This window comes from Tachypleus tridentatus, chromosome 12 (assembly GCF_004210375.1).
Source record: "Tachypleus tridentatus isolate NWPU-2018 chromosome 12, ASM421037v1, whole genome shotgun sequence".
Taxonomy (NCBI): Eukaryota; Metazoa; Arthropoda; class Merostomata; order Xiphosura; family Limulidae; genus Tachypleus; species Tachypleus tridentatus.
This window is the reverse complement of record NC_134836.1, coordinates 19,326,289-19,609,520: the sequence shown is the minus strand read 5'-3', so window position 1 is coordinate 19,609,520 and position 283,232 is coordinate 19,326,289. Positions and strand designations below refer to the sequence as shown.

Genomic DNA, 283,232 nt, shown 5'->3' with positions numbered 1-283,232 from the left:
GATAAAATGATAAAATTAAACCATCAGATAAAATAACCAGTATCAAACTAAAACACGTAACACAACTAAACGTACCCCGCTGGTACAGCGGTGTGTCTATACATTTACAACACTTAAATCAGAGGTTCGATTCCCCTCGGTGAAATCAACAGATCGCCCAATATGGCTTTGCTATAAGAAAACACTAAACACAAAATTAAAATAGAACAAACATTTTAACACAATAAATGAAATAAAAACTGAAAGACAAAAGATACAAAGACATATACAGAATATACACAGTACACCTATAGATTAAGAAGAAATGTTAAAATTATATACTTATTCGGCAGTAAACATGAGGCTTAATTCACTTTACTCACTACAACGTAGCTTTCTATAACAATTGAAGGTCAAAGCCTACGTCTATTCAACGACTATATATTTACAATGGTACTTGTAAATGGAATCTTCTCAAACATGGGATGGTTTTTGGTAAATTATTCTGTGGTTTGTTCAAAGTTCCTCTTACAGTTGCTTCTGAAGTTGTTTTTAGGGTCCTATGGTAATGGAGATTCGATCGTATAAAGGTAAAAGCTTCTCACCATGTTTTTTCGAGGTGGATGGTTTCAATCTGGTGTACTCCATTCGACATATCCTTGTTAATGGCAAATCCTGTTATTTGCAGTAGTGGAGAAACTCAACAATCTAGTTCATATGAATCACCTTGTTGGTGACACTGGGCCTGGCGGTTTTGACTACACAGACAGCATACGTCATCTAGGGACTCTTTTTCCCTGAATCCAAGATACAGAAAGGTTTACTTTGGCTACGATATGTAGTACACACAACCATAAAAAATACATCCTTACTAGCTGTGAATGAGGTCACACAGGCTTCACTGAATTTCTCCTTGAATAAAATCTATATTCATGCTGTCCTCTAATGCCACTGTCAGACAAGGAGAACACATCTCACCATTCAACACAATTGCATTTGCACTGCTACTGTTCGATTATCAGATGAGTAGAACCTGAATCTATTAGAAAATTAAATGGGTTAAGCCTGGAAAACTAGTTCCTACACATTTGAGTAGACTTTGATTAAATGACGCCACCCCTTGATTTTGACCATTAGTAATTACCATGGCTAACAATGTATCGCCTTAGAGGCTTTCTTCCAGTTACAGGTTTATTACCAACTTGGCATAATTTACAAAGTTTCGCTATGCATGTGTTAATTTTTATCTCCCGCAGTGCTCTCACATCTTAAATGTTCATGCTCTGTGACTGTACCTTGCACTGAAACATAGTTAAGAAAATATTCAGAAACATATGTGGTTATAAAATATTTTAATCTGCATGAGTAAAAAGATTCTATCACAGGCAAAAATAAAAAATAATGGGTACATGAAGGTTACGCTTGACTTTGTGTTTAAGATACCTTCTAGAAATTTCATTTAGTACTAATCATTTCACTTTCGTCCCCCACCCTCTCAGTGGCGTAGACGTATGTCTCTAGACTCAAACTGCTACCAACCAGGTTTCAATATCCGTGGCTGGAAGAAGACAGATAGTCCATGGTATAGCTTTATGTTTAATTCCAAACATACATACGTACATATCACGTGCTCGTAACTGTTTCAGTTTGATCCAATCTATATATCTTTTAATACTCTTACGGAAAATCATTAGGTAAAAATGTTTTATTACAGATGTAGTATCACTATTTTACACTATTATTACACTGTCAATGATAAACGCAACCATACTAGTGTTAATAATAATAAAACAACTGTACTGTATCTTTAAAAATACTTTCTACGTCTGTTGTCACACGTACCTTCATGTCACAAAGTCTTAACATCCAGCTCACACGCGTAATTAATCCATTCGTGTTACCTGACACTCATGAATGACTTAATGTCCACAATCACTCATGCAGTGCTGTACAAAAGTATTAGGATAAGATAATATTTCATCATTCTTTCCGTTTTACAGAATAATTATTTCAGGCCATTACAGAACGTAAATATCAAATCTATGGTAATGCTTCACTGAAATTGACAACTGAATGAGCCAGAATGAGAATACTTGTCATTTGTTAGAATTCCCATATACCTGTATCAAGATCATGTCGTAATGGTTGTGCTTGAATTAACATACTAATCAAATTTGGGGTCTGAAATAACTGTCATGGTACTCCATGCAGTATCTTAACTATTAGGTTGTCCAGAAACAATGTCGTTTTTGAACTGTTAAGTTTGGAAAAGTATAAACCAGTATTGTAAAACATGTTGTGATAAAAGTAACCACAAGTTGGTTTAACACACTTTTGCCAACGTGTAATAATGCTATTTATGCTCCTATTGTAGAATTCAGAGTTTCTATGGTTAATGAACTTCCTGAAAGCTTCTTCTGCAGCTGCCTGGTTTTGAAAGAGTTTATTGTTCAAAAAGTTGTCAAAGTGCTTGACAAAAATGAAAATCTGTATGGGAAAGGTCTGCAGAATAAGGTGGATAAGTTAGAACCTCGATTCCACGGCACAGCCCAAAAAGCGTAGAGAATTATTAATAGAGCTGAGAATTCACATAAAATCTTTAAGTGGTGAAAGCTGGACTCTCCAAAATACTGCTGTGGACTTGAAATGCTCCCCAACACTGTCAAATACCTTAGATCATAAAAGTGAGACAGGTAAACTTGAATATCGGAAAGGAAGAACAAGAACACGTTAACTCAATATCATTGAGTTATCGGAATAGAAAGAAGACTAACGACCATGTACCAAATGATGGAAAAATGTCCAATCTACAGTAACAAGGAGATTCAATGAGAATAGAATATTAAGTCGTGTAGCAGTTAAAAACCTTTACTTCGATTTCCAAGTATTTTCTAGAGCCTTAAATTTTCTAAACAGTACAATTGGTGATTGGAAAAGGGTGTTTTGGACGGATGAGTCCAAATTTGAAATATTTGGTTAAAATTTAGGTTGTACGTCCAGTGGAAGAATAGTGAAAAATTCATTGTGGGAGACAATGTGATAGTTTGTGGGTGTTTTAATTCTAAGCGGCAGGAAATATTTGCAAAATAGATGGAATAATGACCAGCACAAGTACCATCAGATACTGATTCATCATGGTATACCCATTGGTTTGCGTACTGTTAATAAATAATTCTACTACCAAGAAGATAATGATCCCAAACACTCTTTCAACCATGCAGAAATTACCTAGATAAGAAAGAAACTGCTGGAGTCATTTAAATGATACAGTGGCTCCCACAGCCATTCTCAATCGAATTAAGCAGATAGGGGACGTGATAGATCAAAACTTGAAAAATCAGAAGTTACTTCAAAGAAATTTTATTGAAGTGTATAAGAGACAATTAGAGCACAATCCCAAAGGACATTTTAATCAAATATTTTGCAACAATGCCTGAAAGATTGTTTGCAGTTATTAAAGCAAAAAAGAGACATATAAAATATTAACTGTTTGCTGAACTCAAGCACTTTTACTTAGTTTCTGATGTTCTAAATATGAAGATTAATAAAATTTTGATGCTTCACCAGTGATTTACCTTTCATTTGTCTTTGAAAGTAGATGAAATCTAATTTTTGATAGTGTTGTAACACCTTTACATGTTATTATATCACTTTTGTGATATGTGAGGGCGTTCTTAGCTATTGATATGCAAATCCATGCACACCAACTAATGCACATTTTAACCAGACACAAGTGTAATAAACAATGAAAATAATCTTTATTTCACACAACACAAATTAACAGTATTATATATTTAACGCCATGGATTATAGACAATCGTCTTTACTGTCTAAATCTTACATTACTTAGTTGAATTGGTAATGTCAGTGTACGACTGGCAATTCTTATTCAAACTTAGTGGAGGATTTAGAATATTGAATATGCTATTTTTCAGTTAAAATAGCATCAAACTTTAGTCCAAACAAATAAATATACATCATTTATCTTTGTTGCTTCAACACTTTTATAATAATGGACTAAAGTTGATATCGAAAGAAGTAAAATTAGTAAATTATTAAAGTTTGTGCATGACAATAAACTGTTTCGTATTTACTTCTTGATGACGAGATACATCTTTGGAATTTAGATACCTATTCAGGATGTTGAAGTGTTATTGAATGATGTGAATCAACTGTAACATGGGCAAATAGTTAGCAAATGTCCTTTACATAGTAAATGCTAGATACTCCTTCTTCCCTATTTTAATTTATTTATTTCATTGTTGCTGATAGTCTCACCTGCAGAGTTATTGAACAGACCACTGCCATCTGTTAATTGCTTTTGGAGGTTTCTACTTTTCTTGTTCTTCGGAGGTACTGATGGTAAGCTTCTTAAGCTTGTCAGTAGTATTTGTGTCCAGGCTGCAGCCCTAATCAAATATATTGTTTTTGGGTGCTGTTGTCCTTCTTAATGCGTGCAGTAGATATGGAGTAAATGTTGCATAAACACTTTCTGGATGTTCTTAAATTCTTCTCTATTAACACCATCCCGATTTGTATGTTGCTACACAGATGGAAGATTACAGAGAATATGTATATCCAATATGCTTCATCTATATGTTCACCTCAGCTTACTCACCTTGGATCGGGTTTCATAGCGAAACTTTTATAAAATTGTGTTAAATGAGTAGCGAGATGTTTAAATTGTTATATATAATAAAGATAAAGATTTGGTCACATTAATACTTTTGATTTTAAAAGTTTTTGTAAAATTCTTAGTTTGGTTACCTTTAAAGCATTGTTCGAGGTACTGGTGATGACTAACAACAATATGCTTTTGCTATATGTGAGACAAAGTATTTGTTCAAGGTATTGTTGATGACTAACAATAATATGTTTTTGTTATATGCAAGACAAAGCATTTGTTCAAGGTATTGTTGATGACTAACAATATGTTTTTGTTTTATGTAAGACAAAGCATTTGTTCAAGGCAAGTTACAAAAACACAGCTTATATAATGTCATGGTGGAGTGACACATGAAATACATTTTGACATTGATGTTTTGTACATTGTATGATGCCACTGAAAACTGTTTTTGGAAGGATATCAACAACTCTTTCTCATAAAAAAATATTTATACTCATAGATAAAGATGTGTTCAAGTGAGAGACTTAGAATGTTTAAGACAGAGGTTTCCTTGTAATTAATGGCATTAGAAAAAAGAATAAGGTTGACTTTGGGAACCCAAACCATACATAAAGAAACCCTGTAAGGAATTGTAACTCAGTCATATTACGTAATATGTGGCATCTTTATAACTTTTAAGAATCCTCGAATGTAGGAATCAACAACAAAATCCATCCATGTGTCCCAGGCAACAATGAAAAACAAACCCAAGAAGTATCTCTGCCTGGGAATCAGGCCAAATGGGTATGGACTCATTAACCAGGCTATCATTCATACCCTCATCACTACGTCAAGTAAATAGAGAATGAAATGGATATTAACACAAAGAAGACATACATGTCAGATTACCAGATACAGCACCTATAGAATTATGTGTGGTCAAATTAATGAAATTTCAGGCAGTAAACTATGATATCCTCTTACACTAGAGGAACTATGAAACATCAGGAAGGAGTGGTGTGCTTTGGATGTGAAAATCTTACAACAAAGCTTGTTGTAATGTGAATTACACTGCAGGATTCACAGATAACACAGATAAAATATTGTAATGTGGACTCTAATGACGTGATTGGATAAGGCTCCAAATCTTTATAACTATAAAATAATGAACATTCTCTAGCCTCAGCTGTATTTCTCTGTCTTCATCATAAAACCAATTAGCATTCAACTTTGTAATCTATCTTGAAACAGTTTTAATGTATCAGGAAGCTTTTATCCTGTTTTTTATGAGTTAACACTTTTCAGTTAAAGCAAGTGTCCTTTGTATTATTAAATAAAGAGTGTTTTCACTGTATGTACACTTGTATTTCTTTGAACATAGTTAATCAGAAATACTTTCTGGTCAAATATTTTTTTATACAGGGGATCAACCTCATTCTTAGGGGACTTAGTTTTACAGGGGAATATTACACTGTTATAGACTATGTTTTCTGATAATTAATACATTTTATAAAGTTTGTTAGTGGTACTTGTGGAATGATGCACAAAGAAATTTCCCAAGTTTCTAGAATGGATGTAATGTATAGAATATTCTAGCGACTTGTGAAAATATTGTAGCATATAAAATTAGTTAGTTAATCATTGATCTTTTTAGTTGATGCATCTATAACATTTTACAAATCTGTACTGAATTAGCAAGTGTGTTTTTGATCCAGTTTTGTATTAATGCTGGAGGTACAGGAGGAAAATTAATAAGTACATGGCTATTTACTTTTATTTGTGAGTTATGCCTATCTATTGGTTGTCTTTAGTTTGTGAAACTGTAGGTTATGAAACATTCAACTAAACAAATAAAATGTTTTCCATTTCATTTAGTAAACTGTACTTTGTACTAGTTTTATTGAATAATCACAAAGAACACATACAATGATACAAACCATTACAACAGAGGTGCCAGTAGAGCTGCTTTGGCTGAAATAAAATCTAAACTGAACTGTTTGATTTCACGATGGTAACATGTTTAAAGTGTGATTGAACAGTTGGAGGAAATAACGCAACAGTGGAAGTAATAAAACTCTGAAACAGAATATTATAAAAGATCTAAAAGAAGATGCAGAGTTATAAAAACAGACAGAGGATTCAAAGATCCCGATATAAAATTAAAGGAAAATTACAAATATTAAAGAAAGATCTTGAAAAAGTTGACGATGGTTAACAGAAGATCAAAATATTTGAAGAATTACAAGAACAAATTAATATTTAAATAAGAATTAAGGACAAAAAATTGTTTGAAAATAAGATAAAAAAGTTATAGGAGATGTACAGAGAAAGTATAATAAAAATGTAAAGTGTAAAACTTTTTTATGGAGTACAGAAAGATTTTGATAATAGACTTGAAGTAGTATGAAAGATATTTATGATGTACATATTATAACAGCAAAACCACTGGTGTCAAAAAGAATAAAGACAGGATAAAACATATGGAAAATAAAACTGTAAAGCAAAAGACAAAATTGTTCATACCTCTTTTGGTACGTTCTTGAGAATCTTAACCCCAAGCAACATCACCTATGAAATAAGAAATGGAAGAAACCATCTGGCCTACACCTGTCAATTCTACTGATATGTCATCTATGATTACACAACCTTCTTGGACTACAAGTTATATCATTATCCAACTCAGTTACAGAGATTAGCTGGTCAGTTCAACAACACTGCTCTGTTGAAAAACCAACAGCTTACAATAGAAAACATATCATAGGAGGTATATAATGCTATGTTTCAAATAATTTCTGAAGTGAATAGATGAAGTACCAAACATAAAGCCTTCCATTTTGTTGCCAAGCTCAACAAAATTAAGTAATATGTCAGCCAACAGCCAAATCAACTATTTGTGACTGTCTTGTCAAAAAGGTTTAGCATGACATACCTAAGGAAAGTTTCTAAAACAAAAGTTCACTAGCAGAATATGGAGCAAAGATTAGAACTTAACTAAACTTTCATTATATGTGTAAAGGTTTGTCTACGTTTCTTACCCACGATTCACTTGAAATGATGAAATAGTTGAAAAGTGGCACATTTATATGTGACATAGTAGACAAGGGTATGCAAAGTAGGTTTACATTTTTAAAGAAAGCTGTCTAGTTGGTAGTGAATATTGAATCAATTGAATTCACCATCTAGGAATCATAAATTTATGTGATCAAATAATATCGATACATCCAACTTCTCTCATGAAGTCTTTAGACGACTGTTAACTCAGGATGGAAAAGGGAAACCATGCGATAGTAGGTGTTTCAACTGCAACTTAAAAAAAAAAAAGAGTATATTATCAAGAACTATAGGTTTAGTTTGAATTTTGTTCAATGGTACATGAAGGGTATCTGCACCTGCCATCATTAATTTAGCAGTAACAAACTAGAGGGAAAGCAGCTACTCATCACCACTCAGTTATTTTCTTTACCAATAAACAGTAGAATATACCATCACAATATAATGTCCTGAAACCTAAAAGAGTGAGCATGTTTGCAGGAACTAAAGACCAGAAGGTGTTTCAGCTGTAATTTAAAATGACACATTAATGAAACTGTTTCTAAAGGATGAAAGAAAAATGAAAGGAAACTCCTCTGGAAAAGAAGGGAATTAAATCTGAGACTATGATGAATCTGTCATTAATAATGTATGAAGTAGATATTACCTTGAAGATCAGAAAACATAGAGCTTATTATAAAAAGATACCAGTATGGGAATCCTGCCTGAGCTACAGTTGTTTGATCCCACTTGGTTGGTTGATTTGGTGTTTTATGGCACAAAGCAGCTAGGCTATCTGCACCAAATATCAGGTAAAAAGTTAAAATTAAAGTAAATTTAGTAAAATGCATAAAAGGAAATTAAAGCAAAACAAAACAAAGTTTAAAAAAACATAACTAGCATAAAACCAATGTTTACATCTAGTCTACAACGTTAAGAGAAAAACTACAGTAACACAAGTTGAAAAGGACTTTTTATAGCATAATTGTAATTATCATAACTTGCCTGGAAGACTAACAGGTAAGTACAAAAACCACCGTCAGTCACCTGAAGTTGGTCTTTCCAGTCCTGATTCCAAGTTATTTGATGTTATGGCCATTTTCAAAAATAAAGTAATAAAAGTTTTAAAAGACTTGTAGCAAACTTTTAATAATAACTCGTCAGGATGACTAATGGGTAGTTCAAACAACACCTCTTTTTCTTCCAACCATTCAGGGCAAGAACGAAAGTAGGATGGGTGACAGCCATTGCAATTGATGCAATGAGGGTCTGTTTCACACTATTAGGCATCACGGTCCTTGATACAAGTACACGTCAAGGAACCACAACATGACGTCTTCTAGTGACCGAACCATTGACACTGGAAACATTGGAAAGAGTTTGGAATGTATGGCCATTTTCTGCAGTTAACATAGCCTGCCTTGATGGTCGCAGGCAGATGTGGTGACGTAAACGTGAGAATGAAAACATTTGTCGGCACCATAATTTCATCTTTGCAAGCAGATATACGCCTCACTGCAGAAACTCCTTGGATGGAGAAACCAGCGAGAATCTCTAACTCTGGGATGTTCTCCAAATCCCTCTCAACAATAACTCCTCATGATGAATTCAAAGTAGCATGAGGTGTAACCTCAATAGGTAAATCCCCAATTGCCTTTGAATGCAAGAAGACTACACTGTGTTGAAATGCAGATGTTTCCACCAATATGTCACCAGATCTTTACTGACTTTGGAGAGTCAGCAAGTCCCTCCAGTCCCTTCTGAATGAAAGAGAGAGACATTACCCTAAAGATTTGTCTGGAAATGAATGCAATATAAGAAAATTAGGTACAACAGGTGGTACAGATGGTGAGGATTGCTGCTCAGAATCTTCAAGATGTTGTTGTTTACCTATAGACTGTTTTTTCACTATTTTATTAAAATTTTTAATTGGAGTATCCATAATAAAGAAAGGGAAATCTCAGTGTCCACTGACCCCACCCACCACAGAGCCTTATGAAGGGATGCACCACAATGCCAAACAACGACACTGCAGGAATGCCAGGGTTTAGTGAGCACTGTACCCAAACACCAGCATCAGATATAATATCCACAACACCTGTGGAGAACATCCAACATTGGTACTTGGTTGACCCTAGCCCGAGTGGACCAGACGATTGACCCAAGGGGCCATCTCAAGGCCGCCCGTCTACAGGAATTCAAGGCCAAAGTGGTGTGTTTGGGTTGGACTCCTCAACCACCAGGATTCTTTCCTCCCCTTCACAGGTTGCCATGCACAGCAAACATGGGTGGATGTTTAGATCCCAGAGAAGATAAACTGAAAGAACAGAACCTTCCCTGGGAGGTCCCCTCACCATGTACAGGAATCCACACTGAGAGGGATTCCACTTGAAAGCAGCTTTCCTGCAATATTTTAAAGTTAGAATACGTTATCATTCCACACTTTCTGTAACATTAACATTTGAAATATTTACATGTGCTTGTATGGATATGGACCTATTGAAATTAATTCAAAAATTGGGTTAATTTTATGCAGGTTAAGTTAAAGTTGTTGGAAATAACCTAATTATCCAGTCTTTGCACTAACTTCACAATCTGTGCCTATAAGTATGTGAAGCTTAATTTGAAATTAGTTTACTAGTAATTCCCATTTAGAACAGCATAATTTTCTGTGACCTGTTTGGGTGTAAGAAAGATGATAAAACTAATATTTTTTTTTATTATTATTATTATACAAGTTTTTCCTTGGATAAGTAAAATTATCTGGTGGAACAAAAAATTTAATCAAAGACTGGTCTGACTTAAGAGTTTGTTCACCTGAACACCTTATATACACAAAGGGTAAAACGGACAGGTCAGAGGTCTCTAAGGCATAAATCTTCATTTTATGCTTCTGAGGACATGAAACCAGTCAGCAACATCTTCCATCTGACTTTTACTCCTATAATGCACCTACAACATAATACTGAAAAGAAAATTTCTGAAGCAGCACATTTCAAACCGAGATGCTGGAACCCTCAGTCTGATATGCTAACAAGTACATCATACACACACACACACACAAACACTTTGATAAAGTGAGTCGTTCTGGTTGCAAAAAGAACATTTGAGTCTTTTATTCTTCACTTTACAGTGATTAACTGAAATTAAAGTTTAAAATGCCTCTTATTAAATGCACAACAGTTACAGCATTCTTACATTAAGAGTACTGTTGAATAAGTAGTTTTTGAACCAAGTTCATTTCTAGAAAACATAGCCCACTACTCCAACACAAACTTCTGCAGTACCTATCACAGTTAAGTATGCCTTGTTGTAGTAGCACTTTAACTAATAACAATATATTTTTCATGCCAATTTCCAAATTGTTTTATGTGAACACAAAATGCCTCAAATAATTGTTTAGTTTGTTTTGAATTTCAAGCCAAACTACACGAGGGCTATCTGTGCTAGCCATCCCTAATTTAGCAGTGTAAAATAGAGGGAAGACAGCTAGTCATCACCAACCACCTCTCGGGCTACTTTTTCTCCAACGAATAGCTGAAATGGCAAGCATGTTTGGTGTGATGAGGATTTGAACCCACGACCCTCGGATTACATGTCAAGTGCATTTACCGCCTGGGCATGCTGGGCCACTCAAATAATTGTAAAAACCATTTGTTACTACATTTAGATGTATAATTATACAAGTATATTTAGAAATGTCTAAATTCAATCAGGATTAAAAACTAAAAATTTAGAAAATATATGATGTGCAATAAAATATATTGATATACAATTTTCATTATAAAATTGGTCTTTTGGTTGCTTTGATTTTAAATATTAACAAAACGTTTTTGTTGAAAAAACACTTTTATTTTACTTCACTTACTACAAAGACAAATACATGACATTTCTTTATAACCACTAGCTTTTACAATACTTTCTTTAGGAACCAATAAACATGTAGGTTTGTTAATTAACAGAAAACTATTTCAATCCTCAATGAGACTCACGCCATTTCATTTTAAAGATTATATTTAATCAATATACAGATTCTAATTGTTAAATTACTTTAATAATGTTTTTAATATCACAATTCTATGAAAATGTGTTTATATCATCATCAGTATTAAGTTTACTGTGAGCTTTCAACTGAAGATGAAAGAGTAATAGTCCTACAACAGTAATTTGTAATCATTGGTATTAGTTCAGGGAATGTTAAGAAACAAGTACACAAAATATATTGATTTTATGTTATTGAATACAATAAAGTTACTCACACATTTCCCATTTCAAAATTAACAAAGTATGGGAATACTGAAGAATACAATATCTATACTTTTAATCAAACTTGCATAATTTTAGTTAGATACAAAACACTGTTGCTGGAACACAAGCCCATGTTTACTATTAACAGGACTTACAATTACATGTGGTTTTTTTCTTGCTTTTACTGCATTTAACACCCAAAATATTTTACAATCAAAATCATTCTATTCTTATTGTCTGTGCAGAACAAGGAAACTCAAAATATAAAAGTATGGTTATGTATTTAAAGACGCATCATTTAATTTGCTAGTTTTAAATAATCATATATGAAAACAAAAATTCTTATTTACATAAATTTTGTAAACCATGTCCAAAAGAGTGTTGAATGGAAAATAATGTATGTGTCATATTCAAACACATGAACAGTTATTCCTAGTATTATTCTTAATAATATTGACAGTGCACTTCTATTTGACCTTCAGCTAAAAAATGAATTTTATTTTTACAAACCTACAGAGAAATAAAACACTAGTCTCAGATACTTGAACAATTTTCATTTTCATTAATTTCAAAATTAACATTGTATATTCTTTAAGTTCCACCTTTACACCAATAATGTTATTTTGTCATAAGTCATACAAAACAAACAAACAGTAAATGAAGTGTTTTGATTATCAAAATGTTCCAAGACTTCATAACACCAAATAATGATTTTCAAGTTTTGATCATGTAAAAAACACAAACTATATTGCAGTGTTGTACATAACATGTTTCAAAGAATTGTATATTTAATTCATTAACTGAGATCTAGATTTTGTCTAAAATTACAAATCATGCAGTTAAAATACTAATTTCATGGCTAGCTGTGTGTGTATAAACACACACATCTCTAATCAAGTACACTTTCTAAAAAACTGACATAAAATACACAAAAGCAAGTTTTTTTACTGTATGCTGAAAAAATAAACATAAAAAATCAATTTTTAGGAAATAAAAGCATTTTAAATTAAGATATGGAACTATGCTTACAAAATGATAAGTTGCATGTATATATGCAGTTATGTTTCTACAATATTTTTGGTTGAAAGAAGATTTTGCATCCCTTTATAATGATGGTTTTTTAGATACATAAAGAAGAGTTACTTTTTTTAGTGAATGACACTGACAAATTAAACTATATAATTGTAAAAAGACCTATTTATCAGAATTATTATCCTTATATTATAATACACACACACACACATACATAAAAACCTTATACTATGTACTTTCATTCCAGTCACAGATACTTTACAAACTAGAACTTTAAAACATATAATTGGCTTGATTATTTTGCATAACTATGAAATATTATCAAAATAGTTTTAAAAGGACTAAACATTGTTTGATATAAACTGAATTGTGATTACAGAACATTAGCTTTTTAACATTCCTTGAATACCAAGAATAATAATGCAACTATTCTTGTCTTCTGTCAAATATTAAGTTTTTAATTGTAGCTTATCACCAGTCAATGGATAAAGCTGTCAAAATTAAACAGAACCTTTTAGTTTCTTGAATGTACGTGTATACATGGGTGTATCGCACATATCAACCCATCAGAAATCTAAAAATAATTAGTATTTTTAAATCTATTAAAGGATCCTTTGTGTATATACATATACAAAGACAATAATACTAATATGCAAGTAAGCTGTCATCCATTAAAGCACAAGGCCAGCAACACACTTTTATTGTTTATGCATGATTTGAAAGTTATTTTATGTGAATTATCCTGATGAATGTCATAAACTTATAAATATAATCTTCCTATAACTTTTACATTTTTTTGAGATAATACAGCAAAGTATGATTATGCTTCAAATGTCTCTATCATGTTCCTATTTACCATATATATATATATACAGCAAAGAATATATCAGACAAGTATTGATACAATCTTTTAACCTATCATAACTTTTCTTTACTTCTTTTATTCATGAAATACGATACATAAGCTGAATATTTAAGATGGGCTATGATACATTTATCTCAACAACAACAACAAAAGAAAACCAAATGTGAGAAAAATAAAAATGAAATTATATACCAAACAAAACCAAACAACATTTCATAAATCAGATTAATTTTTTTTCCATAATTTATAACTTATAAAAGATTTTCTCCCATTTTCTTAATAGATGTTGATTGCTAGTGAAGATTTTATATTTTACATGTTTTCTTTTAATATGAAATAATACATTACAATTAACCTTTTCTGTTTTAGCTTATGCCTACAGAGTACTAATGGTGTGGTCATCTTTTTTATTTCAGAGCCACAACTTTTTTTAAAGATGGAAAATGTATATACACAATTTTCCAATATACATTACATCAGGGCCAAATGCAAGAAAGGGAAATTCATGTCTGGAATAATACAATACTTTTCATCACTTGCAACATCCACTGCTGGTTTGTTGTTGGTTTTCACTCAAATCCACCCCTCGTCTTCCATGCCCAGGTAAACCACTAGCCAACTGTTCATTTTTAGGTAACTTCTTAGCTGTATAAAATTTAAAAAGAGTACTGCTTAATCTTGGAAAAAAAAACAACTCCAAAAATGTATAAAAATTATTTCTAAATAATTTCTTTTCAGTTAAATGGTATTTTCAAACAAATCATCAAAAAACTCTGCGACAAAATACTTCATTCCATTGGAACATTAATGAACTCCCTCAGTGTTGTAAATGATAAACCATATTTTTATAGTTACTATTCAGGGGAGTCACAATTACTTAAATAGCCTGTTACAATTTGGTATGAGGCCCTAACTGGTTTAAAACTTCCCAAACTATTGCTAGAAGTTATTGTTCCTCATTTTTATTTATACCACTACACATGTTTAATTGCAGTCATAAAAATTTGCTTATTTGGCTAATACCACAAGCAGTGGACAGTTTAAAACTTAAGCAGCTTTATAGTGTACAAGAAAATTCATATATAAGAGTATACATACAAGGATTTACTTCCTACCAGTTATAAAAATGAGCTGAATTCTTATGAATGTTTTCATGTATTTTGTTCTGAAATAGAACCCAAGTTTGATGATCTGTTTGCCTTTTATTGCAAATAATCAAAACTTTACTTAATCCTTTGATCTGGGTCAACTCAGTAATGTGACATCAACAGCTTTCAACTTCCTACACTCCAAAGTAGGTTACAAAGCAGTTTAAAGCACAACACCCAATGATATTTTTAAAACTGTAATTACAGTTTTGAATCTGGTTACAGTATAGTTATGAACTAGATGTTTATATTTTTAAAAAATCTATATGCTCATAGCATACTACTATGATTTTATGATATACAACATAAATATGTGCTGTGTGGTATTAATTACAACAATAACAATTGTTTGATATTTAGTTTGTACTAAAGATATTAATTTTAACTGTTTGATAAAACTTGTTATAAAGTGCAACTAAATGAAAAGTGCAAAATTAGACATTATAAAATATAATGGAAATTTTGTAAGTATAGAACATCATCTTTCCACAAGCCAATAAATTTTAACCTTAGTGAATTTCATTTTTACCAAAAAATGCACAGCAGTTTTCCCTCTTAACTTCATTGCCCAAATTCAAAGAACATTAACAAAAGTAGAAATATTTTCAAAATAACAACTGCATAACTTAGAAAATTAAATAGTTCTATTTCATCTTACCTATAGCCAAAAATATATCATTTACATTCATAGCTGTCTTCGCAGAAGTCTCCATAAAAAAGGAGACCATTTTCTTCAGCATATGCTTGTGCTTCCTAGAAAATATATATCAACAAACACACATCAAGTAAACAATCATTTAAACAGTTAGTACTTATATCAAAAGGAATGACTGTGTTAAAAACACCACCATGAAACCTCTGATGAAAGAGAACATATTTATTAATGCTTGTTTTGAATTTTACACATATACACAAAGGCAGTTACTAGAACATTAAAACAAAACTTTTTTCAAAATACTTCACCACTAAAGAAAAATATTATCAAAGAATGTTTTAACAATACTGTTTTTAAGTAAGCAATTTAAATAGAATAAATTTTACCTAACTTTTAGGTACTTAATGGTTTGTACTTTAACACTTCTCTGCACAAAATTACCTGCATTATACAAGAATTGCACACTTTTATTTTCAAAAGTTATACTCAAGAAGTCAGATTTGTTATATTTAGAATCACATCCCTTGTTTTAAGGTTTCAGTCATTGTTTGTACTTATGTAGGTTTCTTACATATACATTTTTTTAAGGTAGTTATAAGGTTTTGTTTTACTTTTACCTTTATCATATGTACTTTGCGAAAACACAAAAGAAAATATGAAACCTTAGTTTGTTTACACAGTGAAATACTGTGATGAAAAGAAAACTTAGGGAATTTTAACTCAATAAAAGTTATAATTTTCCTACACTAAAAATATATTTCCAATTGATACCTCCCTCCTCACACAAGATTAGCTATTCTTGTTCAATGTTACCCTTTATTTGCAATCTTTTTTCTTTATGCATGATGCAAACCCTCTTCTCCTCCCTATTGGAATCAAGTGATTCCAGTGTCTCTCTCATGTAAATCATCATGTATCACCTTCTTAACCAATAGGAGCACAGTATACTAATATGATGAATGTGACTTCCTTCATACACTTCTTTCAAACTATCACTTCGAAGTTTGGCAGAATAATCTGGTGAGGAAGGGTGGGAAGTGTAAGAGAAGGGACATACCCTACTGGAAATACATTTTTAGCACAGGAAAATTATAACTTCCAGTATGGTTCTTCCCGTTTCTCACCTGATTAGCTAGAATTTATAACGAATATTAGTAGAGACCAGTGTGAGGGAATAACAGATGTACTTCCAAAATCATCCAAAAGATACTTTCATAGATGAGAGTCAGATCAGAAAATCAGAAGAGGGGAACCACACCATTTCTGACCAGGTATACTCATCATCCATGTGTGAAATGTGTAAGAAATGAGGGCAGAAACAGAAAGGAGCACATCCAAGTGGGGAAGAACATGGTAGAAAAGTGATCCTAATCAGAGAAAGATGTGGTAACTCAATCCCACAATGAGAAAAGTGAATAGATAAGGATGTACCTCAGAATGCAGAGTGGCTAGGACATTCTGGACCATACTCAGTGAGTCAACTACATCCAAAACCTCCTCATAAAGTACCAACATCTGCACAAGGGTAGGATGAAGACAGTACTGTCTTCACCTTAAACTCAAGAACCAAGGAATGGAGTACCACTCAAATTCCCAGGTATGACACAAAGATTATCTCTGAGTTATCAATCCATGAACTTGACATCTTATATCAAAAGGATGTCTACTGCATGCATTCAACTCCCCCAACTGTGGAACAGACCAGAACCCTTTAAATGGCAAGAATAACCCTGTACAAAGAGACAATGAGGGCTAGCCAAGAATAGAACTGGAACAATGACGTGCACCAAAACTATGACCCACAACAAAGGTGGAGAAAATCAAGGGAGGAAGATAGACAACCTGAAACCTGCACAATAACTTACATTGATTGGTTCACTCTAAATTCAAAACCAAGCCACAGAGTACTATCACCAAAGCAGTGGTAGGATGAGAATTCCCAATTGAAGAGGTGAACTGCAATTTGATGTCTCACTCCTCAATAACTGTATAATGCATGTTAGAGAACATCATATCATCTACACCTGCAGAACCCCACTGCCATACTCTGCACTGAATGGTCATTGCCATCTTTGTGTGGATCCCATTCAGGAGAGTGCTTGCAATGTCAACCACCTCATTGGCTTGGAACTGGTATGTGGTAAGAACACCTACACTCCATTAGAAGAAGAGAGAGGTGAAAATGCATTTAAGAGTCTAAAAGAATGTCATAGCCTGAGACAGCTTAATGGATGATCTTGAAAAACAATCCTCAGGGATGTGACATGCTATATCCATCACTGAACTGTGAAACTTACGTATCAAAACAAACCAGAATAACATGGGAAGGAGAAAAACCAAACATTTGGAAGGTAGTTCCTGCAATAAAGAGAAAAACAGCACAAACATGAGACAAAAAATTTGTTAAGACAAAATTAGATCCAGGAAACTCACACCAAGATAAGAATGAGAATGACTATCAAACCCTGAGGGCTAAAAAAGAAGATCAAAGTTCTTTGCTGGCTGACAAGGTGTAGGTTTTCTAATGATGGTCTTATGTACTTGTATACTTCAGGAGGTTGAATGCTACGCTGTTCAACTTTTATCTACAGGCTTCACCTGTGGCCCAGTAAAAACTCTAGTCAGTGGTGTAACCCTCAAAGTGGTAAGGTTAACTAAGGAAAGGTCTCACCAAACCCAAGTGTAGAAATAAAGCAACTTGAATTAACTGATAAATATGAATACAAAAATCTGTGTGAATAAATAAAATTGAAAAGTAACCACATGCAGCAATAAACATAAAGCACGTCCAAACACAAACTCTGCCAAGAAAGAAGTGATAGTTCAGTAGCAGTGCACAAAGGAGTCATATGTGATGTATGCTATGCTTCTACTGGTGGAGAGGCAACACATGACAAGTTGTGTGTAACACATGTTGCAATCACTCAATTCCAATAAGGGAGAAGCAGAAGGTTTGTGGCATGCATAATGAAGAAGTTTGCATATATAGGGAAGCACGGAACAAGAATACCTAATCTTATAAGAATGTTAATTTTTCTATAACATATTTTCTATTTGTTATCTCACATTATTATAAAATTAGAATGTTCAGTTACAAAAGTAGAAGCTACACAACTTGGCAACTCAAAATGCAAAGAGCTCATCAAAATTTTCTTTCATACAATTGCAAACAAACATCAAGTTGCATTAATTGCTTTAGTTGATATCCAATAATTATGTTTCACAGAAAGACAACTCAATATTTTTCACTGACATAAAAAAAATTAAGATCCTTCAGCTTGTTTGAAACTTAAAAAAAATCAAATCCATATCCTGGAGCTAAGCCTTTTAATTTTTTACCATTGCAAGCTTCAATTGATATAATTTTTATAATGATTAGCATACTTCATATTCCACAGCTCGTTTATTGGCCAAGTCTGCTTTATTCCCTGCTAATGCAATCACAATGTTTGGACTGGCTTGACGCTGTAATTCTTTAACCCATATTTTTGCTCGACTGAATGTATCCTGAAATTCAAATAGTTCTTCAATTAAGACAAACAGTAAATATCATATATTAAAATTAACTAAATACCTACTTCTAGCTATATTAACCAATATACTGGATTTACAACATTTTTGGTGATAATAGCACATATATTTTCTAGAAAAACAGTCTTTTATTCAACACTTCTTCATATTGGTTACTTAAAAAATCTGGTGGAGAATCTTTATTATAATTTTTAAATCAGCATAAGTTACTTTTTAAAGTTTAAAATTATAAATGCAAAAATCCCATTTTTCTTAAAGAAAAAACAAAATGACTGAACACTACTGTGTTATCTAAAAGAATGATATTTTGGTATGCATAAAGTGTACAGGGGAAGTACTGCACACTGAGAATGTACTGTCCTGCTACTGGTAGAGGGCTATAGTTTAATGCTGGTTGCAGCAGAGACTGGAACAGTACACAACATTACGTGTAGGGGTGTTTTATTTAAAGCATTGGTAAATTTTCAAAAACTTTTTGACAGAGGCATGAGGTATTAGCTATCTTTTCTGAGGAAAAGTGAGTGATGTTTCTGAATTACAGACATAAATTTTACCAGACTGTGCTTAGCTAACTGTGAAAAAAAAACCCACTAGAAATATCAGTAAAAGGGTATTTGTCATTGTATAAATACTTAAGTTTTATTCAAGTTGTATCTTTAGTCTTTGAACCTGACTAGCATTTAATACTCTACTGTATATTCAAAACTGTTTTTACAGAAACACTATCAGATGAAACTCACTAGTATGGGATATACAAAATAAAAAACTTAATCATATTATCTTAAGGGTCAAAGGAAACTCCTCTCTTCTAAAAATAAGATACACAACAACAATAAGATCACAGTGTTTTCTAACAACTGCTTGAAATACATTTTTTATATAATGGTCTACAGTTCTTATGTCTAGCTGCAATCTTCCTAGAACTGTTCACATAAAATATTTGTAGTTATTAATATTAACATGCAATCTGAGCAAACTATGTGCTTAAAACAAAACTAAACCCTAACCTGGCAACAGGAGTGAATAATATCCTCTCTTCACATTTCTATTCATAAATACTAAAATGCATTGTTTTATCAGTTGGGTATCCTCATTGTTAACAATATTTTTGCCCATATCAGTGATATTAATAATACCAATAAAGGCTTAATGATTCTTTGGTTACATGAGCTACACAAACTACCATTGATCAACAAATCCTAAAGTAAAATGCTGTAAAATTAGAGATGTGCACATTTTGACAGTTTCATTAAAGTTTCCATGTAATGCCCACATACAAATACTTTGGGATTGGGAGGGGGGCTGAAAATATAAGGTTGTGTAAATATATGGTAACGGTATGACCCAAATTTACCTTTTCCTCCATTCTCTTGAGTTAATATTTGTGTTTGCAAATTTAGTAACAAATATTTATTAACAATCCTTTTAACTTAGTGGTATTAATACAATATTGCTCAAGTCCCTCAGTTGTTTGTGTTAGAAGCATTTGATAATTTTCTTCTACACCAAAATTTCAATTTCCTCCTTTGGACATAAAAAAACAACACTGATTCTCACCTGATTTACAATATCATAAACCACAATTGCTGCTTGTGCCCCTCTGTAATACATAGGTGCTAAGCTGTGATACCGTTCTTGGCCAGCTGTATCCCAAATCTCAAATTTGACTGTTGTGTCATCAAGGCATACAGTTTGTGTCAAAAATGCAGCTGAAAGGAGAAGAAGCAAAACTATTCAGAATACAATAAAAACTTAGTTTCAAAAGAATATCAGTTACTGAACTGTTTCAAACAATGTTTTGGTGTTTTTATTATATAACAAGAGACCATTAGTCCACTAAAATAAATTAAAACTTTACAAATCTTCCTTTCTTCACAAAGGATTTTTGCTGTGTGTCGTACTCTATATTTCAAATAGAAGGTAGTAATAATAAACTTGAAGGTTAGTTAAAGGTAGGTCCAGTTCAATCTATACTTTGATCAATGTGTGTTACTGGGTTATACTAGCTTCAGAGAATTCCATTTGCTCATCAATAACCCAAAACATAAGTTAACCAGAGAGATAAAAAAGCTGGACCAATATCAAAGTGGAAAGTATCAAACATAGTGTTGAAGTGAACATACTTTGCAGTTGGTAGGTTAATTTAGTGTTTAATGGCACAAAGCAGCTAGGCTATCGGCACCAAATATCCGGTAAAAAGTTAAAAGTAAATTTAGTAAAATTCATAAAATGAAATTAAGGTAAATCAAAACAAAGTTTAAAAAAAAACAACACTTAAAGAGCATAAAACCATTGTTTACATCTAGTCTACAACGTTAAGAATAAAACAACAGCAACACAAGTTGTAAAGGACTTTCTGTAGCGTAACTCCAATTATCATAACTTGCCAGGAAGACTAACAGGTAAGTACAAAAACCATCGTCAGTCACCTGAAGTTGGCCTTTCCAGTCCTGGTTCCGAGTTATATGACGCGATGGTCAATTTAAAAAAAGGAAAGTAATGAAAAGGTTTTAAAAGATGCATAGCAAAATTATAAAAATAACTCACCAGGATGACTAACAGGTAGTTCAAACAGCAGCGTTAGTCACCTAAAGTTGGCCTTTCCAGTCCTGGTTTCGAGTAATTTAATGTTATGGCCAGTTTCTAATTTCAAATTGAACTAGATGAACTGTGATTTTTAAAAGGGAGCCACATTAAAAAGGTAAAATGTATAAATTAAAAAAGATTAATGACCTTTAAAAAGCTAAAAAACATTACCAAGGTGAACAGTGTCACCATCACCAATAACAATGTCTAACGTTATGGACAAACCTTGGGACAGAACATGTTTAAAATGTTGCCATTGTTGAGAGTCGTAACAATGACAAGAAAGTAAACTGTGGCTTATTGTGATTTGAGTGTTACACAAACTATACACTGGTGCATCAGTTCCAGATAAAAGAACACGAGTTAAAAAACTGTGACCAATGCATAGTCTAGTTAGAACAACTTCCTCTTTCCTATCCTTATGGAAACAAGACGGACAAAGTCCAATATAGGGTTTTATTTGGAAAAGCTTGTTTTTGTGTTGCTCACTCCAAGTCGACTACCAGCTGGCATGAAGCAAAGTCTTGAATATAGGACTATAGTTCATGTATGGGACAGGCACAGCAGCAACAGTGCCAGAGCAGATAGACTTAGCTGCAGTGTCAGTGAGCTCATTCCTGTGAATAACAATGTAGCCTGGTATCCAGAAAAACTGGATAAAAGTAGATTATAGAGAGAAATGGGCCAGTCAGTTTTGAATATTGGCAAGAACAGGGTGTGAACAAATGTGAAGCAATTCCACAGCTAGTAGAGAACTAAGCGAGTCAGTATAAATAGTGCAGTTTGAGTACTGCTTAGCTTCCATGTAATCCAGGGCAAGAGAAATGGCATACAGTTCAGCAGTGAACACAGAAGTTGTAGAGGGCATTCTGAGCACAACCACCAAACCACAACAAACCATGGTGGAGCCCATACAGTCACCTGATTTCGAACCATCTGTATAAATAGGAATGGAAAGATGGTTTGAAAGATGTTCAGCAAATAGCAGACAGTATTTCTAAAAAAACGTAGGAGTGTCTACTTTTCTCAGATGACTTACAGATAGGTCACTATTGGGGACTGCAAGAAGCCATGGTGGGATGGGCTGACCAGTGGATAGAGCAATGTTATCCAAAAAACAGACCCAATTCATCCAACTGCACCTGGATACAAGAGCCAAAAGGAGCAATGACAGACCATCTGTTCTGAAAAAGTATGGCCCAACAAGGAAGGAAAACACAACATCAGGTGGGATGCTATGGTAAGGAACGAAGTTTCAAAGCATATAGTAAAGACATTTGCAAACAGCAGATGTGCAAAGAAGGTTCATGAGACTCTATGTGTAAGCTCTGAATTGGGGACGTGCAGAAAGCCCCAGTGCAGAGCTGAAGTCCTTGATGATGAATATGGTCTAGCATCTTTAAGGCCAATAGTCGGAGTTCAGGATTAGGGTGAATACCCCATTGGTGTCAAACATGCATGCAAACAGTTTCAGAGAGAGAGAGAATTTAAAGCCGTTTGCTGTGGTCCACTTCAGTAAATGATTGAGGGCAGTCTGTAGCTGCCGCTCAATATACCTCATGTTTGACGAATGGCATAAGATGTGATAGTCGTCGACATAGAGCCCGTTTGAAACAGTGAGAGGGAGTTGTTCAGTGATGGCATTAATCTTTTTACTGAAAAGTGTGACACTCAGAACACAGCCCTGAGGTACGCAAAGTTCTTGTAGAAAAGAATGGGAAGTGTCGAACCCACACGAACTTGGAATCTCCATTGGTCCATTAAAAATTTTTTAATAAAAATGGGCAAATGGCCCCGTAACCCATACATATTGAGGTCTCGCAAATTGCCATACCTCCATGTTGTATCATGAGCCTTCTCGATGTCAAAGAATATTGACACAAGATGTTGTTGTTTGAGAAAGGCTTCTATGATTGACGTTTCATGTCGATTCAGATGGTCCATGGTGAAGCACTGTCATCGAAACCCACACTGGGTGGGCAAGAGGAAGTTGTTTGATTTGAGGAACCTAACAAGATGAGCATTAATCATCCTCTCTAAGGTCTTACAGAGACAACTCGTCAAAGCAATTGGACAGTAATTTGAAGGAATCTTGGGATCCTTCCCAAGATTAGAGAAAGATAGGACAATAGCCTGGTACCAGGCATCAGGAAATACATTCTCCTGCCAGATCCAGTTAAAAACAATCAGAAGAATAGCAAGAGAAGTAGGAGACAGATGGCACAGCATGTCATAGGGTATATTATCAGGGCCAACTGATGTACTGCCAGTTTGAGTTCTACCAGTGTAAAGGGATGATTATAGTCATAGAGACAATAAGCTCAATAGGAAAGTGGTAACTGCTCTGCCCGAGTCTTGATGGCTAAGAAGGTGAAAGAAGAAGCAGAAGTTCTAGATACCCTGCAAAAGCTTTCACCTAGAGTATTGGCGATGATCTGGGTATCAGCTACTTCCTGGCCACCAGAGAGCAAGATCAAAAGGGGAACAGAATTATATTGCCCACTGATCTTTCAAATCATGTCCCATATGACAGATATGCCAGTTATGAACTTAATCCAAGATTCTTTCTCGCTGTGACGTCTTACTCAACGAGCTGGTGCACAGGCTGCTGGAAAGCGATGTGGTTCGAGGGTGTGGGATATCTATGGAAAGTATCCCAGGCCCGTTTTTGAGCCTTCCATGTCACGTGATAGGCAGAAATCCACCATGGACAACCATACACTGGAAAATGTGTCGTTTTAGGAATGCATTGAGCAGCTGCTTGTATAATACAGTCAGTTACTGCTGCCACACAGTTGTCTACTGATGGCTGAGAGAGCAGTGAAAGAGAGCCAGTTTGCCTGATCCAGCTTCCACTGGGGCATGCGGGCCGGGTGGCATCGACTACTGCCAGTCTTTCTCAAGATTATAGGTAAATGATCACTGCCTCGTGGATTATTGTCAACCCTACATGAAAAATGGGAGAATAATGAAGGGGAGCAAATTGAGAAATCAGTAACAGTAAAGGACCAACTAGGTGCATGGAAATAAGTAGAAGAACCAGTATTGAAAAGAGAAAGATTGAGATAAGAGAGTATTCTACAGATTAACCTCTCCTATCAATATCAGCACTTCCCCAGAGGGGATGATGTCCATTAAAGTCCCACAGGATTAAATAGGGAGATGGCAACTGTTCAATAAAAGCATCAAGGTCTGATTGATCATATGTCTGTCCAGGCAACAGGTAGAGAGAACAAACAGTGATGGAATGACCCAAGGAAACACGGATGGCTATGACATCCAAGAGTGTGTCGAGTAGCAAAGACAGAGTGGGCACATGCTGATCAACCAACAGTGCCACCTCTTCATGCACTTGTCCATCACACAGCCTGTCATTTATGTACAAAGAAAACTGCCGAAAGGTGACTGTATCGGCAGGTTTCAAAAATGTTTCCTGTAAGGAAAGACATACAGGATGGTACAAAGCAGTCAGTGCTTTGATGTCATCCAGATTAGAACGTAAACCTCAATAGTTCCATTGTATCAATTTTTATTTATGAGCAGCTGAATTGGATGGAGCAAATCTGTTTATGACCATGAGTTTTTTCTTTATTGTCTTTATTTGAGGGAGGTCTGTTGACCTGGGTTGATTGAGCAGGTCTTTGCTGTTGAAAGTGGATTCCAGCAACTGAGAACGTGAACAAATGATCATTTTGCCTCTTGAGATGGGAGAAGAGAATGTACCTGAGGAAATGCAAGACCTGGAACCAAGTGGATCTTGGGGTTTGTTGAAATGTATGTAAGGGACAGAGATAAGTGTTGAAGTTGATTCATCAACTATTTTAACCATGGAGGTCAAAAGATTTTTCATTTGTTTGGAGAATGATTCTTTTGAAAGCACAGAGATCTATCTGCACTCCCACTGTAGTTGTGGAACAAAGTGCAGCAGCATATATCTGAGATGAGATGGTGGACAGCAATTTTCAAGCCTCAGGATAAGTGATGTAATGAATTGTTTTCAAATGCTGCACCTATTTTTCTTCCAACCATTTAGGGCAAGAACGAAAGTAGGAAGGGTGAGAGCCATTGCAATTGATGCAATAAGGGTCTGTTTCATACTGGTAGGCACCATGGTCCTTGCCACTACAATGAGAATATGTCAAGGAACCACAACATGATGTCTTTGAGTGACCAAACTACTCACACCGGAAACATCGGAGAGGGTTTGGAATGTATGATCATTTTCTGCAATTAACATAACCTATCTTGATGTTGGAAGGCAGAAGTGGTGACAAAAATGTGAGAATAAGGACATTGGTCGGCATCATAATTCCATCTTTGCAAGTGGATATACTCCTCACTGCAGAAACTCCTTGGGTGGAGAAACCAGCGAGAATCTCCAACTCTGAGATGTTTTTCAAATCCCTCTCAACAATAACTCCTCGTGATGAATTCAAAGTAGCATGAGGTGTAACCTCAATAGGTATATCCCCAATTGCCTTTGAATGCAAGAAGTCTACACTGTGTTGAAATGCGGATGTTTCCACCAATATGTCACCAGATCTTTACTGTCTTTGGAGAGCCAGCAAGTCAACAATAACTCCTCATAATGAATTCAAAGTATCATGAGGTGTAACCTCAATAGGTAAATCCCCAATTGCCTTTGAATGCAAGAAGACTACACTGTGTTGAAATGCAGATGTTTCCACCAATATGTCACCAGATCTTTACTGACTTTGGAGAGCCAGCAAGTCCCTCCAGTCCCTTCTGAATGAAAGAGAGAGACATTTACCCTAAAGATTTGTCTGGAAGTGAATGCAATATAAGAAAATTAGGTACAACAGGTGGTACAGATGGTGAGGATTGCTGCTCAGAATCTTCAAGATGTTGTTGTTTACCTATAGACTGTTTTTTCACTATTTTATTAAAATTTTTAATTGGAGTATCCATAATAAAGAAAGGGAAATCTCAGTGTCCACTTACCCCACCCACCACAGAGCCTTATGAAGGGATGCACAACAATGCCAAACAACGACACTGCAGGAATGCCAGGGTTTAGTGAGCACTATACCCAAACACCAGCATCAGATACAATGTCCACAACACCTGTTGAGGACATCCTACACTGGTACTTGGTTGACCCTAGCCTCAGTGGACAAGCCAAATGACCTAAGGTAGGCCACCCCAAGGCTGCCCATCTGTAGGATTAGGGTTGGACATCTCAACCACCAGGATCATAGCCTCTCTTCACGGGTTGCCACGCACGGCAAACACGTGAGTGGATGTTTAAATAGTAGAGGAGGTAAACTAAAAGAACAGAACCTTCCCTGGGAGGTCCCCTCACCATGTACAGTAATCCACACAGAAGGGTACTCTGCAGTTACTATGAGAAAAACATGTCTACTAAATAGGTGAAGTGAAGGAGAAGTGTTATTGGCCACTATTCACTTCATATTATACAGCCACACAACAGCATATATAATAATTAAACTTAGTATTCCAAAAACTGCTTAATTTCGAAGTTTAAATTCAAAGAAGATCCAGTTTAATTTACACTTTGATAAACATGTGTTATTGGGTTACACTGCTACTTTGCAGCTATTTCATGATTCGCTTCACTAATCAAGTGTAGAGGTTTCTCTTACTGCACCTACAAAGCAGATTCAGACAAACAATAGGTTGAGTAGAAGATAAAAGAAAAAAAAATAATACTCAGCCAAAAACAAATAAGCAAGGCATATATTTTGGGTAGTGAAACATGTTTTATTAGCACTTGTAACATTTTTATTCTTGGAATCAACAGACAGGAGTGTTAAGTTTTATTGTCATCCAGTTGACAAGTGTTTCATTTAGGCCTGGGAGTTGTTGCTAATGTCATCTTTAAGAACAACATATTAAGTAATCACAGAGAAAAAAATAATAATAAAAAAATGTAGGTAATGCACTTACACACACACACACACATTAGTAAATGTATAATTTTAACGTAATGTCGGTTACTTACAGTGAATAGGTTTTGTTTAGATTTCTTGATAAAATGTCCACATATCGAATACTAACCAAAAACACTACATGCATATCTACTAGCAAGATGTTTTTGTTTTAAGCTTTAGAAAAAAAATCCAATTCTTATTTTAAAAAAAGTCACATTTTTTGATAAAGAATACAATAAAATCCTTTACCTCCAATAGTACTTTCTTGATATTCATGAAACTGTCCTTTAACGAATCGAAGAACTAAACTGGATTTTCCAACAGCTGACTCCCCAAGTAAAACTAACTTGAACTGACAGATCTTACCCTGCGTTGCCCCATTTGGTCGTTGAGCTCCGCTTCGACCTGCCATTGGAAACTGTAACGATCCTATCTTATTAAAATTACTAATGTACAAAGGAATACAAAACTGTACAGCTGTTTCTACTTTTACTTAATGTATCAGGTTTCTAGCATGTTTGTGAAATCTTAAAACTATCATTTGTAGTTCCTTGGATCACACAGAAACTTTCCGTCACAAAAAACATTTATAATCAATACTACTCTATAAACATCTCTTTTCAATATGAAGAACAGACTTTTTCATTAAGTTATATTTGTACAAGAATATAAACACACAAATTAACATAATAAGAATTTTATGAAAATTGCAGTTTTTATATTTGAAACATTTCACAACTTTGTCATTAAATCTGTAATTTTAAATCTTTATACTGAACATATACATAACAGACATTACACAACAGATATTATGGAACTTACAATAAAAGAACAGGTGCTTCTAATTTTCACTAATCTGTTACTCCTGAAACTTTTGGTCAAAATTAATAACTCAACAAACCTACTTTAAAATGATAATTTCTATTGAAAATAAGGTATTACATTGTTACTAACACACTCAAGATACTCAAATTTGTAAAGTTTTCTTGAATTTGACAAATATCTGACCTCAAACTTAGGAGAAAAGTGATAACTCTTTATTGAACTATAAACGTATTTGTGTACCATACATAATGAACACTTCCTTGTAGAGAGACATATTAATTAGAAATTAGTATTAAAGAAAATAATTAAAATTATTATTATATTAGTTGTACATATTTTATACATATTCACTGAACTAAGGAACTGAATGGTGTACTTCAGTTTTTTTATCAAACAAGAAATAATTTTATAAACATTCTCACCATTTTATTTTATATAAATAAAAACTTTAAAAATTATTATTAATTTCTTAATTTTTCAAGACATGAAGAATATACTGTTATATTTTTTTCTTTTACAGCAGTGTTAATTTTTAAGAAATAAAAATATGATGAGAACAAAATAAATGACAGCAAGCTTGAAAGGCGTAACAAAATTCATTCATCATGAATAGTTTCTTCACAGTTATGTGAACCATCATTACTGCTAGTATTTTTTTAATATTACAGTTAGAAAAGCATAAAACACTTCCTAAAAAATTCTAACAGAAAACAATATTTGATATTTCAAATTGTGCACAACATTTCCTCTACGTCAGGTAAAATAAAATCCTAATATTACAGTATTTAATTTTTTTTCACTTTTAAATTAAATTTTACGATTCCCCTAATGTTCTTCTACCAATATAGTCAAGCACCAATCAAAATCATATCCATAAATTTTACACAATAAAAATTGGTAACTAATAAAAGTTATAATTGTCCTAAATGAAAATGTATTTCTGATAGGTACTTCCCTCTATTTGCAAATATTTTTTCGACCCATGTGACAAGCCTTTATCATCCCTCTGTTGGAATCCAGAGTTCCAATTCATTTCTCATTTAAATCAATGTCACCTTTCCACCAATAGGAGAGCACTATTATCGCATGATACACATCACTCTTTCTATGTGCAAATAACAAACCGTCACTTCAAAGTTTGGCAAAAGATGCAAGCACAATAATAAAGTGGGGAAGAAGGTGAGACAAGGGAAATACCTATCAAGCATATATTTTCATTCAGGAAAATTATAACTTCTGATATAGTACTCTCTCTCTCCTCATAAGATTAGTTTGAATCCCATATTGAAATGGCAGGACTGATGTGAGTCAATTCCCACTTGCTCCATTTGCACTATACAGCAACCAAAGAAGAAGTGCAAATAGAATGGGCTAACTGTGATGTCACACTGCAAGATAAACCAGAAAACCTGCAGAAGTTAGGCATGAAGACAAATGGTGCAGGATGGAATACCAGAGAATTACTGAGTAGTATGGATGAGAGAGAGACCAGCCAATGAAGTAAGCAGATAAGATGGAAATACAAAAGAAAAGACCAATCATCAACAGCCAAGGTTTGAGGATGGAAAACCATCAATCAAAATTGATGCAATTTGTGACTGGGGATGGAGGCAAAGGCACCAAGAAGAGGCATACCCAGATACAGTCAAGCTACCAAAAAAACAGCAGGATACACAGAGTGCTTTCAGTCTCTATTCTGATTGTCTTTCCCATCCAGACAATCAGAACAGAGACTGAAAGCACCTATGACATGACATCAAAGAAATTTTATAAGTATGTGCCCAATAAAGATTCATAGTGCAAAAATACAGGGATCTGGATCTGCACCCAGGGTCATTGATATAAACCATCACAGTAGACTTGTAAGAATGGATTATAACCTGCCAGTGCTGACAAGAGATTAAAAGAATTATCCCAAGTTCATTGAACAGCCAGGAGTTTGAGAGCACTGATGTGAATAGAAATCTCCTTTTCAGACCAAGGACCTAAAACCCCAAGGTGATCAACTCCTGCTCTGAAAGAAAGTATTTGAAAACAGATGAAACTAACTGTGGAGGGAAAATATAGGACTTCTGCCAATGTATGGTCCTTGTCCAACCACCAATGTAAATTGACAACTGAGGGGGAGGGAACATGAATAATCACACCTGTATGGCTTCAAGAGGGAGCTAATAAGTAGGACTAGCTGACTCCCAATTGGAATGGACAATATGAAGTCAGGTGTCCATGTATATATGAAAGTGCAGCCCCAGCATATGAATATCCAGAGCATAGACTTCCCACTAAAAATGCAGATAGGAAGAAAAAGTCAAAGATGGGAAACAGGGATGGGATGAACAGAAATTTTTGTTTGGAACCTATCTACCCAAATAGGTAAACTGAACCCACAACTGGTGTTCCAGAATTTAAGAACCCACCTGAAAAGTTATAAGATTGAATTGACCCAAAGCTCATAGGGGACAGGCATATCTATGCAATCTCCCAATGGGAGGAATGTTAAAAGCACATCGTAAACCCAAACAAAAGGGAACGTGGCTCAAATAAACAATAGCAAGAGATAAAACATCACATATCCAAGATATAATCTGAAATGCTTAAAAAGTACAAGAAGATGGGCATAAACAAGAGACAATGTGCATTTCATATAATACTCCACTTTTCTAAAAAACATCTTATGAATTGTCCACACCTGTGGTCAGAAGTATAGTAATAGGTGAGTAATATGGATCTGAAATGATAACAGCAACTTTGGAATTCATGATAGATACTAAACCACCAAATAATGCACAGCAAACACTGATAAAACTAATGCTCTCAAAGAGAAGTGAAATGGAAAAGCTGAACAAGTTAAATAAAGTTAAATCACTTCAAGGCTAATTAGCATTCAAAAGAAAAAAAAATATGTACTCAAGCACTGCCAAACAAAAAGTACTAGTTCAGTAGTGGCACGCAGTTACATCACATGATACTACTGCTCTTCCATTGGAGGAAATGTGACACATGATTTTCATGAGACATGTTGGAACTTTGGATTCCAACAGAGGTGGGATAAAGGCTTGTGGCATGCATTTGAAAAAAGTTTGCAAATAGAGAGCAGCCAAATATAGAAAAGCTAATCTTGTAAGCACCATATCAGAAGCTAGTTTACAACATGATTACTGTTAATATACAAATATAGATAAAAGAAATGCAGGATATAAAGCAATGCGAGATTGGATATTAAATCCAACACATCATTGTTTAAGCAGTTGGTTCAATAATATTCACTATGTTAATACTTTACTTCATACTATTAACTCGTTTCACAAATTTAATCACATTCAAAATGATTCACATTTTGTGAATATTGGTACACGTTAATAAATAAGTTTCAATAACTGGTGTAATATTCCAAATAAATTTATATATTATTCCTTTTGAACATCCATTAGAAAAATTAGTAAAATATTTAAGTTCCAGCATACAATTACTGGAGGAAAAAAGTCTCAAAGAAGTCTTAAATAATAATTAAGTTTAATTGTTAAATGAGGTATAAAAGAATTATTAAATTTTAATCATGTAAAATGTTAAAGTAGTTCAAAGCAGAGTTTATGCTTTTGCAGTTTTAATATGTTTCAGATAAATAAATATTTAAGTTGTAAATTCCATTATAACATCTTTAATTAAAGTTATTACGTGGCACTTTAATTATAATATCTTAGGAGTTCTAGTACACAGTTAAAAAAAGAATGAAGCTTCACTGCAGGTATGTGTACACTAGATTTAGAAGCAATTTAAAATCCACCAATTAAAAAAAAAAAAGAGCAGCACAAACTGTAATTACCCACTGGGAATGCAGAAATAATGTTGGTGAAAGTATATGACTGCACTATTAAAAACAATCCCATTAGTGAAAACAGCCCACACAACTTATTATATAATTAAAAAAGGATTATTTCATAAAGAAGAATACAGAGATTTTACACAGCATATTGAAACCTTTGACAAGAAGTAATTAAATGTAATATTACATGGTATATGAAAAAATAATATATATGTATAAAAAATAAATTATTAAATATTTGGTATTTAACTAAGCAAAGCATGAGTATTTTTACAGTATTCCTAATATTACAGAAACTAATTACAGTAGAATATCTTAACCCTTTTTCACCAAAGGATGTTTTTCTGAGCTTAAAAGAGACATGTTAGCTTAAGGAAATAACTGAGCAACTCAAAAAGCTCATTACCACTATTTTCTAGCACCTCATGCTAACCTGTTTAATGATCAGCCATAAAGCATGAGAGCATAAATCATTCTCCACCTCAATTTACCAATATATTTCTATATCTTTGTACAGATGCTTTAAGTGATATTCCCTATTATAGTGATTTGTTCACTCTTGTGAAACATGATGATACTTTGATTAAAAGTCAAATCACATAGCTGTTAAAATAACTAACTTTTAATGAAAATTTCACACCCATATTTAAACTATTAATTTTTTATTTTAATTCCATTTGTAAAATGTACATGTTGCAAGCTTCTAATCAATAATTTGTGTGGTTTCTTCAAAAGGATTACACAAAAGACTATGTAGTCTTTTCTTACAAGATTAACACACCACTGTCTCAAACCCAGTCATATATACATGTATATAGAGATACAAATCTAAAATAAATAATTTACATTTACACAAAACATTTTTTAAACTAATTACCGTCTTTGCATTCAAATGCAATAAGAGCTCAATATTACATGTAGTATCTGTAAGGAAGTAAATTTTCTTAAAAACTTAGTGTTTTCATTACGGTAATAGTATATTAAATATTTTTATTTTTAATTAGATAACTTATGATACAGCACGATGCTAAATATCAGAGTAAATTTCAAACCCAAAAATCTACATGTGCACTCCAGATCTGATTATTTCTAACTTGGGTTCATTCTCTTAAAAGAATATTCATAACAGCTATAAGCATAACTGAATTGTAGTTCTTATTGTGTTACATGATCATCTAGTATTAATACAAAACCTAACAAGGAACTATGAATTTGACTCATTATGTATCTGGTGTTCATCCTACTTCCCAACCAGAAAGATTAAACAGAACATTCTTTTTACAATTGGCTTTCAATATATATTATAACATTCAGTTATTAAATATTAAAACAATCTCAAGTCCATTATATTTAAACTAGAAACTTCTATAGTAACAAATTCTGACAAAAGGAATTTGTTACAAGTACTTCATATAATTAAAAATGGGATTAAAAATATATCACAAACAGCTACTAATTTTAATTCCTATTGGTACCTGATATAGCTTGAAAAAAAAAAGTGCATTCTTAAGAAAATTAGAAAGAATCAAATATTATTCATAATATGAATGTTCATTTTTCCTTATAATTTCTATAATCTTAGAAATAAGTATCTGACATAAAAAGCAAAGATGAGTGAAAGAAATGGTTTCCATCTTATCAGCAGTTTCACATTTATAATTCATCACATTTTAAAATGTTATTTTTCACTTATTCATAAGACTCCAGTTACAACTCTGATATAAATTAACGTCATAGATTGTAATATACAATAACAATACATCACCATAATAACAACACATATGATCAATGAAATCCATCTAGTTACAAGACTCAGTTTGTCACTAAAGCAATAAGTTTAGTCTGTTGAAACTAGTCAGTGTTTTATGTTTAGTTAGTTCTTTAATCACTTGTAGATTATTATGCTGACATAATTTTTTGTGAATTTGCACAATGTACATTTTTAAATATTACACTGTAATTCTCCATTTATCTTTCTGCTGATTATTCATTACTCCACAAAGTCCAACTAGAAGGAGGGTGAATAGGAGGAAAGTGAGTTCCTGAATGTCTTTGCAATAGCTTGATGCTATTTATCATTTACCAACTTGTATCCCTTTGAAAATAGGACACTTAGAGTAAAATAACATCTTAAATAAAACAGAAACTAAATAAAACTATCAAAATATAATATACATGGATCTTGTTATATTAAATATAAAGTATGATGAAATGATAAATATAAAAAAAAATCAATGAGATTTCCTTGCATCATTTGAAAACAAATTCATTCACAAGAAAACCAGTGGTTTAGATTTAAAGCAGTCAACCAGTATGATTATTTCTAAACAAATTCTATGACATTTTTAAACATATATATATGTTTGAGTGTATGTAACAATTGCTTATGTCCCTACTCTTAAATACCATGAAGCACATGCTGAAATACTTTTTCTAGCTACTCCATTTAATGCATTCCAATTTATCCATTAGGTCCAAAAGAGTGACAAATGAAGTATAAAATCTATGCTAACTTACCATATATTAAACCATTATAAGATATTGTTTCCAGTAAAAGACCCTATCCTTAAGATATTGAATGAGAATTGCCTACAATTATCAAGTAAATGTAGACAACTTATCATAAACAACCATCAACTAATTCCTGCACACATAGTACAGAGCTTAAACTCAACATCTTATGACACTAAGTCAAAAATCTACAAGTCCAATATAAAAAGTAACCTAATATTGCAACTATAATACTACACTTATTTTTATTTTTTAGTATTTTAATTTTTACACCAGAAAAACTAGTTTACTGAAACTTTCACAATCCAATCAGACTTCTCAAACCATTAACATTACTAGCTCAATGCTAAGTTTTCTAGTTTGGAGCTAATGGCCTACTATTAATTTTGAGTCTGTACTAGAGTAGCTTGTTACTAATAGTCCATCATTCATTGCATACCCAAAATAGACATAAATATGTGTGCAACAAAATCACTCTTGTAACATTTCTGGGAAAGTTTAAACAAAATACTGTTGAAAACATAAAAGGTGAAGAGTATGAAAAATGAGAAAAAAACAATTTGAAAAATCATAATACTTTTAAAATAATGATAACATTCCACAAACCAAATTAAAATATAATTAAGAGTAGAAACAGAAGCTCTGTTACACATTAACAAAATTATTTATTTAAAGTCAGAGGAAAACACAAACTCATATAGTTAGTATAAAGAGAATAATATAGACTTTTGCAAACTAGCACATACAAGTATTACTATGCATACATATATGTATGATAATATGATTGACTGTGGTGAAAAGAAAACAAGGTAAGTTTTATTCTAGAACAAAATTTGAGAATATGGACAACTAGTGAAAGTTAGTTCTACAGAAGATGGCTTTAACTAAAGGTCTTCAAAATATGTATATTAAACGTCTTTTTTCATTTCCGAAACAATTATATAGAAAAGGACAATTCTTCAAGACTGTCCCTCACATATATCCTTAGGAAGTAACTGTCAATTCTCCTCTTAAGCCCTTGAAATACACTGGTCTCTGCTAAGCTCAAGGTCAGTAGTTTCACGATGTAATGTCTAACATTTTGAACCAGAAATAATTTAAAACGTGGTTTTTTCTAAAATGCATTTAGGCTCTTCCCATTGCAGATATAAACCTGATCTTTTGTGCTACTAGTCCTCGCACTTTATTCCTGCAACACAGGGGAGCTAGAACACAATTTTATGTTCTTAAAAACTCATTTTTTATAACAATATTTTATTCAATAAATTGCACAAGTCAATTATTTAGAAATATAAAGTTTTCACAAATAGTTTATCTGTGACAATTATTAATATGAATTTTAAAAGTAATTAAAATAAATAGAAATTCAAAACTGAACTACAAATAAAAAATAAGAATTGTTAATAAAAACTATTTTTTTGTTTTTAATGAGATCCAAAATTTTTTGATTTGTTTGAGAAATGTATAACAACTGATGCTTGTGCTAAGTATTATTTTTAGCAATTTATCAGAAGGATATCTAATTATTGGCTTATAATACTGACTCATATAAGATTGAATCTGAACATAGAGGTTTTTCACTATTACAAAAATATTTTCAGCTGTACAGCTTTCGAGAAATGGTGGGTGTTTTACTGCAGTTCCTGAATATACACACTGTGAATGCAGTGTAATTAATATTAGTATTTTAGAATTTAGAGCTTTTTAAATTAGTTTTTTTTTCTCAAAGTAACATACAAGTAAGAGAATATATGGTGTCTATTTCACTTTCCTTACATGGCTTGTTTCATCCCAGTTTCCTTTCATAGGTTGTTCCAACCTAAATATATTTTTTATTCAAGAACACTCTTGTACATTATTTGTTATACATCAAACTTAAAACTTGTATTTCAGAAACAAAGCACAAACACAGTATGATTTACACCTTCTATGAATAACATTTAAGGAAACTAAAAAAGTCAATATGTCAATAATTTTTCAATATCAAACCTTTTGAAATGAAAATAATTTAAGAAATACTACTTACAAAACATGCATCTCTTACAACACTAGTCATGATACAGTACTTTTACATACATGTAGTAAAACTTGTTACATAATCAATAAAAGTGTCTCTAAGGAGAAAACTGCTGTTGTATCACTCACCTTTTATTGTTAGTTCTGGAAATGAACTAATGCACTTTACTCCACAGCACCCATTAATAATTAATTAGTCTAATACTCAAAACTGTGAAACAGAATACAACACAAATTAGGTGATGTCTCTAATACGTGTAACAACATCTTAAGCCTATTTGAAATCCTACAAGCATGATCCTAATGTTCACCTTAATTTGAAGAAACTTAGATGCAATAGGAGAGAAAATAAAAAGTAACCCTCAGGATGGCTGCAAATAAGTATTCATCAATGATATGCTGGGGCATACTGAAACGTCTTGTCCGTGGTTTATGACACAAACACCGAAAAATGCATTGTTTAGGGAACTGTTTTGTACTAACTCCTAAATATGTGCCTATTTTTATGGTGCCTTATTTTATTAATGAAAGTCAATTTTTTAAAAAAACCACAAAGATTATTAGGTTTCTTTGAATGCAGTGGCTATATACTCAGCAGCCAGGAATAATCTTTCAAATATTAAATGCCCAGAAGTTCAAAAACCTGAACACTGATAAGTTATAGCAACAACAATTATAACAGTAATACTAAATAACATGAACTGTAATATTGAAAGCTGATCAGTATTCATTATTATGAAATTATCTAATATTTTCAGAATCTTTCTCAGCAGCTTGTAACACACACTGATCCACACTAAAAAACAACAATGATTAATTTTTAATTTTCCAGTACAAAAGTTTTATTCAGATCATTTTAACGAGCTTGAAAACAAATCAGTTTTGTGACATACTATTACTCACTCTTATCACGTGAGAAGTGATAACAGCGACATTTAAATTTTTTTACTGCAAGGTATTCAGTCTTTGAAAAATCATTCCTAGCTATAGTGTACATAGTTTATCTTTGATGATATTATGAAAGAAGAGTAAATGACAATGGCTACTAAAATCTCGTACTGAAAATGTCGACTTTATAACGATTGTAAAAGATACAAACACTCTTCATGATTAGCTTCATTTAACCATTATGCATCACTTGTCTTACCATGAATGATTGTAACAGGAAATAAGTTTTTAAAAGAAAGTAGTAAAAGATGTATAAGCAAAATTAAAAGGTAACAGGCAGAATATCAGATATCTAGCTACAGTTCACTGATATTAAAATAATTATCTTTACACTAAACTACATTAGCAAAATCAAATTTTACCATTATTTCCAAGAAATAATGCTTATAAATTATGTAAAACTGGACCTTAAATATTCAGAGAAATGGCCTACGATGAAAAATCAAAAATGCTTCAGATGCTGCACTGGAACATATGCCATGAAGAAGTCATTTTAACAATTATGAGAAATACAATTTAAGATTGTTAAGGTTCAGGTGAAAAACTTTTAGTTTTGTTTGAATACATATAAAACTATAAAGGTACTTTTGTTTTTTCACTAGAATTATCAAGTTAAGGAAAAGCTTCCTCGCGCATGTGTGTTAACTAACTGAACCAAGTCATTTGGTACAATTTCAACACTCTTAATACAGCTAGAAATATCCAGGACTTTAACATCACTTGTAAACATTACTAATTTACTACTTGTGCAACCTATCAATGTTTTACTTTTCTTTCAGTTGTTACTAATCAAGATTCAAGTAATATTCTTCATCCTGAACAGTTGCTAGATAAATATATGATAAAAAAAGACAATTACATAAACTCTGAGCTTGTTGAGATATAATCCAGAAGTTTAAAGAATGGTAAATCTCCTAAAACACATAGCATATCCCCAAGTATTTTGAAGGAAATTAAAGAGTTATTATGTGAACCACTTACTAACATTTATTTGCAAGTCCTTGAATGGTGGAAGGGTAATAAAAAATTTGAAATTGATTAATCAAACTCTTTATTTTAAAATAGATAAAAAAATGTCCAAGTAACTGTCTTTTCACATACATTAAACAAAGTTACAAATTTTTAGATAGTCAACATGATTTAATTATGGTAAAATCTATATTTTGACATTCTTTTAATATGTTATTGTTCATGTAGATAGGAGTGACAGAGATAAAAAATAAAAAGACTGTCACAAACTTGTTTAAATTTGCAGATATTAAAGTCCTGAATGTTGCTTGCATCTTTACAGATGCTGCTACTGCTTTAGAAAGAGACTTACATTACTTGGTGGGTTAGGCAAATAAACAGTTGATCACTCTTAAATATGATTGCAGTTAATGCTTAAATAAAAATATAATTTTAATATGAATAACCTTAAAAATATTATGAAAGAAAAGAATCTCCACATTTTGGTTGATGTAACAGTGTGATATTGCTTGTACAAACTGTATTTTAGGTTGTATTTACAAAAATATTCAATACTGGCTAAGAAAAAAAAAGCTAATTTTATTGTACAAATCACTTGTTAGGCATCATTTGGGGTATTCCATTCAATTTTGAGCTCTTCATTTAATAAGGACAAGTGAATTGTTGGATAGGGTTTAAAGGTGAGCTATTAGTATTAGAATAATATATGGAACTGAAAAGTCTTCATCTAATGACAATTTAAGATTTTGGAATTGTTTCAATTTTAAATGTTAGAGGGTATGTGATTGACTTGTTCAACACTCAAAAGAAATGAGTGTTGATGCATCATATTTAACAGTATAAATGGTAAGGCAAGGAATACAAAAGTAACTACCTTTAACAGCATACGAGTCACATTTTGCAAAACAGCTTTTACTTTTCTAACAGAGTGATTGGTATTTAAAATGGGTTGCTTTCAAATGTGGTGGATGCAGCAAATTTAAGAAAGTTTAAAGCAAGACTTATATTTAAGTGATAATAGCTTCCTTTGAGTTTTTTAGTATACTTTAGTGGATTAGATAACCTCAATGAATAAAAGAGCTCCTTTTTCTTAAATATGTGGGTCACAATTATGTTTCAAAGCCAAATATCTCTCATGGGACATGAGTTTGAAACACTCTGACTATACCTTGGCACCTCCTGAATGTTTAATTATATTTAATTCATTATGAGGCAGCAAATGTGTTATGAAAAAGCACAGGCATTGGCCTCTGAGGTACTCTTCTAATAACAAGAGTCCAATTAATTAGTCTTTCTCCAACTGCTACTGATGTGATTTTTCTAACTGATTTTCTGTATTGCTGCTCATCAATCTTTTGGGTATTCTAGATGCAATGATACAGTACTACAGAATGAATTGATCAATTGGCTAGTTGAAACAATGTTTGTCAAATGGCCTTTAATTATAGCAAGTGCAAGGTAATGCATCCAAGATACTGTAATCTTGATCAAAAAGTTAATACAGAATGGAATAAACTCCATAGTGTGACTGAATAAAAGGATCTTGATTCAGTGTAGATTATTCACTAAAGACAGTACAATGTCATCAGTAGTAAAGCTAATATAATTCTAAGATGTATTTATAGGTACTCTAAATACAAGAAAAAAAAAATGTAATTATCTCATTATGCAAATCACTACTCAGGTTTCACTTTAAATAGTGTATGATGGTTTCTTTAGCTAATAAAGGATAATGACAGACTGCAGGGAGGGAGGAGAATCACAAAACGACTTCCAGGATGATTGTACAGGGTGGCCCGTAAGTCCCTACCCATCCATATGTTATTACGTTATATTCAATTAAGCATGTATTATAAAGTTGTTTCTTTTCTTTTCAGAGAAATATGGCTGATGTTGAGGAAAGTGTCTCACAGAACATGGCGTCGCATAATATTATGCAGTGAGAATGAGGAACAACACACAGATACACTGGACACATAAGATATGTGGATGGGTAGGGGCTTACAGGCCACCCTGTAGATATATAAGAATTATAGCTTAAATTATTTTCTCTTAAGAAAATATCAGTAACAGGTGATCGTACTGAGGCATACAAGATTATCCAGGTGATTGAAAGGATAGCAACCTTTTTTTTTTTTTTTAAGGCGAGTTCTGAAGAATGAAGACACTAAATCAATACTAGAAAAATACTGAATATGTTCCAGTTAATAGTCAACATCATTCTTCTACAGATGGCCTGTCTTATATAAGGTGTAATTTGCTATCACTGGTATTTGAGATAATCACTTTACTGTTTATAAGAGCTCAAAAGCAGAAGTGGTAACTTCCTGAAAAATAAAGGGCAAGTGTGATCTTTTACTTATTTTCAAGAGCGGGTGTGCAAAAACAGTTTTGATGGTACAAATGATCCATTGTTACCCACATTTTATAGTTTTTCATAATTTTTCCTACATACCTCAAAACCAAATAGGCATATGTTCCAATATACAACATTATAAATAAACTATCTTATTCTTTTAGTACAACCATCCCAAAACAAGCCATTTCCATGCACTTTTATTTAATTTTTCAGTTAGTACCTTTTCTACTTATACATCTAAGGATCCAGTGAGGTTCTGGGAATCTAACATTCGGTAGAAATTATCATCAAGTTACTCATTTCTAAGTTCGTGTGGTTAACCTGTGTTCGAACTTACCATAACTATAAGTGTCAAAGCTTTGTTAAAAATACTAAAAAAATAAATATATAAACTTTTATTACTTTTAACTTCTACAAGTTCTACAAAAATTTCTAAGTCGTCTGAATCATACTGATGATAGTGTAGTTTGCAGTGTAGGTATGAAACGCATGATATACCAACACAAAACACTCATTAAAGACTCACTGAATAAACATTAACAAGGACTACATTATTTATTAATAATACTGTTACCGCTACAAAATTACTAATATATTCGTCTGCGTGATCATACAATACGCAAGATGAGGATTTGGAAAACGAGTATTTCAATATCTAGTACCGCAAATTACATGCAAGTTAACAACAATCAACATTTCCGTTCCACTCTTTTAACGTCCTGTAAAAACACAATTTTTAAAGATGTTTTTTCTTAAATTAAGTCCAAAATTTATAAAAGCAAAACAACTTACACAATTAGCTTATTCGTTGATCAAACAATTTTAATGAAAAAATGAAACACACTGATGGCAAAATCAGTTTACTCTTATACGGAACTCAGCGTTACGTACACATAACCTCCCTTCACCACCCTCGAAGTAGAGCCGATTTACACATTTCTTGAAACACTAACATCCGCTTTCCAATTTTTATTTGCTATCCTTCAATTACTATTTTCTATAAAGATTGTACAAAAACTGCTTTACGACATTAAATCTTGGTTTATTTACATAATACTGATTTTACGTTCGTCAGAGAATATGAAACGTAATTTAAAACAGAACTACTTTATTACATTTGCGAAATCTACGAAGTATTATTTCTGCTTCGTTCCCCTACTTCCAACTCGAACGTCGGATTTCATGAACGAAACTTCACCATAATTACATCATAGACATATGACAATTAGCAGGAACATAGAAATATATTTTAACTTTTGACTACGAAAATTAGATTATACAATCGAGTTTAATCTTAAAATTATTATTATTCAACTATATAAAATATCCTTGCCACATATAAAAATAAATAAATAACACTAACATGCTGGTTGTTTTGTTAATTAATTATAACTTTTTTTTGTTGTTGTTGTTGACGGCCCGGCATGGCCAAGCGTGTTTAGGCGTGCGACTCGCAATCTGAGGGTCGCGGGTTCGCATCCCGGTCGCGCCAAACGTGCTCGCTCTTTCAGCCGTGGGGGCGATATAATGTGACGGTCAATCCCACTATTCGTTGGTAAAAGAGTAGCCCAAGAGTTGGCGGTGGGTGGTGATGGCTAGCTGCCTTCCCTCTAGTCTTACACTGCTAAATTAGGGACGGCTAGCACAGATAGCCCTCGAGTAGCTTTGTGCGAAATTCAAAAAACAACAATAACGTTTTTGTTGTTTATAAAAACGAAGAGATCACAAGCGAAATGGACTGCAAATATATAGAAATTAGAGCCTCAAAATAATCTTATCTTGGTTTGTTTTGAGTTACAGCCACTGATGCCGAGAAAAACAATAAAAATAAATTGAAAGGAAGCATATCGAGATTCTCCTCGTGATGCCTAAAATGAATGTTATGCTACATAGCTTTAGAAAAAGACAGAAAACATCTATCTAACAGGCGAAATCTTTCATTGGACATAACAATAAACTGGAAACGTTACACTGGCTGTATTTTATTTTCAAACGTGAATTTACTTCACGAACTTCAACTTAAGAAAAGAAAATTACTTTATTTTTATTTAATTTTTTACCAGCTCTTGCTGAACATGAATTGAATACACAGATTAAAATACTTAAAGATAGAGATTAAATGCATATATTTAGAGAAATGTTCAATTAAACATGAAACATGTATACTGATCCCTTATTTACTATATGCTAATAATCTTTTTGTGGTAATTCGTTAGATTTTTATCTATAATATGCTCACCTAATATGATCTAACTGTCATAGGTATAACCACGATTGAAATGTTGGGGTTTTGGAAACATGGATCTCCATGAAGTTCTGTGCGTTGAAAATATGTGGCCTGAAGGGCTACGAAACAAAAAACACAAAACAGAAATTACAGGTAAAAAATACTGTGTATGTTTTAAGTAGAAACAATAAACTAAAAAGATGTCGCGGTTTTAGTTTAAATTCTTGCCATTTATGTATCTTTTAATAAACAAAATAGCAACAGACGTACTTTCTTATAATAATAGCATTTATTTTTAACACCATTAAACACTTCAACTAAAATAAATGTTGAATTTTGGCACTGTCTAATGAAAATGCAACAATACTTACCATTTAATTCCTCTTTTATTACACTTCACGTAACAAGACTATGATCACATTGCAATATAAAATAAAAATAAAATGTTTATTTTTTATATCGTATTTAAATAATTTCTTTTGCGAATTGAGCCAGTTTTACAACATTAGTAAATACACAATAATTAAATATTTTCACAGTCTGAGACTGAGTTTTAAAATTATAAAAGCGCTTACACATTCGTTATACAACAATAAAAAACATAGCTTATAATAACAATCACTTAGATAGAGTGTGCACAACAAGTGAAAACACAAGTTGTATTTCTAAAAGGGGCTGGCATGGCCAAGCGTGTTAAGGCGTTCGACTCGTAATCCGAGGGATGCGGGTTCGAATCATGGCCGCACCAAAACATGCTCGCCCTTTCAGTCGTGGGGGCATTATAATGTGACGGTCAATCCCACTATTCGTTGGTAAAAGAATAGCTCGAGAGTTGGGGGCGGGTAGTGATGACTAGCTGCCTTCCCTCTAGTCTTACACTGCTAAATTAGGGACGGTTAGCGCAGATAGCCCTCGAGTAGCTTTGCGCGAAATTCAAAACAAAGTATTTCCAAAAGCTAACAAATCTTTACTTTTGCTACTCTACTGATGTAATAAGTTATGCTGTGTGTATGCCTGCATTATGTAAAGTGGAATACACACAAATTAAGGAAAAACAATAGCACGATAGCTAAACCATGCGACTTAAAAATAAAATAACGAACTTCGACCTGAGTACCTGAAAGTGGGATACAAAAAGGTACCTAACAAGGTGATGGGGCACTTCCCTTTCAGTTGTTGCGCCTATCCTGTCCACACACAGAGAAATAGCTACCTAAGTTTTAATGAATAATAAACACATCTCGATAAGAAGCGAGGGAGACTCATTGGATTTACTACTTAATTTATACCACTTCGATATGAAGTTTTATTGAGAATAATTCTCCAACTATATTTTATTTCACGGACTTGATAAAACTCAATTACACACACACACATACAAAAAAGAGAGAGAGGGAGGAAAGAAGTGTTTGTTCAATTTCGAGCAACACCTCTTTAGAGCTAGCTATCTGCGTAAGTCGTTTCTAATTATGAAATGATAGACTAGACTCACTAGAGCTAAAGCAGCTTGTCGATACCACCTACCGCCGACTCTTAGGCTGCTCATTACCGACAGATATTAGGATTGACCGCCACAACTCACAACTGGAAGGTTCAACTTACACAGAGATGGGTTTTGGATCCATGAATATACCCTAACCACCAGGCCACATCAAGTCCTAATTTTGTTAAAACATTCATAATGCATTGGATTAAACAAAGTTAGAGGTTATAATTTCGTTAGGCTACATTTGGAATATTGTGTTTACCGTTGGAATCCTTACCAGATAAAAGATTATTCAAATGAGACTTAGAATGGAGGGGTTGTCATACGAGTAGAGGCTGAAATCTCTCAAATTATTTTATTTTGAAAAAAAAAGAAAAAGAGGTGGGAGATGTTTCTAAGGTGTGTAAGATCGTAAAGATGATTGATAGCGTTGATGCATCATTTCTTTGCATATTTAACAGTGATAATAATAGGACTAAGAGACACAAATATAAATTTTGACATAGATGAAGGAATGTTCAATAAATTGTATAATCTGCTGATAATATTAAGGTTTTGTGTATTGCTGTTTTTTAAGAAATGCTGCTTTACAAAAGGATTTGGATTATTTTGGTGAACTAAGCGAATAAATGGCATTTGACTTTCAATCATTTTCAATGCCAAATATCATAATAGAATTATGAATATAATTTTTAAAAGTATTATGAAAGAAAATGATTTTGCTGCTCTATTTTTTCAGTCTCTTAAGATATTCAAACAGTGTGTTATCGCTAATAACAGAGCAAATAGTGTTTTAAGTTGTTTGTATATAAATATTCAATACAAGTTTAAAGAACAGGTTACTGGTTAAGCCAGATATGGGATGTTGTGTTCATTCTTTAGTGCCTGAACCTAGAAAGCAAAACCACATCGGGCTATCTGCTGAATTCACTAAGGGAAATCGAACCCTTGATTTTAGCGCTGTAAATCCGTAGACTTACCGCTGTAACAGCGGGGGACTGTTGTTCTATCGCTTCAAAATCAGGGATGGCTAAGGATAGCCATCTCGTAGGTTTATGTGAATATCTGAAACGAGCAAACTATGCCACAGAAAATGGATGTTTGGAGTGGTCAAGCTACAACAACGTAATACCTTAGACTAGATTTGTATGTATGAATTCGATCGAATTAAATATGTTCTACTTGGGTTTTAGATGGACGTAATACATCCATATTACAAAATTATGCAGACATCGAATCTTGGTAATCTAGTTCCAAACGTAAAAAAAACAAAACTGGCTCTTTCAATAGCTCGTTTGATGAACTATCTGACGGCGGGGCCGATCTGTTAGTTAGGGTTTCCAGTCTGTGAATATAAAAATTTGTGGTTCGAGCTCTTTTGAGTTCTAACTTCCGTCAAATCCCTCTGACATTAAGAGCAACTGTATGTTTTAAAGCGACCAATAAAAGTTATATTTCCCCGTTTCATAACTTTCATAGTCTCTATTAGTCCATGAGCCAGATCCCCGAAATTGAGATTTGACTACCAAACAAAGGGAGTAAAAGCCAATATGGTTTTTAGATAGCCCAGTTACTAGAGTGTGTGAAAAATGATTGACCTCTGGGATCCACGGCTCAATGATTTTTTGACGGCCATCTTTGTAAATGACCACTGTTTACTCAAATATAATAAAAGGTAGGTTATCACTTTCATTTTAGTTACATAGGTAAGTTCAACATCAACAAAACAAGTGCATAACGTAACATAACACAAAAGACAATATATTACTTGAGAATTTATTCTTTAGCATTCCAGATGTTTGAGAGGATTGATAATTATAATACAAAGTATTGTTTATTCTTAAATGACGATCCAAATGTACAGAAAAATCATTCTTCTTGTCCAGTCCTCATCACTTCTGAAGAATCCTATTCATCCTACTGTACTTCGTCATCATTCTTTACGTTGGCGCAGCTAACAAACTTGGAGTCTAATGTGCATTTGAGACCATTAATGATGCATGTGCAGTCAGTTCGCCGACTAGAACGCGAATGAGAACAGTAGTGACTAGAGGTCCTGTGATCCACGAGATAACTAATCACTCATCTTTACTTATTGCTCAACGATATCCTTCACTGGGATTAGAAATGTCTGAGGAATTAATGAAACTCTGTCGACAGATTGTAGCCTTCCAGTTTGCAGGACATGTATGTTGCACAAGGATATCCTCATAAGGCGAAAGTTGCTCAGACTCAATTTTCCCTTCTTTGCTACGAAACATTTGGTGCCTAAGCTCATTTGCTTCCTCCGCTTTGGTGTTACGGCAAAAAGCTGGCATGTAAATTCTTGGATGATGTCGAAAATCTCATCCAAAATTTCCCAGGTGAAGCCAAGTGACCTAATCACTTCTCTAAACTTCTGATCATCTGAGAGACATTTAAAGCTTGCTCAGTAAATGTGTTTAGCGTATCACATCCGATTCATGGTTCAAGTCCCAATAATTTTTCTCAGGGTAGCAGTTAGTTTGTAATGTCGAAAAGTCTGACGGATGACTTGGATCCACATCCTATAAAGATCTTGCTATTAATCTCTCAACTTAAATCTAGGCAGATGATGATAACATTTATGTCTTCAGTGACAAAAAGCAAAGCCAAATAATATTTCACAGCGTGTTTGGCAAGCACCAGAAGACGTATATCAGCCTTTTCTTGTATCAGCTTAAATATCTTAGTATTCTTGGCAACCACTCTTTGTAAGTTTGATTCAGATTTTATTACATGCAACAAACATGGTTTTATTTTCTAATTTTAATCTTCCTAGCTTTCTGCTTGACAAACTGTCAGTTTGCTCTTGCTTTCTGTGGATATCAACAGACATCCCCAGTTTTTTATTTTGTGGTCTGGAATGATCCTAGTGAAGCTAACCCTTGTTGATATATAAAGATGAAAAGAAGCACACATTTCAGTATTTTTATTTGACACATATAATTCATGAACCAGATAAGATTTGATATATATACCAATATTTGAAAATGTAGTAATAATCATCGTCACTTTGGCTGAACATTTTCCTAATAATTATTTTTGTCAATATCTATTTTTTCATGTTTGTTTCATAGATAAATGTGCTCCGTGAATCAAATTATAAACGTGTATCTTAATCTTTTGTGGTATTTAGCGAACTGGCAGCTATTTTCAAAGAGGTTGTCAAAAAAGCCACTAAGATGTGGACCCCGTCACAATTTTCCAGAAACTTTAGTCACTGAGCTAATTAAAAACCATAGTGGCTTTTAGTCCGTCTGTTTCGTAGTCAAATCTGGTTTGACTTATGTACTGTATGACAGACCTTTTTCTTCCACTAATCGATTTAGGAGTCTCTTTGAAGACATTTTGTTCTTCCACTGATTTCGTAATGGTTATTATGCCAAGGAGAAACGGAATTTAAGATTGTTTCAACAAAGACATCCATTAGTTCTACATTCAATGATTTTTTTTAGTTCGAACTTTAGTCTAAGCAGCTGCTTATATTTTTCTTTTGATAATGGTGGAATCTTTCTCAAAAGCCATAATAACTATAGTTTTTGTCACACGAATGAAGCAGATATTTTGTTTCCAATTTTCAAATATCCATCGAATATTGTAACTAAAATATTACGTTTTCTATAGTGCTACTTTATTCTTTGAAGATCTCGATTTTAGACCTTCAGTAATGGTTTATTTTGAATTTCGCTAAAGCTACTCGAGAGCTATTTGCGCTAGCCGTCCCTAATTTAGAAGTGTAAGACTACTATTTTACCAACGAATAGTATGATTAACCATCACTTTATAACGCCCCCACAGCTGGAAGGGCGAGCATGTTTGATGCGATGGGGATTCGAACCAACGACGCTCAAAGTACGAGTCGAGTGTCTTAACCCCCGGCCATGCTGGGCTGACCTTTAGTATCGGTCACTTGTGATATTTTACACTTATTCATTATTCTTAATGTAACATAAAACAGAACAATTAGGAAAGTTACAATATAAAGTATTCCCAAACAATTTTTGTTCCCAACAATTCAGCCATTTCTCAGACTCATATTTAATGAAGTGAAAAGTAGTATAAAGTCGTTAAATATTATAATAATTTTATTTATTTTGTTACTTATGGTCAATATTAATATACTTAATTTTTATTATAACGGTAGATTTTAATCAAAAGTCACGCAGTGGCACTGTGGTATGTCTGTAGACTCCCCTGATAAAAACCAGATTTCGATACCTGTAGTGGGCAGAACATAGATGGCCTATTGTACAGTTTAATTCCAATAAAACAGAATGATATTTTTTGTGTGTATCCATACTCTAATGTAGAATATCTTCTATACATTTTATTAAATATTAATGTATCTTCTCCAATAAATATAACACAACATAATGCTTAGAAACAACATCTCGGATGTCCCATTCTCTAAGTGAAACTAAAACTATCAAATAAACAAAATAATAAAGCCAGCTCTTGTCATCCATACATCATTCAATATTTTTTTTAACCTCACTCTAATTTACTGCCTCCATAACATCCGCAGACAACATATTCCCTAAGCCAACCACACTATATGAAAAATAAAATTTTCCTCTAGTTCTATAATTTTTGCTGTTAAGTACAAAAAATGTTGATGCATTAACATCGTCAATTCCTTTTACAATCTTAAACACTTCAATCAGATCCTCTCTAACTCTTCTTTTATCATGAGAAAACAATTTTAAGGATTTTCATCCCTTCTGATGACAACCCCTCCATCACAGATACCATTTTAGTAGCTCTCCTCTGAGCATTTTCCAACAATTCAATGTATTTCCTGAGATACAGAGACAAATACTGAACATAATACTCCAAATGTGGCTTAACCAGTGACCTATATAAAGAAATTATAACCCCTTTAGTCTTGTATTTAATATTTCTGTAGATTTAACTTAAAATCGTATTTAGCCTACCACTATCAAAGAAAAAAACACATACTAAAATTAAGGTTTGTTCGTTTGTTTGAAGTTAAGCACAAACCTACACAATAGGATATGGGTACTCTACTCATCGTGGGTATCGAAGTCCGGATCTTAGCGTTGTAAGTCTGCAAACATGATGTGATGTCACGAAGGGATGAAATTAAAATTAAATAAAGCAAGCCATTAAGATTTCAAACAAGTTGTTGTTATCCACGAATGTGCATGTTTACAATAACGAGTTCGAACAATGAATATAAACTAAATGTTCTTCCGCGAGTTTCCAGAGTAAATAAAAGCAACATTAGAGACAACAAATACTTTTATTTCTCACTTTTGAAATTCATATGTCATGCTGTGTAGTATCCTGCAGAGTTCATAATATTTCTTGTGTTTCATGGCATGCGCACGCTTTACTGACAACGTGGCAGTACAAATTGCAACGTTAAATGTCCATTATATGACGTAATTTTAATATCTACTGATTGATGTTATGTCTTTGGGTTCTCATAAAACACTTGTTATCGAGTAACAACAAAACTCAGACGTGCCGCAGCTTCCTGTACTTTATTTAGAATAGCCTCGCACATACAAAATACTAAGTGCTGATTGGCTATTAATGTCACATATATAACATCTCCCCCCTTTGTTTTTTTTTTTAACAATTAAGACAATTAACTATTGTTACATAAATTTGGATTTACATATCTTATAGTTATAACATCAAAAGACATAATAAACTATGTTGTTATTAATGTCTATTTTGGTAAGATGATAAATATATTTTTCTTTTAATATGATAAGTGTAAATACACAGAAAATTATTTTTTTTAACATTAAAAACTGGGCCTTTTTTTTACTAACTACATAACACATTATATCAATCAGATATAACAACATAATAATATATAAAATGAAGTAAAAAAATTCTACCAAATTACTACACAAATACAAGAGTATTTTAACTCTTACAAATACAAAAGTATTCTTTCTTTTACAACTCTTATTCTCAATCATTAAGTATTACATTTTTCTTGTAACATTCTTGCTCATTTTAACAATTCACATAACAAAATCTCTTAGTTTTGTAGGAGCTTTAGAAATTCTACCTGTTCTTGTTACAATTTCACTCTTTTGAGCAGGAGCAATATTTTGCATTTGATTTTTAGCATGTGTAATACTTTGTTTCAATTGTGGAGATTCACATATATGGCTAGCTCTGGGTGACCCTGATTGAGACATATTTTGTCTTGGGGGTGTTTTAGGGATATTTGGCACATTTTCTGGGACAGACTCTTCTGCAATCAAATCATCTTGTGATTTTCTTCTAAGATATCTCTGTCGAGCAATGTGATAGACATCATCTTCATTTGTTTGCAATAAATGTCTACGATTTCTACAAATCATCCTGCCTGCTGGTGTTTGTAATATGTAGCTTCGGGGTTTCTCAGCTTGCCCTAATAACTGAGCTGGCATCCACTTGTTTTCATGTCTGTATCTTACACATTTTTCAAGATCCAGTGGTGGCAGTGGTTTTGAATTCTGATCATATCTTGATTTACTTTTCTGTTTCTGAATGTCGATTTCTGACGTCACTTTATCACTGTTTATCACTTGTGGAATAAGCAACTTCTCATTTGTCGGTAACCTCGTTCTGGTTCTACGACTCATGCACCTTTGCACTGGTGATCCAATTTTTGCATCTTTTGGTGTATTTCGGTAGTCTAACAATACTAAATGCAGGTCTGATTTTTCTTTCAGAGATTTTATAACAAGTCTTTTCGCTGTCTGAACTGCGCGTTCCGCCAGTCCATTTGCTTTTGGATATCGGGCACTGAATGTTTGGTGTTTAAATCCCCAGATCTGACTGAAATCTTTAAACTCTTTAGCATCATACTGTGGACCATTGTCCGAATACACAATCTGAGGTATGCCATGCGTAGCGAAAAGTTTCTTCAACTTCTGAACTGTTTGTTCGTATGTGATCTCTTTTTCATATTCATTGATCTCCAAATATCCACTGTAATGATCAACTACTACTAGATAATGTGTTCCTTGGTTTTCAAATAAGTCTGTTGAAACATATTGCCATGGCAACGTTGGTGTAGGTGTGCTGATCATTGGTTCTTTTTGTTGTGCATTTCTCATTGTTTGACATGTGGTACATTTTGAGACAGTGTCTTCGATTTGTTTGTTCATTCCTTTCCAAAATAAAATGTCACGTGCAAGCTGCTTTGATCTCACAACTCCATGATGGCTTTGATGTACGAGTTTCAGTATGTTATGTCTCATTGACCTTGGTATCATAACTCTCTCTCCTTTGAATAATATACCATCATATACTGTCAGCTCTTCTCAGAAATCCCAATATGGCCTTGCTTCTGGTGGTACCTCGTCTCGATTTTCGGGCCATCCTTTCACAATCTGTTCTTTGAGAATTCGATATTCTGTATCATTTTCTGTCGCGATCTTTAGCTCTTGTTGCTTTTCTTCATTGAATGCAGACAAACTTGTGACTTCAGTTGCGAAAACTTGACAAACTCGCATATCATCTACCAGGCCAGGATATTCATCTTTCACTGAAAATCTGCTCAATGCATCTGCAATAGGTATGTCTTTACCTGGTTTTCCGACTAACCTGATGTTGTACGGCTGTAGTTTTAAAAGCATTTTCTGTAGTCGTAACGGAACTTGTCCCAATGGTTTGTCCTGAATACGGACCAATGGCAAATGATCTGTCTCCACTGTGATATCATTTCGCCCATATAACAAGTGATGAAATTTTCTGCAACCAAATACAACTGCTCATAGTTCTTTCTCTATTTGTGCATACGCTCTTTCTGTTTGTGTTAGTGTTTTAGATGCATAGACAACTGGTTGATTGTTTTGTAATATCACAACAACTAGTCCACCTTGTGATGCGTCACATGACAATGTCAACGGTTCATTAAGTGCATAATATCTCAGAACTGGAGCTTGGCTGAGAGCAGTCTTGAGCTTTGAAAACGCCTCCTGCTGTGGTACATCAAAATAGAATCCATGCGTTTCTTCTGTCTTCTTCTTGACTACTTCTCGTAGAGGTTCAGTTAAATCAGAATAATTAGGTATGTATTTGGACAGGTACGTAGCCATTCCGAGCAGTGTTCTTACTTCGTCGCGATTGGTTGGAGTATGCATTTCATGTATTGCACGCACTTTTTCATCAGAAACTTTGATGCCATTGCCTGTGATCACATGACCTGTGTAGTCTACCTCTGGCTGGCCAAACAAACATTTTGATAGTCGAAATGTCACATCATTTTGTCTAGCGGTTTCCAACGTGTTGCGTAGCACTTTACAATGTTCAGGTAGTGTAACAGTATCGAGTAGCATGTCGTCAAAAGTGTTATTCACATGATCATGCTCCTGAAATATTTCTTCCATCGCTCTTTGGTACAATTCAGGACTCGACTTAATTCCCATCGGCAAACGTAAGTACATATAACGACCCCACGGAGTGTTAAAAGCGGTGAGTAACTGACCATTCTCATCGAGCTGTAGCTGATAGTATCCCATGTTCGCATCTAGGACAGTAAAATACTTGCTTCCATTAATACGGGTAAGTACATCCTCTAGTGTATTGATAGGGTGGTATTCTCTCAGTAGTGCTTTATTAAGAAACTTAGGATCAATACAAATTCTCACTGAGTTTCCGTCTTTCTTGTGTACAACATGTAGTTGACTACACCACGGTGTCGGTATACCAACTGGTACTTTCGAAATGATCTCTTGTGACTCTAAAAAAGTCTAACTGTACTTTGGTTCTGTCTCTCATCGCTACAGGAATCTGCCTAGCAGCCTGTGACACAGAGCCATCTTTGTAATCTGGGTCAATAGACAACGTACATTTTCCCGGTATTTTGCCTACTCTGTCTGTCTGAAATCTGTCTTTATACTGAAGCAAAATTTCACGAATACTCTGTGGCACTTTGTTTATATTAGGAACCCGGGCTAGGAACTCGGAGTCTGACTGAGTCTGGGTTTTAGTACACTTATTTGATTTATCAATCGAAGGGGGGCGTACTTGTGTTGATTCATGAGGGGGGCTTTGAACAGTGGGAATCTCGGGACCTGGAGGTAGCCTATGTTGTGAACTCCGATCATGCGAGTATTTACCTTGTACATAAGTACTAATTGCATTTACTTTTTTGTATTAACCCCAACTTAGTACTAGATTCACCTCCAAGAAGATTAGTTACATCACCATCAACAACTTCACAATCAATATCATACATTTTGCTTTTGTGAATAACAGTAAATGTAGTTTTTCCAACAGGTGTGATCTTATGATTACCAAATGCTTTTATGGTTACCTGTGACTTAGACAAAGATAATGAACCATGAGGTGCCATGCGATCAAATGACTGTTTACTCAATATATTACACTCTGCCTGTGTGTCTATTTTCATACGCACTGCACCTTTACCCTGTTCATATGGGGTACTTAATATGACAGACCAATACTCAGTAGGTTTGTTTACACCAATTGAGTAAATATTCAAAGAATTCATACTTTCCTCTACATTACACATTTCATAACAATCATCATAATCATTGACATCTTGAAAATAATCATCACATGTGTTTACAAAATGTACATTTCTATTCTTATTTCTACGCATGACAGCAAAGTGACCTCTTAATTTACAATAATTACAAGTTTTCTCTAATGCTGGGCATCTTTGTTGACTGTGATGTGGTAGTTTTCCACACCGAGTACAGTTCCTCTGTGGCGGTCTCCGTGTCGTGGCTCCTCTGTAGACCTATGTGCCTCGTCTTTGTTGGTTTCTGGAACCTTGACTTCTGTGGCGACTACGACCTCTGCTTTGACCTCGACCTCGACGTACATAGTTTACATCTGTTACGGTACTTGTGGATCCTTCGATTTCCTTCAGTGATTCTAGTTTCTGTTCATGGTGATGACATTTCTCTGTAATCTGTTTCAGTGTCAGATCCTCTGACCACAGTCTATCTCTTAATGCTCGATCACTGACGCCTACGCTGATTTGTTTACACAACTGTTGTTCGAGAGTATCACCATACTCACAGTTCTGTGCTATCTCTCTAAGTGCACTGATATACTGGGACACAGTCTCACCTGGTTGCTGCTTTCGGTCCTCAAACTTTTTCATGTACAACTTTGTTACCTTGGTTGGCTGAAAATAGTTGTCGAATTCTCTGATTACATGTTTATAGTTCTTCTGTTGAGCTTCTGTCAGTCCAAAATTGTCGAAAACTGTCGTGTATTTCGACCCGAGTGTGTACAACAATATAGACACTTTACGTTCTTCTGTTGCCTCTGATAACCCTGATGCCATGAAGAAAATCCGCAAATCTTGTTTGAGATTCTTCCATGCCGCACTAGAATTCGTCTTGTCATTAAAAAAACAGGTGGCTTGAAACTTGCCTCCGCCATTTTTCTGGGTAGAACACGTGTGTTTCCGCGAGAATCGTATCTCGTACGATTATGTCAATTTACAGTTTGTGAACGTAAAGTTTGTATTTATCTTGACTGTGTGTCGCTTCTAAGGCACAATTTAAATAAAATTTCCACTTCTGACAACCATGTTATGTCTTTGGGTTCTCATAAAACACTTGTTATCGAGTAACAACAAAACTCAGACGTACCGCAGCTTCCAGTACTTTATTTAGAATAGCCTCGCACATACAAAATACTAAGTGCTGATTGGCTATTAATGTCACATACATAACAATTGATAGACAAACAACAGACTACCGTATAGTGTGCGAGTGGTTAAAACAGGTGATATCATCACACTACCTGTCAGATAATATTAAAATATAGTTCTCATATATGAAGTTCCACTGTGAGTAAAGTGTGTAGTTGTCACACGACTTGCCAATTTACATATTCATATCATTTTATTATGATGTTCTCAATCTTCCGTAGGTATCGTTAATTTTTTGAATTATGTATATTTCTGAAAAGGGTAAGCTAAACCTGTAACAACAAAACAAACCTTAAAAATCTTACAAAATTAAAGTTTGATTAATATTATAATTTTTGTGTCCAGAATATAGTGAATGAAAAAATGAGAGTGATTTGTTGCAGTTGGATTGAAAGAGTAAAGTGCATCGACAAAATTTGGAATAAATATGTTCTATTGCCAGTGAAAATTAACTTATGGTTGGCTAATCATTAGATTGAGGTATTGCATTCATACTGGATGAAAGATATAAAGCTAGATGAATAGTTTCCCCCCACCTCTAGAAGAATTTCTGTATGAATATATGATTGTACCAGTTTTTATTCTTACGTCTTTTGATTGGTTACGATTACTTTCTGTCATAGTGTCATCACTGTTGCAATATTCATTCAGGCATACAGTTTGTTTTCTATCTTCCACGATAATATTGAAAGTTTCCAGTTATAAATGATTTAGCTTCCAGACTGTCATTGCAACAACACATGATACACAGATGCAAACATTATTTTTTTCTGCTGTAACACCTTTTGTTTTCTTAGTAGATGACGTTCCTTGCATCAACAGGTATATTTCATTTTTGTAAACAGAGCTAACTCTAGTTGAATAAGTTTAAACTGGATTATCCTTTGCTTGTTTCTTCAAAACGTTTCTAAGTTCGATATTTATAAATTGAACACTAAAGATAATACCCAGTCTCATTGTCTCTATCACAATAAAACTTTCGCATATTTCTTGGGCGAATTCCTTTATTACTGCGGAATAATCTATCTGATGCTTGTCGGCAAATTGGTTTTGTTTTAAATTTCGCGCAAAGCTACATGAGAGCAATCTGCGTTCGCTGTCCCTAATTTATCAGTGTAAGACTAGAGGGAAGGCAGCCAGTGATCACCACCCACCACCATCTCTTGGGGTACTCTTTTGCCAACGAATTGTGGGATTGACCGTACCATTATAACGTCCCCACAGATGAAAAGGCAAACATGTTTGGTGTGACGTGGATTCGAACCCGCGACCCTCGGTTTTAAGAGTCGAGTGCCTTAACCTGCAAATCGCTCTCACCTGCAAGTATCACATTGTCAATCGAATGTGTAAACTTTACCAGGTCAAGATAATTAAGGATGTATGCAAGTAGTAATTCTGTTATTTTCTTGAACAGCCGGTTCAAGCCATAAAAGGAAATCATTAGGACTTCTAAATGTTGTGTTTAATCGCAAGGCTAAATAATGAGCTATTTGCGCCGTTCACCGTAGGTAATCGAACACACAAGTAGTAGCTCTTAGGTCGTAAACTCACCGCTGACACACTAGAGAATGGCCAGGTGGTTAAGACACTCGACTCGTAATCTGAGGGTCGCGGGTTCGAATCTCCGCCGCACCAAACATGCTCGCCATTTCAGCCGTGGAAGCGTTATAATGTGACGGTCAATCCCATTATTCGTTGGTAAAAAAGTAGCTCAAGAGTTGGTGGTGGGTGTTGATGACTAGCTACCTTCTCTCTAGTGTTACACTGATAAATTAGGGACGGCTAGCGCAGATAGCCCTCGAGTAGCTTTGAGCAAACTCTTTAAAACTTATGGAGGCGTTATAACACATCGCTGAAATAAACTATTCGTTGGTAAAAGACTAGCCAGAGTTGGGTATGGGTGCTCCCGGACGGTTACCTTCACTCTATTTGGCAGTTTAAAATGAGGGATAGCATGACAGGTAGCATTAGTAGCTTTGCCAGAAACAAAACAAATTGGGCCCTTTAAAAGAAAAAAGATATTCTCTTGTAGTAGCCTCCCTTTATAAATAAATACTATGGTATTTCATAGGAAAGAATGTAAAAACTAAAAAAGACGATACGTTCTAAAGTTAAGACACTGCACACTCAGCACACTTATATGGATAATATTTAATTTGCAAAGTAGAGCATATATGCCATGTTTACACTGTTCTTGTTATTGGCTTGCTTCTTGAATTTCGCGCAAAGCTATACGAGGGCTATCTGCGCTAACCGTCCCTAATTTAGCAGTGAAAGACTAGAGGGAAGGCCTCCTCGTATATGAATCCGTAACAAGTGAAAACAGAGAAGGACCTCTGTACTTTTTTGGAGAAACTGTATAGATCTACGTGAAAATAAGTAATAGCCAGTGCATTGGACCATGTAATGAAACACGTTTGTTAAAAATTTCATATTAATCGGAAAAATACTGTACATTATGTTTCTCTTTCAGATGTTTTAGTAAAAATGTTTTGAATGATAGTTTAACGTTCTTGTAAATGAAACTAATTCTCTATTACTCTGTTAACTGCTGTACTTCGTTTTAATGCATAGTTGCACAATGTGGTATCTGGTTTGTTGCGTTCCTTGAAGTTGGATAAAACCAGTAGAGTTTCTTTATGTTGTATCATGCATTCAATTGTATTAGAGCAAGGATTTGTAATATCTATCTACGGTGCTCATTGCAGGGATCGATTTCAGAATTTTCGTGTTTTATATACACACACATAAACCTTCAAGATTAACCACTGAATCACGAGGGGAATTTTTAAAAATGAAAAGCTACATCATGAACTAATTGCACTGTGTCCACACGGAACCCCATATTTTCAGAATTGTAAGCTTAAGTTTATCACTGAGCCTTTATTTTTTCTTTTACAAGGATGAGCTAATAATACACAATTTTTTTTTTGTAAGGAAGTCTCTTTCACTAGTTACAGATCTGTATTCCTCAAAACACACAGATATTTCAACAATGTTTTATCGACATGACAAAAAAGTTCAGTCTGGGCAATAAGCCAGTGTGAAGAGTAACTAACAAGTGTGTGAAATATCCCAAGGGCATTTCTGTTTAACAATGGAGAAAAACAATTTGAAACTTGGGTGTATTCAAATAATGAAAGATGAAAATGTGTGACACACACATATATATATTTTAATTTAATGTTGTATTCATAAGAAGAAAAAAAAGAAATATTTGCTGTACAATGTTGTCGTCATTGAGCACAAAGCTACACAAAGGGCTATCTGTGTTCTGCCCACCATAGATATCAAAACTCTGTTTTTTGCAGTTTATGTCCACAATCATGCCATTGTACCACTGGGAATGGGGGGCCTGACAGTATTAATGAATCAACAACAGCTATCACAGAATGACTACATTACAAAATAGGTAAAAGACATGTTTTGATGGTGTCCACAATGAAGTGTATGCAATTCTTCATGAGCATGTGATTAGGTGAAAAGGGAGTTGACTGAGAGGGGAAAAGGATGAGGGTTAGGTTCATTTCCAGAAAGGTTCTATTCTGGACAAGAAAAATATTGGTGGAGTTAGGTTGGAAGTTATAGTGCATGTAGCTTACAGTCTGTACAGGTTCCAATATCTTAATATGTAGAAAAATTAGATTATAAAAAGATAACTTTCACTCACAGCCTACATAAAATTTACAAGCAATTCAGTTATTCCAAATGATAATAGGTAATTATTATCAAAAACTTAAGATGGAAAATATTGAAATTAGGCTAAGGGAACAGGTTTCTGCTCAGATGCATTAGTAAAGGATCACTCATGCATCTTCATAACAAGTTTTGAATTCATAATTCTGTTTTATATTTACAACTTATTTTGGTTTATTATAAAGATTAATACTATAAAAAGTTTTCAAACTTTTTAACACTTAATTTTGAACAACTTTCCATGGTGTTTTCAGTGCCTAACATGTAAATGGTTTGTTTCATTTATAATTAATTTTATCTTCTTAAATAATGTGTTATTTTCTCTTTGTGCCAGTTAACTGTAATTTTTCAATGTAAAAGAGGAATTCTATAAGGTCATATACTCATTTCACAAACCAGTCACCTTGTTGCTCCTGAAAACGAAAATATAGAATGAAATTGTACAACATTACATGTTCTAAAAAATGTTAGACTTGCATCAACTGTTTTTAAGAAATAATGTGTCACTTTAACTTTCAAACTGAACTATAAATAATTATTACCATGAATTAAGAACATTTGAAAACCATGTAAAATCATGAAGTGCTACATCCTTTATGCTGAATATAAATTTAAAACTAAATTGTGGAGTTCCAAAATAAACATGCTACATATTTCAGTAGTGTTTCCAAATGCCATCTGCAAATAAAATGATTTTTATAAAATATTTCACAGACATATTATTTTAAAAAATATTTTTCTAGTAAATTTAAACCCAAGGTCCAAAAGTTCTTAATCCTCAAAATTATCAACTTGTATTCAGACTCTTTACTTCTGGTAAATTTGTTTTTACACTATATACTGTCAGGGAGTTCAATGTATTGCTCATGTAGATGATCAGAATGTATGGATTTGGTGGACCTATGTTTTCTAAAACATTTGATAAGGTACTACATAAAAGACTTGTTAAGAAAAAAAAAAAGATTTCCATAGGTGTGAGAGATAAGTTGATTCACTGGAGAGAAAAGTGGCTGAATAAAAGACATTAGAGGGTTGTTATAAATATCGTTCAGTCAGACTAGAATTGCAGATGTCAATTTTGGTACTTTAGGAATCATCTTCAGTTAAAGCCATTCTACTTTCCTAACAGAGTTGTTGACTCTTGGAATGGGTTGCTTTCAGGTACACAGGATACATTTAATTTAAGGGAAAGCTCCATAAATATTTGAATGAAAGGTTTGACTTTGGATTGTTATTCTTATAGTTTAGTTTAGTGGATGGGATAGCTAAATTGGACCAATAGGTTCCTTGCTGTCCTTAAATGGTACAATATATGCATTAAATAATATAGGTGGGGTTATTTCTATACCTATTACTAATGGTTACATTTTTTCCTCATCACTTATTGCAGCATCATATTATGTAATCTTATAACATTCACCATGGATGATATTTTTGTTGGGATTTTTCATGTATCTTTAAGGACTATGTAATGAACAGTTATGGTGACACAAACTAATTTATAAAGCAATGATTTACTCATTAAAATACAATCACTACTAGAACATTAGTAATTGTTAATAATATTCAGTTACTCTAACTGGTTTTTTTGAGCATAAAAAGAACTACTTATTGAGTATTAGAGACTAATAAGAAAAATTCTTAAACAAATATAACAAATTTGAACTAATGAGTCAAAAATGAAAAAAATAACAAAAACTAAGCATATGATACATGGTTGTGCTTAAAAACATTGTTAAGTTTCAGAAGTGTAGATTTCATACAATTAAAACAATTATACACTAAAGTTTCTATGATAGCTCCCATACAGTTTTTATGCATAAAATACCTGTCCTTGTACAGTCAATACTTGCTTTTCTATAAGTTGAAAAAATTATTACCTTGCAGTCTTCAGAATCATTAACTTCTCCAATTTTCAAGAAGAGAAAAATAATGTTTTTTGTTGTTTTTTTATACTTTTCTTATTTATAGGTGATCATATTCTTTTCTCATATTGATCCATAAAAGTGCCTTCCAAAAATATTTTAGGAAAATTTGATATATATATTTCAAATATATTTAACATGTATCCAAATAACATCAAGTCAAATTCCCAATACTTATGTTAAGCAATATTTGAAGTTTAGTTTGAAAAGTGCAGCTTGTATATGTAAAAACGGCTCGTTTGAGTTGAGAAAATATTTTACGTAGAGGAGTGAATAACGTTTCGACCTTCTTCTCTACAAGTGGGTTTTTTTGACATCACTGAAAAGTGCAACTTGTATTACAGCATATAGTTTTACTTTATTTTGTACAACTGTACTCAAACTTAACCACATGACCTTCAGGTAAAGTAATTTATATGAAGAGTAAGAAAATACCCGAGTCAATTAAGAAATACTTTAATGTAATGTACGTGTATCTCATTGACATACAGAAGCTAGAGAACTGTGCTAAATTAAATGTATTAAAATAGAGGCTATACCTGTAATGCATATTTAGGGTTACACATCTAATATAAGCATGTGCAAAAAGCTTGAATAGTTTGAAATGTGAAATTGTCAATGATTATATCAGTAAATTCTAATATATTTCAAATATTATAAATAATGTAGGTACGTACAAACAGTTGCATCATTAATTGCAAAGTTCAAATTTGGTACTCAAATAATATTATTTTCAGCATAAACAAAGATAACACTAAAGACAAAATTTTGGCAGCAGTCAAGAAGTAATATTATTTTTGAAGTAAAAATGTGTATTTTTTTGTAATTAAAAAAAATGTATATTCTTGATAGTGTGCATCTTGGACCTGATTTTATGAATTATGTGGCAGAAAGAAATTGTATAGAGATTTTTATATCATGTTTTCTATATAATTAACAAAAATGCATATGCATGATCACATAACTTTATGCAAAATAAGACAAATTTTATTTTGAAATACATTTTGTAGCATTCTGTACTCAAGAAAAGTATCTAACTCTAACATATGGAAAAATGAATTAACCTTAAATATATGAATAATATTTTCTTTAATGAGAACAAAATTTCACTCAAACTTCAAGGAACTAAAATGCCCAATGCTCTCACTAAACACAGATTAGTATGCCTATATGTAAACTTAATTCTAAAAATCATTTACATACGAGAGCAACTGTGAAAAAAAGTTTGTGAAAAACAACAACAGCAACAACAAAAATCATCAGGCAGGAATTAAAAACTTCTGGTAACTAACACTGAATATCTAACATTAAACAACTAAATGTTATATTTGTATAACACATGTTAAGATAATAATGTTAAAAAACTTTGTCAATGAGTGGCTAAAGATTAATTTACATTAAGATAACAGATACAAGTTTAAATCATTTCTCAAAACAGTACTCTCTTCTGACCTAAAGAGAACTTTTACGATAATTGTTTAATGAAATAAAGATTTAATTAAAAATATATTTGTTGAATTGTTTGATTATAAGGATAATTCATTTATTCATTTTAGAGCTGTTGTATCCTGTATCTACTCTTTTGTGACATGTCTTCAAGCAATCTTTCATTAAGCCTCATCTACACTTAGGTACTTAATTTTTGTCTTTATACAGGAATGCATTATTCAACTGACTGAAGAAAATGTTTCCACAGTTCAAGACTTGAAGAAAGAGTTTAGATCTTTTTCTATGTCTTGTTTGTGAAGAAAAATATGAAGTTTTTAAATTCATTGTAACTTGATAACAGTTTCCTAGTTATTAAATTTGTGAATTTAGGCTTAATGAATTTGCTATAAAAAAATCTCCCTATTTTTCTCCCTCATTTTTCATGATTTAATCTTAACATTTTTGAGGAATCTCGTGATTATATTTTCTACCAAACTGACCACAGCTGAAGCTGGGAGATTGGGTTCAATTTCAGCAAACACATGGCACTGATTATCACTGTAACTGGGTGGCTTCTTGGCAACAAAACCAAAGCAGCGCCTGTAGAATATCACAAAATAATACATAACAATATAAAGTAAAAAGGAAACATCTTTAGGTTTTCATGTATTTTTATCATTCTTCTGTGCTATTAGTTACTAGAACACACTACCTAGGATTATGCTGATAAAAAGATGATGTATTTGCTGTCTTTATGAAGGCTCTGCCAAGTAACCAGCACAAAAAGTTGTTAAAGAATAACATAAAACAACATTTAATCTCTGCTAAAAACTGCATGTTTTTTTACATACTTCTTCCTCAAAGATTATGTAAGGTCTCTTTCAAATTCTTTTCTAGTATTAACAATGTACTATAGGAAGTTGAATTTTATTTTACAACATCAAGATTGTGCAAATTTAGGTAGCAAGGTCCATTTTAGAATTTCATTTATATCATCATATCAATAGTCCTTCTGATCTTTCACCTTCCCCCCTTTTCTATAACATCAAATTTTACAATAAATAACACAAAACAGGTCATTTTGTCGGAAAATCCAGTCATTGTTTAACATCATCTTACTATGTTAAAATAATATCAAAAAACAGTTTTTGCCTCAAATATTCATTTACAGGTATACTTTAAATTACAAGAGGGATAAATTCTTGGGGGATGTAACATATAATGCAAGAACTTAAATGAAGAATACTTTTCCCATTATTTTAGAAGGTAAAAAATTAGGGATGTGTTCTTGACCCAAAATATTTGGCCACAATAACATAACATTTTCTTCCACTGCAACCTAAGAAAAAGGTCGCAGGTCAAAGGCCATGTCATAACATTTGTTGATTAGCATTCAAAATTTTACTGAACTACTATTTTATGAATTTATGCCAATAAGGTTGGAATCAAATTGTAGATTACAATCCAAACTTTAATACTAAATATGAGTTTATTTCTTAATTTAAAAGTAAATATTAAAAGAACACACCTAAATATAGATTGTATTGAGTCACATGGTATGATGAATGTAGCACTGTTTAAACCTAATTTTTAAATACCAGTTCTATAGTTTTGTACAAATTAGGAACTCAAATTAATAATGTTACCAAGCTAGAATATACAATAAGAACCTTATATCCTTTTATTTTACTAAGATATGGCTTATGTACTGAATCAAACATAGTAACCCCATTCAACTCTTTCCATTTTTTTTTAATGGTCTCTTATATGCTCTTACTATAGTTATATAACATGTGAATAACCAATTGACAGTTTAGTATGTCCCATTTGTAGTTTTCTCAGCTATTTTAATCAGTGAAAAGGCTACCTTCAAACCACAGTTTCATAAACGTAGGTTGTGTCTTTAGTTTACTCAGTTTCATATTTTTTTTAAAATCTAAGTACATCTTAGTTACTAAGCTTAATAAATTATAGTGGAATTCTATGGTACCTGTATAGTTATTTATAATTTTTTGGTTATTCAACTATATATATACACATAAAACATGAAAAAAATTTGTTTGATATCTTTGATGTGTAAAAGTTTAAAAAGCTTAACAACCAATGTCCAACAGCAACCGAGTTCAAAAGTCGTTGTGAGAAAATATAACTGTTTGCTTTACTTCTAGATTTATTCTTCTATATTTCAAGAAAAATAAATGAATAATTTATTTCTAAATACTAATAATCTATATAAATATATATTAATTGAAATGTAACTGTATATTACAAAATACTAGCCTATTAAGACACACCCAAGACAGAGAAGACTAAAGGTGTTTAATTATTACTGTATACATAACACAAATGCACATGCACCAAATTATGTAATGTTAGCTACGCATGACTGGAAGGTCAATATAATAAAAATATATAATATATAATAATATGAGACCTAAGCTACTTAGAGACTAAACATTTGTATTTTCATGTTATAATATGTAGTCATTCTAGCACAATAAAACATAATTTTTATATATTTCTTAATTTTTTATGATGGTTATGAGGTTGGTTAAATGACAGACCTTACATAGTTAGAGTATAAAAAATAACATGTAATGTAAAGTGTTACTGAAAACAAACGTTTGAAATGTATTTAGGAGGTCCTAGAGATTATGCAAATAACATTAGAGAATTTTGGGATGAAGAAGTTTTCTTAATCATAACACGAAATCATTTTGTACTTGGTCTGGTAATGAAACAGACTATTTTCACAAACATATCTTAAGAAAAAAAAACTGTGTTAAAAAAATCTTATTTTTTGTGTACAAAAAACTTGTAATCTTTACTAAAAGTCTATTTAATGTTGTGAAGATACAAATGCTGTGCCCAAAGTTAGAGTGCAAATACTTAATGCATGCAAATGTGTAGATGAACTCATGTGTGTTATACCAACCCCACATCAAAAGGATTAACACAAACAAAAACCTGAAATAAAAATACATTTTGATTAATAAAATACATATAGGTAAAAGGTAAAAAATTAGGGATGTGTTCTTGATCCAAAATATTTGACCACAATGACATAACATTTTCTTCCACTACAACCTAAAAAAAATATTGTTACAATTAACATATAGTGTATTTTATTTGCCAAGAAGTAGCAGTTGTTTCGCTTGTTGAGGTGACAGGAGGAGAGTGAAACTACAACAGTTACCGGCAATCTATGGAGGGTAAAATTTTCTTATGACTTTTATGCAAGTTTTTCTTATATGGAAAGATATATATGCAAATAAAAACATGTCCATAAAAGTTAATTATATTATAATGAAAAACGTAAACCATAATCAAGGAATACCATATTTTTTTGCAAAGTTAACATACACAACCTACAAAGGTTTATACATTTTCACGATAACTGTTCTGTCAAAAGTTAAAATTAAAAATGAACTATTTTTAGCTTAAATTATCAAAACAATTTAATTAACTTGTTAACAAAGAAACAAACTCACTAAAAGATAAAATAATAATTAAAAATATCTGAGGTATGGCCTGTATTTCAGTATATTCATTGATTAATGGTTTGAAATCATGAGATGAACTTAAGGATAAATTTATTGCTGTATGGAGGTTAAAATTATTTTTGATTTAAGCAGGTTAGTTGTTGTTAAAGTGTTAAGCTATACAATGCTTTTCCCATCACAGGGACTGAAACCCAAATTTTAAAGTTTTGAAATTAATTTAAGGATAAATTGATTGCTCTATGGCAGTTACAATTATTAACAATTTAAATAAGTTGATTGGTTGGTTGTTGTTAAGTACAAAGTTACATATTGGGCTATCTGTGCTTTGCTCACTACAGACAGTAAAACCCAGTTTTTAGCATTGTAAACAAGCCAGTTTTTACTGAACTACTAAGGACAGCTGGTTTAAAAAGACCAAAATGACATGTTAACATTATTTTTTTAAATTAAAAATTTAGTGAAAAGTTATTACATGAAAGAACTCTTCTGTATAAGCAAAAAATGTTAACTATTTCTTATGATATGGTTTATATTGTTGAAATAAGAAATATATCTAATAAAGGTAACCAGAGTCAACTGTATAATAAAAATGTGGATGTAATTTTTACCATAAGATCTTCATTGGGTTTATTTTAAGTAACTTTCTCCACCACTGCAGTTTGATAAGATATTACTTATTACTTGTTTTAAAATAAAAAAGAAGAGTGACATAGTCATATGAATTTTTTTTAAGTACAGAGTGATAAATTATTTATATAAAAACGTTTCTAAGAATCATGGATATTAATATTAACTTCTGATCAAAGTTACTCATTTACTTAAGAAGAAACTAAAAATCTACCTTGTAATCAAAATGGCTAATCAAATATACTTTTCTTATGTTTCTGCTTATAAATATTAGAATGCAACATTTTGTCACGTAACCCTTGCTGTTACTTATATTTTATACCTTAAACCCTATAATATCTCAAGAGGTTCAGTCAGCTGGGAGTTAGTTGCAAATATACATTTTAAGCTCACAATAGAAAATAGTTTCTATAATGAAAGTATAATATTAAACAATACATCAATATAAAAAGTAATAACATTTGATATATTACATGGTATACCCAATACTGTTAATGAAAATAACAATAAATAAATAAATGTTGAGAGAGTAAAGGGACAACAAAGGCTAGATGTAAATATCATTAACAATGAGGGTACTCAACTGATGAAACAATGTATTCTAATCTTTTTAAGGATATTTGTAACAAAATTAATAATAACATAAACTAACAGAAGTTAAAACCACGAAAGTGGTTTATTGTTACCCTAAACAATATCCCAAGAAATTAAAATTATAGACATGAAACCTTTTAAAAGGCTGTGATAGTGGCCTACCTTTTAGGTAAAATTAATTAAGTCCAGATTTTCACAAATCTCAGTAATATATTGAATAATATATTTTGTATTTACAAAGTAATTTCCATGCTTTTTGTGGTTGAACTTTTCTTCTTTACCAACATTTTATGAATATAATTTTTTTACAAATTACAATTATCACACATCAAATAGTAAATCTGTTATGCTATTGAATATAAGTCATATAAAAAGAAGCTAATTGATCATACGGTTCACTGAAATAGGTAAATAAAGTGCATGGTGCAAGTCTACTGATATGATTAAATTAAGAATGTATTCAACAGAACCTTTTCTTTAGTTTGTGACCAATGCTGAAGTAATGGACACTAACCTCCTGCAGAACACTTAAGACTGCAAAAAAGGATATATTTCCAAACATACCTCATATAATGTCTGCATTGAACAATAATTCTCTCTGCTTTGCACCTGTGGCTTTAAGAAATAAGTCAGTCTAACTGCAAATTATTATGGCTACAATATATTTAACGTTTAAATTAAGTTAAATCTACCCTGCTCAGTCTGCCTTTTTAAATGGAGTTCAAACCTAGAATAAATAAAATATTTTTAGTACTATCATTATCCTAGAAATTACCCCTTATGTTAAACAGTAAATCCACATATTTAATTATCTGGTTTACTACAAATTTTCCAAACTGGCTTGAACCTTTTGAGATATCAATGAAGTTACAAACAAAAATAATGACAACAGTTAAGAAGCCCAACTGATGAATCAGTGCACTTTAACCATCATAAGATTTTACCATGTTATTCCCACTTAGACTGGAATCAAAATCATGATAACTACAATTATTACAATGAAATATATTATCTCACTGCAATAATCAGATGGTTGGAGTATAGAGATGCTATTACATTTATAACTACATGTCTAAATTTTGGGGATAGTTTTATATTGTTAAATTCCATTTAACTTATATCAGACCCTATCCGATCACTTACCTAGAACTAACTGGTATAACTCCTACAACATCCTCTTTTGTCCAACATCTGCTATCTGGGTCAAACCCACAATAGCTGATGTTACATACAGGATAATGACGTCGGAAAAACAACCTAATTGTTGTACATGGAAGAGAATAACTGGCTATAATATAGTTTATTTTACACAAATGCAATATAGCTTTGATTATTTTATTCTGGGTTACTAGATCATTCTTAACAAAGCAACATATCATGGTAATTAACCTTCTTATCTAAGTGCCTAATAAAATTAGAGGATGGAAGAAATAAATAAAGTGATGTAAAAATGCAATACAACTACATTCTAAAATTAACAAAACTATGTAGAACTCAGGAAATTGTACAAATTGGTTTGAGATTTGGACCAAGGTCCCAAATTTGTGACTGGCTAGAAAGCCTGTGGGCCAGATAGAATAGCAAAAAGAATAATATGATCGACCTTGTTGGGCTGATTAAAATTTAAGAATTTTACCTCTTTTTATCTTGTCATTAAATGTGCATTTCTTTTATTTTTTCTTAAAACCATAGTTATATTTTCATATAAAGTATCTTCTGTACTTCAACCTCCTAAATGGAGCAGCTAGCTTTCTGGGAATCTCCGACATACTTTTAAAAATTAAGGGAAATATTTATGATATCTAAAGTGAAAGAGCTTCCTGAAACATGTGAATGGTGATATTAGTCCAAATAAACTATGATAAACATTAACAACTCAATACAAAAATACCTTTCCTTTTGGTCAGTATTATAAAAGGTCACTTTTTTGGTATTTGTATGGATTAATATAAAGATTATATGCAAAAACGGCTCGTTTGGGTTGAGAAAATATTTTACATAGAAGAGCGAACAACGTTTCGACCTTCTTCGGTCATCGTCAGGTTCACAAAGAAAGAGGTAACTGATCGGAAGCTGACCACATGTTTGAAAGGGGTTGTGTAACTGAGTGTCGGAATGTAGAGGGCGGTGTTAGATGTTTGAATATGTAAGTTTATTTATTTTATTATATTAATATAGGTATAAAGGCGTTCCTTTATATTGGTTTATTTTGGGTTTAAGTTGTTGTATAAGTAAGGCTTCTTTAATTTTGCGTTTGTTTATGTTTGTTTCTTTATTTAGTATTTGAGTGTTTTCTATGGTTATGTTGTGTTTATTTGACTTGCAGTGTTCGAAAACGTGTGAAGGTAACTTTTTATGTTCTTTGAATCTGGTTTACATTTTTCTACTTGTTTCTCCAATATAGAAGTCGTGGCAGTTATCACATTGTATTTTGTAAATAATGTTGGTGTGGTGTTTGTCAGTGTAGTTTTTACATAGTATAGACCTCAGTTTTGTGCCTGGTTTTTTAATAAATTTGGTATAAACTGGAATGTCATATTTTGTTACTAATTTTTGCCAAATGTTGGTTATTTGTTTGCTGATGTCAGGAATATATGGTATACAGCAGTATATGGTTTCGTGAGATATATTTACTTTAGTTGGTTGATTTTGCTTTCTGTCTAGGTGTGTGTGTATAATGTTTTCTACAGTTTGTGGAGGAAACTTATTGATGTTGATGAATTATTGTTTTATTTTGTCTAATTCATCATTAATTTTATCTGGTGAGCATAGTTTTATGGCTGTGTTTATTTGGTTTCTTAGTATGTTGAGTTTTTGTTTTGTTTCATGTGCTGAGTCCCAAGGAATGTATGTATCACCAGTATGGGTGATTTTTCGGTGGATTTCTGTTTTGAATTGTGTTTCGGTTCTTGTAATTTTGAGGTTAAGAAATGATATTTGATTGCTTTCTTCCTGTCCACATGTGAAGTTAATGTTGGGATGTATAGAGTTAATGTGATTGAAAAAATTAAGTATGTGTTCTGTAAATTTGAATCCTGCAACCGTGTCATCTACATATATGTACCAGTATAGTGATGGATGTAATGCTGTGTTAATTGCTTGTGTTTCAACTTGTGTCATAAAAATATTGGCTAGAACTGGTGATACTGGGTTGCCCATGCTTAGGCCATTTGTTTGTATATAGTTTTGGTTGTTGAACATGAAGTTTGTCTTTATCGTGGTGAATTCTATTAGGGTTGCTAACTGGTTACTGGGAATTTCTATGGTTGGGTTAGGGTCTCGAATATAGAGTTCTAAGGCTATCTTGCAGGCTTCAGTTGTTGGAACTTCTGTAAAGAGGGATATAACATCGAAACTGGCCATTAAGGCTTTATGATTAAGTTGATTTAGATTAGACTTGAAATTAAAAGTCTTTGATGAATGAGCTGGCTGATGTTACATATTTGGAGAATGCCCATGCTATGTATTTACCAAGATTGTAATTAAATGATTCATATGTGGACATTATATATGGTCGTAATGGACAATCTGGTTTATGAGGTTTGGGGATGCTGTATATTTGTGGTGTGCGTGAGTCGGTTTTACGTAGGTAGGAATAAAGTGTTTGTGAAATTGTGTTGTGTTTCCCCCCACAAACCGTAGAAAACATGATACGCACACACCTAGACAGAAAGCAAAATCAACCAACTAAAGTAAATATATCTCACGAAACCATATACTGCTGTATACCATATATTCCTGACATCAGCAAACAAATAACCAACATTTGGCAAAAATTAGTAACAAAATATGACATTCCAGTTTATACCAAATTTATTAAAAAACCAGGCACAAAACTGAGGTCTATACTATGTAAAAACTACACTGACAAACACCACACCAACATTATTTACAAAATACAATGTGATAACTGCCACGACTTCTATATTGGAGAAACAAGTAGAAAAATGTAAACCAGATTCAAAGAACATAAAAAGTTACCTTCACACGTTTTCGAACACTGCAAGTCAAATAAACACAACATAACCATAGAAAACACTCAAATACTAAATAAAGAAACAAACATAAACAAACGCAAAATTAAAGAAGCCTTACTTATACAACAACTTAAACCCAAAATAAACCAATATAAAGGAATGCCTTTATACCTATATTAATATAATAAAATAAATAAACTTACATATTCAAACATCTAACACCGCCCCTCTACATTCCGACACTCAGTTACACAACCCCTTTCAAACATGTGGTTAGCTTCCGATCAGTTACCTCTTTCTTTGTGAACCTGACGATGACTGAAGAAGGTTGAAACGTTGTTCGCTCTTCTACGTAAAATATTTTCTCAACCCAATGAGCCGTTTTTGCATACAAATTTCTCAACAAGTGAGTTTCTCGACATCACTGATTAATATAAAGATTATGTATATTAAAAGAGTGATATAATAAAAATGGTTGTTTTCAGATACAAAGTTTTTTTAATGTTACATATGTACAAACATAAAAACTTACAATCTGTTTTTCGTTAAAAAAAAATAGAATTAACATACTGGAGAAGACCAGCAAAACCTGATAAGGATTAGGTAAAAATTTTGTGACTTTTGGAACCTTTTTAGGGCTCCTCCTTTACTGAAATGACACTCTTCTAACTGTGTAATGTTGTACACATAAGACTACTGACTATCATATCTCAGTATTAAAAAACCCACTGCCTAGCTTTGTATGTGTAAGTCCCTAAGCATTTGATAAGCCAGAAGGTTTCAACACATTAATAAAACCTTTTATTATCAATTCTATACTGTTTTTTCTCTAAAATGCCCTATTAGGTTTATAAGTGAAATAATAACTGATGTATATGTAATTTATAAAAACAGATTTGTTAAGAAGTATTTACTTTCGACTGGTGTCTGTTATAGTGATTCCTTTGTCAGACACTCCAAAATGCACAACAACCAAAGCAGCTGGATGATTAGCTTCCAATAACTCTGACACAACTCTCTGAACAGCCTGTGGTCCAGTAAGAGTCTCTGTATCCATTGTGTTCAAGTACAATACTTTACTTCCATCTGATGAAATGGTTAAAAAAAAAAGATGTTATGAGCAAAGGAGTTATTTGAAGGCTCATTAAAAATACAACAATTATTTATGTTGAGAAAATTTATAAAAGGTTTCTTAATGTAAAATATCACATAAATTCAAACAACCCTATATTAAGGAATGGGCTTACTGGGCTGAAACTCAGGACCTCACACTGATTAGGAGCCTCAAGCTATGACTATAAATGTATTGCATGTAGAGGTTCTGTCTTGAGGGGGCCTCTATAAGTTAAAAAGTATAGGATCAATAAAACCTTTAATCCAGCCTTGGGTTTAAATTATATTACAATTTATGAGGTTTTAAGATGGCAAAGCTTGCCATATCCTAATTAGAATAACTTTGTAACATTATAACACCATCTTGATGTCTCAGATTACAGTCAGGTTAAGTTGCAGTATGTCACCTCTGCTGTACTTTGATTAGAATAAATATGTACCACTATAATAACCTTCTTTTCATCCTATGTTACAGACAGGTTAAGTTCCAAAATGTTATCTGAATAATAATAATTTTCTTTACATCTTAGATTACAGTCAGATAAGTTGCATTTCATTCATATAAACTCTCAAGTATGACTTATGACCATTCTTGATGATGAGAAACCCACTTGAAATAAAAATGTATCTCAAGATGGCTGGTATGGGCATTAAAACTTTAATCAGAATAAAGTAGAGAACAATGTTTTGACCTTCTTAGGTCACCTTCAGGTTAAAAAAGGAAGGTTAACCTGAAGATGACCTAGGAAGATCAAAACATTGTTCTCTGCTTATCAATAAGTGTTAATATCAACACCAGCCTTTCTCAGATACATTTTTATAACTCTTCATTATGATGAATTTGGTTATGTTGAACTCATCCCAGTATACACAGAGAATGACATAAATAATTTCCCCATATACAGATTGGTATTTAATTATTATATTATTTGATCATTCTGTGCCATCTTTCATAGAGTAAAATTGTTAATGTACAAACTTTTACAGTATAGTTTATAAGTTATTAATGCTGACTGTTTCCTCCCAATAAAATTTAAAAATTAAAAAAATGTAAAGTTGAACAATACTTTACATTTCTGTATGGTTATATTTTTTTATAGATTATACATGTAATAAATAATAATTAGCCATGAACATTACCATTATACATAATATTTAAATCATAATTAGCCAGTGAGACATAGGGTTTAAATAATATTTCTGTTTATGTAAGCCCATGGATTTCTTAAATAAATGAAAATAGTGTGTAGAACAAATTTAATTTTGGATGTGAATCTGAGTAGTTGAATCTATTTTAAGTATGCATTTATATGTAAAGTGATTAGTCCATACATGTTTAATCATCAGCTCTCATTCTTTAGACATAACAGTAAAGATGGTATTCATGTGTGTTGATATGCATTCAATGCTTTAATTACAGGTTAGGTGATATTTACTCAGCATGTAACTATGAAAGTGTCTATGACAATAATGTACAAATATATTAACAAAATTTTGCAGGATATTGGTTAATATTTTAGAATTTTGAATCAAGTATTAAGATTTTCTCATAAACGTTTTTCTTTCAAAATGTTGATTATTCAATATGCAAAGTAATTTTCATTTTAAGATTAAAAATACTTTTATGCATGTGAAATCTTCATAACTTCCAGTTAAATGTCAAATGTTTTTCAAGAAAAAAAAAACTTTACCCTTTATCTGCTATTTTAAAATTTATTGGTAAATATATATAAGTTATATTTTTTACTTTCTTGGATGGCTACAAGTGTTTAGCCTAAATAGCTTAAACATCTTAGGGCCAATGAACATAAAGAACCAATATGCATTTTCCGTTGTTAGACTCAACCACTTATTTGAGTAGAGCTGTGAAAGATGACAATAATAAAAGGGAAATTAAATATAAAAAAACATTTTTAGCATTTAATAGGGAAAATCTAAACACTATGAAATTAGCCTAAATACTAGCTGGTCAAAAGTGTAAGACCATACTGAAACGAAGTGTTAATTGGTAAACATGTAACGAAATTTATCATTTGTATTCAAGCATTAGCATTGCCAACAACCCCCACTGACATCTCCTGTATTACATTGGGTAAAAACATGGCAAAGGCTAAAAAGTTGACAGAGTTTGAACATGGCAGAATTTTCGAGCTGCAAAAGCAAGGTCTCTCTCAACGTGCCATCGCTGGTGAGATTGGACGTAGTAAAACTGCTGTTGCAAATTTCTTAACAGATCCTGATGGATACGGAAAGAAAATTTTGTCAGCATTGAGCAGGAGGATTCAACAGATTGTTTGGCAAGACACCAGCCAATTGTCGAACCAGATTAAGGCCCTTACGGATGCAGAATGCAGCTCAAGAACAATAAGATGGCATCTACAAGAGAAAGGTTTTAAAAACCATAAATGTCTTCAAAGACCATGCCTCCTTCCACACCACGAAACAACTCGCTTATACTTTGCTGAGAAGCACCAAACATGGGACATAGAAAAGTAGAAGATAAGAAAAAATTTAATCTGGATGGGCCAGATGGCTTCCCATGTTACTGGCATGATAAGGATATCCCACCGGAGACATTTTCTACATGACACAGAGGAGAAGGTTCCATCATAATCTGGGGTGCTATCTCCTTCCATGGAACAATGGAGCTTCAGGTTATACAGGGGCATCAAACAGCAGCTGACTACATTGGCATGTTGGAGAGAGCATCCTTATTGACTGAAGGCCCTCACTTGTGTGGAAATGACTGGATCTTTCAACAGGACAACACTGCAATCCACAACGCCTGCAGGACAAAGGACTTTTTCATGGTAAATAACATGATTCTTTTGGACCATCCAGCGTGTTTGCCCAAACTGAACTCCATTAAAAATGTTTGGGGGTGGATGCCAAGGGAAATCTATATAAATGGAGCTTCAGGTTATACAGGGGCATCAAACAGCAGCTGGCTACATTGGCATGTTCGAGAGAGCATCCTTATTGACTGAAGGCCCTCGCTTGTGTGGAAATGACTGGAACTTTCAGCAGGACAATGCTGCAATCCACAATGCCTGCAGGACAAAGGACTTTATCATGGCAAATAACGTGATTCTTTTAGACCATCCAGCATGTTTGCCCAAACTGAACCCCTTTGAAAATTTTTGGGGGTGGATGGCGAGGGAAGTCTATAGAAATGGACATCAATTCCAAACAGTGCATGATCTTTGTGAAACCATCTTCACCATTTGGAATAACATTCCAGTCAGCCTTCTGCAAATGCTTATATCGACCATGTCAAAACAAATGTTTGCAGTTATTCACAACGACGGCTGTGCAACTCACTACTGAGACCTTTTGTTGGGTATTTCCTACCCTGTTTAGGACTTCTTTTTGGTATGGTCTTAAACTTTTGACCAGGTGGTATTTAGGCTAATTTAAATGTTCACATTTTCCCTATTAAATGCTAAAGAAGTTTTTTATTTTTATTTTCCCTTTTCTTATTTTCATCTTTTGAAGCTCTACTCAAATAAGTGGTTGAGTCTAACAATGCAAAATGCATATTTTTTCTTTACATTCATTGGCCTTAAGATTTTGGCCAGCAGTGTATATATATATATATATACAGATATATTATATTGAGTTTTCAGCCATTGGTCGTCAATATCACAGAAGTTAAAATGATGCACATGTGAACTCATGTTATGTATACAACAATATAAAACTGACCTCTAGAAAATGACCTATCTTGGCTATGTTTTAGTGGACTAGTACTTCGTAAATTATGATTGCATTTCAGTTATAATACATTATATATGTATATACAGTATTATTATTTACAAATAGGTTTTCAGACTTATTTTCTTAAAACATAGAACAGTAAATAAAGGAATAAAGCAAACAATGATCTCTTCTAGTTATGACCTTTGTACTCAGTTGCTGCTTGTTATAGTTGCTAAGCCTTAAGAAATTATGCACATGGAGGATGTGAAATGAAATAATTTTTTTAGGTTTTATACATATATTTCAATGACCTAAGAAAATCATAAATTACTATATCAATACCATAGAATTCCATTATAATTTATCAAGTTTAGTAACTAAGCTGTATTTGTGTTTAAAAAAAATAAGGAATTTTGAACAGACTATAGACTTAACTTACCAGTACAAAATATTGTCTCGAATGAAAGAGATGCTACAGTTATATTTGAAAATGGCTGAGAAAACCACATGGGGAACATTCTTAACTCGATTAGTTATTCGTATGTCATATGTAGAAGCAAGTATATATGAGGAGTGATGTCTCAGCAAATGGAAAAGATAGGAGGTTCTTATTTAATATTCTGGTTTTTCAATATTGGTAGCTTTAGTTATTAATTCGTATAAAACTATAGACTTTGTATTTTGATATCACAAACATCTAATCTCAACAAATGCTGCATTCAACATACCACATGACACAAAAAATAGATATTTATGCATTTTTTCTAATATTTACTTTTTAACTACAAAATTAAATAATGTATAATATTAACATTTGGATTCTAATATACAGTTTGATACCACACTTAAGGGCATAAATTAATAAAACAGTAGTTGAATAAAGCTTTGAATGCAAGTTAGCAAATGTAATGACATGGCTTTTGACCTGTGACTCATATGGAAAGGGTTAATAACATACTGCTTGCAGAGTTTAGGTGTTATTTTCTACAATTATGTGGAACCTGGTTAACACAAAAACATAGTTTGCAAATTTACACTTTTCACTATTTTGGTTAATCACATATTATGAGATTTCTTACCTAGTTTTTTCCCTTGATTAGATTCACAGTGGGAAGTAGTCTCAGATATTGGCTCTTTTGAGAAAGAAAGTACCAATAATTTATCATACATATAAAAACTAATGTTTTATTTTAGAAACATTTCTGTATGAAGAGTATTGTAACACACATAAAGAAATATTTTTAATAACATCATAAAATGTATATCATTCATTTACACCAGAGCTTCGTTTCTACAACACTCTACACAGTGTTGTAAGTTTTCATTTACTCAATAAACAAAAAAATTATTTTAAAATTTATAGCATTTTTTAAATTTTAAGTTAATTGCTAGGATGGGAATATTTGGTTTAAATTTGTATAACTTATATATATATAGGAAGCAGGTCTTGTTTTATATGACAGTGGCTATTTTTGGTCATAGGGATCTCTTTTTCTAACCATAGTTTCATTCTGTACCTGAAAATGTTGAATTGGATGCTGTCTTAAATTATCTTCTATGCAAGGTTTTCTACTTTCATGGAGAATACTTAGGTTCTCTTCTTCAAACTGTTGTAGCTTTTGGCTCTAACTTACATAATAATCTCACCTTATGAACATCCTTCTCTGAACACAGTTTGACATATTTCTCCAACTATAAGTCTATCTGTAGCATAATTGCATAGCATAAGAGTTGGGAATTTACCATGAACCAAATATATAAGTGGTTAATATGTTACCTATGATACCACTTTACTATTATGCACAAATGATTCTTGTAAAGTGTATGTACATGTTAATCTGGGTGCAATGCCTATTTAGAAATTTTGCAGTGAAATGCAGCTTATTATACAATATTTTTTCATATTCTACAGATTTGTTTTCAGTAATTTCGAACAACATATACAATTTATAATAAATATTCGAAATTGCATGTAAGCTCAGTTCTCTATCTTTCAAACAACTGAAATTAGTTGGCACTTATTTTGCCAAGTTGTACAGTCCATCATATAATTTTTACGAACAAAAGCATATACACATATATTATTTATTTAAAAAACTAAAATCAAACAATAGAAGAGAGAAAACAACTTCTTAAATTGTTGATAATAACCTGTAAGTCTTGATGTAAAACAGAGTTATACATGTTTCTATGAATAAGATGACAAAATCATATAACAAAAGAAATGCCCTATACTAACAGCAACTTACCAAGCTCTGGAAGTAGAAGCCGACAGGATAGAGACAAGGCTGTGATGGAGTGTTGATAAATTAGAGCTGATAAACTTCCTAAAATGTAAAAAATGAAAACATAAGGCCAAAATTTTTTTCATTACCAAATCTTAGTCTGTGAAGCAAAAATTTTAAAACCAGTCTTTTTTAATAAAAATACCAAAATTAAAAGAAAAAATGAGAATATTTTATATTGAAATCATTAATTATTTTATTCAAGTAATATGCTATTTGTTTAAAACATTTTTAGTCACCCCTATGTTTCATAATTTATTTTCATTTTTCATAAATAATATGGGCAAATTAAATAATGATGAATGCTTGGTTTGGTTGTTATTAAGCACAAAGATACAGAATGGAAACTTACCACCAAACCATTGGGTGGGTGGACTGATGATTGTTGTGAATGTAAGAATAGGATGACAATTAATAAAGAAAATTAAAATCTCAGTTCAAGTGAAGATACACAATATTTTGTTACAAGTTATAAGGCTCTTTTTAACTGGTTTAGGTATTTAAAAAACCTTGTAAAGTTGGTTTGTTTTAGAGCAAAGTTACACAGGCAATGTGCTATGACTGTTTCCTTCACTGTTGATAACTAAACTCCAGATTTTAGTGTCATAATTTCATAAACAATCCATTGATCCATCAGAGGACATCATGTAAACAGTTAATAAAAAATTTCAAAACTTGTTCACTATTTAATGACTCACGGGTATAATAAGATATCTAAATATTTGGTGTTGGTACTTTCTGTCTGAGTAACACCTTAAATAACACACAAGTTAACCAGTCATGTCAGAGACTCTTAATGTTCAGTCATAGCAGTATTTAATTTTTAAATACTTGTTAACCAGAGGATTGTTTGTTTTTGAATTTTATACAGAGCAATTTCAGAGACTATGCAGAAACAGTTAGTTGACACTATAAAATGCTACTAATCAGTCTACTTTTTTTTTAACTGATGAATAGTGGGAGGTATCATCACATTATAACATCCACATGGCTAAAAGGGTAAGCACTTTCAACATCTGGTTTTGATACCACAGATTGTAAGTCAAGAGCCCTGACAACCAGAGGGAAGTAAGATATTCAACTACAACTACCATTGCAAAGTCTTTGCTCAGCTGTCAACAAAATAAGGAGTTGATTATCAGTTTTATGAAGGACCCACAGCTGAAAGGATGGAAGACATTCAGCAGAAATGCAATACAAGCCATAGGTTTTTGATTTGCAGCCTGACATACCAATCACTGGACCATGGCCAATCCTTTAAACTTTTGACTGGAGGAAATTTTAACTATAAGGGCAATGGATACTGACACTTCTTTACTGTTGAAAGACAACTACATATATTACCAGAAATAAAGACTTCTTAAGCTAGTTGAAAAAGTATTTCCTACTAATGTAAGTTTCTGATAAAATGTATTCACACATCTTTCAAAACAAAAAGATGTTATGTCATAGTAAAATAACATAACATAATGTTTAAGGACAACAAGAAACCTACTGGTCTACCTCAGCTGTCCTATCTTGCAAGCCAAACCGAAACTATCAAATAAATAAAATTACAAAAATTTAAAGCCACCCATTATCATTCATATATTAATCAAAATTTCTTTAAAATTTACTGCCTCCTCAACATCTGAAGGCTTCTCATTCTATAGGACAACCACCGTATTTGAAAAACAATATTTTTTTTATCTAAAGACAGCTTCTACCTTACCTAAATTTATACTTCCGTCCCTTAGTTCTATAATTCTCACTGTTAAAGCATCAACGTTATCAATTTCTTTTACAAACTTAAAAACTTCCATCAGATCCTCTCTAACTCTTCATTCTTCAAGGTAAAACCATTTTAAGGATCATAATCTCAGGATACCCTCTCCTTCCCAGATACCATTTTAGTAATCATCCTCTGAGCCCTTTCCAACAATTTAATGTCTTTTCTAAGGTAAGGATCCCAAGACTGAACACAATACTCCAAATGTAGTCTAACCAGTAACCTATATAATTGTTACAACTCAGTACAGTTCACTGAATGTGTTTTTTAAGACATGAAGTTAAATTTTAATTTACTTAGTGCTATATAATTATCAATTTTTTTTACCAAAATTTATGATGTTCAGTGAGCAACACGTGACAGCAAAAATGTACTAATGTCATTACATGATTACTTTAGCATAATAAAACATTCTTTAATCATTAGTCACTGCATTATTCCATTGAAACTTACTTGAATCATAAAATTTTACTAACTAATCTGTCATTAACTGAAATTGTAGGAAAATAATTAACACTTACCAAAAACTGGTTCATTAGGACAACCCTTGAGCCTTACACCCTTTGATGTGCACTCTATTAAAAAATGTCGTACTAGTTTACTGGGATCAGGTTCTCCTAAAAATCAGTAAGTTAAAAAATAGCTGTAAGACTTCAAACATGTAAAACATGTCTAAAGTGTTATGTTTTTCAGATACTGTCAATTTGATGAAAAAAGATGAAACTTTACTGATTCAAACATTTTAATTTATCATAAATGCAAAGTGTCATATTTTATTACTTTGGATACTTTATGAAAATGATTAAAAGGACAGATCATACTTTATCACTTAATTAAATTGTTATTTCATTGCCATGTATTGACAACACACATCTTGCTGCAATATCAAGTATTGTTTTTGAAATTGTTGTATATACTAGTAATTTTATTTGTGTGAAAGAGGAAACTTACCACACTCTGCTTTAATGTCTGGTGATAATGATGATGGAATTTTCATTACTAACCCAAAATGGCCAGGAAAAGTGTGACTGTTTCGGACTAGAAATGACCCTGATGGCTTATCTTTTAACATCCTGGAAGCTATGAGTACAAGACCTGCATTTAATCTAATGTTTAGCACCAAGAAAAACAAAAGAAGCAGATGCAAAAAAATATACACAGTTTGTTTTTATCTTTTAGTTATAGTTTCTAAAAGAAAAGAATGATTTTTACAACTTTAATTGATAAAAGAGGCTCTACAGAGGTTAAGTAGGTTAGAATGAATTTGGAGCCTCAATATGTTATTACAATCCATGTTGGCAAATATGGTCATGCTCTATCTGACAACCATGTGCCTTGCAATATTGATTTCATTTTAAAAGGATCTTTTAGTGGGCTGCTAAGTTCAAAGTACACTACTGTTTTCTGCAAGCTTTCCAGTACACAGTACACAAATCAACAGTCTAATATCCCAAAATTCCACAGGTGCTGTACCATGCAACTTGACTGGTATGTCTTTGAACTGAATAATATGAATACCCATTTTATTTTCCAGCTACTGGAGGTATGCATTGATTGAATGAGAGATACACCTGTAAGTCTTATCTGGTAAACTCATACCCTGTTAACCTTGGTTTCAGAGGCTGACATACTTTTAGATTATATTATATACTACAGTATGAGCCATGTAGATGGCTTTTGCCACTGATCTTTGTATTTGTGAATTTCACCTATTAAGAGAAGTCACATTTTGCTTACCTAGGTTGAAATATGACTTGCGCATGTCTCTCCTTTGTTTCTCAATGCTATTAAGCATAAGGGACATCCAATCTTGGAAATTTTAAGTTTATGATCGGAACATATCTTTATGACCTCAGTGTATGAATACTCATGTGAGAAAGGACTCTTACACACTTTTCCCAAAAGTGATCGATGTTTGCTGGCTTCACACTACCTTTAATATGCTGAAGAATGATATAATGTGATTCTGAAACATGCTATTCCACTGTTGCATTATATTGGTTGTAGTGGTTATGTGACTTTATAACGTGCATAATCATAATTATTTTAATCCAACGTACTCAACCCTCTGTATAATAAAAAAACATAAGATGTGCTGTGAAAAAGTTAGTAATATATTTTTTTTAATTATTACTTTCATTAACAGTATTGGTTAGGGTGCTTTATATATCTGATTTTATTATTTTTAACTTTTGTTATTATTATTAGTCTTTTATTATAGGGATAGTGTTTGCAGCAAGGGAACACAACATATAAAACAATCTTTACAAGTAAGAAAGGTATATTTAATTAGCTATAATCACTATCAGGTTGAATTTTAGTTTTGCTCTGACAGATAAAATTAATTAAAAAGATATCTAAAACCTTGAAGAATTACCTCCAAAAATAAATTAACATATGCTTTAGTTATAACTGCAAAAATCTTGAAGTGTCAAAAGTTTTTATTAAAATATTTCTTGTTATTATCATAAATAGAAACATAATTGATCTAACTAATAATTCTGTAACAAGACACAGCCTAAAAGTAAACATTATCCTAGGAAGTAATCACTACTACTTAACTCATACCTTTGTCTCGGGATAAATTGGGTTTATACCAATATCTAGAAGTGTCTTTCACAAAAAATGGGAGTTGATAGGTTACTTCATGGAAATCTATGAGAAGGATAATCTTACTAAATTTGAAGTTACAAAAGAACACTTCCTGACTTTTGTAAAAAATGTAACAAAACAGTATCAATGTAAAATAGTTGTTGAAGCTTATATGAACAAAGCTGTGAATCTTGTAACATATAGAACATTCTGTTGATGTCAATACATCTCTGCTCTAGGATTAGAAGCAGTACCTTATTACACCTCTTACTTGTTGCATTGTTGGTATTTACAACAATGACAGAATTATCATTATACTTGTGATTTTTAAAACTGATAAAACAAATTTCTGTAATATATATTAAAACTTGAAAAACTAAGTCTGCTGTTACACACAGTAAGCAATGACAGAAAGTTGCAATACTGATATAAAAATGGCAACTGTGTATTTTATTTCCAATACACTAGAAACATATAAAACTCCATAATTTTTTTTTGTACTGTGAATAAATTGCTAATTATATGAGTAGAATCTGGAAGTAATAACATCTGTAAAGTTCAGTTATGACATGTCACTGCATGTAATAGATGTGGTGAAGTTTTTATGGTTTCACTTATCTGTATTCTGTATAGCTATAGCCTGCTCATGAAACCAGTCTAGCTATAGTAACAGTTGTAAAGTCTTCCAGTGATTAAATCTGTATAGTCTGGCAAGGATTAGAACTGGATAACCTAGGAATATCTACATAGTCTAGTTGCAAATAAATCAGCATATCCTGGTAGTTTACACCTGAACAGTGTGACAATGATTATATCTGTATCTGACTGTGATGACATCTGTATTGTCTATCTGTGATATCTGTATAGCCTATAAGTGGTTACAGTGATACAGATGACAGTTATTACAGTCTGGCTTTGATGTTATATAAATGGTCTGTCTGTGACATTCTGTCTTTGTGGGATTTTTGGCCTTACAAAAAGTTTTGACACATTAATCCCACCTCACCTGGCAGTGATATCTGTATATGATCTGTCTGTGACATTTTGTTATTGTGGAATTTCTGGTCTTACGAAAAGTTTTGACACATTAATGCCACCTCACCTGACAGCGATATCATGCTGGATTGACAGGACTGATCCAAGTACTGACTTGGAGAACTGTGACCACTGAGGATAGGGGAAGTCTGTTGAAGTGATAAATCCCCATTTTCCATCCTTTGGTGAGAACAATATGATTAAAACCAATAAACATAAACATAGCACACATGCAGACATATCCATATGAAAACAATTAAATATACTGTTAATAATCTTTGTGTTTGAGAAAGTTTCAAAACCACATTCAAAACTACATAGCTTTCCTACCATTCAGATAAAACATTCACAGAAAATCTATGTAAAGTTCATGTATTTGTTTTATTTTGTCAGATTTTTATTTTACTTACATTAACTTTAAAAAATAATCTTAATTCTCTATTGTTCTATAGCAATTTGATATTCACGTTTTGCAATATTATATACTGAAGGTGTACTGAAATAATTTTTGTTGCTTTACATTAAAATAATAAGCTAAGGAAATACTATTGTGGACTGTCCCACCAGAATAAACCACACAACTTAAGGCATGTTAGACTTAATGGCACTGCTTTACTATAAAATAATAAGTTCGATCAGAATACATTGGTATAAAGTCATGTTTATTCACCAGTGGACTGGCCCACCAGAACAAACTACACAACTCAAGGTATGTTGAACTTAATGTTGTTGTTTACTCTATAACGATATGTGCAATCAGGATATACTGGAAGAGAAACATGCTTGCTCATCAGTAAGCTTGTTCACTAAAGCTAAAGCATATTAATTTCTTCCAATCTCCCCTAACACATTAAAGAGAAATTTTCTTAAAGAAGTACATGCATTCATTTCTGTTTGGACTTTGCCTCGCATTGTATGAAGTATCAAGTTTTCTACAATTTAACTGTACTTCTACATTAAGCTACAAAGAAATATAAAACATTTAAGAGAATTTGGCATAAGCTCACAAAGAAGTGGTATTGAGTTCCAGCAAGTATTGGCAGAATTTAACCAATGGATGCACACTCTTATACAAATTTTACAGTTTTCTTATGTCTTTCAGTTTTTACCAGGAATTCCTGTTAGTCCACCAATGTACTTCTTCATTCCAAAAGCACTATCTATTGTATGATGGGTACTGTGATAATACATGGATAACTTTAACTGAAAATAATGTATTCCTTGATGGAGATTATTTCACAAGAACAGTATATTTTCCTCAATTCTTTTAAATGTACATTTAAATACACTGCTGGCCAAAATCTTAAGGCCAATGAACATAAAGAAAAATATGCATTTTGCATTGTTAGATTCAACCACTTATTTGAGTAGAGCTTCAAAAGATGAAAATAAGAAAAGGGAAAATAAAAATAAAAAACCTTTTTTGCATTTAATAGGGAAAATATGAACACTATGAAATTAGACTAAAGACTATACTAAAAAGAAGTCTTAACAGGGTAGGTAATGCTCAACAAGAGGTCTCAGTAGTGAGTTGCATGGCTATCATTGTGAATAACTTCAAACATTCACTTTGGCATGGTCATTATAAGCGTTTGCAGAAGACTGGGTGGAATGGTATTTAAAATGGTGAAGATTGCTTCATGAAGATCATGCACTGTTTGGAATTGATGTCCATTTCTATAGACTTCCCTTGTCATCCACCCCCAAACATTTTCAATGGGGTTCAGTTCAGGCAAACATGCTGGATGGTCTAAAAGAATCACGTTAGTCACCATCATAAAGTCCTTTGTCCTGCAGGCATTATGGATTGCAGCATTGTCCTGCTGAAAGATCTGGTCATTTCCACACAAGTGAGGGCTTTCAGTTAATAAGGATGCTCTCTCCAATATGCCAATGAAGCCAGCTGCTGTTTGATGCCCCTGTATAACCTAGAGCTCCATTGTTCCATGGAAGGAGAAAGCACCCAAGATCATGATGGAATCTCCTCCACTGTGTCATGTAGAAAATGTCTCCGGTGGGATATCCTTATCGTGCCAGTAATGTTGGAAGCCATCTGGACCATCCAGGTTAAATTTTTTCTCATCAGAGAATAAAACCTTCTTCCACTTTTCTACGTCCCATGTTTGGTGCTTCTCAGCAAAGTTTAACCAAGCTGTTTGGTAGTGTGGAAGGAAGTGTGTCCATTGAAGATGTTTATGGTTTTTAAAGCCTTTCTCTCGTAGATGCCATCTTATTGTTCTTGAGCTGCATTCTGCGTCTGTAAAGGCCTTAATCTGGTCCGATGATTGGCTGGTGTCTTGCTGGACAACCCGTCGAATCCTCCTGCTCAATGCCGGTGAAATTTTCTTGAGCTGACCACTTGAAATCCTCGTTACGTATCCCTCAGGGTCTTTTAAGAAATTTGCAGCAACAGTTTTACTAAGCACGCTCTCACCAGCGATGGCACATAGAGAGAGACCTTGCTTTTGCAGCTCAACTATTCTGCCACATTCAAACTCTGTTAACTTTTTAGCCCTTGCCATATTTTTACCCAATGTAACACAAGAGATGTCAGTGGGAGATGTTGACAATGCTAATGCTTGAACATAAATGACTAAATTTTGTTACGTGTTTACTGATTAACGCTTCGTTTCAATATGGTTTTAAACTTTTGACCAGCTAGTATTTATGCTAATCTTATATTGTTCACATTTTCCTTATTAAATGCTAAAAAAGTTTTTTATTGTTATTTTCCCTTTTCTTATTTTCATCTTTTGAAGCTCTACTATCAATGCAAAATGCATATTCTTTTTTTACATTTATTGGCCTTAAGATTTTGGCCAGCAGTGTATTTCAAAATTATGAAATTAAAATGAATTTTAACTTACCCAGGAAATGTTGAACTTTTGGGTATAAAACAAGATGTGGGAGAAGTATACTCTAACTCTGAAAAACGTTTAATTTATTATCACAAAAATGTTACTTTTACTATCAGACATAAGTAGTAGTTTTCATTTTTTCCCACTAATTATATAAGCATAAACTATCAAATTCTGATTATATGGTTGTGGTACTAAAATAGAAATACAAGGTGACTTTACTGAATTATTAGCACAAACATTAATTAAAATTATAGATACACTCTCACTGCATAATGTTTGGGAAAAAATTATTATGCATGTCCTTATAAAGGAAAAAGTAATCTACTGTAACTTTTATCCTTGTTTTTAATTTTTTCATTGTTAATATTTTAAGCAGATTTGGCAAATGAGTCTCACATTGAAAAAGTTTTGGGTTCATCTTTCAAAGATGCCCCTCCAGTGACACAACAGTATGTCTTCAGACTTACAATGCTAGAAACTTGGTTCAATACCTGTGAAGGACAGAGCACAGATAGCCTACTGTATAGTTTTGTACTTAATTACAAACAACAACAGCTTTTGAAGATATATATATGTACATACAATATAAATGTCATGTGCATATCAGTTAATCTGGTAATTTTGCATGAGGTGTAATTCAATCATAAAGTTCAATAACACTTTAATAAAATTTTGTTTCTTTAAGTTTTGTATACTATTACAGTGCTTTGTAACACTGTCATTTTAATTTTTTCCCACAATGACTTTAATCCCAACTAATTTGGGAATGGCCAATAATTTTGTAAGCCAAGAATTCTCATACCCAGGTGACTGGCCCAGGTGGTGGTAACCATATAATAACACACATTTAGTAATTTGGATTCAAATCAGCAATTTTCAGATTGAGAGTTAAGCTCCTTAACCAACAGGCACTGTGTCACAAGACATACAGACATTAAAGTCCAGCGTGACTCTCGTAAAAATGTATCATGATACTTTGTAAGATTAATAAAAAACAATAAAACATTATATATATAAAAACATATGAATATATATTAACTTAGGTAAAAGCTTTTCTTCTTCATTTATCTGATGTTAAATCATAATTACCTTGAGTAGTTTCAGTCTTTGAAGTTATAAAACATTGTAAAGTATAAAGATATTACAGGGTTTGTCCACAACTTGAATTCTTTTTTACCTTGTTCCACATTTATAGCTTTCGGAGACACTGATATGGATGAAAAAGCAGGACTACTAGAAGAACTGACCAATGAAGGTGACCACAAAGAAGTTCTTTCTTTCATAGTATCAGTCTGAAATATACATAAAAACAATAAAATAAAGATGCTTGAAAGCTTTGTTACATGTATTCTGAAATCTAAATACCCACATAAAGTAGATATGTATATTAGTTATACATTTATGTTTTGATAAGCTAAAAGCTACTGATATTAAAAATGTATTTTTCTGATCTAATTTAATAAAATTTTGAAGAGGGGAAAAAGCTTATTAGTCTATCAAGGATGTCCTTTCCAGCTCCCAACTATAAGCACACCTTACTACTGATGTATTCATCCAAAATGTTCTTGAATTCAATTAAATTTTCTGTGTCCATCACCCTTAAAGATAGCTCATTCCAAACACTAACCATCATGTTTGAAAAGTAATATTGTTTAAACTATAAGCACACCTTACTACTGATGTATTCATTCAAAATGTTCTTGAATTCAATTAAATTTTCTGTGTCCATCACCCTTGAAGATAGCTCATTCCAAATGCTAACCATCATATTTGAAAAGTAATATTGTTTAAACTACAGATGGTTCCTATGCTGCCAAAATTTTGAATTTATGATCCCTTGTCTTATTGTTTTCACTGGCAAACAAAAAAAAATTTGATCGATATCATCAATATTCTAAATGAGGCCTTGGAAAGGATCTACATAGTGAAACAATAATATCCCTTGTCTTATATTCAATATTTTAATAGATGTTACCTGAAATGCTATTAGCCATATTGCTAGCTACAATACACTGTTTAAATGACTTATGTGATTTATCGATCACAACACCAAGATCTTTTTCTTCAACTACAGTATTTAATGTATTCCCATTTAAATTTTAACAATAATTTGCATTGTGAAAACGTATGTGCATCATCTTAGATTTCTGATAGTTAAACATCATCTGCCATGATGTTTCAGTCCAATGTATCAAATGATCTAAATCTACCCGTAAATTTGCAGTATCTTTGATACAGTTAGCCACCCTGAAAACTTAATGTCTTCTGCAAATTTCAAAATTTTGCTAGTAATTCCAAAGTCAATATCATTAATATAACCACAAAGAGCAGAGGACCCAGTAGTGAGTGGTGAGTCCTGAGGCACACCACTTGTAACTGTGATTTAGTCTGAATAATTCCATTTATTATTACTTTCTGCTCTCTTCTATCCAGCCAATTTGTTATCCAATTTAATAATATTTCCCCCACACCCACAGATTTAATTTTTTAATAAGTCTTTTGTAAGGCATGCTATCAAATGCTTTCTAAAATTAAAGATAAACCAAATCCTCACTATTAAAATAATTTATGCAGTAAAAAAAAAACTGTTAACAATGTTTCCTGGTCAAGTAGTGAGCCTATTACTTTTATAATTTGCTTGCATGATTTTTTTTTTCAGCAACTGGACATGAACCGTAAAACCTCAGCTCAACAGTCCAGTATGCTAACCACAGGAGAGTACTTGGTTCATAAAATTTAAGAATGAAATACAGTCTCCTTTTAAATATAAAGATTATGCAGTGTCACTTTATGAGGTCTTATCACTGTAAACTCTAAATGACTCTCAACATTATGATATAAGGGGTGATTACTCTCAACTTGTTGTAAACAGAGGGTTTCATCATACTGATAACCAAAACCAGATTTGTATTCAGAAACCTTCTGGCAGAATTGGAAAAGATCATAGATAGTGGTCATAATTATTAAACCTCAAACTACTGGCTCATTTTCCATATTGTTCACTACTAGTAAGGTTCATGTACTGGATTAGAATGGGTGATTTTGTTTATCTTTTTACAGTATGCAATATAACAAACTGAATAAAAAGACAAAAAAAAAAAAAAAATTTATAGTGCTAACCTCAGCAATATGCATTGAAGTTATATATACTGATATGCTCTACTATTATAATATTATCAGGTACTTTACAAAAAAGACCCCTTTTCAAGCACTTTTAAACTCTTAAAATTCCATTCTCAATTGCAAGGATACATATGAATCCTATTAGAAAAGAGTGTTTAAAAAGCTGATAGGATCTCCTTACTGGTATATTTCACAATGTACTTAATTCTTTTCAGATAAAGAGGATACAATACTGAAAAGTTTTCAGAAACTACAAGCATTTCCACTTAGTTAATACACAGTTTAAACTTACATTCTGAGGTGTTGATTGATTGTAAAATGTTTGATACTGTGTTTTCTTAAGAGGGATTTTTTCAAACAATGTTAGTTTGGGACTTTGAAATTCACTTGAAGCAGGATCTCTCAATAATGCAGGAGGGGAAGAAGGAAATTTACTTTGCTGATCTGGTCTAGCAGAGGAAGACTGGCTCTGTGAACTGATATGGTTATGTTGAGATAATCCTGGAAAACAGATACAAAATGATAGATGTTATAAAAAATAAATAAATATTGAAGGATTTAATAAAGGATATAAGTATGAAACCTCACTTTTAATGGTATAATTAGCTTATTTATGGCTATACCAATCTAGTTAAGCTTTAGCATTAGTGCTCTTACCAATACATTATCTATGAAGCCTAACTTACTCATTATCTTAAAAGTAGGATTGAACTATAATATTGAGTCATATAAAAGCACAGCAGTTACTACCTGTGAAAACGTAGGTCAAAGCTTACTGAAAATGGTTAAGCCATAAACATAAATTTAAAATACTGCTTAGCTTTAGATGCTGCATTTCTATTTATTCCAAACAAACAAACAATCAAAACATGAACTATGAAAACATGTTTTTCCAAAGAATGTTTTAGTTCAAATAATGTATGTGCAATTTTAAATTATTTGCCTTTTCTACTTACAAGTACCTTATTCTAACAGTATTCTAGTAGATTTCTCATATTATGGCTTATATTACTAAACTTCAACATCATTTCTATAGTAGTTTGTCTTTCATCTCATTATGTCTGAAGTTGTACTATTTCTGATAACTGAAAAACATTCTTAATGATGCTAAGAAATTTCTTTATGATAAAAAATGTATTTTCAAAACCTTTCAGTAATAAATACATACCTAAATTTTTGAAAATTTCAAAAGTAATGCAAACACTTTAGACAAAATACATCAATGTTTGAAACACTTTCTTATCCCACTTTGTATTTAAATTAGTTTAAAATACCTGATGAAGTACCTCCCATACAAAATACCCAACTGTAAAATAAAACCCATGAGAAAATAGAAATAAATCCAAGTTATATCCATTTGGATTGGACTAATTTATTTTAATATGTTTGTGTACCTATATGAGGAATCATGGAACATATCTAAATCTTTCAAACCTGACATAATTCTGAAAAATTACTTCCTTTTTGTAACTTTTAAATGCAATTTTTAATTTCTAATTTTAGGTAGGGAGAAGAAAAAGTGCATTATGAAGGTATTTGTTTTCTACTTCCATGCATTTGCACAAAGATTTTACAGATTATTAATTTATTCAGGTTTATGTGCAGTTCTCACATAACACACTGATCAGGAAGGTACCTACTGTTCTGATTCTTTAGATATTACACTTGTTGAAAAGGTTTCTGCAAGATTCGTCACATCACGTGTAAGTGTAGATAGCAACATTTCCACTGGTCGATCAGGTGATGTCTAGAGGCTATTATCTCCTTTATTGTCTAATGGTATTAGTCACTCTGGGAAAGTATTATGCAACACTTTTAAGTATATAATAAGATGTTTTAAGAGGCTAGAGCATGCTATGGCAGACTGAACAACATTTAACTTTTAGTTCTCTAGTAAAAGCCACAATCTATCAGTTCATAAACACAAACTTTGTGGTCTTGGTTTCTGGAAAAAGATTGTATTCAGTGTGTGAGTTACATCATATCCAACCTCTTTCTTTCACTAAATCAGATCCAGAGAATTCAGAATTACTTTGTAGTAAATATCTTAATCAAATTTCCTGTTATTTTGCAGACCATTTTACATTTTCCAGTGGAACAGATGCAACTCTATGGACTTACAATGCTAAAATCAGAATTTTGGTTCCCTGTTGCAGACACAGTAGATATCCTAATGTGGATTTGCTCTCAAATAAGCAAAGGTTTCCTTTACACTTTCACATTATAGAATTTGTGAGGTTTCCACAAAGTAACATTTTTCTATAATAACAACTATCAGATGCCTGCTGATATAATTTGATTGTAATTTTTATAAACTAGAGATTAACAAATATTTAATGTGCAGTCAATCCAATCCCTTAGATTAGAGCTAATAAAAAATATGATTGTCTAGCGGGCCATTTTAAAGTAGCTATGGGGATTTTTTTCCACTGTTTACCACCCTTACTTGTCATTTTATGGAGTGCAAAAAAAGACCACTATCAAAGTAAGCACCTTTTTGACAGTTGTCATTTCTAAACAAGTGTCAAAGGGGAGATATTCAATTCAAAACAATTTATTTGACAAATATATACTCAAACACGTTCCTCTCTATGCTCCTATCTTCAAAATATTTATTTCAATCAGTTGAAGGAGGAAGTCCTGTTTTTTCATTCAATTCACTAATTTTTGCTCTTGTTTCTTTGGTTTTTTTTAAATTTTGCACAAAGCTACATAAGGGCTATCTGCACCATTTTTTGTTCTTAAGTTTTTCTCAGATTAACACATACAAAGACTAACAGATCAATGTTGATACTGAAATGAAATTTTAGGAACTGCACAAAATGAATAATTGTCCTGTAATGTACTTTTGAAAAGAAACATTCTGATGTATATATATTTTTTCTGTAATTAACCATTCAGATGATACAGAACATACTAAAGATAGACATACATATAGCTATTATATATACAGATATTAGTTTATCCAATTTTTATATTTTATTCTTAATTTATGTTACTAATATATTTAGTTAACTCCAATTCAGTTCTCACTAATAAGATACAATGGTTTCATTTGGCTTTGTACTTGATTTCTGTTGAAATCTATTAATTTCTAATTGGCATCTAATTTTTTTTTTTAATGGATATATACTGGATACAATTAACTTTGAACTGGATTCTTACAAGATTCAATAAGGGTTGCTATTGGATTCAATTAGCTTTCAAATGAGTTCTTGTAGAAACATATGGACTTTTATTAAATACTCTTCTATAGGTTCAAATACCAAACCTATTTAATATAATGAAATATTACAGAACCACATACAACTTTTTTCTTTTATTTAGAAGATGGGTTTCTTGCAGTGATTTTTAATATTGGTGTAACTGTTCAGTGACTGGTTAACATCAATTTCAAGGATTATGAAACTTAATATTTAGGCAAATTTCCAAATATCACTTGTAGGCCCAAGAAAATGTAATTCATGGGGTTTAATTATTTCCAAATACAATCTTTACCTCATTACACGCTCAGCACAGTTTATGATGAATAGAAACTTAAAAGAATTATGTGAGTAAAATGATGAAGAACTGAGAAGTTTTCTGGTGCTTAGCTGAATGCATTTCTCCCTATCTCTAACAATTCAGCATCATTTATCTTAGTATAATCTTTTTTGTAAGGGCTTAAATGCATCAACTGTCCTCTGTAACAGGTGACCAGTGAAAATCACCAAATAGTAGAATATTTGGTGACAGTTTCTGATAATATTGATTACAAAATGGATGTTGATGAATTTATTGTTTATAGAAAGAAATTATATGTATTTAGTTTCAAAGCCATGCATAATTACACAGTCAAATATATAAAAAACAACAGAAATGCTGTCAGTGTTACCAAAAGAATATAGGAAGACAAAAATCTATACTTGTTTTCCCATGGATAAACCCAAAATTTACTGAGGCTATTTGTTTCAGTTTGACATAATTTCATTTATAATTGTTAAGTAATGATAAAACCTATGACTAAATTATTCAGGTTAATTCTGCATCAACCTACACTTTCTAGTAAATAAGTAAGGGCTGGTGTTTTATACTTCAAAGTTAACTCATGAAAGTTCAAAGTTAGTACTTTTGTAAGCTTATCAAACTAATCTACATGAATAATATGTATGTTCATAATAAAGAAGTCTTATGGAACTAATTAAATACATGATAATTTTATTTACCATGCTTTGGTGAAAGTGAACTAAACTGAATTGTAGCTGCTTGACTGATTGAAGGACCATTTACTGCTACACTGTATGACACAATGTTGTGATTTGTTGTGCATGGCTGTCTGGTTGGGGACACTGTTCTAACAGTATTTGGTAATCTTGAGCCAACAGGTATGGTATAACAAAGTTCTGAATTTTCTTGATGAACTGACTTTGAAATCAGAGGGTTGCTAAGCTGGTTGGACACATTAACTCTACTTAGAGTGTAGCCACTACCTTGTTCAGAATCACTGGCCATAAAGTTGCTCTGATAATGTTGTGGATCAGAAGGATCACTTCGTAGCTGCCATGGGCTAGTTTTATAATCATATTGTTCAAAACCATTGGCCATAGCCTGCTGTGTACTATTAGGGTGATCATGCTGTCTGAGTCTATTGGTTACACGTTTCTGCAAACTACAACAGAAAAAGTTTTGGCCATGACCATTAACTATGTTTAGCTCTTGATTAAATTGTTGATCAGCATGGTTTACTGCCTCTGATTCTAAAGCAAAATTTTTGTTTACAGCTGTATGAGTAGAATCAATATGATAGTTTTTATGATAATTTCCACTGAATAATGGACTGGAGTTGATTTGAAAACCAAGTTCATTACAATTACTGAAAGGTTCTGTTGTTTCAGAATCTCTGTTGCAGTCTCTTTCATCGAAACCATTACTAGCTCCTGGATAGAAGTCTTTCTGGACAGGATTGTTAATAATCTGAGCACAGGTGATTAAAGAAGAGTTATCTTCACTATGTTGATGCCTATGGGAAAGATAATAAATTATCTATCATGTTATTCAATTGATTACACAAAGGTTCAATAACATACTTTCATATTGATGCAAGCTACCAAGAATAAATTCAAAACGCAACAAACCCATGTAACAATTTCGACAGATTTGTCTGTAAATTAATCACTAAGCTGATTCTATATTGATCTCCATAACATAAAAAAATTAAGGAACAAAAGAAATATATTGTAAACAAAGCTCTCAGTATGCTTTTAAGTCAATATTAAGTAAATAGTCCTTTGGTTACTAAGATAATTAATTCTTTGGCATGCCTGTTTAGTTAGGCAAAGAATTAAGAATGTTATCATTATATACCATTTCTTTCCCAGGTGAAATATTCAGTAAACCATCTGTAAAATTGTTTACACATTTTCAGTGAGTTTCAATCATGGATTCAAGTTTTCAAGATATAGGAACAAACACACGTATATACAAATAATTTAAAGATAACAGAGGATCACTTGGTTCATTTAAGTTATCACACCCACTAAACTTTAAAGATAAAAATAAAACACTGAAATCTAGCCTTTATCATTCAAATATTTTTCAAGCTTTCCCATTCCAAAAGGCCAACCTGTTAGAAAAATAAAGCTGTCTTAGCTGAAGATGACTTCTACACTGCCAAAAAAATTCCTGGAAAAACTAAGTACTTTCGATGTTTAAATATTTTTATAAATGATACCAGAAGAAAAAATCAAAGACCTTTGATATTGAAGAGACATCCACGTGAAAACCCTACCTAACTTGTTCCACTTCGTGTTTGTTACTTTTTGAAGGAGAAAAAGTTTGAGCAACCTGAAAAGAACCATCACTTTCCACTTTTTTTCCAAGTGTGTTTGATGAATCGTAGGTATTTGAAGACTCCACATTGTTTGTACAGTTAAAAAAATGTTGATCTTTGTGGAACTTCTAAAAAAAAGAAAGAGAAATACTCTTTTTAAAAAAGCAAAACAATTATGAATTGTTACATTCTATATAAAAGTGCTTTACTAGTACATATTTATTTTTATTTCTGAAAAACTATAATTGTTGTTTACAATCAGTTTAATTACAGTAGTAAAAAAATAATGCTATATTTGTTTGTTTTTCTAATTTTTTGTGAAGTTACATGAGGGCAGAGGCGTAGCTAAGGTTTTCAGCACCCGGGGACAAAGTCAGTTTTCGCACCACCTTGTGACAAAATGTAAGCCATAATTCCTAATTATGTAACATCAATTTGGTGCCCCCAACCCCTGATGCTGCACCTGGGGACAGATGTACCCCCTTGCCCCCTTAGCTACGCCACTGCATGAGGGCTATCTGTGCTACCCATCCCTAATTTAGCAGTGTAAGACTGGAGAAAAGCCAGTTACTCATCACCACATACCACCAACGTTTAGTCTACTCTTTTACTAACAAATAGTGGGAATGACCATCACATTATAATGCCCCTATGGCTAAAATGGGTGAGCATGTCTGGCATTACAGGGATGTGGGCCATTACGAGCATTCAAGAGAGACTTACAATTCATACCTGAGAAATGAGAAACAAAGAGCAGTTTTCTGATAACAGGTGACAAGACACAATACCTTTTTCATTCTCCAGCACTTTAATGTATGCAAGAGTTAAAGAGATGATATGACAAGAAGCATTAGTTGATATACCTTTGCTCTTTTGACATTATGTTCAAATGGAGATTTTTCTTGATTATGTCACATAGATGACTCTTCCCATTCATTTTTACATTTCCAGGAACTGAAAGGGAAGATGAGTCTCCATTCCAATGGTCCACAACATCACGTGTGTGCACACAACACAACTGTCATTATATCCATCAAGAATTGACATCCAGAGGACAGTATGAAGGAACATGCCTTACATGGAGTGGTGAACTGCATGTGGATGTAATGCATTGTCCGTTACCTAGCAATATCTGTAACTGTACATCAGTTCCATAGTAGGATAAATGTTAATGCTATGTACACTTGCAGAACACTACCATCTTACACTCAACTAAGTTGGAGTAAGTACATTCAGGTGGAAGCCTCCATGGTCCACCACCCCAAAAGAACTGGTAAGTGGCAAATACTCCCATACTCCACTAGAAGAAAGGGGATAGCAGCGAGATGTATTGTTATAATTTGACATGATAATGATAAAATGTGCCTTACTAGTTACAGCACTAGTGAGTTAACCCTTTAGCTAAGTTGGTAAAGTGTTCAACTGGTGTGTGTGTGTGTGTGTGTGTGTGAGAGAGAGATCTCCTGCTTATTTTATTGAGATGAGGAAACAATTTATCATTTTTTAGCTATTTCTAATCATAGAAGTTAAATCTTTATTGTTATTGAAGGAAAAGCCTGTTTATTTGATTCAGACGGTGAAAGAGTTTGCTACTTTTTAGATATTTGTTACCTGAGAAGGTGAAAATTTCCATGTTACTGTGGGAGAAGTCTGTTTATTTAACTTGGATGGTGAAAGAAGCTGGAACTTTTTTGCTTGAACATCTTTGAGTTCAGCAATTACACGTTGTTCACGTAATATTCGTTCCTGTTTTCTATGCTCTTCTTGTTTGAGAAGATATTTGTGCCACTGTTGTTGAAGCCATGTGTTGTCCTTTGGAACTAGAGGCCTAAAAAAAGGATGAAACAAGTGGTATACTACATTTTTTAAAAATAAACCCAACCAACCTGTTAGTTGCTAAGGGTAATACAGATTTACATTACAAGTTTTTGGTTGGTAAAGATAATATAATTTTACATTACAAAGCAATAAAAATATGACAGTAGCAAATAGTTGAATAACAAAAAAATGTTTTCAGATCTTTGAATAAAATAAGTTTATTTCTGCCACATGACAATTTTAAATTTAAAGTGTATAAAAAATGTCTTGAAGTCTGAGTTCATAGAAAATCACTTATAGCACACACATCAATGTTACATGAAAAGTAGACAACTACAAATCACAGAAAGTACAAAGTCTTATGAACACATTATTTTGGAATGAATCATTATTTATCAGCTGTATTTATGATCTTTGAAAAAAAAATTATGGTGCACACAGTTAAGAATTAAGTAACCAGCACTTGCCTGCTTGGTCTAAGACTACTGAGTGAAAAATCTAGGGAGCTGACATATGGTTTATCAATGGTTCTAACTTCAGAAGGTAGAATTTTAGCAGAACTACAAAATGAGCTTGGAGAGAGAAAATCACTAGAATTCCTCAAATAGTCTCTAGATGGTAGAGTACATGCATTTTCCAAAACCATTGAAGAATAAGCCCATGTAGTCTCATTTGCATATGTACTGTTGAGGTTTTCTTCTGTGTCACTGGAACAATGGTAGTGGCATTGCTCTGCATTTGACAGATTATGTTTATCTGTGTATGCAGAACTAGTGAAAGCTGAAGAACAAGAAATGTAGCTTTCAGGTTGGACACATTTAGGAGACTGTTGATCTGAAAAACATTCCGTTTCTTGAATCAGGCTTCTCATTAGTTCATCCAATTCAGCCTGTTGCAGTGCTGAGATTGATTCACTTTGCTTTACTGCTTTCTCAGTTTTAGCCTGTGGTCCATGGATTTCAGCTTCTAGCATGAAAGCATTACAGTCATTACAGATAACTCTTGAAAGTTTACCAAAATAATTGTCTTTGGTTTTTCAAAACCTTTGAATATATTTCTTTCTCATTAGTTAGACTGATGAGATAGTGTGTGTAATTAAGATTATCTACTTATAAACATGCACTGGTTAACAAAATTTTAAAATTATAATAAACTGAATTACAAAGGAAGAATTCAAATCACAACAGACTGAGTGAATGTATCTCAGAATGGCTTGTATGGGTATTAACATTTATTCATAGGCAGAAAACAATGTCTCAACCTTCCTAATAATTGTTTGTTTGTAGTTTAGCACAAAACTACACAATGGGCTATCTGTGCTCTGCCTAACATGGGTATTGAAACCTGGTTTCTAGTGTTGTACGTCTGGGGACACTTAATAAATTGTGAAGATCTAAACAAAAACATGTTTTTTTCAGTTAGATAGAATATAACTTTAAATATACTGTAAATAATGGAGTAATGATGGTTGTGAGAATGTTGTCAAAAACAAGAGCTTCAAGAGTCAAAAGCACTGAGTTTAAGATACACTCTACAATCAGAATGTGACATTGCAAATAGGTTGAAACTACGATTACAAGTGACCCATAACTGTAAACAGTTTTAAATACTTAGAAAGTGAGATTAATTAAATGTCAAAAGATTGCTAACAGATATTTTCTGAAGTTTGCTTGCACTCTAAAGATGTCAGAACAAATCAATACAAAAGTTCCTCATAAGAAGTTAGAATCATACTGAGTGACAATCCAGGAAGTAGAAAAAAATTATCATCCATGTGGTAATGTCATAGTCAGTGGAATGAACAAGATATGTTTGATTATTAAGTTGAATTTTGTGAAAAATTAGAGCATTGGTAACTACAAATAAGGGGACCATTTAATGTTACAAAAGGTTATTTGATAGCTTTCTTAGCATATAAAACATAAAACAATTCATTAGTATGCAAGACATTTTTTTTTGTAATTTTACATAGACTGAAAACTTTATTGTGCCCCCACACACACACTGTTTGAATACTCAATTTGTTTGCATACGAAAAATAGAATAATCATTTGATGCATTTGGTATTTATTTGAGATATATAAATGGAGATGTAGATGAAATGGATTATATATTCCTCCGAGAAAAACTGTAACCATCAACAACTAAGACATGCTTATAAAAAAAAAAGATAACTATTGAATGGACTAATAAAGGTGAGGTTTTTTTCTAAAATGAAATTGGTTTAAAGTGTTAGAGTGACATTTTGGTGTGTACAGTTATTGAATTTCAATTAAACAAGTTATAGAAAAAAAGATTTTGCAAAAATTTAGTATGGTGTAGAGATGGCAATGCCAAAAAGTACAGAAACAAGGTTGGGATGAAATACACAAAAACCATACAAAAATAACAACATAAGTAGCCAAATCTTCCCAAGAATAACTTTTATCTGCAACTAAACATTGAATTCCTGTCAGTTGCATGAATTCATGTTTGAATAAAAGCATTTAAACCTGCTATACAGTTTTACAGGGGATACTAACCATAAGCTTATAGGGTTGATTCAGTACTTACAGATCACATATTTGTTTAGTTTTGTGTATTCATCTCTACCTTGTTTCTGTAGATTTGAACATTGCCATACCAATATCATACTTAACTTCTGCAAAAGTTTTTTCAATTACTTGTTTACCCTCTTTTTTAAACAATTGCATTAAAGTAGGTTGAAAAGTGAATGCTTTTTTTACTTTTATAATTCAATGGTATTATATATTGTTAATATCATATCAATTTTACCAGTTTTTCTAGCTCTGAGGACCAGTGAAGCAGGAATGGCTCCTCCAGGTCAGTACATGTAGCCTGAAGAGCTGAAACAATGTCAAGGAGATATTTACAAAGCCCACACCTCTGACTTTAACCCAGCTCACCATATGTGTATACAATTGACTCCAGTTTATGTTAATGTTGATTAATAAGTAGGACATTCTAAATATCCTTGGTCATGAAGTATGATACCATGCAAATGCACACAGTTGCCAAGCTCAGCCCCAGTGAACATGTGAAAACACAAACTAACGTGGCAAGGGGTTTAGTTTAGAGAGAGAGAGATCAGAAGATTTCTCTCTCCAAATGGGGTGTTCAGGAATGTTGTGGTTCCTCTTCGTCCCCTTCCGTGGAAGGTTATTGAATTTAGCTGGGGTTTTTGTTTTATTTTAACTCTTTTGGGTGAAGGAGTGAAGTTGGTCATAATTAATATTATTCATGAGCGAGGCAAAGGTAGCACCAGAGAAAACAGCCAGAACTTGTCCCGAAAGGCAAATGGCATAGTAAATGTGAACATAAACGCAAAACAAAATGACCTAATTCAGGGCATGGAAATAAAGTTTCTTTGGCTGGGATCTAAAGATCTAATGGCTAAGATTTTGCTGTGGGGGGAAATGGGAGTGCCCCAAGAAAAACCCACTTTCACAGGACAGGTGCCGAAAGTGTGAACATGTGAAGAAAAGTAGACTGCTATATAATATATTGTTTCAAAAATTAAGAAACTGGTGTTTCTAAACTCAGACATAAATAACATGTACACAGATCTGCCAGTTACATAAATACTTGAGCTCCTTGATACCTTGAATATTAATATAGATTATTCTTTTTCTTTTACAGAAGTTGTTTGAGCAGATGTTTGTGCAATGAAACGTAATAAAAGTTATATAAGAACAATTTGTACTGCCATCTAGCGATCAGAAAAGAAACATGTTTATGAATCATGGAAATGTGTGTGTGTTTTCTTACAGCAAAGCCACGTCGGGCTATCTGCTGAGCCCACTGAGGGGAATCGAACCCCTGATTTTGCGTTGTAAATCGGAAGACATACCACTGTACTAGCGGGAGGCGAATCATGGAAATAATAAACGCTTAGAACTCACTGCTATGTAGTAGTTTTACTTTTTTATTATTTCCCTACAAAAATACATGTGGTAGAGAAACAAAATAATATTGTTATACAAGCTGTTAAACACTCAATAACAGTAATTAGATGCTCAAATAAGATTACAACTCAATTTTAGCAGTCATTTGTAAGCATCATAGAGTAAAAGATTGAATTTGGTGACCATGTTTTTCTTGGCATACTAAGCACTATTCTTCTTAATGATAACCTGCTCCCAAGTACTCTTAAGATACTTTTCTGTCACATTAAAACCATTGCAAAAATGTCACTCATTTTTTGGCTATTGTGGGAGTAGAAAAAAGGGTGAACAGTTTGATTCTTTAACTAGTTGCCAGTTCTCCACTGTAGCAGCATTTTTCCATGACAGTGGGAATTCTCACAAGCTGTGAAATAATCGATAATGGTAATTAGGTGCCAAAATTAGGCTATAACTCAACTTTAGTAGTTATTTGTAAACATCATAGAGTAATAGTTTAAATGTGATGGCCATTTTTTTTAGCCAAACCCTATATACTAAGGATGTTTAGGATGGAATTGAATGTTACATTCACCACCATGATATTCTGCCAACATGTGTAAATCAATCACAAACTATGTTCCTTAATTAATGAAATCCAGTTGAATACACACTTCTTCAGCATCTGTGAAGTCTGAATCATGGTAAGTCTAACCCATTATTGCACTTAAAAATGGTTCTGCCCATTCATAGTTGGGAGCCCAAATAAAGTGTCCAGTTAGTGCACACATAATTAAACTTGTATTAAAAATGTGACAATATGTGTATGTTGTTTCTACTATTATAGTATTATCAGATCTGAAGAAGAAAAACTAGGAACCACTGATTAAAATATTGATGTAGAAACAATAACAAAGGTTTCTGACGTTTAAAGAAAAGTATCCATCAGCAATTTATAATTTCACATAATAAGATATTTCAATAACAAAAAACTGTTTGAAACAATTACAATGTGTTAAAGTCTTACCCACAATATTAACAGAAGGTTCATTACTTTGTCCATTAATCAATCCAGGTGTCTGTGTCTGACTACCACCATGTACTGGAGAACAATATCCATGAAAATCTGAAGATGAAGAAATTCCAGTGTTCCTACTTACAGCCTGACTCCCATTTGGTTGACTGCATTCCTCATGTTTGATATCCTCATGCTTCTTTGACACATTCTTTGTTGCTGAATTTTTTTTAACGGTTGCATAAAGACTGCCATCCAGGGGCCCTTGTGTGTGATGCACTGTTAAAAGATTTTTATCATACAATTTCAAAAGTTCAATTACTGTACCACATACACATGTTCAATTACTACCATTTTTGTATAATTAAATGTATACTAATGATCTTGATAACAACACTACTACTACTATTAGGCAAGATGTTGAAGGATGTGAATCTTACAATTACCCAAGCTCTTCAGACCAGCTGGAACACAACAGTCATGGAAGTGGGCTAGGTACTAAATATGTTATCAATTTTCATGAACAATAACTTAAAAATCTCAATTTATTTATTTATTTATATATATATAACTGATATAACTTTTTCTTTGATTGATTAAAAATGAAATATTATGAAAAGGTAGTAAGAGGAAAAAAACATAGATGTATGAAAACCTGTATTACCAGTTTTAAACTGAAAAAAAATAATTGGTACTGTGCCTGCAATATGTTATAAAAAAACATTTCAAAGGATGAAAAAATAAATTTTACAGAAAGAAATTTCTGGAACTGATTTGCACATTTCTTATGTTAAACCTGGTACTAACACATAACTTCCCACTGTAAAAGATTTTTTTTAATTATCTTGTAATTCAAATTACATCTTTAATAAATAACAATAATAAACAAACTTAGTATTCCAAAAATGTTTACAAAGATATTTCACTAAATAAGCCATAGACCAATCAATATGAAAATATATGAAATATTAACTTGTTTTCTGTCACAATGTGCAACTTATTTATGAAATATTAAAGATAGTGAGGTTTTAAACACATTCATCAACTTTCTCAAAGGGCCAACCACTCACTTAAAGAGCAGAACATTATTTTGTGAAGTCACATATTATCATCTAGGATGTGAAAATCAAAGGCCATCTAATAATTTAATTAGTTAATATATCTACTCATTAAGTAGTCAGGAGTTTGAATTCTACACATTCTCATATTTCTCCAATTTACAATTTAAAAGTTTTAAATCAATCATTATTCAAGTGATTTTCTAACAGTTAAATGTTTTTACTTTTAAAAGTGAATTTGTAAACTATTTTTTTAGTATTAATTAGTAAATTCAAGGATGATAATTTCTTATAGATTTCTTTACAATCATATTGCCTTTCTAAACCACAGATTTCCTAAGTGTCTTCTTGATTATATTTTACCAAACTAAAAAGTTAAATAACATGTTTCTAGTTTACTTTTACAACTCAGTTTCTTGTTGTGTTTTTGCATTTAGGCATTCCATGTCAAAATCTTCAGATGAACATAAAGAATCTCATCTATTTGGAGAGTTTATATACTTACCCTCTACTGCATTTAGGGATTCCATGTTAAAGTTTTCATAGGAATCCCATCTGACTATGGAATCAGAGAAATTTGATGCAGTCACTGGTTTGTGAACAGAACCATTTCCTAGAAAGTAACTTTTTTGAGTCATGATAAGCACAAAAAGAGTAGTTTTATTTTTTATAATTAAGGTATTTTGAGACAAATGACTACATATGTGATACAAAAAAAACTACTTATAAAAGTTATAAGTCAAAAATGATTATATGTGGCAATACCTCAATAATTCATGCATCAAACACACAGAATAATAAATAAAAAATAAAAATATTGAGTTGTGTTAAAAATCAATGCAAACATCAATAAAACATGAGGATGATATGGAATATTTTGAAATCTTTTATCAATGATTACCTTTCAGAGGACCCGAGAGCATTTTCTAACAATTTTTTCTTCTTGAACTAGGGAAATCTACTTCAGTTTTGGGTCATAGACTGATTTTGTTAAGCAATGTTTTGTATTGTAATAAATTTAAGAAATAATGATTGAAAGCAAAAGAGAATATGTTGTAAAGTAACAACCACACTACATTTGCTACATCTAATGGCAATGAGGCATTTTGCCCATTACCCAAGCTCTTCAGTCATAGAAGTGGGATAGGTATTAAATATGTTATCAATTTTCATGAACAATAACTTAAACATTTCAATTTTTATTATGTAATAAAAGTAATGTTACATAAAAATGCAAACAATTAAGGCAATAAAATGTGATATTTTAGCTTTGAAAAGATTTCAGATGATTATGCTGTGTAGTCATTTCTCTCTTTTTTTTAAATAAAAAATAAACAACAAAACAATGTACCTTTGAAGTCATTAGGGTGAAAGGAAAACTGTAGCTCCACCTTCCCATCACTTGGAAACCTGAAATCTAATTGTGTTGTTCCTTATTAATATTTACTGAAGTACACTATTTGAAAGTTTAAGTGAAAAGATGCACAATGGATTACTTGGTTTATTTCCACAACAGGGATTGAGCTCCTCTCTTTAACATAGGATCTCAAATTTCAGCCATCAAAGGGCTAAACAGCAGCAAATATCACTTAATAAAATTACAGGAATGAGCTAAGTACTTTTTTTAACAAATAACTTTAATTTTATAATTGATAATAGTGTTTTGCTTAATTTTAAACAAAAAAATTTAGGTTTTCAGAATACCCATTTTCATAAAGAAAATATTATCCTATATTTTAAAATGGTAATACTGTATTTTTTCTTTGCTTTTTCTTAGGCACAGGAAAACTGTTTATCAATTACCAGAAATGGCATCATCCAGCTCATGCTTTAAAAACACCACATGCTTCTGGTCCAATGTCCATGTGTGAAACTGGACCCTGAACACTGTAGATCTACCAGATGGCTTCTGTTGTCTGTGGTAACACTTAATGAAAATGTCCCCACAGAGTGGTAGACAAGGATGTATTGTGATGGTAGCTTTTTGACTCTGTTCTGTGGTAATGCTAGATAAGAAAAGCAAAGAAAAATAAGACCTGAATAGTTCTGGTGAAATAATGTTAGTCATCTACATGCAACCTATTTGTTCTTTACAATATTTCATAAGCAGCTATTACAATTCTAAAAGAACATTTAATAAAAACTTACCAATTGTAATTTGTCTTTTTCTGATGCTTTCAAAATAAAAATTAAATTTCTCTATTATTCTTGAGGTAAAAAATAAAACTAACTTATAGCAGTAATTTTATTACTAAAAACATCAATATAATTTTTATTACGATAATCTAAATTTACTATAAGAATAATCAATTATGAAACATTAACTTACTGGTAAAATGACAAACAATGAGTATAATACACACATGCACAAAAGGTTGAGTGCATTATAGCAAAACAGTTAGAAAGATACAAATCAACAGTGGAATGGAATGTATCAAAACTACATTCTGACATTCTTTGGTGTTTCATAAGTAATGTAATACCATAAAAATTTATTGCTTTTATGAAAAATATGTAACAGCTCTTTCCAACACACAATACTCAACACTCAGATTTTAAAGATGTTTTCAGATTATGGATTTAGAATTTACAAAATTGTACATTATGGCACTGGAAAACAAAGAAATATGGATCAATTTGGGATATCATTGAAGAGACCCAAAATAAATTTTACCCTAGCTGTGGTAAGCAAAGTTTAGTGTCTTGTAACAGGCGAGAAACCAAGAACATAAAAGCCAGAGACAAAAATCATTCAAATGCCCAAGGTAACAATATGTAACACAATCAAGAAGGATCTGGCTCATAAAGCTACATAAAAGTTATTTCCAAAACATATTTGTTCAACTATCACATATCTCAAGTAGCTAGAAAATGAAATGGGTATTTATGGCATTTCATACAAAGACATACCAATAAAGTTGCTGGATTTCTGCGTAAACTGATTATTGAAGTGGGCACTCAGAAATCATCATCCTTTTATACATTAAACGTATTATAGAAATTAGCAGATAGAAGCTGTATTTTTGATATAACAGCCTAATTATGTAGCTTTTTGCAATGGCAACTACACTACAGGGATATTGTCAAAATACATAGCAATCAGACAGAGCACGATTGGACACAGCAGTTTGGGATGTGATGATAATCCAAATGATTTTAATATACCACATTCTTCTTATGCACATCAATCACATCATTTCACAATTATATCTACTGCATAAAAACAATTAACTCACTGGACTTTGGATGTGTACACTAACTTCATTCTTTGATAGATCTTCACAAAGGGTCGATAACCTACATGCAAGCAAAATCACAGATAATACATATTTATTATACAGAAGTTAGTATGACACATTTCTAAAGCTTTCTTTGTAAAACTTGTACAAATATCTACAAAAAAATCTATACAACAATTTGAATAAATGTGAGAAAACTTTGAACTCACTAAAATAATTTTGAAACATAAAAAAATAATCTTTAATGTGCAATAGCTAATATGGTGCAATAATTCCTTAATTAATGTTGTGGTTTGCAGTTAAACACAAAGCTACAGAAAGGACTGTCTATGCCATTCCCACCATGGGTATCAAAACCATATTTCTAGTGACATAAATCTGCAAACATGCCACTGTGCTACTGGGGGCACTTAATTCATAGAACTTGCTTGAATTCACAACTATTTTTCATATGGAATGTAAAAAGAAAAAAATTTTATAAAAGCTACAAGGTAAAAAGACCTAATAATTTTTCTCAATTAAATAAGAGATAGGAAATAATGTTTCCAAAATTTAGTCAACACATGTTATCTTATAAATAAAATACTGTTATTTAACTAACAATATCCTCTCAAGAAGTTTTATTTTCTAAGATCTGGTTCAATTATTCAAAATACGCTACAGCACCTGTGATATATTCCTGTTATAAATAATACACATGCAGCATTAGGGACACAAAGTTAACCCAAGCTTTTCTGGATAGCAGACTACTAATGTAGAAAATACCTCATATTATTCATTAGGTTCTATAGACTTCAGATGCTCCCAATAACGAAACAGTTAACACAAGAATTTTTATACTTTTTGTGTGATTTTGACATAACCTTGCTCTTGATCTTCCAGTAATTAAACCTATCAAAACTGACAGATCTCAAATGTATTTCATTAAGTGGTTTTATTACAAAGTAAATTTGTAAAATCTTCAATAAGATGCTGTTATACTTTTGAATAATACATAAGGTTTTTCTGAAAAAAAGTAGATGCCTGATATTGATAGTCAGGAAAAGTTGCCAAGAGGAGTGGAACAAAACTATTCTTATAATTTTTAGGTGCATAAAAAACCCAAAAAAAAACAGGTTTCATTTTGACATCACTGACAAAATTCCAAATGAGATCTATTTAGCAAAGAGAGCACAAAAAGTATTTGAAAAAGTACTAAAGTTGGAAACAAGAGCTTATAATTAATCATTCAAATAATCTTCAAGTTATGCCTTGTGAACTGTAATGATGAAAGTCATACCTTTCTCTATCATACTTATGATTCTGTTTCATCAACTATATCAAACATTTTGAGACCAAATGTATTTACAATATACATTCAAGTCTTCCAAAGAGTTCAACCACAGCTTTAACAAGGTTGCAGGTTGAATCAAAGTTATATTAGTTAATCTATTAGTTTTTCAGTTCTTTTTGGTTTAGATAATTACATTAATTCAAATAACAACTGAATGATCAGATTTCCTAACACACAGTTTTGTCATAGAGTAGTCTGGTTACAAACCTGTACATACAGATTATGAATAAAGCTTCCTCAAATTACCAATACAATTTTTATAAACCTGACTGAAATATTCTGTCACATTTAAACATTTCAATCTCAAGTACAGCTTGTTAAAAGTGAATAACTGCAAGTCATAAAAATAATGGTATAAAAATCAAAACATAAGTACTGTGACAATGTTTTAGCATTACTTAAAAATGTGTCTGCTAAACAATTCTTTATATATGTACTTGTGAAACAAAATGGTTTATTATTCTACTGCTACTGCATTGTTTTAAAGTATTCAAGCAAGTAATATTAGACAAGTTTAAAGCTACCACAAAATGCTGCTTCTGATGTTATGCAGAGAATAAACCAAACATAAACAGCAAAGGGATACAAACAAATACAAGTTAACAAATCTTTATTCACAAGAAGTTTTGTGCTTATTTCCAAGTGGTTGGGTTCTATATCTTTCTTGACTTTAACTGATTGCTGGGGTAAGAAAGAGACTTTACAAATACAGCCACACAAGATAAGGTCAGCAAGAATAAAAAAACAGAAATGTGTAGATACCCAATTTTTATTGCCATGCAGAAGACTTAGTGTGGTACTCCTCATTCATTAGGTTGCATACTTCAATAACTAGTTGATTGCACTCTAAGAAGTCCACACACAAATGCATATATGCTAGCTTGAGAGATAAGTTGCAGAATATAACCTTTAACTATGTAAAAGGATTAGTTAATATTTACAATATTTAGCTGTTAATTAGACTGTAATAACTACCTGCAGAACTGAATAAAACTTCAGATTAATTGTCTGAATATACCAGAATAGTCATGCTCTATACGAATTACAGAAGAGTGAAATTAGTAGCTATTTCAGTTATGACAAAAATACCTTAACTTATTCTGATACAGTAGATGCTCAACTATTAAGGGCACCCTTCCAAATGCATCCAAATACCCTCTATAACAAAGTGCTCTTAATATAAAAAATGAGCCATGAAAAGCTGGATTCCATAGTGAATGTACTTAATTTCTGAATTTCAAGACCCTCATTTTGTTTGGTGTATTCAGGATATAGGTGTTGCAATGACATGAAACATTGCCAATAGGAGGTCTCAGGGGGTGGATTTGTTGTACACCTTTTTCTTTATAATAGTTACAAAGTTTCATAATATTTCTCATAGTTTGAACAACTAAACATTTCACATTTTACTGTCAACAAGTGAAGCAGAAGTCATATGAAAATAACACAGAAAATAACTGCTTGTGTCATTAGACTGTTTACACAACACAATAATACAATACTCTCAAGAACAATAAAGCACATGCATAAAAATAATCCGATTTGACTCCGGTTCTGAGAACACAATGTAGAATGTATTAGCTGATGTCTTCTATGTTGTTTACAACGAAAATTCCCCAGAGTAATTTAATCACACTCTGAATCTGTGAAAACACTTATTACAATATAGGGTTCACAGCCAACCCAATAAACATTGCAAGTGTTTGAATATTGGCCATGCCTTTGGGTATTTGGAGTTTGTGGTATACCCTACAGGCATACAAATAAAACTGCCCACTTCACTAAGTGTCTGTATAGAGAACAAGACTAAAGACAGTGCCCTCAGTATGGATTATCAAGATGCCCATTATTTTGCTTACAAATAACAGAAAACAAAGAGACTGAAAAGCTCTGTTCTTAATGGCATAGTGCCCAATAATTGGAGTTCTACTATACATTATTGTTAACTACTTTTAGAAATAATATTTTTGCTAATAAGAACTTCATAGAATATTTCCAGTGTTTTCATAATAATTCTCCTTCTCAAAAGTGAAGAACAGAAATTTTTATTAAATAGATGACTTCCAACAAATGGTGGCTTTTTTATCAAAATGAACTAAGGCTTCTGTTTACTCATAAAAGCAGCTGATTTTGATGATTTCGCATTTTAACTCACCTTTTGATTCAAAGCTTGGTATTCCACATATTATAATGTTGTGAAGGTAGACTACATCCTTGTTTGTTCTAATCATTGAAGTTAACAGTCCTGAAAAGTATTGGACATACCTAGAAAGCCAATAAAAAATTATCTGTATGTCTCCACATTGATTAGATTAAACATGAACAAACTAAATGTTTTGATTTAAACAATTCAAAAGACACATGTTACACTTTGAAGTGAATATAACTATGATATCCTTTAGTTAAGCCTATGAAGCACATGGCTATAAAACATTATTAAACCTTAGTGGCACATGGCTATAAAACATCACTAAATCTCTGTAGCACATGGTTATAAAACTTCAGTAAGTATTTGTAGTACATGGGTATGATGTATAATTGGGTCTGGATGGCTTTTCAAGGAATTACTTTAATGAACATTATTTTTACCTCTGTGCACATAGAATACCCTAGTTTTCTTAACATTGCCATATATTTCTTTTGATTCTGCCCATTTTCTAATGGCTTATGATGCTCAATAGTTTAACCCAATGCTCTAAAAAATGTGAACACTTACTATTCTAGAAATGTACATTTTGTTTGTTCATGCATGTAAAAAACTAGAAAGGTTTTATAATCAGTTGAAGCATGCTTAACAGTTAATATATACTAAAATAATAAAAACATGACATCTTACCTTTTTTGTGAAGGATGCATTCTCTCAGAGAACTTATAATCATACAGCCTTTTCATTGCAAACCTGTCTAAAGCTTGTTCAGAACTGTTTACAGAAAAGTTATTGCCACAATACAACTGAAGAGTTTACAAAGTTATTATCACAGTATCAAACAAAAAAATTAAATTAAATTTTCAAAATTTGTATTTTCTTTCTTTGCCATTTCAGCTTTTCAAATGTTCTGATACAGTTTAACTACTTGAATGAGTTTGTATAGAATGAGTCACTCGTGTATTCAAATTTAAAGTGATTCATTCAGTGCAATATTAAAAAAAATGTACTTTAAAAATATAAAGCAGCTAAGCACTAGCATCAATGAAAAAAATACACAGAAAGGAAATAGGTTAGATAAAAATACTTCTTACTACAAATCACAGTAAAATTGTTTTATTTACAATTAAACCAACTTTAATGGCCTTAATTGTGAGATTTTCTTATTACTTTGGCAACCAAATCTTTGTAATAAACTTCTTCTCATACACTAAGAATGAATACAAAGTACAATCTATTATTTGATTCACCACTTGTCACTGAGTTACAATCTTGGGGTAACCACCACTTATCAGAAACCATGAGCAAGAGAAAATAAATTACAAAATGGAATTCACTAATATAATGACTTGTTTGTGACAGTTTTAATTAGTTCATGTTATGATGTGTTCCTTTTAACAATCTCAATCAAATGACTCAACAATTAATAACTGAATTGATAAATACTCAGTCTGTTTCAAAAGTTCTGACAAAGTATTATAATGATGTTATAATACAAATAAATCTTTATTAACAAAAAACATTACTTCAAATTTCATGCCTTAAGGTAAAAATGGTAACTTTAAGACAAAAATTTGTTATAATACTTATATCTTATTTCAAATACCGAAAAAAGAAACCTACCTTGCATACTTATTACTATGATGCATGTATGCTGCAATAACAATGCCAACTCTTCCTGTGTCACCCTGAAAATATGTTTTGAATTTGTTTTCATTAATTTTGCTCAACTTGTGAATTAGACAAGTATATAAAAAGAGAAAATAGATTCTATATGTAAATATTAGTTTTTATATATATTATTTTTGATATAGTGTGAGTTATTAGAAACTGAATTACGATAAGGAACAGATTAATATTTGATTCAAAGAGGCTAATTTTGTAATCAGTATTTAACTGAGCAAACACACCTAACTTGGGAAGGTAAAGTTGCCACATGTCCAACAAAAACAATAAATATAATCTAATATTAGGATGTAGTTCTGCTGCATTTTAGCTTGAAATATGTTTCTTTTCTTACCTTGGAGTGCAGCACTATTATGTGTTGAGCATCACTTCTTAGCCACTTATCTAGTACATCACATATATTGTATAATTTATCTAATTCTGGTGCTAAACCTGATGGCCAGCCACAATCTTCTACCTAAAATAGGTCAAAATACACACACAATATTATTATAATTTGTGCTCTCATGTATAAACTTACATTTCTTTAATGTCACAGAGTCAGATATCCAGCATTTAAAACATAAATTGGTTATAGCACATTATCAAATATTCAAAAAGAAAAAAGGGCAGCCTATATAAACTGGGAATATTACTTCAAAAATATTTTGCAATATATCTGATATGCAAACAATTGGATCATCACTTTCACATTTTAAATTAAAAAGTATTAATTTCATATTTTTTTTTATTTTATCTAAGGTCAGTGCTGAAAATGGAGCAAACTGACAAATTATAAGCACTCTATCTTTTTAAAAACAAAAAAGTATAAATTTTCAATGTGACCTATAACATGTACTGTGGTAATTTGCTCAAGACATTTGTTCAGTTTCTTACAAGTGGCTCAATCAGAAGTGGTACTTCTTATAGTTGTTCAAAACATTTTTGGTTTATTTGTATAAAATTTTAATATGTTTTAAGGTATATTTTTATATTATTGTTTATTCATTTAATTTTATAAGATTCTTGAATTATTGTTTGAACAAATAATTTTTGCACAGATGTTATGCTGGAGTATAAATTTATAAGATAGGAAAATGTACTGAAGTCCACTGGTTTGGAGTTTCCGACTATAAATTTTGATTTCAGGTCCCAACTTAGTTATCAATGATTACTTGGCTCGGCATGGTCAGGTGGGTTAAGGGCTTCGACTCGTAATATAAGGGTTGTGAGTTTGAATCCCAGTCACACCAAACATGTTCGCCCTTTCAGCCATGGGGGCATTATATTGTGACAGTCACTTCCACTATTCATTAGTAAAAGAGTAGCCCAAGAGTTGGCAGTGGGTGGTGATGACTAGCTGCCTTCCCTCTAGTCTTACACTGTTAAATTAGAGATGGCTAATAGCAGATAGCCATCATGTAGCTTTGTGCAAAATTCAAAAAAATAAAACAAACAATGATTACTTATTTTTTAAAGTGCTATTTAAACAAAGCATTTCACAGGTTTAAAAAACAAATAACTTTTTGAAAACATAAATACTTAAAAATGTAAAAGTATATATGGAAAATTTTGTGAAATAAACCATTCTCTGAAAACAGTATATTACTACTAGTAGTAAAACCTCATTGTATTGACAGATAGAGCTATGCATAATCTTAAGTTTTACCTAGAGCAGTTACTAACTGCTTCATGCACTCACTTAACAATTTAATCAGTTTGTTACCTGATTATTAAGTAGTTCCTGCCTTTTCTCAGATAAATTGATGACCTAATTTGTAGTAAAATAAATAATACTGTGAGACTGCAAATATAAGGTAAAAACAGTGAAGTTATCAAACTATTGTTTTAATGGGAATGATTCACAAATCTATTACCATAAGTTCATTCTTGTTGGAAGCTTTAAAAAATAAACTTTTGAGAAAAACATTTTATTAAGTAAATACTACATGAAGAAGAAAAATTCACTATCATTTTACAACAACAGCCATATGACTTATGTGACAAAGTAAGAGATTCACAGCACTAATCACTTCCACATCCACCTAACTGCAGATGATTAGTGGTAATTTTGAACTTGCCTTTTTGCACATAATTGTATGTTTCTCATTGTAGTTCCTCTACATATTCTGAATTATGTTATCATACTGTTTTAGCTCCTCTTGGATCTCTGTTCTAGTCTCATTAAAACTCTTAACAAAATATCAGTGCAATGTATTTTCTAATAACTAAAACCTCAATACCTTTTGTATAATAATAACAATTTCAGTGAAACTCACTTTAGTTTATTCACCTGAAATTTCAGTAAAAGTCCTAAATAAAAACTCTCTGTAGTATACTAACAAAAACTTAATAAATCTGAATTTAATATACTAATCTCAATTGTCAGTATAGCTCGTAACAATCAAAATATCATTGAGACTCTATGGAGCATACTTATATCAAATCTTAGTAAAACTCATAAATGTTGACATCTTGGTGAAACTCAGTGTAATATGTCACTTTGGTATATCAACCCAGAATACTAGTAACACTTACAATACATAGGATTGATTAGGTTATATGAAAATGATTTTGAATATACAAATTGGCAATTCACATGACAACCATAACTGATATAAAGTTGCAAACAACAGCACATAATATAATATTTTGAGGTTGTATGCCACTGAAAATGTATTACTTTTGGAAATGGTATATAATAGCCTTTTGGGATGAAAAATATTCATACACCCAGATCATAAAGATTTGTTCAGAACAAGGATTTAGAATATCAAAGACAAGGATACTCCTTGCACTCAAAAGTACTGGAAAACAAAGAAATATGGAACAATCTGAGATAAGTCCATCCAGACAGTGGTTGCTACAAACTGTATTGCAGTTTATTTATGGTAAGCAAAGTGCAATAATATGTGAGAATCCAAAAACTCATAAGCCATCCATATGTACCAGATAACTGTAGTCCACATAATCTAGAGGAATTTTCAACTGTAAAAGCAACAAATGTTATCTCCCTGACATATCCATTCAGTATTGTATGTCTCAAGCACCTATAGAGTAAAAGCAAGAATACTAGTTTGGCTTCACTGTTGAAAAAGGGCATTGCTCATCTACTTTGGTTATGGGAAGCCTGAAGGAAGTACTGATGTGAATTTGTTATGAAAGCCTTTTGCCCAATAAACTAAGGCTAATTTCAAAATGTACAGACATCAGATACAGCACAACCATACATGGTGAATTGGGCTTTAATAGCATGATGGGTCTCCAACAATTCCTTTAATTTTGCAGGGTATACAAGACTATTTAGTTTGCAAGTTATCATTTAGTGATTTAATATTTAATGATTATTTAGTTTTCATAAAGAAAGTGTTGAAAGCTAATTATTTTATGTTTTGTTAAGTAACTGTGCATGAGTCATACATTACACCTGCAGTTTAATTGTTGTACTATACCTTTGTAATATTGTTGATTTCATTTAACTTAAAACTTCTACATTTTCTCTGTATGTTTAATATTGTTGCTACTAGAAGGCTACATAATTCTAGATGTTTCTGTTTTATTTTATAAATATATACTGATACAGAGAGTAGGTTAAGTGAGAAGTAATTAAACTGATTTAGACTGCAAAATTGTCAGTTTAGTCATGATAAGCAATTTCTAAGGCGAGTTTTAGAGCTGTATTGCAACAATAAAAATTGGAAGAATAATTTGTCAATTGTGAGACTGAACTAGCCTGTGTGGACTTTTGATGAAAAAGAGTCAAGTACTTAAAGATCTGGATACAACTATGGCAAGCAAAAAGAGAAGTTAGTAAAAGTTAAATAAGTAGAAAGAAGTTAAAGTTAGTGAAAGTAAAAATGGGAAAAAGTGAATACAGACTGCATGATTGTCAGTTTAATTATTTCTAAAGTAAAAGGTTTATGATCTGTATTGTAACAACAGAGATAGAGAAGAATAATCTGTCTTGTCAATTAGGTTGCAAAGTGATTGAATCAGATTGTATTGGCTTTTGATGTAAAAAGAGAATTATTTAAAGCACTGGATACAACTGTGATAATGCACAGTGTAATGTAAGTGAATTCATCAGTGATTCTATTGTGATAACAGAGAAGAAATAATTTATCTTGTCAGTTGGGTTACAAAGTAACTGAACTAAAATGAGTGAACTTTTAATGAAAAAGTGAGTTATTTAAAGCTCTAGGTTCAACTGTGGAAAACAAGTACAACAAGTTTTTATACATACATTTGACTTGTTTTGAATATATATTATTTTAAAACAAATGGATTGTGTGCTGTCTGTTTGTTATTGACAGTTATTGCCAACAAGTCATAGACACCTACTGTAAATAATCTGGCTTCTATATGAAACATGATAAATATAATGTACTTAACCTATGTAATTCAAATCTCACTACACTCAATTTGGAACACTAATCTCAAAACTCAATTCATATTCTAATTATTAAAATTTCTTCAGAACTTAGTGTAGTATACTAATTGTGGAATTTCAGTAAAAACTCATGACATCATATTTCTCACTAAAACCTTCTGCACTGTAATAATCTCAAATCTCTGTAAAATTTTGTTACATTCTATAGCTCCAAATCTTGACAGGCAGCTAGAAATGTAGAAAATTAATATGTAGATTAGTTGCAATGTGTAATTTTGAGTAATTTGTTGTTCATAAGACCATTTAAAATCATGATAAAAGAACACCTATAAAAAATATTGCCAAACCTAATGTCGTTGAACTGTGACAAACTTCTTAGGACTATAAAAAAAAAGTGACAGAAACCATTATTGGAATGAAGTTATAATAACTTTACTGCATATAATTAAGTTATATGTGAAGGGGTACTATCAGTGGGATCTGGTTAGCTTGTTTTCCCTGAATATATTAGTATTTTGGAAAGTTGAATTGCACAAATCATACCACATCAGGTATTCTCACAATTTTTTTTTTGATGGTGCAAGCCTGTCAGTGCTGAAATTTTGATGATAAGTCATGATTTTTATGGGATTATAATCCTTCATTCAGTTTGAAAGTAATGTCAAAATATGATGCTTGGAAACAAGTAGGAATTCAATTGTATTTTGCAAGCTGCAAGACACTGTAATGGGAGTTGCAATGCATGTTACATTTTGTGGAATAGGCATGAAGTGGTTGCATACAAATGTTTACAGATGTAAATAAATCTTGCATGAACATGCTTCAGAAGTCATGGTAGACATTTTGGAGCAGAAGGTTAAAACTTTTGCTTCAGTGCAATAATATTTCTTGACACAGAATATGTACCACATGCACCTGGTTTTGAAGTAATAATTTTAATGTTTTGGAATGGATTAGCCATTAATCTAATTACTAACACTACAGATTACTGAGAAAACTCTCTAGAAAAGGCTACATCAAAACTTTAGGCAACTGCACTTGGTCATCTCTAGTTTCTAACTGGCTAAGCATTTGAAACAACAATGAAAGCCAATTGAATCAAACAGTTCTTAAAACCTACATGGGAGTGTGCCTTCTAGGAAAATAATAACCATCAATCCTAAGGGCAATAAAATATAGACCTTTGTATATAAGTGGTGATTTCCAAAACTATCTGGTGTCTTAAAAGTCAGTAACCATTGCAACACTGAAAACTTTAATATTTATTTTCTTTCTTTCCACATGTTTTAAATAATGGTGCTGATTAATAATAAACTTTGTTCCAACTTAACATCTTCAGCACTGAATAGATTTTGAGAAGAGAATTTTTGAGCATATTCTGTGAATGTGTATTGACATTTAGCTTATGGCAACTGATACCCAGATACATTTGATAGTGTAGGGTATATCACACTAAATTCATGTTGATTAAATATATTCCTTACAGCATTAACTTCCACTTTGATTACCTCATTGTAAGATTAAAATTAGCTTTCAGTAACATTTATTAAAAGGAATAAACTCTAATGCCAGTATGTAACTCAGTGTCAGAAATAAACTAGAATATCAAATAACAAACTATATAAAACTTACTTCAGTGGTAATCTACTATATGAAATTAATCCACATAAATGAGTATAATTTGGTATGAATATATACATATAACAGTGTTTCAACAGTAAAAGCAAATATATCTTTCTATTCAAGGACAAGTTATTGGTCAATCATGTTTTTGTAAAAAAGAAACATTTTTTTACCTGTACATTTATGACAAGTATGTGTTGTTGGCAGTTTTTATGAAAATGAATCAGTGTGAATATTTTTTGGTCAATAAAATATTTATTGCAGGGAAAAGATACTTATGGATAAAATTGTATACACCGTTTTTACAATAAAAAATAAATTAGTTCAAAATTAAACATACAACAGAACACATAATTTTTCCAAGATAATGAACACTTCTGGAATTTTATTTACACTTTAGTACGCTGATTTTTTTAAAAAAGATATAATTTTATAATGCTTAGTTTTTCTGTTGTATTGGTATTAATATGGAAGCACAAATTTCTTTATTTGCATTAAGGAACATCACTGACTATTTTCATTTTGCCCACTGTTGGGGCCAACCTCAAATTGTAGCACATTCAGATAATCCAACGAGTAATGTACTACCTACCTCAATATCATCACTGTACCTTTCAGTTACGGGAAACGACTGAAGTCCAACTAAAATAGTCAATGTTTATTCAGTACACACTAACTGGTGTCACTTCAGTATTAATGTAGTTATAAATCGTCAGTCAAAATTTATGTTCGATGGTGACGTTTCGAGCAGCCATCTTTCGTTAGATTTTTTGTTCACTTTAAACTTTAATTAAAATTTAACTTAAGCGTAAAGCTGCACAGTCAGGTAAATGTGTCTGTTACCCCTGCAGGGATCTTTGGAGCAGTTCTTTGAACTAGCCATGGAATGTACGAAATTTCGTTTTATTTGTATGTACCAAACTATATACACATTTATATAAGTTCGTTTACACTTACCACGTACTTGTCTCCATGTTTGGTTTGAAGCATGCACGCAGCTTCTTTCAGGTTACTTCTGTACGTAGCATCTGTTCCCGACTCTGGGAAAGTCAGAACTAAAAGAAAAAAGGTAGTTTGATTTGTATTGAATTTCGCGCAAAGTTACTCAAGGGCCATCTGTGCTAGCCGTCCCTAATTTAGCAATTTAAGATTAGAGGGATAGCAGCTAGTCATCACCACCCACAGCCATCTCATTGGCTAATCTTTTACCAACGGGTTGACCGTCACATTATAACGCCACCACGGCTGAAAGGGCTAGCATATTTGGCCACGATGGGCCTCTAAAAGGTAGTTGGAAAAATTAATAGGAGTTTTTATCTCATTAAAAATTATGAACGTTTTTTGATCTGAATCTCAATGAATGAAACACAATTTCCAACTTTCTGTAATTAACTCACATCGTATTATTTCAAAAACCTGACAATTGTTTTTTCTCGTAAAGCCACATTGGGCTATATGCTATGTTCACCAAGGGGAATTGAATTCCTTATTTAAGTGTTGTAAATCTGTAGACTTACCATTGTCCTACCGTGGACAATACGTTTGTTTTACTTACTCTTGTGTATCAAGCGTAAATACGTTACATTTTCGCGAGAATGCTGAGTATTTTCCTTCAATATTATATCTTAAACTAATTAACTAAACAAACGCAATCAATCGTATACCGCCAAGTAGACCAGTACTTCTCAATTCGGTAAATGAGAATTATAAATTACAAAACAAATTATATAGAAAAAGTAATTAGTTATTATTATTCATCATAATTGAAATTTGATACTTATCATTGTAAGTAACCCAATTATAAAGGAGGAGGTCAACACAATTTCTTAACCTACCATTTAGGGGCAATGCTGTCTTTATTATTACACAAAGTACAACGTTATTTCACAGGCAAAACAGATGTTATTTCCAGAAAATAACAAAAGAAATTGACGGCTTATTTAATTTTCACTGACCACTGTATGTACAAAGAAATTCGACGAAAATTGTACAACAAATTCTAAGCAGAAAGTCATTAATTACCATTATTTATTATTGTTGTAGTTTGATAATACATCTTATTTTTTGTTTATTTAAGTTACAATAAAAAAATTGCATTTTAATTTACTACGTTTTGTTTTGTTTTTTTAACTGGGGTGACTGAACTATTGGGTGAAAGATATTGGAAAAAGTTGCGATGCACTGAACTAGCCCATTATAATCACAGCCTCTGCTCTATCAGTTCTGATCCAAACTTCTGGATCTGTAGAATTTTTCACCTTTAAAATAACGTTTCAAATATTCACTCTTCTCTCTGTATTGTAAAAACTTAAGTAAACTGTGGAGTTATTTCTTAGAGTATTAATTAATGACAACTCCATAAACATACTTATTGACTACAGCTCCAATTTATTTTCAAAGTGAATCAGTATATCAAACATTCAGTTTTAATCTATGAGCTTATTATAATCACTGATTTAATTCTAGAACATTCATTGATAACAACCGATAAAATATTTTATCAATCATCATTAAAATATGGAAAATAATAACTAAAATAAGTATTTCTCTCAAGTGTTTATTATGCAAGAATTTAAAAAAAATTATTATAAACAAATAATGAAATTACAATTATTGTAGTTCCTATTCGGTACATTAAATGTCAATAAGGCCAGATGGATAAGGTGCTCGACTCGTAATCTGAGGATCGCGGGTTCGAGTCCCCATTACACCAAACATGCTCGCTCTTTCAGCCGTGAGGGCTTACAATATGACGGTCAATCCCACTATTCTTTGGTGAAAGAGTAGTCCAAGAGTTGGCAGTGGGTGGTGATGACTTCCCTCTAATCTTACACTGCTAAATTAGGGACGGCTAGCGCAGATAGCCCTCGTGTAGCTTTGCGCGAAATTCTAAACAGAAAGAAGTCAATAAAGTTATTGACTGTACAACTTACATCGAGGAATATTAGCAGGAGGGGAAAATATTGTTCTTTTCTTTATTTTTAGTTTAATGCAAAGTTATATGATTAGCTATCCGTACTATGCACATCACGGGTTTAAAAAAAACAACAACGATTTTTTGGCATTCTAAACACTTTAAATACATGTACATAATATAATGATACATTATATAATTATAAAATCGGATAGAACCTTAATTCTGAAAATTTTCATGTGCCCCTTTTCTGGATTCAAGGTTTGTAACATGTATTAATTTCGCTTTAGGTAGATCCGCTTTATAACAGGATGATCGACAGGATGCATACTACGTAATGAAAGTAATATTAAATTTAACTAAATTGACTGAGTTTAAGCGAAGAAAATAAACAAACTGCAGTCATTCTTTGTTTATTATCAAGACAAAAATACAGTATGTGTGCCAGTGGTAGATCGCAGGTAAGGAGAAGGCCAACAATATTTAAAACCCAACTCCCAAAAATACGAAACTTTAAAAGAGGTACTTATTTTAGAAGTCTTGATTTATTCATGCTTCAATTTAAGTTATCTATCTTTCATAACTGAAAACATGTTTGTAACCACAAACGTTGCCATGTTATATAAGGCTTAGCTATTGTTTAAGCTGTAAAACTCCGAAATAACTTTTGAGTTAAGTTAAATCGTCTCACATTATAATTGAATATTTACAAATTATTCTCCCCGGTGAGACAGCGGTAAGTCTGTGGACTTATAACGCTAAAATCAGGAGTTTGGTTCCTCTCAGTAGATACAGCAATATGGGTACATTATTAAACCCTGCATACACTAAAAATCATTAAATCTGTACCAACCTTTGAACATAATGACTTTGTGAGGCTTGCATGCTTCTCTCGTTGCAAAATTCTTAAAATGATTTTTTTTATTGGTTTCAAACCGAGATTCTAATCGGCTCCATTCGCTGTACGACCAGCAACAAAATTGTTGTTAATACCAGTAACAACACTCGACTCTTCCTGGCTGTTGCAAGTACAGAGAAACTGTACAGATAATAAATATGTCGAGAGGCATATTTGTTTTATGTCTCATACCATGAGATGCCACCTTAGTGAATGGTATAAGGGAAATTTTTGTGTGATTTGCTACAAATTATGCATTGTTTCAAGAATCTCACTTCCAAAATAAATAAAATATAGATATTAAAATTAAAAATATAAGAAATATCTCATTTTATCATAAACTCTGAGGAAGAAGCATAGCCTCCTTGCCTCTGAACGGTCACTATTTACTGGACTTGGGAATTGATCAACTGATTTCCTTCCCTCGGTATATCTTCCCATTAACCAAGTAACTTGAGATCCAACGTAGTACCATTTAAATCTAAAGTTTCTTTCTTAACAGAAAATACTGGATCTAACCATATCAATCACAAGTTAATCACGTGCCAAGTCGTTCTGATTGACATAGGGGAGGCTAAAATATTGATATATTACTTAACCTACCATTTATAAGCAATGTTGCTGTTCTTACCGCACAAAGTGCAACGTTATCCCACAGACATAACAGGTTTTATTTTCAGAAAACAACAAAATAACTTAACAACTCTCATCGACCATGTGTTATACGAAAACTGCACTGACCCAGTTGAAATGAATTTTTTTGAAAACTTTACTTTAGAATAAGTAGGTATAAATCGAATGGTGTCACGCCCAAATTCTTTGTGAGTTTTACTATTGAAAGTAATACCTTTGTCAGTTGGTTGGATATTTTACTGAATGTTGGCCCTTTCAGCCATGGGGGTCATTATAACATGACGATCAATCCTACTATTCGTTGGTAAAAGAGTAGTCCAAGAGTTGACGGTGGGTGATGATGACTGGCTGCCTTCCCTCTAGTATGACACTACTAAATTAGAGACGGCTAGCGTGGATAGCCCTCGTGTATCTTTGTGCAAAATTCAAAAACAAACAAACATTCTATATTTTGTTCATAAAAATGTGGTTATCAGTATCACGTGATTGTGTACAGTTTGCCAATAACTATGAATTTCAAAAATGCGCACATGCGCACACACTTTACAGGGCTTCCTGGCTATAGTACTCTCCAATTATCTGCACATGGATTCTTAATTTACTTTACAGATACACAAGAAACAGTTTATAATAACAATCTATACACAACAGTACACGTATATCTAATAGAGGACATCCATATTTGTAGCTCACTGAACAAACGTCTTGGCGTCTTAGCAGTACTTACCAATGATGCGTTCTGTGATGTGAATGATTTCCATGATAAACCGAGGCAACTTGATACGTTATCAGTACTTACTAATGATACGTTCTACGATGTGAGTGATGTCCATGATAAACCGAGGCAACTTGGCATGTTAGCAGTACTTACCAGTGATACGTTCTTCGTGATGATGAGAAACCCACTTGAAATAAAAATGTATCTCAGGATAGCTGGTATGGGTATTTACACTTTTACTAATAAAGCAGAGAACAAAGTTTCAACCTTCTTAGGTTATCTTCAAGTTAACAAAGAGAGAGTTTACAACTGACCGTTGCCGGGTATGTGTTTTAGGGACAAGAGTTTAAACGGATACGGTATTGTTAGGGGCGTTGCAGTTAGATGTTAGATTATTAATTAGTATAGATATAAAGGTGTTCCTTTATGTTGGTTTAACTTTGGTTTTAATTGTATAACCATATAAAACACCCACATACTAAGCAGGGAAACAAATATAAACACACACAAAATCAAAGAAGCCCTACTTATACAACAACTAAAACTAAAATTAAACCATTATAAAGGAACACCTTTATACCTATACTAATTAATAACTTATCATCCAGCTGCAACGTCCTCTACAATCCCCTACTCGTTTACACTCTTTTCCCCAAGATATGGGCCCGGCAACGATCAGTTGTAAATTCTCTATTTGTTAACCTCAAGATGACCTAAGAAGGTCGAAACGTTGTTCTCTACTTTATTAGTAAAAGTGTTAATACCCATACCAGCCGACCTGAGATACAATGATACATTATGTGATGCAAGTGATGTCCATGATAAAACGAGGCAACTTGGCATGTCAGCAGTATTTACCAATGATACGTTCTGTGATGTAAGTGATGTCCATGATAAAACGAGGCAACTTGGCATGTCAGCAGTACTTACCAATGATACATTATGTGATGCAAGTGATGTCCATGATAAAACGAGGCAACTTGGCATGTCAGCAGTACTTACCAATGATACGTTCTGTGATGTAAGTGATGTCCATTATAAACCGAGGCAACTTTTCCGGAGTCCTAAATAAAATACGAAAGGAAAAGAAAAAGTTTACATTTCTCCTCGTGGCGCCTTTGAAAAGACCCTTAAAAAATTTCTTATTGAATATGTGGTTTTCTTTTTAAAAATTCGTGTGTTATGAGAAAAACCTACAGGGAATTGTGTTTGACAAGCAAAAACACTAAACCAGTACTGAACTGATTCAGCTATCAACGACGTGGCCAGTTTTGTTTCAATGTACAAACAGTGTGAACAAGTTCAATACCCTGAAGTTTCTTTAGGCCTAACTTATAAATCACATTTTAAATTATTTAAACAAAAAACATATCACATATATCTATTTGCGATATAAAAGGAAACCAGTCCTTCGTTAAATTATATTTATTTCAGAATTTCATTGTTTTCTTTATTAGGACACATGTATTACAATTTACAAGTTCGATTGCAATACACCAAATTAACCTCTTTTCATTTGTGCTGTTCTTGACAGTCAAAGTACTTAAAAACAAAAACAAAATTGAATACCCAGTTTTTAAGGTGTAACGGATTTACTATTGGATGTTTATTTTAATATCGATGTTACTTTCAGTTAAATATATGTTTCGAAATGTGTGTAACTTACGTATACTGTTAAGTGTGTATTAAGAAATTCCCGCCTATTCCCTAAATCTCTAGAAGATTCTCGAGTATGAGAATAAAAAAATTGTATGATATGTGTATATAAACACAAGTGATTGCCAGTATTGTTGCCAATTAAAATTTCGAGAACCTCGCCTAACGATTATCAAAGGTAGCCATCGCAACACGTGGAGAGAGAGTATATTGTTGTTGGTTTGCTACAGTTGGTATACTGTAAACCTCGGAAGCTATATCGATGACTAATGCTTATCAATCGGTAAACTACAGATATTCGACCAGGAACGTTTACAGATTTCGAACGTCACAAACCGTTTAATTTCAGTGAATTAACTTCGGACGTTTGTATTTCTACGAGGACATTACATATATTCGTCGGTGAAAAACTCTCGTGTGCTCAGTGAAGAAACTAGCTACCTTCCCGTTATGAAATGTACCTGTGCATCAATACAGAATTAATTCACACATCGTGAACCATCGATAAAATATTTAGTTCCAGACCATATAGAAGACTCAGTATTGTTTTCAAGTTTGTTAAACGTTTGTATATAGATGATTATTTGTAACAACTATTTGTAGTATCCGTTATTATAAGTTGTATTATTGCTTGGATATTAAAATATAGCTGTGTTAAAAAAGAAAATTGTGTGTATCAATCTTGTTGGCAAATTTCATACATATCATTATTTAATTAATTTATAAATCAAAATTACAATTTAATTCAGTTCAGTCTGCTCGAAATTGTAATAAGTAACATAAAAAATTGGAGACTTGTCCGAGATAAATTATAATACGTAACAAAATATTAATTTGATTATGTCAAAAAAAGAGCAGACACTTCGCCAATTTTGAGTTAAAACACTACGTTAAAAGTCAGCTGCATGCAGTTAGGAAGTTATGGATTCCGGATTTACATATCTGAAAAGCAAAAACACAGTTTAGAATCCAAGATAAGAAACAATTATGCACTATAGGCATGGCGTCACATTCAACTCAACAATTTTATATCTTATACCACTGGGACGTTAAACAACTCACGCGCTAAAAAACCGCGTTTATCTAAAAGTATTATTACTGAAACTGCAAAAGCAATTTATTGTAGTTTATTAATAGAACAAAGAGGTAATTAAAAGTGTACAGCAACCGTTTGTTTTAATATTTCTTGTACATTATGTTGTTAACATGAAGCTTAAGTATAACAAAAACACTGCTTTTTGTATTCTGTGATGCTGAAGACAATGCGTTTAAATTCTTTTACCTTATGTTGTTGTTTTGCGTGATTCTTGTGTACTATTTCGGTAAATCTCTGAGGCAAAAGGGGTTCGTACAAAAACTGAATTTCAGTATTGTCGGCTTTATATATTTGGTTTGAATGGTTAATTACATTCAAATGAATATCATGTACTTGTATTTTCTATTTCTATCTATATATTTACAGTAATGAAGTAATGCACATGGAAGTAAAAAACAACAAAAGAGGTTATTATTTAGAATCATAATATAGTTCTTTGTATCTTTGGTGTTGACTATCTATTACGATTAGTACGAAGAGTAAACACATAAATTATATCGAACAAATATTTTTGCAGTTACTTTGTATCATTGTAACGTCATATATAAATAGCTTCCAAATTGTTTAACAGGAGTTCCCCTAGTGACAATTATTAGAATCTAAAATGTCTCGGGATATTGAAAGGTAAAATGTTTTTACTTAAAATATTAGCTAATCAAGTCAACTGGTATAAAAATGTACCTCTCATCAATTGATGTAGATATTAAACCAGCAATTTGTTGCCCGTTTTCATAAACATTATTGTATACACATAAGACACATAAAAGCAATAGCCGTATCTCGCATTCCTGAGAAATTGTGTTTATCTGAAAGTATTATTACAAAAAATGAGATTTTTTTTTCGTATTTTAGCAGTGGAACAAGAAAATAAAAAAGTGTACAATAACCTTTTATTTTAATATTTCTTATACGTTATAACCAACACATCGAAATGTATACACTGCTCAGCAGGGAGTAGATTTTTTACACCCGATGTTTTTTGCAACCACTTATGTGGACTGTTCAATTTGCAAATTGGTAATCTCTGATTACGTGAACCTGAAAGCTGTAAACATGCAGTCACAGAGTAATCTTGTTGCCACGATACTTCAAGGTTTCCATGTAGGTTTGTATAAGTGAGGTGTTGTGAACAGTTTTCAAAATGTTAATAGAATAAAGACAAATGTGTCACAAATTAATTGCCACATGAATTTATTCCTGCACACTTCACAGTATAAAAGATGGCCATTATACTTGACAAGGTTACTAATAACTTTCATTGCATGAATTACGTTTTCAAATATTAATAAAATTAGTAATTACCCTTGGTAAGTTTATGTCTACTGAAAAACTGTTCATGTTGTTTGATAAAAATAATTAAAATGTCTTTACGAACTCCTGAAAATTACACATCAATACAATGTAGCACATAATTATCCATACTTTTCATTGAAGTAAGATTCATTTAGTTCTCTAGTCTATATGTTCCCAAACGTAGACCTACTTTGTGATGATCTGTTTATGAATTCTTTCATAAGCTCTTCTATATTTATCTTGTCGACCTCATCTTTGTGAGTGTGACAAACTGCCACATGGTTGAGGCGACACTGAGACACAGTTAACTTTAACCACGTCTTCAACCGTCTTAATGCAGAAAAGCTGCGTTCACATTTGCAGCTGGATACTGGACATACAAGCACAATTTTCATGAGAAGAAACACTTCACTAATCATCTGCTGGCTTGTTTCATGCATTTTACAGAAAGTATCCTTCGCACCTTTCAGAGATACTGCTTTTGTTGTTCGTTTGATCATGGGCAACTGAAACTCGAGCCGTTGTGCAGAGATTTCTGGATAAAAGTTTATAACCGAGTTGTCAATCTTGCCAGATGTGATCATGTTCTCAAGTGCCAGATATTGCATCAAGTCATTGTTGTCTGCATTGAATCTAGTGGTCAGATGTTGTATGACTGTGTCCACAAATTCAAAATATTGGCTTGTGTAGTAATCTCTAGCTGTTGCAGAATGGTGTGCTGAGCCATCACCTGTTATCCTTCTGGGGGGTCTGCGTATGCATGGTAGTTCAATAGGCACCAGATCTAGGAAAGTTACCTTTTTCTCAGCTTCATTAAATATCTTGTAATTTTCTTCTGTTCACAATACCCGCAATTGCTCAACTGTCATTGCAGATGCTTCAATCATGTCAGATACTGTCACTGATTTCGCTTGAAATGCACGGTTTAGTCCCTATAATGCAGCTAATGGATGCTGAGCCATCAACAATCCTAAAACTGTCTTTCCTTTGTCAAATCTGTCCAGCAGACCTCGTGGTTTCACTGCTACACCTAATTTTTCATTTGCCAATTCAGACAAAAAATCAACAATGTCACTGTAGTGAAAATTAGCACATGTAATTGCAGATAAGCGGCACAACCAGCGTGTTGGACACACTGGGCGGATGTATTTAACTGGACCATTGTGGCTGTCTAATGATACAATATTTTCAAAGATTGTCTTGTATTTGCCTGACCTCTGAAGCAAGACACCAAGTTCATGTACCCACTGGATAGAATCTCGAACACATTCACAAGCTTCAACTGCATGTTGCATTATTAAATTAACCTTGTGTGCTCCGCAGTGAAAAAAAACAAAGTTGACGGTTGCTTGTCTTTTATTTTTGCCTGGCATCCACTGTACACACCACTCTTGCTAGCGGCTCCATCACGAGTTTGTGCTCTTAATCCTGACAGTGGTAAATTGAGTCTAGTCAGTACATCAAGTATAGTCAAGGATATTGTTTCACCAGTTGTATTGGAAACACTGTACAAACCAATAAATGTCTCATGGACGTCAAGGTTCTCATCTATGTATCGTACACATATTGCTTCCTGTTCGGCACCTGTAACATCTTGAGTGCCATCAACCATTAATGCAAAGAATTTACTTTGCTGCATTTCGTGTGCTATGTTCCTCAGTATTTGATGGCTGAACATCTCCATTATTTCATTCTGAGCCTGGGGTGATGTGAATGTGGCTTTCTTTGACAAGTAGGCCGTCAACTCAGGATCTTCCTCTTCCAGGAGCTTCATGAACTGTAGGAAGTTCCCCTCCGTATCAGTGTGTCCACGTAATGCTAAACCGTGATGCAGTGAGAAACGTAAACTATTTTGGCTAGACTTCTTTTGCATTCTTCCTGCTGCTTCTTTTTTTTTTCCATCATGTAGCTGGACAGTCACTGGAGTTACATCAAGTGAACCTTCTGGAGATATAACAAATCTGTGCTGAGAGGAGGATTGGTGTTCGTTGAATTTCTGTTTTGCCTTTTTCCAGTTGCAAAAACCGGTGGATATGAAGGTATACTCCACTGGCCTCTCCAATTTCCCTGTAAAAAGGCCTCTATTTTCCGCCTTGGCACAATGAAAGCATATGACTTTTTGAGTCTGATTGTCGAAGTGCAGCCATGGGAACTCATCAAACCACTTCCCCTGTAAGTTGATATTTTGAGATTTTGCTTTCTGTAGTGGTATTAGTTGTGCATCTGGATGATATGGCTTTCCATACTGTATCTGTGAAGTGTCAGATTTTTTATTACTGCACAAACTTGTTTCACAACTATCTGGTGGTTCATGATGTACAATAGTTGCACAAACATTTTCAGACTCGTCCTCTGATGAACATGGTATTTCCTTTGTATGGCAAGTTTCTATTCCTTTGCCTGGGGTTGTTGGATTATCTGCATCTGCATTGTCACTTGTAGCACTAGTAACTGGCTTGCAGAACTGTCTTGCTTGTCATAATTGGAATCTGTTTTCCAGATGACTCAACAGGCTAAAATACAGTCTTTATTGAAAAATTCTAACGTACAACGAACGACGATAGAACAGAATGTAAGTAGAACTGAACTGTACAATGTATTTAAGTCGAACGCGCGAACCTCACAGTGACTACCGAGTTGACTGACCGCTTAGGCATCGCTGGGACAATAAGGTGTGCTGGTTACAACACACGTAATTGCAAGTTTCTCGAAAAATACTTAAACAATCACAAATATATTATATTCCTGTTAAAGCTCATCAAAAGGCAACACGTTGTGATATAATGTCTATAAGTACGTCTATTAAATAAAAACACCTAAACAAAAACTAGCAATACAATTCGAGTGGAGGCTTCAGGCCGTTGAAATCGCTCCTTTTGTGTTCTAATTATACAAGAAAATACAATATTTTTATTATCTATGATATGAGAATATATTGTTCTTTTACCATAAAGCACCAAAACTTTATTAGAGGACGATGATAATCTGAAATTTCATGGATTAATGAGGGCCACAAACACAGGTATAATGAGCCCTGTTGTAAAATCGAAGCTCAGACTAAAGGGAGCGGAGGGGGGTGATGTAGGGCGCGTCTGGATCCGAGCGGCCCGAACCTGTCGTTAACTGTACACTAAACGTACACTATAATCAGCGACTTCGGCAGCTAAGGAGAGTAAGGCTAGACATGCATAAGAGCAAATGGCGTAGGAAAACCGCACAATATACACATAAGATTGATGCAGCTACAAGCTACAAATGGCCTGCCAGGTCTAGATCACAGGAGTTTACACTTGGGAGAAATATTTTCAAATTTCATGCTCTGTTCAATCTGTTGTGATGAAAATTTTACTTAATCTTACATTACGTACAAGACGTAGGTAGATCCTGTGATAGTGCTTGCAAGCCTTGGATGTATACTTATGCCTACTGACTGATACTTACGAACTATCGATTAGATCGAAAAGCTTAAAAGTACGCCTATATTAAAGAAGTACATTTCGGCTACTGAAAAAGCCTACATCTAGGCCTAATTATGTATTTCGATTGGTAAGAACAGGAGAATCAAAAGAACAAACACACAATTTGTAGGCACGTGATGCAATAAAACAATTCAACAGACCAAACTATAGGGGGTAATGATTGTATGCACCATACCCCCCACCTAAAATGAAGGGGGATGTATAACCCATCCCCCCAGGATCTACGCCCCTGTCAGACCATCATTAATAAACTGTTATAAACATCTGACATAACTGTCCAAACTTTCTTTAAATTTATCGATATTACTAGAGACTGAAAAAAAGTATTTTAATTCAAATTGATAACGTATTACTAAGTAAGTTATGGAAAATAGGCAGCTTATTAAACTTAACACATGTGAAAGAACAATCAGCTCTACTGCAGTTGTTTTTAATTGATGTCTTTTACCATATTTTAATTAATTCATAACACATTTGAACTCAGAAATGTGGAAAAAAAACAACCCAATAACAAATAGCATATCATATCTGAGATTCTGGTTTAAGTACATAGAGAAACTCGATGTTGCAGCGTAAAGCACCAAAGATACATGCAAACGTTATTATATATGATGCCACAATTTACTAAGTTATTTTATGGAAACCTTTAATAACGAGTTACATTTGACTGACCTTGGACTTGGAATGACGCTGAAATTTCTGACATCCGGGTCTTCCTACGAACATGAAATTTCTTTTAGTCATTATTCATCATTCAAAAATGTTTAAATATACATACCAGTTAAACATCGTGGTAGATAAATAAAGAGCATATTAAGTGCTCTCACATTAATTGAGTTTTCTATATAAGTTATTAATATTTTAAATTGGGCTTTTTCAACCACTTCTGGCGGAAGTCAAGTTCGTTAGTCGGTATACAACTACACACCCACGCACACATAAAAGATTAATAATGTAAGTTTACCTATAACAATTTAAAATGTATTTTATCCTGTCTATACACAAAGCATTTCAGGTTCTTCTAAAAGTAAATCCTATGTATGGGTGCTTTCTTGTTGTAAACCTACACTGGGCTATCTGCTGAGTTCACCGAGGGAAATGGAACCACTGATTGTTGTAAATCCGTAGACTTTAGCGCTGTACCAGCGGGTGACATATAAACTGCAATTAAAATTAAAGAAGCAGATAATACCGCAGAAAATAATTACGTTTTCAAAATCAAAGTGCATCTCGGGACAAAACTAAAGGATTGCGATTCAAAAACTATTTCTCACAGTTCTTATGGAAGAAATGACCTGTAAACTAAACGGTTTTCTTAAAGATAAAAGAAACGCTGAAGGATAATTTTTAAATTCAATGCCTTGATAATTTGTATTTTTTAAAATGTAAACAGGATTAGGTCCTTCCATGGTATTGGTGGTCAAATAAATAAATTAGTAGCAATGAAACAGGCCAAAACACTACCTAATACGTTTCTTAACAGAACAGATGAAAAATAGGAAAGGAGGACAATGGTTATGTCAAAGTTCAGGGTATAAAGACTTAAAATATAAAGCAAATGGGTTTTGTCAGAATTTAACAGATAAAAATATTGTACACACTCAGGCACACATATGGTACATAATTACGCAACGAAACGAGCGTATCGAAAACAGTAAAGACATTTTCGCTTTTGTACATCAGAGAAACAAAACACGTGACTGGTTAGTTTCATAAATAGAAAATGGCGCTGGATATACAGTTTCATAAAGTGAACATGTAACTGAAGTTTCATAAACAAAATACGTGACTGGTTACGCAGTTTCATAAAGAGAACAAATGACTGATTATTTTTCATAAACAAAAAATGTGATTAATTAAACAGTTTCATAAACAAGACAAATGAATTATTAGAAAATTTCACAAAAATGTCAAGTACTTCTTTATCTATTGTTCCATAAACTTAGAACAAGTGACCGAGTGGATAGTTCCAATAAACCGAACAAGTGACCGACTAGATAATTCCAATAAACCAAACAAGTGACTGACTAGATAGTTCCAATAAACCGAATAAGTAATCGACTAGATAATTCCAATAAACCGAACAAGTGACATACTAGATAGTTCCATAAACAGAACAAGTGCTTTTCCCTCTATGATTTCATAGCTAAATAGATGTGGTATTTATAACAAGTAATTGTCTATCAGATACTCTGCACGGCGGACCAACAGTTTAATGATTGTATATATATATATATATATATGTATATAAACACACACACACATATATATATTTTAAAACTAAGTTTCTGACCTTCAAATGTTAGAAAGCGATTTGTAGCTTCTGCTGTAAACTTTTAATATTCATGAAACTCATTTTCTAGTGTTGAAAAAAAGTTTGAATATTGCATTTTCTTTTATTTGTCTTTCTCTTCCATGTTGAGCACATTTAAATGATTTACCTATCTATCTCAAGCCGACACCTGATTGAATGTTGCATCAGCTGGGATTTTCACTTGAGAAGAAGACATAGTTTCTAGTTTGGAATTATTAACTAAGTGACTTATACATATACTCAGAACGGCCTGACTTGTACTACAACCTACCGGTCTTTGTGGATTTGGTAGAAGAGACCTCGTAGATTCTTCAGTCTGCTGTTAGAAGAGACAAACAAGAGCACATTATTCAAAACATATTTAAACATATCATGTCAGTATAGCACTGTGAAACTGGCGCGAAGAAACTACATGAAATAAATATAGTTCGTACTCTATCGACCCATTACTGTATTTCCAAACCAAAATTTAATCCTACATATTTTTTGTTATTTAACACTACAAATAAAAAACAACAAAAGTTGATAGTGGTTTCTCTTTTAAATAGCAGAAGACGCTTCAACTGTCTAAAATAAACTATAGTATAATATATGTAGCACATTTTTCCTATCACGCTAAAAGAACCATCAACTAAGAGAAGCAACGTGCCGTCTACCAATCAAGTAGGCACTTGATCATCTGCGGGTTATAGATATCTAGCCTTGAATGAATAAGTTCAAATGGAAGGAAAAGTGGTGGTGGTTATTTTAACATCCAGATGAGGAAGTAAAATTATATTCTCCATGAGTCTTGATTCTTTATTCATCAAATTGTCTGTCATTGTGTTCGAGAATAAAGCAACATGTTATTCTTATTTTGAATGTTCATAGTATACATATAGAGAAATAACAATACCTTAGAACTATAGGTATACATATATATATGATTTGTTTACGATATATGGTTCTCTGTCCATTATTACAAAAACGCGTTTCGCAATTTTGGGTCGTGGATGCGTTTTAAAAGTGACGGCCAAATCCCACGATTTGATCATATAACAATAGTCTGAGGATTGTCAACTGTTGACTACTTGTCTTCTCTCTCTAGTTATCATTTTAGAATGACACTTCGTTAACGTGAAAAAACAATATTTATACATAGAAAGAAATGTAAAGAAATAAACTTTTCATTGGCTCACTTGGGTGATTCAGTGTGATTGTTGTAGATACAACACCTTCTTTTCATTTTACCCACAGATAATTTATTTCAATTATTTGCGCAAAACTGCACTAAAATTTATACATATAAGCTAGTTCTGTGTTTTTTCTTATAGCAAAGCTGAATTGGGTTATCTGCTGTGTTAAAATCAAACCCCTGATTTTAGCGTTGTAAATCTAAAGACTTACCGCTGTCCCACCGGGATACCTGAATTCTGAATTGATATACTAGAGGTTAGGAGCATAGTCGGCAACACTCACTATTAACTCTTGGATTATCCTCACGGAATAGTGGAGTTTGACCGTTACTCCTATAATACACCTACTAACTCAAAGTGCAAAGCGCGTTTATTTACTTTATTTTTGAGAAAGTGGGACGGGAGCGAAGACCCTCGAATCCACAGTCCGGCACGCTGAGCTGTAGGCAATGTTTTAATATGTCCCACAACTTAAAACTTATAAGAAAAATACACATCATTATGAATCATTGTAGGACAATTTGAAGTTGAGAATAAGATAAGTTATTCTATAGTACTATCTCGTAAAATTGTTTTTCTTACTATAGTATGATAAACATACATGTTTAAACAAAAGCCGAATGAACTAAAAAGATCCTTAGACGATGTTAATAAAAAAAACAAAACATTGTTTACTTTCATAGTCTAGAAGCACATTGTACTATTACAAGTAATAAAAATAACTAGTGTAATAGTAACAAACTGCTTCTCTTTTAACTTTTACAGATCCAAACAACTGCTCGAATTGGTATGTTTTTATCTTCACTGAGCAGCAGCGAGAAAGTTCTCCTGCTGTTGTTATGAAAACGTTACTAACAGCACAGTATATATTCATCAAAATTTTCTCCCCGTTTAGACGGAAGTCAAAATTTAGACAGTTTGTATCAGATTAAAAAAAATATATATATAGTTTAAATACTACACGAGAACCACACCTTAATAATTCAATGACAACGTTAGAACTGCGTTTGCACGCGTCATTTATTCACCGGCGTTCAGCTCACACAACAAACTGTTTTCAACATCAATCACTGCAATTCTATTTGCCCTTCTCGTAAAGAGGTTCAGAAATAACAATCAATCTAAAACGTTTTAGAACAGTTTTGTAATAAAGATGATGTGTTAATCTGTATTTTTGTTGTTCATTTTGCTCAAAAGCAAAGTTTTATAATAGGCTGTTTTCGCTGTGCTTGCCATATGGATCGAACTTTGAATGTAACCAGTATAAGCGCTCAACTATACTGTTCTGGAAATTTTTTATTTTAAATTAACTTCATAAAAAGCAACACGCAAATAACAAGAGTACAGATAAAGTACAACAATGATACTAAACTACTGTAGAGAAAATATTCTAGAAATTGTTATTCATCTTATCGAATGAAAAAACAATATTCAATATAGTTTTATAATTTGTCAAGTCCAAAAAAAAAACAACAACAAAGGTTTCGTAGTTTAGCTGTTGAAACAAAATTACATATAGTTTTATTTTTCATTGGATAAAAAATAATAGACAAAACCTTAATAACGAGAAACCTACTTGAAATAAAAATGTATCTCAGAACGGCTGGCAGGGGTATTAACACTTTTATTTACAAGCAGTATCAAATGAGAGGTGGCTGCGCTTAAGCCTTAGGATCTCTTATATGACCGTTTAGCCCATGTGTTGTGTCAATATGTCAATTTTTGAAATTTCATCTTTTTTTTTTCATAAAATATTTTAAAAACAAAGTGAAAATTTATTTATAGTAATTTTACACAAAAACAATAATCACTATTGTATAAATATATGGTGATTAAGTGATGATAATAATGTACTAATTTATATATATGTTAGATGAAACGGTCATCGTCAGGTTCACAAAGAAAACGAAGAAGGTCGAAACGTTGTTCGCTCCTCCACGTAAAATATTTTCTCAACCCAAACGAGCCGTTTTTACATATATATTTCTCTACAATTGGGTTTTCTCGACATCACTGATTAAAGCTAAAAACAATGTTGCTAAAAGGGCTACAATAGTTTGGCCTGATTTGCTATGCATTGAAGGAAACGCCTCGTTGGCAATGGACATGACGAGCATAGTGTAGTTGAAATACTATTTTTATTTCTAAAAGACCCTAAAATATTAAATAACGAATGTAATGCTAACAAATATAATAGGCCGAACATTTTTACAGCAGTATCTTAAGACACATATAGTTAAAATAAGGCGTATAGTTTGTTTTTATAATTACCTACAAACAAGAACACAATTCTTGCTGGAAGCATTTGCTGCAAAATTTAATTTCACAACTAGCTAAAAACTTCAAGTGAATAACGTTGCTACTTTAAATAAAACCGCTAGGCATGTAGTTTGATTTTAAAATTAGCTGAATTCCTAGGAGTAAGAATATTAGTCTTTGGTTGGAACAGTTGGGTGTAAAGGTTGATTTCACAGCATTGTCATTTAGATTATGACCGCTGGCTGTACATAATACGATGTCACAAGAAACGAATGTTTAAAGGAACAAGATTTATGTTATTTTGGTTAAAATTCCTGAAGGTACAACGTCTTCACAATCAACTAAACAGTAAAACAACAGCTACTTGAAGTGAAACTACAGAGTCTAGTGTGAATTTTTAAAACTAAAAATAGTCGTTTTAACTTTTATCATAAAACAGACACAAAAACGTATTCTGATTGAACCGTTAATAAACTGTAATGCTATAATAGTTACACAGCAAAGAATATTTGTTTAATTCAAAACATCAGGCATCCTGGAATTTTAAAGTGAAACTAAAATATCCGTATCGTGGTGAAGATCGGTTGATACGTTGCAATTTCACAAACAATTATATAAACATGAGGGGAAACCGTTAATCTGATATAATAGCTGAGTGTTCTAGATCATTGTATAAACCTTTGTCAGTCAGTCAGGAGTAAAAAATAACCGTTATTTTGCAACTTCCAAAAATTTGAGGAATTCCTGAGGCACCCACGACCCACTTATTTTGATTAATACATGTGTTATGCAAGACCTAGTTATTTTGACGAGATCCTGTAGTATTCACGATCTATTTGTTTCCATGAGTCCCTGTGGTACTCACGACCTAGTTATTTTAATCAATCCTCATGTTACCCAGGATCTAGTTATTTTGGTGAGTCCCTGAGTTACCCATGAACTAGCTATTTTGACGAGTCCCTGTGTTGCCTGGGATCTAGTTATTTTTTGTTTGTTTGTTTTAAATTTCGCGCAAAGCTACACAAGGGCTATCTGCGCTAGCTGTCCCTAATTTAGCAGTGTAAGACTAGAGGGAAGGCAGCTAGTCATCACCACCCACCGCCAACTTTGGAGTTACTCTTTTTACCAACGAACAGTGGGATTGACTGTAACATTATAACGCTCCCACGGCTGAAAAGGCGATCATGTTTGGTGTGACGGGGATTCGAACCCGCGACCCTCAGATTACGAGTCGAACTCCTTAACCCACCTGGCCATGCCGGGTCCTAGCTATTTTGATGAGTCCCTGTGGTACCCATGACCTAGTTATTATGATGAGTCCCTGTAGTACCCATGACCTGGTTATTTTGACGAGTCCCTGTAGTACCCATGACCTGGTTATTTTGACGAGTCCCTATGGTGCCCACTATCTAGTTATTTTGATGAGTTCCTGCGGCACCCAGGATCTAGTTATTCTGATGATTAGTGTTGACTCTTTGCTGTACTATAATTATTCATTTTGTTAACTTCACAGAGCCTCCCAGTGGTTGAATGGTATGTCTGCAGACTTACAACGCGATAAACTTGGTTTGAATACCCGTTGTGGACAGAACACAGATAGCACTATGTGTAGTTCTGTGCTTAACTACAAACATATTCCATGGAACACCAGCATCTTAGTGGAGAGTCTGAAGCAGTAGTCTTAAATATATAGAAGTAGCATTAATTTCACCAAATCAATCACATTCTAGACTCTTCAAAAATAGAAAACTCTTTGGCAGAAGAAAGATAACACAATAGAGAAAATATTAGATAAACATACTATAATTTAACAATTAAGCTCATTACGATTTAAATGAGGTCGTGGAGAGTGGCAGTATTTGTCAAAAGTTAAAGCAAAAGAACTACTATATTTTCTAAGACCGTTGAAATTTTACATACATTACTAGATATTGTTTTCATAAAATAAAATGTACCGTTGCTATGACAAAAATGTGTTGTTAAACTTTGTATCACAAACCTTGCCTTATGAGAAAAAAAACACATAAAGGACCTTGCACAACACTGAATGTGCTGTTGAAAAAAATATTATACTGAGGTAAGATTACAACAAGAACGAGAAATCAATATATTAAAAAATAATAGCGAGTTCTTCCCACTTTGTCAAATATTCCTACGTAAGATTAAACATTTGAATACGGTTACTAAATATGGAACTGAAATGAAATACCAAAAACAAAGTTAAGAAAAAACTCCACTAATTGAAGTTGCCGCTGGCCTGCTGATATTGATTTGATATAATAAATAACCTCTGCTAAAAATGAATATGAAGTAATCGGTAATGTCATCTCTGTAAAAAAATAATAATAATAAAATAAAAAATACTATTTTTTCTTAACAATAACGTCTATTGTGAAGCTTTATTTCGAGGGGTTACTAAGTATTTACGGTTAAAGAAATGGTTCTAACCTCGAGTAAAGTGGACGCTCTCCTCACCAGCCATGACAACTGATAAATTACTCTTCTGACCCACAGTGTGGAATAAATCGCAATGTGACGGTTCTTCAGTCTTGCCATTTGGTATTGATGTTGACCTTTTTTATTTTCTTAGCTCGAAAAAGTTGAAACACTTAATTTTTCCTGTTGATTACAGAGATGAATCCATGATTGTTTTCGCTGAGTTAACAGTTAAACATAATACCATGTGCGGTCCTGGTAATTTTGCTCCATACTTCTGGTACTTGAGAAGTTAAGACTTGGTAAACCTCACAGCCTTATTTCACTATCTTTGTTGAAAATATTTTGATCATACAAGTTTTTTTCTGGCATATTCCTTTACATCATAATTCAATTCTCAACTCTCACGACTATGATAAAATCCGAATATTCGTAATTTTCAAGTTCTAAGTCATAAATGAACATTTTTACTGAATATAATTAACTTTTAATGTAGTTCAATCATGATAAACGTTGTTTGTAGCCCAAAATTCCTGGTTCTCAGGTAGGTTATTAGTAACTTACCTGTATAGTGCTGAAATATGCAAAAATCCAACTATGTTTTGTGGTACTTTTAACTTTTACTTCCAATTTTCCAACACTTCTTGTTCTACGGAAGTGAAACATCAAAAATTAACCACAGTGTTGTTAGTATTTTACTGTGAGGAAATCGTAATCTCAGTGGGGTCGACTACGTCACTTAAAAGTGTTTTTGATAAACCGCAACGTTCAAAACATACGAGTTTCTTCAACTTTTTGCTTCGTTTTCAAATAGAGATGTCTGTAAACGATCTAGGATTGTCATAATTTTGGTTATTTTTAAATGCACGTACAAAATACGACAGTGTAATAAGTTCCTACCAATCGAAGTGAGTCAGAAGATTTGGGATCATGCATGTTCGTAAAAGAAGTTTTCTTTAACTGAAGGTATCGTTGTATTTAAATAAGTAATTGGAGATAATCTAGGGGCACTAGTTGAAGCCGATTACATTCCAGGCTCACGGGAAAGAGAAAGCTCTAGCAGAAGAAAGACGTCACCATGTACAAAATATTAATTAAAGAAACTAGATATAGTCTAGTTACTTCGTGCATCTCAGTCTTGTTCCTGTTTGTTATTTAACTTTATACTAACAGCACTTATCACCTTTGATTGAATAAACTATCAGTGCGAAACGGTTTGATCTTACTGAATTATTCGATATCAGCTGCGTTAAACTTCACTAGTAGGTAATGATTTACACTGGTTTGGTTTCACAAAAAATAATTGAAACACTTGTAATTTATAAATGAACATAAGTAAAGTTTGTATTAAGTACATCTGAAGTTAATTTTTATCATAAAATAAGAACTGAAAGAAATTTTATGTTTTTAATAATTGAACGTACCATACAAAAGTGTTGAGAAACAAAATTACATTATGTTTTTCAGGGTAAAAATATATAAAATTTCTGAGAGAGTTCAATGTCTCAAGAAAAATAATTCCATATACTAAACTTCCAAAAATTTAAGCACTAATATAATACCTTCTAAGTAAAGAACTATGTAACTCAGACTGGCAAAGCGTGCAGAAATATTGACCAATTACTTGTGCCCAACCCAATAAAATATTTTTTTCCAGGAAACTAATACAGTCTTGTACTTTATAGAAGGGTTCTGTTCAGATTGAGAAGAAATAAGGTAACTTTGGACAGTTAGCTCTGTAAGTTGTGGAAGATTTAAACGGCTAAGAACAGTGTCATATTCTAGTGTAGAAAAAAGTAGTCGCTGAGGAACTTATATGATGGGGAATGTTTTTCCAGCTTAAAGTAGCGACCGAATATCTAAAAGTTGTAAACGATAAAGAACGTTGCACAAGTAATTTTCTGCCATATTCCTTTAAATCATAGCTCAGTTCTCACCTTCTAGGAATATATGAAAGACTGAGGGTTCATAATTTTTCAGTTCTAAATCATATACTCAGAAAAGTAAAACATATAAAAAAACGTTCCTTTTATTCCATCTTGATTAATATTTTCCCTTATTTTTGTTGCAGAGAAAACGCATGTTAAAATTAAAAGGCGCTTTGTATACTATCGTGGTTGGAATAACCTATTAAAACTTATTGTTTAAGTAAGATTAGTGACATTACAAACTACTTTTCAACCAACAAAATCGATAAAGTTTAAGATTTCATACACGGCTTCCATGTAAGATTAAAACACGTAATGTAGGAAGCTAGCTTCACGTTGCATGTGTGACATAAAGAGGATGTTGTGGTTTTCTGAAAAATTCGTTTCCCTGTACGCTTCAATCAGAGAAGATATGCCGATTCCCTCAGATTTGGCAGAAAACGACTTTTTTTTTTTTTACTCCTTCCTTCCTTTCAATGTTTGTTTTCACTCCTCCTCGTATTCTCGATAATTAACTTGCCCTGAAGAATGTCTTTTGCTTTTCATTATCCTTTATAAGTTCACTCTGTTTATAATTAAACGTTACATATTTTAAATATCTAGAGAATATTTGCGCAAAATCCATCAATTAAACGTCTTTCTTTGCAGAAATGCATCATCAATTTTTGTAGTGGAGAAAAACACACCATTAGAATCACTGACGATCGTAACAACTCTACAGATATCCACGTTCTTTGTGTTATCTGCTAGAAGCGTTGTGAGATGACTGGAACAGCGGCATGCTTGCAGGCCAATGAAATGTTAGAGGTAACAGACTTGGAGCACAAGGAGGCTGCGCCAATCGAAATCCCAGGGCACAAGACCGGCTATACTGAAGCATGCAGAAATGACTTGTGCGCAACCCAATGAAATATTTTTTTCCAGGAAGCAGATACAGTCTTGCACTTTCTAGTCTATTTTTAGAATACGGAATTCTGCTTTCTATTTTTGCTGTCCTTTCTTAGAATACGGACCCTTTTTTCTATTTCGTTGCAGAAAATTGTCAGTTTTTGACAATTTTAGTTGCTCATTTCTATGCTTATGTCCTCATAACGTGGAGTTTTGTAATTTATAACCTCTACTGCTATACGACGATATATGAAATATGTATTATGGCAGGCAGCTAGAATGCTATTTGAAATATCAGAACTACTTCATTACTAAGCTTTTATGGCACTAGTAAAGGACTTGAGAAAGTGTGTTAGACCGACGAAACAGATTTCCCACGCAACTTGTAAGCACTTTTGATATCATGTTTAAACCACTGATTCTATACGTTTAATAACTACGAAAGAAGGAAACACGCAGAGTTGAAAAAAGAACAAAACACGAACCATTAGACCTTTTATCACACGTTACTGACGACAATATTCAGCCGTCGGCGTTATCTCCATGGAAACTCAAACCACTTGACCTTTACCAGTTTGTTTTTACTGCCTGGCGTGGCGCTGGTGTTGTTAAGCTAAGCCTTTCGCTCTATATTATTTATGAAAAATATCAACAGAAAATTTAAATAAATGAAAAATTCATAATGATGTCCAATGACTGAACATGACAATGTAAAAGACTGTTTTAAATTCATACAAAAATAAGAACATTTTTTTAAAAAATACGTTTTTCAATTAGTTGATTTTTTGCATATATGCAATTTCTTTTGCCATGAAGGCGCAAATGCTTCTTCAAATATGAAAAAAAAACAAACCTGCGGCTACATCACGTGCTGAGACGTCTCAGCATATATGAGTAGGCACTCTGCAGCTACGTATGGGTTTGCTCATGAGGTCGCTGAGAATAGTAAATTTTTTGTATATCTATTTCGTGATTGTCATCATTCATTGCTATGGGAACATAAGCCAGGCTACAATTTTTCAGTGTTCTATTAAAAATAGTAGACTAATTTTCTTCCTGCGTATCCATGAAACTAGGCGTTGCCATAGAAACGATGAAACTAGTCCAAGCCGACAAGTTTTATAATCGCTAGCATTTGTTATGCCGAGTAAAAAGTAAAATGTTGAAATTAAATTTTATATTACGTCCTACAGAAAATCGAAGAGCCACAGCAATATTTTAGTTACAAAAGATAACAATATTATTATAGTAAAATTTCACTGCTTTGAAAACGATAGTACTATGCAAATTATAAAAGACATTTTAAGGATTGCGTTAACCCAGTAATTACATCTTCATTAGTAAAATAAATTTACAGGGTTTGTAAAATTACGCATTTTTGAAACCCTCATAACTACACAGATTCCCACTTTATTTATAATGATATTTTTTGTCAGAAACGTTAAAATTTCTATCAGAATAAAATTACGGAGAAGATTAATCAATTGTGTTTTATAGCATAAAGGCAACATTGTTTTTCTTCTAAATTTGGACTTGGTTCCACGTAGTATCACGATCCTGTTATTTTACGTTATTACTCAACAATTCGTGGTCAGTTTGTGCTTCTATATACGAGGGCTCAAATCCCCATCCCACCAAACATACACGCCCTATCAGTCGTGGGAGCATTATAATGTGACGGTCAACCCCACTATTCACTGTTAAAAGATTAGCTCCAGAGTTGGCGGCGCGTGATGATGAATAGCTACCTTTTCTCCGCTAAATTAGGGACGACTAGCGCTGGTAGTCCTCGTGTAACTTTCTACGAAATTCAAACAAACAATCTATCTACATTATTCATAGCTTTGAGTTCCCAAACCATATAATAGTTTTAATTTCACTCAATCATTCCTGTGTTTCAGTTGTAGAAGAATAACCAGTATGATATTGTCACTACGTAATCTCTTGTATCGATGTCAGTAATCCATAGTTTTCATGTCACAATATTATATGTTTATTTCATAAATTAAGCTTATTACAAGTATCTGCTTTACACAAACATCTACATACAGAGTTAGTTCTATATACTTATTAAAGTAGATCAAAATTGTGTATGTGAGAAAGTTTAGTCACTTTAAACTAAAAATAAAACTTTCATTTTACTTGTTTTTCATGGATTGAGAATTGGAAAGTAATGCCATGCAGCAGCTATTAGTCTTAGAAATCACAATTTTTATAAAAAGTTAGTTTAAATAAATTGCAAAACTTTAATGTATGGTTAGTGACAGATGCAGTGCCAATAGGTAAGAAATATTAAAAATTGTGTAATTTATTGTTAAAAAAAGAAAATATTAAAGTCACAAATCAACTCTCAGAGTTGAAATACTGGCTAGTGTTTCAGTCGTTCAGTGGAAACGAGTCCAATAAATTTGTTTGTATCAGATACTCGTGCAAAGCAACAAATAGCTCTATTCTTCTATAATTGTGAAATAATACACTAGATAAAAAGGGACTGGATACTATTTTAGATAAGAGTGGAACTATAATCACCATTACAGCCAAAGGTGTGCGGTTGAATAACAAATGGACGCGAAGCAGAGATCTGTGTATTTACTAGCCAACCTGCTAACTATTTTACCACTCTCAATCTGCTAAAAGACTAAACTAAATTTACTTTAAAGGTTAATAGAAGACTGTCGTAAGTTGATATTACTAGATGATTGACTGGCTATTTTAGTCACTCAGGAAATACAGTCATTGTCGAAAGTATAACTATTAGGTAAAAACTATAATACACAGAGTAGTCTGTAGAGAAATAAATAAGAAACGAAGTAATACGAGCATTGTTTAAAAATAAGCTCAAAAAGATAAAACTGATACGGTGGTATGGTGAAAAAATTACAATATATATTGTTAAAACAAGTTATTTCTTAGCACAAATTACTTTAACACGCATTAATTAAATGGTGAAAAATAATTTCAAGACATCATTAAAAATGACTTAGCTAAATGGTTAAATAAAAATATTATTAGCCGGAAAACTTTTTGCTAAAGGAAAGATACAAATTCAGTATATTCTATAATTCGCGGTAAATGAAAATTGCTGTAATCTCTCCATTGACATACAAACAGCCCCCGCTAGTACAGCGGTATATCTTCGAGTTTACAACGCTAAAATCAGGGGTTAGATTCCCCTCGGTGAGTTCACCAGATAGCTCGATGTGGCTTTGTTGTAAGAAAACAGACATAAGAACAGTTGATAACTGAACGTTAATAATTAAATATAAAAAGTTTGCTTATTTTGAATTTCGCGCAAAGCTACACGAGGGTTATCTGCGCTAGCCGTCCCTAATTTGGCACCGTAAGATTAGAAGAAAGGCAGCTAGTCATCACCACCCATCGCGAACTCTTTGGCTACTCTTTTACAAACGAATAGTGGGAGTGACCATCACATTATAAGGCGCCTACAACTGAAAGGGTGAGTATATTTGGTGTGACGGGAATTCGAACCTGTAACCCACAGATTACGAGGTGAGTGCCTTAATTACCTGCCCAAATATAAAAGGTAAAACAAATCAATATATAATTAGGAGAATAATACCAAATATACAGCAAAACCAAAATAGTCAATTATATCTAATTATTAAACGACAAACTAAATTATCATAATTAAAAAAATGAACTGACACTTTTGTTAAAATATCCATAACGGTGAGAAAAAAAGGAAAAATCTACATGAACTATTTAAAATACCTAAAAATTAAATATCTTTAGCTCGACTCTTTCTCCTCCCTCCTAAAAAAAACAATCTACTGTTACTTTAAAAAATAGAAAATAATATTACAATTTAAGTAATTAATGTGAAACTGTCTAAAACTATATAAATATTTTAATGGAATTATTAAACATTTAAAAACTCAAATAACTATAGAGGCAAAATATTTAGCTAAAGTTCGAGGTTTGACTCCTTGCGGTGGGCCTAGTAGATAACCGAATGCGACTTTAGTCTAGAAACAAAGAAAAGCAGAATTTAAATAAAATAAGAAATGAAATCGAACATGTACTGTTTAAATGACGGTTCGAAAATTTCATGAAATTTTATCAAACATATTTGATAAATTCAGGTGGGTAGATAAAAGATCCAGATAAAGTGTTTATGTACGTGATGTTTAAGTTTTGCTTATTAATGTTTTATGTATAATTTAAAGAAACATAATAAATAAAGGTTTTCATGTAAAATCATATTTTAATTAAAACTCTACATGTTTCAGCAGTAAGTATTTTAAGGCCATCATTAGCTGCGATATCTTTTTGCGGAACAATTTTTTTCTGAACACATTGATTTTTACAAGTCGCACTGAGCGCAATTTAAAACGACCATTGTTACTCATGATCTAATCATTCTAATGGGTTAAATAAACTAAATAACCCGCAGATAAGTATGTAACTTCCTTTAAACTAAATAAACCACATATGAGTAAGTAACTTCCTTTGAACTAAATAATCCTCAGATGAGTAAGTAACTTCCTTTGAACTAAATAATCCGTAGATGAATAAATAATTTCCTTTAAGCTAAATAATCTACAGATGAGTAAATAATTTCATTTAAGCTAAATACTCCGTAGATGAGTAAGTAACTTCCTTTAAACTAAATAACCCGCAGACGAGTAAGTAACTTCCCTTAAAGTAAAGAATTCTCAGATGAGTAAGTAACTTCCTTTCAACTAAATAATTCGCAGATGAGTAAGTAACTACCTTTAACCTAAATAACCCGCAAATGAGTAAGTAACTTCCTTTAAACTAAATAAACAATAAATGAGTAAATAATTTCATTTAAGCTAAATAATCCGCAGATGAGTAACTTCCTTTAAACTAAATAGTCCGCAGATGAGTAAGTAACTTCCCTTAAAGTAAATAATCCGCAGATGAGCAAGTAACTTCCTTTCAACTAAGCAATCATCAGATGATTAAGTAACTTCCTTTTATCTAAATAACCCGAAGATGAGTAAGTAATTTCCTTTAAACTAAATAATCCGCAGATGAGTAAGTAACTTCCTTTGAACTAAATAATCCGTAGATGAATAAATAATTTCCTTTAAGCTAAATAATCTACAGATGAGTAAGTAACTTCCTTTAAGCTAAATAATCCGCAGATCAGAAAGTAACTTCCTTTAAACTAAATAATTCATAGATGAGTAAATAATTTCATTTAAGCTAAATACTCCGTAGATGAGTAAGTAACTTCCTTTAAACTAAATAACCCGCAGACGAGTAAGTAACTTCCCTTAAAGTAAAGAATTCTCAGATGAGTAAGTAACTTCCTTTCAACTAAATAATTCGCAGATGAGTAAGTAACTACCTTTAACCTAAATAACCCGCAAATGAGTAAGTAACTTCCTTTAAACTAAATAAACAACAGATGAGTAAATAATTTCATTTAAGCTAAATAATCCGCAGATGAGTAACTTCCTTTAAACTAAATAGTCCGCAGATGAGTAAGTAACTTCCCTTAAAGTAAATAATCCGCAGATGAGCAAGTAACTTCTTTTCAACTAAGCAATCCTCAGATGAGTAAGTAACTTCCTTTTAACTAAATAACCCGAAGATGAGTAAGTAATTTCCTTTAAACTAAATAATCCGCAGATGAGTAAGTAATTTCCTTTAAACTAAATAATCTACAGATGAGTAAGTATCCTCCTTTAAACTAAATAATCCGTTGATGAGTAAATAATTTGCTTTAAGAAAAATAATCCGCAGATGAGTAAGTAGCCTCCTTTAAACTAAATAATTTGCTATGAGTAAGTAACTTCTCTTAGATTAAACAATCCACAGATGAGTAAATAATTTCATTAAAACTAAATAATCCGCAGATGAGTAGGTAGCTTCCTTTAAGCTAAACAATCCGAAGGTGAGTAAGTAACTTCCATTAAAGTAAATAATCCGAAGATGAATAAATAATTTCATTTAAGCTAAATAATCCGCATATGAGCAAGTAACTTCCTTTAAACTAAATAATTTACAGATGAGTAGGTAACTTCCTTTAAGCTAAATAATCCGCAGATCAGTAAGTAACTTCCTTCAAACTAATTAATCCGTAGATGAGTAAATAATTTCATTAAAACTAAATAATCCGCAAATGAGTAAGTAACTTCCTTTAAACTTAATAATCCGTAGATGAGTAAATAATTTCCTTTAAGCTAAATAATCCGCAGATCAGTAAGTAACTTCCTTTAAACTAAATAACCCGCAGATGAGTAAATAATTTCATTTAAGCTAAATAATCCGCAGATGAGTAAGTAACTTCCTTCAAACTAAATAATCCATAGATGAGTAAATAATTTCATTAAAACTAAATAATCCGCAAATGAGTAGGTAACTTCCTTTAAGCTAAATAATCCGCAGATCAATAAGTAACTTCCTTCAAACTAAATAATCCGTAGATGAGTAAATAATTTCATTAAAACTAAATAATCTGCAAGTGAGTAAGTAACTTTCTTTAAACTAAATAATCCACATATTAGAAAATAATATCCTTTAAGCTAAATAATCTGCGGATGAGTAAGTAACTTCCTTTAAACTAAATAATCCGCAGATGAGTAACTTCCTTTAAATTAAATAATCCACAGATTAGCAAATTATTTCCTTTAAGCTAAATAATCTGCAGATGAGTAAGTAACTTCCTTTAAACTAAATAATCCGCAGATGAGTAGGTAATTTCCTTTAAACTAAATAATTCGCAGATGAGTAAGTAACTTCCTTCAAACTAAATAATCCGTAGATGAGTAAATAATTTCATTAAAACTAAATAATCTGCAAGTGAGTAGGTAACTTCCATGAAACTAAATAATCCGAAGATGAGTAAATAATTTCATTTAAGCTAAATAATCCGCAGATGAGTAAGTAACTTCCTTTTAACTAAATAACCCGCAGATGAGTAGGTAATTTTCTTTAAACTAAATAATCCGCAGATGAGTAAGTAATTTGCTTTAAGAAAAATAATCCGCAGATGAGTAAGTGACCTCCTTCAAACTAAATAATTCGCTATGAGTAAGTAACGTCCCTTAGATTAAACAATCCGCAGATGAGTAAATAATTTCATTAAAACTAAATAATCCGCAGATGAGTAGGTAACTTCCTTTAAGCTAAACAATCTGAAGATGAGTAAGTAACTTCCTTCAAACTAAATAATTTACAGATGAGTAAATAACTTCCTTTAAACTAAATCTTCCACAGATGAGTAAATAACTTCCTTTAAACTAAATAACCCGCAGATGAGTAAGTAATTTACTTTAAACTCGTCCTCCCAGCCGTGGGGGCGTTATATGGTGACGGTCAATCCCACTATTCGTTGGTAAAAGAGTAGCCCAAGAGTTGGCGGTGGGTGGTGATGACTAGCTGCCTTCCCTCTAGTCTTACACTACTAAATTAGGGACGGCTAGCACAGATAGCCCTCGAGTAGCTTTGTGCGAAATTCCGAAAACAAACAAACAAACAAACTTTAAACTAAATAATCCGGAGAAGAGTAAGTAACTTTCTTTAAACTAAATAATCCACATATTAGAAAATAATATCCTTTAAGCTAAATAATCTGCGGATGAGTAAGTAACTTCCTTTAAACTAAATAATCCACAGATTAGTAAATAATTTCCTTTAAGCTAAATAATCCGCAGATGAGTAAGTAACTTCCTTTAAATTAAATAATCCACAGATTAGTAAATTATTTCCTTTAAGCTAAATAATCTGCAGATGAGTAAGTAACTTCCTTTAAACTAAATAATCCGCAGATGAGTAGGTAATTTCCTTTAAACTAAATAATTCGCAGATGAGTAAGTAACTTCCTGTAAACTAAATAATCCACAGATGAGGAAGTAACTTCTTTAATTAACTCCAACTAGTTTAGATGAATAACTTCATTTAGTTTATAATAGGTTATGTAATTTTATTTAACTCACCTTATATAATAGACAAAGGAATATGATTGACCTTAAATATTTGACAGAGTAAGTAAGTGCCTTCCGTTATCTAAGGTTCACAAATCCATTTTCAGAAAGTAAATTAATGCTTTCATTGGTCAAGATAAATTGTTTTCTAGTGCAATTTTCCAGTTTCTCTAGGACAATTGCAAGAATCAATTTTATACTTCCACCAGAAAAACACACACACTCACCGACAACGTTGTGCTTATATACAGGCTTTAAATCATCAAACAGTCGAGTTCCTTATAGACTTTTCGAAATGTAAACTCTTTGGAGGTGAATGCTATATTTCTTCCAATGCTGTCATATTTGATTTATGTAGCATCATAAACATTATTGTGAAACTTTGGATGGATGATTTAGTCAGGAATCGATTGTAATAATATTTTGCTCAATTGAAGTAAAGCACTAATATTAAGTATTTTATTTCAAAATTAATATGGGAAAAATAAATAATTCTAAGTAGATGAAAAACAAGGAAAACTCGGGAAAAATTTACTTATTTATTAATTATTCATAACTAATGCATCAGATGCCGCCACTTCTACATTATGCAATTTTAATGGTATATATAAATATATATATATAACGTTAAGTTCAAAGAAATATATTAATAAATATTACGAAATGTGAAGACTTTTTTTTAGTTCCAGAAGTTTTGAACGTCTGTGAGTGACTCAACTTTCCCTACCGGAATTTAGAAATTTCGATTTATATTACCAGGAAGATTCGCAGTTGATTCTCATGTTACATGCAGAGACAGGTTGTATTTACGTGAAGCATATTGTATATTTCCGAGTATGATTTTTTCTCAGTGGTGAGACGTGTAAACTGGACCCTCGGACTAATAGTTGAGGTACTAATCGGACGAGAATGATAGAGATTTACGTTAGGGGTTGATTGCAATTATATTTTTGTGTCGTAGCCAATTTGATGAGTTCTGTATTGAGAGAAAAGTGTCGTCAGTAATGGTTATGGTGCTAAGTGTGGTTGAAATACTATTATATATTCTTCTTGAAAAACGCTAAGGGAATGAATAAAGAATGTAGTGTTAATATATAATAGGCCTAATGCAAATGCTTTATGACAAATATAATTAAGTATGATCGTGTTGCGTCAGAACAGAAACGGCAGATACACCATGGAAACTCAGTCGCTACTTTATCAAAAGTGGTTTATGTAAAATAAATTCTGCTACAAACAAACAAAGCCCTTATTGACTGGTTTGCTCTGACAATTTCAAAGTTGTTTGATGGACGATCTTGTGCTGTTTATTTGTTTTGTAATTAAGCTCAAAGCTACACAATGGACAACCTATGCTGTATTAAAACCCGATTTTTAATATTATAAATTCTGAAATTTATCGCTGAACCACTGGGGGACGAATCAGTATAGGGTTATAACGTAAAAGGCTTTGTTTGTTTGTTTGTTTGGGAATTTCGCACAAAGCTACTCGAGGGCTATCTGTGCTAGCCGTCCCTAATTTAGCAGTGTAAGACTAGAGGGAAGGCAGCTAGTCATCACCACCCACCGCCAACTCTTGGGCTACTCTTTACCAACGAATAGAGGGATTGACCGTCACATTATACACCCCCACGGCTGGGAGGGCGAGCGTGTTTAGCGCGACGCGGGCGACGTAAAAGGCTCAGAGAATCATGGTTTAATAAAAACAAACATTTAAGATAGAAATGTGACTATAGAAGACTGAAGAGAGAAAAATAAATAATTTTTTGAGCGAGAATGTGTAGTTGCACATTATGAAAAGAGAGGAGAAATTAATGAACTAATTAATGAATTAATTTTTGCGCTAACTAGTGAATAATTAAAAACTTTTCTCACAGGTAAGCAAAGTTAGAGTAAGCGAGGTTAGAAAATAAAGCTTCTTAGACCGCTATCTCATGAATATATATATATGTAAGGCAGCAAGCAACTCGCTGTTAAGGCTGTAGTGTTTATTTGTTTGTTTGAAAGAAAAGCCACATTGGGCTGCCGGTTGTGTCCACCGCAAGGAAACAAAGTCCAGATTTTGCCGTTGTATTCCTGTAGTCTTACAGTTTTTCCATCCGGAGACTAAGCTTCATTTGCCTAAAGGTAACAAAGTGAATGAATTAACGATAGAAAATATTTATACGGTTTTATCTGAATTTGTTAATTTTGTTTATACGCGATCTGCTTTCTGCCACATGTTATCATTACTGGTTTGTTTTTTTTAAACAAAAAATGCAACTAATAGCTCAGCGGGAAGCTTAAGGCATTATAATACTAAAATTCCGGGACTCGACCACTGCGGTGAGCAGAGAATATGCAACCCGTTGTGTAACTAAACAACAAACAAATGAACAAAAGCAACAACAAAAACATAACTACTGCTGCAGATTACAGTATTTTCCTAACACAGACGACATAATAAGAAAATCTCATAAAAGCTTGGTAAAAAAGTCTGATAAACATCAGTGGAAATCTCGACAAAGTTTGATTTAAAAAAAGTTGCTTTTTCATTTCGATGGTTAAAAAAAGTCGTTGGTTAATTGAACTACTTCATAGAAATTCATTTGCCTAATAATCTTAACCAACTTTTTAATTCACAATTTCTTGTATGTTTAAATTTTGTCTTCACTGCAACTGTATTTGTATTCGAAAAGTTATGGTTGGAGTACGACCGTGAGTCTGCTTCAAGAATTAAGAACAAGTGACGACGGGAGGAGAAGCACGAAATTCCTGAGAATTTATGAGACAGAAACACCCCGTTTACCCAATAAGTTGGTTTTTACTTAAACGTACTCTGTCTTAACATGTAAGGATTTAGCACCCTGTTAGGTATAAAGGAACTAACTGTATATCACAATATAATGGGATTTTCGTTTGATATTCTTGAAGCAGGAACGTATTTGGTTTCAAAACTGTTTATGTGTAAGTAAAAGAGGTAGTGGGAGAAGGTTGCTATGCCTTACAAAAGCTCATGACGTAATATCATTACTGTTGAAAAGTGAAGGGGTGTATCTCTTACTTATGAACGATCCTCTTCTGACGCTGGTGTGAGATCCACTAATTTTTCAAACACTTTCGTAATTTAAACGTCAGATATAAACGTTTAGCAGTTTAGTAGGCAAATTAGGTTTTGAACGACTAAAAACACTGTAGGTCCGGCATGGTTAAGTATGTTAAGGCGTTCGACTCGTAATCCGAGGGTTGCGGGTTCGAATCCCGGTCGCACCAAACATGCTCGCCCTTTCAGCCGTGGAGACGTTATAATATGACGGTCAATCCCACTTTTCGTTGGTAAAGTGTTGGCGGTGGGTGGTGATGACTAGCTGCCTTCCCGCTAGTCTTACACTGCTAAATTGGGGACGGCTAGCGCAGATAGCCCTCGAGTAGCTTTGCGCGAAATTCCAAAAAAACAAACAACAAAGAAACAAAAACACCGTCAGCCATACAACCGTTATGTGTATTCGTTTATCTACTTTCGTTCTATTAGATACTAAACAATGCAAATTGCGACCGGACACTTGTACAGAAACATCGATTATAAATTATATTTATCGTGTTTCGCATGTACTCAGTGTTGGAACCTATACATACAAAGTTTGTACATTTGTATTGAGTAAAATTAACTTAGTGTTCAGTTAACTATATAAGTGTCGGTTTACGAATATTCTACAGCTTTTTTTCAAGGGTATTGCTTTCTGTTTCTGTGCAATTATGCGCCTTACATTTAGAAATTCATTAAAAACTCAGTAATACTTATAAAGTCAAATCATTCTTTCTTACGTGGGCGTGTCCTAGTAGTTAGTATATCAATCTGTGGATTATAAACTCCAAGGTTCGAGCACATAATATCTGTAGCTTTTGATACATTTTAAAGGTAATACTCAATTCCTCTTTTCGGTTTAATAAAGTAAACAGCAGGTGTTGCTGATTGGTTTTTTTGATCAAAATTAATTCGGTCATGCCAGAATCTGGGGTTTTGAATTGATCATTTAGCCTACACATCGTATGAGGCAACAGGTTTAAAATACTCAAGTCTTCTCATGCAGTTCAACAAGCAGTTCCAAAAATCACCGACCATTTAGAACTTGAAGCGACTAGTACTTTCATGGCGCAACGCTATATTCCATGTATGTTGTTTTTTTCCATCAGCTTTCAGTTAGATGTCGCCTGCGACGTAACTACAGACTCTATACTCCCAAGAGAAACTTCAGAATGAGCTCCCTTCCTCTCTTCCGAATACGTAGGTATCAGGATTAAAATAAGCTAGTTTTGGGATATGGCCGTCTAAAGTTGCATTCATTACCTCTCGGAGACACCAAGCGGCTAGTTAACTGTTTTCTCTTTCACCTTTGCGCGTGCAGCTTCAATCAGCAACTACAACTAAAGTCTTTTCAATCCTTTTATGGATCATTGACCTCCTCTATGAACAATTTGAACTCGAAAAAAATCTCTCTCTACTCTGGCCCGGCATGGTCAGATGGTTAAGGCACCCCACTCGTAATCAAGTGTTGCGGGTTCGAATCCTCGTCACGTCAAACATGCTCGCCCTTTCACCTGTGGGGGCGTTATAATGTTATGATCAATCCCATTATTCGTTGGTAAAAGAATAGCCCAAGAGTTGGCGATGGGTGGTGATGACTAGCTGCTTTCCTAAATTAGGGACGGCTAGCGCAGATAACCCTCGGGTAGCTTTCCGCGAAATTCAAAACAAGCAAACAAACTCTCCACTATTATGGATGTGGGTGTAATGAATGCATCAGAAATACTAATAAACATTAGCAAAACCTAAAAAAGGAGTACATCATTCGATAATTAGTAATTAACAAAGATCCGAACAGAATGTTACAATGTTGGGCTGACCCATTGAACAAAACACATAGATACATTCATAGTGTTGGATCACTTACGCTCTCGTGTCTTCCATCAATTAAGTCCTTCCAAACACACTGGTATTTTTTTCTATTGTGTAACGTATGGTATGATTCACTTCACTTCTGTCAGTTCATAATATAAGCACTTACGTTTTGTAACTTAACGTCATCACGCGCTTGGCAGCATTAGTCCTGATTTGGTTGTGGTGCTGGAGAAATGTTGAGAGAAACTTAATTTTTTGTTAATTGCGTCGAATATGTAGAACCTACTGACTTGCAGCATTCATTTACCTCTTGTTTCGGTGATTACATCTTCAGTGTTAACAAGTAAACTGCTCTTATATGTAGTGTTTCTATTCACAATAAGAGTTTCATCACAATTTGTTTTTCTTATGTTAGGATTAGTTAAAAACTTTAAGTTTACTTCAAAACTAGAATTATCATGGTAATTAGATTTTATGTGAAACATTGTTTGTTTGTTTTGGAATTTCGCACAAAGCTACTCGAGGGCTATCTGTGCTAGCTGTCCCTAATTTAGCAGTGTAAGACTAGAGGGAAGGCAGCTAGTCATCACCACCCACCGCCAACTCTTGGGCTACTCTTTTACCAACGAATAGTGGGATTGACCGTCACATTATAACGCCCCCACGGCTGGGAGGGCAATCATATTTGGCGCGACGCGGGCGCGAACCCGCGACCCTCGCATTAGGAGTCGCACGCTTTACGCGCTAGGCCATGCCAGCCTTATGTGAAACATTTAACTTAATTCTAAGTATTGTGGTGTTTTGAATTGATTCGTCAATTGCAGGCATTTTCTTATTTATAGTCTTCATTGTATATACACACACACACACACACATATACACACACATATATATATATATATACACACGCGCACACACACATATATATACACACACACACACACATTTTAACGTTTATTTTGGCCATTTCTTTAGCTCAAGTTCTCTCTTTTTATTTTGACATTTCACTAGTAGTACGCTATTCGTGGCAGCAGTCATGCATGCTAATTTTAATTCTGGAACAAAGGAATACTTCTTATGATACTTAGCACAACAGTACCGTTAAAAGAATAGCTTAGCAAGTTTCATGTCAAAACTAGCCAATAATGTTTTGAAATTTAAACGCTCAATGATTTAGTATTTTTGAGTTGACCACGTGATAACAAATGTTAAATCGTGAGACCAAAATACATATTGTACGAGTAAAGATTGAGAGTGAATTCGGAGCGCAAGTTCAAAACTAAAACTGATTTCAGTTGTTGAAAATAGGCACCGCTGTCAACTGGGCAAAGCAAACTGAAACCGGATTTTATAATTTTAAATACAAGAATAATTATGAAAATTTATTACAGTAAATAGAACAATCACTTACAGACACACACATATATTTAACTAGTGGGGTGATTTTAGTGTGGCCATATTGATCGCAAAGACATTTGGTTTTGTTTTGTTTTGAAAAGTACAACTTTTTAAAACACATATTACTGTATTAAAAACTTTTACTAAAATACGAAATTACAGGAAACTGTTATTAACAATATGAAATCACTTGGAGCCCTGTGACCTCCACTCTAATAATTAAGGGTTGAATCAAATTTGTTGATTGAAAGTTGTTCGAAGAGCTTTATATATGAAACGCTACGTATGTAGGTTTTCATAAAGCAAAGCCATAGCGGGCTATCTGCTGAGCCCACCAAGGAAAATCGAACCGCTGATTTTAGCATTGTAAATTCACAGACTTACCGCTGTACCAGCGGAGTACTAGATGTTTAATATCATGACTATCGTTACACGTTTCATTAAATAATCTACTCGGTTTACCATCACACTTTGATACTGACCCACAAACTGAAAAAAATCAAAGCAAGCAGCCTTCGTCGAATAGCCAGCCCATGAAGGGTATTTTGGTTGTTACGCCTAATTACTGAAGAAGGATATTTTTAAGGAAAATTAACAAGCATTCAGTTTTCAACAATGATCCGGCATGGCCAGATGGGTTAAGGCGTTCGACTCGTAATCTGAAAGTGAGGGGGCGAAGGGTTCCAATCCCTGTTGCATCAAACATGTTCGCCCTTTCAGCCATGGGGGCGTTATAATGTAACGGTCAATCCCACTATTTGATGGTAAAAGAGTAACCCAAGAGTTGACGGTGATGACTAGCTGCCTCTCCTCTAGTCTTACACAACTAAATTAGGAAGGGCTAGCACAGATTACCCTCGTGTAGCTTTGTGCGAAATTCAAAAACAATATTTTCAACTATGATTTTAAATTGAAAAAAATACACTCAGGTTGACAGTTGGAAAGAACCATTAACCATCTCTCCCCAAGGTAATTGTGACACGTTTCAGTCCCATACGTTTGAACCTAAGAAATTCCATTGTATTATTGGTTTCATTTGCAATGTCGTAAAATTTTTATTAAAGATATCGAATCATAAAATTAAACAAATTGATTTAAAAGAATCGATTCGTTTGTCACCTAAAGCAGTTTCTTTATATCTATATTAAAGTCTCAGCCCAGTTGTTTGGTTTGTTTTGAATTTCGCGCAAAGCTACATAAGGGCTATCTGCGCTAACCGTCACAAATTTAGCAGTGTGAGACAGCTAGTCATCACCAATACCGCCAACTTTTGGGCTACTCTTTTACCAAGGTATAGTGAGAGTGACCGTCATATTATAACGTCTCCACGGCTGAAAGGCGAGCATATTTGGTGTGACGGGGATTCGAACCTGCAACCCTCAAATTACGAGTCGAGTGCCTTAACCAACTGACCATGCCGGGCCCAGCCGAGATGTATTGGGGTTGATAAATAAGAATACCCAAATAGCTGCTTGGACTGTCATCCCTAAACCACTGGATGTCTTGCATGGAAAATAAGTTTCTTTCACGTGATCTAAGAGTCGTGTTCGTATCACGCTTGGCAAAACGGAGCAACTTGTGGGGCAAGGCATGTAAGTGATTAATCTTGATAGAAAACTAGGATAAAAAAATCTACCAAATCTTTCGTTAATATGAAAAAAACTGTGATTACCGCGCGCGAAATCTCTGATTAGTTTGTTTTTAATTTCGCGCAAAGCTACACGAGGACTATTGGTGCTAGCCGTCCCTTATTTAGCAATGTAAGACTAGAGGGTAAACAGCTGGTCATCACTACCCACCGCAAACTCTTGGATTACTCTTTTACCAACGAATAGTGGGATTAATAGTAGCAAAATAACGTCCCCATAGCTAAAAGGACGAACATGTTTGGTATGATGGGGATTCGAACCCACGACTCTTAATGTGCGAATCACAAGCCCTAACTCCCTGGCCATGCCGAGCCTCGAAACCTCAGCTCAGTAGCGCATGACAAGATTGTCATTTGTCACCTTCAACTATAAAGCCACAAATATAAGTGAAATAAGAAAACGATGTTCTTGTTATATGGCTTATATCTCCGAAAGAGAAACCTCTAATCAAAAGGATGTTCTTGTTATATAGCTTATGTCTCCGAAAGAGAAACCTCTAATCAAAAGGATGTTCTTGTTATGTAGCTTATGTCTCCGAAAGAGAGACCTCTAATCAAAACCATGCTCTTGTTATATAACTTATGTCTCCGAAAGAGAGACGTCTAATCAAATACAATTAAGTTAGAAATGTCTTTGCAGAAACATCAACACTGTTAAAAACTACACCTTGAATAACAAATCATAAAATGAAAACTTTGGAAATATTTCAATCAGTCATCTTGAACTCTATTTCTATTTTGAAACATAACATGTAAAATAAATTGTTTAAGGCTTTTTTTTTAATGAATTATTAAAAGCGCGTCAAATTTACTTATTTATGACTTTGTCTTTAGAAATGCTTTGTTTATCTACATGTACTCATTTGTTTTGTTAATGTACATATATTCTATGTGCTTTTATGCATCATTGGGGTCATACATCAAATAAAACTGTGATATGTGTCTTAAGTAGCTTGAATGTTCGTAAACTATGGGTGACCCGACTTTAGTAGATTTAATTTATAAAAACCTTCTTTAACCACATAATGTTTTGACTCTCAGGACCACGTAATTGACAAACATAGTTATTGATAAATGTATAAAAAATGAGCATGATTTTTAGTGGTATGTGCTCAACAGATGGTCTAGTAATCTAGCACGATAGAGTTGTTCTCACAGGAACTTAAGCCTAGTTAGGCTTCAAGAGATGACAAGCAAAACGCAGACAGGCTTAAAAGCCATCTGTCTGTTTTCTTATAGCTGATAGAGAAATAACAAACTAAAACATAACCATATGGCTTACTCGTTAAAATGGTATTTGATAATTAAATTAATGATTTTCCACACGAATAATCTGAAATGAAGAAAGGGTTGTTTTTTTGTTATAATCCTGAAAGGCTCAGTATGAAACTAGAATTAATTGGAAACGTAGCATTTCCATCAAAGTTCCATTTATCTTTTGATAAATTAGCTACATTAAAGCATTGTACCAAGTTATAAGAAAAACAAACACACACACATACACGAATTAACATTTAATTTAAGAACTTCTTACATCAATATCAAAACTGTTATGAAAATTTCGAGCGTTTGCAGATCGGGAAACTTTTAATTCGGCATTTTAAGCCAGATTCGTAGCATTGTTTATTTTGTTACTAATTTTGAAGTTTATTGTTTGCCATTACTTTTTCTACTTTAAATAATATATTGAGGAACATATATTACAACTTATGTTTATCTAAGTTGTGAGGTTCAATCAGGAAGTGTGGATTTACTGTAGACAACTTAACGAGCAAACAAGGCCACGAAGTCAGTGACAGATTGAAGACTTTGAGGGGAAGGTTACAATTCATTTACTGTTCACGGAATGTTGTTGGGAAATCACCATCAAAGGCAGGGGTGATTACGTGGAGCTACTTCAGAATGTTCTGCAGATTTTCTATAGTTATTGATCGTTCTAGTTCTCTAATTGCGATTACGTTACAGATGTTAAACATCCAGGCAGGTCTGTGCCACTCTGCAACTTAGAATTTATTTACTCTCGGAACACAAGTAAGGTGAAGATAATTAGCAACCCCAAATAAATACCCCACATCTGACTAATCTAGGCCAATGATTTTATTTTGTGAAGTAAGCTTATATATTATCTTACATACTTGTATGTATCATATTACGTTGTGAAGGTATATGGGTACATTTGTTTTGTAAATTTATTGCTTAGAATGAAAAACATCAAAACCGTTAACCACGAAGAAAATTCGAATATTGTGGTAATTATGAAACACAAACATTTTCTCTTATCTAATTATAGGCGGAGGTAGTTAAGTTGCTCAACTCTCAATGTGAGAGTCGCGGGTTCGAGTCCCATTTCTACCAAACATGCTCGCCCTTTCAGCCGTGAGGGCGTTATAACGTGGTAATTCGTTGGTAAAAGAGTAGCCCAAGAGCTGGCGGTGGGTTGTGATGACTAGTTGCCTTCCCCCTAGTTTTACACTGTGCTAAATTAGGAACGACTAGCGCAGATAGCCTTCGTGTAGCTTTGCGCGAAATTCTAAAAGAATAAAAAAAATTACAGGTACATTTCTTAACGCCAGTGTTTATGAAAAACAAACCCAACAACATAACGTGATAAACGTATGTGTTTTCTTATAGCAAAGCCACACTGGGCTATCTGTTGTACTAGCGGGGGGCAACTAGACTTAACACCAGCAGAGGGTTCACGTTAGACTATTCGTATGAGTTCTAGCGTAACAGATCATTTGAAACCGAGTTATTCTGAACTCCAATTCATGATTATGTCAAATCCGTAAGAAATTACCTTAGATTAGATGTATTAGGTCTAAAAATGCCATATTATGACGTTTATTTTGCGTTGAACTTTCAGTAACGTAAAGACGGCTACCAACAAATGCATCCAATCGTGTGCTGCTTTACAAAAGAAATTAGAGTATGCTGCCTGTGCAATGCAAATATCAATTACTATATACAAATCGTGTTCTTATTGGATCAGGCAATCTGATAGTTATGAAGCAATTAACTAGTTCTTGCATGCCTTTTAAAAAGTTATATTCCATTGTTCTTTTAGTGTTAGTTTCATTAACAGCACTGGTCAAAATGCTTAATTTATATACTAATAAGTCCATATACTAAGTTAGTAATCTAATTTTTCTGCACTTGTCAAACCTTAGGAGAGGTTTTTGATATTAAGTCCTATAATAAGGATAACGAAAGCGATACCCAACTGATGTATTCACGTATTCTAATAACTATAAGTTTTATCTTATAGAATTAATATTTTTAGTTAGAACTACATTAATTACTGGGTTTATTTTTAGTTATTGCGAAGCTCTCAACCGAAAGTTTATTTTAGACATCACAACAACAGTACATATTGGAAAGGCATCGTGTTGTTACAAACTGCACGGTCTTCGCAACACATCTAATAGTCTTATGATTGATAAAATGTAAGCATGTAATTAGTGGTCAAAAGTACTAGTTAAGAGCAGCCCCACGTGTTTTTATGATATGTCTGAAGGACCCACTTGGGACATTTTCCCAAAAGATTTGTCTATAAAACTCAGATAAGCTCACGTCTGTCTCAAAAAGAAATGATACAAAATAAAATGTTATTAGCTTAAAAAAAAATGTCTTTGGTTTTCAAAAGTTACCGAAATAAACACTTTTTCTTTTATGGGGATAGGGGAGTGACATAAGTGGCATAAATAAAACACATGTATGTGAATGTAAGAAGGGCCGACGAATCCCTTAATGTTTCACACTTCTTAAAGCTATTTTATAAAAACAAGACTTAAATGTGTACGCTAGAGAAACACATGGTTTATGTTCATAATCATTTTTATTACAGAAAGTGACGTTTGTTGAAGAACCAGTGTGGCTTGTCAATTCTCGAGTAGACAATAATCAAGAACCAAGACACGTATTTCGTTGACCTTTTTACTTTTGAAGTGTGTGAATTTTTCTTCCCTTGTTTTGTAATGTTGAGCACCTTGTAAACGTTTCCTTTTCCTGTCACGGTTATCGTATTTGAGTTAATTTAAACAAGACATGATACAGAAATATATAAATTCCAATTAATTCTTCAATTAGTAAGTTAAGTATATAAACAGAAGGATGATTAAATATTTATGGTAAAGGACACAAAATTAACAATTCCTATTGAAAAATCTATATATTTTTTTAGCTTTTCACGTTTCAGGTCCATCGTGTATGTAAAAACGTTATTTTTGCACCGAGTAGAATATGTGGAACATTAATTTTATCTATAAAATGAATATTACATATATTAGGAAAACAATCACTATAGCAAAGCTATAAATTCAAGTTAATTTTTGCTTAGATCTGGATGGATACATGTAGAAGATCTGGAGACGCATTAGGCTTACAGATTAGAAGAGATCGGTAAATTTTACTCTTGTAACGTAACGCATACGGTCAACAATAACGGAAGATAAATGTAACATTGATGTAAAAACTACACTTGCGCTTCTTGTAACATGCTTACATCTGCTCAAGCTATAACATGGTGAACAAACTGTAATAAAATATCATAAAATAGTATATTATATAGTTTCATAGCGTTTGTTTTGATGCTTAAGTAAAAATATACACAATGGGTTATTTGCATTGTGCCCGTCTAGAGTATTGAGACGCGATTTTGAGCATTGTAAACCCTCAGATATATGGACGACTCACCGGGGAAGGGCGGTACACCACACAGAAAAATTAAATAGGAAGTGAGATAGATTTGAAATAAAACAAAAATATTTGACTTACTAATTCGTGCTTTGCAGGTGGTGGTTCACATGTTGCAATTACCTGAAGTAAGAAAACAAAAGTTATACGAACTGAAGTTCTATATAAAAGTGTAAAATGAGAAAAAAAAAATCTTGACATTTTAGAAAGGTAGCGAGCATATTCACCAATTTGAGAGAAAAACCGAGTTATGTTTCATGTTTTCCATCTTTATTCCTAATTGTTATTTAAGCGCAAATATGGCTATTTAATGGAGTCAACCTACGCACCATTAAAGTTTTAAACCGATTATGTATAGAGAAGGCATCATGTTGTTACAATCTACGGTCTTCGCAACACATCTAACAATCATGATTGATAAAATATATGCATCTTTATATATGTACATATACATATACACACACACACACACACACACATATATATATTATAACCATAATTTTTAAGCCAAAACAAAACACATTAAAATTAAACAAAATACACTGTATTTTTTTTAAAAGAAGGTCCTAGAGTACAATTACGACGTGGGACTGTAAAGTGTATCCTAGGTTTTGGAGGTGATTGTGAAAGCAGGACCCACATTGCGTCTGAGAATACGCCGTCTATCAGTCTTAACCTCCAATTCACTAGTCTCACATAAAACGATTTGGAATTAGGAGAGCGAGATGTAGGTCCTCAAGCTCACAACGTCCCACATCAATATCACCTTTCACTGCCTGCAGACAGTTGTGGGAAGGTGACTGCCCTTCCAGGTTAAAATGAGAATAAGAAAAAGATAAAGATATATTTATTTAATTTCGCTAAAATATGTATATATGTATATATACGTACACGCATATATACACACTTAACGGGGATAAACAGCGCCCCCTTAAATTTTTTAATCGATTAAATATCACTGCTATTGACTTAATACCAAACTTCAAAGAACGACAAAAATTATGAAGGGAGAAAATGTACTGTTTTCCCAAGTTATTTCACGTGTTTTACGAAATATAACATTTAATTACGCATTAAAGTGTACCTTGTTATAACAGATAAAATTAGATTTATCTTGTGTAGACTCGTAATCCGAGTGTCGCGAGTTCGAATCCCCGTCACACCAAGCATTCTCGCCCTTTAAATTGTGGGAGCATTCTAATGTGACGGTCAATCCCACTATTCGCTGGTAAAAGAGAAGCCCAAGAGTTAGCAATGGGTGGGGATAACTAGCTGCCTTCCCTATAATCTTACATTGCTAAATTAGGGACGGCTAGCGCAGATAACCTTCGTGTAGTTTTGCGTGAAATTCCAAAAACAACAATAACAACAGTGTCTGAATTTTGTTTGTTTGTTGTTAAGCGCAAAGCTGCACAATGGAATATCGGTGCTGTACCCATCGCGGGTATCGAGCACCAATGTTTAGCGTCATAAGGCCTAAGACTTAAAGCTGAAGCCCTGGGGAACAACTAGGAGCTGATATCATTTTGTTTTGCCAGTTTAATCAAAAGCTTTCTTTGATTTATAACTTTCACGCATACATATATATAAGGGCTGCCTGTATAATAGCCATCCTTAACTTTGAACTCATACACTAGTGGGGAGGTAGGCAGTCAACAGCACCATCTGGGAACTCTTGAACTTTCCATTTCTAACGTCGCAAGAGATATGTGTATGCATACATGTTTGTATTTGTCTTAAAATGTGTAGCTTTGTATTTGATATAAATTAATTAGACGAGTTTTATGGTCTGTTAAATATATAACAGTAACTTGGTTTATTATAAAGAAGATGGATGTCCGTCATATGACTGGTAATAATGATTAATATTTCTCCTAAAAATTATAACTAAATAGGTGTTTTGCGAAATTAAGTATAACCTAGTAATAATATGTAGAATAATTATCTTATTTCTAGTATTTCACGAAAACAACAACTTTTATGCATATTTTGGTCATCCATATAAGTATTGCTTCATTAATATTTTGACTTCTGTATACTTTTAAGTTATGTACACATTTTCTTGCTAAATCCTTATAGATTGATACATGTGAAAGAAACTATTTCTCAACTGTATTATCTTGCAAATTATTAATTGTGGTGGTAAATGCACATAATTTTATTATGAATTTCGGGGTCTGCTCTTTAGACTCTCTCTCCCAGTTTTCACTTTGTTAACCTGCTGATCTGTAGTGGCGCACTTTAATATGATTGTTTTCAAAATTGAAATGTGCTGCGGGTAAAGCATGCGGGTTATTATAGACTTGTAGCTGAGGGTTCAGAATGGAGAAAATTTGGTGATATTGAGTCAATATGTCTCCTTGGCAACACAGCAAACGTAATGGGAAATTCCAGGCAATAATTATGATTTCTGTGCACCAGTAATATCTAGCGCAGGGAGCAGGTATACCTGATTCGATTTTATTACTCATCATGATCTCTACCAACCTACCCTCATATCTGATTATGCGCTCAGAGTATCTTATTATCCGTTTTATATATGACTAGATTTTTTTTTTTAAGTACAAACTTGCTTGTTATAGCAGAAAGCGCTGTCGTTTAGTATAAGTTGTATGTCGATCAGTACAGTAACGACTAAGATAACGTGATAGATGAACGGCTTTTCGTCTTTATATGGTAAATCTTCCCATTGGGAAACAATGTTCTGATACTGTAATGCTATTTGTTTTCGTTAAAGTGATATGCATATTATGATTCACGTGCCCATGTTTAATATTATTTCAGTTCACCAAGACACATGGTGTATCCATTCTTTTTGCGTCTCGGTACAAATAAACTGAAATAAGTTTATTAACGAATTTTAATCATTGGTAGTTTATTGTTTTTTCAGAATACAATTCTTAGATTTATAAACTGCAATGTCTTTAAACACATAGTTTATATTGGGGAAGGAACAGGGAACAATAATCCAGATTTTATCCGACCATAAAACTCGTTTAATTAACCTAAATCAACTACAAATCTACATATCTTTAGACAAATACAGACATGTACACATACACATTTTTCTTGTGACGTATTATAACTACTTCAAAACCATATTTAATTCAAATATTTTGTACCACTACAGTCTGACACCCAGTGCCATGACATTTACTGGTAGAAACACACGTGATAACTGCTTGCAAGTTTTATACTATATACAGTGACAACAAATCAATTAACATAAACTTACTCATTATGCATACATAAATATTTTATCATAAACTATCTCAACCGTTCATTTCAAACCCTGTTCCTATTGTGAGAAAAACACGTAGGTTCAGTAAGTCTTGATACAAAATAATCTCACAAGTTCTAGTACTTTCTTCTTTGTCATTTGCATAAAGCAATTTTTGTTCAAATCATTATCGTCCTAAAATAGCAGACTGTCCTGTCAACCATTTATTTATGGATGAGCGAGTAAATAATATATATGTGCTTACTATTTTCATGTTGATATTATTACATATTGATATTATTATTAACAACTCTATTTCATTATACAATTCGTATTAGCCTCATTTTTCTGATCAAGTGTTCTATAACAATTGTTAATTAAAATCCTTCTACCCTTGAAACCTCTGATTTTGATCTATAGAGACTAAACTTCTAACCATTTTAAGGTTTTCAATTCAACAGATTGCCTGCATACGTTACATAAAGATTTACCTCAACCTTTATTTAAACAATTATAACACTATTCAATTGTATAAAACTTGGAGTTTTAAAACAATTCATATTGTCAAGATCCTTCAAACCTAACCAAATTTCAGTAAGTTTCATGTGGATCATTATATCTTTGTCATTCATTTCGAATAAAACCCTAAACTTGTGCTTAATACCTTAGTTAATATTAGAATAATAGCAACTAAGTTTATTATTGAATGTATTATGTTTATATTTAAACCTGACGGTTATCCTTAGGACTGTTACTTAAATTATGCTCAAATTTTTCCAATATTTTTATTACCTAATCTACATTAACCAACTTGCTTCCATAATCCGTGATGACGAGAAAACCCACTTGTAGAGAAAATTATATGTTTAAAAACGGCTGGTATGGGTAGAGAAAGCACTAGTAGAAGAGCGAACAACTCAAGCCCAAAATAAACCTTTATACCTATATTAATCAATATATCCAACATCTAAGCACGCTCTCTATATTCCTACATTCAAGTACACAACTACCTTCAAACTGTGGTCAGCTACCGGTCAGTAACCCTTTCTTTTTTTGTGAACCTGACGATGACCGAAGAAGATCGAAGCGTTGTTCGTGCCTCTACTAGTGCTTTCTCTACCTATACCAGCCGTTTTTAAATATACAACTTGCTTCCATAATTCTTCAAGTTTCCTCACCAGTATGCACGTTTAGTTTAAATTATGACACTGCATCCTCAGTGAATATGTTCAACTCTTCTCTCAAAATCCTTCCACATAGCCTACTTAAGTGGAGTTCAGTTCTAGCATGAGATTCACTCTTACCTGGAAAAGCATTCCACGGGTAGACCCAGCCCATCTAGTTCTCTGAACACATCGCTGGTAATATTTCATTTGAATCATGAATACTTAAAGTAATTCATTCCCTAAAAAATCATATGCCTCTTTCTACTACCAAATATCTGATGGAATTTATACTTTGTAAACAGCTCTTCTAATTACAAATTACAACATCATTCGCACCTATATACACCATAGAAAGAACGCCTAAGAAATTATTTCTAGTCCTAGTCTTTCTATTCTCACTAATCCCACTCCTGACAAAATCACTGATATTTTGAGGCGTGGCATGGCCGAGCGCGTAAGGCGTGCGACTCGTAATCCGAGGGTCGCGGGTTCGCGCCCGCGTCGCGCTTAACATGCTCGCCCTCCCAGCCGTGGGGGTGTATAATGTTACGGTCAATCCAACTATTCGTTGGTAAAAGAGTAGCCCAAGAGTTGGCGGTGGGTGGTGATGACTAGCTGCCTTCCCTCTAGTCTTACACTACTAAATTAGAGACGGCTAGCACAGATAGCCCTCGAGTAGCTTTGTGCGAAATTCCAAAACAAACAAACAAACTATTCTCATTGTTGCAAATAACTTTATGTGTGTACTAAATGAGATAATCTCCCAGGACCTTCACTTCGTAACATGTACACCTCTTGATCACTTCGTTCCGCATTACAAGCAATTAAATTTTCAAATCTGTTAAAGACTGGTACACGAATGCTAACTGGATCCGCCTTTACAACATTAACCTTTTACTACTTAGCACTCTCATTGTCAGCCTGCTCCAAGGCAACCTGCACTCTAATGCTTTCCATATGTCGTCTTGTTTCTTTGATTATTGTTACTTATCTGATAATTTCTACTTTTAAACGTGCAATTATCTAAACTTGTCTCTAACTTACCCTCAAGTGAGTTAGCCTTATAAGTGTAGTGCTTCTTCCTGAACCTCCTAAGTAACAAACAAAACAATTATTCTCAAATACAACCCAATTCTAAAACTTATCGCACTCTGCAAATTCCACTCCTTCTGTTCCTGAAATGTGTCTAACCATGCTGACATTATATTACTAATCACTAGTCTTTATCCTATATTATCAACCTACTCTTAGTAACTGTACATTTAAATGAAATTAAGTTACTTCACAATTCGTGTATAAATCTAACGGTAGAATCCACTATTGACTAATATTTATGCTATTAATTACTAATGTTATTACTGTTTACAGTTATATGTAACTACTGCTAATTTGAATAACGCGCTAATGTATTAAACTATTAGTAGCTAATTATTGTACCAACTAACAACAATTAAACACAATAATTTCATCTCTTAAGATAATTTTTATATCTAGCTAACATTAACGCTAATGATAGGTTTTTAATGATTCCAATGTAATATATTTAGTATATTATTAACTATTATTATTAGTAATATTATTACTACCTAAATATAGTGAGTTAGGCTTAACGATTCTGTATTAAGCCTAATGCTGTTAACTTAGGCTTAGCTATAGCTAACACGCTTTCGTACAAGTTATTTATATCCTGAAGATTAAGTTCTATAAAAAAAAGTATTATTATCATTTTCTATCTTAAGAATGGGTGGGTTATGTACTTCTTTGGTGGCCCGATGCAAGTATGTCATTTGCCTATCTTCATCGGAAATAGCCCAGTATTAAGGTTTTAGAATCAAGTTGCGTAAGAAAATAATATTGTATTTATTCCTTTATTACAGAATAAATTGTTCTTTTGTCTTGTTCAAATCGTCTGTATTTTATTCGAGGATTGTTTGAGAGAAAGTAAGTAACAAAAGAGTTATTGTAACGTATAATTACAATAACAAGACAAAGAAATGCCTGTATAATATCAAGCATCTATATTCTCTTTGGGCCTTCTGGAATATAAAAGGTAGAAGGGATAAAAGCTTGCCTAAAAGACGAACCCTTACAACAAATAAAAGACATAGCCATTAAACCATTTTCTTCTTTTCGATATAAGTATGCTTAATGTAATCAGTTAAAGACACGAATAAGTCTTGTTTATGAACTCACTGTGCCCATAATAGTTCTTCATAGTTAATATCTAGCGTATATACAAAATAATACAAAAAGAGGAAAATGTTTGTTTTGAATTTCGCACAAAGCTACTCGAGGGCTATCTGTGCTAGCCGTTCCTAATTTAGCAGTGTAAGATTAGAGAGAAGACAGCTAGTTATTCCCATCCATCGCTAAACTCTTGGGCTACTCTTTACCAACGCATAGTGGGATTGACCGCACATTATAACGCCCCCACGGCTGAAAGGGCGAGCATGTTTGGCGCGACAGGGATGCGAACCCGCAACCCTCAGATTACGAGTCGCACGCCGGGCCAGAGGCAAATGAAATCATTAATATCACATAGCAATGTGCCCTCATTTTCAGTGAGAAAAAAATTAAACTGTCTTCTTTAAAACTGTCATGCATATATTCATAAGATATTCACTTTAAGAACGTGTGGAATAAAAAAAGTGTATTAAAACGAAAACTAAAATAAAATGCAGAAAGTAAAAAAAATCGACTGTAGCTCAAATTCATGAAGTGAAAGATGAAGATATACAGAAATATTAACGTGTGATGTGATGTAACAACGAAAATGTAGAGTATACACAGGATTTTATGATATAACAGAGAACGTGAAAAATATATAAAAGTATAAATGTGCGATGTGATGTAACAGAGAAAATTTAAAATATATAGGACTATTAATCTGTATGTGCTTTCTTATAGCAAATCCACATCGGGATATCTGGTGAGTCCTCCGAGAGGAATCGAGCTCCTGATTTTAGCGTTGTAAGTCCGTAGACTTACAGCTCTACCATAGCGGTACATTAATGTGTGATGAGATGTAACACAGAAAATATAAAATATTTAAAACTATTTATAAGCCCGTAGTGGCACAGAGGTATGTATGTCTTCGGACTCACATCGCTCGAAACCGGGTTTCGATGCTCATGGTGGGAAGAGCACAGATGTGTAGCTTTGTGCTCAATTCGGAAAAAAAAAAGTGTGATTCAACAGGAAAACATGCACTACTACCTTTGAGTGTGAAAATATGTACTGCTTAATCATAATTTGTGGATAATTGGAAAAGGTGGAAAACGTGAAACGTGACAAATAATCTACTCTATGACCACATGTACTTTAAAAAAAAACACACTAATAACTAACTTATTACCTTAGACAGTCTCAAAGAGCGAAGACGTGTTATGAATTATTGTTAACAGTTTAAATTATCTGTGACAAAGTCTTTGCTTACATGAAGGGTCTTGTGGAAGAGTAATGTTTAACCACCAGTAGTGGGGCTAGATTTTAATCCGGAACGACTTTTCTACAAACACACCCTGTGTGGCCTGACGGTATGCTTATCTCCTTTGGCGTTTTTGTTTCTTGCTTTTTCCATCCCTAATCATCACACAGCTAAAGGATCAGAGGTTATTTTAAAAGAACACACGCAAGTGAGCGTATAACATATTGGTGGCGTTTTGCTGTTTTCACCAAAAGATATTGACATAGTTTTTGACATAATGACTTTAGACATCTACAGCACGGCCCAGCAGGGTCAGGTGGGTTAAGGCGATCGACTCGTAATCTGAGGGTGGCGGATTTGAATCCACGTCGCACAAAACATGCTCGTAAATGAGAAACAAAAGATAACTAGTAACATTCACGTTAGTCCACAATGATTGAGAAACTTAGTTATTAGGGTTAGCAAACACTGGGCAGTCTTGAATAACGTCGTACTGGAAAATTTAGAAAACGTGAACATTTTCTAAGAAAAAAAGATTCAGTTTATAGCAAGTGCTGCGGGAGAAAAGTGTTCGAATTGTGCTGATACAAACTGTGTGGTACCGTTTATTGCTTGTTTGTTTTGAATTTCGCACAAAGCTACTCGAGGGCTATCGGTGCTAGCCGTCCCTAATTTTGCAGTGTAAGACTAGAGGGAAGGCAGCTAGTCATCACCACCCACCGCCAACTCTTGGGCTACTCTTTTACCAACGAATAGTGGGATTGACCGTAACGTTATACGCCCCCACGGCTGGGAGGGCGAGCATGTTTGGCGCGACTCGGGCGCGAACCCGCGACCCTCGGATTACGAAGCGCACGCCTTAACGCGCTAGGCCATGCCAGGCCCCCCGTTTATTGCAAATAACAATATTTCTTTTTAAATTCTAATTGCTCTTTCTTAAAAGCTATATTTATAAATTACCTCAACAAAGATATAATCAAATCTTCAGGTTCAGTCATAGTGAAAGCCGGGTTCTTGTTACAAGGAAAATACTTAAAATTCTATCTGTGACAAACAAAGGAATGTTATACGTATCATATTTATGTCTATAATTGTGTGAATCTAGAATACCGAAAGTGGGAAAGTGGGGGCGTTATAATGTTAGGTCAATCCCACTATTCGTTGGTAAAGAGAGTAACCCAAGAGTTGGTGGTGGGTGGTGATGACTAGCTGCCTTCCCTCTAGTCTAAATTGGGGACGGCTAGTGCAGATAGCCCTCGAGTAGCTTTGCGCGAAATTCTAAAAAAACAACAAGAACACAAAGACATCTACGAAACATTCTAAGCAACGAGAAAATGTTGTTAACATGCTTCGGTTTTAACGTGGAGAAAAAATAAACAAAGTTAAAAAGTAATTTCTTCAAATTATTGATGAGTTGGAAATTGTATAGTACAAAAGAAATGAAGAAAGACTGTTAGCGTCACGACAGAAACTGTACAAAAGTTATTTAGGAACGAATATTGAATAGTACGGGTCAATTGTGTGGATATAGCTATAATGTCGCACTAAAACGCCTTCAGAACAATAGTAAAATAATAGTATAGTAACGTGAACAATAAAAACTGTTATTAATATATAACTATGCTTTTTATGACATGTGACAAGTATTAATTTGTTTTACATATGAGTGCAAAGCCTTACAAGGGCTGTCTGCGATAACCATCTTAATTTTGAACAGACAGACACAACCAGGAGGAAGGAATGCAGCTAGCCAGCCAACGAAAAACTACCGCCAACTCTTTGGTTACTCTTGCCTGGTGGAATAATGAGTTTTAACAGTTACTTTCAGAACGTATCAAAGGTCAAAAAGTGCCGAGTTCAACTTTTTTGATTCGTTAAATTTACAACTACTAAAGTCTTGCAGAATTGAAGTGATAAAGCAACGAGCTCAAGATAAGACTACGATGTACGTATTAATTTATTAGAGATTAGTGTTCTTCAGTCCACACCACTGATACATGTACGTACTGGCAGCAGGGGCGTAGATTTTTTACACCCGATGGGGGATATGATTTTTGCAACCACTTATGTGGACTGTTCAATTTGCAAATTGGTAATCTCTGATTACGTGAACCTGAAAGCTGTAAACATGCAATCACAGAGTAATGTTGTTGCCACGATACTTGGATGTATACTTAGGCCTACTGACTGATACTTACGAAGTTACGAACTATAACTTAGATAAAAAAGCTTAGAAGCACGCCTATATTATAGATGTACATTTCGGCTAGTGAAAAAGCCTACATCTAGGCCTAATTATGCAATTCGATTGGTAAGAACAAGAGAATCACAAGAACAAGCACACAATTTGTAGGCCTGTGATGCAATAAAACAATTCAACAGACCAAACTGTAGGGGGATGATTGTATGCACCATACCCCCCACCTAAAATGAAGGGGGGATGTATACCTTCCCCCCAGGATCTACGCCCCTGACTGGCAGTATTTGAGGATGTTTAAAAAATGTTATTAAAAATTAAGATAATTTAGATAATTCACTTTTACGTTAATTATGGAATCTCTCCAGTGACTCTGTTAAAATAAGGGGTTCGATCCCTGTAATAAACTAGAGCACAGCTAGTACATTGTGATGCTTTGCGATTACACAAACAAACTTTTATAAGAGAAATAAGAATCAATTATCGTGTTTGCATTAATCTCGCAAAATGTGTGCTAAGTCAATTTGCTTCTGAGACACATGATATAAAACACGTTCTTGAGGCAGTTGTGGTTGACCTTCCTGTGACAGCCGACTTTAAGTTATTCACCCTGAGCGCAATGAAAGGTGAGCGACAGTATGTAAAATGATAATGACAGGTCAACAACTAATAATCCATAACGCAAAAACAAAACACTTGAAGACTATAAACCCCACCCAGATATAGACGGAGAGACAGAAAATGGCTGGTTTTCTAGCCACACCCTTAGCTCTTGATAGAAGCGTATATGGTACCTTCTCTTTTTATTCCTATACTGCAAGCAGTTCACACAGCATTCACGTTCCAGTAATCCCGCAAGCCTAGATTTTAACAAATGTTATAGCTTACACTACTGTTGATATTATTAAATTACGCGAGCCAAACGCTAACAGCTGTAGCAAGCAGTTCTACTCTTTTTGAATCACTGAAATTCAGCAAATATTATGCACATTGCGTGTACGCACACACGATATTACTGAATTTACGTACACGTGAGTGAAACTAACTAAAACTTTCCTTTCCTTGGAGAAAAATCATATCGTTTAACAAAACCTTTATCACGAATAGTATTTAGAATAGCAGTAACAAATTTATTAGATAAAAAAAAGAGTTTATTCGACACCTTCAAATACGATTTCTTTGCAGTGTCAAAATGGTTTTAATTTCTTTTCAATCAAAAATGCTCCCTCCCCGAAATGGCTCAGCGGTATGTCTGCAGACTTACAACGCTAGAAATCAGGTTTTAATACCCCTCGTGGGTAGAGAGGTAGCCCATCTTGTAACTTTTGCTTAATTTCAAACAAGCAAACAATCAATTAAAAACACCCAGTATCTATAAAGGTTGAAAAATAAATAATAATTAATATGAAAAACATGATATCGCAGTGCTACAATAGAATTAGCCACGGAATAATATTAACAATAGTAACGCACACAAAGATGATTTAGTTGGCCTAGGGTAAGTGATATAACAGGATACCCATACGATCCGGCATTGTGAAGATTTGATCTCGTGTCCAGTCGCTGATTTGGGGGGAAAATGATATTTGTCATCAGTAGCGGATTTAAGGTTGTGTGGGCCCTACATCCCATGTAATTTTACATAGAATAAAATTATCAATAGACCTCCATTAAGACCCTAGGCACTGGGACTGAGCTCCTCTAACCCCTACCTAAATACGAAACTGTTTGTAATGTTTATATATCTGCTGTGTTATTTGTCTTCAATATAAGTTTTCAAAAGGCTCAAATTTTGATATTTGAGTAACCCTGTGCTCTTACTAATTCCTTTAGGAGCCTAACTCTGGCTGTAGGGTCAAGAAAAGACAATGGTCCGAAAGTTTACCTCACATAACAGTAACACAAAAGCATCACATTCGTTCACTGCATGCTTTTCTGACTCCAACGTTTCCAAAACAACGTGTTTCAAAGATCAAGATAACGCCTGCGATATCTAATCCTCGTCAATTTATAAATTTACTCCCCTGCTATCGACGCCAAGCCTCCATTGTGCAAGTTTCGCAGACGATTACGCGTTCTTGTCGCCTCAGTGCGTCTTCTTTGTAAGAGAAAAAGCTCTTCGACTTCAATACTGTCAGGGGTATAAAGTTGGGAAGGTAGATTTAGTCTTCAACCTTTATAGCTACTGGGTGTTTTTAATTGATTGTTTGCTTGTTTGAAATTAAGCGCAAAGTTACAAGATGGGCTACCTCTCTACCCACGAGGGATATTAAAACCCGATTTCTAGCGTTGTAAGTCTGCAGACATACCGCTGAGCCACTTCGGGGAGGGAGCATTTTTGATTGAAAAGAAATTAAAACCATTTCGACACTGCAAAGAAATCGTTTGACCTCTGCCTGTTAGATGTCAATGAAGAATTCTTTTCCGTCGTTTCGATCTCCGTTAGCGTTTTTTTTATTCATGCTGGGTGTGTGAGTAACATCAGGAAGAGCTAAAAATTATATTGCAAAAAAGTCTTATGTATAGTATGCCTTCTATAATTATCCATCAGTTAAAACCACGTGACTTAAATATTGGTCAATCGGTTTAAACTAGTGAGTTCTGTATGGTTTCTATTCATTAATATGTCATGAGTTCTCTAGAAATTAGATCACTGCTTTCTAAAACAAATTAGATAATAGTCAGTTTGCTAGGACCCATTAACATTTCATGATTTATTTAGAAACAGATTAGAACTGAGTGGTTTAGATCCATCACTATAAAGCTTTCTATAGAAACCAGATTGTGGTCAAATAGCTTGGACCCATTAATATTGCATGGTTTATCTAAAAACACATTAGAACTAAATGGTTTGAACCCATCACTATACGTAATTTTTATTGAAACCAGATAATGGTAAAATGGCTTGGACCCAATAATATACCATGACTGCTCAAGAACAAATATCGTGTTTAAATGTTCAATCCTATTACGGTTCCTCCGAAAACAAACGCGGATTTATTTGTAACAAACATCGGACAAACGTTTCATTAAAAAATCTGAAAGTCTAGTAATTTTAAGAACAAGTTTAACCCTAAGTGTGTGATTTAACAGATGGTATGGCAAATAATTTATGATTATCTCTCGGCGTCTGATTTAGTGGATAGCAAGGAAAAGTACTTTAGAATTATCCCTAAGTATCTGATCTGGCAGATTGTATGGCAAAGTAATTTAGGATTATTCTTAAGTATGTGACCTAGCAGACAGAATGACAACGATTTAGAATTATTCCACTGTCCGATTTAAAAGATAGATGGAAAAGTGCTTTAGAGAGATCTTTAGCTCCCTATATAGCACATTGTTCTTTCTAAAGAAGAAATTTATAACAGATAAGCAAAGTTTCACACGTTAAGAGTAGATTTAAACACAACAAATAAAAGATGCATTTAAATAACGATGTGAGAAACTTTTTAACAACTCTGTGTAAAAAATAAATTCTTTAAACAGTGATGTCATAAAACTGTTTCCAGACACAAATACACTAAATATTTCGTTAAAAATTTCCAGAAACCGTGCTGGATGAAATGGCGTACTCTCAAGTAAACAACTTAACAGATAATATTTATATGCAAAAACGGCTCGTTTGGGTTGAGAAAATATTTTACATATAATCGCTCTTCTATGTAAAATATTTTCTCAACCCAAACGAGCCGTTTTTGCATATAAATTTCTCAACAAGTGGGTTTCTCGACATCACTGATTATTATTTCATCACGGCGATTGTACGAGAAGTGTAAGTTTTTGTGTTTTTCTCAGTGTATTTGTACTTACCTGTTACCATTATGTCTGAACTAGCATACCGTACACCACTATTAACAGTACATGCTCACACGATCGTTAAGAAACTAAGAAATTTAAACCAACGAATTATTAATAGAAGAAATGACATTTATTTTATTCAACAATGTAGAAAAGAACAACTAACCCCTAATTTTGTAAAGGTAAAACTTTCAAAAAATTTCGATACATACACAAACATTATCCAAAATTTACAGAAAAAACTACTTAAAGCCATGTTGAACACAAAATACAAAGAACTACATGACTTACAAAAACAAAAAAATGAACCTAGACCATCAACTGGCATGCTGCATTAAACCAGAGATTTACGGACTTATACAACGAAACATAAATCAAATCAATACTAAGAACGACAGAGACAAAAAGATCTGCCACAACAAAAAACTAGAAAAACTAAGATGCAAACAACAGAAAAGACACCAAAACGACAAACCGTTGACTAACCTCATAATTCACAGATCCGACCGTCAATTAAACATAGACGAGAAACAACTACTTAACAAAGGACTCAACTTCGCAATAGCACCTAGGTACATTCCAACCATAGAAATCAAAACATGTTTAGAAGACCTAGCCAGGAGACTTGTGATACTTTCTACAGAGAAGAAAAACAAGGAAACAACCAAACACAACCAACAGAAAGAAGACAACTTAGATAATTTTATTGACATCCAACAGCCAAACTTCCCAGGTAAAATTACAAATTTATATTTTCCAGAAACACCTAAAACAACATCTTAAACGATTTTTCAAAGAATTTTCTCACAAAACCATCAACATAATTTCACAAAACAGAAAACTAAAAACAACCTTACAAAAGAGACATTAATTCCATTAAAACCTAAAACAAGACAAAACATAAAATTCTAAAAGCAGATAAAGGTAACGCTATAGTCATAATGAACACGAATGAATACATCCAAAAAATGAATAACATCCTATCAGACACGAACAAATTTAAACGAATACACACAAATCCAACAAAGACACACGAGACGCAACTGAACAAATTGCTACTACAAATGAAAAAAGCCAACACAATTTCACAAACACTTTATTCCTACCTACGTAAAACCGACTCACGCACACCGCAAATATACGGCATCCCCAAACCTCATAAACCAGATTGTCCATTACGACCAATAATGTCCACATATGAATCGTTTAATTACAATCTTGGTAAATACATAGCATGGGCATTCTCCAAATATGTAACATCAGCCAGCTCATTCATCAAAGACTCTTTTAATTTCAAGTCTAATCTAAATCAACTTAATCATAAAGCCTTAATGGCCAGTTTCGATGTTATATCCCTCTTTACAGAAGTTCCAACCACTGAAGCCTGCAAGATAGCCTTAGAACTCTATATCCGAGACCCTAACCCAACTATAGAAATTCCCAGTAACCAGTTAGCAACCCTCATAGAACTCACCACGATAAAGACAAACTTCATGTTCAACAACCAAAACTATATACAAACAAATGGCCTAAGCATGGGCAACCCAGTATCACCAGTTCTAGCCAATATTTTTATGGCACAAGTTGAAACACAAGCAATTAACACAGCATTACATCCACCACTATACTGGTACAGATATGTAGATGACACGATTGCGGGATTCAAATCTACAGAACACATACTTAATTTTTTCAATCACATTAACTCTATACATCCCAACATTAACTTCACATGTGAACAGGAAGAAAGCAATCAAATATCATTTCTTAACCTCAAAATTACAAGAACTGACACACAATTCAAAACAGAAATCCACCGAAAAATCACCCATACTGGACTATACATTCCTTGGGACTCAGCACATGAAACAAAACAAAAACTCAACATACTAAGAAACCAAATAAACACAGCCATAAAACTATGCTCACCAGATAAAATTAACGATGAATTAGACAAAATAAAACAATAATTCATCAACATCAATAAGTTTCCTCCACAAACCGTAGAAAACATTATACGCACACACCTAAACAGAAAGCAAAATCAACCAACTAAAGTAAATACAGCTCACGAATCAAAACCACGAAACCATATACTGCTGTATACCATATATTCCTGACATCAGCAAACAAATAACCAACATTTGGCAAAATTAGTAACAAAATATGACATTCCAGTTAATACCAAATTTATTCAAAAACCCGGCACAAAACTGAGGTCTATACTATGTAAAAACTACACTGACAAACACCACACCAACATTATTTATAAAATACAATGTGATAACTGCCACGACTTCTATATTGGATAAACAAGTAGAAAAATGGAAACCAGATTCAAAGAACATAAAAAGTTACCTTCACACGTTTTCGAACACTGCAAGTCAAATAAACACAACATAACCATGGAAAACACTCAAATACTAAATAAAGAAACAAACATAAACAAACGCAAAATTAAAGAAGCCTTATTTATACAACAACTTAAACCCAAAATAAACCAATATAAAGGAACGCCTTTATACCTATATTAATATAATAAAATAAATAAAATTATATATTCAAACATCTAATACCGCCCTCTACATTTCGACACACAGTTACACAACCCCTTTCAAACATGTGGTCAGCTTCCGGTCAGTTACCTCTTTCTTTGTGAACCTGACGATGACCCGCCCACATCGACGACCACTCAAGAATGGTTCAAACCAAGCACCCAGATATCGTAAACAACCAACGGAAATCTTCCAACAGGAAAATACCAAAATACCGCCGATTCCAGACCGTATTAGAAGAAACACGAAGACGGATTCAGACAACCCGACTCAGAAGAAGACAACACCCATTGTTGGCAACACGCCAAGTTGCAGTAGTTCAAGAAAGAAAAAGGACAGTTCCTGCCAGACTTCAATCCCAGTTCCACAGAACTCAACAACCAGCCAGACTCAAACCATTACGAAGATAACCATCGACGCGACAGCACAAACTGAAAAACAATCTACCTCCACGCAGAAAACTCAAACCAAAATCTCGAGAAGAAACAAAGCATCACAGACCAGCGAAGAACAACTCACCGAAGAACAGCCAGTAGTTCCACCACCAAGGCCACGTTTCTCAGTTGCACCAATGGGCTTCAAGTGTGGAAACAAGTTCATGATGAAGTTGCCACCCGATCTACAAGACTGCAGCTAACAGTTTTCATGTACACCATCAACGTAGTTCACCAGTTTTTTTTGTTTGTTTTTTATTAATTTTGTGTTGTTGTTTTTTTTTTTTTTTTCTTTCCCAGCTACTTCCGGGCACGGTCTGGGTAGACTATTCGGCGCCCAGGCCGTGAAAGTGGGTTTTCTCGGGGTACTCCCGTTTCCCCCCACAGCAAAATCTCTGGCATCGGACCTGTAGGTCCCAGCCTCATTCTGAAAAGGGCCGTTTACCCAGTCAAGGGTATCTAATCAATTACAGTAAATTTTAAAAAACCAATTCGCCAGCCGCTAGGGTTCTCCATCCTCGAGCCAAAGTCTGGCTCACTTCACTTTCGCTGCTTTCGTCCAGTTCTCCCGTCCTTCCTCTCACTCACAAATATTTTTGAAATGTTAAAAATAAAGTAAAAACTCCATGGATATTTTAAAACATTTCTCACGTAAGGGGACGAAGAGGAACTATAAAGTTCCTGAACACCCCAGTTGGAGAGAGAACTCTTCTGATTTCTCTCTCTCTAAACTGAACCCCTGCCACGTTAGTTTAGTTTAGTTTTGACGATGACCGAAGCAGGTCGAAACGTTGTTCGCTCTTCTATGTAAAATATTTGTTCGCTCTTCTATGTAAAATATTTTCTCAACCCAAACGAGCCGTTTTTGCATATAAATTTCTCAACAAGTGGGTTTCTCGACATCACTGATTAACAGATAATAATCACATAGGCTTACGTTATTTGCTCATGCATTGCATATATATGTAAGTACGGATACGTGTCTAAGTATCACACACACACATGTATACACTGCTGGCCAAAATCTTCAGGCCGATGAACATAAAGAAAAATGTGTATTTTGTGTTATTAGACTCAACCACTTATTTGAGAAGAGCTTCGAAAGATGAAAATAAGAAAAGGGAAATAAAAATAAAAAACTTTTTTAGCATTTAATAAGGAAAATTCGAACACTATGAAATTAGCCTAAATACTAGCTGGTCAAATGTTTAAGACCATACTAAAACGAAGCGTTAATCGATAAACACGTAACGAAATTTAGTCATTTGTGACATCTCCTGTGCAACATTGGGTAAAAACATGGCAAAGGCTAAAAGGTTGACAGAGTTTGAACATGGCAGAATTGTCGAGCTGCAAAAGCAAGGTCTCTCTCATCGTGGCATCGCTGGTGAGATTGGACGTAGTAAAACTGCTGTTGCAAATTTCTTAAAAGACCTTGAGGGATACGGAACGTGAATTTCAAGTGGTTGGCCCAAGAAAATTTCGCCGGCGTTAAGCAGGAGGATTCGACGGGTTGTCCGGCAAGACACCAGCCGATCGTCGAATCAGATTCAAGCCCTTACGGACGTAGAATGCAGCTCAAGAACAAGAAAACGGCATCTGCGAGAGAAAGGCTTTAACAACCGTAAACGTCTTCAAAGGCCACGCCTCCTTCCACACCACGAAACAGCTCGGTTAAACTTTGCTGAGAAGTACCAAACATGGGACGTAGAAAAGTGGACGAAGGTTTTGTTCTATGATGAGAAAAAATTTAACCTGGACGGTCCAGATGGTTTCCAATGTTACTGGCACGATAAGGATATCCCACCGGAGACATTTTCTACGCGACACAGTGGAGGAGGTTCCATTATGATCTGGGGTGCTCTCTCCTTCCATGGAACAATGGAGCTTCAGGTTATACAGGGGCGTCAAACAGCAGCTGGCTACATTGGCATGTTGGAGAGAGCATCCTTATTGACTGAAGGCCCTCGTTTGTGTGTAAATGACTGGATCTTTCAGCAGGAGAAAGGACTTTTTCATAGCTAATAACGTGATTTTTTGGTTCATCCAGCATGTTTGCCTGAACTGAACCACATTGAAAATGTTTGGGGGTGGATGGCAAGGGAAGTCTATAGAAATGGACGTCAGTTCCAAACAGTGCGGAGGTCACATTCATTGATGGAGATATAGTCAGTACTTAGACTTTCAGTGAAGTCACTTTCAATGTGTAATGAACTTTCAGTACTTATGGACTTTCACTGTCGGCTACACCCATTGTTGGAGTTATCTCAGTACTTGTAGACTTTCGGTGAATGTCTGTCTGTTTGTTCATTTTTGAATTTAGCGCAAAGCTACACGAGGGTTATCTGCACTAGCCGTCCGTAATTTAGCTGTGTAAGGCTAGAGGGAAGGTAGCTATTAATCACCACATACCGTCAACTCTTGGGCTACTTTTTTACCAACGAATAGTGGGTTTGACCGTCACATCGTAACACCCCCACGACTGAAAGGGCGGGCATGTTTGGTGTGAGGGGAATTCGAACCCACAACCCTCAGATTATGAGTTGAACTTCTTAACCACTTGACCATGGCGGGCCACACTTTCAGTAAAGGTGAAATTTATTGTTAGAGCTATCTCAGTACCTGTAGACTTTCAATGAAGGCCACATTTGTTGTTGGAGAAACATTCAGTATCTGTGGACATTTTATCTTAAATAACAAGTTCCGAAAACAGCTTCATTGGTATCAATTTGGCTAAGAAATTCAAAGATGAAAATAATAAAAGGGCAAACACGTTTCAACAATGAATCTTTTGTTTTTTTCTTCTGCCCCTATTTCAAACATAGACCAAAAACGGTCACTGACCGGACAAATGTATAAACGAGATTACAGCAGAGACCATCCCTGAAATTTCCGTAGTAATACTGATAGCAGTAAACTTTAAATAATTTCTTAGACTAAATATGTGGTTACTTAAGAAGGTGTATTTAGTACGAAAACATTTTAGTGATGACTGATTGATTTAAAATAAGTCATAAGCTACTACGTATAATAATTCCGAGTCTTTACAAGCATATGCTACACGTATTTACATTTATATGTTATTATGACGTTGTTTTTTATTGCAATAAAGTGCGCGTTTTACGTAAGCAAATTAAAGTAAATGAAAACAATGCGTGCTGGTTGGATACTGACATGCACTCATACATTATGGAGGAAGCTGTTAAAATAAAATTGTTATATGTTTTACAGGTTCATCATACTTTAGAGCTTCTCGCTTATGAAACATTTAAGAACACAAGGGTCGGAACAGGAGGGGGGGCAAGGACCCCATTTCCAACACCAACCCTATAAATTCCGTTAATTTTGTGATTTCCTTTAGTTTAACTGAGGTTAAAGTCTAATATAAACTATGACTCATGATAAACAACAGCAATAACAAAAAAAACTAGTAGCGTGAAGTCAAGAGTTAAAAAGATAAGATAATGAAATTAAAGTAAGAAACTGACGGTCAGGTAAGCTGGTAATTAAAACTGCTTATTTTCACATTTATTTCACTTGGATTCTTCAAACACTTACATTACCCGTTAAGAATAGGCCAAAATCAATAGTTTTCTTCATTTTGGGCTTACTTTTGAAAGAACTTTTTCTGATAATTCCAGTTTTAGCCATTTCAATATAGTTTGCTTTTCACGCTTATCAAAAAACATATTGATTGCTTTACTTTCCAAACAACCTTTTATAAGTAAAGCAACAACAACACAAAAACTAAGTTAAACATTTGAACAACTTTTATGTGAGAAATTTAGAAATCTCTAATCCGGAATCTCTAGCAGACAACTTTGAACGGTTGTTCATCAAAAGCAAACAACGTTTTATTTTTAGTAATTTAAATAAAAATATATTCAGCAGCCAGCGTTCATTAGATATTGGTAACTTGTTGTTAACAGTACAAAGAAGTAATGATGATTATACAGTTCAAAGGGATTAACTCTCATCAATTTTTATGTAACGCATCCACAACTGAAGGTGAGGAGCTCGTCCAGTGGTACCACAGCTCGAATCTTGAACCCTATGATTCGTAGCTCAACACACAAACTAGTAAGCCACGCCAACTGCCATATATATATATATATAGAAGAAGATAAATCACCATAGCATCATAGGTTAGTCATCAAAACTTACAACACGTTGCAGTTGTGACGTAGAAACGTACAGTACAGAACGTTGGTTTAACTATTGAGAGAAGAATCCAATTCCATTAATAAAAGCCAAAGATTTTATCGAAAACACTGTTGAAAGATTGTAACAGAGAATTTCTAACTCGTAGTAATACACAATTTCCAATAACTTGGACATTTACATCGACAGCGTGTAGATTCCAGCTGCTACGAATAATTAGAAACGAACGAAACTAGAAGGCACGGTACGAACCAGATTCGTCATGACTAGCTTCGGATGGTATTTTTACAAACATCCTGTTTTCCCATTGGTTATTTGTCTGTTATTCAAGCAGCTAAGAGAAGACGAACATGTAACTGTTTATGACTGTGTCAGTCTTTGGTTACGTATAAGTGTAGTTAGATGTTAACCACACTACAACTGCTTTGTAGAAATCGGAATTGTGGGAAGGATTTGCAACACAATATTATTTATTTTTAACACCAACTATTTATCATTATTATTTCAGCTGAATTCACTTCACCATTGTCCAGAAGAAGCAGCAATATAATCTTCATGTTCCAAGAACTGATTAATGTGCTAAGATCGAGAAATATTTTTCAAAGTTTGACATTGTTATACTATTTCCCGATTATTTCTCTCTAAAGATGTATGGCTTCAGATAACATTCAAGCTTACTCTTGAGGCATCGGGGGACTGGGTAAGGAAATATAATAGAAAAACGTTTAGAATCATCACGAGTTTAAACAAATATTATGTTAAAAAAAGAAAGAGCAGAAACATTGATTTGACCTACCTTCCTGTGGCAAGAACACCTGCAGTTTGGAGAAAGGCTTCCGGCTGTTTGAGGACGCTGTTTGCGTTTTTTTCTGCGACAAAAGCACCCCCACAACATTATGTACGAGGACGTTAGTTGCTGTGTGTTAGTTATTAAACAAAACAATACAGCTCACTTTTAATTCAATAAGATTTTTAAAGTTATGTCACAATAGACCATAAGTCAAGACAAAATACTGACATACCAGAGTCTGTAGCATTACTAACTCGAAACATTTTCCAAGCTTTAACTACGGATATATTTCTGGTGTGATGTCGCTCAGGCAATCTTTCCTCAACGTTTTAACGTCTACTCTTTATCCTGATGTGATGCCGTTCAGTTGACCACTATTCAGTGTGTTAACCTCCACTCGTTACCCTGATGTGATGTCGCTCAGGTAACTTTTCTCAGTGCTTTAATCTCCACTCCTTATTCTTGCTGGATCATTTTATTAGATCGCACACTGCAGCACATTTCATCTCTGAGCGCTTTAGTCTTACGTGAGAACAAAATTTCTGAAATAACACAAACCTAAAAAAAGGTCATAAGCAGAGTACAGAAATGGGGTGCAGTGATATACTACTTCCGGTACCTGGAGGATGAAGGGAAACTTATCTTTTTACGGGAACACCCTTTTCTTGTAATGAACATTTACGACTTGCGCGTTTTAGGACCTTGTTCTGTGGACACAGCACTGACAGGATACGACACCTGGAGTGTTAAGAAGTAATTTCTTCTTCTTGTCTTCCTGGAATCGATGTGATGCACAGATATACTGTTATTGACGTTATCCTAATGCCATTTAAGACATTCGAAGAAAGCAGTTAACGGACCACTAAATAAATTTCTGTGACTTATATATATTTTTTTGCTTTTTAATCATACTACTAACTTAGTGTCATACGTCTTTCATATCATTTATTACAAGAGATAATAATTATTTTTTCCTGTATAATGTCGACGAAACGCAATTTAACTTTTCACGTCATTCCGCGCCCCTCATCGTTAAAAACCACTCCTGCCATAATTCTCCAGGCACGCACGAAACATTCTCCTTACAGTTCACTGACGTTAGCGATGAAAGCGCTCAGTTGTTGTGGAATTCACCAGAGTTGAACACTTGGTTTTGAGAGAGAAGTTGTTTCTTATCCTCTCTTTTGTTGTATGGATTGTTGGAGGGTGAAGGGGATCCCGTTATAAAAGTAACATTACGTCAGGCTAAATTCAAAGTTCTGAGACAACGTTTTTATCCAATGAGCAACTTCGATCTTTGTTACTTTATATTTCTTGCTACATTTAAAGCACGAAGTATATTCCACTTATTTAATCTCCTTATTCTATTCGTTTAAAAGAAAAACCAAAAGCAAACATTTACTGGTTACAGAGAATTACTCCTGTATAGAAGAGTTCAAACTTATATTAAAACCAATATCTGACCCGCAATAACGTGGTATTCAATTGATTTAATCTTGTCGTGACAATTAAACCGAAAACAAATTAAAAGATTAGGTCTTATAAAAGTTTTTTTTTTACCTCCTTGTCATTACAGTTAGACTTCAATATACATGGACCCCTTAGAAACAATGGGAACGTAATGGTCTAACACTGGATTATACAGTGAAGGAAGAGGGATACCACGTGCCCGTGGGATGATCCAGCTTCTGACTGGACAGCACCCTTCACTACTCCAGGAACTCAGTAAGATCACGTGATTAATGTTACCCCATCTCGACTATATATACTAACAGCATTTATTTCTTGTGCTGTCAGCACGATCTAATATACACGGTGTGTCAGCCGTTTCACCAGCAATCAGTAATCTCCACCAGGGACCGTCATTTCAATAAAAGTACTTATAATTAACCTACTACTTTCGAAACGAAATTAGTAAGCAGGTTGAGTGCATGTGACGTCCAGAGTAAACACACACTTCACATGTTATTGGGTTATCTAATTGTGTACATTATGTAAAGATAGAGAAAAATCAAATAAACGTACAAAAATGAGAGATCATCCCTGCTATTCAAACACTCTTTTTCCCCCTGTTCAAAAAATATTTAGCTAATGGTGAATAGCGAAAAAGAAGCAGTTGATTTTCAGCAATTCTAGATTGTTATTTTAACATAAAATTCCACTAGTTGATGCTTATGAATGTAGTTACAAAATTCATGTAAATGAACGTACTTTCTGCTTAGCTCATGCTAATAAGTGTAAGCTCACATTTTGAAAAAAAGTATTTCATACATATCTATGACATGTGGTGATGAGAAGTGGAATACAAATAAGACGGTTTAGAAGAGCTAATATAAATCAAAAAATTATCACGATTGACATTTCGAAACGTATCATGCGTTTGCTTAACATGTGTTGATATAACATTCCAACAGGCTCGTTGTTGTCCACGACCACAAGTGAGTTAGTTAATACACCATCTTCTCTATTACGAAGACTCGACATCGAATCTTTACCACCAGTTCCACAAAAAACAAAAGTCATATTCAGAACCTTCCTGAACACAAGGACGCCATTAAACTATCAGATTTACAATTTCCTTCATTTTCGAGTAAAGCGTAGCTCAATATTTAACGTATCAGCCTCTGGATCTGAGGTTCCGTGGTTCGTGCCTCGCCACCGCAGCTAAAGCTTTGAGGCTTCGGATACGTCATAAGAGTGACAGTGAAATTTCTCTGTTAATTGGTGATGGGAGGTGGTGACTAGATGTATTCCATCAAAATGAAGGAGGACTGTATATAATTGATCGTTTCATGAAATTTTGAAAAGGAAGTACCTACTTATCTCTATCATAACCCAATAATTCAAAATTATTTATATAGTGCATTTGTTATAAGGACACAATTATTGGTGCAAAAATCCCTCCTCCCAGTGCTCACCTCGGTAAGTTTGACAGTTTATAACTCTGAAATTCATAGTTCGATCCTTTCGATGGTACAGCGAGAATAAACTGATTTGGGCTTTAAAACAACCAAACAATAAACAAAGGCTTGAAAAAAAGTGTTGAAAATATCAGAATGCAAAGCTCTGAAGTTCATTTATTTGTGATGTAAAATTGAAATAAAATAAAAATATAAATTGAAAAAAATCAAATGCAATATGTCCATCTGAAGAAAACATATTTAACATATTTTTTCCATCACAGTGTTTTTCAATGTACTCTTAAATAAAATACAGATAACGCTGTTACGTGTATTTTGATACATTAGGGTTATCGCATACAAGGAGAAAAACCCAAAAGAAAAATTTAAGAAGATTCGAAATTATTTACACTGATTCCAGACGTTAATATTTTAAACAATCCACTATCTTAGAAAAAAAAAGGCTTGAAAGTTAACCTATTGAAAGACATGATAATCTATAAAATATATGAGTTGGGAAAAGCTAAACACGTCAAACTAATGATCTAATAGATATTTTATGGTATTACAGAATTGCAAAACACACCCACCCACAAGAATTACAACACGGAAATATCATCCGTTACATAAAAATAACATCAATGTCACCTTTCACTCCCATTCTAACTTTAATGCACAACGTACAAAGAACTCAAACAAAATAATTTCTTACGGAAATTAAGTGCAAGAGGAAAGGAGTAAAACGTGAAATAGATGACATCACTTCGCGAACTACTCAGTGCAGAGGAATGACACGTAGCATATTTGTCTTTTATTATTTCATTACGTTCTAAGTCGTATCTTTCGTTTACTCACTTTGACCATGACTAGATGTGACAGCAACTACAGAAAATTGTGAGTTACTTAGAGAAAAAAGAATCACCATGTAAGTGTTTTGCCTAAACACTGCTAGTGTAAACACTACAAAGTGTAACGACTCTGAATTGCACATAACAGCAACCATAGGAAACTGATAATTACGTAAGAAAAGAAGAAATAACCACCGAGAAAATGATTTAATTTTAAACGAACACTACTAATTTTACTTTTATACACCCACAAATGTCTAATGATTTTAAATTCCACATGACAGCAACTGCAGAAAATTGACAGTTATGTAAGGAAAGAATAAATACAACACGAAAAATGATCCAATTTTGTCCAAACACTACCAGCGGGCCTAACATGGCCTGGTGGCTAAGACACTTGACTCGTAATCTGAGGGTCGGGGGTTCGAATCCCCGTCACACCAAACATGCTCGCCATTTCAGCCATGAAGGCATTCTAATGTGACGGTCAATCCCACTTTTCGTTGGTAAAAGAGTAGCCCAAGAGTTGGCGGTGGGTGGTGATGACTAGCTGCCTTCCCTCTAGTCTTACACTGCTAAATTAGGGACGGCTAGCACAAATACCCCTCGAGTAGCTTTGTGCGAAATTCCAAAACAAACAAACTGTTCACAATTATCCAACCCGTCGTCATCTGTGACTGAAACATTCGCTTATAAGACTGAATAAATATGTTAATGTTATTCTTAAATTCACTGTTAAAATAGTTTTCCTTATACAAGCCAACTAAGCGTGTCGTGATTCTTTCAATCAAGACTATAAGAGCTCTACGTAACTAACTAACTTTGATGAATAGGCTTATATTTTCTTCTAACGACACTGCTGCTAGACTTAAAGTACCTCAGTCTGAAAAGTACACATCATGTTACGTTTTACCACGAAACGAGTTTACGGGTTCTCAGAACACAAGACTGACCATAAAAAGTAATCCAACTTAAAACTACAGATCATAAACTGATTGGTTTGAGTAAAGAATTTGTAAAGGATCAGTCACCATAAGACATGTTGCTGTTATTAAACTTCATTTAATACGTATGTTTATTCAAAGAGATAAGTATAAATGGAATTGCACTTTTCGCAATAAGTAGAACGTACAGACGAGATATATTCTCTAAGTGTTGATGTCTACTTCGTATAAACTTCAAATAATATTAGCTTATGTTTTTATATTCACCCTGAACACAGAGTTAACAGTAATAACTGTACTGATGTTTTAAAAGTTTCTTGTATAAATTATATTCAAACAAAATTTTTCTGCTTCTCAAAATGTTTACTTCTTACTTGATAACGTCTGAAAGACAATGCCTTTCAAAAGTGAACAGTTACTTCACAGGATATTCGAGAATAACTTCGTGGCGATTAGAAACCCAACTTGAAGTAAAAATACAGGATGTTCGGAAAGTCACTGTGCACTTATATATTTATTAACGGACAAAACTGCACAGTGACTTTCTGAACACCCTGTATATCTCAGGACGGCTGGTATGGGTATTAACACATTTACCGTAACAACAATCTGAAGATGACCTAAGAAGGTCGAAACGTTGTTCTCTGCTTTATTTTGGTAAAATGTGAATGCCCATACCAACCATCCTGTTAACAATGGTCAACAACAATCTACAGGTTAACTTGAAGATGATCTAAGAAGGTCGAAACGTTGTTCTCTGGTTTATTTTGGTAAAAAATGTTAATACCAATATCAGCCGTCCTGAGATACATTCGAGAAGAACGTTTCATGCTGTCCATCTTCATGATATGATAGCTTAGTTCCAAACTAACTGTACTGATATTGAGGTGTTTGTTTTCTGCTGTACGCACAGTTTACTGATTGTAGCAACCTTGTAGTACAAATTGTTGATTGCAGAAGAGTCTTATCACCATATGTTGATTATTACAATGCCTCAGTATAATTTAGTGAATGAGGTCTTACTTTAGCACAACTTGCTGGTTAAGTTATTGTTTCAATAGAATCTATTATAGTAGTTTCTAGGAAGAGTTAAGTGGCTGTGATATATACTAATATAAATTGTTAATTTGTGATAACGTTTTAGTATGCAACACTTTGGTGATCATGGTAACGTATTAGCACAAACTGTTGATTATGGTAATATCTTATAGTTTCCAATCAAACTCAATGATTAAGGTAATGTATTAGTACAATTTATATATTATGGTAGCGTCTCAATATATATTGACGTTTATAATCTCATCTTAGTACAATATATTAAGCTTCTCAAAATGTATTAATGTTTTCAGAAAGATTTTCGAATGTACAAGGGTTAACACACAGGTTGTGTGTATATTAGTCTACACAGGTTCTCTGAATGCATTGGTATCCTCAGAAAGGTTCCCTGAATACACACGTGCTAACACGTGGGTTCTGTGTGCGTATGAGTATCTACAGACAGATTCTCTGAACGTATTAATGTCTACAGACAGTTCTTTGAATGTAATAATGTCATCACACAGATTCCTTTTTTTTCATATATATATATACTCTTGCCTACAGATACGTTCTCATAATGTACTAGTGCCAACACTACGATTGAACATTAATGCTTACAGACAGGTTCTTTTGAATGTACAAGAGCCAGCACACAGGTTATTTGGTATAGTATTTAGAGATAGGTTCTTTGGTACCATGCCTACAAAAAGATCCTTTGAATTTACAACTGTCAATTCATGTTTTATGATACAGTGTCTCTAGACAGGCTTTTGAATATACAACTGTCACAGGTTTTCTGGTATAGTGTCCAGAGACAGGTTCCCAAAGCGTACCAATTTTTATAGACAATTTTTCTTCACATATTAACGTCCTCATAAGTATTCTATAGATGTATAAGCTTTTACAAAGAGGAATCAATAGACATATTCATATCAAAACACAAGATAAATGATACGTACAGCTCTCTTTCTATGGATTCTCTGTGTGTATGAATTCAATTTCCCGATAGAAGCAGCTGATATTTTATTATTCCTTAAATATATCAAAATTTTTATACAGGTTTCTTGGACTTATTAAATTTCAGAAACTAACTCTCTCTCTCTGGAAATTTATATTCTGATAACGTTATTTCAATTTAATAATGCCTCTATACAAGTTTCATGAATGTAATAGCATCTCTGTACATGTTTTTCGTGTTAAATAAACTAATATTTATAATTATATACAGTGTCTGAAAATGTATTAAACCTATCTTGAAAGTTGTATCTTATTCTTTTAATTTCTATATAAAGATTTGTATTTATATGGTGCATGATTACGCTACTTTTTGAATGCTGCAAGGGTGAAAAAGTTTTATTCGAACTTGTCTTGAGCAATTTTTGGGGGATTTAGGGATCTCGGCAATTGTGCTTTGAAAACCAATGAAAATCTTTAATTTTCCAAATTATTCGTCACGTGGCTCATCAAATAACCACTGATTATATGAAAAAATTTCTTTATCTGATGTTTTTGCTCCATGAGAACTCTGAAATTAAAAACTACTTTTCAGATAATCACAAAAACCAACAACTAATTTTAGTTTCTTTTTGTTTGTTCCATTCGTGTCATTCCTACTTAGAGGGTGCTAGCGCTCTTTCAGATTAGTAGTGTTGACATAACATCAGTAATTCAAAGCTCATGTTTAGTTCGGTTAATTTCGCGCAAATCTACACGAGGACCGTTTGTGCTAACCGTCGCTAATTTAGCAGCGATAGACTAGAATGGCTAACTCTTGGACTACTACTTAAAACAAAGAATAGTGGGATTGCCCGTTACTTATAACGTATCCACGGCTGAAAGAATGAGCATATTCAATGATAGGGATTCGAACCCGCGAGCCGTATATTGCGCATCGAGTGCCCTGACCACCAAGCCATGCCACAAAGCTCTTGCGTTATAACGAGTCTAAGTTAAAGCGAATATTTTATGAAGGGCAATCCACATTATTTTAAAGACGAAGTTATTTAAACATACATTCAAGAACTCAGTTGACCCCTCGAAGATTAAATTTAAATGTAGAAGTAATCGGACAAAATGTTCGAGTTTGTCAGACAATTCAAACTTACCAACTTAATGTCGCTCAGTTGAAGGGCAGTATCGAAATATGCGAAGCCGATACCAAACAAAAGTGACGTTTAATACCACGCGTATCCTGGGTGCATTTGCATCACACGAACAATTTACATGCTACAGTTCAAAATGGTGGAAGTGGAGCGTCTAAAGCTCCGCTTATAGCATTTAGTTTAAAGCCCAGCATTGCTGGGTACATTCACTAATTGTCTTCTTAACGTTAAGGTCCAAAATATTAAGCTGTGAGCGAGGAACTAACTGGCAATAGTTTCTTCACGTGTAACTTTTACAGTTTGGGAGAGCTCACAGCAACAACATACGGGGTTTCGGAGATTGTTTCTCACCCGGTTTCAAACTGGTATCTTTCCCTATAATTTATAAATATAATACAGCTGCTTAATTCTGTATATATTCACATATATATAATTTTATATCTCACATTATACCATGGGGATCCTTTCAATTGGTACAGCGTGTTTTATTGTTGTTTGGGCTTTGTTTTGTTTTTAAAGCAGTCTTCCTTTTGATTTTGCTTTAATTTACTTAAAACTCTTCAGTATTAATATTCTCTCTTTCTCTTTAAATATATTTAAATGAAGTTAAATAAGTAAAATCATGAGGAAGGACTGCGTTAGAAACAGCAGTTTCTGATTAATTATATTATAGGTATACTTTTTAAAAAGCCAAAACAAAAACACATTAAAATTAAAAATAGTCTGCATTAAAAAAAAAAAAAAAACATCCCAGGGTACAAGCTACAATGTGAGATTATAAAGTGTATAAAAAAAAGAAAGACAGATAGACAGTATACCCTCACCGCAATGTGGGTCCTACTTCCGTAGTCACCTCCAAAACCTGGGATACACTTTATAATCTCATATTGTAGCTTGTACCCTAGGATCTTTTTTACAAATACATCGTATTGTGTTCAATTTTTAATTTTAATGTGTTTTGTTTTGGCTTTTTAAAAATTATTGTTATAACATATATTGTTTTAGAATTTTTGCGCACAGTTACACGAGAGGCCACCAGCTAACAGCCATCCTGACTTTGATCTGATGAACTAGAAGAAAGGCTGCTAATTAACAGCACGTCCCTCTAATTCCTGAGTTACTGTTATCTAACCGAATAGTGGGATTTATCAATCATTCTTACAACTCATTCACAGCCACAAAATGCGAACCATCATACGTTAAAACCACAGACAAGACACACTAACCGGACTTTTCAGTGCTTGTATTAAATAATGAATAAAGTTAGTACTACGAATATTGATCATACTCGAAGTCTAAGTTCAAGAAAGGTCCAGCTCAAATTGTACTTTGATCAACGTGTGATACTGTGTTATACTAGCTTTGAAGAATTCTACTAGTCATCTATAACCCTTAACACAAATTAAACAAAGAGAGATAAGGTGGACGTATATCACAGTGAAATGGTGGATACAAAGCACTTTCACACCAAAAGTACGTTTATTTGTACTAAATATTAGAAAATAAAAAACAAACAAAATGTTTGGCATTTTAAAACTATGTATTAATGATCTATAAATAGAACTCGTGCGAGATATACAGAAGTTTAAATTATAGTCATTTGTGGACTAATTTTAATTTCAGTACGAAAATAAAACAAGTGACATGTTTAATTAACAAACGATACTAAAATTGTTTTCTCATATGGAATAACAGCAATTTATAAGATGAATTTAAAACTATAACTCCTTTAAAGGCAGCGAGCGAGTTAGGTCACAATATTTGCAATTATAGCTGTGAAAAGAAAGAAAATTAAACCTGTAGCTTAGATTTCGTGCGACCAGAAGACAACTCAATAGAAATGAATACGCACGTGCTGAAATTTCATCACTTTCGGCAGTGCACGATACTCCACGTACATGCCGATTAAAACAAAATGTTGCAGGAGACGTTTCGACACATTAGCAATTCCATTAAGAATCCTTTTCTTTCCTTTTTTTTTAAAGTTTTCATTTTCTGTCTTTACAAACTTCTCTGTAGAGTTATTTCTAAACACCTGATATTTTTATTTATTTTTCTAGTACTATATTTGTTTTTGTGAAATGAATTTAAAAAAATATTTTAGTTATAATAGTTAAATTTTTGCAGCTTATTAAATAACAGCTCTTATTGTTTAGTTTTTAGTTTTATACATTTATTATTAGAAACAGATTTAATTCGCTGAAGATAATCATTGGGATAATTATATAACATAAAAAATTCTAGTTATGCTAAAACACTCTGGATCTGAAGAAGAGATGAGACCCAGAAGGTTTGGTTTTTAACTTCGCGCAAAACTACACGAGAGCTATCTGCGCTACCTGTTCATACTTTAGCAATGTAAGACTAGAGGGAAGGTAGCTAGTCATCACCACCCACCGCCAACTCTTGGGCTACTCTTTTACCAACGAATAGTGAGGTTGATCGTGACATTATAACAGCTTCATGGCTGAAAGGACGAGCATGTTTGGTGTGACGGGAATTCGAACACGCGGCAATGCTGGTAGCTACACTTATAGCATTGATAATAATTTTACAGCAAGTATTCATTCTTTAGCTAGCCAGGTGGCATTTTTTTGTTTAACTTTGGGTATGATGGTTGGTAGAATAGAATGTTATCACGATAATTACACAACATTATAAACTCCAATTAAACTATTTATCAAAATAAGTACGTAACATCACTTAGGCTATTTAATAGGATAATAACATAATATAATAAACTTCAGCTAAGCTATTTTTTTAAGTATAATTACATAACATCATGAACTCCAGAAAACTTATTGATCACGTAGGTTCAAACACTAAGAGAGTGACAAACCGTTCCGTGAACTAAAGACCAAAGAGTAGTGAGATTCGATCCCACAACTCTTTTCCCGCATAGGTTCTTTACTCAATTTAATCTAAAGTTTCACTTCTTTAGAAAAACTTTCCAACGTTATGTTTTGAATTAAGCACAAAGCTACACAATGGGTTATCTGTATTCTGCCCATCACGGGTATCGAAACCCGGTTTTTAGCGTTGTAAGTCCGCAGACATGCCGCTGAGCCACTGGGGGACCCAATGTTATGAGATCGAGTACTAGCAAAAAACCTAAATCATAATTAAACAAGAATATATCTATTCCACGAAAACACTCTCTTAACGACATGGGTTGGAACCACACTTATTTTTGGAGCTTATTGTGAAACGTATTTAACAGAATAAAGATTTTAATAGAAACTTCCCCGCAGAATAATTTCAGTTTGTTACTAACGTTGATGTAAACAACGTTGTTTGAATTCATTTTGTTTTCTTATAATAAATGTAATTTTCATATTTAAAGATTTGAAATAGAAAATTTTACTCAGATCATACAATAGTTCTGAATTTAGGGAGTTGAGTAGCCGTATTCGAATTTACGTGATACCTCACAACTTAAGCTGTGGGTGCGTTGTAAGAGTGGCAGTCATTCCACTCCAGTGGAGATGGTTGGTGGTAGGGCGCTGATGATTGATTGCTTTCTCTCTGGTTTAGTAGTTCAAAATTATAGATGGCAGCACAGTACCTTAATAGTTGTACGTAAAGACAAAATACAAACTAACTGCTGGATGAAATTTTGCAGAATAACAAAATCTTAACTACTTATCGTGGTGCGAAGTAACATTCAGGTCGTTTTTTTAAATTTAAAGAGTGATAGTTGTAATTACATTTGTTTTTCAAAATGCCTCAAATCCACTCTTCTATTTATAAAAACAATTTTTGCTTTACTTTTATATTAGCAGAAACCGTTGCTCAAAATCGTAATTACACAGACCACGTGCTTTGCCCCCTTCATCTGAGAACTCTTTCTTTTTTGTACGTAATCAAGATTTCGAGAACACTTGGAAGTACCCGAACTTCTTTAGTTAGTTCCCTTTGTTCCTTGAGATCGACTTGAATTGAAGGGGAAGAGGTGTTAACCCAGTAACAATTGTTAGTACAAGCACATCCTTAGAAACAACTACTCAAATTACCTCACCTATTCATGGTTCACTGCCTATATACAGATATATTTTTTATGTCATACTCAGATTTATTAATTATAAATCGAGCTTGTGACACCACATATGATGGTAGGCGTGGTTTTCAAACTATTATCCGACGAGACTGTACTCATAATTTTCAGCGATAAAACTTTTCACACTCCAGCAAGTTCATAATTCACAGCTTTGAATTGCCGAACCAAAATCATCCCGTGGTTGTGTAGTCAGGATCGTTAGAATGTGCTATTTAACAGTCAATTCGATGCAACTTAAAAGGTTAGAGATCAATCTAACCAATAAGGCGCCGTGAAATAGGGGATTATAGGGACTGGCTATATGATTCTTAAGTTTCTTATACAGAATTTTCATGGGCATTATCGTACATAATATATTTGTATGTTGTAAAACTTTGTCCTTCCATATTAACATTAATAATCAAGTTATTTACAGTCACACTTATTTCTCTGAATACGTCATAATCACGCATTTTCTAACGACGATTATGGACTGAGCAGGAAACGTAAACGTCTCCAATTACTGTATGTTAAACCTGCTTTGATTGACTTAGATAATAAGCTAGCAAAGAAAGGACATACAAACAGAAATGTGTGACGGAATTACACTCAGAATACATTTATGGTATTCTGTATATCCTCACAGGCACCTTCCAGGTTTTCAACATTTCCAGATAATAAGAAAGAAGAGTTATGTATTTCAGTTAAATATTACAAGTTGAGTTACCATACATATCATGACAGGAGGAGAGCCAATCTATGGAAGTAGTCAAGGTCCTCAGCTCGTGACCTTTGAGCTTAGACATAAAAAAAGAAAAAAACAACCTAAAACGCGTGTACTCAAAAGATGTCACGTGATCTGTAAGAGTCGAGTGTAAGGTCATGAGGCACGTGCAAAAATGCAGCTGCCTCCGATAGGGCGCACTCACGACTGTAACCCTTCTTTAAGCTTGCGATGCTCCATCGTGTGATTTATTATCTTTAATACACGATTTATTTTTCTAATTACCTCATAATAGACACGAAGCGCATGCGTCTTCTTTGTCCATCACACTAATATTATCAAGATGGCGATAAGGGAGTAACCTGGAAAGTTGGTGTTAAAGAGATGCCTTAGATTATTTGCAAAAGCTTACTTTTAAGGAAATACTTCTCATGTGGCATATCTAGATGAATCCGAAAAGTTTAGGCGAAGATAGGGTGAACTCTTTACGATGTTTAGTTGCACGCGCGGCGTGTTTACAGGCTTATCCATGTCCGTAAATAGGTACTAAACAGTAGATAACTACTAATGCTAGACCATTTCGTTAAGTACATAAACAGAATATGAGATATTCGTACTCCCTAGCTAAGAAAACCTACTCACAAAATGCAACGATATGTTCTTTAGAAATAGGGTTTGAGTAAATAGGAATCAACAATGAAAAACAAAAACACAGCCTATATGTGTTTACTTTTATTATTGTATGGAATATGTTTAATATTGCCTTATTATGTTCAGAGGTCAGAAATAAACAATAGAACATTACAGTAGAATAATATATGTTACCATACCAATATAGGGTCTGACTACGCTGATAGAATGATATTATAAGAACTTCTGACTGGGAATAAAGTGCCAACAAGGCCTCATGTCTAATACCAGGGCTCTTCCGACGGATTGGGATATGACATTCACAGTAGCTTGAACGGCAATATTACAGTGTGAACTCGATTAAGTTCACGAAGAACACTTTATATACTTTGTTTTTTTATTTATGTTACAACATGACAGATTAAGGGTGAGGATTTTTAACATTATCTATTATTTTTCACAACGTACATCATTAGTACAGTCTATTATTTCGTTTTCACAACATGTATTATTAGTGCACTATTTTTGCATTTTCACAATACACATTATTAGTTATTTCTTCAAATCAACTGATTCATAATTTCAAAGCAACTGCTGACTCAGGAAGCTTGACTTCCGATGATTGAGATTGTGGGACAGAATATCTTTCCACTTTGTTTTTTTTTTATAGAAAAAAAAGTATAATTCTAACAAATAGTGTTAGAATTATATCGGTCTATCTACTCAGCCTACCGAGTAGAATCGAACCCCTGATTATAGCGTTGTAAATCCGTAGACTTACCGCTGTACTAGCGGGTGGTTCCTAACATACACGCCCGATCAATGTAAACAGATGTATAGATAGGTGAAAACAGGCAAAGGATTATTGCTTGTTTAGCACATAGTTATAGAATGGGCTATCTGCGCAAGGAATCGAATCTCCGATTTTAGGATTTGTAAGGCCATAAAATCACCGCTGGCTTATAGTGGGAATGACAGTGAAAACATTTGTACAGAGCCTGTCGTTATTACTGTTCAGAATCTATAACACTCCGGTTCTTTAAAATCATAAGTTTTTTTGTATTTTTTCAAATAATCAATTGTTAATATACACTGAACAGAGATCCATAGTACACTGTCCATAAGTTTGTTTTGTTTGTTTTTGAATTTCGCACAAAGCTACTCGAGGGCTATCTGTGCTAGCCGTCCCTAATTTAGCAGTGTAAGACTAGAGGGAAGGCAGCTAGTCATCACCACCAACCGCCAACTCTTGGGCTACTCTTTTACCAACGAATAGTGGGATTGACCGTCACATTATAACGCCCCCACGGCTGGGAGGGCGAGCATGTTTGGCGCGACAGGGATGCGAACCCGCGACCCTCAGATTACGAGTCGCACGCCTTAACACGCTTGGCTATGCGAGGCCCCATAAGTTACAAACGAACCCCACCCGCAGCAAGTAATATGCTTTCACAAGCGGGTGTGGGCTATTCATATACAAACTAGTTTCAAGAAAAATAAAAAAAACATGCTATTTAAAGAGGCTAAGTCCTTCAGTAACATGTAACCAGGACTTGTTGTTGATGATAAAATTTAAGTCAAAAGAGAAGCCGTTCGGAAGTGGCGTTAATTATGTACGCTAACATACAGCCGCAAAAATCAGAGCATTTGCCTTATCTGAACATTAAACCGAATTTTTAACATTGTTTTTGAATACGTATTCTTCAACTCCAGCATATCTTTGACGCTTTGAAAATCAAAGAACATTTACAAACTCAAGAAATCCAGTTGTTTGATCACGATCCAACTGCTTAAATTTTGTTGCTACCCCATCACGATTCTGTATTTTATGGTCCCCCGCTTGTACTGCGGTGTGTCTACGGATTTACAACGCTAAAATCAGAGATTCGATTCCCTTCTGTGGACTCAGCAGCAAATAGCTCGATGTGGCTTTTCTATAAGAAAACACACTCTGTCTTATATATACAGAGTCTGATGATTATTTGAAAATAGACTTATTTTTTTAAGCCAATTAAACAAGAATTTAATCAATTCTTTAAAATTGAAATCGCTTTAGCTTCATAACATAGATACTGCCATTTGTAGGAGATACTTTAAAATTATAAAGATATTCGATAAGTTGATAAAGTAATAAACATCACAAGCAAGACAAAAAATAATCAAATTCCTATATGTTTTAGTGCTTATTGGACATAATCTGGTATTTAAAGACCTTGACTATTAAACGTGAACATATGCGCATCTTGTGCTCAATTCTGGGGAATCAATATTTTATTACGTATGTATGTGATTTTGGAGGGCCACAACAATATTAGGTTCTGTGAAATTGACACGCAAAGACTCACCACGAATTGGCAGCAAGTGAAAAACCGTGACAAAAAGACTTGAAACTCGTCATTATATCAGATTAAAGTAAACGCGTGTTTCGCAACTTCAAAGTCAAGTGACATACGTACGTTTTTGAGAGCTACACTCGATCCGCAGATAAAGAACTGCATAGTGTAGCACAACCCAGCAAACAATTTAGTGGAGCTGTGAAAGAACACGGCACTGTGTATCAAACTATACAGTTATGAAGTATACAGAAAAGGGTGGAGTCTAACGAAACGCTTATTAATAGAGACATACCTTGAGTTGCCGTCAACTTGAGTGCCAAGTATTGAAATGGAAGTGGAATTTGCATTGTTTTTTGGTGTGTTTTTTTTTTCATTTTGCTTTGTAAGCTCGACAATTAATGGCCTTCCACTCCGGTCACTTCGTGACGCTTTGCAAAACAAAGAGCAATTATAACTGAAGTAATCCAGTTGTTTGCTCACGATCCGGCCGGTAAACTCTTGTTGCTACCGTGTCACGACTCTCTCAACACGCCGAAATTTCAATACTGATTATTTAAAGTAGAGACACAAAACTCGTAGTTATTTGCTGTGTTCCAACTTACCAAGATGATTCTAGTGTGGGTGGTCGAAGCAGGACGGTGTAAGAAAACAGTAAATAAACGTTACAAAGATTTACAGCCTTAAAAAAAGGAACAATAAAAGACAACGCTTAAAATATATTCGTTGAACTGTTTATAAATCATTATACTAATCAATTATTTAGAATTATTTATAACTTAGCCTATAAAGTATATTATAACTGCTTCGATGGTTAACTTAACACTGTATGTTATTACATTTGTACGAACAAAGACACTGTAAAGTGGACAAATTTTCTTTTTAAGCAGCTTTAATAATATTAGCCAATACACTCTATATGTACTATTAAGATAAGAAGAAACCTTATATTTATGTTTAATTATAACTTATTTAACTCTATTTAGCTCTAGCCCTTACATGACCCGTGAAAGAAAAGACTACTTCATTTATATTTAGGGATTACCTGACAAAAAATTTGCTTCATTCTCTCATAAATTATATTAAACACAGCTAGACTGCCGAGTTTAGAGGATCTCAATACAAAATAACACACGGCACTTAATATTCTTAACAAATATATCATAATAAACTCTAATCTTTTTAATCATTTTTAACAGTTGCAATAAAACTTCTGATACCGTTCAGCTGAACTGGTCTTTTTGATCTATCTTGTCCACTAGCTCCTGATGTGCAGATTAAAAAAAACCAAAAAACCCACAAAGAATGCTGAAAAATGAGACAAAACACATCATGACTTGATTTATGAATACACCTAGACAATGTACAGCAAAGCATGTTATAATCAAGCGCAATTAGGTAATATGAACAATAGGCACGAAAGTCACTATACCGAAAAAAATACAAAAAACAAAACCGCAACCACAATTTGAAGACACGTGTTTCCCAACAATTCTTTTGCGCTTACGATTTATAAGGTTGAAGGTTACAAAGGGTTTCCACGCGATGCATGTTCAAGGATGCGCACAAGATTCAAATTGGATACTTTTCTCTCGTATTTCAGTAAAGAATTGTACTTACTACATAAACGTATATGAAACCTAAAGCTAGGGGAAGATTGGATCAACAGAACTTGGTTTCGGACAAGAGCGGGTCGAAATAACTTAAAGAAATGTCAAATTTGAGTGAAACGTCTAGAAGATGTCAATGTATTACTTACAGTATCCGAAGCAGCTTCAACTATAAGAGATCCACCCACGAATCCTCCTATTTTGCGGCTTATTTGAAAACGTTCTCTTTGGACAGCAGAATTGGTTTGCAGACTGATCGTACAGAAAATGGAGACTCGAAGAATAAGATAAAACAAGAGAAGACCTAAAAATAGCGCATATAATCCGTAGCAGGAAAGATTTTAGAATTTCTGGAACGTGAAGAAGAGAAGTGAGCACGCAGTGTTATGTGTGCAGTTAGTATGATCAGTGAAATATGAAATTTATGCACAGCAGGCTACAGTTAAAATTTACGTAGTAACATGGAACGACGAGATACAAGTAGCACTTAAAAACAAGTGCCACGTGACGCATGGAACTTAGGCAACATAAAGTCGGCAATGAACGAATGTCTCAGTGAATTTTGTTTTTAGAGTAATAATTTCTGCTATGCAGTGCGCGTTGGGCGAAATCAAATACCACGTGCTTCTTAAGTTCTTTGTAGGTCAGCTTGTATGATCAACGTGAAGACGTCGTTTATTTGTTTGTTTGTTTGTTTTGGAATTTCGCACAAAGCTACTCGAGGGCTATCTGTGCTAGCCGTTCCTAATTTAGCAGTGTAAGACTAGAGGGAAGGCAGCTAGTCATCACCACCCACCGCCAACTCTTGGGCTACTCTTTTACCAACGAAAAGTGGGATTGACCGTCACATTATAACGCCCCCACGGCTGGGAGGGCGAGCATGTTTGGCGCGACTCGAGTGCGAACCCGCGACCCTCAGATTACGAAGCGCACGCCTTAACGCGCTAGGCCATGCCAGGCCCCGAAGACGTCGTATAAACAGTTTGTTGTCACAGCATTGCAATCCCATAGCTTTCCTATACTAGTATCTACATATTATGCCTCTGAATACACACGTAAAATAAGCTATTATCTTCAAAAACCAAAAATGGGGCGATTAACCAAAGGCCATATCCAATCAGATTTAGAATGATGAGAAGAGAACGTTAACAAAAATAAATATATCATTCCGTTGTCAACAGAAAGAAAAAAAGAAGAAAAAACTGAAAATCTTACAACCAAATACCTAATTAAATGAATATACATCTGCCAGTAGATTTCAGTACTGTATACTTATATGTATATATAAATATACGCACGTATGCGCGCGAGCACACACCCATATATGTCAAAAGTTCAAGATGGACAAAGCAATCACAAATAAATAAGGAAGACGCAATTTTTCTTACTTTATTAAAGTTTGACATTGTATGTTAATCAGTGTCAAGTTCAATGAATAGTCCCTCACTGGGACAGGCGGTGAGTTTACGGACTTACATCGCTAAAATTCGAGGTTCGATTCCCAGTGATAGACAGAGCAGATAACCAAGTATGGCATTGCTCTAAAACAAACGAAACGACTGGTGTCTCGGAAATACGTGGAAACAATTTTGGCCTGGTGGTTAGGATGTTTTACTCTCAATCTGTGAGTCGGGGTTCGAATCCTTTTCACCGAACATGCTCACTCTTTCGGTCACGGTGGCGTTATAATGAGACAATCAATCCGACTATTCGTTGGCAAAAGTGTAACTCAGGAATTGAGGTTGGGTTGTGTTGTCTAATTTCCTTACCTCTAGTCTATCACTGTTAAATCCGGCACGGTTAGTGCAGATAGCCCTTTTGTGACTTTGCGCGAAATTCTAAACAAACAATGGACTGAACAAGTGAGGTCTTCAGTAGTACCTGACTCTCCCTGATCCTGACAAAAGGATCTAAATCCTGATGCAGAAATTCACTGCCTGAAAATACTGAGTAAGTCGTGCAAACCTAATTGGATGAAAGAGGTTCTGCCAGTTATTTGTACTTCTAACTAATTCACTCATTCTGCTTTATCCAAAATTAGGAATGTTGCGAGCAATATAACGAGAATATTGAAGGAAATGTTCTATTTAAGCAAGCCAGTATCAGTTGAATAACACTAACAAAATGATATCAAATTCTTAGTTTCAAAATTGAATAAAATAGAGGAATTCAAAATCGCGTACTACCTATATGTATATATATTGTTAACAGTACCAAAAGCACCTAATAAGTAACTTGATTTAACACGTACCACAAACTACAACAACAGCTACATTCGCCTCCGTCTACTTACACTAACTGTGCTACAAGACACGCCGCCATTCACTTTCATCACGCCTAATAATCCCTAATCGTTAATATTATCTCACCTAAATCTTCATTATCACAAATAAACCTTAAACGTTCTAAATAAATTATTTTGTCACAAATAAACCCTTACCATAGTAGGTGAATTTTAGTCATCATAAACATTATATACTATTTAAATTTTCATAATCACAGAGAACTCCTTAATACACTAGACAAGCTAGCAGCACAGACAAAACCCTTGCCCTACTAAATAAAGAAAGCCTCGTCAGAGAAAAGCTCTAGCCATACTAGATAAAATTTCATCTTTGGGAAGCGCTAAACATGCTAGATAAAGCTTTATCACAAGAAAGCCCTAAACATACTAGATAAAGTTTCTCATAGGAAAGCGTTAAATACACTAGATAAAGCTTTATCACAAAGAAATCCTAAACAAGCTGGACAAACGATAATTATAGTGAAGTCCTAACCCTGCTAGATAAAGAATTATCTTCATAAGTAAGCATTAAATAGGTTAAATAATGCTTCATTATCATAACTAAATCCTATCCATATCGATAAATCTTCATGATCATAAATAAACTCTAACCATAGTCGACGAATATTCATTGTTATTAGTAAATCTTAATCATATGACATATATTTTCATAATATATAGGTAGCTTCTGGCTTTTTACAAGATAATCTCTGTTATTTGAAAAAAAACTGAGCATACGAATTAGCTTACATCTGAAACAGAACACAAAATATACCAACTGTAAAGAACACCAATGAATAATCGTCCAAGAAAAGTCGATCATTTGGAAACCAGTCAGCGTTTAACCAAGTTAAATGTGCACCAAAGTCTAGATGAGACGTTAAATTTGTTGTTGTGAAAATAATAAAGGCTTTTGTTACAAGGGTCGGTCAGTTAGAAGAATCAGAAACGCTCAACGAGACAAAAACTTAGTGTATCAGATTACGCCAACTGATACAGCAGTTACAATAAAATAATAATTCTTTTGTTGTAAATTTTCATCTTGAATATACTCGCGCTTTAATTTTGCAGACGACAAACAAATTAATAAGATTAGTCTCCAAGACCATTGAATAAAGTAGCAAGTCCAAACCTGAAACTGATTATCTTTCGTTGCTTGAAATATTTTCATATCTACACATGCGGACTTTTCTTTTGGAGGGGGGTCTTTTAAACATTCATTTCAATACAGTGCGGGCAGCAATGAATTCTAAAATTTGAATTAATTATTTCGATAGTTGATCCCATTCAAAGTCATCCTATCTTGTTAAAAGAAGAAAATACATGACTAGCTATCCAGAGAAGATATTACGATGTGTATTAAGTAAACACATCGGCTCTTCTAAGGTTATATTTTCTGTACATTGGAAGTACTCACCAACCGCAGTGTATAGTGAACACAAAAAGGTTCCAACTTTCAAGAGTTCAGCATTAAACTATTTCAATAACGATCGATCTGTGTTCGAACAGTTATTGATTTATCGAGATTGAAAAACATCTGAAGATGAAATAAGATTTTGTACAAAATTATCACACAATAAGTTATACATTCATAAAATGCACTAATTTCAATATTATTTTTAAATTTGTTTGTAGTTAAGCGCAAAGCTACACAGTGGGATATCTGTGCTCAGCCCTCCACGGTATCGAAACCCGGTTTCTAGTCAGAAGACTGCTCTGCTACTGGGGGCGTTATTGTAAGAGAATAACACTGTATCTTCTTACCAATGCGTACAAACTTTGTTTACAGAGGCAGTACGTTGTTTAGAAAATAAACGTCATTAAGACGTAAATGTTATTGTCATTACAAATGTATGAATATTTGTCAACACCCTCAGGCCATTATTTTCTCTTTAGTAGAGATACAAAACTTTACCAATACCACGAAGACAAAGCTTTACCTTTATTAGATAGTTAAGTCTTCGTCTCTGTTTCGTCTTACTAGAAAACTAAAATTCTATAATTACCACTAATATTGCACCTTTATTAAATAACCAAACATTCATTAATATGAAGTTAAGAAAAACTGTGTTTGATTTACATAGTTCCTTTATTAATATTTTTAAAAATAATTTGAAATTCTTCCTTTTGAAATATTTGTGCTGTCTTTTTTTCTTAAGACTTCCTGAAAGTTATGAAATAAAGTATAAATTTGGCACATTAATGTACTTAATTAAATAATATGCGTGAAACATTATTTTTTGAAAAATAAGACTGATAATCATTTTAATTATTTATTTTGTTGCATGTCACCGAAAATATTCGCCTTTTCAGCCGTAGGGGTATTATAATGTGCGGTCAATCCCACTATACTCACTATACAGTGCAAAGTATCCGAGTCTACTTCGTAGAAATTTGTGGATAATTACGCAAATATATAAACTATCTCAGATATGTTGCTATATATTTCACTAAATGTTTCGTGAAAAATTGGAACAAAAATGACCTACTACGTGAATTAGATCGTTACTGCTTACATGATAAAGATAGCCTTAAACACCTCTCACAAATTAATATGCATATTAGAAATAAGAATTTAATAAGCCCATCTTATGCTAAGCTAAGAAACTTGCATCGGTTTTAAGCTGATACGATAGTATTAGTACTGACAGAATATTTTGTGCAGATGCTCTTGATGAGTGTTAAAACAAACCTGATATGGTAAATACGGGTGAAACTGTTCGCCACGTACTGAATTTTGTAACGTGGAATAATGAGAAAATGTATTTAGTCACAACAATATAAATATAAGTAGCTGCAAGGAAATTGTACTGAAGACTTCTGACAGTCTTATTTCATTTACTTTGGTTTAACCCTAAATCACCGATGGCGCCATATGGAACTAATTAGTTTTTGAACATATTTTCTGAACCATTCATGTAGCAAATTGCTAGTGGATCCGCAGCTGTTTTAATAGCAGGGTCTCTAATAATGTGTGAGTCACACATAAAGATATATATATATGTAAAAACACCCATTAACAATGCGATTAATCATACTAGTTTCTACTGTAGTCCCCTGAGTACTTCACAAAGAAAATGAGTAAGTTCACTGACATTTTAATCAGTTATTTATATTTATAACTCTAAGAGCAAAAAAAGCATAAAAGTACCCAATACGATGCTTTACTAGGCCTCGCCTGTAGTAAACGCTAAACAAACTATGATGTTTTTTTTTGTACTGCAATCAATATTAACAGACGTTTTGGATCTTGATGAAAATTTGAATCATCTGTTACAATATTCCTACAAGCGTGGGTTGTAATCCTATACTGTGATATATTTGATACTAGATTTGTTTCTTTGAGGGTAAGGCTAAGCAATGAGCTATTTATGTTGTACTCGCAGCGGGAATCGAAACTCAAATTTTTACGTTATGAGCCCTTACGCTTCTCGCTGAGCCACCGGACGACCTCGTACAAAATTTAGATTAGAAACACAGAAACGCGTACGAGTCTAATGTCTGAGACGTTATCGATTTATGGTTATATATCATTCGTGTCTTATTAGGTTTTGTAAAACGCATAACGACCAAGCTGCACCGTGTAAATTAACTGTCACAGTTTCTAATTAATAGCTACTTCTATGAGCTAAGTGCATGACAGTCTGCATCAAGCTTTAATCAAAACATTGAAGACTAGGACGTAATATTATAACTACATTTTGTCTTTCTTTAAGCAGGTGTAACATTTTAATTTCCTTTCTTGTTTGCATATATACTTCCCTTGAAAAATTAAAAACGTTTATCACGTTCTTTAAAGCCTGTCTAGTTTTTCATCTTTCTTTTGTAATATTCGTAATGCATACATAATCAAACATGGATACAGTTACCAACATTTCCAACAACTAGAAAGTTTGCCTGAAATATGAATGACAGCATTAACAACACCAAACCTGTAATAAAATATTTTTATAATCATATTACAACAGCTGGAGTTTAACACAAGTATATACACATATAAAAACAACAACTTGAAACGTGATAATCATTAGAACTAGCATTGGATATCTTACTCAAGACATGATGTGACGTAGAAACTTTTTGTTGGCTAACTTTACGAAATTTATGTTTTCTGTGTTGGTTCCTGTAACTTAAATTTATTCGTTAGCATTGATTTTTTAGAGTAAAAAAAATAATTCCTGGCATTTGGCAGCTCACAAAACCTAGAACAGGACTGTACTCATGTTTGATGGCTCTCCGTGTGACATACAACTTCGGCCCCCATAACCCCCAGATCTTATCAGTATTAATATTTAAAATACATGTTATAAATTATTATAATCATCATAAAGTATAATTAAAGGATTGTATGTTGATTTGCTTTTTCAATCAATCTTGCAATCGGTACCTCGTTCGAGTTGGTGCCTTGTGAGAACGCAATACTCACACCATTCACGGGATGGATGACCTTGAACCAACGAAGGAAAAGGGAATTTGTTATATATAGTAGATCTTGTAGGGCCGTTCTGAAATAAGTTCTTTTGTCGAAATAAAATTGTTGAGAATCAGGCCTAGCGTTTTTAAAGGGCAGGCAACATTGACGGCTGTGTATTGCCAGCTCTAATGGAAATTTAGAATATTTTTAATGCCATGTCTATGAATTATGATTACTGTGCAGAAATACGAAATATTATTTTCACATTTCTAATAGTTTAATGTGTTAAAATGCGCAAATACGTCATATGTTCTTTTGGATAAAAGTTATCGCAAATAATAATAACATATTGATGGGTAACTTTTCACGTTGTTGAAATGTCTGGTTGATCTTGGGGATATCATGAAAACTACTTAACAGTGTAAACCTTTCAGGTCTTCTTTTGCATGTCTCTTTTAGGTACCGTACACACATTTTACAGTAATTACGTACATACGGTATTCATTTCCTCAAAGCACAGTCCTGGAATCACGTGACCTATCCCGACAGGTCTCACGGAATGCTTGTATCATGTGAGATTGATTAAGAAGTTGTAACAAGGGAAATAGACTTCTCTTGTATTATCCTCTTATTTTCTAACCATTCATCAAAGTTCAACTTTTAAGTTCCTTGCGTCACAGTAGGCGGATTGAGAAAATATATTGATTAGATTTTAGACACAACCCTTTAATTTTCTGAAGAAAGGGGTGCAATGTCAAAACGACTTCTGCATTAGTAAAACGTCGTCAAATGGATCTCTTGCCCGAAGAAAAAGAATTGCATATGTTAAGTTTAAGATTACAAGTCTGAGGAATAACAGTCACTGACAGAAACAGTCGACTTCTTTACCTTTCAGTCTCAGAATTGGATTTAACTATTTGTTGTCTTCCTAGTTGCGAAGCTTAAAACTAAAAAACGCAAGAGATTTGCCTTTTATATACGCTATTTACATATTATATGGGATGCTTCGGAGTCTACACTTTACATATCACACAGGATTATCCTGTCTTTAAATATGAAAGTGTGATAGTTAATAAAAAAAAGAAAAAAGAGAGTAGAGTAACATGCAAAACTCTTCACAAATTCTACGTAATTTTTCAGATTTCTCACAAACCTCATCTCTTGGGGTATCTCGGATATTGATTATGTTTTAAAGAAACTTCGTGCAATTATTCTATCAGGCAAGATATTAGAAGCTCTTAGATTTATTCTTGTTTTTGTGGACCAGCCGTCCCTAAATTTAAAACAGGTAAACAAGATGTCGGGCAGTTGGTCAACAGTACGCACTGCTAACATTTAAACTACTCTTGTTTGACAGAACATTTGGGTTTGACCATTACTCTTATAACGCAACTCCGGCTTTAAAGCGTCGAACAAGTTTTTGCGGCAAAGGGAAGCGAACCATTAATCCTCAGACTTACAGTCAGGCCGCGCTACACATTAGACCACGTCCGGTCCCAATCTATAAGAAAAACACAACTTTTTCAAACTTAAAAGAGAGTGAGATTCTTAATTACAAGATTTAAAATAAATAAGTATTCTATTAGGATGATGTCTACAACGTGAAATATTTCTAATAAAGAATGTAAAAAGTTTTGTATCACATTTTTTAAAATGAATTTCATTTAAGTTATGAGATGCATAAGTGTAACTCTTAAGCACCAACTACTAAAAACAAACAAACTGGAATTGGAATTTTCAACCGGTAAGAAACTTTTTTCTTTCTAGCATATGGGTAAAATGGTTTTGGTTTGTTTGGTTTCTTTTGAATTTCGCACAAAGCTACATGAGAGCTATCTGCACTAGCCGTTCCTAATTTAGCAATTTAAGACTAGAAGGAAGGCAGCTAGTCATCACCACCTACCGCCAACTCTTGGGCTACTCTTTTACCAACAAATAGTGGGATTGGTCGTAACATTATAACACCTCCACGGGTGAAAGGGCGAGCATGTTTCGTGTGATGGGGATTTGAACCTGTGGAGTAAAACGGCTACCTTAGAGATTCCAGAATTTAGATATAATTGTTTCTGTTGTTGAACTCCTGTCCATTTGAATGCAGCTTGTCAAGAGTACTCCGTGATAGAAAGTTTATAGCCGGTTCTTTAAATCGAATACCAGAACTGGCTGTCACTTTTATAACATGCTCATAGCTAAAAGTTCGTAACGTGATCAGCAACATCGCGTCTCGAACCCCGCAATCTTGGACACGCAGCCTGATACGGTGACCTACTAGAACACATCTGTCACATGACTAAAACATATAAAGAATGTTTTAAATACACATATTATCGAAATTCGTTTGATCTAGACCATCAACATACCAACTTATCAACAGCTTAAAATATCTTGATACTATAGTCTAGCCCCCCGCTGGTACAGCAGTATGCCTACGGATTTACAACGCTAAAATCAGCGGTTCGATTCCCTTCGGTGGGCTCAGCAGATAGCCCGATGTAGCTTTGCTATAAAAAAAAACACAAACACATACTGTAGTCTAAGTGAAATATTCGTTAGTGTTTTTTCTATTTTTCGGAAGTGAAGGATGGGGGGGGTGAAACTAGTCCAGTATGATTTAAAAGTTAAATGCTGAAAATTACGTTTTGAAATTTCTTCCGAGTGTACCATAAGTAATTAATAACATTTATTTGAAACTTCGTTATGAAAAAAATGAGGATTAGAACATGCAAGCTGATTTATTATTCTCTTTCTTAGTTGTGTAAATAAGCGGGAAGTTAAGAACTGATCCTTGAAGAAGTCACGTTATCATTTTTGATAAACTGACTAATCAGAACTATGAACCAGATCTCAACAATATAGATTCCAGGCGCCAGAGAACTGACTCATATTTGTTGGCATCGTATATAGTAACAAGCTTTATTGGTATAGAAATATTTTTCTTGTGTTTGTGTTTTCATACCACAAGAAAACTTATTAAAATCTTATTTACTTCATATAACATAGGTAAAATAGTCCGTTTTAACATGAAATAGAAGTTAAAATACATATATTTACATATCAAATGCATACGTTAAGAAACTAAAACAGATAGAAAATTTTGATAAAAATTTACTTTATGTTATCTGATCTACCATTTGACACTCATGTTTCTTTCCATATTACTTCTGCAGAACTAGCTTTGAAGTGCAGTGCCTTTAATTAGTATAACAGGAAGGAAATAACGTATCATAATATTTATGCACGTAAATAAAATGTTTCTTTGAAATGTCGCCCAGGAGACTAAACTTTATTAATATATTAGGTGCTGTAAGTTGCAAAGAAGTAATACAAACAGAGAACTAACGAAACAGATTTCCTAATTATGGATAATTTTTTTCTGTTTGAGTGAGTAACCTCTTCAACCTTGTATTTGCTAAAATCGAAAGAAATATGTCACTGCAATCTCGTACTTCAAATTTTAAAGCACTGATTCGTCAATACATCATCATTGTTTCAGTGGCACATCCTAGTCTTAATAGTACTGGACTTCTAAGAAGGAGGAAAAAAATCCAACTGTATTAACTTTCATTAATTGTGTTCTTTTTTAACCTTCTTGCAAAGTTACACAAGAGCTCTATGTGCATGTAGTCGTTTATAATTTAGAGTTAATATTAGACGGAAGAGAACAAGCCAACGGTCACTACTAACATCTCTCGTGCCACCCTTGTAATGATCCCCAGTGTGTGGATCACGTTTATGTAAGAAAAAATTGTGAACCATCAAAATCCAAGCATGCCCAGATCATGCTATTGTTTATTCTAAGTTCAAATGTAAAAGTGTATTACTAATAATTATCGTTCTGCAGATAGAATAAGCCATAACTGTATTTTGTGACACCACTAATAAATAAAGTTGCCATACAAACTCAGATGTTTATCTCGAATATTTTTGTTTCGTTTTAAGACTTCCTTGTTAACTAACGGATATGAACAAAGATATAAACTGTAGTTGATATCCTACATTACATAAAATCAAGTTCTTAAAAGAAGTAAGTAAAAATATTTCATAGTTCAGTAAGCCTCACATTTTACCATATTTTCTGACACTGACTGTAGGGAAACAAAATGTCTACCGTCCTTCTTGACACTAATTTGTGAAGAATCACGTTTTTGACTTTCCTTGTCTTGCTGGGACGAACCCGACACAATTTTGTTTCCAAGAAATGATTTATTTCAAAATATATCTGAAGTGACTTCACATTACTCATAAAATCGATGTAGTAAAGGGTTTCTCAACGTTAATATACCAGGTATCGGTCTCGCATCCTCCCTGGTCAATCGCGGACCACTGAAATGCAATTACAACGAAACAGCATTACAACTTACATATGAATATTCTGTCAGTTTTTGTTGGTTTGTCGAGCGGTTGTGACGGGACGGCTTCAGTCAACAGACTGGTTGAGAAACGTTAATGTAATAAATTATGTAATATTAAGCAGATGGGTTACTTATTTTTTCTATGATCTATAATGTAACTCGGTTAACAACAATAATTAATAATAATAAAAAAGATAAATGATTATATGATGAACCAGTTTTCACGTTCTCGATATTGGCGGTCTATAACACTGTTAAAGTAAGGATCGAATAGAAGTAATGCTTTTATATTTCGTGGTCGTTGTATAGTAGAAGACATAGTATGTAAGGGTTGTATATTAGAACATTGTTATAATAAGTATTGGCTGTATAAATGTGATGTTTTTATACTTCCTGGTCGTTGCATAGTAGAATATACAGTATGTAAAGATCATATATTAGAACATAGTTACAGCGTGTAGGTGTGGTGTAGTAGAAAACAGTTACAGTATATTAATTGTAGGAATTGTACAGCAGAGCAAAGTTAGATGTAGGAGTTATGTATAGGAAGGTTAAATTTTATATTGCATTAAACTTGACAGTAGAACATGTACACTTAGGCTGGTATAGAACATAAACACTTAAGCTGATATACTCGTTTTGTAAAACTGTAGTTACCTCTATTTCTTCAAAATATTATGACACTTATCTAGTTTAATTGTTTTTTTCCTTCGGTAAGGGTCAAAATATCTCACAAACTAGTTTTAGTCTAAAATAGTTTATTAACAAACACTATATATTAAGTTAGATTGTCGAATTTTATTAGTGTGAAGTTTCACTTATATATGTGTACAACGACGGGATCACGTGGGTGTAAGTGACCAGTTTTCTTGCCAGAACACAACGTGTGACTAAGTGGACTTACGAACATGCCGAAACTAGTTCTTCTAACATCAAGTATTCGGACAATTCGTTCCACTTACTATGGTTTTTTACTAACTGTGACATACGAAGATGTCTTCTTTAGATTGAATCGGCCAGTGTTATCATCCAGCTTTACAATGAACAGAATAAGTTTCATTGGCTCCTGTCAAAGAGATTAGCTTTATTATTTGGGCTCTGTAATATGTAGAATGAGATTCGCTAACAGGTAGCTATGGAATCGATTATTGTTTTCGTTCGGCTTTACAAAACGATCATGCAATTATATGTAAGGCATATAACTGACTGTCTTACCTTGACTGTCTGTTTATGTCCTGCATTTAATAAATGGTAGAGGAGAGTCATCTGTGAATAGTATTTGAAAACATGTATATATATATTGCGACTATATTTCAGTACCTGAATCTGGATTTGATTTGTTTTGTATATTTGCTCAAAGTTACACATAGACCATCTGTGCTATTCGTCTCTAATTTCGAACCGATACATTATAGGGAAGGTAAACAGTGAACAGCATCAACCGCCAACTTTTAGCATAGACGAATTTGATCGTCATTCTTGTAAGTATCCACGGCTCCAAAATGTGAACTAGGGATCTGCAGTCCAGGATACCAATGACTAGATCACGCCCACCACAACTTAATCAACTAGGGTGAGTAAATGTTAGAATAAATTTTCTCAAAACATTATTTCATAGACATAACACTCCTGAATTTATATGACGTCTTAAGAATGGCCCGACATTATGTTTATTGATTTGAATTTTGTCGTGTTACTAGTCTTCTTTAGGAACTACCAACTAGTTAGACTTGAGGCAATTTTCTAGAAAATATTTGTTATTTTAAAATCAATGGTTTCTCCTGTGTTGTTAGGTGACAGTGGATGATACCAAACTGCAGTAGAAGGCTTTTGTTAATAAGCTAATTATAACGACTTTTACGATTAATGTCTGTCATTTAATCAATATTTCTTTCCATAGAATCCTTGCAGTTTTAGAATATATAGGTGAGAAACTATAACAACAAGAAGTAGTACTAGCAACACAACGATACGTGGAATACTATATAAAGCAGTGGTTCTTAACCTGGGTTCAGTCGAACCCCAGGGGTTTGGTGAGTCACTCTTAGGGGTTCGGCAGAGGTCAAGGCACACACACTGTGTGTGTGTCCGTTCCGTTCACCATACTCATATGATTCCTGACGACATGCTCCACTTGGCCATTATTGGCTACGGCTGATCACATCACATCACTTGGCCTTAATGTCTGTGCTGCAGGGAACTTCGTGCGCTTAGCAGTCGACTTGTGACTGTAGTAATCGTGCGTCATTTGTGATTTTTCCCTAATCTTTCAATCCCTTCATACTAACTATGTCGAGCAAAAACAGAAAGTGGTCGGACGAATACGTACAATATGGATTCACGTGTATAACGGAACATGATGGGAGTCAGCGTCCTCAATGCATGATTTTCAATGCCAAGTTGAGCAATTCCAGTTTAGCACCGGCAAAACTAAGAGAACACTCCCTAAAGCTGCATGGAGATGGGAAATACAAGAACACAACGGTTGCTGAATTCAAGGTAAAGAGAGCCAGGTTCGATGAAAAGGCTACTTTGCCTGTTCTCGACTTTGTACCCACCAACAAACAGATCCTCACAGCATCGTACGAAGTTGGATACTTTATCGCAAAGCAGGGCAAACCACACACCATTGGTGAAGCACTCGTAAAACCAGCTGCGTTGAAGATGGCGAATATCATGCTGGGAAAAGCTGCTGAAAATACGTTTTCCTAAATTCCTCTTTCGAATGACACTATCAGCAGCAGAATAAATGACATGAGGGATGACATCTTGGCTCAAGTAGTTGCAGATCTGATTTCAAGCCCAGAAAAATTCAGCCTTCAATTTGACGAGGCCACCGACGTTTCCAATCTGAGCCAGCTTGTTGTATTCGTGCGCTATGTGAAGAACGACGAGATAAAAGAAGATTTTTTATTTTGTAAGCCTCTTACAACAACAACTAAGGCGGCCGACGTGAAGAAACTTGTGGATGACTTCTTCAGAGACAACGATGTTTCGTGGGATATGGTTTCTGCAGTTTGTTCGGACGGAGCTCCAGTCATGCTGGGACGAAACTCTGGTTTTGGTGCGCTGGTAAAAGCCGATGCACCACACATCATTGTAATGCACTGTGTTCTGCACAGGCATGCGTTGGCAACAAAAACTTTGCCTTCAAAACTGGAAGAAGTATTAAAAATTGTAGTAGAACGTGTGAACTTTGTGTAAAATAGTGTCCTGAAGCACCGCATCTTCAAAGAGCTGTGTAATGAAATGGGCTCTGAATTCGAGGTACTTCTGTACCATTCTAACGTTCGGTGGTTATTCCGGGGAAAGGTGCTGAATCGTGTTTTTGCCATGGTGTGAAATTAGTCCTGTTTTTACGAGAGCACCAACGTTGTCACGCAGATTGCTTCGTCAAATTTGAGTTTATTCTCATTTTGGCGTACATGGCCGATATCTTCAATGCTCTCAATCAACAGATGCAGGGCGGTGGAGTCAAACATCATCGAAGCGAAAGAAAACCTGAAGGCTTTTCAAAAAAGCTAACGATGGAAACGACGAACAGAGAATGATAATTTCACAAACTTTCCCCTGCTGGACGACTGTGTAAGTAAGATCGAAGATCTGAACTCGAAGACATTTCTGTACCCGAGGAACTGAAGCAAGCAATTGTCATGCACTTAGATGAGCTCTCAAGGTCTCTCGTTGGATACTACCCCACCATAGAGTCATATCCAGCATGGGTGAGACAACCGTTCACGTTTAGTGTTGCGACAGCAGATGTCAATGATGAATACCTTGACGAAATCATTGAACTTCAGCAGAGCTAGGTTCAACAGCAACTTTTCAGTACAACAACCCTCTCAACGTTTTGGTGCCACCAAATCGTAGCGTACCCTCTTATTGCTAAGAAAGCCCTTGAGATACTTATACCGTTTGTTACAACGTATCTTTGCGAGCAATACTTTTCGAGGATGGTAGACGTAAAAACGAAGAAAAGGAACAGACTTTGTTGCGAAAATGATATGAGAGTGGCACTTGCCAAGGTGAAGCCGTGCATTTCTGAACATGTCTCTGAAAGGCAACAGCAAAAGTCACATTGATTTGCAGTAAATATTCATTGAGTTATGTTTTTGTTTTTGTGTGTAATTCATGTTTTGTTGGTTTTGTTCTTTGAACACAGTGATATTGTGTGCAACTGATGCATGGTTCATTTTGTTCACTAATAAAATATCTACTTATGTTTTGAATTTGAAAAAACCATATTTTATTTTTCCAATTATGAAGAGTTCAGTGAATGCAAGTACGAAACTTCCGGGGTTCAGTACCCCCAACAAGGTTAAGAACCACTGATTTCTTTTCGACTGCTGATAACAGTAGAGCAAATACATTCTATATTTCCGAAGAATTTCATGTATTTTCAAGATAAATATATCAATAATGAATCAAGTATTTGTTTAAACTACATGAAGATTATAGTTGAAGATAAATTTTGTTTTTTTTTCTTATTTGTTATCAGGTAGTTTAAATTAAATCAAAGTGAAGTGTGAAAACCTATAAACAATCAAAACATTAAACAACAAGTGAATAATGAGGTTATACAACATTAGAAACGATTGAAAAGGGAGATTGTTGAACACAAAAAACGAAGGAAGAGGGAAGATATAGAACATAGAATACGAATGAAGAGGGAGAATATTCGACACAAAAAAATCCGAACAATGAAGTATCAACTTTATTATAATGGTAAAATAAGACTTGTAAAGTTAAATCACTCTAGATTCAAATAATGAAACAATTATGACAACTAATTGTGAACTTGTAGCCACAACCCAAATAAAGTTTTCTTGCGAATTTTATGACATTTATAAATTATTCAAAATATTATTACAAAAATCGTTCAATAATATAGATTTGTGTCACTCATAGGAAGGATATTAATTAAAAATATAAAATTTAGAACTTTCAGTTCAACTGAAATTCAAGCCATATTAGAGTTAACGGATTAAAAAAAGATTTAGACCTTATCACAAGTCAAGTTTATGAGTTTCACAGCGTAAGTCTTGAATGAAGTTAGAATAAATGGGTTTACAAAGTCTTTCGATCACATCACAGGACATTTTCAGGAGTTTCACAGTATTAAGTGTAAAGATCCAAATCCCAAAGTTAAAATGAAAAAGAAAACAAACTTTAAAAAGTCATGATTCAAGAAGTAAGTTAGTTAAGCAAAATGTTTTAAATTCTTACTAAGTTAAAGTTCTATCCGAAAAGCCAAAGTCTAACAAAATCTCAGCAAAATAACACGCCTCGCAGTGGAAAATTTGGCTTTTAAAATTAAAAATAAAATAGCATCGTACAGGACCAATACACATAAATCACTCTTCAAAATTTTTTTTTCTGCAACTGAAGTACAAGGGAAACCCTGGATCTTTACCAGATTCGACAAAATAAAACAAACAGCTTTCTTTTTCTGAGCATCAAGAGATTTCTTTTCTGCAAGAAAACATGGTTAACTGCTAGCAAGTAAGGTAACGTATGTGCAGAGCTAAAAACAGAAATGTTAGATGTGATTACTTAAGTGATTTCTGATTCAAATTGAAATGAAAGAAAATAAAGAAATTTCGGGAAATTTTCATATTAACTAAAGGAATATGGCACTGTCTTGAACCACAAGTGTAAGTCTTCAGACTCGTAAAAGTCTCATGTCAGGTTCGAGAAAACGAATTAATTAAAGCTTTCGATTTTACCATAAAAATATTCCAGTGTTTCACGGAATAATAGCAATTCTCATACCTAAACAGCTTTATTTATTAAATAAAATTATTTGATTCTTTTTCTTTCTTCGCATTTGATTCATGAAAATAATATTGTTTCAAAATTTGAAGTATTGTTTTATCTTCGAGTTTTCCTGGAAAAGAAATGAACTGAAATCAAAGGAGCCATTGTTGTTTCTATAAAATCATTGTTAAAACCCAATGCTCTAAAAGTTGCTATAATAAATTCAAATTTAAACAAATTGATCGAAACTTCAAACTATGTTGTTATATTTAATCCATTAAGTCTAAGAATTTATTGCTAGATTTGTGCAAAGAACTAATTAGATGATCATACTGATGTGTACCATATTAGACAAGTTTTAGAGAAATTTAATTTAAAAAATTTTGTTATAGTTCAATGTTGGAATTAAAACTATTTTGTGTCTGGGTGAAAAGCAGGAAACTATTTTTTAGTATTATCATTTCAATCGTATATCTCTACAAGTTTTAGTACATACAATGTTTACACGTAAATCTTACCTATTTATATATACATAAAGAAATCTTACCTTGATTTCACATTTCTTATGACATGTATACTTGCAAACTGTGAAAACATGAAAAAATTGTAAGTTACTCTGAAGTAAAACTACAAAAACAATACTGAAATCATGTTATACCTTGAAATCCTTAATTTATTTAATGCATTAGGTTTGTTTGTTTGTAGTTAAGCACAAAACTACACAATGGACTATCTGTGCTCTGCCCAATATGTGAGGAAACAGAGATTAGAAAATTGAAGAGAAGAAAGACACTGAAGTTAGGATCTGGCCAGTAATAACGTAGAGCATGTGTTGGACATACTAAGATATTATGACATAAAAGTTTACCACTTTTATTAACTTGAGCAATGCATTTGTTTTTGTTTTTTGTTTGTTTAATGGCTATTTAGTAAAGTTTTATTTAAATGCGTAATATTTTCTTCGCATTGGGTGTTAGTACAAAAATATAACCCCATTGTTCCAGCTATAAAGTTGAGGGCTTATATAACCAGTGGAACAAGACAAATAAGAGGGCGGTCAAACCTGCCATAAAACAGAACAACTGCATACAATCACTGGATCAAATTATCGACATTTATAAGTAGTATCTAATTAGAATCGAAATGACCGCTTTTAATCTTGTTATTACATATTACGTCTCATGTATAATATTAACTATTACACAAACGTAAAGCACATACACGCAACATGTACGTTCGTAATCGTTCAAATCTGCGTTAATGTGAAACTTTTTGGTTTACATTCTTTCTATGTGACAAAATTAAACAGTTTAATTTAAACGTAGTACATTGTGATATTTCTTGTTCTGTTATTAATGCAATGTAGAAACTCTCCACGGCCTACTTCTTTATCCATTTTTGCCACAACTTTGTGATTTGATGAGACAGGTGCTGGAGTCTCATTATTCTTTATACCCAGGATCACAATACTTCTTAATCTGTATCAGTTTGTAGTTCTAAATTTTGAGTGGTTCATTGTGTTGGTTTGTATTTAAATACAAATAATAAGTTGTATTATCAGCTAAAATCTCACGTATAAATTTAGGGGTCTTCCCATATTCTACGCATCAGCTATAAAAGTTACACTCGTTTTGTTTGTTTAGCGGATAGCGAAAATAATTCTTTATTTGATCAGATTCGATCTATTAAACAGGAAATGAAGAACGAAGTTAAAATCAACCTTGGGTGAGGAATTCGAAGTTTAAAAAAAACTACAGAAAACTCTAGAAGCAACGTGTAAATTAGCTTATATAAACATTTGAGCATCTGTGGTAAACAACATTTAATACATAGCAAAAACTGGAATTATCAAATGATTTACAAAAAGCAACACCAAAACAACAAACAGAAATATATGAATTCGTGATGACGAGAAAACCCATTTGTAGAGAAATATATATATATAAAAATATATGAAATTTCAGTTAAGTAAACGGAATATTATTTTTTACAGTACTTAATGCCCCTGAATGGTACAGCGGTAAGTCTACGGATTTATAACTTGTTTGTTTGTTTGTTTTTGAATTTCGTACAAAGCTACTCGAGGGCTATCTGTGCTAGCCGTCCCTAATTTAGCAGTGTAAGACTAGAGGGAAGGCAGCTAGTCATCACCACCCACCGCCAACTCTTGGGCTACTCTTTTACCAACGAAAAGTGGAATTGACCGTAACATTATTACGCCCCCACGGCTGGGAGGGCGAGCATGTTTGGTGCGACGGGGGTGCGAACCCGCGACCCTCAGATTACGAGTCGCACGCCGTAACACGCTTGGCCATGCCGGGCCGCGGATTTATAACGCTAAAATAAGGAATTCGATTTCCCTTGGGTGGACAAAGCAGATATTCCGATGTGACTTCGCCATAAAAAACACACACTCACACGTATAGTACTTAATATAGAGGGAGTCTTATCCATTTTACTCGATCCATTTTGACGTGATATTTGAAGAATATTTGTTTTCGACAGAATCAAAACTCTGGTTAATACTATGCAGAATGAGCACTTGTTTGTTTTTAAGCGCAAAACTATAGCTAATTGTTTTCTCTACGAGTATTGAACCTTAATTCTACCGATTTAAGCCCTTAAGCTTGTCTCGGAAGTCTCCGGGAGACATGACTGTGGAAGCTGATCATATATATTTGAATTTCATGAAACTTATCTCATTTTTAAACGAATTATTTAAAACAACGCCGTCTATTCTAGCACTATGTATAAGTTAGATTATGGTTTTGGTTTTGTTTCTTGTATCCACATTGACTTACCTCTACAGCAGCTTCCTTTCCGAGGTATTGCTTGTCTACAGTAATCGCAGAGACGAGTACGCCTGAGGACTTTGGTCTTGAACGAGTGGCTTATTAGAAAATCTGTCGGCTAAAGAGAGTTATGTTAGTATATTTACAACAAAAAGTACGGGGTAAACGTACACACTCACGCATATGTATATACTATTATATCTAAATCTGATTCGTCCTACTCCCAGACGTAGCTCTATTTACATCATAAGGTAAATACTGAAACGGCATATAGGTATAATGATAATTAGGTAATGAAGTGCTGTACTAATCATTGCTATAGATTATTACGTATTAAGATAAAAATAACTGTGACAGTTGATAGTTTCTGCGATTTATTTGTAGATTTCAATCTAAAAGAGTAACCTGAGAGTTGGCGGTGGGTGGTATTAACTATTTGCTTTCTCTCTAGTTTATCACTTCTAAATTAGGGATAGCTAGCATAGGTAGCTCTCGAGTAACTTTGCGCAAAATCTGAAAAACAAACAACTAAAGAACTTGTTAAAAAATAAACTCTCATTAAAGGCAGGTTACTAAGGTGCTTTTTAAAACGAAAGCAGCTAGCTAGTCAACAGTATTTATCTCTCTGGATACTATTGCCTGACAGAAAAGTGGGATGTGACCCTTACTTTAAGAGCTCAAACACAGCTGAGCATATTTTGCAACAAGAATATAAAACCACAGACGATTTACTTACTGTTGTTTCAATAAATGTGGTTTCAATAATTAACGTATTTAGAATTTTGGAAACATTTTGAATGAATGAAATATAAAGAAAAGATGCCATTATTAACCAACGTAATGTTTGTTAAACAATAGCTTAGCCTTAAACCATGTCTTCAACATTAAATCTCAGAAAAAGATATAAAAAACGTATGAAAGGGACAAGTTTTGTAACGGATACAGCTCAAACGAATTGATACTACTACATTTTTATGTGCGTGCCGTTACAAAGTACCTATATTTATAAAATTATTAAAAATAGTAAAACGTATTTTTAATAAATATTTTACCAACGAAATCAATAAACTCGACTTTATATCCTAAACAAGTTCATAATTTTGAAGAGTAAGCATGTTATATATTAATTACTAAAAGAGTAAGCATGTTTGGTGCGACCGGGATTCGAACCGGCGCTCCTTAGATTATATGGTGAGTGCCTTAACTACATGGCCATGCCGGAACAACTCCTCCTAACTCTTCCATTGATAACTTTACAGTGGTTGTAGGGATTTTTTAAATATCATTTATGAGTTATATTTACAAAATGAAAATTATTGAAGCAAAAGTTCGATTTTTCCATCGAATTTTTACATTTTTTTTTCTTATCTTTCAAGAGATTTACTGCCCCCCAGTGGCAGAGCGGTATGTCTGCCGACTCACACCGCATAAAGACTGGGTTTCCATAGCCGTGGTGGACAGAACACAGATAATCCATTGTGTGGCTTTGTGCTTAATTCTAAACAAACAAGATATATACTCTCGATGATGAACGGCACGACTCCGGTTATTTTTAAGGTCATTTATTTTACAGTATTTATAAATATTATATTTTAATCAAATGCCATTTTCTGTGTAAAGGAGCCTGTTTTAAATGCTGTTAATATCGCTGGTCTCACTTGTCAGTGATGACATTCTAATAAATGTGTCTGTTTGTATGTGTAGGAAAACAACTTTAGATATCCTGAATAAGAAGTGTATTGAGTTTTAATGGATTCGCGCTGTCTGTAGGCCTTGGGTAATTTTCAGCCTGTCCTTCATGACAAGAAACCCACTTGAAATAAAAATGTATCTCAGAACGGCTGGTATGGATATGAACACTTATTGATAACGAGAAAAAAAGGTTTCGAACATCTGGTTCTGGAGATGACCTAGGAAGTTCGAAACGTTGTTCTCTCCGTATCAATAAAAGTCTTAATACCCATACCAACCGTTCTGAGATACACATTTTTAGCCTGGCTGTTTTTACATATTTGGGCCTTCTTTGATAGCTAGATTAGCCAATGAAATGTGTTTTTGCTGTTCAGTACAGTTTTCTGAATAGAATGAGTGAGAATAGCTAACAAGTACCTGAAAGATATTTGATAACTTTTTATATATATATAATCATTTAAGAGTTTCCGTATTTACTAGCAAATGTGACTCACAATACCGCACAAACTTATAGATAAATTATATACGTAAACTTTGTGATATTTATTTTTCAAACGTCTCATTAGGGGTGGGCTATATATTTCTCTTACAGTGAAGGGTGATCTCTTTGAAAAAAATAAAAATAAAACAGAAGTAATTCGAAATGCAGGAGAGGCTATGCCAACCCCACCTCCTTTCATACGCACTATTGGAGATTCTATCTAAACTCATGGCGCTTGGACCTATTAAACAAGTCGTAACTATGCAACATGGTTTGTTGTATATATCCATTTATTAGTAACTTTCTCTGTCTACATTGTTGAAACAGTTTCGTCTTAGGTTAGTAACCTAAAACAGTTTTAAAAATCATCGCACGAAGTCTCTAGGCGTCATTTTCTTTTGAGTGAAAGTCATGAAATCTCACCCATAACATAAGGGATACATTCCCAGCATTACTGATGAAGTGCGACACCTCGCGGTATAAGAGGGCTGTAATTTAAAATGTGAAAATGCTTAACATATACTAGGCTCATTATGCATACTTTGAAAAAAAATGTATAACCAATTAAAATCACACACATAAAGCACTTAGACTGTTCTATTTCTATGAAAGCCTCGTAAATCATATACACAATTCTTTTATTGAATCTTCACATGTTATAAAGAAAGAGACTGGATGTGGTCTAGGTGTTAGTGTACCCGGACTGTGAATCAGAGGATTCGAAGTTAACAACCCATTGCTGAAAAAAATGCGTTCTGCATTTTGAAACCCTGGAAGAAGTATAAGAAAGACCGCTGTCAAATCTCACTATTTGTAGTTCACGAATTGGGCGCTAGGTGCTGTTGGTTAGCTGTGTTTACTCTAGCTTCTTTTTTCTTCAAAATTAGGAACAGCTTTGTGTAAATGTTGGATTTTTCAAAATCCTTCACTTTTGCTTAGTTTGCAATATATCATAGTATACATCTTAATAGTAATACAATACTAATTTTCTTTTGTTTTCTAGGCTATGGCCTGAGAAATTACCAAAGCACATGAAAAGGAACAACACCCTGTAGGTTAACCCACCAGAATGTGTGAAAAAAACTTCAATTTTTCTCATATAAAATATACTTTAACAACTCTGTATATTTCTCTATTCGGTAACTAGGGTATTTTCCAAGGTCGAATTAAAATGTGTGTTTCAATATTAAATAATACTATCCACAAAATTTCAAAAACAACGTAAACAAACACGTGCAGACATCCTGTCTATTCTGTGCAAGACCGTGCATATCCAGTATACTACTTATGTTCAACTTATACTGTGGAATACCGTGCATGTATCAGTAATTTTACCATTTTCTGGTTGACTGCGCATTCCAGAATCGCATATTCTATTTAGTTTATGCACTGGCAAAGCTGTAATGGATTCTAAGAACGCATGAGCAAGGATGAATGTGTAATAATATGCATGTTAAGTACAGACGCTGCATAAAATATTGTATTATTAAACAGAGGAAGTGTTCTGTTTACAGTTTATGTTAAATTTACTGTTCGTAAGTTTGTTTCGGAATTTCGCACAAAGCTACTTGAGGGCTATCTGTGCTAGCCGTCTCTAATTGAGCAGTGTAAGACTAGAGGGAAGGTAGCTAGTCATCACCACCCACCGCCAACTCTTGGGCTACTATTTTACCAACGAATAGTGGGATTGACCGTCACATTATACACCCCCACGGCTGGGAGGGCGAGCATGTTTAGCGCGACGCGGGCGCGAACCCGCGACCCTCGGATTACGAGTCGCACGCCTTACGCGCTCGGCCATGCCAGGCCGTGTTCGTAAGAGTGACTCCATTTAATAAACCTTATATGATAAATTTTTACAAACTGCAGAAAATCATACATTATTAAATTAGATTACCGTATTTTACACCTTGTAAGACACTACATCGTGAAAGACACACCCTAATTTTGTAAAGAGAATTCCAAGGAAAACATATTTTGATTCGGCAACCAACAACTTGATGGAGTCTTGACTTTTTTTCAACCTACTGAGTAAATACAGTCAACTACATCACATTCTTCACCGAATATCGACGTTATTACTTAAATTGAATGTTTTATGCTATTGAAAATACTTGTAACTGGTAAGTTTGAGATTACTATTTGTATGAGTGGCCGTTTTGAGTTGACCCTAAGTTAACCTCTTGTCTTAACCCATCACTTATATCTTGGATGACACATGGGGATTTTTCAGTATATTTTTAAAGAAAAAAGTGCATCTCACAAGGCGTAAAATACGGTACATATGATTGTTTCCAAGGTAAAAATCGGTGTTTCAGGGATACGATTACCTATTGTTAAATAATCCCTCTATAACTGACGTCAATTTACTCGTGATTTGGTTTGTTTGTTTGTTTGGAATTTCGTGTAAAGCTACATAAAGGCTATCTGCGCTAGTCGTCCCTAATTTAACAGGGTAAGACTGGAGGGAAGGTAGCTAGTCGTCACCACCCATTACCAACTCTTTGGCTACTCTTTTTACCAACGAATAGTGGGATTGACTGTTACATTATAACGCCTTCACGGCTGAAAAGGTGAGCATGTTTGGTGTGACGGGGAATCGAACCCGCAACTCTTAGATTACGAGTCGAGTGCTTTAACCACCTTGCCATGCCGGGCCTGATTTACTTGTGTCTTAATAACATTATACTTTTGTTGAACACAATCTGTGAACTAAAGAAATATTCACCCTTATGTTAATATCAGTTCGCTTTAATCAACATCCTATTAGTCCTGAACTACCATTCATATTTGAGTTGAAGAAGATTTTCTTAAAAAACATTTTTCTGTTGCTTTAACACTAATTAATCTTCCTTTAACGTGCTTTCTAATAATCGTTACTGTCCGCAAGTGAACCAACGGTGAGTTTAAAAGACGTAAAATGCTAAAACTTCAGGGTTTGATACCCCGAAGTGGACAAAATACAGATACCACATTGTACAGCTTTAAACTGAGAAAATAAGAACAATTCTCAGTTAAAATTGCTTAACTATTTTATTCTTTTTTTAACAATTTATCATTGATTACAATATGTTTTTGATTCTTGTCGATAGGTTCTTCTGAGTGAAGGAAAAACAACAATATAGAAGTTTGGTCTGCTTGTTAACCCTTCATTAAACTGCTTTTCTTTAGACAGACGAAACTGCATTTCTTTGGACAGACGAAACTGCATTTGTCGACGATAGACTTTTTAGTATATTCTAGTATTAATCACGCGCGTACGAAAACGCTACATCTGGTAAGAATAATTGCTTCTTTCGCACGATATTGTTTATTACAAAGTGAATAATTAAACTCCTGTTATCTGTTGAGGTTAGACGTTCCACTTGTCTTGGTGACCACGTTTCTATGCAACACAACATAGTGATAATAGCATCTCCGAGTGTTTTCTTTTCTTTGCTGTTTGTAATGCTTTCAATATACTTCTATGTATCCACGTTTTATGAGTGAAGTAACTGCACATAGTTGTAGTTGGAATTTCAAAAGGATCTCTGACGAATTCAACTGGCTTTATTTTTTAAACACTGCCGCATGCAAAGCCTAAGGCAGAACCTTTCTATAGCCGTGGGACTTCCCCACCTTGTGTTACAATCGTGTTTGGTTTTTTTCAGGATCGTAATAAGTTTGCAGATGGCGCTATTAATTGTTGTAAATTTGAAATGTGTTTGTCCTGTATCACAATAGATACATTTAAATCACTTCAAAGATATGTGATTGGTACTCTTCATAAATTTCTCTTGCCAAACCAAGGTTACGAATACTCAACTTCTGTATTCAGATAAAGCTCATAACATGAAACCCAGAAATGCTAGTAATGTGTAGCATCAAAGCTAAAGAACACAAACTGTTATACGATATAAGACAATTATTACTAAAATTACCAAAGCAAAATGAACAAAATCCCAAATCATGGAAACCTTGAAAACATAAAGTTAAAATCCATAAATAGTTATACTAAATGTACCCTAAACACTTGAACGCATAAAGCTACTTTACTAGAACAATTTAGGCTCTAAATAATATTATTAGTATGCAATGTTTGCAACATTGAAGGTCATATAAAGAGGCTGTTGAATTATTAGTGCATATTGAAACGAAGAGTAAAACTTTGATAATCACAGTTATGTATGTGAAAACGGCTTGTATGGATAGAGAAAGCACTATATAGAGGAGCGAACAACGTTTCGACCTTCTTGGGTCATCGTCAGGTTCACAAAGAAAGAAAGAGGTAACTGACCAATAGCTGACCACATGTTTGAAGGCGGTTGTGTAATTGAGTGTAGGAATGTAGAGGACGTGCTTAGATGTTGGATTATATTTATTAATATAGGTATAAAGGTGTTCCTTTGTATTGATTTATTTTGGGCTTGAGCTGTTGTATAAGTAAGGCTTCTTTAATTTGCGACAATTAAACACAGACGAGATACATCCACTTAATAAAAGACTCAATTTCGCAATAGCACCTAGGTACATTCCAACCTTAAAAATTAAAACATGTTCGGAAGACCGAGCCAGGAGACTTGTGATACTTTTCACAGAAAACAAAAACAAGAAAACAACCAACAGAAAGAAGACAACTTCGACAATTTTATTGACATCCAACAGCCAAATTTCCCCCCAAAAAATAAAAATTTATATTTTCCACAAACGCCTAAAAACAACATTTTAAACGATTTTTTCAAAAAATTTTCTCACAAAACAGAAAGCTAAAAAATAATCTTACAAAAAAAGACATTAATTCCATTAAAAACCCAAAACAAGACAAAAACATAAAAATTCTAAAAGCAGTCATAATTAACACGAATGAATAATCCAAAAAATGAAGAACATCCTATCAGACACGAACAAATTTAAATCAATACACACAAATCCAACAAAGACACACGAAACCCAACTAAACAAAATAATGCTAAAAATGAAAAAAACAACAAAAAACACAATTTCAAAAACACTGTTCCTACCTATGCAAAACCGACTCACGCACACCACAAATATACGGCATCCCCAAACCTCATAAACCAGATTGTCCATTACAACCAGTAATGTCCACATATGAATCGTTTAATTACAATCTTGGTAAACACATAGCATGGGCATTCTCCAAATATGTAACATCAGCCAGCTCATTTATCACTCTTTTAATTTCAAATCTAACCTTAATCAACTTAATCATAAAGCCTTAATGGCCAGTTTCGATGTCGTATCCCTCTTTAAAGAAATCCCAACCGCTGAAGCCTGCAAGATAGCCTTAGAACTCTACATCCGAGACCCTAACCCATCAATAGATATTTCCAGCAACCAATTAGAAACCTTCATAGAATTCACCACGACGAAGACAAATTTCATGTTCAACAACCACAACTATATACAAACAAATGGCCTAAGCATGGGCAACCCAGTATCACCGGTTCTAGCCAATATTTTTATCACACAAGTTGAAACACAAGCAATTAACACAGCATTACATCCACCACTATACTGGTACAGATATATAGACAACACGGTTGCGGTATTCACATATGCAGAAAGCACACTTAATTTTTTTAATCACGTTAACTCTATACATCCCAACATTAACTTCACATGTGAACGTAAAGAAAGCAATCAAATATCATTTCTTAACCTCAAAATTACAAGAACCGATACACAGTTTAAAACAGGAATCCACCGAAAAATCATACATACTGAACTATACATTCCTTGGGACTCAGCACATGGAACAAAAAAAAAACTCAACATACTAAGAAACCAAATAAACACAGCCATAAAACTATGCTCACCAGATAAAAGTAATGACGAATTAGACAAAATAAAACAATACTTCGCCAACATCGATAAGTTTCATCCACAAACCGTAGAAAACATTATACGCACATATCTAGACAGAAAGCAAAATCAACTAACAAAAGTAAATATACCCCACGATTTAAAAAATCACGAAACCATATACTGCTGCATACCATATATTCCCGACATCAGCAGAAAAATAATCAACATTTGGCAAAAAAACAGTAACAAAATATGCCATTCCAGTTAATAACAAATTTATTCAAAAACCAGGCACAAAAATAAACTCTATACTATGTAGAAACTACACTGACAAACACAACACCAATATTATGTATAAAATACAATGTGATAACTGCCACGACTTCTGTATTGGAGAAACAAGAAGAAAAAGAGAAATCACATTCACAGAACATAAAAAGTCACCTTCACACGTTTTTGAACACAGCAAATCAAATAAACGCCACGTAACTATAGAAAACACCAAATTACTAAATAAAGAAACAAACGCAAAATTAAAGAAGCCTTATTTATACAACAACTCAAGCCCAAAATATACCAATACAAAGGAACACCTTTATACCTATATTAATAAATATAATCCAACATCTAAGCACGCTCTCTACATTCCTACACTCAATTACACAACCGCCTTCAAACATGTGGTCAGCTATCGATCAATTAGTTACCTCTTTCTTTCTTTGTGAACCTGACGATGACAAAAGAAGGTCGAAATATTGTTCGCTCCTCTATATAGAGCTTTCTCTATCCATACAAGCCGTTTTAACATATATATTTTCCTCCACAAGTGGGTTTTCTCGTCATCACGGATTATTATTTAATCACAGTTATAATTGGTGGTTCCTCGCGGTGGTTAAAAGAAAGATTATATTGGTTACAATGCAGGTCATTATTCCAAAGTCTTTGAAATTGCAAGCAAATCACGTACAGCTTTTTCCATTTGAAATTCCTTTGAACGACAACTGCGTAATAAAAGGTGTGATAATAACTGGTATCAAACCACATGACGAAGAGCACTTTCGAGAGATATAATCTCGTTGACAGACTAGTTTTGTCAAAAGTTTCGATCTTACACACCCTCGTCCTCCATCAACTTTGTTATTGACTTCTGGTTTATCTCTTCTGAATAAAGAGGAATAAGTTTCCCAAAGGTAAATAGAGTCAACCTGTAATCTCATGCGATATTTTAAAGTAGTTTGAAATGTTGAATTCTAGTTTTTCTATTGCTAATTAAATTTGCACACTAACTTCACTTTATTACATCAGAAGCTAATGTTCATGCATTGTCATGCAAGATAGAGGTAAGATGTCAGTGATATCGAGAAAACCCACTTGTAGAGAAAAATATATATGTAAAAACGGCTGGTTTGGGTTGAAAAAAATTTTTTTACGTAGAGGAGCAAACAACGCGTCGACCTTCTTCGATCATCGTCAAAATTAGGGATGGTTACATAAGGAAGACAGACTCCGAGGCCTGGGAAGATGTGGTGGTTATAGCTTCTTCTTCTTGAAAGAACACATGTTTGGGGTCTTTCAAACATGTGGTCAGCTTCCGTTCAGTTACCTCTTTCTTTCTTTGTGAACCTGACGATGACCGAAGAAGGTCGATACGTTGTTCGCTCCTCTAGGTAAAAAATTTTCTCAACCCAAACCAGCCGTTTTAACATATAGAGGTAAGATATATTTCTTTTAGAAACGGGACTATAGTTTCATAATTCGCGTCTTGTTATCCTCTAAAAATAACGCACTCCAATTTTACTACTCAGAATGACAAGAGTAACTTAAGAGTTGGCGAAAGGTGATGTTGAGCAGCTGCCTCCCTTCAAGTCTATAACTTCAAAATTAGGGATGGTTACATAAGGAAGACAGACTCCGAAGCCTGGGAAGAGGTGGTGGTTATAGCTTCTTCTTCTTGACCTGAGGATAGCGGTATCACAACTTGTCATCGAACATGCTCGCCCTTTGAGTCGCGGGAGGTTATAATGCAACAGTTTATCCTTTTATTCATCGGTAAAGAGTGACTCAAGCGTTGACAGTAAATAACGTTGACTAGTTGCATTCTACCTTGTCTATAACTTCAAAAATAAGAATGGCTAACGCAGATATTTCTCGAGTAACTTTCATACGAAATTCAAGAACAACGACAACACTTTTACGTGAAATTCAACAAGCAGACAGAGTTTAAAACAAGTATGAAGAAACACGTTTAACAATAATTATCGTCAGCGCCATGTAATAACGGATGAAAGCAATATTTTATGTTGAAATCAATAATCAGTGTGATATTACGATATATGTTTTTAGGCTAGCGGAAGCTTACTTTATATTTATGAGTAATTCTGTATCCATAAATAATACAAGAGATAAACAGGGTATGTATTTGTATTTGATTGGGCAGGCATTATGCGCAAAGGTATACAAGAGCTATCTGCGGCGCATATCGTCCATAATTTTGAACTGACGTACATAAAAGTAGATACCCAATCAACAGCATCGCATCGCTAACCCCTGAACCACTCTGATCTGACTAATTAGTCGGATTGGACAGTCTTTATTTTCATAGCGTGCTGACAACCTCCTTGTCAGTTTTACAATACGGGCATGCTAATCGCATCGCTAACCCCTGAACCACTCTGATCTGACTAATTAGTCGGATTGGACAGTCTTTATTTTCATAGCGTGCTGACAACCTCCTTGTCAGTTTTACAATACGGGCATGCTAATCGCATCGCTAACCCCTGAACCACTCTGATCTGACTAATTAGTCGGATTGGACAGTCTTTATTTTCATAGCGTGCTGACAACCTCCTTGTCAGTTTTACAACACGCTATTCGTCGCTCATTCCAAAACAACCTCCTTGTCAGTTTTACAACACGCTATTCGTCGCTCATTCCAAAAAGTAACTACGAAATTGTGATCTACAAAAACAGGTTACGTTAAAATGATGAATAACCGACATTACGTTTTTTGTGTAAATATCTTGACTTCTCTCTCTCTTTGAAGCGATACCGGTTACGACAGAAATAACACAGGAATGAAGGAGAATCTTTACTCCAGTCAGAGCCTTTACTGTGGCCAATTAAAAACAACAACAGTACTCTTCGTTATGCTTCGCTAACTTGGAGAGCTTTCGGTAATTACTACTATGTAGATACAACGTCTAATATAGTGAAATAAGAAAAGCATATATTGACTTTCTTATACATTATACCTTTAATCAACTGTAAATTGGCAGTAATTATAATTAATTACTCAAGAAACCGGTTACTGTTTTGACGTCTGGCATTTTATGGGTTGTTTAATATTAGTATAGTGTATAAACCTCCCCCCCCCCTTCAGATTTGATATTAGATGCTATATATACAGGTGTGTGGTCAATAGCAATGTACAACACTAATTCATTGGTTCCAGAGTGGTATAGTTCCTATATGTACCAATAGTTTAGTACTTTCTTTTAGAAAAATAAAGAATATTTAAAAGCAGTTTCTAATAAACAGTCCTAGTTTATGAGGTGACGAATGGCTATTATTTGAAGAACGTAAATCTGTAGTTAATAAGGGCTATACCGGTACTTAATCCCTTATGCTGTCATAACACTTCAACCATAACAGGGCTCTTGTGAATTATTGAGATACGTACCGCCCCTCTGAAAAAAAGTACAATTCCAATAGAAATAAATTTTAGAGTGATTGACAGTTATTGTTTTAAGAGCACAATTTATAATAATTCAGGGTCGTACTAATTCTGTGCTGCCATAATATGTCTGTACTGAGATTTCTTGCAAACCGTTCCAACATCAGTATCACCATAAAGTTTATAAAGAACTAAAGAAATAGCATAAACTCTCCATTTCCATTAGAAAATGAACGTTAAGCGAGGAAATGAAAATTAAGCAAGTTGTAGCTTTGTTTATCCACCTGCGAGTAGATTCGTATATTAAAGATCTGTATTCTAGATGTTAGTTTCGTTGAAGAGAAAAATATTTTTTGGAATAAATTTGGTAAAGTTTGTTTGTTTTGAATTTCACGCAAAGCCACAGGAGGGTTATCTGTGCTAACCATCCCTAATTTAGCGATGTAAGGGTCGAGGGAAGGTAGCTAGTCATCACTACCCATCGGCAACACTTGGGCTACTCTTTTACCAATGAATAGTGGGATTAGCCGTCACATTATCATTTCCACCGAATAAAAGAGCAAAGATGTAAACATGTTTGGTGTGACAGGGATTCGAACCCACGACTCTCAGATTACAAGTCGAGCGCTCTAATTACCTGGTCATGCTGGGCCTTATTCATTATTAGCGACACATGTTGATGAATGTGAACATTACATTTAGGTAAACATGAATACACATGATAATGTTGAGGGAGTTAAAACTGGGTCTCGTTTGATAAAGAATTATCTTGATACGTTTCACTTTCTTTCTTTTCCTTTATATCGATTTATGGATGTATAAAGTATTCATAAACAATGCTAAAAAAAAAACATTTCTCAAAAATTACTTGTCAACCGGGATGTACAGATTACAATGTTATACGCCTGGTAAGCATACTTATCAACTAAGACGTATATATTACAATACTATACACCTGGCAAGATTAGTTGAAAATCAAGACGTATATATTACAATATTCTACAATTGGCAAGATTACTTGTCAACCAAGATGTACATATTATAATATTATACACCTGGTAAGATTATTGTCAACCAAAATGTAATTATTATCTTGCTATACAACTGGTAAGGCTTCGTGTCAATCAAGAATCATACTTTATAATTCAAAACACCTAATATAGCTGTTTGGTTATAGAACCAACAATAAGTGTTATTTATGTTCACAGATGATCTATGTTTCTAAATTAAATATAAAAGACATTCTAGGATTATAAATAAAACAGGACTGTTAACATAACATCACGATACTTTTGCCACCGTGACATCCGGTTCAAATGTACTTTTATTTTGATAACAAAATTACTTTACCTGCTTCTGCAGTATTATATTTAATAATACGTTTTATTAACATGATTTTCATATTTTCACTCCACACTTTCTTAAAGTAAATTCATTTGTAATTTATAAAAAAAATAACCGAAATTTCAAATATAAATTATGTATATTGTATTTAATTAATTTTATTCTATATTTTTTTCTCATAGGTTAGGAATTTTTCATACATACTGTGACAAAATAAAGATATAAATATTACTGTGTTTTACTAACATCACGGAGACGATACGTTGTGAACAATGATTAGGATCTAAGAAAATCTTTCTCTAAGAAAAGACATAATAGAAAAGAAAAATCGCAAGTAAATAACAAAATTATCTTTTAAGGAATTCTGTTTATTGTGTAAATATCTTTAAATATAAAGCACATTTACGTAGCTTTTATATTTATAAAAAGAAGTAACCGTAAAAGAAACAAATCGTCTTATCAGAAACTATTTTTAAAACCTAATTTTAGTTTACTAAACTTATACACTAGCTAAGTTTTATTTACTCACGTGATGATGACAGATCTTCTTGGACTTATTATGGTTGGAACACCAACAAGAATTGAACATTTTTTGAAAAAGTTCTCCCAGCGTGCTAAATAAATGGTGGAATTTTTAACACTCCTGGAAATTTACTTAAGTAGTTACGTCATTCTTTAACTTGTTTCAACCATCATACGTCAGCATTAGTTGCTAAACCAGTGACCGCGGTTTAGCATTTTTACCACTTGAAGTACAACTTTATGATAAGAAGAAAATTTTGCAAGATTGTTTTCCTATAATTTTAAACTAATTCTAATTTTTGGGCACACTCACCGCCTTTAACGAACGGATCGATTCATTCAATCAAAAATACTAATGGACTTAGAAGCCAGTATTACAGGCTTTTGTTTCATCAATGGCAGTCAAGTGTTTCGTATTTTCAATCAGTTTTATTTCAGCTGAACCAAGGAAAAGAAGTCACAAATGCAAATCTTGGTTAGGGTCACGTTCCAGCAGAAGAGAAATGTAAGAAGGACGAAAATCACTGAAACGGCGTCAAATACCGGCGTTATTTATAAAGAAAGCAAACTATTATTATGTGAATATACGAATCCGATCTGATTTATAACTTTTTGCTTATATATATATATATATGTAAAGTTATCATTACAAGATGTGTTTCAAGGGCGATCGAATTTATCATCAGAACATAAGACGCTATCTGATCTAAACTGGATGGATATTCATGTTACTTTATAACCACGTGGATATTAATATTGTTACATTACAAAATCTGGTTCGTGGAATGGCAGAGTCACCTGTTTAAATGGTTTGAGCTCGCTACTATAGGAACCAGAGAACATTTTAGTAAATTAGTTGCAGTTTCACGGTTAATTTCTAGTGAAATACAGAGGTAAAACAAAATAAATGGAAAACAAACAATGTATTCAGTTAAATTTCCTGATCGTTAATTAGTTGTAGTAGTGACTGAAATACGAATCAATAATCCCATTTGTAAATTAGAATTCATACCAATGATGCTACTTCTTTTCCCGCCTAAACGCAGTTCACCATATCCAATGACTCGTATACCTAACAACATTCTAAGAGTGGCCTAAATTCTTAAATGAACTTCCACGCGATCAACAAGACGCGCTGAATCTCAGTTGTTGCCCCAGGGAGCTTTTCTAGCACTTTCGTCGCACCGCCCGCTTTTATCGTATAAAACCAGTTTTGTTTCTCACCCACATGAACTATCTCCATCTTCTTTATATATATAGCTAGTGCAAGTCTTTACCTGCATACAACATCTCTGGTTACCCTTTACATTTTTTGTTGTCTTTTTTTTTGCTGGTTTCTCCAGCCTTTCCACCTTTATTTAATCGTACTGTTCTTCCAGCCTCAAGCTGTTTGTTTATTTATTTAACGTATGTCTTCACTGTATTTGCAATTTCTTCACTTTATTCCTTAATAGTTGAATTATTTTTCACAAAGTATAAATCCAACTTATTCACTAAACTCAAACATGTTTATTTTGTTGTTGTTGTTCATTCAAGTGGTAAACTGAAGTCACATTTCATATATGTCTGATTCACTGTATAGAGAACTATTACATTACTATAAAGTCTGAAGTCTTAAATGAAAAATTTTGATAATTTTACAAATTTCGTACAAAGCTTCACAAAGAGCTAAATGTTCGTAGCTGTCTCTAATTTTGAGTTGTTAGGTTCGAAAGAAGGTAGCGAGTTAACAGTACCTACTAACTGTAAATTATTTATTTAATTGGATAGTGGTATTTGACTGTTATTCTTATAGCGCATTCATGGCCCAATTGTGCTGTGTGTTTCTAGAACAACGGACAACAAACTTTGAAACCCCAGATTCACAGATATTCAGTATGAATAATGGCAGTCATCAAAACCAAATAATGGAAACAGTTCTCTACACTAGATTGTCATTGGCGTACAGAATAGAAAAACAAATTACTAAATTTTCTATACAGGTTCAAGTTATTTTTTTTTCTACGTTTACCCATTTCCACCAATTGTTAATAAACTATTACATTCCGCAGATACATTACATGGCCAAAAATGTGTGGACACCTCTTCTAATTAGTGGGTTCGGATCTTTCAGCCATACCCATTGCTAACACGTGCATAAAGTCAAGCATATAGCAATGCAATCTCCATAGACAAACATTGCAGTAGAATGGGGCGTACTGAAGAGCTCAGTGACTTTCAACGTGGCACTGTCATAGGGTGCCACCTTTCCAACAAGTCAGTTTGTCAAATTTTTGCCCTGCTAGAGCTGTTCCGGTCAACTGTAAGTGCTGTTATTGTGAAGTGAAAACGTCTAGGAGAAACGACGGCTCAGCCACGAAGCGGTAGGCCACACAAGCTCACAGAACGGGATCGCCGAGTGCTGAAGTGCGTAGCGGGTAAGAATCGTCTGTTTACAGTTGCAACACTCACTACCGAGTTCCAAACTATCTCTGGAAGCAACGTCAATACAAGAACTGTTCATCAAGAGCTCCATGAAATGGGTTTTCATGGTCAAATAACAGCACACAAGCCTAAGATCACCATGCACAATGCCAAGCGTCAGCCGGAGTGGTCTAAAGCTCATCCCTATTGGGATGACTCTTCAGCAGTGGAAACGCATTCTCTGGAGTGGTGAATCACGCTTCACTGTCTGGCAGTCTGACGGACGAATCTGGGTTTGCCGAATACCAAAAGAACCCTATCTGCCTGAACGCATAGTGCCAACTGTAAAGTTTTGTGGAGAAAAAGTAATAGTCTGGGGTTTTTTTCATTGTTTGGGCTAGGCTCTTTAGTTCTAGTGAAGGTAAATCTTAACACTACAGCATGCAATTACATTCTAGAGAAATGTATGCTTCCAACTTTGTGGTTGGAAAGCCCTTTTATTTCAGCATGACAATGTCCCCGTGCACAAAACGAGATCCATAAAGACATTGTTTGCCGAGGTTGGTGTGGAAGAATTTGATTGGCCTGCACAGAGCGCTGACCTCAACCTCGTTGAACACCTTTGGGATGAATTGGAACGCCGAAAGCGAGCTAGGCCTTATCGCCCGACTTTAGTGCCAGACCTCCCTAATACTCTTGTGGCTGAATAAGAGCAAATCCTCTCAGCCATGTTCCAAAATCTACTGAAAAGCCTTCTCAGAAGGATGGAGGCTGTTATAGCAGCAAAAGGAGACCAATTCTATATTAATGTCCATGGTTTTGGAATGAGATGTTCAACAAGCACATATGGATGTGATGGTCGGGTGTTCACATACTTTTGGCCATGTAGTGTATAGTCCGTTGATTATCGTAGTTCGTTTCCTGTTTATGAATGTTTCATTATTTACTTCCTTTATTTCCTGTTTTACTTAAAGTTTCCTCGTAATGACGTGAAATAAGACATTTTTTTTGGTTTACTTCTCTTGATCTTGCGCAAAGCTACTCGAGGGATATCTGCGCTAGCCCTTCCTAATTTTGAAGTAATAGTTGAGAGGGAAGGCACGTAGTTAACATCACTCACCGCCGGTTACTTGGCTAATTTTTATCAATAAATAATGGAATTGACCATTATATTATAATACCCCGAAGCAACAAGTGTCGATGCTGCGATCAGTAGATTTCAAATCGACCGCTCTGACTAACTCGACTGATGGTGGCGTTTGTTAACAGTGTGTAAGCATTATAGCATATAACAAAGTAATTCAAGTTTTCTTCAAGAAATGATACTGATAAAAGTTTTTGAAAATGATTAAATATAAACTTGGAGCATAAATTAAATCCTTGTGTAGTTTTCAGTTACTGAGGTATCTTTTGTCATAACATCATGAATTAGTATTATAAAGATGACATTTCGCACGTGTTTAATTATATTTTCTCATTAAATTTAAAAATCTTCATATAATACCAAATATTCTAGAATATATTTATAGTAAAATAATCCATATTGAACTCTACAACATGGCCACTAAGAAATATACATGGAGATGTTCTTAAATTACATTATGTAACAAAATTTTTACTTTTTTCTTGTTCCTGGGCAGAAAGTGTTATTTCACTATTGCTTATGACTAAACTAAATGGAAAAGACCTATTTTTCTATTCAAACCTTGCTTTTGTGACCTGGGAGAGTATAACAAAAACATGATGGGAGACTATATTTGGGAGCTGATACGTGAAAGTAATTTATATTACAGTCGCAAATCTCGAAAGCCTACTGGCTTCTAAAAATTTTTGTATAACTTTAGTATAAATACATGTAAATATTGATTCATATGTTGTTTTATTCAGACCTTACGTAAATGAAAATATGCAAATTTGCCCGTTTTTACATAGAAAATAGGTTAATTTCTAAATTTCATTATCCTGGTCACAAAAGGAAAATAACTAATCAACACTGCCCACTGCCATATCTTGGGCTACTCTTTTACTGAAGGATAGTAAGTTTGACTGTAACATTATATCTTCCTCTAGGCAGAAAGTGCTTGATTGTTCCGATTCCGATCATTTACCTTCACATTGCAAGTCGAGTGTCTTATGAATAAAATACCAGACTTATTACATGTCCATATGCATACTTCTTGTCATGTCAATAATAATCTCCCCCCTCCCTAAAAATACAAACAAATAAAAAACTCCACGGATTAATCATGTGGCTTGCAAAACTACTGTTATTTTTTCGCTTGGAAGGAACACTGTTTGATAAGCTTTATGACTGTTGTAAGAATACTTTTTAGTTTCATTGGTGTACTTACTGTTGTTTTTTTTACCAATTTGATATGGCCAGAACAAAGGAGTTCATTCCTTTTTGATTGCACGCAAGAGCACGTTATTACTGATAACATCGAACAACACGAACACATGCATTTGTTTTTATACTTAAGGAAGTTAATTATAAGTAGGTTCAATCGAGTTACAGTTCTTACAGGTGTTAGTTATCAGTAGAACATTTTTATGGGGGTTAAACCATTTTAATTTCAGCCAAGATACATTCTTACTGGTGTTCCTTTTCGTTAGAACTATTCTGCTTTATTAAGTTTAAATAACTTTAGTTTCAATCAAAACCGCATTATGCTTCTTACAGTTTTTCATTTTCTTTAGAACACCTGTTTTATGGATAGAGCCGAGCGTGGTCTAGTATCTCTTGTGCCATATTATGGATGTAAGGATCCATGGCTCACGTCCCGTTGACGCCGAAAAATAATTGTAATCTACACTTTGGGACTACGGGCGCGTAATAAAAACGACCGTGAAATCTTACTATTTGGTCTGACAAGGATATTTCAAGAGCTGACGATGGGTGGTGTTAACTAGCCTTTCCATCTAGTCCATCTCTTCGAACTTAGCGACGGCTAGCGCAGACAGCTCTCATGTAGCTTTGCGCCTTATCCAACAAACACACAAACTTTTTCGTAAGGGTTATAAAATACTAGGTTCAAAGAAGTTACACTTTGCGATATATTTTCCTTAACTGGAAACAAGAAAAAACACTTTTATCATATTGACCTCAAACAACTTTGATTTTAGCCACAGTTGCATTTCTTATGAGTTATTTTCTTTACTAAAGAACAATTTTTTGGAAGCAAGTTAACAAAAACTTCAACCTCAGCCCAAATTGCATTTATATGTATTTTTTTTTCTCTAAAGAATCACTAGATGAATTTTGGTGGAAACACACACCATGTATAAACCATCTTAAATAAAATATAAAAGTTTGTTTTGGAATTTCGCACAAAGCTACTCGAGGGCTATCTGTGCTAGCCGTTCCGAATTTAGGAGTGTAAGACTAGAGGGAAGGCAGCTAGTCATCACCACCCACCGCCAACTCTTGGGCTACTCTTTTAACCAACGAATAGTGGGATTGACCGTAACATTATAACGCCCCCACGGCTGAAAGGGCGAGCATGTTTGGCGCGACCGGGATGCGAACCCACGACCCTCAGATTACGAGTCGCACGCCTTAACACGCTTGACCATGCCGGACCAAATATGAACGTTCCGGAGGCCCCTTTTAACAGAAACTTTATCGTGAAATACAACAGCAATAAATGGCTGCTTTTCAAACACTATTATTAAAATTTATTCTCTACTTATGTTTGAGAAACAAACAGCTAAACCTTTGTACTTTTGCTTGTTTTTTTTTTTTTTTTTTGCGAGACTTCACAAGCTACGTTACCAAACATAGATCAGAAGGTATCATACCTTTCGTCGGTAGTTAGAAATTGGAGACAGCAAGAGGTGGCCTAATCACCTTTGCCATAAGTAGGTGAACAAACATTATTTTTTTTCTTTTTAACTGTTGCAATAGTTCGTGAAAAAGCAACAGATCAAAAACATCTAAAAAACGTAAAGTAACTAAGAACATATCGTGAGGTTAATTCTTCTCTAAAACTATGGTGTCCCAGGTTTTGAACTGTCCTTAGTGGTATTTTCTCCATTATCGATCATGTTCTTCTTGTTGAGCAAAGGTCCATTATTAAGAAAAGGCCTTGGGCATCAAATGCTCGAGGTATCCACTGAGAACAGGAGAGTATCCTTATTTTCTGCTTAGGGTGACAGGCCATTGTCGCTCTGGTTGATCGTGATCACACATTATTGCCTGAAGGCAAATTTTTATTTAACAAGTTCCTGCAAAAAGGGGACATTTTCTATAGACCCTACACAGTACGTAGACATGAGCTTCCAAGATCACGTTCACACAGACAAAAGGCACAAAAATTCAAAAATTCATGTCCCAGCATGGTCACGTAGCTAGTACATTTGACTCACAATCTGAGAGTCGCGTGTTCAAATCCCCGTCGTACCAAATATGCTCTTTCAGCCGTGGGGCGTTAGAAAGATACAGTCAATCCCACCATTCGTTGGTGAAAAAGTAACCCAAGAGTTGGGTAATGATGACTAGCTCTAGTATTGCGCTGCTAAATTAGGGACGGCTAGTGCAGATAGCCTTCGTGTAGCTTTCTGCGAAATTAAAAAAAAAACAAACAAAAATCCATTAAATCTGCATGAAGGGAGAAGACGTGACAAGCATATTGTCACATATTGTAGTTCTAGATTCTTTTTCAGAGCCTGTTGGTTTCACTGCTCCGCTGTGCCACTCTGTTTCGCTTTCATAAAAACATGAAGAGTCTTGTCTTCAAAATGTCGCGTCCTTTGGCTACTTATTGTTTCAAAATCTCCCTATACTTCAAAACATCAATAAAATTTTATATAACATGGAATAAGAAGCGAGGATTAGGGCTGGCATGGCCAAGCGCGTAAGGCGTGCGACTCGTAATCCGAGGGTCGCGGGTTCACGCCCGCGTAGCGCCAAACATGCTCGCCCTTCCAGCCGTGGGAGCGTTATAATGTTACGGCCAATCCCGCTATTCGTTGGTAAAAGAGTAGCCTATGAGTTGGCGGTGGGTGGTGATGACTAGCTGCCTTCCCTCTAGTCTTACACTGCTAAATTCGGGACGGCTAGCACAGATAGCCCTCGAATAGCTTTGTGCGAAATTCAAAAACAAACAATCAGATATTTATTAATACGTTGCTTTTAACGACACATGATTGATAACGTATAATCTCGTCCACGTCGAGAACAGACATATCAATAAACAACGTAAGATTGTCGAAATTTGTTAGTTATGTCCTACTACACATACTGAAATTTGAGGATTGTTTAATTTTAATATATTTTCGATATTAATTCTAAAAACATAACTGTATTTACCATAAACTTGGTGATTATAGTGCTCGATACACAATCTGGCGATCATGGCACTGTAATCTGTCATCAGACATGACCGCTATTTCAGCCATTAGAGAGTTATATTTGATGATCAATCTTGCTGTTCATTGGTAAAAAATAGTTCAAGTGTTAGCGGTAAGTGTTCTTGAGTAGCTGCCTTCTCTCTAACCTATCACTACAAAATTCGAGACAGCGCAGATAGCCCCCAAATAACTTTGTGCGAAAATCAACAAACAAACAATCTTCATCTATAAATGGAAGACCGACATAGAGTAACAGTTTGCAAAAAACGTACACACCGTTTGGCAAAATAAAATAAATAAATTATGTTGAACAGTGACGTTTGAAAAACCGATAAAGAATATGTCGGGACTACCGAAAAAAGAGGTACGATGGTACTATAAAGTGTGTATAGATTGCGTTCAGTTAAATAGTTATACAAAGTGTCATATATACCCCCTCCTTCCTGTGGAACATCGTTATGTCTGCGGAGTTACAACGCTAGAATCGATATCCTTGGTGGACAGAGCACAGACAGTCCACTATGTAGCTTTGGGCTTAAATACAAAACAACATCGTCTGATATACAATCATAGAGGTAGAAAGATAAAACTTAAATGTTTGTTTGTTCCTAAGTTGGACTTTACGGAAATATTTATCGGCTATATCTATGCTAGCTGTCTCTAATTGCTTAGAATTAAGACTAGAAGAAAGACAACTAGTCAGCAATATGCACCCGAGATTCTTGGACTGCTTTTATTAGACCGAATAATTGGATCTGACCATGAGTCTTATTACGCACCGGTGCCCTCAAAGTACGAAGCATGACAATATTTTTATGGGGTGAGGGCGGAAACGGTAAGCGTAAACACAAAAGAGTTAACACATTTTTGTAAGTTTTATTGTGACGTGAACTAGTCTCTTATAAATTATACTATAGTTTGTTACAAAAGTTACGAGAATACCAAAACGTTCTATTGATAAAAAAACAACTAATAAACCAAAATTGTTAATAAAATATTTTTATAAGTAACATTGTCAGTCATTTTATATATTTAATTAACATTATATGACTTACAATTCCAGCCACAGGATATTCTACTATATGTTAAATATATATATTTTTTAATTCTCGCTTATACCAATCGTTAATCGTTTAAAACATGTTACCCATAATGGAAAATGGTGAATAACGAACTCTTTTAATGCATATTAATTTGTATATAAGAAACACGCCCCACTAATTGGTAACTTTAAGCCAACCGATTAATGAAGGCTAACTTGCGGTATATATAAGATGCAGTAAGTTACATAGGGGTGTTACGCAATCTTTTGTTCTATAACTCCAAATTCTTTTCGGCACCACGAGGTACTACACTGCAGGTATTGTTTACAGACCATTGGCATGCCGTCTGTGTGAGTTAGACTTCATATTTCAATAATTTTAAAACAAAATTATTTCAAGCAATTGAATAAAAAAGCATCAAATATATTCCTTCTGCGATCTAATTTTTACAATGGTGGGTACAGCTCTGTTTGTTTGTTTTTGGTACAGCTCTGTTTGTTTGTTTTTAGTACGACTCTCTATACGACTTTTACATCGCTGATCTTGTTTAAGTTCTAGTTTGTCAAATAATTTATGATACTAAAACATAAGGACAAAAAACATTGCTTTGACTTGTTTGTTTCAAGTTAAGTACAAAGCTACACAAGGGGCTATCTGTGCTCTGCTCACCACAGGTATCCAACCCCGGTTCTAGCATTGTAAGTTCGCAGACATGCCACTGTGCCACTGGGAGGGTACATTCTTTCAGCTTAGTTGAGTTAAATACGAGAGTTTCTACCACATAGATTTTTGTTTTGCTTGTTTTGAATTTTGCACAAAGCTACACGATAGCTATCTACGCTAACCGTCCCTAATTTAACAGTAAAAGACATGAGGGAAGTCATTTAGTCATCACCACTCACCGCCAACTGATTTTACCAACGAATAGTATGACTGACCTGAACATTGTTTGAATAAAACGTAATTTGTAAAACGAGAGCAAGATTTAAACATTATTTAATTTAAACAAACATCTTAATAGATCGAGAAAAAAAATATAAAGCACAAGCTGCTTTTGGAGGAAAATGGAAATGTATAGTCAAGATATACCTCCATCAGAAGAATTTTGAAACTTTCACTGAAAATGATTCTTTCAGACGAAATATCTGAGGGTGTTTAAACTATTGTTTTAAATATGTATTATGTATATGTAGGTGCAATTTAGAATTTAGGGGTTGCAGTCACACCGCTTCTGCCAAGGCGCATGGCTATTATTTACCACACTGAAAAGTCTTTTAAAAACACTCACCATCATAACAGATCCGTCATAAAAATATCCCCAGAATTAGCATTATTATTTTTTTATAAATATAAAAAAGAGAAAATCTTTTGAACAAAAAATATAGAAAATGTGACATTTTTTTGTAATATATTCCCTTGAAAATGGGCCCAGGGGTAGTTCATTTGTAAACCAACTACCACTGTAACTTGCTAATAGAAACCATGAATGCGTTATGAAAGTGACAGTCAAATCCCCTCACCTTTGACGAACAAAATCAGTAGTCAAGACTTAAAACGTCAAGAACGTAATCCCCTAGTGAGACAGCGATAACTTAACAGACTTGCAATGCTAAAATTGTGAGTTCAATTCCCCGCGGTGGACACAAAAAATAGCCCAGCAGGACTTTGCTCCAAAACAAACAAGTCAAGAAATATAGCTATAGCCATCTAGTGACAAAACTGCTAAAAACACCTTATGTCAACCCTGTGTGGTAATATCCCGTCAATGATTTCACTATTGGATCAAACAGTAGTACCACAAGAGTGGGAGTTGGTGCTATTGACTAGCTGCCTTCCCTCTGGCACAACAGTTTTAAGGACGGTTGTGCGGAGATAGTCTTTATATAGCTTTAAGCTTTACGCAAAACTCTGAAACAAACAAACAGTTAAGAATAAACGAAAATGAGCAGTTTTCTTGTATTTTCACTTCTAGTAGCTGCCTGGTTTTGGCAGAATGGGTTATTTTAAACACCTATGATGAACTGATGGATTATTAGATAAATTTGAACGACACTTTATTTATTCATCTACAAATTTATTTCGATGTTAGCAACGAAGAGTTAATAGCCTATTCTCGTATTACAGTAAACAATCAGTAGTTTCTATTTCGTTTCTTGATTTGTTCTGTTTTGATTTTTGCCCAAAGCTAAATAAGCGCTATCCACGCTAGCCGTCTTTAATTTAGTTGTGATAAATTAGAGGGAAGGCAGCTAGTCAACACCACTCACCGCCTACTCTTGAGTTACTAAAGAGGGATTGAACGTAACATTATAACGCCCTCAAGGCTAAAAGGGTAAGCATATTCGATGTGACAAGAATTCAGTTTTTGAGCTACAATTTGATATCATTTTTTTAAAATTCTCAATAATATAAGTTATTTAAATATCGTACTGTTGCAAATTATGTATATATATATATATATACGTATTATTAATTTTTTCACTAGAAAAATTTCATTAGGTGATGTAATAGCTTAGAGTTCATGAAATCTAGCTTCTTTCTATAGGATCTCGGAGCTTCCTGCAGTGAAATATAAAAAATGACAGACTGAATGATCTACAGTTTAGTTCAGCGTCAGTCAGTAACTTAGTGAAAGTTATTGCATCTTTCATAAATGATCGAGTTACTAAAATCAATCAGCATGCTTGTTATCGATTCATTTGCGAGGAACTTTGCAAGTGATTTAGGTTACACTAGTTTCGAAATGTTATTTGTGAAGTTAGGCTTATAAGTGACTATATCTCGAAGCGAACGGTATCGCAGAAATAAACTAATGTGAACTGTTTGGTATTATTTCCACCAAATTAAAAAAACAACAATAAACAACTGTCCAACGAAAGAACATGTAATAATAGTATTTTCAATGTCACTGTATATTAATCTGTCCTGCGTGGTGCTATGTGTAATTCAAAATGGTTGGGAATAATGTTTTGTTTTTGTTATTTTCCAAAATGTGTGTTTGTTTTATGTATTTCTTGTAAATAATAACATTACAATAAAGGCATTTATCACTAAGTAAAAGTCAAATTTCAATTGAAAAATGAGAAAGTGCACCTTAGTTTTATTGAAATTTCCCTGATTTATATTTTATACGTATGTCTACTTATGACACTGAAGAGGAGAAAAAAATTAAACAAAAAATATTTATAATATTAAAATTCTAAAGGTTTGTCCTTATATTATCTCCAGTGGCACAGCGAAATGTCTGCAGACTTAGAAATTAGGAAATCGGGTTTCGATATGCGTGGTGGGCAGAGCAGATAGCTAATTGTGTAGTTTTGTGCTTAACTTCAATCAAATACACTTTCTACGTTAATGATACAAATGAGCTTCTAAATTATCTTACAAATTAAGTAAAATGTTTGAAGTTTCACCTATTCACTAAATCTTGTCAAACCAGCAAAAGTTTTAATTTCATTAAAACGTAAATGTTTAAAAGAAGACAAACAAATATTCTGTCGAAACATTCAATAAGTTTTTTCAAGAACAAACCACTTCGTCACGCTTATAAATCGTTGTTTGACAACTTTCTATTATGTTAACATAATGAGATTCCATACACAAGTAACAGCTGATTGTTTTAAAATATCTTTGGAGACTGAAAAAAGAAAGAAAACGAAACTATTGTGTTAAGTAAGTTTATAGGTGTGTCATTCCCCAAATCTATTTGGCATGCAAGCATTTCTTTTGTCTACTATCTCCTAATATTAATATAATTTTTTATTTATTCGGGTGTATAGGTGATTTTCACATAGCATTTTGATTAGGAAAGACGTTAAATTATCACTTTAGTCGCTTATTATTCTGTGCCATCCATCTAAGATATTGCCTCCAAGTTGACTCAGTGGTATATCTGAAGGCTTATAATGTTTAAAACCGGGTTTGATACGTGCAATGGGAGCAGCACAAATAACCCGTTATGTAGTTTTGCACTTAACAGGAAATAAGCCAACAGCAAATATATCACCATTGTATTTCTGTGGGAAATATTTCTGCAAATTTAACTATATTGCATACAAGGGCAGATAGACCTTTTATATTGGTCAGTTAGGTGATGTCCAGGTGATGATGAAAGGAAATGACAAAAAGTGTCACATGGGTAGTGCAAGCATCTCTGGAAAAGTTTATCCTCATAGTTTAGAGTAAATAACGTAATGTTTTATTATTCTGGAACAAAGTTAATGAGAATATAGTTTGAAACAGGACTAGATAGGATAAATAGCTTAATCCATTTCTCTCTGGAAAAGACGACTGTCTGTCGCGCTAATCATACACACACATCCATGTATATTGCTGTTTGTGTCAGTAAATAAAGATATATTTTCACTGTATGTGTCTAATTTTCATCTTTTGCAACTTAATTAAGTTTAAAAAAATTCAGAAATATTTTGATGCGATTCTTTATCGAATTTTTCGTTATATAACGGACCTATTTTATTCGTTCTTTGATCAAAATTAGTTTTAACCTAAGAAAACCTCACTTATATTATAATTGTCATAAATTCAAAATTGCCTCTAAATCAATTCATTTATAAAATCATACAGTCAGAATGTGACTTTTTTTTTCAAATTTTTGATGCACCCGATTTTTGGAAAATTGTGAGAAATATTAGGTTGTCCAGAAATAAATGACGGAATTCTCACGATGATATTTAAAAACTGAATATTGAGTAAGTTATCGTTGGTTGGTTTAATCCAACGTTTGTCGCTTACAAGGTGCCTTAACTGTCTACTGTTTTAACTCTACTCAGAGTAAGTTTTGCAACCCCCAAGGCAGCATGGACAAGAAGGACTTTCGTTTGATTTTCCTCTACAATTACAAACTTGGATGAAAAGCTACCGAAGCTATACAGAACATCAACTAGGCATTCGGCCATGGATCTGTTACTGAACGTATAGTTCAGCATTGGTTCCAAAGGTTTCGATATGGAGATCAAAGTCTTGAAGACCACGAAGGTCGTGGAAGGAAGCCATTTTTAGATGAAAACACATTAAGGTAAGCAGTTGAGACAGACCCTTGCACAACAGTACGTGAGCTCAAAAGCTAGGCACAAGCAAATCAAGTATGTATTGTCAACCACCTGAATGCGATTGGAAAGACGGAAAAGTTGGATAAGTGGGTTTCGCATGAGCTGACTGAAGATCAACAAAATCGGCGTTATGAGCCCTGTCAAAAATGAAATCCAAAATATGGAACAAATTGGGAATCGATGTTTAATTCATCCACCCTATTTCCCAGACCTTCCCCCTACAGATTTTCATTTTCTCAACACTTTGACAACTTTTTAAACAATAAATGCTTTCAAAACCAGGCAGCTGCAGAAGAAGCTTTCAAGGAGCTCATTGACCATAGAAATTCTGACTTATACAGCAGGGGCATAACCAGCATCGTTACACGTTGGCAAAAGTGTGTTGAAGCAAATGGTGTTTACTTTGATTAAAGCATGTTTTACAATACAGGTTTAAACTTTTCCAAATTTCGCAGTCCTAAAACGACATTTATTTCTGAACAATTTAATATATGAACTTGGAATCTGTTATACAGTATAAATAGTTTTATTTTTTATAATATTGTACAAACATCTGTATTCATCTGAAACATTATTTGACAAACAGCATTTAATTTCAGCAAATTTTATTGAATAGTAAATCAACTTAGACGTGTGACTAATAACACATAAAATGATTGTGTATATTTATGTATAATGTTTTTTACCGATGTTTAAAATAAGTTTAAAATAAAGTTAAGATGTCACCTGTTAAAATAACTTGAAACAATCAGCGGCAATTTTACAATGTTGCTAATCTGCAAAACGTAGTCAAAGTAATGTTCAAGTGAAACATAAATTATCTTTATTTTGATGTAAACAAGAAGTAATGGTAAGCTTCTTAGCAGAAAAATGGCATTCGGCTGCTGTGTTATATGTTTAAATAAATGAATGAAAATTAACGCCTGCAAAAGTTAAAAATTATTCCTATGTTAGGTCACAAGTATTCAACTAAGTAATGAGTCATATTTAATTTGTATGCAACTGATACTGATAAACGTACATTTATAAAATCAAAAGTAATAATATATCTACAACTGTTGCCAGATAAAGAAATGATTGTTAATAGCAATGGCTCCCACTCCTAGTGATAATTTAGTTAATTTTCTCGTGCATTAATAGATGAAATTATGTATTTCTTGTCAAGTTTCATAAGTTTGTGTTACACCCACATTAATTTACAGATTAATGTAGCACTGATCTATACAACTTTCCTTTGATTGCAAGTTATTGATAGTTGTTTGAGACTAATGTGCACAGTGTGCTTGAGAAAAATATGTTTATATGTTTTATGGTTAATTTTTGTGTATATTTTATTATTTATTTTACTCTAGTTTATTTCACAAAATAAAGTTACCTTATTTTTTTACAGCTATGTCAGGGCTTTTTGACAGGTATGGTTTTCTATTTCTGAAACCAGCTGCTAGTGCTTTTCAATGCAAGGATAATGTTTTAGGCTTTAAGGATGATATAGCAGAGAAACCTGTGCAGGACAAATGGTATTATGATGGTGATTATAGATGCCATATGTATGATGAAGAAGATGGAAGTCTGGAGAATAAAAATGAATAGCAGAAGGTTTTCTCTAAGTGGGATCATTACAGACAGTGTGTGAAAAGAGAAAAGGTAAATGATGCCCCATGCCAATGATGTAGAGTGTACTTGTAAGTTTAATTTCCAAGGTTATCCAGTGGTTGATAGGATAAAGGTCTTTGATTTCTTTATGTTGTATTTTGAAGATAATAGGGTGAGAGGACACAAACTTAGGATTTATAAAAGATAGATTAGGCTCCAATTAAGACAGTCTTATTTATCCAGTAGGGTGATTGGCTTATTGGATGAGGTGCCTTTGGCAGTATTGGTGGCCAACACCTTATAGGAGTTTGTTTCTCATGTGTGGATGTGCAAGGGCAGCTTTGATGTGCTAAGTGGTTTAATTTTGTTTGCATGTTAAATGCAATACTCATAATTTACTAATGTTTTATCTGTAATTAATTTGATACTAATTTTACCTCAATGTACCAATGTAATACACATGTAGAAATTTACTGACTGACTAAAAGCATAGTTTATGTATTTTTGAATTGTATTTTCTGTCAAAATAATTTATCACATTTATCTGATGAAATTCATGTATGTTGTAATTTCAAATAATTATTCTTAAAAATATACATACCATACTTGTGCATGCCATTTATATTATTCATAGTTTATTTAAAACCAAATGAGATATTTGTGACAAATGTTTATTAATTGAGCACTGAATTATTTTGTTACTTAAATTAGTCATTACAGCACGAAAGCAAATTCTAGTTACAGTATCCTAAAACTAGTGAAATAACTTTTAAAGGAATATTTTTCTATCAGTTTCTATTAAAATTTTCAAATACTACATGAGCACAGTAAGGTAAGTATCTCAAAGTGTAAAATCTTTGTGAGTTTTTTTACCCTCCTCATGAAAAGTAGGGATAAAAATTATTAAGATGACAAGAATGTTTAATTGGACTTATAATCACAAGGTTTAATAGGTACATATGTAATATAAGACAGCATATTTTTAAGTACTAGCATGTAATATGCATATAAAGGATACCTGATGTGTTTTGTTTTCAGCTGAAAGCATTAATCAGGGTTGGTGTTCCAATGAATATAAGACCAGAATTTTGGAAGAAGGTGTTAGAGCTCAATATAGTTATGGCAAACACTAGGTTTTCTTATGAGGTAAATGCAAGCAATTGTACATTACATTTCTTTTTTACTACTATTAATCTTTTAAATAAGTAAGTGAATATAGAATTCGAAATAAAAGCTTGCTTAGTAAAATTTTCAGTACCATGTGATATTATGTCATTGTCTTCCTTTCTGGATTTGGTCATACCTTAAAACATACACATTAACAAAACTTAGAATAAATAATACAAGCATAATTATATGAATGTTTTAAAATTGTATCTCAAATGAAACAACAATTTATGGAACTTTTCTAATAAAGTGTGTTTGTGTGTAAAAGTAGGCATTACAGCATTTACATGAAAGGAATTTCTTGTTCTTCTTAATTTAAAAAATATATCAGTTTCTAAAATAAAATATTGGTTTAGGTTGTTTAATTAAATTGTAATTACTTTCTAGGTAACATATTATTGGTTTAAGGTAGATTAGAAACAAATACCAGAAACTGCTTAATATGTCTGTAGAAACTTTATATATGTATATCATACTCTGTAAGATATTAAAATTACGGATTCTATAAAAATAAGATATTAGGATTAACTGTTATACATAAAAAATATTTAACCATTCAGTCTTTATATTATTTAATTTATAAAAAAAAATGTTTATATAGCTTACATATCATGTTTAACTGATATCAAGCTGCTCTAAACTTTAATTGCTGTGTGGAGTTACGTTACAAGACTCTCAGAATGAAAAACTGGGACATTTTCACTTAGTGACACTGGAACAGCCTAGTAACAGGTTAAATTACAATAACACAGTTTTCACAATTACTAACTAATCTAAAGTTTATTGCATCATATTTTATAACCACAGACAAAGAATATATGTTATGAGCTTATATATGGCTACAGAAATAATAAATGAAATTTACCTAAGTTGGTTTGATCTCACTCAAAAGAAATATATTACTTCATTTTTTAAATTTTTTTTTCCTATAACTGCCAAGTGACAGGTTGGGTTAAGAAAACATAGCAGAAAGAACACTGTACCATATGATATGTCTTTGTTAGGTGATTCTATATAAATGACCAACTGTATATACATCTCATTTAATGCTTCTGCTGTTCTGATCAGGACAAAAAAAAGTTTGTTTATGACAATAACCAAGTCTCATCTGTAAACTGGTCCAAAGTCATATGTTTATTTAGACATCATAATAGCATGTTAAAAACACCAAAAAAAGGACAGTTTTTATGCACTTGTAAGACAAATCAGCAACTGTGTTAACATTTTCAGGTATGCAAATTTCTTTATATTTTTAGAAATATACTTATTTCACTGGTCATTATTTTGTGTTCTATGCATGATGAATTTTTTGTAAGATTTTATAGCTGTAATTTTACAAAAATACACATCTTATAGCACTTTATTTACTAAATAAATAAAATTAAATACATGGACACTTTTTCCAAACATTATACAAGACTCTGTTTTCAACTCATTATGAGCACAAAATGTCACTTTCTTTTATATATGAATCCTATAAAAATATATACTCGTAATTACTTGCATAACTTTGAAATTGTAGACATGAGTTTTGGAGGACCTGGTAAAACAGCATATTAAAATGAGATTAACAATTGGGTTTCACTTTTTAAACAACTTTTAAATAATTGATCAACATTTATCATGTGAAACTGTATTAAAATTAATAATAATCTAGATAAGATAATATATGCTACTTTGCATATATACAAGGTCTGTTCAAAAAATACGTGGACTGACGTCATAAAACAAAATCTACTTTATTTAGAAGTTACAGGTCTGGGACCCCTTCAAAATACTCTCCTCCCCAACGCACATACTTATCCCAATGGTGTTTCCACTTGTTGAAACAGTCCTGGTACGCTTCTTTTGTAATGTCCTCCAGCTCCTTCGTCGCATTTGCCTTAATCTCGGGAATCATCTCAAATCTTCTTCCTTTCAAGGGTCTTTTGAGTTTGGGGAACAAGAAAAAATTGCAAGGAGCAAGGTCAGGTGAGTAGGGGGTGGGTGGGGAAGAACCCCATATATATATATATATATACACAATGGGCAACAGCAATTGATCTGTAGTACACAGACATATAAATATTATATTTTTCTTTAGCTTGTGAACATTTCTTGTTTGCTAAAGTGTTTTAAATTGTTCGTACATGTATTTATCTTGGTACTCACATAGGTTTAACATTAGAGAACTGATTCTGAAATGTGAATAAACTGCTTTTGTTCCTGTTGTGCACTGTCCTGGTCCATTATCCACTGGTGTCACTTATGGGAAATATGGCTTTAGGAAAAATATTAAACATACTTTGTAGATTTTGGCAGTGACCCTAACTATTGGTGAATCTTATGTTGTCCAGAGGTTATAATATCCCTATATTTACTTATGGAATGATCAACAGTGATGTGAGTAATGCACTCTGAGAAAGATGACTGTTGGTTTATGTATAGTAATTAGCTCTCTCAGTCATCATAGAGATTTTCTTCATTGTCATCTAGAGAGAGGTGTTATTTATTTTGTGAACCCATCCTGTTGATTACACTTTGTTCTCTTTTGCTAATCTTTTGCTGTTTCTTAAGCTGTTTAATTATTCTTCTGTCTAGCCTTAAACAAGTGTGCTGAGAGTACCAAAGGTGCATTAATATTTTAATTGTCTGTTTATTAAAGATGAAATCATTTCTGGACTATTCAATGACAGAAATGTTGTGACTTCACAATTAGAGAGAATAGTTGCTATCCCCCTCCAGTTTCATTTGTTTTAACATAGTTCCATTTGAAAGTAGTCTTTGCTTGTAAAGCTCACATATTTTCATTGTTGGTTATGTCAGACATGTGTGTGAAGTGTAGTTGCCACAATAGTTAGAAAGGCTTCCACTTCTGCAACTCCATAACTAGTGCTGTAGTAATTAGAGTGTGGAATATACGGAGATATAGATATAAAAGTTTGTGAGAAAATTTAAACTTATTTAATGATATGCATACAAATTAAAACAAATTCCATTCAAGTTAATACCAAGCATGTCTACATAAAGTAGAAGCATTTATCCAAATAATTGAACATGAATGTGAAGCAGGTCTTCTATTTTTAGAAATATTCACACACACAGAAAGCTACTTTTATACAGGATATTTTGTTTAACTTTGATGGATATTTTGTCAAACATTAAAAATTTCATATAACTCGTATTGTTTTTACGTAAAGTAAAGCTACTCAGGTAATTCATATGTCAAACATAGTATTACAATGTTTTCTGCTGCAAAAGGTAATAGTACTTTTAAACTTTCTTTAGGTTTTTGTTTCCTTTCTACTGTATATAATAATATACCAATACTTTCCCAGAACTGTTTTTAAATGTTTTGTGAATATTTATATTTATTTCAGGAGTCTGTGTCTTTGCTGAGAGAGGAGCTTATATTCTTAGATGTAACTGAATTTAACACACAGAGTTTTGAAACCATATTATCTGAACTTGAGCAAGATAAGGAAGATATTTCCTTTAAATGTTGAACTTTCAACCCACAGTTCCTGAGACAGATCACGTTGGATGTTGGTAATTTGCTTGGTTTAGTTTTATTGAAGAATCGATGTAGTTGCCTAATAAATTTAAAAGTTAGAAAGACTTCAACTTTTCCAACTCTATAACTAGTATTGTGATAATTAGAGTGTGGCATATATAGAGACATAGATATGAAAGCTTTGAGCAAACATAAACTGATCTAATAGTATGTATATATATATAAAATGCATGTGTGTATAATTTCTCCACTAAACTTAGCCTGGTTTTGTTCAATAGTATCTCAATCATTTTATTTGCACATTTACAGGCAGATACTAGATAAAACATATCATTATCAAGGGTAGATGGAGTGATAATTTTATGGAGCTTAGAAACGTGTTATTATTACTTAATGCTTTGCTTTATTTATAAAATTTCTAAATAATTTTGAATAATTTTTTGGGCATTAAATATTTAATGTATTTTGCTTAGTGGAAAAAAAAAACATTTAAGGTCACTTCAGATCTGTAATCCAAGTAAAATATTCTAAACATGAATATGTGAAAATATATATCTGTATGCATTTTTTGTTATTTTGAAGGCTAGATTTTCTGACTGTTGGAATAACATTATCTGTTGACAAGAGAGACAGAAGTCTAATTGTTAAATATTAGTTTTTAAGTGTCAATAAAAAAATGTAAAGTAAATTGTGTCTCTCAGTAGGTGAGTATTTGAAATATCAAGCACAGACAGACAGTCAACAGTTAACATTATTGCAGTTGAAAGTGTTTCATAATGAGTGAAATACAAAATTACTGTTTCTACTTACATAGGAAGGACTCACCCAACTCACTTCATGTTTTTTAAGAAAAGTGATAAAGGAATAGAAGGCAGTTATATACATTATATAACCCATAAATTAATTATTGTCAAGGTATAGAATAATATGTTATGGAATATATAACTCATATTTTAATCACTATCAAGGTACAAGTAATATATTGTACAATAAATATATATTAAGTTTGATTTTATTTAATGTCAAGGAATAAGTAATAGTTTATACAAAATATAACTTTAATTACTGTGCTCATGGTAATTAAGTATTTATCATAAATAAAAATAAAGGTAAACAAGTCTTTGTGTTTTATTCATTAAAAAAATTCACAATGTTGGTGACTGGAAATATCATTAGAACTAAAGTCTAAAGCTGAAGTTGCATTGTAGCAAGCATGTGTTTTTATTTCAGGAATGTCTTATTTGGCAGCCATATTTTTGATGCAGCTAGAAGAAAAATATGCTTTCTGGGCCTTTGTGTCTTTGCTAAAAAGACGGAAATGTCTGTGGGGATATTTTCGTAATGTGCTTCAAAGGTTGGGTGAAATGTGAAAAATAAGTCAAAATGGAAAGAACTAACTTGTGTCAGTTATGATAGGAATAAAAATTAGCTTTGCTTATTTCCTTTTTTGTTTAATTATATATAAAACCTGAGTGCTAGATTTGTATTCAAGTTTTGTGTGCAACAGATGTTTTGAAATTGTGTCAAAAATAGATATTCCTGGAATAAACTTTAATGAGTATCATATATATAGCAGTTAATTAACATAGGCTTGAAGTACCTATAACTTATTTAAAACAAATATACATAAAATTATGAGTACACTTGTATTGCTTATGTTTAAGGACACAGAATATATTTACTAAAAAATTAACTGTAAACAAGATAAGACAAGTTTTTGTTTCATATTTAGATAAATGAACAAAGTCTTAGAAATTTAGAGAGTGAGAAAGTTTTAATTATAGAAACCTGATCAAGTAGTGTATTGTGTATCAAGCCAGGCACTGGGTGTGTGAACCTTCATGCTCTGTCTGTTAGACTAAACTTTATACACAACACTGTTTTCCTGCATTATTTAATTGAAACATTAATTTTTAGTAAACTAGAATATTTTTTGATAATTTAAAAATTATTTTGCTAAGAAATATTAGAGATTAGAGTTGTAACAGTGGCATTTCTACACATGATGTCATCTATGGTCAATAAATATATAAAAGAGGCTAGACACTTTACAGTGTAAACAGTCTGTGTAGTTAATCTTATACTTGCAGTTGCTTGCTCTTGCTTCTGTGTACATGCTTATTGGGGTTTCCTCATTCTTGATTTTACCCAATATGCAAAGCAAAGTATTTCATAGTTACAGCTAAGAATACCTTTGTTGAAACATCTAACATACCACTGGTGTTCAACTGATCACAAACATTGTCTTTTTTGTTGTTTTGTATTGTATTATTTTAGTGTAAAAAAACTAACTAATTAGAGCTGAAAAAGAAATTTCAAAATAGACAGTCATTTGAAAAACTTGTATCGCCACTTACCATGTATTCATAGTCATCTGGTAAGTGTCATAGTCAGACTTGTGATGATGGATTAACTTATCAGAACACATTGCTCACTGAAGTTGTCAGAATATTAAATCAAGCTGGTTATTGTGATTTAATTAAGAACACTATGTGTGTAAAGTATACTATTTCTATTTGTGCATATTTTGGTATGTTAAAAATCATATTACAATAAAATTGTGTGAAGCTGATTTTATTAGTGTGAAAGAAAGTTTTTTTTTGTACTTTATGTACATTATCTGAACAGAACAATCTAATGATGTATAAAAGAAAAGTATGGGCTATGGGAAAAAATGAATTCTTTAGAAAGCATTCAGAGATGAAAGGAAAACTCATTATCAAGTATGGTAGTAGGGATTATGATGAAACAAATTTTTGGCTATTTAAAACCACCTTTAAAATGTCTGAATAATAACAATGACAAGTTCACAGTATGGGCTGAATAAAACTAAAGCTTATTGTACTTATAAAGCTGCATGAATGTCAGGTCTTAGTTGTGAATCAGAAGATTTTTATATGAAGGTTTCTTTCTTCAGTGGTTTTAGCTAGCATCTTAAACAAACTGGGTACAACAAATACATCATAATATCCTAGGACATGTTCAGCTGTAGTAGTCATCCCGAATTTGATGGTGGTTACGCTATCTTAAGAATGACACACCATTGTTCTCCAGTCATGTATAATTAAGTATTTGGTTGTGATGTTAAATTAAGAATGCCACCATTGTTTTCCAGTCAAGCAGAATTTGGTATTTGGTTGTGATGTTGTTTACATAAGAATGAAACACCTTTGTTTTCTATTTATGCAGAATTTAGAATTTGGTTGTGATATCGGCTTGAGAATGAAATACCATTTTTTTTCAGTAGTGCAGTTTAGTATTTGATGATGCCTTATATGTCTTGAATTGGTTGTTTTCCTTTTTAAAGAATAAAATTTTACTCTTGGTAAAATCAAGGTTTTCTGTTATTATTATTCTCATCAAGTTTATTTAGTATAGGAAATCATAACATCAAATGTAGAGTGAAACTGCTCATTAATTAATTTTCTCTGTGGGCAAAGATTTTACTTCTTTTTTTTTTACAATTAGCTTCAGATATATGCTTAGTCTTGAAACCTTTTGATACTTGTATTTCAGAATAAACTATACACAATGGGTGCTGTGTGTCTTCACTCCCCTGTTGAGACACAGTCTTAGCAGTAGCGGACTTGCTCTTGTTGCAAGGTGTGTGCATCAAATCACTGAATTAAGAAAATACAATATTTTATTTCCTACTTAGATTATGCTAACACTAGCATTGGTTTTTCTGAGTATCTGCAAAGAAAAATCATTAGGAACCGTGAAATGTAAAGAAACGGTTTAAAAATATTACTTTTTTTACTTAATCAAGCCATTACTATATGTCAATATCTAGTAAAAACAAAGTGAATAAATTATTATGATTATAAAAAACACAAGACAGTTTATCATTATTTGGTATTATGTCCACAGTAAAGGAATAGAAACTATGAAATAAGAATGATATTTAAAGTAAGAAACAACTGTTTGATTTATTTTTTAAAGGGTTTTTATTCTTGAACTACTATTTATATACTACATAACTCCATCCACTATCTTTAACTTGTAGCTGTAAATTAAAATTAATAAAAAAGTTTCAGAAGAAAGAAATCATATAGTAACTTTAACCTGCAAGTTCATTGCATTAACTGCTTTTAAATTTTAGTATGTAGCTTGAAATATCTAAAAACAGCTGCTAAAATTGTGGCTAAAAGCTTATAAATTATTAAATTAATATATAAGTACAAAAAATATATGACACTTATTTATGTAAGTTGTTAATAAGTGTACAAGAAAAGTGTGGTAAGTTCTGGATAAAATTCAGTATAGTAAGTACATTAAAGGTTTGTTTAAAGTAATATCAGTGTATTTCACTCATTTATACCTAGTAAAGAATCTAACTGGTGTATTTGTGAGATATTTTTCTGTAATTTTGACAATTATTGACTCAATATCATGAACACATGTTCATCCTCTTATGTAAGGAAAGGCTAAATACTACAGAATTGGTTCTTAAGGTTTTAATATAGTATCTGTGTTTTTATGTATGGACATGCTAGAAGATAGCCTGTTCTAAAAGGCAGTAAAGAAACCTGAACAACTTGGCTTCATATTGTGTGTAGACTATTGGTTGAAGTATGTAATCTGGAATATCTTAATATTTTTGTTCTCCCCTTGGTGTGGATTCCTGTATGTGGTGAGGGCACCTCCCAGGGAAGTTTCTGTTCTTTCTGGTTACCTCCTCTGGGGTCTAAACATCCACCCACGTGTTTGCCGTGCATGGCAACCTGTGAAGGGGAGGAGAGAATCTTGGTGGTTGAGGGGTCCAACCCTAACAAACCACTTTGGCCTTGAATTCCTGTAGATGGGCGGCCTTTGGGTGGCCCTCTTGGGTCAATTGGCTGGTCCACTTGGGCTAGGGTCAACGGAGTACCAGTGTTGAAAGTTCTAAACGGGTGTTGTGGACATTGTGTCTGATGCTGGTGTTTGGGTATAGTGCTCACGAAACCCTGGCGTTGCTGCAGTGTCCTTGTTTGACATTGTAGTGCATCCCCTCATAGGGCTCAATGGTGGGTGGGGCTAGTGGGCACTGAAATTTCCCTTTTTGATTTTGGATCCTCCAAATAAAAACGTAAATAAAATAGTGAAAAAACAATTCATAGGTAAATGACTATAGGTAAAAGATTCCGAGCAACATTCTTCAACATCTGTAACACCTATTGTACCTCATTTTCTTATCCTATATTCTCTTTCAGACAAACCTTTAGGGTAAATGTCTCCCTTTTTTATTCAGAAAGGACTGGAGGGACTTGCTGGCTCTCCAAAGTCAGTAAAGAAGCTTCGATCTGGTGACGTATTGGTGGAAACATCCACATCTCAACACAGGTAATTCCTTTTGTATTCAAAGGCAATTGGGGATATACCTATAGAGTTTACACCTCATGCGACTTTGAATTCATCATGAGTAGTTATTGTTGAGAGGGATTTGAAGAACATCCCTGAGTCAGAGATTCTCGCTGGTTTCTTCACTCAAGGAGTTTCTGCAGGGAGGCATATCTCCACTTGCAAAGATGGAATTACGAGGCCGATCAATATCCTCGTTCTAACATTTACATCACCATGTCCACCTGCCACCATCAAGGCAAGTTTTCTTAATTGCAGGGTACAGCCATACATTCCAAACCCTCTCCGATGTTTTCAATGTCAGAGGTTTGGTCACTCAAAGACGTCATGTTGTGGTTCCCTGATGTGTGCTCATTGTGGTGTCAAGGACCATGATGCCTATGAGTGTGAAACAGACCCTCGTTGTGTCAATAGTAATGGCTCTAACCTGTCCTACTTTCATTCTTGCCCTAAATGGTTGGAAGAAAAAGAGGTGCAGTGTTTGAAAACGATTCACAACATTACTTATCCTGAGGTTCAAAAATTGCTGTCCATCACTTTATCTCGGACATATGCTGTTGCACTTAGTTCCACAACTACAGTGGGAGTGCAGACAGATCTCTCTGTGCCTCCAAAAGAATCATTCTCAAAACAAATGAAAAGCCTTTTGACCTCCATGGTTAAAAAGGTTGATGAATCATCTTCAACACCCATCTATGTCCCTTACATACATTCCAACAAATCCTAAGATCCACATCCTTTGGTTCCAGGTACAGGCATATCCTCAGATACATCTTCTTTTCCAACCCCAAAATACAAATAAATCATTTGTTCGCATCCTCAGTCACTGGAATCCCCTTCCAACAGCAAAGACCTGCCCAATTGACCCCAGGAAGAATCCATGGAGGTCGATAGACTTCCCTCAAATAAGGACAGTGAGGAAGAAAGACATTATCAAAAACAGAAGGGTTCTCCACCCAATTTGCCTACATGTAATTAAAAATGGCCACCTTGATACAATGGAACTGTTGAGGTTTACATTCTAATCTGAATGACATCCAAACACTGATTGCTTCCTACCATCCTGTATGTCTTTCCTTACAGGAAACATTTCTGAAGCCTGTGCTTCAGTCTCTTTTTGGCAGTTTTCTTTGTACAGAAATGACAGGCTGTGTGATGGACGAGTACATAGAGAGGTGGCACTGTTGATTAATCAGCATGTGCTTACCCTGTCTTTGCTACTTGACACACCCTCGGAGGCTGTAGCCATCTGTGTTTCCTTGGGTCATACCATCACTGTTTGTTCTCTCTACCTGCTTCCTGGAGAGACATATGACCAATCAGACCTTGATGCTCTCATTGAACAATAGCCATCTCCCTTTTAATCCTGGGGGACTTTAATGGACACCATCCTTTCTGGGGAAGTGCTGATATTGATAGGAGGGGTCGATCTGTAGAGCATGTGCTCTGTGTTCACAACCTTTCTCTTTTCAATACCGGTTCTTCTACTTATTTTCATGTACCTAATCAGTCCTTTTTTGCTATTGATACCTCAGTTGACTCCCCTTCATTATTCTCCCATATTTAGGGAGGGTTGACAATAAGTCACGAGGCAGTGATCATTTTCCTGTAATTTTGAGAGAGACTGGCCATAGTCGATGCCACCTAACCCACATGCCCTGTTGGAAGCTGGATCAGGCAAACTGGCCCTCTTTCACTGCTCTCACAGAACTCAATCCTTCCCTCGTCTGTAAGCCATCAATAGACAATTGTGTGGCAGCAGTAACTGACTATATTATACAAGCAGATGCTCAATGTATTCCTAAAATCTCGACATGTTTTACACTATATCCTCATCTGTGGTGGAATCCTACCTGCCACATGGCATGGAAGGCTCAAAAACGGGCCTGGGATTTTTTTTTCTGTAGATTTCCTATACTCCTGAACTGCATTGCTTTCCAGTGGTCCCGTGCAAATGTTATGTTGGTAAGATGTCAAAGCAAGAAGGAATTTTGGATTAAGTTAACAACCGGCATATCTTCTACCACCAGTTTCAAAGTCATATGGGACAAGATTTGAATGGTTAGTGGGCAGTATAATTCTGTCCCCCTCTTGATTTTGCTCTCTGATGGCCAGGAAGTAGCTGACACCTGGAGCATTGCTGATACTCTATGTGAATGTTTTTTCCAGGTATCTTGCACTTCTGCTTCTTCCTCCACCTTCTTAGCCATCAAGACTCGGGCAGAGTGAACACCTCTTTCCTTTTGAGCTGAATGTCTATGAGTTTAATCGTCCCTTTACACTGGTGGAATTCAAACTGGCCTTTCATTGGTCTGGCAGTACATCAGTTGGACCTGATGATGTACACTATGTCATGCTGTGCCATGTATCTCTTGCTTCTCTTGCTATTTTTCTGATTGTTTTAAACCAGATCTGGCAGGAGAATGTTTTTCCTGATGCCTGGTGCCAGACTATTGTCCTACCTTTCTCTAAGCCTGGGAAAGATCCCAAGATTCCTTCAAACTACTGTCCAATTGCTTTAACAAGCTGTCTCTGTAAGACCTTAGAGAGGATGGTTAATGCTCATCTTGCTTGGTTCCTCGAATCAAACAACCTCCTCTCGCCCACCCAGTGTGGGTTGCGACAACAGCTCTCCACCATGGACCACCTGATTCGACTTGAAATGTTGATCAGAGAAGCCTTTCTTAAATGACAATATCTTGTATCAATATTCTTTGGCATTGAGAAGGCTTATGATATAACATGGAGATATGGTATTTTGCAAGACCTTCATATATATGGGTTACATGGCCATTTGCCCATTTTCATTTAAAAATTTTTTAATGGACAGGAGATTCCAAGTTCATGTTGATTCGACACTTTCCTGTTCTTATCTACAAGAACTTGGAATCCCTTAGGACTGTCTTTTGAGTGTCACACTTTTCAATATAAAAATTAACGTCATTACTGAACAACTCCCTCTCACTGTTGCAAACGGGCTCAATGTTGACAATTTACACATCTCATGTCAGTCATCAAACATGAGGTATATTGAGCAGCAGCTACAGACTGCCATCAATCGTTTACTGAAGTGGACCACAGCAAATTGCTTTAATTTTTCTTTCTCTAAAACCGTTTGCATGCACTTTTGCTGCCAACAGGGTATTCACCCTGATCCTGAACTTCATATTGGTGAAGTTGTGCTGCCTGTGGTATCTGAGACAAAGTTCTTGGGACTTATCTTTGACCATAAGCTGACCTTTATACCACACATCAAGCAGCTATGGGTCAAATGTACAAGAGCACTGAACATCCTCCGTACCCACTCTACCACCACTTGGGGAGCTGATCGATATTCTCTGCTAAAGATATATTGTGATCTGATTCGATTGAAGCTCAACTATGGATCATTGGTCTATGGCTCTGCCAGACCCTTGGCCTTAATGATGCTGGACCCCATTTATCATCAAGGACTTTGGCTCTGAACTGGGGCTTTCTGCACTTTCCCAGTTCAGAGCTTATAGGTAGGATCTCATGAACCTTCTCTGCCCCTTCACTATTTGCACTGTCTTTACTATATTCTTCAAAACTTCATTTCTTACCAGAACATCCCACCTGTATTTTCCTTCCTCGGTGGGCCATACTTTTTCAAAACACAGTTTGCCATTGCTCCTTTTGGCCTTTGTATCCAGATGCAGTTTGATGAATTGGGTCTGTCCTTCGATAACATTGCTGTATCCACTGGTCAGCTCATCCCACCTTGGCTTATTACAGCCCCCAAATGTGACATTTTTTTCAGTCATCTGAGAATAGCAGATACTCCTGATTAGAAGTACCATCTTTTATTTGTTGAACACCTTTTGAACCTATTTATACATATGATTTTAAATCAGGTGACTCTGTGAGCTCTGCCAGGGTTTGTTGGGGTTCAGTGGTTGCACACAGAATCCCCTCTACAGCTTCTGTGCTTACTGCTAAACTTTACACCATTTCTCTTGTCCTGGATGACATAGAAGCTAAGCAGCACTCAAACTGCACTATTTATACTGACTCGCTTAGTTCTCTACTGGCCCTGGAGTCACTTCATGTTAGTTCACACCCTGTTCTTTCTGATATTCAAAATTGACTGGCCCATTTCTCTTTAACATATACTTCTATTTAATTTTTCTGGATACCGGGCCATGTTGGTATTCGTGGGAATGAGCTCGCCAACACCACAGCTAAACCTATCTGGTCTGGAACTATCACTGCTGTGCCTGTTCCATTCATGGTCTATGGTCCTGTATTCAAAGCTTGGTTCCGTGCCAGCTGGCAATCGACTTGGAGTGAGCAACGCAACAACAAGCTTTTACAAATAAAACCCTATATTGGACTTTGGCCGTCTTGCTTCTGTAAGGATCAGAAAGAGGAAGTTGTTCTAACTTAACTATACATTGGTCACAGTTGTTTAACTCATTGTTTTCTTTTATCTGGAACTGATGCACCAGTGTGTAACACTCAGGTTACAATAAGCCACATTTTACTTTCTTGTCATCATTACGACTCTCAAGGAAGCTAGTAGTGAAGGTGTGTAATTTGTATGCAGAATTTGTGGGTTGGAATAAAAGTTGGAGGCTATTCTAATAAAAGTAGAGGCAATAGATAAAGAGAATGGTAAACTGTGGGAAATAGCAGAAGAATCTTATGAGTAGCTTAAGCTTTTACGTGCAAGGAACACATCAGCTAGCAATGACTTTGAGGAAGTTAGAAGCAATACTATTAGGGTTTTAAATGTAATGAGTCTATTCTACTAACAACAAATTTTAACTCTTGGCTTGTGAAGATGAACTGTTGGTGGGAATAAAAACACAAGAGTCTTAGAAGGATGTGAATGATAAACTTAGATAATTTTTTTACAAGTCATGTTGATAGAATAGTCTATAGGGTAAGTAGAGAAAAAAGAACTAAATTATACTACCCAATGGAACAGCTGAAAGATATAACTGATAGAGCAAGATATATAATAGAGGGATTAATAATGATGCAAATTTTCTTGTGTTCTTAGAGGCTGATGTAGAGAACGGTGGGTCAGCAGAGCTAATTAATAAGTACAAGGGGTTGACAAAAGCATTTAAAGAAAAAGGCCATGGCTTAATTGTGTCAGGGATACTGCTGAGAATTAATTGTATGGATGAAATTGTGAGTAGGTTACTTGGGCTACTTGCTTGGCTTAGGTTAATACATAAGGATGAAAAAATTGGATGGTTTGGCTTGTGGGATCAGTTCAATGGGATAATGGAAGATTTTGGAATGGATGGCTCACTTTTAAATATAGTAGGGTCTGGTTTGTTTGCAAAGGCTATTAACTCAGCTTTAAAGGAAGTTTTAAACTAGGACTCGACAGTGGTGAGGGCCAAGATAAACTAAATGCAAAAAGATTAGACGTAGAACATAATAAGCATAAAAAATGAGCATAGAAATTGTTCTAAGGTTAGGATTAATTGTTACTGTACTGCTAGAAGTATAAGAAATAAAGTAGATAAGTTTAAGGTGCTGATAGGAATGGAAGGTTTTGATATAATGGAAATAACTGAAATGTGGTTGACTGTAGATGGTTTTGATGATAGAAATTTCTTTGAAATAGATGGTTATAGGTTACTTAATAGGGATACAATACTAAAGATAGTGAAGGAGTGGCTCTATATGTAAAATGTGAGTTACATCATGCTAAACTTGATGATATCAAAGATAATAGCAAGGAGATTGAATTCATTTGGGTTTCTGTTAGCAGATATAAAGGCAAAAGGTTTTAGTGGGAATTTCTCACAGATCATCAGATAATATTTATGAGAATAGTGGAAACTCTACAATGAGATTAAGATTTCAGCTGTTAATGAGATAATAATTATGGGTGATTTTAATTTCAGACACATAGATTAGGAAGTGGTAGAGTCAAAACATGAAAGAGAATGGTTTTTGGAAACTGTTCAAGATTGTTTTCTTCACCAATTAATGAAAGAACTTACTACAAGCAATGTTGTTTTAGATTTATTATTAAGAGGGTGAAAACTTGGGATAAGTGGGTACAAGTGATCGCTGCTATATTATGTCCAATGTTTTGATACATCTTGAGATCACGAATAATGATATTTTGGTTTCAAATTTCAAAATAGCAGATTCTAAAGGGACAAAAAATAATCTTTTATGAATTGAGCAACTGAATTCTTTGAAGGCACTGAGCAAATGTGGAAAATTTTTATAGATGAGTTTTTAAGTTAACTGTCATGACAGTAGATTTAGAAGATTATAGAAGATCAAGAAAGTTGATCAAACAAAAAATTAAGGCATAAAATTGGAGGTATGTAAAAAGGTTCACTGAAAATGTAAAAATTAACAGTAAGGATCTTTAAATACATTAAGGGTAAACAAAATATTAGGATGGTGATAAGATCCTTAAGGGATGATAAAGGAAGGCTTGTATCTGATGGTTATGAAATGGCTATGCTATTAAATTCTGCTTTTTCTTCAGTTTTTACAAATGAAGATTTAAGCAGTATTCCTCATCCTGAGCAACTGATAGATGAAAACAAATTTGAACAAGATAATTGCATTACTTCTAAGCTTGTTAAGAAAACATTTAGAAGTTTAAAGAATGATAAAACTCCTGGACCAGACAATAATTCCCCAAGAGTTTTGAAGGAGGTTAAAGATTGAATATGTGAGCCACTTCTGTTTTTTGTAAGTTTTTAGATAGTGGGTGGGTGCCAAAAGACTGGAAGTTAGCTAGTGCCACTCCTTTTTTCAAGGGAGATAAAAAATATTGTCTCAGTAATTATAGGCCTATTAGTCTTACATCAGTTGTGGGAAAAGTTTTGGAAAGTCTGATAAAGGATTCCTTGCTAAGTCACTTAATAAACTTCAAAATTTTATTGGATAGTTAGCATGGTTTCACTAAGTGAAAATCTTGACTTGAAAATCTTTTGACTTTCTTTGAAAAGGTGACTGCTTATGTAGGTGAGGGTAAGGTTTAAATTTAGTGTATCTGTATTTTCAGAAAGCTTTTGACAAGGTGCCACATAAAAGGCTTGTAAAAAACTTATAGATATGTGGGATAAGTTAACTAATTGAATAGAAGAGTGGCTGGATGGAAAAAAAAGCAGAGGGTTGTTGTAAAAGGAGTTCAGTCAAACTGGAATAATGTCACAATTTGGTACCTCAGGATTCAGTCCTAGAACCATTGCTATTCTTGATTTACATCAGTGACATAAATGAAGGAATGGTCAGTACATTGGTTAAGTTTGCTGATGATAAGGTGTTAGAGGATGCTGCTGATTTACAAATGGATTTAGATCATTTAATGAGTTGGGCAAATAAATAGCAGATTGGTTTTATTTATGACAAATACAAGGTATTAAATTATAAATATAATTTGTATGGCAGATAACTTTAAAAGCGTCATGAAATAAAGGGATCTTTGTGTTATAGTTAATCAATCTCTTAAGCCATCCAAGCATGGGTGGTTTCTAGTGGTAGGGCAAATAGGGTTTTAGGTTGTATCTACAAAAATATTAAATACAAGTCTAAAGAGGTTATAATTTTATTGTGTAGGTTACTGGTTAAGCCACATTAGAGTATTATGTTCAGTCTTGAGCTTCTTAATGTAGGAAGGACATTGAATTGTTGGAAAAGGTTCAGACAAGGGCTACTAGAATGGTGCCTTGAATGAAAGAGTTGTCATATGAAGAGAGATTAAGATATCTCAAAATTAGAGGGGATCTGACTGTGGTCACAAAGGTAAATTTTGGAAAGTTAGGAGTCATCTTCAGCTGATACAAGTTTTATTTTTCTGACAAGGTTGTTGGCCTCTGGAATGGCTTGTCTTCAGGTGTTGTATAGGCAGTAAATTTAAGTGAGTTTAAGAGAAAGCTTCATAATTATATGAATGATAAGTGCTGACTTTAAGATTTTTTTGAAATTTATTTATTTAATAGTATTAGTTTACTTTAAATGATGGTATAGCTGAGATGAACTAATAGACCTGTTGTTGTCCCTAATCTTTATGTAATGTTATTAGAATTATTAAGCTTAATTTTATTATAGAAACACTTGTTATAAGTTAATATTTAAATTTAATAAAGATATCATGATTTGATTTTATAGATTCATGATATATATTTTTCAGAAATTTTAGTATATACTAACCATAAATATATAGAGAACATCTTTTAACATCATTCACCAGATAAAATTAATTATTCTTTCTTCAAAACAAGTAGTTTTTAAAATATAATAATTTGTAATATGGTATCTTCTCCATAATCACCATGTATGTCTCTCTAACCCTGTTGTAGGATATTAAGATTAATATGCAATACACATACTTAGATATTTACTTGTTTTGAAGAAGCAAAGATTTACATTAAAACTGACCAGCTAACTTAACATGGATAAATGTACATGTATTACTAAGCAGCAGTATGGGTAACAAATTTCTTTCAAACTTTTAACCAAAAAGGGACCAATTTAATTAGTGTTCAGCAATTTGTTGTAATTTTAAAATTGACATTCTATGTTCTTCATTCTTCTTTTTTTTTTATTCTAATTTTACCAGTAGAAAGCTAGCTTTTCATGAATTTCAAGGGCTTTTACTTCCTCATGTGGCTTGCACACCAAAACCAATTACTATAATGCTATCTAATGTAAGTAGTTCAGCCAAATAACAGGAGCTTGGCAATTATTCTATATAGTTTTTCTGATTGTATGCTCAACAGTGTTTCAGAGCATGAGCCAAATTAGGAAGTAGGACTGGGCACACCAAAAATTGAGAAAAGAAGGTACGAATGGGTGGAATAACATTACAACACTTAGCAGTTTTTGACACAGTGCAGCCTTAAAATAGGTTTGACCATTATTCTGCCTATTCCTATTTCCTGTGCTTTTTTTGTAACTTGATAATTGTTCAAACTAAAATAAAAGTGTATATAGCTAAATTTCTTTGTTGTAAGCTTTGTTTCAGCAACAAAGTACAGATATATGTATGTAATCAAATTATGTAACCTTAAGGAAATGCATGACATCATAAAGGGGCAGTAAATTTATTAGTGTCTCTGGACACCTATCCTACCACAGTAAATCAACTAGATAGTCATAATCAACTGGCCTTACAATAAGAAGTATCTTGAAAAGATTTTAAGCATTTATATGCAGGTGCTTTATTATGTTGTAAATATTATGCCCCACATACAGTCATATCTGTTTCAAGGAAACTCAATAAAAGGCATTAAACATGAAAAAAAAGGTTTTGGTAATTTGTATAATATTATTAGTTGTATTGGTAAAAATTGTTGGTTTGGAGTTCAGCACAGAGCTGCACAATTGGTTATCTGTGGTTATCAAAGGTATCGCCATCTGATTTTTAACATAGTAAACCTTCAGACTTGCCACTGGGGATATGGTGAAGGGAAGTAAGAAAGAATGGCTGTTTTATGAGGAAGGTGAAATCATGACAATCTAATTAAAAAATATGCCTATTAAGTCCTGAAATGCAGCTCATTTGATTTGTTTAAATGTAATCTTAAAATCCAGCATCTGCATGTACTAAATGATTTGTTTGTTTTAAATTTTGCTCTTAGCTGCTTGTGGGCCGTTTACACGAGTCATCCTTAATTTAGAAATGGTAAACTAGAGTGAAGGCAGCTATTCAACACTGACAGTTCTTGGACTACTCTTTTAATGATGAATAGTGGGGTTGGTAATCGTAGTATGATGTCCTATAGATGAAAAGATATGGCCAGTGATGAGGATTTGAACCCGTAGATTGCAAGTCGAGCACCCTAACCACTTAATGAAGGATTTGTGAAAGGTTTGTCAAGATGTATGGGCCAAGATTATTCTTGTCTTTCTTCACTAAAGCTCATTGTCATGTTAATTAAGCATGTTGTTTAAAGCATATTTTAGTAGTTTGATAGTGTTGCAATATTCCATGTGATTGTGCATTTTGTGAAAAATGAAGAATAAAACTATTACAGTCACTCAGGATTTTTATCATTTCAGATTTTAAAAGAATTAAGGAAAATGTTTTTTATAAAAAAAACTTGACAAAATGATGTTGATCACATCATTTCTTTAATATGGAATGCCTGAATGAAAAATCTGACATACATCGTTAAAAAAACCTGAAGTGTAATCTACAGTGTTCGGAAAGTCATTGTGCACTTATATATTTATTAACAGACATGTTTCAATATAGAATACAGGATGTAAATATGAATGACAATTATAAACAATGTTGAAAGTGACCCCCGTTGGCATCAATACAGGCTTGGATCCTTCTTATTTTGTTTCTAAACACCGCTATTAGTTGCTGGCTTGAAATAGACTGAATGAATGCTGATTATAAAACTGCACAGTGACTTTCCGAACACCCTGTACATTAAGCAAATCTTAATTCTCTTGTTAAAATAGACACGTGTAGATCTGTGAAAACGTGACTGATGGTGTCATGCATAAATGTTACCAGATGGAGGAATTATAGTAAATTACATCAAATAAGTTAGCTTGAATGCTTTTTAAAGTCACATCAATATATTTCATTGATCATCGATGAATCTGCTTTATTTAATGTAGTTTGAGAACTACACAGTTTGCAATACCTCCTGAGCATGTCCCAGTGGTTAGTGTACCAGACAGTGTATGCTGATGATTTATGATTTACACTCCTTTTATGAAATAAAAGTGTTTCACGCTTTGTGTTATAAGAGCGATAGTTAAATCACGTTATTAAATTAGAGTAGTCCCATCGTTGGCAGTAGGTGATGTTGATTATATTCCTTCCCATTAGTTTTTTAGTCCAAAATTAAGGATGGGACTATGCACAGGTAGTGATTATATAGTTTTATTGGATATTTTAAAATGAGCAACGCCTTTCTTCCAAAAGGTAATTTACAGCAAAGAAAAGTATGATTTGTTTTGAATTTTGTGCAAAGTTATATGAGGGCTATCTGCGTTAGCCATCCCTAATTTAGCAGTGTAAGACTAGAGGGAAGGCAGCTAGTCATCACCACCCACTGCCAACTCTTGGGCTACTATTTTACCAACGAATAGCGGGATTGACCGTAACATTATAACGACCCACGGCTGAAGGGGCGAACATCTTTAATGTGACGGGGATTCGAACCCGCGACCCTCAGAAGAAAAGTATGAAATGTGAGAGTTCCTAGTTTCACAAACATTCTAATGATAATGCCTGTCATCTCAAGGATTTTGAAACATTTGTTAAAGAAATGGCATGTCGAAAAATAATCTCATTTACTAAGAAAGCATTGTAAGTAACATGCTCCCGAGAAGAGAGCACCATTAAAGCGGTTGACAACAGGGGGGAAGGGAGTTTTATAGTCGTAAAAATCCACATTCAATAAAACTAATGTGAACTTAGTGATATATAACTGTATAACCCTTTCCGGGAATATTCTCAATCAAGGTACTTCGATGACATAGCTAAGGCTGGAATGCTCCCCACATCGTCACCAGCTAAGTAACGTATGAGGTAGCGTATTTCATTTGTTACAAAACATTCCTAAATTTAACCATTCAGGTAGAACCATCGTATGCACTTCTACAGCCTAAAGTGCTATTTATATCCTTTCATTTAGATTCTGCAAAGGCACCTCTGGTTAAATTTCCTTCCAAAGACACCAACCATGCACCTTTTACCTTATCTGGGACAATATTCTTTTGTTCATCGTGAAATCAAATCATTCTACACTATTATAGCTCAAAACAAACATATTATTACACTTTTTAATAAGCACTTGATGTTTTAGTTTTTTACTAGCACACTAGTCCGGCTCGCTGAACCCGAAACGTAACGACTTTAGCTCTAAGGGCAAATTCTGGGAACAGATTGGCGGCGTAGCAATTGGTATGTAAATAAACAAATTTTTTGTTGGTTACACGAAGAAATAGGTATTAAACTTTTATCATGACATATTGCCTCTTTTCTACAATATACAGTGGTAAGAACATCTACTGGTACTTAATCAGATCTAATATATTCCATACTGTTTAAATTCATTACAGTTCCCTAAGATATACACGTACAACATACCTCACCCATCACTTTATTGCTTGACCTATTCCTTTCTGTTAACCACAGACATTAAAACACGTATAGTTATTTACATTTCACATCTAACCATCGAGCACGCAAGAAACATCCCGAAATTGTAATTTGTGAGATTTTTGTTGATTTTCATGCAAAGCTACCTTAGATGTATATACATTAGCTGTCTCTAATTTAAAAAATGATAGACTAAAGAGAAGACAGCTAGATAGCAACACCCGCTGCCAACTCTTCGACTACTTTTTCCCAGTGAAAATGAGATTGATCCTAACATTTTAACACCCACCAAGCTTGTTCGATGAAGGGCTTCTACAGATTCAAGTTGAACGCCCTAACCAACAGACCATACCAGGCCCTATTATAAATGGGGAACCAGTAGCCCGTCATTTTAACTATCATAAGCACAGTGCTAAACATTTCAAAATCGTGGTTTATACGCCGACATTTAAACATAACAACAAAGTAAAATATTTGAACTTGAAACCGTCAACTTAAACAGCATTAATGAGCGTCCTTTTTACGACATATGAGGCGAAAGTTTAATTTTTACTGTGAAATTTATTTTTAAATACAAATAAATATACACGTTATTTTGTGTATTTACATACATAATTCGTAATTCTGTTAATTTCAAATGCATTTTTTTATTTTGCACATTATTTTATTACAAACATTTACGGAATTTTCGTTCGTATTGTATATCTTTTAATCTCTGCATTTTATAATTCTATAAATTTTCACTGTTGGGCCCGGCATGGTCAGGTGGTTAAGGCACTCGACTCGTAATCTGAGGGCCGTGGGTTCGAATCCCTTTCACACTAACCATGCTCGCCCTTTCAGCCATAGGGGAGTTATAATGTAACGGTCAATCCCACTATTTGTTGGTAAAAGAATAGTCCAAGAGCTGCCTTCCTTCTAGTCTTGCAGTGCTAGCGCAGATAGCCCTTGTGTAGCTTTGCGCGAAATTAAAAAACAAAACAATAAACAATTGTTACGAAGTGCAGGGCTAAAGTCAGACCGTGACGATGTATTGTCTTTTATTATTACAGAGGTCGTACACGCGCCTTAAGTATTTTTCTAATACTTTTTCTTCAAAGTCATCAAAAGATGGCCGATTGTCATAAAATATACAAAACTGTAGGTGGGTGAGAATAAATAAGCATATCTTCATCACGATTAACGTATAAATGATTTTTAATAAACACTTGAGTTCTACTAACAAATGTTGTTAGTTTTAACAAGTGCATTTGAGCGGTATGTTTTCAACTCTGAAGGACAGCATAAAATATGCAGAGTGCGAAAGTTTTCTTCAAAATTTTCACAAGAAAAGATATTTTAGGGTGGATACAGGCTTTCACAAGGTCCCAATTACAGGGAGGGATTTCCGTTCCTCAATTTTCTTTTCAAACGTTACTGTTTATCAATTTGGAAATAAAACAAAATAGGATGCAATCTTGTTTATAGGCAAACATTTTGAAAGTAAGAATCTAGGGTTATCACTGAATCGTTAATCCTGGTTCTGTGGTTTGTGTTTCTAGATATGAAACAACAAGATTACTTGAGATTTTGTTGTTGAACTCTTCTAGTGACTACTTACAGAGTTATGTTGACAATAATGACATTTCTTAGCACTGTGCACTCACAGCTAATAATCAGATTTACTGAAACGTCTTGTCTCGAAGATCATGAGGATAGTTTTTCTTCCAAGACCTAAATATCTTCAGAGAGAACTAAGTACAATCATTAAAATTAAAAAAAAATGTTCTGATATGTTTTTATCAAAGTTGAAGACCAAAAAATAATAAAATGGAAAACGCTCAAAACTAACGAAACTTGTTTATTACGAATATTACAGATACGAAACATAAAACATGTCAGAAAAGTCATATAAATAGAGGGAAAGCGAACTTAACGAAAATGACAATACTTGGTTGCACAAATATCAAAGAAAAATTACTTTTGATGAGCTATACGCCAATAAAGAAAAGCGTGTCTGCCTGCGACTTCTATTTATAAAATAATAAATCGTTTCTTTTTTGTGTTTTTTTCGCGAGCTTATCTCATTAAAAAAGACGCGTATGCACGAACACAAGGCGATAAGTAATAATACCAAGATACATACCCTCAAGGTCCACTTAATGTGGGTGCAAAATTTCATATTTCTTGGTTCATTAATTTTGGAACTATGGTGGTTACACGTATACAAACACGCCTTTTTATTATTATAGATATTCTATTATGGGAATTATTTTGTATTTCTAGCATAATATCGGATTTTGGAATAATCTAGACCTTCCAAGGTGATCAGACCTTGTGACATATTATTTGCTAAAAATTGAGTGGGAGCTCAATTTTTAAATTACTGCATTATAGTTATAATACGTTTTTGTGTTATGGCTTTTGTTTTGAATTTCGCACAAAGCTACACGAGGGCTATCTGCGTTAGCCGTCCCTAATTTAGCAGTGCAACTCTTGGGCTTGACCGTCACATTATAACGTCCCCCTGGCTGAAAGGGGCGAGCATGTTTGGTGTGAGGGGGATTCGAACCCGCGACCCTTGGATTACGAGTCGATTGGCTTACGCACCTGGTTATGCTAAGCCTGTTTTATGGTATTGCAAACTCCTAGTTAGATAGGTAAGGTTAATTTTAATTTTGATCTGTGTAGGTAGCTTGCTTTGATCAGGGCCAGGCATGGCCAAGCGCGTTAAGGCGTGCGACTTGTAATCTGAGGGTCGCGGGTTCGCATCCGCGTCGCGCCAAACATGCTCGCCCTCCCAGCCGTGGGGGCGTTATAATGTGACGGTCAATCCCACTATTCGTTGGTAAAAGAGTAGCCTAAGAGTTGGCGGTGGGTAGTGATGACTAGCTGCCTTCCCTCTAGTCTTACACTGCTAAATTAGGGACGGCTAGCACATAGCCCTCGAGTAGCTTTATGCGAAATTCCAAAACAAAAAAAAAATGCTTTGATCAGAAGATAACGCTGAATTAATGTAAAATCAAAATGTATATCATGAAGCCAACTTAATGGTTACAAATAAATTTAATCGATTAACTTTAAATGAATTAGATATAAATACAGCTTCTTTTCTTTTTACAAATATGATGCATATTTCTGAACATAAAGAGGATAAAAAATAGGAGTTGGTATTCCTCTCATTTTTACTGATGTTGAAACAAAAGTGTGATTGAACATAATGAAATCAAAGTGTAAAACAATATTTATTAAACAAATACGTTGGACGATAGATGGCACTTATGACTGACAAAAAATGTGTGTGTGTTTTTCTTACAGCAAAGCAACATCGAGCTATCTGCTGAGCCCACTGAGGAGAATCAAATTCCTGATTTTAGCGTTGTAAATCCGGAGACTTACCGCTGTACGAGCGGGGGGCGACAAAATAAAAGACTTGAATTCTTTATTTTATTCTAGAGTTGTTTTGTCTTATACTGAAACAGTATAACATTGTATGTATACATAAACAAGAACACCATCTCTCTCAGTGTGTTTGTAGTAAAGCACAAAGATACACCATGGGCTCTCTGTGCAGTACTCACCACGGGTATCAAATCACATCTTTCTCAGAGCGAAGACTAAAGACACAATATTCAGCGTTGTTCCTTCCAATAAGAAAATAAAATGACAAGCCCTTAAGACATCACATTTTTTGCCGGTAGAAAAATTCATCTTCCTCTTTTTAGTGTAGCATACTATACAGCAATCTTTTTCACGAGAGGACACATGTGACACCAGTAGATAAGTTGGTAGCTGGGTTGAAAGTAATGTAGTCTCATTCTAAAACCAACATTTCCATATAAAAGAACAACAAAAACAGCCAGAAACGTGTATATTTTAACAATTTTAAAAAGTTTAGGCAAATATCAGGAGGACAGGAAGCACTAAATATGGTTTGGAAACCACAAAAACCACTGGAAAAACCAAGTTTACATCATCACTTGTAATAAAATATTATACACTACTGGGAGCATAATTGTGAATAAGTCAATGTCATGCTGACTTGGGAGTATGACTGATACATAGCGCACCAGAACTGAGTCACGGATTTCACCTTGAAGAGACCACGAGCTAAAGAGTCGTTCCTTAGATCCAGAAATTCATCTTGGATATCATCTGTGATGCTGGATACATCAAGTTCAGTACAAAATGGGTTCCTTACCAGGGCCTCCTGTTCCTGTGATAGCTCAGGGAAGTAACGCTCGACTTCCTTTTCTAGAGACTGAAGATGTTCGGTAATCTCATCCTTGAGGAACTGATCCAGTTGGATCTGAGACTCATCCGTCATTCCACAAAGTTTTTCAAACATTGGTTTTCCGACGCCAGTTCTGCAGTTTGGAAACAAAGGCCCGAAGACTATCTTGAAAAAGGAGAACATGTGTTTCCCTTCCTTGAAGTTTCAAATTGAGCTTGTTCAGCTGGTCAAAAATGTCGGCTATGTACGCAACCCTTTTATTCCATGCTTCATCTTCGAAGTGAGCTACAAGATCTTTCCTTTCTTGAGTCTCCAGGAATAGCTTTATTTTATCTTTCATTTCAAAGACACGATTAATAACGTTTCCTTTCGACAACCAACGTATTGCTGTGTAGAAGAGAAGGACTTCGTGGTCAGCATTCATGTCTTTGCATAGTTCTTTGAATAGGCGAGTGTTGAGTGCTTGAGTCTTCACATAATTTACAATTTTGATTACAGATTCAAGCACTTCCTGCAGAGAGGCAGGGAGAGTCTTACTGGCGAGAGCATATCGGTGAATCATGCAGTGAATGCCCTTTGCTTGAGGTGCTAGCTTCTTCACTCTCGACTGGAATCCTGATTTCGATCCCAGCATAGCCGGTGCCCCATCCGTACAAACCCCACACACGTTTTCCCATTGAAGATCTTCGTCTTGAAAAAAAGTTGAAACTTTTTCCATGACATCATCAGCTTTTGTTGTGGTTTCAAGTGCACTGCAGAATAAGAAAACGTCTTTGATGTCACCTGAATTAATGTATCTCACGAAGACAAGCAACTGAGAACATGAACTTACATCTGTTGACTCGTCGAGCTGAAAGGAGAACAAAGGGGAACCCTTGATTTCAGTCAAAACCTGTTCCTTCACATCCATAGACATTTTAGAAATGCGCCTCTGTATAGTATTATTTGACAGGGATACTTGCTGCATCTTCTTTGCACTGGCTTCTCCAAGAATAAGATTTACTGCTTTCATCATGCAGGGTTTAAGAAGTGTTTCTCCAATCGTTTGAGGCTTTTTTTGTTTAGCAATTTCGAATGCAATCTCATATGAAGCTTCCACTACGGCTGCACTCTGCTGCTGAAATGACCCACTTCTATCGATTCTTTGGCTTTTAAGACACCGTTCATGCCGTTTGAAGAAATCCAAACCCTTATTTGCGTGTTCTGGATGTTTCGTCTCGAGATAACGCTTGAGTTTTGAGGTTTCATTGACTCTGCACTCAGGACAGCATGGCACAAAACACACTGTGGTTTCTTGATGCGAGCACAGTGGTGAAGCCAATGTTGAGGTAGCATTTTGAGTATCTGCGCCGTTTAGCCATAAACACAACTCACCTCTACTGCTTACTTATCTCCTTGTTAAAATAAAATAAAAATGTTGAATAATGAACGCTTTGGCAACTGTAGATCTTACACTGACTACTTGTGGGGGGTGCAGGTAGAGTAATGATGGGGTAAGTATTGGGAGGGAAGGGAGCGTGGCCAGTCGCGAGATTCGTCATCCACCAATCAGCTACGGACATGTGACTCACGTGTCGACAGCGAGCACACACACACTTAATCACAACTAAACAGACACACAAGCATACGTACATGCGCGTGCACTCACATACTCGCTACTCACTAGTACACACATACATACAGTTGCAGACACATACACATTCACACAGGCACATTCACTCACAGGCACGCATACATACACCCATAATATCACCTAATGACATTGAACTAACGTCGCACACGTTTTGCTTTGCACCGAAACAAAAAAATGTAAGAGCATGAAAATGTAATTGATGAAATAAAATTAATGTTATCCCAAGCTACTTCTAACAAGGCTACGCGACCCCTCTGGGGGGTCGCGACCCACCGTTTGGGAACCCCTGTTCCAAAGCTTGATCCCAAATTGGTCAAGGAAGTTAATGCTATTGGTGTTCTCAAGAATACTGTAAGGATAACATTATTATTATTATCTAAACTTCTGTACAGTTGGTCTATATTGTTAAGAGAGATAGGTGTAAATCGTGTTATATTACTGGTATATGAGTGTTACGAAGACACACTTTTGTGTACTTTGTTGGTTTGTATAGAGAGAAATTTGAAGATTTTTACTTTCGTCCTTACGTTTTCTGTTAACTAAATATTACGCCATCTGTTGGTTACTTAAATGTTTATAAAGCACTGGACTGTATGATATGAAAGAACATGATATATATGAGTAGAGATCGTTTTCTTTTATTTGTTTTTTTATCTTCAAATAACAAGTTAACTTTCCTTTGCCGGTTTTCTCTGGTAAGTACCGGTAAGAAAGTGTTTGTTTTCATTTTCGAAAACTTATAAGTTGCATAAAGTTTCATGCTTGTTTTATTTATGTGACACTGAAAAGTTGTTTTTCGAGATAAAGATAGTACGGAGCTGGAAATCGTGAATACAAATCGACCATCTGGAATCTACAGTTTAAATCAAGAACATTATTTTTCTTTTGTATTAAGCACAAAACAACACTAAATGCTATATGTTCTCTCTATCAAAACCTGGTGTCTGGCAGTATAATTCCGCAGACATACTGCTGTGACACCGATCAAAAGTCGCTTGAAATACATAGGGAAAGAAACTGAATTTTCTACACGAATGTACTTTGTATTGAGAAGATACTTTGTACATAATATATATACGTATGATTAATCATGTAAGTGAGATGAGTATGAGACATTTAGGTAAGTTGGAGTATTTTAACTGTAAGAAAACTTTATGTCACTTAAGATTCTGTTTGAATATTACTTTTTATTAGAGTATTATTTTCGAAAGAAAAGAGAATTTATTGCTGGAAGAAATGTAACCAAAATCCGGAATGCCTTCATGATTAATCATAATGCAAAGTACATAGTTTGAGTGTTCGATCGAGTTCTAATAAAAAACTTAGATATTTTAAGTAATATAAGTTGAAGAGGGGTTAAAATACACGAGCCAAAGATCAAGGTACTTAAGTGAGCACAATGACGTAAAACGATACAGTGCTATACGTATGATGTTGATAAAAGGTGTATTTGAACTATTTTAGAAGTGTTAACATGATTTTATTTTGTTAGATCACTTATAATGTAGTTAATAACGGACTCTCATAACTTATATATTGTTGTACTATATAATTTAGTCGCTTGCATTGCTTCTTTGTTTAGAAGCAACACATTAGGTGTTGAGCACGTAGGTTAACTTGATCCGTATAAAACGTGAGTTTTAAATTATTTTTCTCTTGTTTAACTCCCCCCCCGCTGGTACAGCTGTAAGTTTACGGATTTACAATGCTAAAATCACGGGTTCGATTCCCCTCGGTGGGCTCAGCAGATAGCCCGATGTGGCTTTGCTGTAAGAAAAACATACACGCGCGCGCGCTTAACTTTTGCGGGTATTAAGGTTGTGTTTTAGCAAAGAATCACAGGTATGAAAAGTACCGTACGTGTGAGGAAAACTAATACGTAAAAGAATTTGTATTAGCGTTTACGTTGATGTTAAGCCTATCAGTGAACTTCAGTAAAACTAAGTTTTAGAACAGAAGTAGAAGAAATAAAACGCTTTCTTTCTCATTAAGTGGACTGTACTTTGTGATCTTTTTTTCTCAACTAATAGAAGTGAACCTGCCAACAACTGAAGCTATTACAACCATATCAAGTCTGCTGTTGTTGTTTATTAAATTTCGCACAAAGCTACACAGCTAGTTATCACCACCCACCGCCAACTCTTGGGCTACTCTTTTACCAACGAATAGTGAGATCTACCGTAACTTATAACGCTCCCACTGCTAAAAGGGCGAGCATGTTTGGTTAGATGGGGATTCGAACCCGCAACCATCATATTACGAGACGATCGCCCTAACCACCAGGCTTTATCAAGTCTGTTTTCCACGTTGATGCCAGTGTTTCAGTCTTTCTGCCACTGATGATACACTATATCACGATAATTAGTTTTCTTAAATATTTATTTGAAGCCCAATCTGGAAGAGCTACCTCATTCTATCATTCTACATTTAGCAGAGAGCTCAGTCCTCTTCTATTTGATCTCCTCTCTTTTTAGTATAATCTTATGAAAAGCCACGCTGTTTAGCCCACATTGCTAACAAGGTACCATACAGAGAGAAAATTAGAGTTATTATGAAATTTCATTTATCACTATTTACATGCTAAGCCATTCACTGCTGTTGAACGGGTGATATTTGGACACATGAAATCTAAATTTTCTTTACTTATTAATCATGCCTTAGGGGTAAAAGAAGGTTGGGTAAGACGGCCACTTTAATTTTGAATGGGTTTTCACCAATTAAAATAAACTAGTAAAAGTACTTTTGCTTTCTTGTAGGGTTCAATGACACCATAACCATGCAATTCATGGTAGCTGTAATGTACAGATGTAGGTGACCAGACCGAAGTGATAAGCATATGGTTTTAAATAAACTTCGCATGTTTATTTGAGATCTAAATAAGTCAACAATGCCCATAGAAATTAGTGTAATGTAATTTTTTTAGGAAATTACACGCAGATTAAGTGTTGTTTGTGTGAAATACTTTGCAAATAAAAAAACTAAAATTGAAATCGAAGCCAGTCCTCATATAATGGCATTGTGCCATCATGAACCATATTTGTTGCATTAATCTTTCTAACGATATGAGATTTGTAACTTTGATCAAATAATTTTCGAGAAGAGTGCTGGAGAAACGCAAGCTTATTTATATAGATTTGATAATATTTTTGAGAAATAAATTATCTTAAAATCAAACACTTCCACGCGATATAATTTTCTCATTGGTAAGAACTACGAGGTTGTTGTTTTAAATTAATCATAAAGCTACATAATGGACTATCTCTGCTCTGCCTACCACGGGTATCGAAACCCGAATTTTAGCGTTGTAAGTCCGCAGACATACCGCTGAGCCACTGGAGGGCAATTACGAGCTTTTTGTTGGAATAATATTATTTTGATGTTATGATCACTGTGAAAATACTTTATTATAGAGTGCAATCACAACACTTTCTTTAAACTAGCCCTCAGTGGCACACGGTATATCTGCAGACTCACACTGCTAGAAACCGAGTTTCGATATCCGTGGTGGACAGATTACAGGTAGCCCATTGTGCAGTTTTGTGCTTAATTTCAAACAACCAAACTTTTTAGAGTATTGTTCCATTTTCATAAATGGCGAAACGTACATAGCGTGCGTTACCTTTTGTAAAGTGTAGCATCCAATACGGAAATCTACACACAGTTTAAATATTTACAGTTTAAAAATAAAAGGAAATTTATATACGTACAAACAACCATATAGCATATCGTTTTAACGTTTATCGTAACAATTCTCTGATTATAATTTGTTTGTTTTTTTCTTTTAAATTCAAGTATAAGTGGAGAGGAAAACATGGATGATAACCATCAATAAACATTTAACAGACTAGGCGGACACAGGTAATACTCTCAAAGATTATGGAAGAGTACACGTAATATATCTAGTATCTTGTAACTGTTTAGAGGTGAGCAGAGATCACTTGTTTTTTTGGTAACTCTACACTTAAAATGTAACATTGAACTTTTAAAATTAACATTTATAATTCCCAGTTTATTCAGTTGTGCGTATTGAAGTCGTAAGAACAATGTATTAGAAAGCTTATGGGTAAGTAAGGTTAATACGAAAGGGACATTAGAAACAATAGTCTATTGTTTTAAATCGATAATCAATTCTGGCAAATAGTTTAGTAGAAGCCTCTTACAGGTAAGTCTATGGATTTACAACGCTAAAATCAAGGGTTCAGTTCCCCTCGGTGGACACAGAAGATAGCCCGATGTGGCTCTGCTATAAGAAAACAAACAAACAAACAAACAAACAAACAAACAAACAAACAAGTCTCTAACAGAGATGTGTAACTATTTAGTTTTTGTTTGTTTGAAGATAAGTACAAGCCCTGCAGTGGCACAGCGGTATGCCTGCGGACTTATAACCCTTGGTGGGCAGAGCACAGGTAGCCCATTTTATAGCTTTGGGCTTAATTACAAATAACGACAATAAAAGTTAAGTACAAGGCGACACAATGTGCTAGCTTTACTGTGACCACGAATATTGAAAGGCGGTTTTAAACGTTATAAATCCACAGACATACCACTGTTTCCTTGGGAGCGATGCGCAACGAAGGGACCATTAAACACTGCTTTCGGGTTTACAGGACACGAGGAATTACGAAGATAGAAATGGCATTAGTACTTTGTATGTTTGTGCATATGGCTACTAATCATAAAAATAGACTAAATCACTATGAAAATCAACGAAAATTCAATAACAAGAAACAAGAAGCCCCCCAACAACTCAAATTATTCACTACTAAAAAGAAAACTCTGAGACAATTTACCGTGTAGGAATCTATAAGGAGTATCCTGTTTTCAGAGGTACCTGCGAAAGTAGGGCCTACTGATAAGCAAGTATACATCGTTTAACAGATTTAACTTCTAAATCAAATACAAGCCTCTCATTTCTGCCAACAAAAATTTCACAGAAGGATAAAAACAATATATATTATAAAGGAGCTATGATGCGTCGTGAACTTGAACACCCACATTTGTACTTCTCTTTACTGTCTGCTGAAAATGAAATACCATAAGTTTAAAACTTTTCCTGACTGGGTTGAGATTTCTTTCTCTCTCTACACACGCACATAATATATATATACACATACATACGTACATAAATAATGCATACATATATCTCTATGTATGCAGAATAATTTCTACTCTATTTTACGCAACTTCAATACACGGAACATATTAATGTTTCACAGAAGTGAACAAGGACTTGCATAGGCGCTGCTATCTTCTCTTGTTCTTTTCTCAATGTTGGGGGTCTGAAAAACAAACGAAAATATGTACACAATAACTTTTTGAACGAAATAAAACATTAACAATTTAAAAAGACTGCTTTGTTCACCCACTTTTAATAATGTCTTATTCAAATTATTTTTTTTTTGTAAATCGGTTGGTGGCCCACGATCAAGATTTCTTTCGTATACGGACCAATAGAAGAACAGTGGCACAAGCAAAGTAAAAACAATAATGTCATGAGATGTTCAAAGAATCGTACTCATATGGGACATACAAACGTCATATCTTCTTCATACGTGTACGTTGTCGTAATGTGAACATGAATGTCATGGTAAAATTTTCAATACATGCAACCCCGTAACAAACAAAACAAAATAATTTGCTATTGAACAGTTTTGTCGGAGTTGAAACCCCTCTGTACCAATCTCGAGTTTTTTTTTCTTTTAGTTCTATTCTCAGATATTGAGGAGGAAGTAAATTAGAATGAAGGCGGAATGTTAACTACAAAACCTGAAGTTTTAAAATGAGCATAACTTGGTTCATTAGAACTAAATGGTATGTAAAACAATTACAGTCATGTGAAAAAGTTAGGACACCCTATGAAAGCCTGTGTATTTTTGTAACATTTTTGGATATATAGATATTTAGTCTCAATTTCAACAATACTGAGAGATTATAGGAATATAACTA

The 283,232-nt window shown here is 33.7% G+C and overlaps 2 protein-coding genes, 1 long non-coding RNA gene and 1 pseudogene across 27 annotated transcripts; 1 reads left to right on the top strand and 3 right to left on the bottom strand.

Moving 5' to 3' along the window:
• Positions 1-14,030: 14,030 nt before the first annotated feature.
• LOC143235078 (ras-related protein Rab-5C-like) lies at positions 14,031-41,961 on the bottom strand (annotated as a pseudogene). Its single transcript, XR_013018913.1, has 7 exons — positions 41,836-41,961; positions 36,528-36,570; positions 27,842-28,010; positions 20,652-20,803; positions 18,948-19,070; positions 15,567-15,661; positions 14,031-14,405 (listed from the first exon to the last, which is right to left on the bottom strand). The product of XR_013018913.1 is annotated as a ras-related protein Rab-5C-like (transcript).
• An 8,306-nt stretch (positions 41,962-50,267) lies between these two features.
• Positions 50,268-55,390, bottom strand: LOC143235077 (uncharacterized). Its single transcript, XM_076472872.1, has one exon. The coding sequence runs from the start codon at positions 55,072-55,074 to the stop codon at positions 54,520-54,522; it is 555 nt and encodes a 184-aa protein (XP_076328987.1). The 5' UTR covers positions 55,075-55,390; the 3' UTR covers positions 50,268-54,519.
• Positions 55,391-62,032: 6,642 nt separating this feature from the next.
• Positions 62,033-234,954, bottom strand: LOC143235073 (tensin-3-like). Of its 23 annotated transcripts, none has more exons than XM_076472849.1 (34): positions 233,912-234,954; positions 220,394-220,502; positions 218,140-218,177; positions 161,954-161,995; positions 132,922-132,969; positions 131,009-131,052; positions 123,815-123,876; positions 118,607-118,704; positions 113,363-113,407; positions 111,992-112,114; positions 111,595-111,659; positions 110,662-110,745; positions 109,981-110,090; positions 106,490-106,550; positions 105,057-105,259; positions 104,605-104,670; positions 103,759-103,866; positions 102,208-102,474; positions 97,767-98,262; positions 97,093-97,309; positions 95,440-95,609; positions 93,878-94,671; positions 89,965-90,173; positions 87,727-87,841; positions 86,556-86,613; positions 83,756-83,868; positions 82,630-82,716; positions 81,013-81,141; positions 80,583-80,678; positions 78,258-78,335; positions 77,088-77,141; positions 72,111-72,282; positions 68,363-68,476; positions 62,033-65,698 (listed from the first exon to the last, which is right to left on the bottom strand). In XM_076472849.1, exons 1-34 carry the CDS (start codon positions 233,969-233,971, stop codon positions 65,518-65,520), a joined length of 4,716 nt encoding a protein of 1,571 aa, XP_076328964.1. In that variant the 5' UTR covers positions 233,972-234,954; the 3' UTR covers positions 62,033-65,517. The 23 variants fall into 23 exon arrangements, with proteins under 23 accessions (XP_076328964.1, XP_076328966.1, XP_076328963.1 ...); XM_076472851.1 differs by having other exon boundaries at positions 97,767-98,265; positions 102,235-102,474; XM_076472848.1 differs by having other exon boundaries at positions 97,767-98,265; positions 233,912-234,953.
• A 13,532-nt stretch (positions 234,955-248,486) lies between these two features.
• Positions 248,487-274,855, top strand: LOC143233769 (uncharacterized). Of its 2 annotated transcripts, XR_013018304.1 has the most exons (5): positions 248,487-248,618; positions 249,159-249,412; positions 250,400-250,507; positions 253,888-254,056; positions 274,735-274,855. It is a non-coding gene; the product is annotated as an uncharacterized LOC143233769 (long non-coding RNA). The 2 variants fall into 2 exon arrangements; XR_013018303.1 differs by lacking the exon at positions 274,735-274,855 and having other exon boundaries at positions 253,888-257,286.
• Positions 274,856-283,232: the final 8,377 nt, after the last annotated feature.

Excerpts from the sequence above, each read along its gene's own strand:
- LOC143235073 (XM_076472848.1), bottom strand. The coding sequence starts at position 233,971 with ATGTTCAATTCTTGTTGGTGTTCCAACCATAATAAGTCCAAGAAGATC. Across the intron at positions 113,408-118,606 it reads AACATGGAGACAAGTACGTG|GTCATCAATTTATCTGAGAA; the intron begins GTAAGTGTAAAC and ends ACTACAAATTAG. Across the intron at positions 95,610-97,092 it reads GGAAATTTTCACCTTCTCAG|AAGTTCCACAAAGATCAACA; the intron begins GTAACAAATATC and ends TCTTTTTTTTAG.
- LOC143235077 (XM_076472872.1), bottom strand. The coding sequence starts at position 55,074 with ATGGCATCAGGGTTATCAGAGGCAACAGAAGAACGTAAAGTGTCTATA.